Source organism: Dryobates pubescens, chromosome 3 (genome assembly GCF_014839835.1).
Source record: "Dryobates pubescens isolate bDryPub1 chromosome 3, bDryPub1.pri, whole genome shotgun sequence".
In the NCBI taxonomy this organism is placed as follows: Eukaryota; Metazoa; Chordata; class Aves; order Piciformes; family Picidae; genus Dryobates; species Dryobates pubescens.
The window spans coordinates 17,998,499-18,286,856 of record NC_071614.1 but is presented as its reverse complement, the minus strand read 5'-3'; the positions used below and the strand labels follow the sequence as shown (position 1 = coordinate 18,286,856).

General features: G+C 45.7%; 6 protein-coding genes across 10 annotated transcripts; 4 read left to right on the top strand and 2 right to left on the bottom strand.

Annotated features, from left to right (window-relative positions):
* The first annotated feature begins 80,810 nt into the window (after nt 1-80,810).
* Nucleotides 80,811-126,311, top strand: LOC104304481 (serotriflin). The gene is made up of 8 exons (XM_009905224.2): nt 80,811-80,970; nt 84,498-84,559; nt 85,690-85,809; nt 86,273-86,360; nt 91,237-91,382; nt 93,121-93,215; nt 95,286-95,374; nt 126,184-126,311. The coding sequence occupies exons 2-8, from the start codon at nt 84,500-84,502 to the stop codon at nt 126,309-126,311; spliced, it is 726 nt and encodes a 241-aa protein (XP_009903526.2). The 5' UTR covers nt 80,811-80,970; nt 84,498-84,499.
* Nucleotides 126,312-140,345: 14,034 nt separating this feature from the next.
* Nucleotides 140,346-156,387, top strand: RHAG (Rh associated glycoprotein). The gene is made up of 10 exons (XM_054180216.1): nt 140,346-140,533; nt 144,925-145,108; nt 146,129-146,279; nt 147,124-147,271; nt 148,014-148,180; nt 149,161-149,298; nt 150,910-151,031; nt 152,790-152,875; nt 154,105-154,178; nt 156,103-156,387. Exons 1-10 carry the CDS (start codon nt 140,398-140,400, stop codon nt 156,178-156,180), a joined length of 1,284 nt encoding a protein of 427 aa, XP_054036191.1. The 5' UTR covers nt 140,346-140,397; the 3' UTR covers nt 156,181-156,387.
* A 6,864-nt stretch (nt 156,388-163,251) lies between these two features.
* On the top strand, nt 163,252-176,576 carry LOC104304480 (cytochrome P450 2K6). The gene is made up of 10 exons (XM_054179722.1): nt 163,252-163,523; nt 164,694-164,856; nt 168,043-168,048; nt 168,607-168,756; nt 169,734-169,894; nt 171,091-171,264; nt 172,815-172,956; nt 174,308-174,492; nt 175,538-175,679; nt 176,047-176,576. The coding sequence occupies exons 1-10, from the start codon at nt 163,338-163,340 to the stop codon at nt 176,232-176,234; spliced, it is 1,497 nt and encodes a 498-aa protein (XP_054035697.1). The 5' UTR covers nt 163,252-163,337; the 3' UTR covers nt 176,235-176,576.
* Nucleotides 176,577-179,013: 2,437 nt separating this feature from the next.
* NAA20 (N-alpha-acetyltransferase 20, NatB catalytic subunit) lies at nt 179,014-183,711 on the bottom strand. The gene is made up of 6 exons (XM_009905222.2): nt 183,642-183,711; nt 183,473-183,497; nt 183,297-183,387; nt 180,904-181,039; nt 180,239-180,384; nt 179,014-179,305 (listed from the first exon to the last, which is right to left on the bottom strand). Exons 1-6 carry the CDS (start codon nt 183,692-183,694, stop codon nt 179,220-179,222), a joined length of 537 nt encoding a protein of 178 aa, XP_009903524.1. The 5' UTR covers nt 183,695-183,711; the 3' UTR covers nt 179,014-179,219.
* A 2,706-nt stretch (nt 183,712-186,417) lies between these two features.
* Nucleotides 186,418-268,080, bottom strand: RIN2 (Ras and Rab interactor 2). Of its 5 annotated transcripts, none has more exons than XM_054179715.1 (12): nt 267,966-268,080; nt 240,478-240,570; nt 229,472-229,566; nt 220,339-220,531; nt 219,457-219,568; nt 215,998-216,070; nt 215,592-215,683; nt 210,811-211,941; nt 196,756-197,061; nt 194,668-194,799; nt 192,346-192,509; nt 186,418-187,239 (listed from the first exon to the last, which is right to left on the bottom strand). In XM_054179715.1, exons 2-12 carry the CDS (start codon nt 240,532-240,534, stop codon nt 186,922-186,924), a joined length of 2,673 nt encoding a protein of 890 aa, XP_054035690.1. In that variant the 5' UTR covers nt 240,535-240,570; nt 267,966-268,080; the 3' UTR covers nt 186,418-186,921. The 5 variants fall into 5 exon arrangements, with proteins under 5 accessions (XP_054035690.1, XP_054035691.1, XP_054035692.1 ...); XM_054179716.1 differs by lacking the exon at nt 267,966-268,080 and adding an exon at nt 267,704-267,950; XM_054179717.1 differs by lacking the exon at nt 267,966-268,080 and adding an exon at nt 240,319-240,359 and having other exon boundaries at nt 240,478-240,546.
* Nucleotides 267,269-268,490, top strand: LOC128899906 (basic proline-rich protein-like). Its single transcript, XM_054180149.1, has 3 exons — nt 267,269-267,274; nt 267,367-268,350; nt 268,446-268,490. The coding sequence occupies exons 1-3, from the start codon at nt 267,269-267,271 to the stop codon at nt 268,488-268,490; spliced, it is 1,035 nt and encodes a 344-aa protein (XP_054036124.1).
* Nucleotides 268,491-288,358: the final 19,868 nt, after the last annotated feature.

The window sequence follows — 288,358 nt, the reverse complement described above, 5'->3', positions numbered from 1 at the left end:
AGGTAGTTGTGGAGAGCAATAAAGTCTCCTCTGAGCCTCCTCTTCTCCAGGCTAAGCAACCCCAGCTCCCTCAGCCTCTCCTCATAGGGCTGTGCTCCAAACCCCTCCCCAGCTTTGTTGCCCTTCTCTGGACACCTTCCAGCAACTCAACATCTTTCCTAAACTGAGGGTCCCAGAACTGGACACAGGACTCAAGGTGTGGCCTAACCAGTGCTGAGTACAGGGGCGGGATGACCTCCCTGCTCCTGCTGGCCACACTATTCCTGATACAGGCCAGGATGCCATTGACTTTCTTGGCCGCTCATGTTCAGCCTGGAGTTTGCTGTGGGGGATGGTGTCAAAATGTATCACTAATGTGGAGGTGGCTGAAAAAAAGTTTGAGACCAAGGGCTTTTGAGAACAAAAGAAAGGTCTTAGTAATAATAGATTATGTGGAATAGGAAAAAGTGCAGTTGGAAAATAAAAGATGGAGGACTGTGCACTGGAGACTTAATTTTTGGGAAGATCTACAACCTGTGAGATTAGAAGCCAGTGTTTTCCCTCAGGAGATTCCACAATATGTCCTTCAGACAATGTTTAAAGCCAGTACCCTTTGTCCTATACTTTTTGATAAGGAGTCCCTCCCCACCTTCCTTTCAGCCCCCTTTGGGTACTGGAAAGCTCCAAGAAGGCTTCCCTGAATGTTTCTCTTTTCCAGGCTGAACAACCTCAACTCTCTCAGCTTTTTGTCATACAAAAGAGGTTCTGATCCACTGATAATCTTTGTGGACTCACTCTAACAAGGCCAGAGGTCCATGTGCTTCTTATATCAGGGGACACAGATGTGATTTCAGTACTGCTGGTAGGATCTCATGAGAGCAGACTAAAGGGAGAGAATCCCCAGCCTCAGAATACTTATTGAGCTTCTTTTAATGCAGCCCAGGATGCAGGTGAATCTGCTTCATGATGTTGCCAGGCATAGAAGTGAGACTAACTGTCTTGTAGTTCTCCCAGTCTTCCTTTTTTCCCTTTTTTGAAAAACAGGGTTATCTTTCTCCTCTACCAGTCAGTGGGAACTTCACTGGACTCCATGAGCTTCGAATCTGATGGATAGCAGCTTAGGAAATTCACCTGCCAGTTCCCTTGGGACCTCCAGGTGCATCTCATCACATCCAATGGACTTGGACACCTTCAGATTCCTTAGGTGGTCCGGAAATTGGTCTTCTCCTTCTTCATTTCCCTAGTCTCTGCCTTTGCTTTCTGCACCTTGGGTGGTGTGCCAGGAGCACTTACCAGTAAAGACCAAGAACAAAAAAGTCTTTGAGTGCCTCAACCTTCTGCATGTCTCAGGCAACCTTTTTCCTTATCACTGAATTTCAGGGGCTGGAAGGGACCTCAAAAGATCATCCAGTCCAACCCACTCTGCCAGAGCAGGATCACTTACACCAGATTACACAGGAACACATCCAGGCAAGTTTTTAATATCTCCAGAGAGGGAGCCAATATTTTCCTTAGTCTTCTTTTTTATTATGAACATTATCTACAGAAGCTTTCCTTGTGGCCCTTGATGTCCCTGACAAGATTTAACTCTATCAGGGCTTTCATTTTCCTAACATGATCCACAGCAGCTTGAACAATTTCTTTGTGTTCCTTCCAGGCTTGTTGCCCTTGCTTCCATGCTCTGTAGCCTTCTGTTTTGTGTTTGAGCCTGTCCAGGAACTCCTGAACAACAATGAAGTAGTATACAAAAAAACAGACTATGAATTTTGTTTTGGTTTTCATAGAATTGATAACGTTGGAAAAGAACTCAGAGATCATCAAGTCCAGCCTATCACCCAACACCTCATGACTAACTAAACCATGGCTTCAAGTGCCACCTCCAATCCTTTTTTGAACACCTCCAGGGACGGTGACTCCACCACCTCCCTGGGCAGCACATTCCAATGGCCAATTACTCTTTCTGGGAAGAACTTTCTCCTCACCTTGAGCCTCAACTTCTCCTGGTGCTGCTTGAGACTGTGTTCTGGTGCTGGTTGCCTGGGAGAAGAGACCAACCCCCACCTGGCTACAGCCTCCCTTCAGGTAGTTGTAGACAGCAATAAAGTCTCCCCTGAGCCTCCTCTTCTCCAGGCTAAACAACCCCAGCTCCCTCAGCCTCTCCTCATAAGGTTTGTGCTTCAGACCTCTCCCCAGCCTCTCTCCCCTTCTCTGAACACGTTCAACTGTCTCAATGTCCTTCTTAAATTTAGGGGCCCAGAACTGGACACAGTACTTAAGGTGTGACTTAACCAGTGCTGTATTGCAGCAGGAAACTGCAGAAGTAACATTTTCAGTCAAGAATTCTCCCCACACTTTGGATGACTTACATCCACAAAATCACATTCCTTGAAGCATTGGTTTAAAGGAAACTTTGCTGAAACACACCAACCATTCATCAGGAGAAAATTGCCAGCACTAGAAAAACTTGCGGAACCCAAGGAAAGCTGAGGGATTTTTGATGTTGGTGAAGTCCTATTCCTCATCAGATGGCAGCTGCAGCTTTGGAACTGCAATTGCTGCTGTGCTTTGTTAGATTTGGGATTCATAAAACCAACAACAGCAACAACAACAACAAGTAAAGCCACAAACAACACAAAAGTGAAACAAAAGCTCTGCTAATGTTTAAATTTTATAGTGAGATACAGCCACAAGGCACTAGCACAGAACAATTTTTTTCTGATTGGCTACCAGCTGTTGGAGCTGAACAGATGAGCTGGAAAAGCAGCAATTTACAAGCTATTTCATATTTAAAACTGTTAGGTCCTGTGCAAAACAATCTTTGTCTCTCTGGGAAAAACAATAGGGAAGAAAAAACATTTTATATATATAAAATGTTATATATAAATGTTATATAAAATGTATATATATATATATATATATATATAAGGGTCCCCAGAAGAAAGGAAACATCCACTGAGGACAGATTCTCCCAGCACAATGAGAAATTTCAGGTTTCTATTTATTCTTTCAAGTAGTTTCTCCCTTTCCAACCAAATTCTTTCTAAAGGTTTCTCCCTTTCCAACCACATTCATTCAAATAGTTTCTCTCTTTCAGGCACTTGATTTGTTCCAGCCTAATACTTTGCTCTTGCAAATGAATCAGTGGCATTTAATCACCTTAACAATCAAACCTGCTCTTTTGAAACATCAACTGCTAACTGGCTTCACCTCTGCCGTGTGGTGCAGTGTCACTTGCCGCTCACTTTTTAATCATCGCTGTATCCAGAGAGCAGCTTTAATGCAAAGTCTTCCAGGATTTCTGAGTCGGGATTAATTGAGAAAGGTTATTGTGCTTAAAGTAGAATGGAAACAATAAATGTTTATTTCAGGGAAATGTAAAAGATTTGTGCAGATAAAAAAAACCAACCCCCACCACCCAAAAATCAACCCATTGCATTCTATATATAGTCCCTCATTTAACAGCTCCACAAAACCCTGCAAAAAAAGTTGGTTCTTGTTGAAAACTGCCAGGCTACATACATGAAATCTGGAGTAGTATACAGAGAGCTGTCAGTCAGCCATCCATCCATCTAATTGGCTTCTTACCATCTTTCCATCATGTTTTTTTTATAACTGGTCGCCTCTGGCTAAAATGCAAATGACGAGGGAAGAGCCGTCTAGAAAAAGCTGCTGCTTTCTTAATTATCTGTCAGAGTACGGACCAGTGGACCCTGGGCCGTGGAGTGGAGTTATGCTAAGCAGCAAGGCATCACGGGAATTGGAGTGACAGCTCATTTTCCTCCTCTGTTGTGGGGTTTTGTTGGGGTTTTTTTTTTTTCCCCCCCCCCCCCCCCCCCCCCCCCCACTTCCCTCTCTGCCTTCGAATGACAATGCAGAAATACGGGTTTTTCCCACACTTTCTCTGAACACCTGGTCCAATGCTCAGGGGAACACAAAGCCAAAACTGTCACATTTCCAGACATGGTCTTATTGCTGTCACTGTGACAGGATTGTTGACAAATGCCAGCAGTCATCTCAGCATCTTGGGAAATGTCTGCCGTGGTTGTGTCAACAGCCTGACAGAAATTGTTAATGTTTAAACTTCTTCCACTGACAGAATCCTGTCTTGCTGACAGTATTTGTCATATGAAACTCAATCTTTGTCAAACTTGCTTAAAAATTAACACTTTCTCCATTTCTTTTGCAGCTAACTGCCTGCGTGCTGGCTTTTTTTCCCCCCTTTTTTCTTTTCTTCCCCCTTCCCCCCCCCCCCCCCCCTTAAGTAATAAGATTTCAAGAAGGTAATATTCCACAGTCCACAATGAGTCCAAGAGCACAAGCACATTATGAACTTGTGGCCAGCTTGTCCTTTCGACCTCTGCTCCAATGATAATTATGCTTTTATTCCTTGCCCATTTTTTTTGCCTTAGGAATCAAAGTTCTGAATTATTCAAGAGCCATAAAAATCCTATTTCTCAGTGTACAATGTGGAAAATCAATTAAACAGAGTTAGCTTAGCACTTATATAAAAATCAAGTTGCAAGTTTGTAGACATACATTAACCGAATCCTTCTTCAGCTTAGGTTTTGAAGGTCAGCCCAGGTGGCTAGAGAAGCAGGGTCAGTAAGTCTTACCTGGAAATCTTATTCCAGCCCTCGATCTGAGAAGCCCTAGGATGAATATTGGTTTGTGCAAATGAAAAGGCAAGCTACATAATCAGTGCTTCATGTCTCCCAAAATGCATCATTTAAATTCTTTGAGGGAAGAGAGATGCACCCAAGAAGACCGTATCTCACCGTCGGTATCTCATCGGATGCTAAGAACGAAATACTATTGTGGGAAACTTCTCTGCATGTTTTCATCCTTAAGTAGGAAAACTTGAAGGACAAATGTGCAACCAAGGGTGTGGAGACCTTCAGAGCAGTGCAAGACATGATTCTGGAGCCCCATTAGGAAGACTTTTGCCTGTGAATCCCTTCTGATACCAAAGCCATGTCCCCTGATGGTGCTATACAATTGATAGTTAACGACCATGTCTCCAAGTCAGTGGGAAAAAAATCCAATTTTATTCACAGTCACTGGAAATTTGGCAAGAGTGATATCCTGGATCCATGTTAAAGCTAGGGAATTGTAACTTCACCCACTTCTTTACTTCAAAGAAAATATTTAGTGTGCACTTCCCTAATTGAATCCATTCCATCAGAAATTCATGGATAGGCCTGATGTTGCATCCCAAATGTTTCATTTAGATGAAATGTTATTCTTCATTTAACTTCCTTACTTGATTTTTGTGTATTGTTAAGTGTCTGCAAATTTCTGGCAGAGAGTTAAGGCTGCCTTCCTCTTCACTTCAGTACTGCCTGGGTTTCAATGTGAGTTATTTTTCCAGTAGCCTAGGGCAAACTGTTAAAACTTGGGTCCCTAAAATTAGTTATGAAACACCATACATAAGCACTTACTTACATGACCTGTTTCTGGAAGAGAAGACCATGTGGCTCTTCCAATGTAGACAATAATGGCTAAAGGTGTTCAGCATCTCTGTAAAACAGAGCACTAGTTTCTTGACTTGAAGCATTCAGTCTGTAGGTTGAGTTTGAACCTGTCCTGCTGCTGGGTAGCTAGAGTCAGTTTGGTTTCCTATGCAAGGTATGAGAACATACAGGAGCCTGTAGGAGCCAGCAATCTGAGCAAGGGGTTGGCCAAATGTGTGAGAGAGAAGGTAAAAATCTGTTGCGACAGTTCTTAATTATATGAACATTTACATACTTTGTGTCATTCAGACCTATTTCAGCTTCCCAGTGGATTGAGGCTGACTGACAATAGAAGTCAGGGAGGGTATTTGCTGTGAAATGCTGAGATTTTAGGTGCCGAAATGTCTAGCATCGTGATTTTGAGTAAATTATGCTCGCTGAAAGAAAAAGGAGGTGTTTCTGGAGCACAGCAAAAGTGCCAAGGAACAGTGGATTCTTCCTCCATTAGGAAGCAGCTTGAGAAAACATTCTCCATAGGCCATTTATGGACTTAGAAATTCTTACTTAACTTTCAAAAAGTATTTAAGAAGAGGGCCTCATCTTACCTACATCTTCGCTTTCCCACTTTACCAAACTGAGATAGTTGCATTCAGCTACCCTGAAATACCTATGAACTTGAGAACTACAAGATAATAGAATGACTTCATGCTGTTATTTCTTGTTTTGAAGTGATTGTGAATCTTGCCACAAAAACATCCTGTTGATATAGGTTTGTTTGCTTTTACATCCTGGCCAGTGAAATCAGCCTGAATGTCTTTGAAATACTGACATTTGATCCAATTTCAAGCAGAAATTTGAGGTATACTTAATGACAGTCTCCTTCCAAGAATCAAATATAAACACTATTAATTGAGGACATGGAAAATGTTACCAGAGGAATGGGATTTGCATGGAATTTTGCACCATTTAACCTCACAAAGGTTTGCTTATGCTCCTCTCTTTGAAGCTGATTATCAAGCAGAATCAGTTGTCTTTTTTTCCAGCGTACAGGAATGATGTGAGATGAATGCAGCAGATGGCAAAATCTGGTATTGTTGATGTCATCTGTAATTCAAAGAAAGTTTCTTTTCAGAGGCTTAAGAAGTCTTTATGTAACAATGTCACCTCTATTTTACAGGGAAAGTAGCTCAGCAGACCAGCCAAAGCTGCAAAGGGAAGTCCATAGACCATTTGTACCAATGTATAGATGTATTTATGTGGCTTGGTCAGAGGTGAATCAATTGCAGACCCAGCTTCAAAATCTCATGCACCCAGAATCTTACCCTCTGCATGATGGAAACAACCCCATATGTGTCTGTCAAAAAGCATGCTAGAGAGTTTGAAACAAATCCATCCTGCCATTCCCGAGTTAGCTCTGGGGGAAAGTTTTGTGTGCAAAATTCTGTGCACAAAATTTGGTTTGGTTTGGTTTGTGTGTTTTGGTGGTTGTTTTCTTTTAAGTTATCCCTGTCAAAAAGAAAAGTTTGAAGATTTAAACTTGATTCCCAATTATTCACTTATGAAATAGTGAGTTTGCCTGGAATAAGAAAAGGACTTGACTGAAAAAAAAACCAATGTAGGCAGCGTTCAGCTCTTCCATACCAGACATGAGCGATGCAGATGGGGTACTAGGAGATATAAGATGCAAAATTCAGCCCTACAGTGAAAGATTTTGGATCCACACAGGGTTTATCTGGAGGCTGCTTGGAAGCTGGCTGACTGCAAGACAGAGACTGAAAACTTAAAGTAGCTCTTTGTGTAGCCTGCCCAGCCTTGCAGCAAACTGTTCTGCTCTAAACCACGGCACATCCCTGCGCAGCTTCTCCGAGTGATCACCTGCGCTGAAAGGAACTGAAAATCCTTCATTCTCCTTGACAAAACTAAGATGAAGCAAAGAAGAGAACAGAGGCAAAAAGCCTACGAGAGCAGAGCAGAGCATAGACTATGTAGCCTGAGTCCTGGGCTAAATAATTATCTCTGGGTATTGTATTATTTGCATAATTAAAAAGTTTGGCTGAATTTCCGACACGCTGTCTCCTACATCAGGGAGGTGGTGGGGGCGAGTTAATCAGCAGGAGGAAAGTGAAGGTTAATGAATTGTTATTCAGATGGTGCAGGCCCTCTGAGATTAGTGGATAATTGATACCATTTGGGAGCTAAGGCAGTGGAAGACGAGAGAGGAGCTGCTGCAGCAGCTAGGCTGGAAAAGAGCAAGCAAATGATAACTTAGCAATTATCATTTTGATGGGTTTGTTTGTCTTCTTTTTTTTTAGCTTCTTTCTCTGTCTCTCTTTTTTTTCTTGTTTTTTTTTTTTTTCTTTTCTGCTCTCTCATGGGTTGAACACAATAGAGATGGATAGTTAAAAAAAATATAAAATATATTCATTCAAAAACATTAAATATCTGGCAAAGACAATGGCCTTTGAAATCTCATCTGGGAAACTGTTCTAAGGAGAAGAGATAATTTAGTATGAGATGGAAGTGTGGTAGCAAGTTGCAAAGTTCCTCTGACTTCAGCATAGGGTTTTTTTTTCAGCAGGTGAAATTGACCTTTTGTGTAAGTCCAGGGTAAGCCTCGTACCCCATTAGCCCAACTATCACTTATTATTCACACTAAGGGAATATCTAGAGGACATGAATTCAAGCTCCATTGTATTCATCATTGACCATTCATCATATCGCAAGCACTCTACCATTTTAATCAAGAAATTGACATGAGAAGAAATCCACTAGGTGAAGTGTGGTAGCTAAAACCACAGAAGAGGAGTATAAGAAGCTGCATCTCCTGAACTGGGCTATTCTAGATGACAAACTTTAAACCAATTTTCTGAACCACTTGCAGGGATTCATCAAGCTGCCTGCATTTGACATCCTAAAGAAGAACATCTTCCATATGAGGAGAGACTGAGGGAGCTGAGGCTCTTTAGCTTCTAGAATAGAATAGAAAGGAATAGGAATAGGAATGGGAATAGGAATAGGAATAGGAATAGGAATAGGAATAGGAATAGGAATAGGAATAGGAATAGGAATAGGAATAGGAATAGAATTAACCAAGTTGGAAAAGACATTTGAGATCATCAAGTCCAACCTATCATCCAACACCATCTAATCAACTAAACCATGGCACCAAGCACCCCATCCAGTCTTTTCCTAAACACTTCCAGTGATGGTGACTCCACCACCTCCCTGGGCAGCACATTCCAATGGCCAATCTCTCTTTCTGGGAAGAACTTCTTCTTAGCATTTAGCTTAAACCTCCCCTGGCACAGCTTGAGACTGTGTCCTCTTGTTCTGGTGCTGGTTGCCTGGGAGAAGAGACCAACCCCTACCTGGCTACAACCACCCTTCATGTAGTTGTAGACAGCAATAAGGTCTGCCCTGAGCCTCCTTTTCTCCAGGCTAAGCAACCCCAGCTCCCTCAGCTTCTGCTCACAGGGCTGCATATAGGAAAGGCTGCACAAAGCAAGAAAGGGATTAATGGCTTTTGTTTGTGGCCTCATATTTAGATGGACCCTGAGGCTCAAAGGTGAAGATAATATGTTGAGAACAACTTCAAACAAACTTTTCTCTACATCTAAGATGCTTGAAAGGCTGCTGTGATAGCAGTGCATGAGAGCTGTAGATATAACTAGATTAGCTCTCTGACATAGACTCCAAAATGTTTTAGTGTGATGTCCAAGATAATAAGGAAGTTATGCAATGACTTCAACCTATGGGACTAGGCAAAGGATGGACAAAGCTCTTCAGAAACTCTGAGATTTAGGCTGATTTTAGAAAAAGCTATTGTTGATTGATACATTATACTAGCACATTAATAAAGACTGATCTACATATCACCTAAGAGGAAGGAGGGTCCAGTAGAACTACATGTTGCTGGGAAGGAAGTGATCATTTTACATTACAGTATCATAAATTTTAGCCTTCCTAGAAAATCTGAATGGTATGACCAGTGAAAGGTCACTGCACCCTCTGAGCACTTTGGTGTTTTTTCCAGGTTCTGCATCAAACCCCAACAACTTTGGCCCAAATGTATAAGATCAAGATGATATTTCTTTGGACTTTGTTAATCATAGAATGCTTTAGGCTAGAAGAGACCTTTAAAAGTCATCTAGTCCAACCCTCCTGCAGTCAGCAGGGACATCTTCAAGTAGACCAGGTTGCTCAGAACCCTGTCCAACCTGATCTGAAATGTTTCAAGGGACAAGACATCTACCACCATTCTGGGCAACCTGGGACAGTGTTTTACCATCCTCATTGTAAAAAACTTCTTCTTTTTATGCAATCTAAATCTACCCACTTCTAATGTAAAACCATAATCCCTTAATAGGGCTGGAGCACCTTTCCTGTGAGGACAGAGAGAGATGGGGCTGTTCAGTGCGGAGAAGACAATGCTCTGAGGAGACCTTATTGTGTCCTTCCAGTATCTGAAGGGGGCTACAAGAAAGCTGGGGAGGGACTTTTTAGGGTGTCAGTGAGTGATAGGACTAGGGGGAATGGAACAAAAGTAGAAATGGGTAGATTCAGATTGGATGTTAGGAAGAAGTTCTTCATCATAAGGGTGGTGAGGCACTGAAAGAGATTTCCTAGGGAGGTGGTGGAAGCCTCATCCCTGGAGGTTTTTAAGGCCAGGCTGGATGTGGCTCTGGGCAACCTGCTGTAGTGTGAGGTGTCCCTGCCCATGGCCGGGGGGGTTGTAACTAGATGCTTGAGGTCCCTTCCAACCCTAATACTTCTATGATTCTATGATACTTGCATTGGTATCTAGAAGAATTCAGTTTCCCTCTTATGTCCCACTGAACTGATCTTTTCCTTTCTGCTTTGCCTGGCTGCCTTTGAACTCTTCTTTTTTATTATTATTTTTGGTCTTTTTTTTTTTTTTTTCATATTACAAGTTCCTGCACCTCTGAGACCTTAACAACTTCAGGAAAGTTTTATTTATTTATTGAATAAAAAATTCAGTGGGAAGAGAACACACACTCGCCCGTACCTGTGTGCTGGGAAGGGGAGGGGGCGAAGAATCTAGGGCACAGCTTGCCACGGTGTAAAAAAGATGACAGCTGCCCCCCACTGCAAGCGTGGGACTGAGAGAGCGTGGACTGAATGTAAGGAGGATGCCAGTGACTTCAGGGAGAGCTCTTCTACCTGCAGCATCTCCTTGTAGTTAAAATACACAGCGCACTGCTGAAGCTAGCTGCAGAGACAGGCAAGTGTGAAAACGAATTTAAGAGGCGGTTACACAGATTTTGGGTGAAGGTCTGAATAATGAAAATAGCACTGCTAGGGACATATTTTTGGCTGATTCCAGTGCTGAAATACACTGTGATGCTGGCTGATCCCGATTTAATACAATCCTGTAAGCAGGTGTCCTTGATGGTGCTTCAAGACTCCTTGCAAATAAGTCCTTATGTTGCCACATTGTAAAATATGTGGGCAGTATTGTTGGGCACAACTCACAGACAACAAAATAAATGGGGGGAAAAAAACACACACCAAAAACCAACAAAACAACAATAAATCATAGGGAGAAAAAAAAAACACACAAAAAGAAAACCACAACCAAAAAAACAGAGAGAGATGGCATTTTGCATTGGGGAGTGAAGCATATGAAGTAAGCGGGCTATGCTCTAACAAAAAAGCATGGTGGAAAATGAAGCCCTGCAAATGCACCAAGGAGTCTGAAATCAGAGTTAAATTAAAACTTCTCAGATTGAGAAATGGGGTCTAAGTCACCCTGACTGCACCAGTGGTCAGGGTGAAAGCCTGGAGACAGAAAGAGGAGTTGATGAGTCCTTGATATCTCCCTGCAGTCCATCGTATACAGAATATTACTACTTCCCCTCTTGTGTTCCCATTTTTATTTCAATCTTTTGGTGGTGCTGCCTTTAACCCAGGGACTACCTCTCTCCTGCTAGCAATTTTGGATGCAGTTTAATTACATTGAAAAAAAAAAAAGGGATATCAAATCCATCTGCTCAGAAGCTGAAACTGAAAAACATGAATTTAAAGACAAGGAAGCTGTCTGAAAACCAGAGATATTTAAGCACCAATACCAAAAGACTCATAGAGCTGTTGTCACTTCATGTCAGTAAATCCAAAGCAGCTTAAATTTTCTCACCTATGTTTAGCCTTCTAAAACTTGTGTGCTCAGTTGAAGTTAATCATGAATATTTTCTCACCTTTAACAAATTGGGGCAGCTCCTGGGGAGTATTCTACATGAGATATTAGATATTTTTGTACGATGAATAACTCTCTTAAGATGCTTTTTTTTCCCCCATTGACTAAAGAATCTGCCTACATGTTCAGCTAAAAGTTTAGACCTCCAATATTAAGTACTTTGAGTTAAGTAATACCCTATATATCTGATTTTTAGTCAGTTGAGGACATTGTAGATTAATCTTAACCATCTTCAGTAACAAATCCATCATTTTTGTTTCCATTTCTTTATCTCTCTGTCACTGTGTGTGATGGCAAAAGTTTGATTTTGAAAAGAAGCAGAATTTAATGTTGTCCTGAGCCTTGATTTCTCCCAGAAAGAACACATTGAGTTTTGCTGCAGCAGATGCCATCACTGACCATTGAGCTAGAAACTTTCTGCTTTATGGGTCTAGTGTAAAATGTGATCCAATCTGTTTGAACAGTAAAATCCAAGCAGTTGCAAAGCACACTCATCTGTTCTTGGAGTACTAAAATAGAAAGGGGTTTAGCGTCTGGGGAAGCCCAGCTTTCCAGAAGCCACCAGGGATGTCTGTCCTTCTGACTACAGGAGGGTAGATAATCTTATACCATGACAATGTCTTCTGTTCCCATTGGTGGAAAAGCAGGAGTGGAAGAGATGGAATTCTTCACAGACTCTTTTGCCTAGCCCAGTGCTTTACCCCAAAGAATATTTCTTCTGCATCGACAGCTGCACAGTAAAAGCAGCTCCGTCTGTTAAAATATGCAAATGACCAGCACTCATCTTTCCTCCCTCTCCAACTGGGCAGGGAATTCTGAATCTAAATTTATGGTGGAAAAAAAAAACACAAAACACACCAAAACAACACAACCCAGAATCTCAGAGTGAAGTGAATCTCAAACTGAGGGACTGAAGCACATTTGGTTAGATATTGACATCAGCAAAGGGGGAAAAGAAAAGCAAATGGCAAAACAACATGAAGGACTGGTTCTAGTAAAGAAATGGTTCAGTGGACAGGACAGAAGGTTACTGCATTGGGGGAAAATTAACAACTAAATCACCACACTGAGAGATCTTTGAAAGAAAAATTAATTTACAGTTCACAGATTATTAAATACACTGAAAGAGAACAAAAGTAAATTGGAACAAAAGTATATTGGAGCAAAAGTGAATTGGTGAAATGGATTCAACTGAACAAAAAGATTACAGAATCACCAAGGTTGGAAGAGACCTCAAAGATCATCAAGTCCAACCTGTCACCACAGACCTCATGACTAAACCATGGCACCAAGTGCCACGTCCAATCCCCTCTTGAACACCTCCAGGGATGGTGACTCCACCACCTCCCTGGGCAGCCCATTCCAATGGCTAATGACTCTCTCAGTGAAGAACTTTCTCCTCACCTGGAGCCTAAACTTCCCCTGGTGCAGCTTGAGACTGTGTCCTCTAAAATTAAAATTAAATTCACCCTAGAAGATAATAGCTTTTATTTATCAGCTCAAAAAAAGACAACAACATTAACTCCACCTCCCATTTGTTGTCTGTTCATTAATTTTGTCTTTTTTGTCTATTTGATTATGCTTTAGATGATGATTTATGCAAGGTTAGAGTGCCTGGTCATAATTCAAGCCACCTAGCGCTGGCCTATACTTGCAGGCACTAAGGATGGCATCTGACCTCAACATTTAGCCCAAACAAGACACTATTTGAAGCCTTAGCTGTAAATTGGGATCTTTTCTGAAAGAAGTGAAGATTAAAGATCTGTGTTTGGGATAGATCCAGTAGAGGAAAAGGAAAGACCTCTTAAGAAGTCATATCATAGTGTCTGGTCACAAGATCAGAAAGGACTAACTGTGCCTTTAGAGACTGGGATAGCTATGATGCCCACTTCTTATACTGCATTTCTTGGGTTATGAACCCTCTTAATTCCAGGGTCACGTGCTTTCATACATGAAAGGGGGGCCTACAAGAGAGCTGGGGGGGGGGGGCACTTTTTAGGGTATCAGGCAATGATAGGACTAGGGGGAATGGAAAAAACCTGGAAATGGGTAGATTCAGATTGGATGTCAGGAAGAAGTTCTTCCCCCTGAGGGTGGTGAAGCACTGGAATAGTTTGCCCAAGGAGGTGGTAGAAGCCTCATCCCTGGAGGTTTTTAAAACCACGCTGGACATAGCTCTGAGCAACCTGATGTAGTGTGAGGTGTCCCCAACCATGGCAGGGGGTTGCAACTAGATGATCCTTGAGGTCCCTTCCAATCCTAACAATTCATTGATTCTATGACCAGGTCAACACCTCTCTAAATTTAGCAGGTGAACAAAGGAGAAAACTAATAATCAGACTTGAGGTTTATTTGAAGGTTGATATGTGTCTTTTAGGACAAATCCTAAACTTCGTCAAATTACAACTATGGGGAAGGTTTGGTCTCTGTTTATTTCAGATTGCTGGGGGTATTTAGCATTCTAAATTCAGAGTTTTCATTCAAAGAATAATAAATGAAGAAGCTGGAACATGCTATTTACAGATATGACCACTCCATGTACAGTTATATCAGACAAAAAATGAAGTTCATTTTCTCCTTCCTAAACTGCTTCCTAATCCATCCACTAAATGAAATTTGCTCTTGATATCCTCTCAGAACCAGCTTCCCAGAGTCATCTTCCTTCTGCCAGCCCTTTATGCAAAGTGGATCAAGCAAAAAATCCAAGTTGGGTTTCCTGAAAGTCCCTCTTTATTTTCTGCCATTTTCCTTTCCCACTTTCCTCACAATCCCTCTAAAACTTGCTTACAGAAGGATTTTTAGAGGACTTTTATCTTTAGACCCCAGGTGTCAGTAGGTGAAGGGGGAAATGCCTGAAGACTCTTTTTGCATCCATGGAGAAAGAGAATATTTTTTACAGAGATATTTGATTCTTTTCTAAAATAGTTGTGTAAGGCATATATTCCTCCCTGGATATATCAGTTCCTGAGAGTGTTTTGTCTCAGCTCCTTAGATGACTGAACAGAGTCTAGCTGATTCTGGTTGGGGCATTTTCTATCCATGTGTCAGTAGAGTACTGGATCAGAACAGGGGTTGCTAATCCCTATAGTAATTAACAAGCTAATGTTAGTAGCTTGCACTGTAGTGGATTTGTTTAAATGAAAAGGGATGAATATAATCTAACAAAAAGACTATCAAAGTTCTGGGTTTGACATATAGGTCTTTTTTTGCCCCCATTTTTTTTTCCTTTCTCCCCCCCACCTTCCTTCTCTTTCTAATGAATTCCCTTTCAACTTCAATCCAGTCATGAATTATTGGATTTGTGGGCCCGTTTTACAGATGGAACAGCAATGGCACATAATCCATACAGCTGTGCATGCAGTATCTGGCAGAGGCCCAGCTAGTTTTCAACTTGCCAGCAAGCCACATTTTTGGCTAGAAGAACCAAAGTTGTTCCAACTTTATCAGCCCTAATCAAGCCAATACTTCCACATTGCAGAGACTGGTGCCAAAGTCATTAATGTTCATTTCACTTCCTAGCAATGGCTCTGTGATCTAATTTCATTTTCCTTCTAAATTATCATGTTCATGATGCTGATGAAAATAAAAAGCAACAAAAGCCCACAACAAAACTTTGCTGACATATAGTATTTTTCACCAGGGTATCTCAAGGATCTTTGCAAAGGAGGTCAGTATTTTTATGCCCACTAGCACATGGGGGAAGTCATAAAAGTCACACAAAAGTCACAAGCAGGTGAAGTGCTTTTTACTAAGGTTATATTTCTTTCTAAATAATAAAACAAAACAGAACCCAAACAACTGAGAAAACAACAGAATACCAATTTCCCAGACTGCATCTGTGCAAGCAAACAAGTCTATGCTCCAGGGCTTAGACTTGAGATGAATCCCTCAGACTTGCCACAATTTGTTAGCAGATTCCTCAACACAGCCTTGGCTGGTGCCAACTTAGAATAGAATAGAATAGAATAGAATAGAATAGAATAGAATAGAATAGAATAGAATAGAATAGAATAGAATAGAATAGAATTAACCAGGTTGGAAAAGACCTTTGAGATCATCCAGTCCGACCTGTCACCCAACACCATCTAAGCAACTAAATCATGGCACCAAGTGCCTCATGCAGGCTCTTTCTAAACACTTCCAGTGATGGTGACTCCACCACCTCCCTGGGCAGCACATTCCAATGGCCAATCTCTCTTTCTTGTGAAGAACTTCTTCCTTACTTGCAGCCTAAACTTCCCCTGGTGCAGCTTAAGACTGTGTCCTCTTGTTCTGGTGCTGGTTGCCTGGGAGAAGAGACCAACCTTGCTGCAACCTCCCTTTGGGCAGCTGTAGAGAGCAATAAGGTCTCTCCTGAGCCTCCTCTTCTCCACGCTAAGCAACTCCAGCTCCCTCAGCCTCTCCTCACAGGGTTTGTGCTCCAAACACCTTACCAGCTTTGTTGCCCTTCTTTGCTCTCCATAATGCCATCTCCCTCAAGTGAAGGCACCATGGTCCATTCTACTTGTCATTAGAGAGTCATCTCTTATGGTAAATCCATGGAGCTTCCTTAGGAGGATGCCTTGTTTCTCTCCATGATGAATGTAATCTCTTGCTTGTAGTGAAATATGCACTAGAAGTTTACTAGCTCTATAATTGATAAATATGTTTCACTTTGACAAGCTTGGTTCTGTTTGCTGACACTCTGATACCTTTCTTATAACTCCAGATTTTAATCCAGAGTAATGATTTTGAGCATAGGAACACTGAAAGGAGAGAATATAAAATAAACCCATTGTTCCTGTCCAATGTGAAAAACCAAAAGACATCAGATCTCTAAGTGAGATCCCATAAGAATTCTGCTCTCTGTTTTGCTGAGGAAACAAGAAATGTGCATGAATATATCTTTCATGTGGGAGGTAGGCAGCAGGCAGTTTGAGAAATGATGATGGCATACCTGAAGAGAGCTAAATTATCTCCTGGAAAAGTCCTCTCACAAACCATAGGCAAAACCAAAACTAGGTACAAGCAACCTAAACAATACCTCCTGGAATCCATGCTTTTCCCCTCACCTTTCCTAATTCTTGTCTGGAGAGCTGCCAGACAGAAAGGAACCTGGGGATGCTGATTGAAAGCTGGCTGAACGTGAGCCAGCAGTGTGCCTAGGCAGCCAAGAAGGCCAATGGCATCCTGGCCTGTATCAGGAACAGTGTGGCCAAGAGGAGCAGGGAAGTCATTCGGCCCCTGTGCTCAGCACTGATTAGGCCACACCTTGAGTACTGTGTCCAGTTCTGGGCTCCTCAGTTTAAGAAGGACATTGAGACTCTTGAACATGTCCAGAGAAGAGCAACAAAGCTGGGGAGAGGCCTCAAGCAGAGCCCTGTGAGGAGAGGCTGAGGGAGCTGGGGTTGTTTAGCCTGGAGAAGAGGAGGTTTAGGGAGACCTTCTTGCTGTCTACAACTACCTGAAGGGAGGTTGTAGCCAGGTAGAGGTTGGTCTCTTCTCCCAGGCAACCAGCACCAGAACAAGAGGACACAGTCTCAAGCTGTGCCAGGGGAAGTTTAGGCTCAAGGTGAGGAGAAAGTTCTTCACTGAGAGAGTTGTTACACAGTGGAATGTGCTGCCCAGGGAGGTGGTGGAGTCACCATCCCTAGAGGTGTTCAAAAGGGGATTGGATGTGGCACTTGGTGCCATGGTTTAATCATGAGGTCTGTGGTGACAGGTTGGACTTGATGATCTTTGAGGTCTCTTTCAACCTTGGTGATTCTGTGGTTTTAATGATACTGTGCAGAGATTTTATACCTGAAGTTTGCTTTTTTTTCTTCTGTTTTATCTCTTAGCAGAATATTAGAATATGCCAATTTTTTTTTCCAAAAGAAATCTTTCCCTATGTGAGAAAGTATCACTTTCAAGGATTTTTCTATCTCCAGTGCATTCCAAACTGCAAGTTAATTTGCCACTTAAGAATGTGTAAGAAAAAGCCCTGCTTCTGAAATGAAATCTTTCAGGATGATGAAAACAAACAGTAGGTTTGACCTCCTCCAAAACAGTATCTATTTTGTTTGATTTTTGTCTAGTGAAAATGTTTACTAGGCACTCTCTCATCTTGGACCAGAATTGGTGTGAAAATTTAAAATTATCGTGGTTTAGAGGCCCTTGTCTGCCAGTTCTGATTTTGAGTCATTCACCTCTATCTTGCTACCATCAGAGAGAACAGAGAAACCCTATGGAGTCTTAAATGTTTAACAAATTTTACATGGGAATAGAATAGAATAGAATAGAATAGAATAGAATAGAATAGAATAGAATAGAATAGAATAGAATTAATCAGGTTGGAAAAGACCTTTGAGATCATCGAGTCCAACCTATCACCCAACAACATCTAATCAACTAAACCATGGCACCAAGTGCCTCAAGTCTCTTCCTAAACACCTCCAGTGATGGTGACTCCACCACTTCCCTGGGCAGCACATTCCAATGGCCAATCACTCTCTCTATGAAGAACTTCCTCCTAACATCCAGCCTAAACCTACCCTGGTGCAGCTTGGGACTGTGTCCTTTTGTTCTGGTGCTGGCCACTTGGGAGAAGAGACCAACCTTGCTACAACCTCCCTTCAGGTAGTTGTAGACAGCAACAAGGTCTCCTCTGAGTCTCCTCCAGGCTAAGCAACCCCAGCTTCCTTAGCCTCCCCTCACAGGGCTTGTGCTCCAAACCCCTCACCAGTTTTGTTGCCCTTCTCTGGACCCAATTACGCCTGCTGGAGGGAATGGTTCCTGGGTTTCCACAAAGGTGTCACACAACAGAGTGGGGAGAGAGTCCACTTTGAAGTCTTATTCAGGTCATCATCCAAATACACCCAGAATAAGCAAGACAAATAATCCTGAATGTCTTTATCGAGATGCTGGGGTATCTACAAAGACCAACCAACTGTTTTGAATTTCTGCTTCAGTTTTTTATCCTACAGAGATGTGGGATGTAAATCTCATTCTCTACATCTGAAGGATGCCTTTTAGCTTATTCTTCTGTGTCTTGGTTTTGTATATAAAAAGGCCCAAGAAGGTTAATGTCATTCTGGCTTCTATGGAGAACAGTGTGGTCAGCAGGTCTTGGAAAGTGATTGCCCCCTTCTACTTGTCACTGGTGAGGCCACACTTCAAATACTGTGTTCAGTTTTGGACATTGAGGTGCTGGGGCATGTCTAGATAAGAGCAATGAAGTTAGTGAAGGGTTTTGAACACACCTCCTATGAGGAATGCCTGTGGGAACTAGACCTGTTTACTCTGGAGAAGAGGAAGCTTAGAGGAAACCTCATTGCCCTCTGTAACTGGAGGTGTTTAGGAGGCGACTTGATGGGGTGCTTGGTGCCATGTTTTAGTTGATTAGGTGGTGTTGGATAGGTTGATGGGTTGGACGCGATGATCTTGAAGGTCTCTTCCAACCTGGTTAATTCTATTCTATTCTATTCTATTCTATTCCATTCCATTCCATTCCATTCCATTCCATTCCATTCCATTCCATTCCACTCCACTCCACTCCACTCCATTCCATTCCATTCTATTCTATTCTAACTACCTCGAAGGAGATTGGAGTGAGATGGAGGTTGGTCAGTTGACATGAGATATGCTGCCTGTATACAGTACACTGGAAACACTGAACATTGTCTACCATCTAACTTTAACTTTTGGATCTTTAACTTTAAAAGTTAAAGATCCAAATCCAGAAAGAAAGAAAACCTTGACATCACCTTTTTTTACATACACTTCAAAATTTTACCCACTGTCTTCATAATTACAGAAATCAACCAGAAGCACTTTTAGAGACTTGAAAAAATAAAGAAGTTTACTTTACTCCAATAATGAAACATCATTTTTTACTCCTTTTTTTTTTATTAATGAATACTAATTTTTACAAATCAGGCAGGGATTTGTACATTGAATCTTGTGACTCACACTGATTCCTGCTCCTCTCTGTATGTTTTATTTTAGATAGAATCATAGTTGAGGATGCCCCTGCTTAATGCAGGAGGGGGTTGGGCTAGATGGCCTTTGGAGATCCCTTCCAGCTTGGATCATTCTATGACACCCTGATCTTGCTTAAGATATTCTTACTGGTTATATCATAGAATCATAGAATCAATGAGGTTGGAAAAGACCTGAAAGATCATCAAGTCCAACCTGTCACCCAAGACCTCATGACTGCTAAACCACAGCACCAAGATATGAGCAAAGGCTGTGTCTGATGGGGGATCACATCAGTTCCACTTTCAAAATTTTATCAAGGTTCAGATGTTTTTTTAAGAACAACATACACTGTGGGGCTGTTTATCATTGTTTTGTTGTTTAGCCTCAATCCTTTGCCACCAATAGGCCTTTTGTTGTTGACTTCCTTGAGCACAGGATCAACCCCTCGGGCAACAGTCGTAGCTGACGTCCTTTCTGAGGTTAGCCCAAACCTTCCATTTCAATGGCCTATTAACCACTGGAGGAATAAACAAAAAAATGCCAGTCCATCTCACAGTTCAAAGAACTGCTTAAATAAGGGTGATTTTGCAAAATTTCAGTTTTAGCTAAATGCAGCATGAGATTAAGAGAAGGCTTTGTCAGAGCAATTGCTTTGCCGAGGTGCATCATCCGACTGTGACTCTGCGAACTTTGCTGTAGGTTTGCACACTTCGTGGCTTTAAGTATTTCTGAGGTACTGTTGGGTAATAATTAGCAGCCAGAGGCAAAATAATCATTGCTAGGTTCATTTAATGCTAAAGCCAAAAGTAGTGTATTTTTCTGTTGGTTGAAATGCCAGACCTTATCTGCATTATTCTAAGATCAGATGAAGGCGGGGGGGGGAAACCAACAAAGGTGCTTTAGAGCATGGTTCTGAACGAGCCTCCACTGTTTGCAGATACAAAGTTAATCTGAATGTAAGGTGTGCCTTCTAGTGGATAGAGATACACACTTGAAATAAGCAGGGTGAGTGAATATGCCAGCATAACTAATTGATCAGGAAACACTGCTAAATAAATCAGAATTCAAATTAACATCTTGAGTTAATTTGGGTAAATATTAATATTTCAGCTCAATTACATCTGCAGGCATTCTTTGGTGGGAGACGTTGATAGCGTTTCTGGGCGACGTATTTCAATAAGCAAGAAGCAGAGAAGGTGTTTGCATAAGGCCCATCCCGACACCTGAACCACTTGGCTTTGCAAAACTTAACCCCTTCTTCTCTTTTTGCATCTAGACATTCTTAATAAGTTGTCCTTAACTGTTTTATGAACATAATGAACAAAGAATATTAATATAGCATAGCCAGCAGGTTGAGGGAGGTGATTCTCCCCCTCTACTCCGCTCTGGTGAGAGCACTCCTGGAGTACTGTGTCCAGTTATGGAGCCTCTATTACAGGAAGGATCTGGACGAGCTGGAAGGTGTTTGGAGAAGAGAAAGCTCCAAGGAGACCTAATTGTGGACTTCCAGTATTTGAAGGGGGCTGCAAGAAAGCTGGAGAGGGACTTTTGAGGTTGACAGGTAATGATAGGACTAGGGGGAATGGGGAAAAAAACTAGAAATGGGTAGATTCAGATTGGATATTAGGAAGAAGTTCTTCCCCATGAGGGTGGTGAGACACTGGAACAGGTTTCCCAGGGAGGTGGTGGAAGCCTCACCATGGGAGGGTTTTAAGGCCAGGCTGGATAAAGCTCTGAGTAACATGATGTAGTGTGAGGTGTCCCTGCCCATAGCAAGGGGGTTGCAACTGGATGATCCTTGAGGTCCCTTCCAACCTCAACAATTCTATGATTGTATGATTCTAATATGAAGGCAGAAAATCCTGGTGCCTAGCGGATAGGACAAGGGGCCCAGTGGATAGGACCAGGCACAACAGACACAAACTAGACCACAGAAAGTTCCACGTGAATATAAGGAAAAAAAATATTCCCTTGGAGGGTGACAGGCTGTGGAGTCTTTCTCTCTGGAGAGATACCAAACTTATCTGGACACAATCATGTGCAACCTGATCTGGGTGACCTTGCTTTAGCAGGGGAGCTGGGTCCAAGTCCCAACATTCTGTGATTCAGAAATCTCCTCCATGCACATTAGAAAAACTGCACATAAGTGCAAATATTCTTTCCATATGTTTCCAATGATGCATATGATTTATTTTCCTCCCCCTCACAACTCAGGAGCAATTACCATCTACTACTTACCAAGAAAGGTCTCATCTAAGTTATGGTAAATGGACAGTGAGGAATGTCAAAGAGTCAACTTCTGATGCCTCTTGTGAGCACCAGGCAGCCAGTCACTAGTGGTGTCCCCCAGGGAGCAATGTGTTCAATATTGATGATCTGGACGAGGGGATTGAGTCCATCATCAGTAAATTTGCAGATGACACCAAGCTGGGGGCAGGAGTTGATCTGTTAGAGGGTAGAAGGGCTCTGCAGAGGGACCTTGACAGGCTGGATAGATGGGCAGAGTCCAAGAGCATGAGATTGAACACATCCAAGTGCTGGGTTCTACACATTGGCCACAACAAGCCCATGCAGTGCTACAGGCTGGGGTCAGAGTGGCTGCAGAGTGGCCAGGCAGAAAGGGACCTGGGGGTACTGGCCAGCAGTGAGTCCTGTGTCCAGTTCTGGGCCCCTCAGTTTAGGAAAGATGTTGAGTTGCTGGAAGGTGTCCAGAGAAGGGCAAAAGAGCTGGGTAGGGGTTTGGAGCACAGCCCTGTGAGAAGAGGCTGAGGGAGCTGGGGTTGCTTAGCCTGGAGAAGAGGAGGTTCAGAGGAGACCTTATTACTGTCTACAAATACCTGAGGGGAGGTTGTAGCCAGGAGGGGGTTGGTCTCTTCTCCCAGACACCCAGCACCAGAGCAAGAGGAATGTTAGAAATGGCTGAACAGATCAGTTGGGGGGTTGTTCCTATTCTTTTTTTTTTTTTTGGTCTTGAAAAAAGTCCCCAAAGTTGTTCATCTCAGACCTTGTATGCCAAGTTTGAACAAGGAGTGAATTTTTATGGTCAAATTACAAACCCCTGAAAATAGGAATTTATAATGGAAACGCTGAGACAACCGTAACTATGGCATTGCAATTGCATCACTGCAAGCAAATTGGCTTGGGTAATATACCCTTCTGAAATGACTGCAGTTCTAAATGATCCTGCATCTCCATAAATCTAAGCTAACTCAGTAATTCAAAATTACTAAGATTTAAGTTTAGTACCAATAAGCAATAAACGTATGGCTATTGCTATAATAACCGCTGGTCTGTGCTCCTTTATTTCACAGCAGGTGGTCTTTGGGCTGGTTTGCAGCCTGAATGGAAATACTCACAACTAATTCAAAACTAATTCCTCAAGTTGAGTGGAGGCACATTTCCAAACTTTCTCACAGTTCCCTTTCACTTACAAAGAGCTTGGTTGGTTGGTGGTTGGTTTGTGGTTTCCCCCACCCCCACCCCCCTCCCCTCTTTCCCTTTTTCTCTTTAATCAGTGCCTAAGCATATTGTCCCTTTTTACACTGTTTTATACCAATATATTATATGATGACAGCTGACTCACTGTACTTCTGCAAACTGTCAAGGGAAATTCACTGAGGAACACGTAAGTCCCTCTAAACATGCTGTGTCTCTTTACATCATCTTTCTTCCCCCCCACATCCCCTATATACCTAGGATTCCACACTCTAAAATCGCACGCCCGAGTCCCCTGTCAGACTTATCAGCCTTCTGTGGGCATGACGTTAGTGACTGATTCAGACTAGCAGCAAGTGAGAAGAGAATGAGGTTAAGAAAGTCTAATCCCACAATTTACCAGAGCCTGAAATCCCCTTTTCTTTGGACTATGACACAAACAACATTTGACCTGTCATTCATGGAAGGGTGAGACAAGTATCCCTCGTCCATGGACTTGTGGATGAGGAGCCTGGTGGTACTTTGCCTTTGTGTGAAGCAGAATCATAGAATTATAGAATTGTTCAGGTTGGAAGGGACCTCAAGGATCATCCAGTTCCAACACCCCTGCCATGGGCAGGGACACCTCACACTACATCAGGTTACTCAGAAGTTTATCCAGCCTGGCCTTAAAACCCTCCAAGGATGAGGCTTCCACCACCTCCCTGGGAAACCTTTTTCAGTGTCTCAGCACCCTCATGGGGAAGAACTTCTTCCTAACATTCAATCTGAATCTACCCATTTCTATTATTTTTTCCATTCCCCCTAGTCCTACCACTCCCTGACACCCTCAAAGGTCCCTCCTCAGCTTTCTTGTAGGCTTCCTTAAGATACTGAAAGGCCACAATAAGGTCTTCTGAGAGCCTTCTCTTCTCCAGACTAAACAGTCCCAACTCTCTCAGTCTGTCTCATAGGATAGCAGCTCCAGCCCTCTAATCATCCTTGTGGCCCTTCTCTGGACACATTCCAGCACCTCCAGATCCTTCCTGTAATAGAGGCTCCAGAACAGGACGCAGTACTCCAGGTAGAGTCTGACCAGAGCAGAGTAGTGGGGGAGAATCACCTCCCTCGACCTGTTGGCTGTGCTTCTCTTCATGAAGGACTCTGAGTTTGGCATACAGTTGTAAGTTGTGACTTGGAGATGCTTTGTTTCCCATAGATGCTTCTGTCAAAATGTATGTCATTTCCAAACCTGTATTTGCATGCTGTGAGTCATACATACTCTGTTTCTATACATTGCTGGCCCTTCTGCTCTAGGTTGCTGATCTTAACTATATTACACAGTTCTGATTTATAAGGTTCATTCTCCTGTCCTTGCCTTGCAAAGTGGTCTTACAGACACCAGTGTTTCCATCACCTTCTTTCAGAGAGACAATGAGAAGACTATTGATAGTCTTACCCATCCCTTCCCACCTCTCATTCTCTGCAGATCTGTCAGAAGAAAAATGAACAGGGAGTACCTACCTTTTAGGCTGGGTGTTAGGAAGAAGTTCTTCATAGAAAGAGTGATTGGCCATTGGAATGTGCTGCCCAGGGAGGTGGTGGAGTCCCCATCACTGGAGGTGTTTAAGAAGAGCCTGGATGGGGTGCTTGGTGCCATGGTTTAGTTGATTAGATAGTGTTGGATGATAGGTTGGACTCGATGATCTCCAAGGTCTCTTTCAACCTGGTTAATTCTAGTCTAGTTTAGTCTAGCCTAGCCTAGCCTAGTCTAGTCTGTCTTCAGACTGTGTTTTTCTCAACTCCTTACTCTTGCTAGGATCCTGCTTTGGCAGGGAGGTTGGACTTAATGATCTCTGGAGGTCCCTTCCAACCTCTAATGTTCTGTGATTCTGTGAACAAGCTTCTGATAAACCAGCTCAGCTATTTAATGCTTCAAGAGGAGAAATTAAAAACAAAACAAACAAAGAAACAAACAAAAAAAAACCCCAAACAATGTAAATAAGCTCATGCGATAAACCATCTGAATTCAGACAGAATGGTTCCTCTCTGTCTTGAAAGGGGATCCTTAACTAGCTGGAAACCCAAGGTGGAGGTTAATATTTTGTTCAGCAGAGTCAAAAAAACCCCAAACTCTATTTGGTATAAAACAAAGTACTCAGTGTTAATTCTGTACTCAGAAAATGCTCAGTGTTAATTCTGAAGTATTCATTACCTTAAAAAAAAATGAGAAAATTAGACAGGGGCAGGCAGACAAAGGTATGTCAAGTTTATAGAAACATATTAATCCTCATCTGCTTTTGCTGAGATTATGTTTTTAGCAAGTAGCTGATAATGAGAAAACCAACAAGAGGTACATTTGGGGGTTTTGTTCTATAAGAACTTATTAAAAGTCTGCACATTAATACTTTTCAAGCTGCTGTCTACTCATCCTGTGTACCTGTTGTTCTGCATGGTCTGGAGGCAAAGAGCTTTGGTATTTTGACTCCAGTATACAATACACCGTCCTGAGCTACAAACTGCATAGAGATCAGGGAAGCTCATATCCTGGGCTGCATCCCCCTCTACATCCCCCTCTACACCACTCTTGTAAGACCCCACCTGGAGTACTGTGTCCAGTTCTGGAACCCCTATTACAAGAAAGATCTGGACATGCTGGCACATGTCCAGAGAAGGGCCAGGAGTACCTCTGCTGTGGAGACAGGCTGAGAGTGTTGGGATTGTTCAGTTTGGAGAAAATAAGGCTTCGAGGAGCTCTTATTGTGGTCTTCCAGTATCTGAAGGGTGCTACAAGAAAGCTGGTGAGGGACTTCTTAGGATGTCAGGTCTAGGGGGAATGGATCCAACCTAGAGGAGGGGAGATATAGATTAGACATTAGGAAGAAGGTCCTCCCCATGCAGGTGGTGAGACACTGGAACAGGTTGCTCAGGGAAATGGTGGAAGCCTCATCCCTGGATGTTTTTATGGCCAGGCTGGATGTGACTCTGGGCAACCTGATCTAGTGTGAGGTGTTTCTGCCCATAACAGGGGGGACTGGAATTAGAGGATCCGTGGGGGTCCCTTCTATCCTGGCAATTCTGTGATTCTGAGAAAGTGTTGTGGAGACTGTTTTGTAGTTGCGTGTTCATATCTTCTGTCCAAAAATATGTGCTGTCAGCCAGTGCTGGAGTTGATGCTGATGAACTACCCATATCTTCTGTAAGACTCACTCATGCATGCCACAAATGAAACCCCCTATCTTTAGCATTTCACTTCGTTTTCAGCTGGATCGGTTCCTGGTCCAACTCATCGTGTGGCCATACAAGCATCCATGCTGGCATGAGGGAGGGTGTGAGATTAAAGAGCTGGGGGATAGGATGTTCTGGCAACAGTGTTGAGCTGTGTCTACTAAAGCCATCATGGACTTACTCATTTTTCTCAAGTGAGTCTGCCAGAAATAGCTTGCACAAGCTAGACAAGGTCTGTATCTTTGTCAACAAATATTATGGGCCACATACCCTGGGAAAGTAGAAAAGCTGAAGGTCAACACAATTTCCATTTTGCCAACACATGATCAGCAGCAGATGATGAACTAATGTCCCATTACTGGTTCAGTGAATCTAAGGAGATAAAGAAAAAAGTCAAACTGGTCAGTTTAAGCCCTGAATTGCTCTGAGCACTTCTGCAGGTGTTTCATTTGGGAGACCATTCTAGCATGTGTCTCACAGCAGAATTTGAAAGGGAAGAATTGAATTTGTGTTAATCTAATGGAGGTCTGGGAATGCTGCAGGCAGCAATCTTCAGAAAAGAACAATTGGAGTTATAGATCTTGCCTCTTTGTTTATTAAAGAATAAACTGCTGGGTTAATTTCATTTTACAGATCACCATATCAGGCCATTCTCAGGTGCTGGCACTGCTGGCACTGCTGGCACAGACACTTTTCAATGTCTCTGAGGGCTTAATACTTGCACCTTTTATCCAAGGTTTCACGTGAGTAGACCTTCTTAGACCATTGAATTGAAGAGAGAACAGTTGGGCATTAAATGGGCAGCCCTAATTCTCTGCACCTGTACTGCTTTCCCTCATTGCTGGACTGTTTATCCTTCTCTCAATGCCTTTTTTATCCCCAGCAGGATGAAAAATTGGGTGTGGGGAGTTTAAATAAAACCCTACATAATTTAGAAGACCAGTGTAAAAACACAAGTAAGAATCTAAACAGCCAAGGTGAATCGCAAAGAAACCCCTAGGCTGGGACGTGCTCCCATGGATCGTCTTCTCATTCTCAGTAATGAAGACGTTTACAAAGACCAACTGTCAGTGCCTAGCTTGTGAGCAACAGAGCCTGAATTAATCAAATGAAAGACAAACTCTCTACTGATGGAAAACCACAACTCTGTTGACTTCAAGTCAAACCATGCCAGCTTGTGAATTTCTCCCAAACTGCTAGCTCGGTTCTCTGCAGTAGTGACCCTGAATAGACTTAGATTGGTGTGAAATAGATGAGAAGTGGTCTGTAGCCTGTTATCAGCGCATTTCCCTACTCTCCCCCTTTAATCCCCTGAGAGTAGCAGAAGTGAAAAGGTTTCAAACTTCTTATGAAAATATTTTTCCACCATGCCTGTTCCCTAGCCCTGTCTGTTCTCCTTTCTCTCTGCATAAGCAGTTTTAGACTTTATTTAAGTGTCGCATTTCCAAGTGTTCACGACTCTGCACAAAGCTCGTCACACATCACTCATGCCTTATTTCACGGGTTGAGCTGGTAATTAGCATATTTCACAATTAGCCAGTGTATTTGCTTTGCTAATTTCATTCCATGATGAAGGTGCTAACTTGGCGTGAAGCTGTAATGTACTGGTTGATTTATTAAGCTTTCTCTGATGGATGAAAATCACATGCTGCGCCTTTACTGTCGGGGAAAGTTAACAACATCCATTTGTAAGAGATGGTATTTGAAAAGTGGTGTTGGTGTGATTGAATGTGTGAATCTGTAATGAAGCCAAGTCAGATAGCTCCTGCAAGATAAAATAGTATTCCACTTCTGTGGTGGGTCCTTCGTGAAATGAGGCTTTTCTCCCCAGCTTCCTCCCTCGGAGTCTGCAAATACCAACTCCTCGTCAGGTATTTAGCATTCAGGTTTCTGCAGATGGAACACAACAGCTGTACAAGAGTTAAGTGGTTGAACCACTTAAGTGGTGAGTACTGTGAGTCCTGTGTCCAATTCTGGGCCCCTCAGTTTAGGAAAGATGTTGAGTTGCTGGAATCTATCCAGAGAAGGGCAACAAAGCTGGGGAGGGGTTTGGAGCACAGCCCTGTGAGGAGAGGCTGAGGGAGCTGGGGTTGTTTAGCCTGCTGAAGAGGAGACTCAGAGGAGACCTTACTGCTCTCTCCAACTACCTGAAAGGAGGTTGTAGCCAGGTGGGGACTGGTCTGTTCTCCCAGGCAACCAGCATCAGAACAAGAGGACACAGTCTCAAGCTGCAGAGAGGGAGGTTTAGGCTGGATGCTAGGAAGAAATTCTTCATAGAAAGAGTGATTGGCTATTGGAATGTGCTGCCCAGGGAGGTGTGGATTCACCATCACTGTAGGTATTTATGAAGAGACTGGATGAGGCATTTGGTGCCATAGTTTCGTTGATTAGATGGCGTTGGGTGATAAGTTGGGCTCAATGACCTTGAAGGTCTTTTCCAACCTGGTTAATTCTATTCTACTCTATTCTAACCCTCTGAGGATCTCCCTCTTAAGATTTGTGCTGATAGGACAGAGGATTTGCTGTTCTTCTCTACATGAAGCTGCACATGAAATGTTTTGTCAATCAGTCAATTTATTTGTTGGACCACAGACTTTCAAGCAGTCCTCTTGAGGAAGAACTCCCTTGTCCATGACCTCTGGTTGCAAAATCCAACACAGTTGAGCCCAAATATTCTTGATCTTTCCAAACAAAAACTTGACTTTGTTGTTATAACCATATTAAACTATTCAGTGGAGAGGCCACTCGTTGTCCACAGAGCCCATGGATAGTTTGCCATGTCCATGTCTTATTCTCAGATGAAAAAGAGGCTGCATGAAAGCCATTGAACATTCCCTGGGCATTAGTAACCCAGAAGTGCTGGAATGTGTCCAGAGAAAGGTGATGAGGATGATTAGAGGGCTGGAGCTCCTCTCCTATAAAGACAGACTGAGGGAGTTGGGGCTGCTCAGTCTGTAGAAGAAAAGGCTCTGAGGAGACCTAATTGTGGCCTTCTGGTATCTGAAGGGGGCTACAAGAAAGCTGGGGAGGGACTTTTTAGGGTGTCAGGGAGTGATAAGACTAGGGGGAATGGAGCAAAACTAGAAATGGGTAGATTCAGATTGGATGTTAGGAAGAAATTCTTCCCCATGAGGGTGGTGAGAGACTGGAACAGGTTTCCCAGGGAGGTGGTGGAAGCCTCCTCCCTGGAGGTTTTTGCAGCCAGGCTGGATGTGGCTGTGAGCTGTGTGAGGTGTCCCTGCCCATGGTATGGCAGTTGGAACTGGATGATCTGTGAGATCCCTTCCAACCCTAACAATTCTATGATTCTATGATTCTAAGTAGATGAGGCAAATTGATTTGCTGACACAACTGTATTGTCCAGCTCTGTACAATTAGTTATTCTGGATGCCTTTATAGTTGATGGAAAGACATGACCTGTCTGCAGATCTTATCAACATGCCAAAGCATGACCTATGACAACAAGGCTTAGAGGAACATGTGGCTCTGGTTTACAGTTTACAGTTTTTATGTGAAAAGTACCTATGCAGGTTACTCATGGTTCTTCAACAGGACAGGCACAGCTCCAGACAAAATGGGAGAGGTATAGCATAGGGAAGGTTTCTCTGGTTTCAATGACAAGTATGTGACACAACATAGAAACATACATGGTGCTGGGCATTGGTGATGGGAGTAGTTTAAGGCTCTTTTCCTTCTGTTAATTCTGCATTTTATTCTTTTAGGATGCATAGGATCTTTTCAACTCTGACCTGCATGTTTAGCCAGTCTGTATTAAGACTTTTTTTGTCCATAATTTGGATATCCCTGATACTAGTGCATGCCAAACAGGAACTGCACACTCCTGAAGTGATGTTCCATGTGGAAGGATCCCTGCTCCCATCACACTATTCTGTGGCCCATGATTGGGATATTTTACAGTATCACAGTATCACCAAGGTTGGAAGAGACCTCAAAGATCATCGAGTCCAACCATTCTTGTATTTGTTTTTTTACCTTCTAATATGTGTCTTGATTTTACCTTCCTCAAGGGTTATGTATTGTCTGGAGAAATGCTTTTGTGAGAGCACTTTGAACCTTCTGATGTTTGTATGCCCAGGAAGAACAGATGAAGTTCAACCTCTCCCTAAAGCCATCACATTTTTATCTTATAGCTGTAATTTTGTCAGTGCATCAAATACAAACTATTGACAAGTCCACACTAAGGTGTCTTGGCAAGCACAGGTTAGGGTTTCAAAGGCACAAAAACTCAGATTGCTCTGTGTTTCACTGAAACATGAATACATGGAAAAATCAAAGAAAAAAATCATGAAGCAAACATCCCAAGGATACAAAAAAACCCACAAACAAACAAACAAAACCCAACAAAAACCCACCCACCAAACAGGATAAGGATTAATCTCATTTTATTTAGAATAAGGATTAATCTCATTTTGTTTGAGTAGGTAATAAAATTACATTGATTAAGTCAGCGGGAGATGATACTCTTCATATTTTGTTCTGATTTACCTGACTAGGATAAGATGGGATGGGATGGGATGGGATGGGATGGGATGGGATGGGATGGGATGGGATGGGATGGAATAGAATAGAATAGAATAGACCAGGTTGGAAGAGACCTTTGAGATCATCGTGTCCAACCTATCATCCAACACCACCTATTCAATAGAATAGAATAGAATAGAATAGACCAGGTTGGAAGAGACCTTTGAGATCATCGTGTCCAACCTATCATCCAACATCACCTAATCAATAGAATAGAATAGAATGGAGTAGAATAGAATGGAGTAGAATAGAATAGAATAGAATAGAATAGAATAGAATAGAATAGAATAGAATAGAATAGAATAGAATAGAATAGAATAGAGTAGAATAGAATAGAATAGAATAGACCAGGTTGGAAGAGACCTTTGAGACCATCGTGCTGGTACACCTTTGCTTTGTGAAGCTATACACACATGGGATCTTGCAGCAATATTAGTAAAGAAACCAAAGAATTTGGATTCAGGGGGAAAAAATAACAAGCAAATTCTTTAAGCTGTGTATGCTTCTAAGCATGTGTGTACCTTTCCAATTAGTCATGTCTTTAGCTGCCAGCAACTTGAACAGCCGAAAGATAAACACAGATTCAGAACAGGTTTTCCTGCTTAAAGAATTTACATTTTTTTTGGTACCCTATCTTGAATTATATTAGCAGGTTTAGGATCAAGGGCACTGCTTTCCTGCATGGCTGAGCCCAACCAGAACCAATCTTTCCCAGAAGAGAAGCCAGCAAAATATATTGTAGCGAAAACATTACTGACCTTACTGACTTTGGACTGCCTTTCCACTCCTGCCACCAAAATGCTTTCTCATGTCCCTTCCCTTCCTCCTCTATAAGCACCCCACCCTTATGCCTTCAACCTCTTTTTATTCCCTGGCTCAAGCCAATGCTGTAACTCAGCAGAAGGCGGGAGCTGCTGCTTCACACACATTTTGCCTCCGTGTGAGCCCCCAGTTCACACTTCCAGCTGAGCTTGGAGACTATGATCATTAATTATTGTTACTGATGTTGTTGTTTACGCTCCAAGAGCTGCTTTTTCACCCCAGAAGAGCTACAAGAAGCTCAAGAGATGACATTTGGCCAACTTGGTATCATCAAAGGGCAGGCAAAACTCACTGCATTGAAGGACACCTTGCCTGATTTTTTCCCATGACTTTGAAGCCGCTGCACTGATTCAGCAAGCTGAAATATATCTTTAATTACACAGAACTTACCTACCAGACATAGAGTACTACAGAGAAAGAAAGGGAGACTTTCATGCAGATCAGGGCAATGCAACCTTTCAGAATTCTATATCCAGTTGTTTAATTAACCTAATCTGTCAAAACTGTCATGTAAGTGCTGCGCTAATTGGCAGCGACATGGGCAGATTATTAGTAGTTTTGGAAGGTTTCTATTTAGGGCAAGTCTTAATATTTCTTTTGCATTTAGCTGGCAAGTAAGGTCTTTCCCTACACTTTGTACGAGAAGAAGAACTGTTTGCATAGCTAAAATATTTCCTTATCACAACTTCAAATCCCATCTCCATGATGGCACTGACTGCTGAGACAATCAAATGGCATGAGCCAACATTCATGGCTGAGTTAGATTTAAGGGGGCATCAGTATCCTTGTTAATTCCTCTGTGTAAGTCTAAGTGGTGTAGTAGGTTGCTGACCATCTCCTCTTGGATTATGGGGGCTTCGTTCTGCTCCCTATCCCTATCTTCCAGCTCAGAGGGCTGGATATCCAGTGAACAACTGGTCTTACTACTACTGACTGAGGCAAAGAAGGCATTGAGTACCTCATACTTTTCATCATCCTTGACTACTATGTTCTCCCTTGCATCCAATAAAGGACAGAGATTCTCCTAATATTCAAGCTAAACCTCCTCTGGCACAATTTCAAGCCATTTCATCTCATTCTATCCCTTGGTACTGTGGAGAAGAGACCAACCCCCATCTCATTCCAACTGCATTTCAGGTAGTTGTAGAGAGCAATGAGGTGTCCCCTCAGCTTCCTTTTCTCCAGACCCAAATTCCTTCAGCCACTCCTCATAAGACTTTTTCTGTAGACCCTTCAGCTGCTTTGTTGTCCTTCTCTGGACACATTCCAACACTTCAATGTCTTTCTTGTAGTGAGGGGCCCAAAACTGAGCATAGCATTAGAGGTACAGCCTCACCAGTGTCAAATACAGAGACATGATCACTTCCATACTCCTGCTGGCCACACTATTCCTGACACAGTCCAAGATGCTGCTGGCCTTCTTGGCCTCCTGAGCAGACTGCTGGCTCATGTTCAGACAGCTGTCAGCCAGCATCTCCAGGTCCTTTTCTGCCAGTCAACTTTACAGCCACTCCATCCCAAGCCTGTAGCACTGCCTGGGATTTTTGTGACCCAAGTTAAACCTCATCCAATTCACCGTGGCTCATCGATCCAGCCTATCATCTCTTTGCAGAGTCTTCCTAGCCTCAAGCAGATCAATGCTCTCACCCAATTTAGTGTCAGCTGCAAACTTACTGAGGATACACTCAATTCCCTCATCCAGACCATTGATGCAGATGAGGGTCCTTGCATAACAGAAATGTTAATATACATATCTTCAAGCACAATAAGCAGCATGCATAAACTCAGGTGTTTAAGCTCTGAGCTCTAGTTTCTGCCCTTCCTCTCCCTCCCCTTCACCATATGCTCCCAGAGCACTCTGCTCCTCTGCATGACAGTATGATGCTTTTGGAAAGGTTTATTACTGTACCAGTTCCAGTCACTGCCAGTATGGTCTCTTGTCTTTATACACAGCTGGAGTGTCATATTTGAACTTCCTCAGATGTCCTGCAATGCATCATCTATCCTTGGGCAGTCTCTTGTTCAGTCCTTAAATTTTAGGCACACAATTTATTAATTTACTACCCAGCAGTTTAGTTCCAAGGGGCCCTACCCATGAAGGGCAAAGACTTGCACAGGATAGATTTTTGTGTTGATGTGTATGATAAGTCAGGGCTGCACTGGCAGTTTCCACACCCACCTAGTGCTGGGTTGAAGGTTGGACTAGATGATCTTGGAGGTCTCTTCCAACCCAGATAGATTCTGTGCTTCAGTGAGATAATCTCTTAGTGTTTTAGGTCTTTAGGATTGTTTTAGCACCATTGTATCTTAAACACAGGGGACATCATACACAGCAGCTCAGTGGGACCTCCTGGCAGGGGGGACACAGTTCTGGAAAGTGAGTCTCCAGCTGGGAACCCATATGTCTATTGGGGTAGAAGTGAAGGAGTCTGGTCAATCAGGATACCAGCTGAGGGAAAGGTGCAGACCAAAACTGACTGCTATGCCCAGAGATAGGTTTTGCTACCAATGACAACATCTCCTATTCTGAAGTCAAACAGAAATGACTGAAGTCTTGGGTGGGGGTGAAATGGGAATACTTCATTTGGCTTGAAACCCCTGCTGTCAAGCTGGTGAAGAATCTAGAGTACAACTCTTCTGACAAGAGGCTGAGGGAACTGAAACTCTTTATCCCGGAGACAAGGGGCCTCAGGGGTCACCTTCACACTCTCTACAACTACATGAAAGGAGACCATAGTTAGGGGGTGGTTAGTCTCCCAAGGAACAAGCAAGAGAAACAGCCTCAAGTTGTACCAGGGGAAGTTCAATAGGACATTAAGCCAATTTTCTTTACTGAAAGAAGCATTGGAACAGTTTTCTCAGGGAAGTGGTGAAGTCACCATCCCTGGAGGTACTTAAAAGCCGTGTAGATGTGGTGCTTAGTGACATGGTATAATGGTGGACTTTGCAGTGATGGGTCAACAGCTAGACTCAGTGATCTTAAAGGTATTTTCCAACCTAACTGATTCTGTGATTCTCTCCTGTGGAATTCCCTGCAGTATCTGAATTCTACTCTGAAGAATTTGTCAGCAGTTTCTTGGACAACAAAATAAAACTGCCAGAGTCTTGCTTGGGAATGGGCAATAGTTGTGGAGAGGCTGGTGCTGGTCTCTTCTCACAGGTGATTAGTGACAGAACAACAAGGAATGGCCTCAAGCTACAACTGGGTAGGTTTAGACTGGACATTAGGAAGAAGTTTTTCGCAGCAAGAGTGGTTAGGCATTGGAATGTGCTGCCCAGGGATGTGGTTGAGCCACCAACCCTGGATGTGCTTAAAGGTGGTTTGGATGTGGTGCTTGGGGATATGGTTTAGGGGTGAACTTTGCAGAGTAGGGTTATTGGCTAGACTTGGTGATCCTGAGGGTCTTTTCCAGCCTGAATGTTTCTGTGATTCTGAGTGGCATGGGGGACAGTAAGATGCTGAGCCTATGACAAAGCAGGGTTCACTGTGTGCAGCCTGCAGCCTTGTCTGTCATGCAACAAACACCTTTTGGCAAGGCATCATGGAAAGAAACACCAAAGAAAGGCCGAGAGAGCCCTAGCGGCTGCGCCTCTGTTTCTCTACTGCAAACTGGCCAGAATTTCTCGGTTCCCTGTAACCTAGCCCTGGTGCCACTAGATGGTGCTTTTAATCTCTTTTAAAACCTGCACTACTCATAAACTGGCTTGGATTTGGGGTTTTTTTTCATTCCTCTGTAACTCCAGGTTTGGAGAAGAGGAATTTTTTTTTTTGCAGAAGGGAAGCATCCTGCATGAAGGAAGACCACCAGAAACACAAATCTATGTGTAAAAACAACACATTCTACGTTGCCTTATTCTATTTTTTTTCAGCAGTATTGGTACAGTTGTGATCCCAAAGCAAAGTACACTCCCTAGGTAACCTGACAGCTGCTGACAGTAAGGGACAATCTGGTCTGTAACAGCAGTGCCTTTTAACAGTGCCACTGGCCAGGCTCCATCAGGGCTGCACAGGCTGGAAGACTCGCAGCTCCAGATCAGCCCTGGAAAGGCTGCATGTATGCAGATTGCCCTGGAATTGTTAGTCCCTCTGTTTTCAGACTCCCAGACCATCTGGCTCCTGGCTCGGACATGAGCCGGTGGGATGCAGGTGTTTGGGCAGCCTGGTGAGAAAGCTGGCCTGTAAGTCAGGCAGTTCTGGGCATCCAGCACTTCACTAAAGCCACCGAGCCCATGTGTCCTGAGCAACACAGCCACCCCCTCAGCTGCACCTGCATAAAGAAAATACTCTGGTTGCTGTCATTTGGTATGAGGTAAGTGATATGTAAATGGATGGCATTTCTGATCTACTCTCACATTCTCTCTTAGGTTTTCATGGTTTGGATTGGAAGGGACATTACAGGATCACAGGATGTCAGGGGTTGGAAGGGTCCTCCAAAGATCATCGAGCCCAAATCTCCTGCCAGAGCAGGACCATAGAATCTAGCACAGGTCACACAGGAATACATTCAGATGGGCCTTGAAAGCCTCCAGAGAGGGAGACTCCACAACCTCCCTGGGGAGCCTGTTTCAGTGTTCTGTGACCCTCACAGTGAAGAAGTTCCCCCTCAAGTTGAGGTGGAACCTCCTGTGCTGTAATTTATATACCCTTGTCCTATCCCAGGGTGCAACTGAGCAGAGCCTGTCCCCTCCCTCTTGACACCCAGCCCTCAGATATTTATAAACATTTATTAAATACCCTCTCACTCTCCTCCAGACTAAAAATCCCCAGGTCTCTCAGCCTCTCCTCATATGGCAGTGCTCCAGTCCATTCATCATCCTGGTAGCTCTCCGTTGGACTCTCCCGAGTAGATCCCTGTTGAATCCAGGTAAGTTCCCTTAGGTAATAGACATTGATTAATTTAGTTCTTGTCTTTTGAAGATCATTTTCATTTCCAGACTCAGGAGTAAATACTGAAAAAGGTGGTGATGCTCAGAAGGGTACCTCAGTATCTGTTGTATTTCACACAGGAAAACACCTCCTTTTACTGAAGAAGTTTGGTGATGCAGTGATTCTTTGCACTGTAATTCATCTCACCTCTGTCCTTTCACTAAATCTTCCCAGAGAAATTACAAAGAAACCACTGTTTATTAAAGAAGTACAAAATATACTACATCTAAAGGTGTTCTGAGCACAATCCCAACCAATTAGGACTTTTGTTATTAACTCTATAATTTTATATAAAGATTTATGAAGCCAACTGAGCTGTTAAGACTCCTAGCATCTTTTATGCAATACAGCACTAATATCCTGTCTGGCTACAACTGCATGCTACTAAAATTCCCTCCAGCTGCATGAGAATAGATCTTCCATATAGACATCAAGTCTTGAAGGCACCAAGATGAACTTTCAACCTTCTCTGTTACGTACATGTGCAGTGCTCTCCTGGCAACCATTGCTCGCAACCATTACTCACAACCATTACTCATTGTTATTCCTTTCTCAGCTGAAGAGGAAGTAAATATGAAGGACCATGGTGCATTTATTCACTGGAACCAGGTTATAGGCCTCATAACATATTCAAGCCAATTCGTTAGGGCAGCAAATAAAGGAAGCCTTAAAAAGCTACATCTTTTCTTATATTAGACTTTTCCATGCTAAGAAGAAACATTTGCATGGTAAAGACAAAGCCACCATTGTGCATTCCAAATTCAAATAACAGTAATAATATTTTCTGGCTCCAGATTTATGTTTCCATCTGGCTGAAGTGACTTGGCAACCAAAAGCATAAGCTTTGTTTCAATTCCTGGTATCAACAAGTACCCTTAAGGCATATTAGGGAGGTATGACAAAAATCTAGTGGATGCCAAAAGCAGTGAAGCTTAGTTATTGGCTTGCCAGCACAAGAGAAATATAATCTGCATTTTGTAAGTATGAATATAGAACAAGCCCTGGCATCACAAGCTGCTGTCAGTCAGGAGGAACTTCCTACTTCTTTTCAGAATATATTTCATTTTATGCCAATTTATTTTTCCAGTGTGGCTTAGTGAAGGGAGGATTAAGCACAATGGTGTGGCAGAAACCAACATGTGTGTACACTTTGTATATGCATTTTCTTGTTCCACACCGTTGCGCTTAGCCCAGCATTCCTTGACTAACGGATAACTAAGAATGAGTACAACTCAGGACTTTCTTGGACATTAATTATGGTGTCCCCAAGGATGAGCTGTAAAACCTCATGTTTTGTTTTCAAGCTGTCTGTCCAGGATGTCTGTCTATCAGAGATCTGAACCTCTGCCCTTTTTATGAAGACACAAATGAGTCTTCACTGACAACTTTTGGCAGAGTTTGAATCTAAATCTTGTTCAAGTAAGAAAAGAACTAGACAATAATGAATAGGGCATTCTACACTGGATCTTCTGCTTTTGTTTGAGTTTGTTATTTAAGCTGTTAACTTCAATTCTGCTTCCACAACTTCAGTTTCCTATGTCACATAGCTGTGTTCCTGTTTTCAGTGAACAAAGCAGCATGGTCAGACAGGAATGTGGACTGAGGCTCAAAGACGTCATAGATACATAGAATACCAGGTTGGAAGGGACCTCAAGGATTATCTAGTCCAACCTTTCAGGGGAAGAATATAGATTAAATGGCATGGTCCAGCACCCTGCCAAGCTGGGCCTTGAAACTGTCTAATGTAGGGCCAGCTGTTTTGGCCAGCCACAACTTCTAGTTCTGCCTGGTAGTTTGAAGTAGAAGAAAAATCAAATGCTGGAGTTTGAACGGCGGGTTTTACCACAGATCTTTAGTGACCTCTTTTAAAAGAAACCCATCAGCTGTTTGATTTGTCATCCTATGGCTCCTGAGCGATCTGCAGAGTGTCCCTGAGCAGCACTGAATGCTGAAGACATCACATAACCAGCCACGGCTTAGTGCTGACTGAGCAACTGCTGAGTGATGTGGCTTTGTGAAAGCAAATGGGCTAGTGGAAGCTACTGAAGCTACCACTATCAAATTGTCCAGGTGTCTGGTTACACACCCAGATCTTCATGATGTAAAGCTGGGCACATGAATCCTTTGAGATGTGGCTTACTGAAACAAGGAGCCTAAATTCCTCTGTCTAAAAGAATCAGTCATGAAATAATTCCTGTGTTGACTTTTTATTTTTGCTGTTTTTAACTTGGGCTGAGCTACAGGAGTGACCTTCTGGCTTTACTTACCTCCTGTTATTCTGTGTTCTAAGTCTTCTGCATCTCACAATTTGAGGTGCAATGGGAAAAAAATCTAACACAACCATTTTCCCCCTTTGCCCAGATTTTTATTGTTGGTAAGGTTTACCTCAGAGGACAGTTACAGGGCTGAGCTCATCTGTTTCACCAGGTCATACCAGGAGCCTGCAGCAATATTTGCCATCAGTTCCAGGATGTGACCCTGAACACAATGACATTTCACACACATTTTTTTTTCTTATTATGCAATTGATCAAATCCCAGTGAACAACAGCCTAACTGTAGCAGATTTTCAAGTTCATCAGGCCTAAGCAGGATTTCAGCCTCCTGAGCTGTCTTAAGTGTAGAGATTAGGAAGAAAAACATAGGATCTGAAGTCCAAATCAAATGTCTTCTTCCTTTTCTGCTGCATCACAGTAGAGCAAGTGATTTGAGACACATTTCTATGGCTTGTGCCTTAACCTATCAGAATTCTTGAGAAGTGGCTTTTATAGCTGGATTCACATTGGAAAATGGGCTGCTGGAACAAAGAAATGGTTGGGCTACCTTTATTATACTAGGGGCCACAAAGCCTGGTTATTGAGCAAGCTCCCCCATCTGGTCTCTGTCCCCACCCTGCACAGCTCAAAACAAAGATCTTCATCATTTGTGCCACTCATAAGTCGTCTTCTGAGTGGTGGATGGTAATGTAGAAGGGGAAAGAGTCCCTCTCAGCACTGCCATCAACTTTCCTGTGCCACCTTCTGTTCCCAGCCCAGTTTCTCAAGGCTTTTCCAGGCTCTACCTAGAACTCCACTCCAAAATTCCACTGCTCAAAAGCAGGACCAGACAGAGCCCTTCCACTCTTCAGTGGAACAGTGGGAGCCCAAGAGTCCCAGGAATTCCATCATGGCCAATTTTCTCCTGGTCTGCATGTCAAGAAGGGTGCCCAAGATGTTGAGGGAGGTGAGACCAGATACCATGGGACTCTACCTTAGAGTACTGCATCCTAACCTGAGTCCCTAAGTACAGAAAAGACAAGGACATGTTAGAGTGGGTCCAGAGGTCCTTTTGCATGGGACCTTCCATAAGAAAGGTAGAGAGAGAGATTTTTTACCAGGGCCTGTAATGACAGGACAGGGGGCAGTGGTTTTAAACTGAAAGGGAGTGGAATTGGATTAAATATTAAGTAGGTCATTTTTAGAATGAGTATGGCGAGCCCTGGAACAGGTTGCCCTGAGAAGTCCCCATCACTGGAAGCGTTCAGTGTCAGATTGAATGGGGCTTTGGAAACTTCATCTAGTGAAAGGTTCCCTGGCCCATGGCTGGCAAATTGATGTTAGATGGCATTTAAAGGCCCATTCCAGCCAAACCATTCTATGATTCTACAATTCTTTAAGGGAATGTGTGTGATAGAGATGGGTTTTGGGGGAAATGAGACACAGTCTGATCTGCTGCCAAGGGGAGGTTAATGGAAGGTAAGAAAGGGGGGAAAGCAGTTTTCTCCTAGGAATAACTTCCTTAAATGGTTCACTGCTCTTGAAATCTTTGTCAGCCCTTCCTGGTCTCATCCCAAGGCCCCCCTTCCACCTCCTCTGAGCTTCCTGCAAACCCACATCTTCGTTTTCCAGAACCCCACTGATGGTTCTTGTGACTCATATCTATTTCCATAAAAAACCTTCACACTTCTTCTGTCACAGTCACAATATGCAATTTTGCCTAAGACATCTTGAATCAGCTCTGCTACAAGGCACAGGGAAAGATTTAAGATGCCAAACAGCCTTAAAGAACTCACTAACAGTTGCAGGCACACTATCTGTATTGAATAAAAGCGCACATGAACATCTGTATTTGTATGCCTGCGTGCACAGTGGGGTGCATGATATAGCTTGCATGGTAGAGGCTCACACTGATTGAAGACTTTGTCTTTTCTTTCTAATTAGGTATTGAGTGGTAAAAGAATTAACTTACAATGGCTTCTGCAGCTGTTTGACTTTTCTCTCTGTAACAAAACCCAGATCACTGCATGTGGACTTGCATCTTCACTTCACTGAAAAAAACAAAGGGACTGATCTCAGTTTGTGGTTGGTCTCAGGGTATGTATGTCAGTGAAGCTTCTCTTCTGCCTGGTAGGTGTTCAGGAAATCTGAACTCTTCACTTCAGACCTGGGAAAAATCACAGTTTTCTCAGTCTACTTAAGCAAAAACCTTTTGTTTCCACAGAATTGTCAGGGACCCCAAGGGTCATCTAGTTCCCATACAGTTTTCTATCTTCTAGAGGTTTTTCCTACAGCTGGACAGAGGAAGACAGGGAAAAGAATTGTGCTCTAGGGAAATGTTTATTTTGCAGTGGTACTGCAGCCAGGCAGCAGTAGCTCTTTTCTGAACAATGACTGAACTAAAACTGAAAGCCAATTTAAATGGCTGTAAGCAGTAACTACAGTCCATAGTTAGTGACAAGTAGAGGCTATCAGAAATCCTAGCTTCACACCTCTGCTGTGTTTATAATTCTGTCTCATTTTGGTGGAACACTGGAACAGGTTGCCCAGGGAGGTTGGTTGAGGCTCCTTCCCTGGAGATATTCAAGGTAAGACTCGACAAGGCCCTGGGCAGCCTGATCTAGTTGGGGATGTCCCTGTAGACTGTGGGGAGGTCAAACTAGATGACCTTTGGAGGTCCCTTTTGGCCTGGATTGTTCTGTGATTCTGTGATTTTGTTGTTCTGTGATTTTGTGAGTCTGATCCTGTGATTCTGTGAAGAGATTTGATTAAGCATAGGCAAAAACTCCCACACTTACTCAACTTACCATCAAGTCTCAGAATGTTTTGAGTTGGAAAGGACCTTTAAAGGTCATCTAGTCCAACCCCTGTGAAGTGATCAAGGACATCTTTAACTAGATGAGGTTGCTCAGAGCAATTTCTTAGTTCTTGGAATGCTTTTAAGTCCTCAGTGAGACTTTCTTGACCATCCTCTAAAGAAGTTTCTCCTCATGTTCAGGTAGAACTTCCTCTGTTCCTGTGTCTGTTGCCACTTGTCCTATCACAGGGTACCACTGAAAAGAGACTAGCACCATATATAGGTTTCCTTTCCTGGAGACATTCAAAACCTGCCTGGATGCATTCCTGTGTGACCTACCCTAGGTGGTCCTGCTCTGGCAGGGGTTTTGAACTAGATGATCTTTGGAGGCCCTTTACAAACCCTAACATTCTGTGACTGTGATCCTGTGATTCTGTGCCATAGTATAATATGACTATGTGGAGATAAAATGGCATTAAAAAAAGAACACCTTTTCCAGAAAGAAGTTTGTTAAAGATTAACCAAACTTTACAATTAAACGAGAAGCCCTGGTTAATGAACTGTATTTCAGTTTCTTTCCTAACATCCATCACCACTCTGCCAAGCACATTGCTGATATTAATTTATTCATCCTCACTGCACTGTTGAATCCCTTTAACTTCAGTCAGGAACTCAGCAAGGAACAAAGGGACAGGTTCCTAACAGGCCACAGGGATTGAAATGAAACCAGGAGCCAAAACCAGAAAGTTGTTTGTGCTCTGACAGAAACCCAAACATTGGAACTGCCATTTAGGAAGAAAAGCAGCTCAGACCTTTCCTTCTACATATTTTTTAATAGGTATTTTAACCACTGAAGTGTAATAGAGGAAAAGAACACTACCAGCTGCATCCAGGAGCTTCTGTTGCTGATGAGGGCGGTGAGACACTGGCACAGGTTGCCCAGGGAGGTGGTGGAAGCCTCATCCCTGGAGGTTTTTAAGGCCAGGCTGGATGTGGCTGTGAGCAACCTGCTGTAGTGTGAGGTGTCCCTGCCCATGGCAGGGGGGTTGGAACTGGATGATCCTTGAGGTCCTGTCCAACCCTGACAATTGTGTGATTCTATGATTCCAGTTCTCAAATCTTGCCTTCCAGTTTGCTGTGTAAAATATTGACATCCTCAGATGTCAAGATATCATCTAAGTATCAGACATACATTGGTGGCATCTCTGTATAAATAGCAGAAGTGTAATATCATTAGCTTACTAAATAAATTGCTTTTAAAACAGGACGCATTCCTTATGAATAGAATAGAATAGAATAGAATAGAATAGAATAGAATAGAATAGAATAGAATAGAATAGAATAGAATAGACCAGATTGGAAGAGACCTTTGAGATCATTGCATCCAAGCCATCATCCAACAGCATCTAATCAACTAAACCATGGCACCAAGCACCCTGCCTTATAAATCCCTTATTAAAATCAAGAACTCTGAGAGCTGGGTCAGAATCATGTTTCTCATTGAGAAAAAACTCCTGTTCAACTCCACAGTTAACAGAAGGTTGAGCTATATGACTCCAGAATTCTTCCTCTGAGTCAAGGCTTTTGCATTTCATTCATCCAAACAAGAAAGACGTCAGCCAGGACATTTGATGTTCCTTTTCCCCTTCAGTGACTGCACTGCATGATTGAGTCACTGCTCTGTAAGTATTCCCAGGCCACAGGAGCACCATATTATTGAAACTGATGATATCTTCTTTTAAACTTGATTTCCTTGTTTTTCAGAAGCAGTGGCATTGTAAACTACCCACATTGTGATTTTTAAGTTATTTTTACTTCATTGCTAGATATGGGGAATAAAAAAGGCCAAATGAAGATTCTGGATCACGGTGCTTGTTCATATGGAAGTATCCCACATCAGGAAAAAGTTTCTTGACACAGGGGGGGGTGGTGTCTTTTTTTCCTGCACATAATTTTGCAGTGAGCTGTTCCTGTTTGGAAAGGAATTCATTTCCACATTAAGGTAATTAAGGAAGAGAGTCAACCTGAAAGGAAAGAAGGACCTTTTCAATAATGCTCTTGAAAATATGTTTTGGTTTGGTGGTGGTTTGGTTGGTTTTGGTCAACTTTTCTGCAAACTGCATTTGTATAGACTTCAGTAGATATCTATAAATAGGCATATTTGTGAATATAAACAATTTATATTCAGTAAAGTGATGCTCAATGGAATTTAGAATAGAATAGAATAGAATAGAATAGAATAGAATAGAATAGAATAGAATAGAATAGAATAGAATAGAATAGAATAGAATAGAATAAACCAGGTTGGAAGAGACCTTTGAGATCATCAAGTCCAACCTATCATCCAACACCATCTAATCAACTAAACCATGGCACCAAGCACCCCATCCAGTCTCTTCCTCCAGTGATGCTGACTCCACCACCTCCCTGAGCAGCACATTCCAATGGCCAATCTCTCTTTCCATGAATAACTTCTTCCTGACATCCAGCCTAAACTTCCCCTGGTGCAGTTTGAGACTGTGTCCTCTTGTTCTGGTGCTGGTTGCCTGGGAGAAGAGCAACCCCCACCTGGCTACAACCTCCCTTCAGGTAGTTGTAGACAGCAATATGGTCTCCCTTGAGCCTTCTCCTCTTCAGGCCAAGCAACTCCTGCTCCCTCAGCCTCTCCTCACAGGGCTGTGCTCCAAACCCCTCCTCAGCTTTGTTGCCCTTCTCTGGACACCTTCCAGCAACTCAACATCTTTCCTAAACTGAGGGGCCCAGAATTTGACACAGGACTCAAGGTGTGGCTTAACCAGTGCTGAGTACAGGGGTAGAATGACTTCTCTGCTCCTGACTTTGTACACCGAGTTTGACCTTTGTATATTCAATTTCACCCCAAGCACTGAGAGAAGAATCAGAGATGAGAATCCACAGCAGACTAAACACATTGTAATTCTCTTCTCTCCTCTTCTCTCTTCTCTTCTCTTCTCTTCTCTTCTCTTCTCTTCTCTTCTCTTCTCTTCTCTTCTCTTCTCTTCTCTTCTCTTCTCTTCTCTTCTCTTCTCTTCTCTTCTCTTCTCTTCTCTTCTCTTCTCTTCTCTTCTCTTCTCTTCTCTTCTCTTCTCCATCTGTTCATCCACTAGCCAGTTACAACTATTCCTTCTCTGCACATACATTGCCATTTTTAGAAGGAGAGATAATTATCACCTTATCAAAGCACCAGTTTCCCTCTACAAAGTTAATCACAGCTTTTAAAAATTATGGGAAGCCTTTTACAAGTGGATCAGATCACTTGATGGAAATTGTGATTAATTGCTCGGTAATCAAACTCATGGGTTTGGGTTTTTTTGCTTGCATGGAAAATGCCTAGCATCTTACACCCTATCTTCAATATTATTTGCTATAATGGACAGATAATGACTCTAGGGAATGTTGAGAGTAGTGTTGAATTAGAATCTACTAATTCAGGGTGTACTTATATGCTTCACGTTGCTCTAACTATGGTTAAATCCATTTTAAATCATGATCTCATTTTCACTGGCTGAAATTAATTAGAAATTAATTAGTATCATTCTCAAGAAAGGATGATTGCAGCTGATGGGCAGCAGGAGAGGTGTTTAGGAGGACACTTGATAGGGTGCTTGGTTGCCTGGTTTAGTTGATTAGGTGGTGTTGGATGATGGGTTGGGTACCATGATCTCAAAGGTCTCTTCCTACCTGGTCTATTCTATTCTATTCTATTCTATTCTATTCTATTCTATTCTATCCTATCCTATCCTATCCTATCTTATCCTATCCTATCCTATCCTATCCTATCCTATCCTATCCTATCCTATTCTACTCCGTTCCGTTCCATTCCATTCCATTCTATTCTGTTCTATATTGCTGGCTTGGTGCCGAAAATTTTTTATTATGATATTTTTAAAGTCAAAGGAGAAAGAAATTAGAAGGAGAATCTTGCTAGACTTAACATAGTGTCTTAAATATACCAGTAATGAAAGTAGTCTTTCAGGACATCGCTTTAAAGGTATGGACTTTAGTTTAATCACAGAATTGTCAAGGTTGGAAGTGACCTCAAAGATCATCTAGTTTCAACCCCCCTGCCATGGGCAGGGACACAAAATCAGAATCACAGAATTAACCAGGTTGGAAAAGACCTTCAAGATCATCAAGTCCAACCTATCACCCAACACCATCTAATCAACTAAACCATGGCAACAAGTGCCTCATCCAATCTTATTTTAAACTCTCCACTACCTCCCTGGGCAGCCCATTCCAATGGCCAATCTCTCTCTCCATGAAGAATTTCTTCTTAACATCCAGTCTAAACTGCAAAATTGTTTTAGAATCATAGAATTTTTGGGGTTGGAGGGGACCTCAAAAATCATTTAGTTCCACCCCCCTTGCATGGGCAGGGACCCCTCACACTAGATCAGATTGTTCAGAACCCCTCCAGCCTGGCCTTAAAATCCTTCAGGGATGAGGTTTCTACCACCTCCCTGGACATCCTGTCATCATCTTAATGATGATAATCTGTCCACTGTCATCATCTTAATGATGATAATCTGTCAAACAAATCCACAGCCATGAAGAACAATGGAATATTTGCAATGCAGGCAGAACAGTGCTTCTGAACATCACTAAAGACAGGTGGATTAGACTCTTTTTTGTGCCCATTGTGATTCACAACAGGATGTTTTTATAAAGAGGCTTGGTGTCAGTTTTCTCCCAAGACTCAGAAAGTTATCTCAATATGCATGAACAGCCTAAACAGAGTTCTGGGAACAGAAAGCATGAAGACTTCAGAAGAACAATTTATCAGCCCTGTAGTCTGCTCCCATTTATTATTTTACAGCATTTCAGAACTGAGCAAGAAAACATTTAGGGATAGGAATCACTTGTTTAGTGTTCTGCAAGAAGGCAACATGAGAAAGGAACAACAAGCTCTGAAACTCAGAATCAAGTTGTGCTACACAGTAACAAAGTGATAGTATGTGTTCTAAAATGACATGAAAATTACTGATTAGATAGAGAACAATAATGGAAATATTTTCTCCCTAACAAGAGAAAGATGATCATGATGATGATCTTGGAGGTATTCAAACACTGGTTCAGCTGACAGCTGTACATTTCCCTGTATTGGCTGAGCTCTGTTGACTGCAAGGTGATTTGAACACCTACACAAAGTCAATGAAATATAGATGTCTTCATCAGCCAGCTAAATCCTGTCTTCATTAGTTCTACTGCTCATGATTTTTTTGTTTTCTATTGACAGTGCTGCAATACAAAGTTGTCAGCACAGTATCATGCCTCAATTTTCAGAGATATTACAAAGGTGACCAGAAGTGCTTTCAGTTGTCAATAATTATAATGTTTCACTGTCTAACCACACAATCTCCATGGCAAACACAAACTGGAAAAATCCAACTTGTCTATTGCTTCATTGAGTATTAAACTGAGAACTATGTCCAGTTCTGGAGTCCCTATTACAGGAAGGATATGAACGTGCTGGAACGTGTCCAAAGAAGGGCCATAAGGATGATTAGAGGGCTGGAGCTCCTCTCCTATGGAGACAGACTGAGACAGTTGGGATTATTCAATCTGGAGAAGAGAAGGCTCCCAGGAGACCTTATTGTGGCCTTCCAGTATCTGAAGGGGGCTACAAGAAGGCTGGGGAGGGACTTTTGAGGGTGTCAGGTAATGACAGGACTAGGGGGAATGGAGCAAAATTAGAAGTGGGTAGATTCAGATAGGATATATGGAAGGAATTCTTCCCCATGAGGGTGGTGAGAACAGGTTGCCCAGGGAGGTGGTGGAAGCCTCATCCCTAGAGGTTTTTAAGGCCAGGCTGGATGTGGCTCTGAGCAACCTGCTCTAGTTTGAGGTGTCTCTGCACATGGCAGGGGAGGGGGAACTGGATGATCCTTGGAGTCCCTTCCAACCCTGACAGTTCTGTGATTCTCTGGTTCTGTGATTCTGTGAAATCTGCAGTTAAGGAGCCTAATTTTTTTTGGATATGGTATTTTTGCAATACTAATCATAGTAGATGGGGATTATAATTAAGCACTTCCAGTTCTGCAGGATTCAGGAGCTGTTGTTTAATAAGGCTCAATGTGATACTGTCAGTAACAAATCCCATAATTGCTCACAGGAAAAAGGCAATGTCAACAAATGCTCCCTCATACAGGTGGCTGGTAGAAATTACTTGCAGTCAATTATGCCTTCAATTACTTTGGATGAATGAGGCAAGATCCTTCAGCTCATTATAAGCCCAAATCAACAATAAGTAAGTAAATATTTTGACACAGCATTGAAACTAACTTCTGTAAAACCATGTATAATATTTATAAGCATTGAAAGGGTAGCATGTTGTATAATCACCATTCAGTGCATTCAATGCCAGCTAAAGGAAAATCCTGATTTCACCAGCCAGTCAGTGTAACTGGAGTAATATTTGGGAGCAGACAGCGATGTTGTCAGACATGACATGGCTGATAAATCCCTGTGTCTTGTATCACCTCTTAAAAAAAGAGGAAGTTAAGCAACAGAAAAACAGACACCTTGATTATGTATATTAACATATACAATATTGGAAAGCCATATGTCTTGGTTTGAGTTAGCACAGAACCAATCCTCCATTCAGGGACTTCTCAGCTCAGTCTCTTCTAAGCAGCAGCTCTTTGTGAAGTTAACAGCATACTGAGCTTTTCAGATGGTGCCTGACTGCGAGTGCTTCAACTTCTGTCAGCTGGTATTTGCAAAACTACATTAAATATTATTGTGGCCCAGTATGGAACAAATTGCCTGAGATAACACTTGTTGAAACTTACACTCTGGAGCGTGTGAATTCCTCAAAGCCAACTGGGAATGGTCATACCGTGAAGGAGTTCCTTAGATGGTAAGCCGTCAGCACAGCCAAACCCCACCTCTTCCATCATTTACACATAGTATTACAGAGAAGGACATGAAACTTCTGGAGCAGGCCCAGAGAATGGCCATGAAGATGATCAGAAGGCTGAAGCACCACCCCTGTGCGGACAGGCTGCAAGATTTGAGGCTGTTCAGCCTTGAGAAAAGAAGGATTCCAGAGAGACCTTAGAGCAGTCTTCCAGTACCAGAAAGGGGGCATACAAGAAAGGCAGGAAGGGACATTTTGCAAGAGCATGCTGTGATAGGATGAGAGGGAATGGATTGAAGCTTGAGGAGGGCAGATTTAGACTGGATATTATTTACAGTGACAGTGGTGAGACACTGAACAGGTTTCCCAGGGAGGTCATGGATTGGATAGGATAGGATAGGATAGGATAGGATAGGATAGGATAGGATAGGATAGGATAGGATAGGATAGGATAGGATAGACCAGGTTGGAAAAGACCTCAAACATCATCAAGTCCAGCCCATCCTCGGAGGTGTTCAAGGCCAAGTTAGATGAGGCTTTGAGCAATCTGATCTAGAGGGAGGTGTCCCTCGTGAAGGTTAGAACTAGATGATCTTTAAGGTCCCTTCCAACTCAAGCCATTTTATGAATGGTGGATTGCTGCCATGTTTCCCAGCTGGCACAGTGGGTTTACATGCTAAATGCTATGTTCTATACTTCAATGCATAGCAAAGCTCTGCAAATCTGCCATAATCTTGAGTCAATCACTACCAGCATCAAGAACTGGGCTGTTACTGTTTGCTCTGCAGCCCTCATATCAGTACTATATGATGGAATTTGTTTTTCAAGGACAACATAAGACTTCATTCCTTTTTAATCCTAAGAAAAATAAAGGCAAAGCTACTTTGAATCCATTTCTATTTAGCCATAAAAAAATTGACATTAAATACATTAACTATCAGGACTATATAAATATATCAGGGCTATATAAATACAACACTCCCTTGGGAGTTGCTGGGGGTCATTCTGGTTTAAGCCACTGTGTTCTGATTGTGGAATGATTGTTAGAGAGTGTTTGACTTTAAATGACAGATAGAGCCTAAGTAAATGGCAGAATACATATGAGGCTCCACAGACCCTAAAAACTGTGGTACAGTGGCTGCCATAGTAATTTACTGTAATATTAGCAGGTAAATTAATGCAGAGACAACTCCATATTCTCACTGTATTGTTCACATTGCATGCTACTGGTGTCTACAGAAACAGCAAAGTAAAAACCTAAACATTGCTTATTCCTCTGAAAAGCATGCATGACAAAGAAGAGACTGAATGTGATCATATATTGCCTAAGATATAACGTTAAAGCAGGTGAAAATATTACTTCATATCTTGATGCCATTAATTTCTATAGTCTTCCTGGAGGGTCTGAAGATGATTTCTCACTTCTTTCATTAGTAGTCTGTTAATTTAAATATCTAAAATGGCATCACAGTAAAAGGGGGTTTCCCTTGCCAAATTATGCCAAGGTCGAGGGAGGTGATTGTCCCTCTCTACTCCGCTCTGGTAAGCCCACACCTGGAGTACTGTGTCCAGTTCTGGAGCCTCTATTACAGGAAGGATCTGGAGGTGCTGGAACGTGTCCAGAGAAGGGCCACAAGGATGAGCAGAGGGCTGGAACTCCTTTCCTATGGAGACAGACTGAAGGAGTTGGGGTTGTTCAGTCTGGAGAAGGGAAGGCTCCAAGGAGACCTAATTGTGGCCTTCCAGTATCTGAAGGGGCCTACAAGAAAGCAAAACTAGAAATGGGTAGAATACATAGAATACATAGAATACATAGAATAAACCAGGTTGGAAGAGACCTTCAAGATCATCGCGTCCAACCCATCAACCAATCCAACACCACCCAAACAACTAACCCACGACACCAAGCACCCCATCAAGTCTTCTCCTGAAAACCTCCAGTGATGGCGACTCTACCACCTCCCCGGGCAGCCCATTCCATTGGGCAATCACTCTTTCTGTATAGAACTTTTTCCTAACATCCAGCCTGAACCTCCCCTGGTGCAGCCTGAGACTGTGTCCTCTTGTTCTGGTACTGGACACCTGGGAGAAGAGACCAACATCCGTCTGTCTACAACCTCCCTTCAGGTAGTTGTAGAGAGTAACAAGATTCAGCTTGGATGTTAGGAAGAAGTTATTCCCCATGAGGGTGGTGAGACACTTGCACAGGTTTCCCAGGGAGGTGGTAGAAGCCTCCTCCCTGGAGGTTTTTGCAGCCATGCTGGATGTGGCTGTGAGCAACCCGATTCTATGAGTCTTACTTCTTTGCTGGGCTGTAGAGGTGTCTTTGTCATTTTGTTACAAAACAATGAAACAAATAACATTATGTAAGAAAGTCTGTAAAATGCTGGTGAGGGTTGTGAGGGTTGAAATGTATTAACCCCAATCTGTGTCCTTTCAGGTCAGATTCACAGGATGGTGAGAAGAGGATCTTCTCATCAGGGTGCATGCAGATTTTCCATGGGTAGCTGCCAAGAACAGTGTAGCAGCCTAAGGTATCACAACATGTTGTGAATGGTGACTTCCTCTTCTTCTGGAGTTGCAACCTACCTTTAGGCTAGTAAGGAGGGTGAAGTAATCATGGATGCCAAGCTTGGGATTCACAAAAGTCACTTGAACTTTTGTCCTGTGACAGGTCAACTCAACTCACAGGGAACTGTATGCTTGAATTATTTTCCTGGAGCTTATTTGTGTACATATGAAAATTGTGTGGAAAGAATAGAATAGAATAGAATAGAATAGAATAGAATAGAATAGAATAGAATAGAATAGAATAGAATAGAATAGAATAGAATAGAATAGAATAGAATAGAATAACCAGGTTGGAAGAAACCTTTGAAATCATCGAGTCCAACCTAACACCCAACAACATATAATCAACTAAACCATGGCACCAAGCACTCCATCAATCCTCTTCCTAAACACCTCCAGTGATGCTGACTCCACCACCCCCCTGGGCAGCACATTCCAATGGCCAGTCTCTCTTTCTGGGAAGAACTTCTTCCTAACATCCAGCCTAAACCTCCCCTGGTGCGGCTTGAGACTGTGTCCTCTTGTTCTGGTGCTGTCGTGCTTGAAGACATCTTGAGGAACTTGTCCTGGTCTATAGTTGTCTCACAGCTACCAGCAAACCATAATTCCATGCTGAATTTTATGTTCAGCTTTCCACCCCAGTGAATTAAATGCATAGATGTGGCCTTTGAGGGATACTGCAATTATTCAAAACTTTTGATGGTTTGGAGTGGTATTCAACCTGTGACTGAAGGTTTGCAGCAGTAATATTCAACCTGTGGCTTATCAAGCCACCAAAAGCTATTCCCTTATCCCAGAAACTTCTCCTAACCTCCCTCTTACCTCCCTCTCCATTTTGACTCCACCACCTATGTGATACACAGAGCACAGATTTACTACACTGTCCGGTGAGGCAGCTTTGTTTATCCACACTGGCAACAGAGTCTAGAGGTGATGGAGACATTGCCAGGCTTGTCTCCTGACTCTGAGGCCACAGCGTTGGGTCAGCTACTTGCTTCATTCCAAGTAGTATGGCTGGATCCTAAGCTGTTTGGGCTGGTCATTGGTCTGTGGTAACTCCTGAATGTTACCCTGGGAGTGTTGAACATGTGGTCTTCATCCTGAGCTCCAGCTATGGCCCGTGCTAACAGTTTAAACAATAGGCTTTGCTTTGTGTTGTAGCATAGAGGATCACTGCTTGTGTAATGTACTGATATAAATATACAGGCTGACCCATTAGCTGGAGAGCTGTAAACCTTGGAGTGGATGGAAAATGTCATGAAACATCCTGGTGCTGTTAGATTCATGTGCAGATGTGCTGAAAGACTTCCCAAGCAGACCTGTCTGGCCAGTATCCCACAGGTAATTTAACTTTCCTTACAGGTGTGAATTCTGGCAGAATGCAGAGGTCGTCTTCAACTCTGGTAAGTCAGATGATATTTTTGATTGGAACATATCAGAATGAGCATCCACAGTCAACACTTACTGGCAACGTTAAGACCATCCCTTCCTATATTTGCATATGTTTTGCTATTAGCCATTGAATAAAGTCACGAGCTTTGGTGCAATAATTATAAGTTCTTTTGTCAGATGATTTTACAGGAACTCTCCAGGTGATTAAACTTGCAGCACTTCAGGGAATCCAAAAAATGTTCTTCTCCTTTTCAGAGAAGACTCCATAAGGTGTGGCCATCTTGCCAGTTACTGGATCTCATCTACCTCAGACATGAAGGTATGAGCTTGAAATTCGAGGTACCCCCAGAGGGTTGTGGTGTTTTCTTTTGAGAAGATGTCTCCAGACACATTTCTTGCAGCCCTGGAAGGCTTCAAGTATTGCTGGTGAAAACCTGTCCCAGGAAAGATGTTGACTTGCTGGAATGTGTTCAGAGAAGAGCAACATAGCTGGTGAGGGGTCTGGAGCACAGCCCTGTGAGGAGAGGCTGAGGGAGCTGGGGTTGCTTAGCCTGGAGAAGTGTCAGGGGAGACCTTCTTGCTCTCTACAACTACCTGAAGGGAGATTGTAGCCAGGTGGGGGTTGGTCTCTTCTCCCAGGTAAGCAACACCAGAACAAGAGGACACAGTCTCAAGCTGTGCCAGGGGAGGTTTAGGCTGGAGGTTAGGAAGAAGTTCTTCATAGAAAGAGAGATTGGCCATTGGAATGTGCTGCCCAGGGAGGTGGTGGAGTCACCATCACTGGAGGTGTTTAGAAAGAGACTGGATGGGGTGTTTGGTGCCATGGTTTAGTTGATTAGATAGTGTTGGATGATAGCTTGGACTCAATGATCTCAAAGGTCTTTTGCAACCTGCTTAATTCTATTCTATTCTATGATTGGACTCTATTATTTTAGAGGTCTTTTCCAACTTTAATATTCTACAATCTATTCTATCTAGCATTCCTTGCATTTTCAAGACCACTAGTCTTAAAACTGGTTTGGCTTGATTTGTATTGCACACACACACACACACACAAATCAAAGGCTCAGTTTGTTCTTAGGTGCTCATGTAATGAACAAAAGATCTTTGCAAAAAGTAAGACTTGGAAAAATTTGTGCATAAAGAAGAGATTGTAAGGTAAAATGTATTTTATCCTGCTAAATACTGTGTCTCTTCCATGAGTTGCCTTGAAGCATTGTACAAAGGAAATCTAGTTTCATATTCATGACCAGCTTTGAATTGCCTATAGTGAACCTAAAATGTGCCCTGTTCCCAAGAACTATAAACCCTGTATCTGATGTTTCCTATTACCTAACTAAGGGCTAAGGTAAGCACAGCTTCCCTTATACCACATGAAATTCAGCTGTGTCAGTAATTGATCATAAGCTGTTTGCCTTCTTCTGAAATTGTCTGTGTTATGAGTGTCAAAAAGAAAAGGAAGGATTTGCAGGAGCTGCAAGAAGTCAAAACCAGAGACTTGTGGGATTGCAGCAGATCGATTCCTAGTGCTTACAGATTGCGTGCCCAGATAATTTCAAAGCACATGGTATGAAGGGGTCAGATCAGCCTCATGCCAATATTTTTTGCAGCATCAGGCAAGACTATCACTTAAGACCTAGCCAAAAGATTTACAATGTAAATGGTTAGTGCATATGGGCATGAGATTGCCTAAAGTCCCCAGCTGCCAGTGTAGACAAAGCCTTAATTAGCCAATAACGATGGAAATTTGTGCTAGTATGGAAGTTTTCTTTATTCAGTAGCAGCTCCTCGGATAGTACTGAATTGAAATCAGCAACCTGTTTGTCAAGTAACCAAGGAATGCAGCTTTAGCTCAGTATTTATTAACTAAAAATTCAATCAGTTAGTTAAAGGTTAAAGTTTATCACTATATCTCAAGAGACACTTGGTACACTAAGCAAATGAGAACAACTTCCTTTTAAAATATTAACTATCTGTATTTGGGGATCCAATTCCTTCAGGAGGACTGTGATTGCCTGAGCAGTTTTTATAGATTGAGAGAAATAAAGTGTTGGTGAGAGATGTAAGCAATTTGAAGCCCTTGTCCTGGGGATTATTGCACTACCTGTGCACACTGAGCTAAGAAATTCCAAGGAGCATAGGCACACAGTTCTCAGTAACAGGCATTGAAAAGATCAGCTTGGTATACTCAGCTTTAGGTAAAGCCAACAAAGTAGACAAACCCCCTTCAGTAGTTTATTCTTGGCCTTTGAATTAAATGTGTTCCTATCACATCATTTTCGCAGAGTGTGAAAAGATGAAGCTGCAAAGAATGCTAAATTTTAACTTATACTTCTAATTAAGGAAAACTGTGCCAAGTAAATTTGCTTGCTTGCTTGTTTGTTCTCCTAGAATACTCGTTTAGACCAGCTACTCTAAGCTTCTTGCCATTCATTTATATATAGAATAGAATAGAATAGAATAGAATAGAATAGAATAGAATAGAATAGAATAGAATTAACCAGGTTGGAAAAGACCTTTGAGATCATTGAGTCCAACCTGTCACACAACACCATCTAATCAACTAAACCATGGCACCAAGCACCCCATCAAGTCTCTTCCTAAACACCTCCAGTGATGCTGCCTCCACCACCTCCCTGGGCAGCACATTCCAATGGCCAATCTCTCTTTCTATGAAGAACTTCTTCCTAACATCCAGCCTAAACCTACCCTGGTGCATCTTGAGACTGTGTCTTCTTGTTCTGGTGCTGGTTGCCTGGGAAGAGTAAAAGGTGAGTGCCAAGAGGATGGAGTCAGGCTCTGCTCAGTGATGCCCAATGACAGGACAAAGGGCAATGGGTGGAAGTTGATGCATTGGAAGTTCCATGTGAACATGAGGGGAAAAAATAATTCACTGTGAGGTTGATGGAAGAGTAGAACAGGCTGCCTAGGAGGGTTGTGGAGTTTCCTTATATGGAGATATTCAGAACCCTTCTGGATGTGTTCCTGTGTGATCTGCTCTAGGTGATCCTGCTCTGGCAAGGGAGTTGGACTGGATGATCTTCTGAGGTCCCTTCCAAGCCCTGACATGCTGTGATTCTGTGAAAAGAGGAGCAGAGGTATAACACCAATGTTTTCCAAAAGCACCAAGACTTCTGAATGATCTGCTGTATTGGAGCAGAGAATGTAAAAGCAGATGACAGGTGGGGGGTTGGCCTCTTCTCCCAGGCAACCAGCACCAGAACAAGAGGACAGAATTTCAAGCTGCACCAGGGCAGGTTTAGACTGGATGTTAGGAAGAAGTTCTTCATAGAGCAGGTGATTTGCCATTGGAATGGGCTGCCCAGGGAGGTGGTGGAGTCACCATCACTGGAGGTATTTAAGAAGATACTGGATGGGGTGCTTGGTGCCATTGTTTGGTTGATTAGATGGTGTTGGATGATAGGTTGGACTCAATGATCTCAAAGATGTTTTCCAACCTGGTTAATTCTGTATTTTGCTGTGCAGCACTGCTAATAACGGTTGCAATGACAACAACATGTCCTACAACTGTGTCAGACTTTGTGGTAGTTTTAGGGAGGTTTATGTTAGGGGGAATTTCAGCCCACCACAGACTTTCGCCACTTTGAAGCAACTAGGTACTGCTAAACACTGTTTTTAGTACATGTGCTCAGAAGCCACTGAACTATGCTACTGTTAAGCTCTCCCTATAACAGATAAGTTATGGAAATGAATGAGAAGCATTTCTCTGCCAGTCCTAGAGCTTTATGTAAATTGGAACTCACTTGTCTGAAAATTAGATTGACACTAGGTATGAATTTCTCCTTTTGGGTAGCAGCTGCAGCACCGGGGAGCAAGGTTTCTTGACTTCTTTGAAATGACTATGAAGAAAAGATTTTGTTCCGGTCTATGTCACTTCAAAATTTCAGAGGCAACCTAATGAACTCCACTTAACACACCCGTAGGAACTGTCCTCATCTCTGCAGCAACAAACTAAACACTAAGTGAATAGATGACAGTAGCTCTTGTGAGGATTTGATGTGGCTGTGGTAATGTCAAGTTGGCTAATCCATCCCAAGTTCAGTCAAGGAGATTCGACTTGCCTGTATGCTTTAAACAATACCTGCCTGTAACATCCAATGTGTTCACATCCGGTACACAGCCTGCCACGTCCGTTGAGGTGGGATTAACTGTAGTTGCCTTTTCAGAACAAATACAAGTACACCAGTGTGAATATTGTCTCTGCCCTAGTGAGACCACACCTGGAATACTGTATCCTATCTTGGGCTCCCCAGTTCAAGAGAGACAGAGATCAGCTGGAGAGAATACAACAGAAAGCCATGAGGATAGGATAGGATAGGATAGGATAGGATAGGATAGGATAGGATAGGATAGGATAGGATAGGATAGAACAGACCAGGTTGGAAGAGACCTTCAAGATCATTGTGTCCAACCTATCATCCAACACCACCTAATCAACAAAACCATGCAACCAAGCACCCTATCAAGTCTCCTCCTGAACATCTCCAATGATGGTGACTCCACCACCTCCCCAGGCAGCCCATTCCAATGGGCAATCACTCTCTCTGTGTAGAACTTCTTCCTAACCTCCAGCCTGAACCTCCCCTGGTGCAGTTTGAGACTGTGTCCTCTTGTTCTGGTTGCCTGGGAGAAGAGATCAACCTCCTCCTGTCTACAACCTCCCTTAAGGTACTTGTAGAGAGCAATAAGGTCACCCCTGAGCTTCCTCTTCTCCAGGCTAAGCAACTCCCAGCTCCAGGATGATTAGGGGACTTGAGCATCTCCCCTGTGAAGAGAGACTGAGAGCCTCAGGGCTGTTTAGTCTGGAGAAAAGAAGACTAAGAGAGGGTCTGATCAGTGCCTATAAATATCTGAGGGGTGGGTGTCAAGTGGAAGGGGCCAAGGTCTTTTCAGTGGTGCACAGTAATAAGACAAGGACCAAGAGGTACAAGCTTGAATATAGAAGATTTCACCTCAACATGAGAAGAAACTTCTTTACAGTGAGGGTGAGAGAGCACTGGAACAGGCTGCCCAGATAGACTGTGGATTCTCCTTCTCTGGACACATTCAAAACCTGCCTGGATGCATTCCTGTGCACACTACCCTGGATGATCCTGCTTAGGTAGGGGGGTTGTTCTAGATGGTCTCTGGAGGTCCCTCCCCACCTCCAATGTTCTGTGATTCTGTACTATTAACATTGGTTTAGTCTCTTGAATTCAAATGTACTTGTAAGGGTGAGACTGATGTCATCAGCACTGGTCACTGTAGGTTTGAGTGTGCACATCAGAGCAAGATGATCAAGTTACTATTGTTCTCAGTGGAAAAATCAGATGGACTCAAACATACAGCTGGAATGTCATTTTAAACACTCGGAGTTGCCCTGTCTGGTATTCATCTGCTGTTCCAGAAAGATGTGGATCTTCTCTATATCTTCCTTCCCCGTCAGACCCATGCCATGGGTGTCTTGGATGTTCTAAGGAATCTTTAATTGCTCTAGATGTCTGTGCTCAGGCAAGCCCCTATGTCCATAGTGTTGACATCTTCACCTGAGACAGTCTTGACTGTAGCTAAAGCCAATGAAGAAGAATATGGATATCTCACCTACATTATAGCTATACTTTAACTTGACTTCACTCCCTTCAAGCCCCTATTTTTCCCTGTTGTCTGTAAAGGAAGGATGGGACTCACCAGATGATGCGTGGACATGCATATTCTAGCATCTCAATATATATGAATGAGTGATATTTCCCTACTACTAGAAATGGCATCCATGTCCAAGGAGTAACTCCTTCTTCTAACCTCTGTTGATATTATTGTTGCAGGGCAATTCTAACTGGTCTCAAAAAGAAGCTGCATAGGAAGAGTGCAGCCACTGACTCACCCATCCTTGGTCTGTTGGAGTGCTGGGTCAGTGCTTGAGTGGCTCTAAATATGACACAATTTCCATCAAATGATGGGGGAAAGCTTCTTTTTAAAAAGCAGGAATAATGGCTATGCCATTATTTACATGACTTCAAAGAATAAAAATAGTAGGTGATAAATAACATGCCTGGGAATAAAATGACTTCCCAAATGTGATGGCTCCTGAGGGCAAACACCTCTGTTACAACAGCGGTGTCAGATGAGCTGATATTGGTGGAGTGGATGCAGACATCTTAGAATCAAAGAATCACAGAATCAATAAGGTTGGAGAAGACCTCAGAGATCATCTAGCACCCAACACCTCATGACTACTAAACCATGGCTTCAGGTGCCACATCCAATCCCTTTTCGAACACTTCCAGGCACGGTGACTCCACCACCTCCCTGGGAAGCACATTCCGATGGCCAACAACTCTCTCTGTGAAGAACATTCTCCTCACCTCCAGCCTAAACTTCCCCTGGTGCAGCTTGGGACTGTGTCCTTTTGTTCTGGTGCTGGTTACCTGAGAGCTACATAGCTTGGCAGAATGGAATTTTGTAAAATAAGTGAGCAGCTGGCAAAGTGTGAAGGAGAAAGAGATGGAGGCTGCAGTGAGGTGGGAGTCAGTCCCTTCTCCCAAGTAACAAGTGATAGGACAGGAGGAAATGGCCTCAGGTTGTGCCATGGGAAGTTTAGAGAGGCTGAGGGAGCTGGGGTTGTTTAGCCTGGAAAGAGGAGGCTCAGGGGAAACCTTATTGCTTTCTACAACTGCCTGAAGGGAGGTTGTAGCCAGTAGGGGGTTGGTCTCTTCTCCCAGGCAACCAGTGCCAGAACAAGAGGACACAGTCTCAAATTGTGCCAGGGGAAGTTTAGGCTGGAGGTGAGGAGAAAGTTCTTCCCAGAAAGAGTAATTGGCCAGTTCCTGGAGGTGTTCAATAAGGGATTGGACATGATACTTGAAGCCATGGTTTAGTTAGTCATGAGGTGTTGGGTGACAGGTTGGACTTGATGATCCATTAGGTCTTTTCCACCCTTACTGATTCTATGATCAGGAAAAATTTCTTCCTTGAAAAGGTTACCAAGCCCTGAAGAGGCTGTCCAGGCAGTAGTGGAGTCACTGTCTCTTGAGGGATTTGAAAGACACGTAGATGTGGTGCTTAGACCTGCTCTATTGGTAGTCTTGGTTCCACTAGTTTAATGGTTGGGCTTAAAGGTCTTTTCCAATTGCAACTATTCAGTAACTCCATTATGTACTATGTAGGAAGCCTAAACAATCTGCTAGATTAGATCCTCAAGGTAAGCAAATTAAGTTAAGGCCAGATGAAGTCTACCCTCTGTTGAACTCCTTTATATAATTGCCTTTCCAATGGAGTAATTATAAATAAGATGAAAACCAGAAGCAAGGAAGGAGATTCAATTTCTCCAACACTTTAATTTAAATTTAAGAACTGCTTTTTACTTCTGGAAAAGCCAACTAAAGAATATTCTCATACCATACAGACAAATGTTATGCAGGAGCATGCTCCTAGCTTTTGCTCAGGCAGAGATGCAACCATTTGAAATACATTAAAAAAGAAAAAGGAAGCTTGGCATTTGAGCAACCTGACATCTGTTTCATTAACAAACAACCTGGATGACTTGGGTTTGTGTGTCAGGGGTTCTCATTTGTCATAACTCTGCAAACTGAAGGAAGCATTTAATCAGCTTCAGCAGAGCATAATCCCTTAACTTTGATATTTCCACACAACCCCCCCTCACAGCACTTAGCAATGCAAACTATACTCTGAATACCTGGAAGCATCGCAGCAGATTCACAATAGCAACCTGTCATAGTCTGCCCATGTGAAATTGTTTCTGAGACAGAGAAAAATCAAGAAACAGGAAATTAGCAAGAGAAAATGGCTGTCATTTGGAAAATTCACATTAATTGCCTACAGTCATAGTCAATGCCAACTGACTTAGCAAGGAATATTTAACACTGAGGTCTGAGTAGGCCCCAGAAAATCAACCTCTCGATTTTAAATCAGTTGCACACTTTAACAACTGGCAGAATGGGATTCTCAGTAAGTCAGTTGCTTCATTGATCTGGAGATGACAAGATTTAGAGAAAACATTTACATAGAACAGAGGTGGGGACAGCTTGGGAAAGTTAGCAGTGTATGGAAATGTTCAAGAAAGTAAACCTCAGCTTTTCATCATGGACCATCTGTGTGCCACTAATGGGCACCACTAAATATGTTATCCTGTATAACTGAAGCTACCTCAGACTGGCAGCAAGAGAGTCAGAAATATGGAGAGAAGAGAGTATTGGGGAGCAGTTATTCAAGCAGAGATTTGGAATAGTATAGCATAGCATAGCATAGCATAGAATAGAATAGAATTAACCAGGTTGGAAGATCATGAAGTGCAACCTATCATCCAACACCATCTAATCAACTAAACCATGGCATCAAGCACCCCGTCCAGTCTCTTCCTAAACACCTCTAGTGATGGTGACTCCACCACCTCCCTGGGCAGCACATTCCAATGACCAATCTCTCTTTCTATGAAGAACTTCTTCTTAACATCTGATCTAAACCTTCCCTGGTGCAGCTTGAGACTGTGTCCTCTTGTTCTGGTGCTGGTTGCCTGGGAGAAGAGACCAACTCCCACACGTCTACAACCTCCCTTCATGTAGTTGTAGAGAGCAAGAAGGTCTCCCCTGAGCCTCCTCTTCTCCAGGCTAAGCAACCCCAGCTCCTTCAGCCTCTCCTCACAGGGCTGTGCTCCAGACCCCTCCCCAGCTTTGTTGCCCTTCTCTGGACACCTTCCAGCAACTCAACATCTTTCCTAAACTGAGGAGCCCAGAGCTGGACACAGTACTCAAGGTGTGGCCTAAGCAGTGCTGAGTACAGGGGCAAAATGACCTCCCTGCTCCTGCTGGCCACACCATTCCTGATACAGGCCATGATGCCATTGGCTTTCTTGGCCCCCCGGGCACACTGCTGGCTCATGTTTGTGGGGGGTTAAAGGTAAACAAAAAAAGAACAAGGACAATAGTACAAGTGGTAGCTGTCATCCTCCATGAGCATCTTTAGGTTGACAGGGAGCAAGAGAATCCACCCCTCCTCAGGATTATTGAGGCTAAGAAGAGGGGAAGGGAAAAAAAGCATAAAATATCCATATTAATCCCTCATATCTCTCTGATTGTCATGGTGGTCTGGTTTCCATGACCAATGTATTTCTGCATTACTGAACATTTCTCTTTTAATCACTGTGGGAAACTCTCTTCCCCATTGTTAATGCTGATGAAACTCATACTTTACCTCTCCATAACCTTCTCACAATGTAAGAACCATGACATTATTTACATTAAAGGTGGTGAAACACTGGAGCAGGTTACCCAGAGAGGCCATGGATGTCCTTTCCCTAGAGGTGTTCAGGACCAGGCTGGTCTGGTTGCTTAGATTGGAAAGATGGAGTCCAACCATTAACTTAACACTACCAAGTCCACCACTAAAACATGTCACTAGGCACCACATCTATACATCTTATTAATGCTCCAGGGATGGTGACTTCACTGCTTCCCTGGGCAGCCTGTTTCAGGGCTTGCCAACCTCTTCAAGGATGAAATTTTCCTAATGTTCAACCTAAATCTCCCTTGATGCAACCTAAGGACATTTTCACTTGACCTACTTGGGAGAAGAGACTGACCCCCACCTCACTACAACCTATTTTCAGTGAATTAGAGAGAGAGAGAAGGTCCCTCCTGAGCCTTCTGTTCTCTGGACTAAACAAGCCCAGTTGCCTCACCCACTCCTCTCAAGACTTGTTCTCTAGACCCTTCACCAGCTTTGTTGCTTTTCTTTGGCCATTCTCCAGCATCTGAATGTCCTTCTTGGAGTGAGGGGCCCAAATCTGAACCCAGTATTTGAGCTGCAGCCTCACAGATGCTAAGTGCAAGAAAATATGTGAGAGAAAGAGTAATTTAAGAAACTCTGTCTGTCTCAGCAAGTCAACCCAGCCATGAGTTTTCACTCAAGTTGCCTTGAGAGCCCCAAGATGGTATTCAGCTTTTGTGCCCTTGAGCATGTACACAGGTAAATAGGTAAAACTTCAGACCACACAGAGGCAAACCATTAACTGCAGTACTTCTATTTAAAATGTCCTTTTTAGCTCATCTTTCTTGCTAACTGTGTGGCAGCATCATTTATTTGACAGCATTCAGGCCCATGTTTGTTTGTTTCGTGGTTTTATCTGCCTTTCTTCTGGGCTTACTGTGCAAATTTGCATTCTGAATATGACTGATCACTTTGTACATTAAGAAAAATCTATGCTTCTAAACCCAAAATAGCTCTCTGAGAAGAGAACAATACTGAAAAGGGACCTATGTAGCTCACAAATCTACCAGCTATGAATTTGGTGCTTTCTGCAGACTCTTCTTTCCAGGCTGTGTTTGGGATGCCAACAGGATCCTTTATGAGACATCTCTGTACCTGCAAGAATCCCAGGTCCTGTGGGAATCAATAGAGAATACATAGCAATTCCTGATGTTTAGCTCAGTACTTAAGAAACTGCTCCATGTGGAAGAGGTGTGACACCAGATGAGTTCCTCTTTCACATATCAAAGCTCCTGGAGATTTGTTTTACTGAAACAAGAAACTATTCCTGAGCAGGACATTGTTTTCTAGGATTGTTTCCAACAACCTGATCTAGTGTGAGAGGTCCCTGCCCATGGCAGGGGCATTGGAACTAGATGATCCTTCAAGGCCCTTCCAACCCTAACAATTCCATGATTAGAATAAAAATAGAAATAGAAATTAGAATAGAATAGAATAGAAAGAATTGAATTGAATTGAATTGAATTGAATTGAATTGAATTGAATTGAATTGAATTGAATTGAATTGAATTGAATTGAATTGAATTAACCAGGTTGGAAAAGACCTTTGAGATCATCAAGTCCAACCTATCATCCAACACCATCTAATCAAATAAACCATGGCACCAACTAACTCATCCAGCCTCTTCTTAAACACCTCCAGTGATGGTGACTCCACCACCTCACCAAGCAGCACATTCCAGTGGCAAATCTCTCTTTCTGTGAAGAACTTCTTCCTAACATCCAGCCTAAACCTCCCCTGGCACAGCTTGAGACTGTGTCCTCTTGTTCTAGTGCTGGTTGCCTGGGAGAAGAGACCAACCCTCATCTGGCTATAACCTCCCTTTGGGTAGTTGTAGAGAGCAATAAGGTCTCCTCTGAGCCTCCTCTTCTCCAGGCTAAGCAACCCCATCCTTTCCTCACAGGGCTGTGCTCCAAACCCCTCCCCAGATTTGTTGCCCTTCTCTGGACACCTTCCAGCAACTCAACAGCTTTCCTAAAGTGAGGGGCCCAGAACTGGACACAGGACTCAAGGTGTGGCCTAACCAGTGCTGAGTACAGGGCAGAATGACCTCCCTGGTCCTGCTGGCCACACTGTTCCTGATACAGGCCATGATGCCATTGGCTTTCTTGGCCACCTGGGCACACTGCTGGCTCTTGTTCAGCCGACAATTCCCTAAGCCGCTGCTCTGTTGCAGCTGTGGGATAGAAGGATATGCAACCACCAAAGCTCACTAGAAAGATTATTTTAAAGACATGTATGTGGTGGGTTGAAAATTCTGTACTCCCCCTCAACATTAAATTCTGCACTCCCCAACATTAAATTTGCCAGACCAGCTCATTTGGAAGCAAATGAAAGCTGTATTTACAAGCATAACCACAATCTCCAATGAAATGCTATGAGTACATACAAATACACAATATTTGCAATATTTACAGATATTTACAATCCCAGAATTGCAGGAGCTGGAAGGGACCTCAAAAGATCATCCAGTCCAGCCCCACTGCCAGAGCAGGATCACCTATACCAGATCACACAGGAACTCATCCAGGTGGGTTTTGAATATCTCCAGAGATGGAGACTCTACATCCCCCCTGGGCAGCCTGTTCCAGGGCTCTGTCACACTCACGGTGAAAAAAATTTCCCTCATATTTACATGAAACTTCCTATGCCTCAACTTCCACCTTTTCTTCTTGTGCTGTCATTGAGCATCACCTAGCAGACCCTGACTCATATTTATAAACATTGATGAGGTCACCTCTCAGTCTCCTCTAAGCTAAAGTGCTCTCAGCTCTCTCAGTCTCTCCTTGTACAGAAGATGTTCCACTTCCTTCATCATCCTTGTGGCTCTGCACTAGAGTCTTCCAAGCGGCTCACTGTCTTTCTTGAACTGAGGGGCCCAGAACTGGACACAATATTCCAGATGTGGCCTCACCAGTGCAGAGCAGAGGGGGAGGAGAACTCTCTTGATTAGAAGGGTCACACCCCATCTAATCCACCCCAGTATGGCATTGGCTTTCCCGACCACAAGAGCACATTGCTGGCTCATGGTAAGCCTTTCATCCACCAGGACCCCCAGGTCCCTTTCCTCATCACTGCTCTCCAGCAAGTCCATCCCCAGCCTATGCTGGTGCATGCAGTTGTTGTTCCTTCCCAATTAATAAACAGCACAAGAACCCCCCTGGCCAAGGACCAAGGGAAGCTAATAGCTTCTCCTTCTCTGCCTTCCTGTTACCCCCCTGTACAAAAGGGACAAGAGACAGAGGCAGAGAAGTTAATGTTAGTCACAACAGAAGCAGTGCATTCAAGGTCAAGCAGAAGCAAGCAATCCAAAGAAGTGAGAAGAGAGAGAAATTGTTTGCATTTCTAGCTTAAGTCCCTTGTCTTTCCAATGGGTTTGTTAGAATAGAATAGAATAGAATAGACCAGGTTGGAAGAGACCTTCAAGATCAATGTGTCCAACCTATCATCCAACACCACCCAACCAACTAAACCATGCAACCAAGCACCCTATCAAGTCTCCTCCTGATTTTCCTTTTTACACCTAATAGTAATTTATTCACATTTTACCACTTTCTCGTCAAGATGTGTGAAAAATTTTAAAGGCATAGCCTAAAACTACCACACATGTAGCTGTGGTGCTTAGTGGCATGATATAGTGGTGACCTGGCAGTGTTGGATTAGTGGTTGGATTTCATGATCTTTAGGCTCTCTTCTGATCTAGATAATTCCATGATTCTAAGAAAATCAACCATCACTCCTGGCAGTTCATATAAATAGGTGAAAACAGTGGTTAGCAAAATGGAGCAAGTGTGAAATGCCACCTGTAAATAAAGGAATAGGTGGTGTGAATATTTAATGTTAGCTTGAGGAGGATTTTTTAAATTTCTTTTTTTACAGATTCTTGCATAACTTTCTTTAAAATTTTATTTAATTACTCAAGAATATTTTGTTTAAAAAAATACATCTGAGTTTAGCAAAAAAAAGGAAAAGCAAAAGTGGAGAGGAAAGGAAAGGGGGGGAAAGGGAAAAGCAAAGAATGAGAAGAAGAAAAAAGAAAAAGTAAAAATAAAAAGAGAAATAGAAAGGACAGGGAGAAGAAAAAAAGAAAATAAAAAGGACAAGAAAAAAGAGAACAACAAAATGAAAGAGGGAAACAAAAAACTAAGGAAAAAAGTAAAAGAAAAGAGAAAAAGCAAAAATAAAAAGAGAAAAGTAAAAGAAGAAATAAAAAAGGGAAAAGAAGGAGGACAAGGAAAAGAGGACAAGAAAAAGGAAAAGGGAAACAAAAAATAAGGAAAAGATAAAATAAAGAGAAAGTAAAAAGAAAAAGAAAAGGACGAGAAAGAGAACAAGAAAAAGGAAGAAGGGGGAAAGAAAGAAAAAAAAAAGAAAAAAAAAAGATAAAAAGTTAAAAAAAGGAAGGAAGTAAACAGAAAAGAAAGAGGACAAGAAAGAGAGAACAAGAAAAAGGAAGAGGGAAACAAGAAATCTAAGAAAAAAAAAGAGAAAAAAAAGGGAGAGAAAGTAAAATAAAAATAAGGCCAAAATAAAGATAAAAGAAAGAGGGCAAGAAAGAGAAAAGAGAGGACAAGAAAGAGAACAAGATAAAGGAAGAAGGGAAAAACATAAGAAGAAAAAGAAAAAAGTAAACAAAAAAGAGAAAAAGTAAAAAAGACTAAAAGTAAAACAAAAAGAGAGAAAAAAAAAAGAGGACAAGAAAGAGAGAACAAAAAAAGGAAGAGGGAAACAAAAAATCTAAGAAAAAAAAAATTCTTTAAAAGATAGAAAGCAAAAGAAAAATAAAGGAAAAAAAGATAAAAGAAAGAAGACAAGAAGGAGAAAAGAGAGGACAAGAAAGAGAGGACATGAAAAAGGAAGAGGGAAACAAAAAAATAAGAAAAAAAAATAAAAGAAAAAAGAGAAAAAGTAAAAATAAAAAGAGAAAATGTAAAAGAAAAGTAAAAAGAAAAAGAGAAAAGAAAGAGGAGAAGAAAGAGAAAAGAAAGAGGAGAAGAAAGAAAAGAAAGAGAAGAAAGAAAAGAAAGAGGAGAAGAAAGAAAAGAAAGAGGAGAAGAAAGAAAAGAAAGAGGAGAAGAAAGAGAAAAGAAAGAGGAGAAGAAAGAGAAAAGAGGGGACAAGAAAGCGAAAAGGGAGGCCAAGAAAGAGAAAAGACAGGACAGGAAAGAGAGAACAAGAAAAAGGAAGAGGGAAACAAAAAAACTAAGTAGGAAGAGAGAGGGGGGGAAAAAGGCATCTTGTCTTTAGTACTTGAAGTGTGTTAAATCACGCTCCATGATGTCTTTTTCAGTCTAATCACTGCAGGACATTTACATGATTGGTCTAGGCCAGGCATCAGGCTCTAACATATGAAAATTTTGTTGAAAAAAGTGATCTCACCATTCATACCTAAATATGGTTATGTTATTCTCTGATATGCAAAAGAAAAAGACCATCTGTTTTGTATAACTCTGATCAATAATAGGCCCTTGTTCTTTTAGAAACGGAGTGAAAACTAATACGGAGAAGCAGTTGCAGTGCAACTGAACTTAGCTCAAGTAAGGCAGTGCTGGACGTCACGTGCGGATCCAGGGAGCACAAAGAAGCTATTGAGCAGGGAGACAATGGCAACTTCTTGAGATTACAACAAAACAGGGAGAGAGAGAGAGAGAGAAAGCCCACCTTTGTCTGTCATTTAATTCCCAGATGTACTGTCATGAAGCACCATTAGGGCATAATGAATCTGCTCTGTTATTTGCTTCAGCGTGGGCTTGGAGCCAGGGAGTCATTCTGCCCGAGAGACAAAAGAGGCTCTGTCTGTGCAGAGATCCCTGCATCTTCGCGACACGTTTCCTCGTACATTTTGTGAACTGTCTATCCCCTCCCCTCTCCCTCTGTTATGTTAGCTGTGAACTGCAGTGAAAATCTGTCTGTGACAGACACTTGCAGTACTTGGTCAGCTGTCACACAAGCATGAGGTGAAAGACTTCAAATATGGCATTGGGCTTACAGACACTCATGCACGCACACACAGACACACACAGAGGAACAGCCATCACTGGTTACTGCTCAGGTCCGAGCATGAAAGCAGAAACAAATCAAACAGCCAAAAAAAAATATCCCTCCCAAGGAAGAAAGTGCTTTTATGGAAGCCTGAGATCTTGCAAACAAAGAAGGCATTTTTAATGGTTCTGTTAAAATCAAACACATAAGATCGAAGGTCTAACTGCAGGGTTAGTAACACCTTCATTCTACACCCAGAACTCATCTGTGGCTGGTGTGTACCAAAGGAGATCTCTACTTTGAAAGTGATTTCCATTAATGCCAATGGCAAGACAAACACAAGGCAAAAAGACCTGATGAGAACCCTGTGAATGGATGAATGGCTCAGACTGACTCATTGTTCTGATCTGAGCTAGAACAGAACTAATTCTGCTCACTCATTTGACTTTTCAGCTCGGTCTCATCTTTCAGATGCTGTGCAGATATGACAGACACCTTCTGGGAAATCCCTGGAGTTTTGAACCATAGAATTACTTAGGTGGGAAAAGATCATCAAGCCCAACAATTAAGCTAGCACTACTGACTCCACTGCTAAACCATGTCTCTAAGCTACTCAGTTTTTAATTCCCTCCAGGGATTATGATTCAGCCACAGCCCTGGGCAACCTGTTCCAGAGCTTGACAACCCTTTCAGGTAAGAAATTATTCCTGATATTCAATCTGAACCTGATATTCAACCTGGCTTGAGAACATTTCCTCTTGTTGTGTTGCTTGTTACTTGAGAGAAAAGACCTACATCGACCTCACTACAACTTCCTTTCAGGTAGCTGTAGAGTGAGCAGGTCTTCCCTGAGTCTCCAGGATAAACAACCCCACTTCCCTGAGCCTCTCCTCACAGCCTCTAGACCCTTCACCATCTTTGTTGCCCTTCTCTGGACCCACTCCAGCTCCTCAATAGCCTTCTTGCAGTGAGGGACCCAAAACTGAACACCATATTCAAGGTGCAAAGCATATGTGAAGCCAGGCAAGGAAACTCACAATGCCTGAAACAACAGGGATGTGATTCATTTGCCTACATATAGACATTCAGGGCTATTTTAAGTACTGCAGGATGTCCTAACTTATCTCCATCTGATACTCCAGAAGGAAAGTCTCCCATGAGTGCTGTGTAATACCTGCTAGTACCATGCACATGTCTGAAATATGCTACAGCAAAACTGGCAACAGACATCCGTGTTTCGGTGAGAAAATCCTCTCTTGTACGTCTGCACTTCAAATTTCCCTGAGTGCTTAGAGATTCAGCCTTGCAAATTGTCACTCAGAGAGCAGAGAATGTCAAGTATCAGCCAGCCAAGGCACTGAGTGGTATAAGTGCAGTATGGTGTGTAATCCAAGGTAGATAACCCTCACCCTCAGGCAGTGCTCATGGCTCTGTGCAAGGAGACATTTGTTCCTTCTTGCAAACAATCCAAGCTTGTACAGCTTTCTCTACTCTTACTACTAAGGTCATGCCTAAAGATAGAATCATGAAGTGGTTTGTATTGGAAGGGGCCTTAAAGATCATCTAGTTTCAAGCCCCTGCCATGAGTAGGGACAGCTTCAACCAGATCTGGTTGCTCAAAGCCTGTAACATGGCCTTAAACAATGCCAGGGACAGAGCATCTTTCACCTCTCTGGGAAACTCGTGCCAGTGCTTCCTGCATTTGACAAATGTCTCTTTTCCTTTTGTTTCCTCCTAGCACATCCTGCCATTAATATTACTTCTCCTCTTCTGAGATCACTTGGGTGGACACATTCAATGATGCTTATCAAGTATATCAGACATATTTTTGCCACTAACATTTTTAGAATCATCAGATGCTCTTTCCATAGAGATAACAATCCCAGTTACACCTTGACAGTGCTACATTTATTCGCTGCTCTTCCACATTTCTGGTCCTTCTTTTCTCCTTCTTGTTGAGCATCAAAAAGCCTCTCCTAACCTCCAGAAATCTGGCCTCCATCAAATGACAGAGTGCACTTTCTTTTCCAAACTTCAGTGTTTGACACTTGCCCCAACTCTGACTGGATTCCTGATGAAGAACTTCTTCCTAACATCCAATCTGAATCTACCCACTTCTAGTTTTGCTCCATTCCCCCTACTCTTATCACTACCTGTCATCCTAGAAAGTCCCTCCCCAGCTTTCTTGCAGACCCCCTTCAGATACTGGAAGGCCACAATAAGGTCTCCTCGGAGCCTTCTCTTCTCCAGACTGAGCAGCCCCAACTCCCTCAGTCTGTCCTCATAGGAGAGGTGCTCCAGCCTTCTGCTCATCCTTGTGGCCCTTCTCTGGGCACATCCCAGCATGTCAATATCTTTCTTGCAATAGGGGCTCCAGCACTGGATGCAGTACTCTAGGTGGGGGTCTCACCAGAATATATACATAGAATACATAGAATAAACCAGGTTGGAAGAGACCTTCAAGATCATCGCATCCAACCCATCAACCAATCCAACACCGCCCAAGCAACTAACCCACAGCACCAAGCACCCCATCAAGTCTTCTCCTGAAAACCTCCAATGATGGCGACTCCACCACCTCCCCAGGCAGCCCATTCCAATGGGCAATCACTCTCTGTGTATAGAACTTTTTCCTAACATCTAGCCTGAACCTCCCCTGGCACAGCCTGAGACTGTGTCCTCTTGTCCTGGTACTGGCCGCCTGGGAGAAGAGACCAACATCCATCTGGAGGGGTAAGAATCACCTCCCTCGACCTGCTGGCTACACTTCTCTTGATTCAGCCCAGGATACAATTGGCTTTCTGGGCTGCAAATGCACACAGTTACTATGTTAACTGAATCCAAAGGGGATGTATTTAAGCCACTAACACAGGAGGTGACCACAACTATAATGTTGTGGAGACCACAAACACTTCTTAAAGAGAAGCAAAATGCACAATTCAGTAGCATTGCTTGTATTTCTTTCCTGTATTGTAGTCACACTTGACTTCCTTGTGACACCAGAGTTCTTTAGATGTTTAGAGAGATTGGTGAAGTTTATTCTAATGAATATGTCTAGTAACACAGAATACCTGAGAATAAATTACCTTTTATTACCTTTTATATACAAAGGATTTAGTGGTATGATGTAGACTATTACTTCAGATGCCATTTAGAATCACGTCCAGGTACCAGACAGCAGAATATGTTTTCAGCTTGTGGAGAAAACATAAGTTTCACAAGAAATTACTCCCCAAGATTTTGTGGTTTGTTTTTTTTTCAATCAAAGTGGAAATACATCTTTCATAGAAATATTGTTAAGGTCTCTGACTGTGGTATGGTTTTGACTGAATTTCCTGTTCATGCAATGAATTCTGAGGCAGATCAAAACGACTTTTTCCCCCTCTACTCGCCTCTGGTGAGACCCCACCTGGAGTACTGTGTCCAGTTCTGGAGCCCCTGTTAGAGGAAGGATCTGGAGGTACTGGAATGTGTCCAGAGAAGGGCCATGAGGATGATTAGAGGGCTGGAGCTCCTCTCCTGTGAGGACAGACTGAGGGAGTTGGGGATGTTAAAGCTCTGAGGAGACCTAATTGTGGCCTTCTGGTATCTGAAGGGGGCTACAGGAAAGCTGGGGAGGGTCTTGTTAGGGTGTCAGGGAGTGATAGGACTAGGGGGAATGGAACAAAATTGGAAATAGGTAGATTCAGATTGGATGTTAGCAAGAAATTCTTCCCCATGAGGGTGGTGAGAGACTGGAACAGGTTACCCAGGGAGGTGATGGAAGCCTCGTCCCTGGACGTTTTTGCAGCCAGTCTGGATGTGGCTGTGAGCAACCTGCTGTAGTGTGAGGTGTCCCTGGGCATGGCAAGGGGGTTTGAACTAGATGATCCTTGAGGTCCATTCCAACCCTAACAATTCTGTGATTCTATGATTTTGGGCTTTTCCCTTTCTGTGAAAGGACTCAACTTCAAGTAGTCCAGTGCAGCATTCAGTGAAGGGAATTAAATTTTGGACATGCTCATAGACATATTGTTTTCTTAAGTGATCCATGTTCAACAAAGGATAAGGAATATATATCAGACACTTAGAAAACTCCACAAAATTCTTTCCTGTCATCTTTTCCAGGCCCAGAACTGTCATCAGTGATGATCCTTTCCTAACAATTCTCCTTGAATTTTCAAATCAGAATTGATACAAGCAGGTATGCTGGGAATTAAGTCTACCAAAGACCTAAATGAGGCTTTAGAGGAAAGCATGGTATGTTACAAAGATACTGTTATATGCCCTTGGACCCTGCTCAAATAGTGGTAAGAAACTTCTCTCTCTAAACATGGAAACACTTCTTTCAGATAAACTATTGGTGTTGGACTTGATGATCTTCAGAGGTCCCTTCCAACCTCCCCCCCCACCATTCTGTGATTCTGTGACATTCAAATTCATTTTGAGTTGCATTTTCCTGTGTAGCTGCCTAATAGAGTCGATGCTTGAAATACAATCCTGCTAAACAAATGCGCCGTCACTAAACGAATTTGCTATGGCAGAAGTCTGAAGTTACTAAATAAAGGAGTTGTTTATCCCTTTTCCTAAGTCATGCTGTTAGAGTTACTGGGTTTAGTGCTCTGGGAAGGGCTACAGAAGAGCCTGGGGGTTGTGCTTTGTGTGCAGAATCTCAAGCTGCGCCAGGGGAAGTTTAGGCTGGAGGTGAGGAGAAAGTTCTTCACAGAGAGAGTTGTTAGCCATTGGAATGTGCTGCTCTGGGAGGTGGTGGAGTCACTGTCCCTGGAGGTGTTCAAGAGGGGATTGGATGTGGCATTTGAAGCCATGGTTTAGTAGTCATGAGGTGCTGGGTGACAGGTTGGACTTGATCTTTGTGGTCTTTTCCAACCTTATTGATTCTATGATGGAGAAGGAAGGCAGCCATTGACTCTTGAAAGGATCAGCATTGTCCCTGAGTACTGTACCTCTGTGACTGACATTTCCAATAGTCCATTCCTAAAAGGACATGTGAATAGAATACATACATAGAATAAACCAGGTTGGAAGAGACCTTCAAGATCATCGCGTCCAACCCATCAACCAATCCAACACCGCCTAAACAACTAACCCATGGCACCAAAGATACAGAGAGGATCCTTCAGGCTGCTGTTTTCCAAAGGTTCTGCTTAATGGCACAATATTTCATCAGTTTACAGGATCAGAGGATGTTAGGGGTTACATAGAATACATAGAATACATAAAATAAACCAGGTTGGAAGAGACCTTCAAGATCACCGCGTCCAACCCATCAACCAATCCAACACCACCCAAACAACTAACCCACGGCACCAAGCACCCCATCACGTCTCCTCCTAAAAACCTCCAGTGATGGCGACTCCACCACCTCCCCAGGCAGCCCGTTCCAATGGGCAATGGGGTTGGAAGGGACCTCCACAGATCATCGAGTCCAACCACCCTGCCAGAGAAGGAGCACAGAATCTAGCACAGGAATGCATCCAGATGGGTCTTGAAAGTCTTCAGAGAAGGAGACTCCACAACCCCTCTTGGGAGCCTGTTCCAGTGCTCTGTGACCCTCCCAGTTTACTGGTAAAACTGATGCCTTGGGAAACACAAAAGTGAGGTAGAAATAAAAGCTGAGGAATTAAGTTTCTTTCAGAATTATTAATATAGTTTGGAATCTCTATAATGGACTCAAAATATTTTATCAAGCATGTGAGCTGAGGTTACACTGTTCACAGAGGAGTTGCCTCCCTGAGATAAATGCAGATGATACATAGGAAAGAGGAGACTTTTGTCCAGGGTAATAAAAAAAATGATATGCTTGAATAATTGAGAATATTGTCCTCATATGGAGCATGAGAAAATTATGTAGCCAATTATGCCTAAAATACTGGTGGGAAAGCTGCCAGGAGGCCTCTTTAGCCTTTAAGAGCAACACATTTATTGACATCTAACAAGCATGAAACTCCAGATGAGCAATCGGGCTTTTGGTTTGTGGCAGGCAGAAAATGGGACAGCTCCATCAATTCTTAAGGCAAAAGTGATGAACAGAAGTGATTGGATGGTTGGAAAAGGGAAACTTTTCTCTTAAATGTTTTGACATCTCTAATTCAGGTGTCTGCTTTCATCAATAAACAAGGATGTCACCCAAGGTTTGTCTCTAAGTAGGATGAACCAGGAGGTTATCCACCACTTTGAAGATGAGAAATGAATTTTCAGCTTGATAAACTTAGCTGAGGTAATCTGGGTCTATGAGAACAACTTTTTCTCCAGGCAGAAAGGGACCTGGGGGTGCTGGTAAATAGTAGGCTGAACATCAGCCAGCAGTATGCCCAGGTGGACAGGAGAGCCAATGGCATTCTTGCCTGTATCAGGAATAGTGTGGCCAGCAGGACAAGGGAGGTTATTCTTCCCCTGCACTCAGCACTGGTTAGGACACACCTTGAGTACTGTGTCCAGTTCTGGGCCCCTCAGTTCAAGAGAGATGTTGAGGTAATGGAATGTGTCCAGAGAAGTGTGATGAAACTGGTGAGGGGTTTGGAGCACAGCCCTGTGAAGAGAGGCTAAGGGAGCTGGGGTTGTTTAGCCTGGAGAAGAGGAGGCTCAGGGGAGACTTCATTGCTGTCTACAACTACCTGAAGGCAGGTTGTAGCCAGGTGGGGATTGGTCTCTTCTCCCAGGCAACCAGCAACAGCACTAGGGGACAGAGTCTCAAGTTGTTCCAGGGGAGGTTCAGGCTGGATATTAGGAAGGATTTGTTCGCAGAAAGAGAGATTTGCCATTGGAATGTTCTCCCAGGGAGGTGGTGGAGTTGCCATCCCTGGAGATCTTCAAGAAAAGACTGGATGGGGCACTTAGTGCCATGGTCTGGTTGATTGGATAGGTTTGGGTGATAGGTTGGACTGGATGATCTTGGAGGTCTCTTCCAACCTGGCTGACTATATGATTCCATGAAATACACTGAGTCCCCTTAAAGCAACTTCCCATTCAAGAGGAAGTGCCATTTACAAACTGAAGTGAATGATTCAGAACAAAATCCTAGCCCACAGTAACAATCCTGTGACTAGAGATTCTCTCATGACACTTCATAAATTATTCTTATAGTTTGTTATCACACAATCATAGAATAATAAAATCACAAACTCATAGAACAATCCAGGTTGGAAGGGATCTTGAGAGATCATCTGGTCCAATCTTCCACGAGAAGGGAAACCTAGATAAAGATTATCTAGAATCCTGTCTAATCCCATCTTGAAAGCCTCCAGTGATGGGGATTCTACCATGTCACTGGGGAGGTTGTTCTAGTGGATGATTGTTCTTACTGTGAATATTTTCTTACAGAATCATAGAATGGGTTGGATTGGAGGGGACCTCCAAAGGTCATCTAGCCATACCCCCTTGCAGTGAGCAGGGACATCCTCCATTAGATCAGCTTACCCAGAGTAGATGAAATCTCTCCCAGTGCAGCTTGCACCCATTGCCCCTTCTCTTCTCTGAGTGACTTCTTGAGAAGACACAATCTTACTTTGTCACCACTCTTTAAGTCCCTCTTGAACCTTCTCTTTTCCAGAGAGGAACACCCTGGAGGTGTTCAAGAGGAGATTGGATGTGGCACTTGGTGCCATGGTCTAGTCATGAGGTCTGTGGAGACAGGTTGGACTCGATGATCCTCGAGGTCTCTTCCAACCTTAGTTATACTGTGATACTGTGATATTGTGAAAAGACATACCTTCAGTCTTTCCTCACAGGACAGGTTCTCCAGCCTACTGATCATCTTTGTGGTTCTCCTTTGGATCCTCTCCAGTCTGTCTGTGTCTTTCTTGAAACGTAGGTACCAGAACCAGACATCGTTCTCCAGGTGAGGCCTGAAAAGTAGTGACTAGAGTGGAATGATGCAAATGGCCTCAAGTTGTGTCAGGGGATATTTAGCCTGGATAAAAAGAAAAAAATTCTTCTACAAAAGGGTTGTCATACATTGGAACAGGCTGCCCAGGGAAGTGGTGCAGTCACCATCACTGGAGGTGTTTAGGAAGAGACTGGATGGGGTGCTTGGTGCCATGGTTTAGCTGCTTAGATAGTGTTGGATGATAGGTTGGACTCAATCTCAGAGGTCTTTTCCAACCTGGTCTATTCTATTCTATTCTATTCTATTCTATTCTATTCTATTCTATTCTATTCTACTCTATTCTATTCTGTCCCATCACCCAGGTGATTAATGAAGATGTCTGACCCCAGTATGGACCCTTGAGAGGAAACAGCTGCTTTATTGATAAGCTCTCCTCAATCTGCTCTGTTCTATTTTGTTCCCAGAATTCATTGTGCAAAATTGGAATGCGTTGTGAGCTCTAATCAGACAATTCAGTGTTAGTTAAAATAAGTTATAGAAAGGCACATTCTTGATTGTTTACTAAAAGTTGATCTACTAGACTCCTCCAACTCCAAACCCCCTACCCAAAACAATGTTGTCTTTTTATGCCTGGCTGGTCATTTTCATTAAACTCGGGAAATTAACAGTTTCTTTGATGTCATTAAAATTAGTCAGGCACATCTCCCTTGACAGTGCATGGAGAAAAATGGACACTTGCAGGATGTGAATCATTTCATCCTGCATTACTTATCTGAAATAGATTATACCCACAGAAGCCTACAAATGTCTGGTTTACTCTAAATAAAGCCTAGAGCAACTAACTCAGTGGTAGACTTCTATGCTGAAGATGTCTAGAGGTTGATGAAATAAATAACATCCACTGAGGAAGCAAAGTGGTCATGCACATGGAAAATGTGATTATCTAAACCTCACTTCTCTAGTAAATCACATCAAGTCTCAGGCATTCATGCCATGTCTGTATGCCTGTCATTGCTGAAATAAATACCATTTCTTATCTTTCTCATAATGTTTATGCCAGTTCCATCTCATCAGTCATAAGCTACTTATTTCCACTTTTTTTTCCCAGAGATGTGGAGCCCCTCTCTGTATTCTGACATTCATTTTTTTCACTCACTTTTCAGATTTTGACTGTGACTTCCTCAATTCTTGGTGATGACTTTCACCTCTCAGTTGGTAAACTCCCAGCATCTTTGGCTTTGTGATGTTTGGTCAGGAAACATTTGCAGAGCTGTCCCTGACTCTTCTTTGCTGTGATGTGTACAAAATATTTCAGTGCAGTGAATTAGCTCTAGTCTGTGGCTGTTGCCTTATAAATAAGTTGAAGCCATTTTATTTTATCTCCTGTTTATCTATACCCCTCTTTTATCTTGTCTGGTAGATAGCTATACATCCTTTAGGAAAAAAAGCATCCATTTATTCTCATTTGTGCAGCATATTCCCAAAGTGGATTCTTAGCACAGAACAGGGTCCTGGAGGGTATCACAAGTAAGAACAGATAGCACCTAATAAACTATATAAAGAATAGGAGAGGGCTGGAGCACCTCTTCTATGAGGACAGACTGAAGGAGTTGGGGCTGTTCAGTCTGGAGAAGAGAAGGCTCTGAGGTGACCTCATTGTGGCCTTCCAGTATCTGAAGGGGGCCTACAAGAAGGCTGGGGAGGGACTTCTCAGGATCTCAGGTAGTGATAGGACTAGGGGGAATGGAATGAAGCTGGAGGTGGGGAGATTCAGGCTGGAGGTGAGGAGGAAGTTCTTCACCATGAGAGTGGTGGAGCCCTGGAATGGGTTGTCCAGAGAGGTGGTTGGGGCGCCATCCCTGGAGGTGTTTAAGACCAGGCTGGACGAGGCTCTGGCCAGCCTGATCTAGTGTGGGGTTGGCAGGGGGGTTGGAACTAGATGATCCTTGTGGTCCCTTCCAACCCTGACTGATACTATGATACTATACTATGAATTATACTTCAGATTCCTCTCAGCTTCCTCTCAGATTCCATTAGGTAACCAGAGGATGCATACCTGGCACAAAATAGGTGTCTAGAATCTCAAATAGTCAACAGAGACATCTATCTTAGACAGCTGTCTTAAGCAAATTAGCTTCTGAAAGTATTTTTCTATTCTTGATGGTTACAAAGAGAGACTAAACAAGACAAGATGCCACAAAAACCTCCAAACCCCACTCTGCTGAAACATTCCTGTTGGTGGATTCAGTCTCCAACTATCTGGATGTTCCTTGTTTTATTCCACTTCATGATAGTAGAAAGAAGTAGATTAAAATTAGATGTAGAAAAACATTTACTTTTCCAATGGAGAAATAAAATCAGAGAATCAACCAGGTTGGAAGAGACCTCCACTATCATACAATCCAACCTATCACCCAGCCCTATCCAATCAACTAGACCATGGCATTAAGTGTCTCATCCAGTCTTTTCTTGAAGATCTCCAGGGTCAGCAACTCCACCACCACCCTAGGCAGCCCATTCCAATGGCCAATTACTCTCTCTGTGAAGAACTTCTTTCTAACATCCAGCCTGAACCTCCCCTGGCACAGCTTGAGACTGTGTCCTCTTGTTCCCGTGCTGGTTGCCTGGGAGAAGAGACCAACCCCCACCTGGCTACAACTTCCTTTCAGGTAGTTGTAGACAGCAATGAAGTCTCTCCTGAGCCTCCTCTTTTCCAGGCTAAGCAACCCCAGCTCCCTCAGCCTCTCTTCACAGGGCTGTGCTCCAGACCTCTCCCCAGCCTCTTTGCCCTTCTCTGGACATGTTCAAGTGTCTCAATGTCTTTCTTAAACTGAGGAGCCCAGAACTGGACACAGTACTCAAGATGTGGCCTAACCAGTGCTGAGTACATGGGCAGAATAACCTGGACAATAATTTTGGACATAGAGATGAGTCACATAATAGGACACAGTCTTTACTTTAGGATCCATGTCTCACCATTCACCTGAATGTAACCTCTTTCATTAGTAATGGTTATAATGAGTGTGTAGCAACATTTACTTTTTCCTCCACCAGTTAGAGGTTCCCAATGTAATTAATTGAACCGCCATATCTGTTGGCAAGTAATACAAGACAAGTCTCACTTTCTGCCTTTCCAGTGTAAATAGTGCAAAAAATCACACAACCTTAGAACAGCCCTGGTTGTACAGACCCTCTGAAGATTGTCTGGACTAACCTGATGTTCAGTGCATTGCCCAAATGAAAGTTAGATTAGGCTGCCCAGCACCTTGTCCAGTTCTGAATATCTCCAAGTATGCAAAAACTTCCACCTCACTAATCAATCTGCTCTGGTGCTTAACAAGACTGTAAAAGTTCTTTTCCTTTAGATCTAGTCAGGGTTGCAATATGTAGCCCTCTACCTCATGTCTGTGTTGCAAAAGAGTCCAGCTCTGCTTTCGCCTTTCTGACACACAGGCATGTTGCTCATCATACTCGTTTGTTAATGCCTTTCTTGTACTGGAGACTCCAAACTTGGACACAGTAGTCCAGATGCAGTTCTGAAAGTGCTGGAAAAGTGGATGTGCTCTCAGTATTCTCACAACATATAGAATCATAGAGTGATTTGGGTTGGAAAAAAAAACCTAAAGATCATCTAGTCCAAACATACTGCAGTGAGCAGGAACATTGTCAACTAGATCAGGTTGCTCAGAGTCCAATTGAACCTGATGTGCAACGTTTCCAGGGACAGGGCATCTACTAGTTCTCTGGGCAATGTGTTCTAGTACGCCACATCCCTCATTGCAAAAAATTTCTTCTTTGTATGCAGACTAAATCTCAACTCTTTTAGTCTGAAACCATTATCTGCATCTGGGTCAGGGCAATCCCAGGCACCGATATAGGCTGGGCAGTGACTAGCTTGAGAGCAGCCCTGAAGAAAAGGACCTGGGGGTGCTGGTGGATGAGAAGCTCAACATGAGCCACCGGTGTGCACTTGCAGCCCAGAAAGCCAATCACATTCTGGGCTGCATCAAGAGAAGCATAGCCAGCAGGTTGAGGGAGGGGATTCTCCCCTGTCTACTATGCTCCGATGAGACCCCACCTGGAGTACTGCATCCAGTTCTGGAGCCCCTGCTACAGAAAGGATCTGTAGGTGCTGGAATGTGTCCAGAGATGGGCCATGAGGATGATTAGAGGGCTGGAGCACCTCTCCTATGAGGACAGACTGAGGGAGTTGGGGCTATTCAGTGGAGAAGAGAAGGCTCTGAGGAGACCTTCCAGTATCTGAAGGGGGCTACAAGAAAGCTGGGAAGGGACTTCTTAGGTTGTCAGGGAGTGATAGGACTGGGGGAAATGGAAAAAATCTAGGAGCTAAACTAGAAATGGGTAGCTTCAGATTGGATATTAGGAATAAGTTCTTCCCCATGAGGGTGGTGAGACACTGGAACAGGTTGCCCAAGGAGGTGGTAGAAGCTTCATTCCTGGATGTTTTTAAGGCCAGGCTGGATGTGGCTCTGAGCAACCTGCTGTAGTGTGAAGTGTCCCTGCCCATGGCAGGGGGGTTGGAACTAGATGATCCTTGAGATCCCTTCCAACCCTGACTGATTCTGTGATCCCCCTTTTAATTATTATTTTTATTAGTTATAATGATTATTTATTATTATTATTATTTAATTTCAGTTATTCAACTGGGTTTATCTCAACCCACAAGTTTCATTTGATTATTTTCCAGTCAATGGTAGTATTTTCCAGTTCTCCTCCCAATCCCAGCCTGGGGAAGAAGCGAGCGAGTGGCTGTGTGGTGCTTGGATGCCAGCTGGGGTAAAACCAGGACAAACTGGAAATGCAGGAACAAATATATGCTTTAATGATAGTGCACACAGTGATCTTTCAATCTTTATCCAATACTTGCTAAAAAGCATCAACCACAGAAATATTCTTGCCTCCTTCTTTGAGTTTTATATCACATGATTGATGTAAAGAAGCCATAGCCTGACCAGCAACTTGATCCAAGATTTTTATACCCCAAAAGACAAACCAATAGGTAAGATTTCACCTTGGTTACAGCAATATTCATCTGGAGACACCTTAGTAGCCAGCTGAGTTCGTTTGCATTGCTGGAGATTAAGATCAAGTCTTACTACCACTGGATGTGTCAATCATTAGCAGAGAGCCATGTACCTGGCACTCTCCCTAACTGCAAATTTGACATGAAAGGAGCATTTCAGAGTGTTCAATCACTTCCAATGCAAAAAGTAAGAGGAAGCAAAATTGGAGCATAAGCAAACAACCTCCCTCTGGAGGAATGAACGTGACAAACGTGCCATTCTATCTGGTCACCATTGGAATTATACAATACCTGTGACACTGTGTCATCTTGTCCTATCAGGAAACAGAAGGCCTATAAATCACCCTCTGACAAGGAGCTCCAGTCAATTCCACAGCCACCTGAGGAAGGACAGAAGAGACTTCCAATCTTCCTGGAAGCAAAAGGTAGGATTTAGATTGCTATGTTTGTTCCAAGTATTGCACTTTTCTTTGTGTGTTAAAATGCAGCCCGTCATCAGAAGACCTGTTGAACAACTTAGGACAGTCACAGACAGAGGATTTTACTCCATGCAAAAGAAAAACAAGGATAATAGCTCAGTATATCCTACTGCTGTATGTAGCTACCAGCATTTCTCTGCAGAGCTGGGAAATTACCACATTTGTGCAACTCTGCCACTTTTTTTTGCAAGGTGGCTGCTAAGTAGGACTTCGTGCAACGATGCTGTGCAAGTGCAGTGACAGCCTGCACAGCTCCATCTCAAGTCTGGTTTAAGTATGATAAAAAACCATAATGATGGTGTTATTCTGTTGTAAAAGATATTCGATTGTCTGAATTATTTAGGATACACCTTGTCTGGGTTTGGGTGTTGGGGTGGGTTTTTTTTAGGAGGAGGGATGGGAAAAAAACATATTCATGCAAGTTTGCTAAACTCAAAACAAAAAAAGGGGGGGGGGGGGGGGATGTTAAAGCACCATCTTTCAGTGGCAGATCCCTGTACACAGATGGAGTTGAAGGAAAGTCAGTGAGACTTGGCACACATCCTGATTTATGCTTGATGGAGGGGGAGCAGGGGAGGGGGAGAGAGCGACTGATTTTAGGACCAGTGCCTAGAAATTAATGCAGAGCAATTAAATTTACATCTCATAAACTGTAAGCATTTGGTTAAAATCGGTGGGATTGCCAGAAGTATGTTAATACCTTGGAGCAGGAGACCCACTGGGTCTTAAAAAGCATTCCACCAGCATTTTGAAACTTGCACCACGTATTCAATTACCAATTACATTTAATTGTTACTTAATTCATAGAAAATATTACAGTGAATGAATACTTTGCCTATGTCCTCCAGTTAGCTTCCTCAGTTTGATTGGCAAAAGAGAGAGCTTCACAGTCTCCCTGCAGAATTGTTCTGCCTTTGAAAGAGAGAATTTGGGGGCTGTATATTTTAGGTGCAAAAGAGGGTTGTGTTCTATTTGCATATCATCACACTTTACACTCAAGAGCCATATATTTTCTTGCAACTTGGGTGCAGCTAAAAATAATCTCCACCTCTGCTTACTTTCTAGTCAGAAATTAAGTGAAAAGAATAAATTTTCATGTTGTTGGGTGGATAACATTTTCTTGCTAAGTGCCTAGGTCATAGACACTGCAGAGTTTTGTAATGGTTCTGAGAGATGAGTGGTAGAAAAGTTAATGTGGAAGACATTCTGTGATCCTAAAGCACTTAAAGAAGGCATAGGTGATGTCAAAATTAAACATATGTGACATGAGACAATAACAAGAAGGGGTTGACCAGGGAGGTTGTGGATGCCCTCTCCCTGAAGGTGCTGAAGACCAGGTGGGATGAGGCCTTGACACTCAACCTGGTCTAGTGGAAGGTGTCCCTGCCCATGGAAGGGGGGTGGAACTAGATGACCTTTAAGGTCCCTTCCAACCCAAACCTTTCTATGATACCATTCAATCAATGGCTTATGCTTTCAATTAGTGGTATGATTTTCCCCTGGATAAAACAGATCTTTCCTCAGATACAAGTGCTTGGAATAAGCCACACTGTTTCAATGACCACGAGAGTTTAATTTTACAAAGGAGGCCAGTCTGTACAGTTTTTTGGTCTCTGAGCTTCAGCTGCTCATAGTCACAGTCCATTACAACAGGCTTTGCACTTCAGCAGAGCTGAAGCAGCACCCCTGCCTACAGGCTGGGGAGTGTAGACCTCCTTCAGTGCAATGCAAGCAAGCTGGTGAGGAAAATAGACCTTGATGTACCCCTTGGAAAAAGGTAGTTTTACTTACCCATATGTTCTCCACAAGCCAGAGCACCTTGTGTTTTCTATAAACTGGTTGCCTCAAGGTAAAGGAGCTTTGCTGAATATGAAATATCAGCAAACCCTACTGGCATTTCCCTAGGAATAAATTAAAGCTAAAACCAGCAGCCCCTCAAAACCCAAGTAAGAAGTTAAGTTAACAATATATCTCTGTGGTAACATGCCCATAAATTCCCTTGGAGTGGAAGGCTGGGACAAATGCCAAAATAAGTAAATTCCACTCTACTCACCTGCTTGCCTGCCCAAGGTAGATAGGCAGAAACAATCTGAATATAGCTCCTATGCCTGATTGGAATCAGACACTTGAACTTTGAAGTGACCTGCATTACCTTCTGGATCACTGCAGTGGGATGGTGTGGTGCTTTGAGCCTCCTAAGCAAGCAGAGTCTTGGAAGCCAAGGTCTTCTGGTTGCTTCCCTAGTTACAGAAGGCTCTCCCTTCTCATTGAGTAGCATAGAATAGAATTAACCACGGTGGAAAACACCTTCAAGATCATCAAGTCCAACCTATCATCCAACACCATCTAATCAACTAAATCATGGCACCAAGTGCCCCATCCAGTCTCCTCTTAAACATCTCTAGTGATGGTGACTCCGCCACCTCCCTGGGCAGCCCATTCCAATGGCCAATTATTCTTGCTGTGAAGAACTTCTTCCTAACATCCAGCCTGGCATGGCTTGAGACTGTGTCCTCTTGTTCTGGTGCTGGTTGCCTGGGAGAAGAGACCAACCCTCACCTGGCTACAACCTCCCTTCAGGTAGTTGTAGACAGCAATAAGGTCTCCTCTGAGCCTCCTAAGCAAGTAGAGTCTTGGAATCTAATGTCTTCTGGTTGCTTCCCTAGTTACAGAAGGCTCTCCTTTCTCATTGCCTCCTAAGCAAGTAGAGTCTTGGAGTCCAAGGTCTTCTGGTTGCCTCCCTAGTTACAGAAGGCTCTCCTTTCTCATTGCCATTACATTCTATCTGTAATATAAAGAGAGTTGTCTTAAAAGCAAACAAATAAACAACCCAAACAAACAACAAAAACCTTCTGAAAGACTTATTTCCTAGGAAGCCAGTTCTGGTCCGTTTCTGGTTCAGCCAGTTCTGCCCCAGCTCCTGAGCAAGGCTTTGCAGTGCTGATCATTAAGTCAGGGATTTAAATCCTGCCTCAGACATTGAAGTACAGAGGTCTGCACATAGGCTGTGTCGATTCTCCTTTCAGCCAATGGAGTCCAGTCAAAGCAGGCAGTGGGGAGTAGGAGAAGCTTCAGACTAACACAGTCACAGCAATGAGCTAAAAGCAGCATCACACCCCAGCTGTTCCCCAGCGTGGCAATGAGCAGAAGGCTTCCTACAGGAAGGGAATCATGAATGTGCTCATGTACTGTGAATTCAGGTGAAGCCATTCAGCCAGGATTACAGCAGGAAGCATGACACCTACAAAGCAGTTGATTCATAGACATTTCAAAACCCAGGAGGGGAAGGAATTTAAGTTTTTCACTTGTAAATACAGGAAAGGAAGAAAGAAAAAGAGAAAACCAACCAAACCCAAACCCCCCACCAAACATTATTTTGCAACTTGAGAAAAAGATGTAAAAAGCCCAAAAACCAAACACCCTGAGGAGAAAGATGTAAAAAATAAATAACTTCCTCATTCTCCCCTTTCCAGAGATGATTCTGCCCTTGGTGTTCCTGTGTCTCACAGCTGTGCTGCCTCCATCTGCTGGACAGGTAGGATCCACATTTTGTGCTCACAAAATCTGATGTTTAAGAGGAGACTGGATGAGACACTTGGTGCCATGGTTTAGTTGATTAGATGGTGTTGGGTGATAGGTTGGACTCAATGATCTCCAAAGTCTTTTCCAACCTGGTTAATTCTATTCTATTCTATTCAATGTAATACAGCACAGGAGGTTCCACCTCAACATGAGGAGGAACTTCTTCACTGTGAGGGTCACAGAGCACTGAAACAGTCTCCCCAGAGAGGTTGTGGAGTTGTCTTCTCTGGAGACTTTCAAGACCCATCTGGACACATTCCTGTGTAACCTGTGCTAGATTCTATGGTCCTGCTCTGGCAGGGGGGTTAGACTTGATAGAACAGAACAAAACAGGTTGGAAGAGACCTTTAAGATCATCACATCCAACCCATCATCCAACACTTGGTTTGGCTACGCCTTGAGTACTGTGTTCAGTTCTGGGCCCCTCAATTTAAGAAGGACATTGAGACTCTTGAACGTGTCCAGAGAGGGGCAACAAAGCCTGGGAGGGGTTTGGAGCACAAGCCCTATGAGGAGAGGCTAAGGGAGCTGGGCTTGCTTAGCCTGCAGAAGAGGAGGCTCAGGGCAGACCTTATTGCTCTCTACAATTACCTGAAGGGTGGTTGTAGCCAGGAGAGGGTTGGTCTCTTCTCCCAGGCAACCAGCACCAGAACAAGAGGACACAGTCTCAAGCTGTGCCAGGGGAAGGTTAGGCTGGAGGTGAGGAGAAAGTTCTTCACAGAGAGAGTTGTTAGCCAATGGAATGTGCTGCCCAGGGAGGTGGTGGAGTCACCATCCCGGGAGGTGTTCAAGAGGGGATTGGATGTGGCACTTGGTGCCATGGTTTAGTAGTCATGAGGTGTTGGGTGACGGGTTGGACTTGATGATCTTTGAGGTCTCTTCCAACCTTACTGATTCTGTGATTCTATGATCTCTGGAGGCCCCTTCCAACCCCTAACATCCTCTGATCCTGTGTGTGATCCTTGCTTGATATCAGTATTTTGGTATTTTAAACTATTGTTACAGAGGATTCAGGACTTAGTTACAATCAAACAAACAAAAAACCCAACAAATATGTATGTCTAACTTGGTCTTTCAATTTAGGCACCAGAAGATTTTGATGCTCTGTCAACCAGCAGAGCAGATCAGCAAAAGCTGATTGTTGACAAACATAATGAGCTCAGGAGAGAAGTAAGCCCAACTGCCAGCAACATGCTGAAGATGGTAAGTTCCCTGCTGTAGATCTAATTGTTAATGATTAATAGACTTCATTAGAGGTGCAGCACTGTAGGCAATGTCTCATTATTTTATTCAGCCATAAATCCCTCCCCCAGACCTTTCCTAAGGACTGAGAGTGGGCAGCACTAAGGGAAGCATAAAGCTGGGCAGATTGGGGAAAAAAGTCTGGAAAATTTTGTGGGGGTCTGGGGGAGGAAAAAGAAAAGGAAATGGAGGAGCCCTGGCACTGTTCATTTCTTTCTGATTAATTCTTCATTACACTTCACAGTTTCTCTTCCCCTGGGTGCAGAATAACTTTGTTGCTACCCTCCTTATCCCCCAAACAGGGGGGAGAAAGAGATTTTGTCTATGATATTGTTTTAAAGTGTAACTTCCAAATGTTGTTCCTTCATGAGGGGTTATTATTTGGTACAATGCTGAATGACTGATATTTTCTTCTCTCATTAAGGAATGGTCTCCTGCAGCTGCAAACAATGCCCAAAAGTGGGCTGATCGATGTGCTTTAAGACACAGCACTCCTGACATGAGGAGAACCAGTAAGTGAAGTGTGAGTGGTAAATGAATACATAGAATACATAGAATACATAGAATACATAGAATACATAGAATAAACCAGGTTGGAAGAGACCTTCAAGATCATCGCGTCCAACCCATCACCAATCCAACACCGCCCAAGCAACTAACCCACAGCACCAAGCACCCTGTCAAGTCTTCTCCTAAAAACCTCCAGTGATGGCGACTCCACCACCTCCCCAGGCAGCCCATTCCAATGTGCAATCACTCTTTCTGTATAGAACTTTTTTCTAACATCCAGCCTGAACCTCCCCTGGCGCAGCCTGAGACTGTGTCCTCTTGTTCTGGTACTGCTTGCCTGGGAGAAGAGACCAACATCCGTCTGTCTACAACCTCCCTTCAGGTAGTTGTAGAGAGTAATAAGGTCACCCCTGAGTCTCCTCTTCTCCAGGCTAAGCAACCCCAGCTCCCTCAGCCTCTCCTCGTAGGGCTTATGTTCCAAACCCCTCACCAACTTTGTTGCTCTTCTCTGGACTCGTTCCAGCAAGTCAACATCCTTCCTAAACTGAGGGGCCCAGAACTGGACACAGTACTCGAGGTGCGGCCTAACCAGTGCAGTGTACAGGGGCAGAATGACCTCCCTGCTCCTGCTGGCCACACTCTTCCTGATGCAGGCCAGGATGCCATTGGCCCTCTTAGCTGCCTGGGCACACTGCAGGCTCATGTTCAGTCTACCGTCGACCAGCACCCCCAGGTCCCTCTCAGCCTGACTGCTCTCCAGCCACTCTGACCCCAGCCTGTAGCTCTGCATGGGGTTGCTGTGGCCAATGTGCAGAACCCGGCACTTGGATGTGTTAAATCTCATGCCGTTGGACTCTGCCCATCTGCCCAGCCTGTCGAGGTCCCTCTGCAGAGCCTCTCTACCCTCCAGCAGATCAACTCCTGCGCCCAGCTTGGTGTCGTCAGCAAATTTACTGATGATGGACTCGATGCCCTCGTCCAGATCATCAATAAAGATGTTAAAGAGCAAGGGGCCCAGCACTGATCCCTGGGGCACACCACTGGTGACTGGCTGCCAGCTGGATGTGGCACCATTCACTACCACTCTCTGGGCTCGGCCCTCCAGCCAGTTCCTAACCCATCGCAGTGTGCTCCCATCCAAGCCATGGGCTGACAGCTTGGCCAGGAGCTTGCTATGGGGAACGGTGTCAAAGGCCTTGCTGAGGTCCAGGTAGACTACATCCACAGGCCTCCCCACATCCACCAGGCGGGTCACCTGATCATAGAAGGAGATCAGGTTGGTCAGGCAGGACCTGCCCTTCCTAAACCCATGCTGGCTGGGCCTGATCCCTTGGCCATCCTCTAAGTGTTGTGTGATTGCACTCAGGATGACCTGCTCCATAATCTTTCCTGGTACTGAGGTCAGGCTGACAGGCCTGTAATTCCCTGGCTCATCCAACCGGCCCTTCTTGTGGATGGGTACCACGTTGGCCAGCTTCCAGTCAGCTGGGATCTCTCCAGTGAGCCAGGACTGATGAAAAATAATGGAGAGTGGTTTGGCCAGCTCATCTGCCAGCTCTCTCAGCACCCTAGGATGGATCCCATCTGGTCCCATGGACTTGTGGGGGTCCAAGCTGCTGAGGAGAGCTCCTATCACTTGCTCATGGAACAAAGGGAAACCATGCAGCTCCCTGGCTCCCTCTGCCAGTTCTGCAGGCCAGCTGTCTGGTAGACGTTCTTTCCAGGTAGTAAAAACTGAGGTAAAGAAGGTGTTAAGTACCTCTGCCTTTTCCTCATCCTGTGTTACAACATTTCCTTCTATGTCAACCAAGGAGTGGAGGTTGTCCCTGCCCTTCCTCTTGCTATTAATATATTTATAGAAGGACTTTTTGTTGTCCTTCACATCAGAGGCCAGTTTAAGTTCCAAATATGCTTTTGCCTCCCTAATTTTCCTCCTACATGCCCTAGCAACCTCTTTAAACATTCCATGGGTTGCCTCACCTTTCTTCCAAAGATGATACACCCTCTTTTTTTCCCTTAGTTCAATTAAAAGTTCATTACACAGCCAGGCTGGCCGTCTGCCCCGGCGGCTCCTCTTCCGGCACATTGGCACAGCCTGCTCCTGAGCCTTCATCAGCTCTTTCTTGAAGCAGGTCCAGCCCTCCTGGACCCCTTTATTTTTAAGGGCTTTCTCCCAAGGAACCCTCTGAATTGTTTCCTTGAGCAACCTGAAGTCCGCCCTCCGGAAGTCCAGAGTGGAGGTCTTCTTGCTGGCCCTCTTAGCTTGACTGAATACTGAAAATTCTATTATTTCATGGTCACTGGCCCCTAAACAGCCTCCGACCACCACATCACCCACCAGCCCTTCCCTGTTGGTGAAGAGGAGGTCAAGCAAAGCCTTGCCCCTGGTAGGCTCACGCAGCACCTGGGATAAGAAGCTGTCCTCCATGCAGTCTAAGAACCTCCTAGACTGCCTCCTCTCTGCTGTGTTGAGATCCCAGCAGATGTCAGGCAGGTTGAAGTCGCCCATAAGGACAAGGTCAGGAGATCTTGAGACAGCCTTAAGCTGTCTATAGAATGCTTCATCGACATCATCCTCCTGGTTGGGTGGTCTATAACAGACTCCAACCAGGATGTCTGCCCTACCGGTCTTCCCTCTAATTCTTGCCCACAAGCATTCAACCTGATTGTCCCTAATCTCTAGCTCAATGGCATCTAGTGCCTCCCTGATGTACATGGCCACCCCTCCACCCCTTCTTCCTTGTCTATCTCTCCTGAAAAGCCTGTAGCCATCAATTGCAGCACTCCAGTCATGTGAGCTATCCCACCACGTCTCCGTGATGGCAACTACGTCATAACTTTCCTGCTGCAACAAGGCTTCCAGCTCCTCTTGTTTGTTTCCCATGCTTCGTGCATTAGTGTACATGCACCTCAGCTGGGCTGCTGGTTTGGCCTCTGACCCTAGCTTACTGCCCCCAGACTCTTGCCTGAGGGGACTAGTTTCAGCCCCTCCCCCCTTCGAAACTAGTTTAAAGCCCTGTCGATGAGAGCTGCCAGTTCCCTCCCCAGAATCTTTTTACCTTTGGGGGACAGGCCATTCTCATATACTGTGACCTTTCCCCTTCTTTGGGACAGATGTACTCCATCTGTTGCCAGGTGGCCTGGTGCAGTAGAAATTTTACCAAGATCAAAAAACCCAAAATTCTTTTGTCTGCACCAGCCTCTAAGCCACTTGTTGATTATGGCTGCTGTCCTGTTCCTTGTGGTATTCCCTCCTGCAACTAAGGGTCATAAACGTTATTGATGTGGCCAGTTTGGGTTGGGTTTGGTTTGGTTTGGTTTGGTGGCTTCTATTCATTCCCTCTCATCCTATCACTACAAGCCCTTGTAAAAAGTTTCTTCCTACAAGAAAATAGGCTCCTTTCAGGTCCTGGCAAGCCACTATAAGGTCTCTCCAGAGCCTTCTTTACTCCAGGCTAACACCCCCAACTCTCAATTCACAGAATCACAGAATTAACCAGATTGGAAAGGCCCTCTGATATCATCAAGTCCAACCTATTACCAAACACCATCTAATCCACTAAACTGCGGCAGTAATTGCCAGTCTATTTTTTAAACACTTCTAGAGAAGGTGACTACACCACCTCCCCAAGCATCCCATTCCAATGGCAAATCACTCCTCCCATGAAGAAATTTTTTTTTCCCTAACATTCATCTTAAACCTCCCCTGGTGCAGCTTGAGGCTGCGTTCTCTTGTTCTGGTGCTGGTTGCCTGGGAGAACAGACCAACCCCCACCTGGCTACAACCTCCTTTCAGGTAGCTGTGGAGAGCAATAAGGTTTTCCCTGAGCTATGATCTGGGTCATGTCTGGCTTGCTAACTCAAACAGAAAAATTAGTCATAAATCCACAGTGTACATGTGCAGGAGTGTCTCCAGACATACAGAAGTTCTGCCAACAGCTAAACTGCTAGTCAAAGAAGCTGGCCACACTGCTGAGTGCTCAGCTGACAGCTTATTGACAGAGGGTGATGCCACCAAACTGGAAAAAAACCCAACAACCTGCTGTACCATCAGGGATGAGAACTACTATGGAAATCATACCTCCTTTTGCTGTCTTTTTCTCACATCACACAGCATCACACACAGAGGATGGTAGGGCTTGGAAGCGACCTCCGGAGATCATCGAGTCCAACTCCCCTACCAGAGCAGGACCATAGAATCCAGCACAGATTGTAAAGGAATGCATCCAGATGGGTCTTGAAAGTCACCAGAGGAGACTCCATAACCTCCCTGGGAAGCCTGTTCCAGTGCTCTGTGACCCTCACAGTGAAGAAGTTCCTCCTCATGTTGAGGTGGAAGCTCCTGTGCTGTAATTTATATCCATTGCTCCTTGTCCTATCACAGGGTGCAGCTGAGCAGAGCCTGGCCCCTCCCTCCTGACATTCAGCCTTCAGATATTTTTAAACATTGATTAAATCCCCTCTCAGTTTTCTCCAGACTAAACAGCCCCAGGGCTATCAACCTTTCTTCACCAGGCAGTGCTCCAGTCCCTCAGTCATACTAGTAGCCCTTGGTTGGACTCTCACAAGCAGATCCCTGTCCCTCTTGAACTGGGGAGCCCAAAACTGGATGCAATGTTCCAGGTGAGGTCTCACCAGGGCAGAGTAGAGGGGGAGGAGAACCTCCTTCAATCTGCTGCACACACTCCTCTCAATGCACCCCAGGATCCCTTTAGCCTTCTTGGCCACTAGGGCACATTGGTGATAACTTGCTATCCACCAGCACTCCCAGGTCCTTCTCCACAGGGCCGCTCTCCAGCAGATCACCTCCTAACCTGTCCTGTTTGTTATTCCACATGAGTGTGTTCTGTGCATTCCTCAGTACCTTTCTCCTTTCAGCTGTAGGATGTGGTGAAAACCTCTTCATGTCAAGTGCCCCATTTCCATGGTCAGATGCTATACAGTCCTGGTACGACGAGGTGAATGTTTTTGAATATGGAGTTGGAGAAAAAACACCAGGTGCTGTGTTTGGCCATTACACTCAGGTACATGCAATTCTTTTTCCTATTTCAGGATTAATAAATACATGTGTTAACAAAGCCACTTTACCCTCTAGTTATCTTTAAAGGGAATAAGTACAATGGAGTTATTCTGACAAGGCAAGACGAACACTTGCGAAGTAACAGAATTAAAGCGACAACAGCAGGTTAAATATCTTCATGGACTAAAGAGGCTGGGATTTCAAAGCTTCAGGAAGAAACAAAGGGAAGAAACTTAGTTGTTTAACACCTAAAATATGCTTGGATGATGAAGATCTGAAAATTGTTCAGCCACTGGAAGAATAGAAAGGAAATCTGAGTAGGTTTGATACAGCCTAGGTTTTGGAGACTAAAGGAGATGAAATGGAGTGGAGTGGAGTGGAGTGGAGTGGAGTGGAGTGGAGTAGAGTAGAGTAGAGTAGAGTAGAGTAGAATTGAATTGAATTGACCAGGTTGGAAAAGACCTTTGAGATCATCAAGTCCAACCTATCAAAATTAACCACTTTTGAGCCTGAAACACAGCTTATAACAACCTATTCTGTACACCCGTACAAGACACAGCACAGAAAATTTTACATCATGCTTCCATCTTCCTCCTTAGTTTTAACTGAATGAAAGCACATACAACTGAGACAGTTTAATTCAAAAGTTATGTATATATGTGTGATAAATTATTGCCATAGTTATTTCCCTCCACTCTGCCTTGGTGAGACCACCTGGAATACCATACCCAGTTTTGGGCTCCCCAGTTCAAGAGAGACAGGGATCTTACTGCAGAGAGTCCAACAGGGAGATGCAAGGATGCAGAAGGGACTTGAATATCTCTCCTGTGAAGAAGGACTGAGAGATCTGGGGTTCTTTAGTGCTGAGAAGAGAAGGTTAAGAGGGAATCTTATTAATGCCTGTAAATATCTGAGAGGTGTGTGTCAAGAAGAAAATGTCTGTCTCATTTTGGTGGTAATAAGACAAGGAACAATTCGTGTAAGCTGGAACATAGGTGGTTCCACCTCAGCATGAAGAGAAACTTCTTTACTGTGAGGGTGATGGAGCATTGGGACAGGCCACTTGGAAAAGTTATGGAGTCTCTTTCTTTGGGGACTTTCAAGGCCTGTCTGGACGCATTCCTATGTGACCTGCCCTAGGTGATGCTCCTCTGGCAGGGGGTTTGAACTAAATGATCTCTGGAGGTCCTTTCCAGCCCATAACATTCCATGACTCTGTGTTTCTATATCCTTCATGCTCTTTGGTTCTGAGGTGACACCGGGGTGGGGGAAACTTGTTCCTGAAAGGTGAGACTTCCATGTTACTCTGAAAGGTGAATAGGATAGGATAGGATAGGATAGGATAGGATAGGATAGGATAGACCAGACCAGGTTGGAAGAGACCTTCAAGATCATTGCATCCAACCTATCAACCAATCCAACCCACCTAATCAACTAAACCATGGCACCAAGCACCCCATCAAGTCTCCAGAGTGACTTAACCTTGGTTGCCAATGCTTGTGTGATGCATATTGTACTTATATAATTTTAAAATGTGTATGGTGGTGGAAGCCTCATCCCTGGAGGATTTTAAGGCCATGCTGGATGCGGCTCTGGGCAACCTGATCTAGTGTGAGGTGTCTCTGCCCATGGCAGGTGGGTTGGAACTAGATGATCCTTGAGGTCCCATCCAATCCTAACAGTTCTATGATTCCATGATTATTATTTTTTTTTCACTCTCATTATTTTTATTATGCCTACAGGTGGTCTGGCACAGTTCTTATCTTTTGGGATGTGGTGTTGCTTTCTGTCCCAATGAAAAATACAGATACTTTTATGTCTGCCACTACTGCCCTGCGTACGTATTGATCGCAGTCTTCTTATTACATTCTCAAAATCACTTGGGAGATGGTGAAATTTGTAATAGGGCACATCCAACATCCTGGGCCCCTCAGTTTAGGAAAGATGATGAATTGCTGGAAGGTGTCCAGAGAAGGGCAACAAAGCTGGGGAGGGGTTTGGAGCACAGCCCTGTGAGGAGAGGCTGAGGGAGCTGGGGTTGCTTAGCCTGGAGAAGAGGAGGCTCAGGGGAGACCTTATTGCTGTCTACAACTCCCTGAAGGGAGGTTGGAGCCAGGTGGGGGTTGGTCTCTTCTCCCAGGCAGGCAACCAGCACCAGAACAAGAGTACACAGTCTCAAGCTGCACCAGGGGAGGTTTAGGCTGGAGTTTAGGAAGAAGTTCTTCACAGAAAGAGAGATTTGCCATTGGAATGTGCTGCCCGGGGAGGTGGTGGAGTCACCATCACTGGAGGTATTTATGAAGAGACTGGATGGGGTGCTTGGTGCCATGGTTTAGTTGATTAGATGGTGTTGGGTGATAGGTTGGACTCAATTATATTTAAGGTCTTTTCTAACCTGGTCTATTCTATTCTATTCTATTCTATTCTATTCTATTCTATTCTATTCTATTCTATTCTATTCTATTCTATTCTATTCTATTCTATTCTATTCTATTCTATTCTATCACCCAGAGCTGAGGAACAGGCCTGAAGAGTTTATTAGAATGGGACCTGGGGGTACTAGTTGACAGCTGGCTGAACAAGAGCCAGAAGTGTTCCCAGGTGACCAAGAAGGCCAATGGCATCCTGGACTGCATCAGAAATAGTGTGGCCAGCAAGACCAGGGCCATCATTCTGCCCCTGTACTCACTGTCTGTGAAGGTGTTCAAGAAAGGATAGGATATGGCACTTAGTGCCATGGTTTAGAAGTCATGAAGTCTTGGGTGACAGGTTGGACTTGATGATCTTTGAGGTCTTTTCCAACCTTATTGATTCTATGGGACAAGGACAGGGAGATCTCTTACCAGTTACTGTCATGGGCAAAATTTCTTGGGGAAATTAATTTTATACCAAGCAAACAGAGAAGGATAATGAGAAATAAAACCAGATCTGAAATCAGCTTCTCCTTTCTTCCCAAGCTCAACTTCATTCCTGGTTTCTCTATCTCCTCCCCCATTGAGCAGTGCAGAGGAACAAGGAAGGGGTGTCGCAGGCTGTTCATCACATGTTGTTTCTGTTGCTTCTTCCTCTTCCTCTCCAGCATGGAGTCCTATCCCATGGGAGACAGTCCTTAACAAACTGTGATGCGAGTCCTTCATACAGGCTGCAGTTCTTCATGAACTGCTTCAGAATGGGTCCTTTCTAAAGGGTGCAGTCCTTCAGGAATAGACCACACCAGTGCTGGTCCCCCCCACAAGGTCTCAGATCCATTCACTCCAACACAGTGGGGTCCCAGTGTGCTTTGGGCACATTCACCTTTTCTGACATGGGCTCCTCCATGGCTTGAAGGGTGGATATCTGGTCAGCCATGGACCACCATGGGCTGCAAAGGGACACCCGGATTCAGCATGGACATTACCTTGGATTGTGGATGAATCTCTGCTCCAGCACCTGAAGCACTTCCTTCTCCTTTTTCATTCCTCTTTGTGCCTGCAGAGCTGTTTCTCCCACATATTCTCTCTCCTCTCTTCTGTTTGCTCTTGCACAGCTGTTTTTACCTTTTTTTTTAGCTGTATTATCACAGAGGCTCTACCACTGTCACTGATCTATCACAGAGGCTCTGCCACTGTCACTGACTTCCTCAGCTTTGGTCACCAACAGGTCTGACCTGAAGTTGGCTGGAACTGGCTCTGTCTCTAACAGGCAGCTGCTGGTCTCTTGGCATAGAAAGGATTCTTGCAAATCCCACCCTTCATCCCACTACTAAAACTCTTCCAGATAAACCCCACACACACAAAAATTATTCAGCTTCTAACCCAGACTGAGTGCAAATTAATATACACTTATGTAAGCATCCCTATCAATAAGTTATCTTTTCAGCAATGTTATGGTGACTTTATGACTTATGTTGGTAATGTTGATGTTTCAGGGGGAATCTGCTAAGCTCAATTGAGAAACCCTACAAAGCAGGAAACCCCTGTGCTGACTGCCCTGATGCTTGTGAGAGAGGATTATGCAGTAAGTTTTAAGCATTATCATTGTGACCGGTAAAGTGGATGCTTTAAGAAACAAAACAAAACAAAACCAACACAAACAAACAAACAAGAACCACAAAACCAAAACAAACAAACAAAAAAAGAGTTAATTTATACAAATGTTTGTTCAAACAGAGGGCCAAAAATACTACTGCAGAACCAGACTTCACCTTCACCCAGCTGGAACAACTTGTGGAGAGAAACTAAAGGAATCTATGAGAGAGTTTACATCTGAGAGAGTTGGGGTTATTCAGTCTGGAGAAGAGAAGGCTCCCAGGAGACCTTATTGTGGCCTTCCAGTATCTGAAGGGGGCTACAAGAAAGCTGGGGAGGGACTTTTTAGGATGTCAGGTATTGATAGGACTAGGGGAAATGGAGCAAAACTAGAAATGGGTAGATTCAGATTGGATGTTAGGAAGAAGTTCTTCCCCATGAGGGTGGTGAGAGACTGGAACAGGTTACCCAGGGAGATGGTGGAAGCCCCATCCCTGGTTTTTGCAGCCAGGCTGGATGTGGCTCTGAGCCACCTGAAACAGTGTGAGGTGTCCCTGCCCATGGCAGGGGGGGTGGAACTGGATGATCTTTGAGGTCCCTCCCAACCCTGACAGTTCTGTGATTCTGTGATAAGGGTGGGCAAATGTTGGAGAGTGGTTGGTGCACACTAGGACACAGACACATCCACTTCATGGATCAAGACATCATGTGGCCTAGATACCTTCATCACAGATTAAAATCTCCAGATTGGAGGTTTCCATATGGAAATTTCACCAATACTCCTAGTGAGAGAAGATAGATTGAATTCAAGTGAGGTCAGATATGTATATATGTATATATTATATGTATTTATACAGAGAGAGTTGTTAGCCATTGGAATGTGCTGCCCAGGGAGGTGGTGGAGTCACCATCCCCGGAGGTGTTCAAGAGGGGATTGGATGTGGCACTTGGTGCCATGGTTTAGTAGTCATGAGGTCTTGGGTGACAGGTTGGATTTGATGATCTTTGAGGCCTTTTCCATCCTCATTGATTCTACAATTCTATAGAGTAAGTTGGAGGAAACAAAGAGGGGGGAAAAAACTACAGAGAAAAGAAACATTGATGCTGTGCATTTCCTACTTATGGTTATTTTTGTGTTTCATTTTCAGTCAAGACTTGAAAGTCTGAAGAGATTTATTCTGACTGTATTGGCAAAGTCTCCTTGATGCTTTGTCAAGTTCACTATCCTGATTCCTGCCAATGCAAAACTGAAATACAATAGTTTCCTTCTTGGACTTCCATTTCCTTAGTGACTTCTCCCACAGCTGCATAAGGAGCAACTGCATTTCCTTGACTCAAACATGAAAAAGCTGTAGGAGGATGAACATACTCTATTTATATAATGGTCTAGAAAATAGTGGAGCTCTTAAGTGAAATTTAGCATTTGGGTACCAGTTATATTTAATGATTAGCTTCTCATGTCTCTCCTTTCCCAAAATGTTGTCTAAGAAGCACTGTTCAAATGCCTGTGACTCCACATGTTTCAGGTAACCAAACCTGCCTTACAATGACAAGGAACTGTTTGAGAAAAGGCTTTAATCCCCAATAATGGACAGTTCAGGGGGAAGGTCCCTGCACTTGGAAACTTTGCTTTTAATAACAAGCAGAGGTGTCTTCCCAAGCTAATTTTTTTAAGATCTGCTTTTGCTGTATCAATTATTAAATTACTTACTCTTCACTGACCATTTCATTGTAACTGTCTTTCTTATTGGCATGAAGAACAGTTCTCTAAATTCCATTCAACTTTGTGACTTTAAGCCTTAGGTCTTCAAGGAAACTTGATCCTGGGTAAAGAGATTGAGTCCATCATCAGTAAATTTGCAGATGACAGCAAGCTGTGTGCAGGAGTTGATCTATTAGAGGGTAGGAGAGCTCTGCAGAGGGACCTTGTCAGACTGGACAGATGAGCAGAGTCCAGTGGCATGAGATTGAACACATCTGAGTGCTGGGTTCTACACATTGGCCACAACAACCCCAGGCAGTGCTACAGGCTGGGGTCAGAGTGGCTGCAGAGCGGCCAGGCAGAAAGGGACCTGGGGGGACTGGTTGATAGTAGACTGAACATGAGCCAGCAGTGTGCCCAGGTGGCCCAGAAGGCCAATGGCAACATGGCATGGATCAGGAATAGTGTGGCCAGCAGGAGCAGGGAGGTCATTCCCCTGTACTCAGCACTGGTTAGGCCACACCTTGAGTCCTGTGTCCAGTTCTGGGGCTCTCCGTTTAGGAAAGATGTTGAGATGCTGGAAGGTGTCCAGAGAAGGGCAACAAAGCTGGGGAGGGGTTTGAAGCACAGCCCTGTGAGGAGAGGCTGAGGGAGCTGGGGTTGCTTAGCCTGGAGGAGGCTCAGAGGAGACCTTATTGCTCTCTACAAATTCCTGAAGACAGTTGTAGCCAGGTAGAGTTGGTCTCTTCTCCCAGGCAGGCAAGCAGCACCAGAACAAGAGGACACAGTCTCAAGCTGTGCCAGAGGAGGTTTAGGCTGGATGTTAGGAAGAAGTTCTTCACAGAGAGGGTGATTGCCCATTGGAATATGCTGCCCAGGGAGGTGGTAGAGTCACCATCACTGGAGGTGCTTAAGAAGAGACTGGATGGGGTGCTTGGTGCCATGGTTTAGTTGATTAGATGGTGTTGGATGATAGGTTGGACTTGATGATCTCGAAGGTCTTTTCTAACCTGGTTAATTCTATTCTGTTCTGTTCTGTTCTGTTCTATTCTATTCTATTCTATTCTATTCTATTCTTTAACATCATAAGCAGCAAAAGTGCATGTGAGAAACTGATTTCCTAGGCAAAACCAGAAGCCAGGCAAACAACTTTTCATCAGCCTTTCCTCTCAGACAGAAATGGCTCTTCGCATATATAAGATGCAACATCCATTTCTGTGATCTCTGGGAAGCAGCCATTCTTCTGTGCAGTCAACAGTAGCATGAAATATTATTTTAGTCTCACCTTACAATAGTTTCACATGCCAGACCTCTTTTATTAAGGAAGCTGCTGTCATAATTAAGATTTCAAGTCCCAAAGTCTTTGGCACAGAATAATTTCATCACACATTTCTGACTCATTCATTTCAGTGACAATTTCAACACACATTTCTGGGTCATTCATTTTGGCAGCATGAAAGATGAGCATTGTTAAAAGCCTGGGTTCACAGTTCTCAGTGCTTATTGTTTGAGCTGTTGTTTGGTTCTTGTTGGGGTTTTTTCCTCATTCAACTCCATTAATTTTCCCTGAGTACCTCTCTGCTAGTAAATTAAGCAATGCCAGGACACAGGTGTGAGTGGTGAAGCATGACTTGCTGCCCTCTTAAATGTGTGTAAGAATAACAATAATTCAACAGCTAGTCCAGTGTTATTATCATTAAGGAAATGAGTAAAGTCATTACCCCTACTCCTACAAACAACCTATTTAATATGAATAATAGACCTAGAAATCTATTCCCCTCCATCATAACCCATACAGATTCACAGATTGCATTGGGTTGGAAGGGAGCCTCAAAGCCCATCTTGTCCAACCCCCCTGCACTCAGCAGGGGCCCCTCCAACTTTTGGTCAGAATACCCAGGGACACATCAAGTCTGATGTTGAATGCCTCCAGGGTGATACCCCAAGAACTAATTTCTCAGTCACTTGCAAGAGGGAAGAAAGAGTGCAATGAGGTGGAAATCAGTCGTCATACATCTCACCCGTGAGGACTCAGGGTACTAAAGACCCATAAGCCTAATTTAGATATCCAGGAAGATAACAGAGTAGCCAGTAGCCAGTAGAGCATAAAATTCAAGCATGGATTCATCATGAGCTGATCTTGCCAAATCAAACTTTCTTCTGTGAGTAACTCAGATGTGTGGGTGCTGTTTTGGCTTTGGCAGTGTGTTTGACTAAACCACAACAGATATTTGCAAACCAGGGAGATGTAATTCCAAAGAAGGTAAGAAGCTATGACACACACACCCAGCTGAGCATAAACCTGCAGTGCTCCTGCACAGGGGCAGAGATAGAGGTCTCTGGCAATGTGATCAAGTGTCTGCACAGATGGACTGTACCCAGAGAATACAGAATAGAATACAGAATTAACCAGGTTGGAAAAGACCTTTGAGATCATCAAGTCCAACTTATCACCCAACACCATCTAATCAATGGAACCGTGGCACTAAGTGCCCCATCCAGGCTCTTCCTAAACACCTCCAGTGATGGTGACTCCACCACCTCCCTGGGCAGCACATTCCAATGGCCAATTACTCTTTCTAGGAAGAATTTCTTCCTAACATCCAGCCTAAACCTCCCCTGGCACAGCTTGAGACTGTGTCCTCTTGTTCTGGTGCTGGTTACCTGGGAGAAGAGACCAACCTCTACCTGGCTGCAATCTCCCTTCAGGTAGTTGTAGAGAGCAATAAGGTCTCCCTTGAGTCTCTTCTTCTCCAGTCTAAGCAGCCCCAGCTCCCTCAGCCTCTCCTCACAGGGCTGTGCTCCAAACCCCTCCCCGGCTTTGTTGCCCTTCTCTGGACACCTTCCAGCATCTCAACATTTTTCCTCAACTGAGGGGTCCAGAACAGGATGGGAGAGAGGGGAGAGGAGAGAGGCAACATCCTGTTTCTCTCCATTACAAAACCCAATGTCCTTTAATAGGAGGTAGAAAAACTATGTGGCAGAAAAACTAAATTTGCTCTTTGCCCAGATTTTCAATTCAATAGTGATGGTACTCCTTTAGTGATGAGCCAGAACCTTCAGTGTCATTTTTAAAACGTAGCATCATTGCATGGGATGGCATTTAACAAGTCCAAGTGCCGGGTGCTGCACTTTGGCCACAACAACCCCATGCAGAGCTACAGGCTGGGGTTGGAGTGGCTGGAGAGCTCCCAAACAGAGAGGGACCTAGGGGTGCTGATTGACAGCCACCTAAACATGAGCCAGCAGTGTGCCCAGGTGGCCAAGAGGGCCAATGGCATCCTGGCCTGCATTAGGAATAGTGTGGCCAGCAGGAGCAGGGAGGTCATTGTGCCCCTGTACTCTGCATTGGTTAGGCCACACCTTGAGTCCTGTGTCCAGTTCTGGGCCCCTCAGTTTAAGAAGGACATTGAGACACTTGAACGTGTCCAGAGAAGGGCAACAAGGCTGGGGAAAGGCCTTGAGCACAACCCCTATGAGGAGAGGCTGAGGGAGCTGGGGTTATTTAGCCTGGAGGAGGCTCAGGGGTGACCTCATTGCCCTCTACAACTACCTGAAAGGTGGTTGTAGCCAGGAAGGGGTTGGTCTCTTCTCCCAGGCAACCAGCACCAGAACAAGAGGACACAGCCTCAAGCTGTGCCAGGGGAGGTTTAGATCAGATGTTAAGAAGAAGTTGTTCATAGAAAGAGAGATCGGCCATTGGAATGTGCTGCCCAGGGAGGTGGTGGAGTCACCATCCCTGGATGTGTTCAAGAGGGGGTTGGACATGGCACTTGGTGCCAAGGTCTAGTCATGAGGTCTGTGGAGACAGGTTGGACTCGATGATCCTCGAGGTCTCTTCCAACCTTAGTGATACTGGGATCCTGTGATACTGTGATTACTTATGAAGCTCATGGATATTCCTAGGACGTATGCAGCCTCCTGGAAGCTGTAAGAGAGATGCATTTTGCACCTCTCTCATCCTGTAAGCTTTCAGAATCTGAAGATATATTCTTGAAACCTGCAAAGCAAAACCATGCAGTGCACTTCCAAATGTGTGCCTAGAGCCTTGACTGATTTGACACTTTAAAGTGCTACAACATTTCAATGGTGAGGATGGGAAGAAGTGTTTTACTGTGTGGTGCGTTTGAAACATCCCTCCTGAACCTGTGGATTGCCTCTCACTCAGCTTCTCTCCTGGCTGCACAACACAGCTCTCCCAAAATTCAAGAAAAAAGCACTGTGCATACTTCAATGTCTGTTCTCTGTGAAAGGGGGGGTGGGGGGGTGTGAAAGAAACAAATGGTGTGCCCATCTGAACAAAAGAGCTGCAAGAAGGATCTCCAATTTTCAAGCAACATCCTCACCACAGAGCTAATTTTCATTAAAACAGTTAATATTTTGTACTTGTTCACAGAATCACAGAATCACAGAATCAACCAGGTTGGAAAAGACCTCAGAGATCATCAAGTCCAACCTGTTACCCAATACCTAATACCTCCTGACAACTAGACCATGGCTCTAAGTCCCACATCCAATCCTTTTTTGACCACCACCAGGGACAGGGACTCCACCACCTCCCTGGGCAGCACATTCCAATGGCCTCACCTCTTTTAGTTTAAAACTATTGCCCCTTCTCCTGTCATAACAGGCCCTGCCACAAAGATTGTCCCTTTATTTCTTATAGGCCCCCTTTAAGTTCTAGAAGGCTGCAATAAGATGCTGAGATAAATTAGCATGTTAACCCAGCAAGGAACTATTTCTCTGGTTAGCTTTCTCTTAGGAGCAATCACTCCTCTCCTCCACTCCATCAAAGCTACAAAACAGGACCTTAAGCCATCAGATGTGTTTGACTTGCCTGTATCCTGTACCTGTCCCACCTGTCCCTGGTGCTAGCATTAGCCACCCACATTCACATAAAGAAAGAAACCTTCCTGAGGCATGAGGAATGGCTTAACAAGAATTTGTTTCTAGTTTAAATATGCCTTAAGATCTTGTGGTGGGTTGAAAATTCCCCACTCCTCCAACATTGTATTTGCCAGACCAGCTCAGATGGAAGCAAATGAAAGCTGTATTTACAAGCAAAACTACAATCTACAATGGAATGCAATGAATAGGTACAAAATATACAATATTTATAGATATTCATAACTAATAAACAGCACAAGAAGCTCCCTGGCCAAAAACCAGGTGAAGCCAATAGCTTTGCCCTCCCTGCCTCCCCCTTACCTCCCTGTAAAAAAGGGACAAGAGAAAGGAGCAGAGTGATGCTAGACAAAGCCAAAACAATGCAGCCAAGGTCAAGCAGAAGCAAGTTAGTATTTCTCCCACAGCAAAGAAGAGAGAGAAGATTGGTTTAGAACAGAATAAACCAGGTTGCAAAAGACCTTTGAGATCTTCAAGTCCAACCTATCATCCAACACCATCTAATCAACTAAACCATGGCACCAAGCACCCCATAAAGTCCCTTCCTAAACACCTCCAGTGATGGTGACTCCACCACCTCCCTGGGCAGCACATTCCAATGGCCAATCTCTCTTGCTGTGAAGAACTCCTTCCTAACATCCAGTCTAAACCTCCCCTGGTGCAGCTTGAGACTGTGTCCTCTTGTTCTGGTGCTGCTTGCCTGGGAGAAGAGACCAACCCCCACCTGGCTACAACTGTCTTCAGGTAGTTGTAGAGAGCAAGAAGGTCTGCCCTGAGCCTCCTCTTCTCCAGGCTAAGCAAGCCCAGCTTCCTCAGCCTCTCCCCATAAGGCTTGTGCTCCAAACCCCTCCCCAGCTTTGTTGTCCTTCTCTGGACACATTCAAGCATACCAACATCTTTCCTAAACTGAGGGGCCCAGAACTGGACACAGGACTCAAGGTGTGGCTAATTAAAGTCTTTTATCTCTTCCAATGGGATTGGTTAGAACTATCATCATTTTCCTTTTTTTACACCCAATTGTGATTTATTTACATTTTACTCCTTTCTGTTCAAGATCTGTGAAAAAAAATGTTAAAGGCACAGCCTAAAACTACCACAGATCTGCAGCTGCAAGACTCTTAACAAAACAGGTCTAAAAGGAGCCCTCGTTAGATGAAACCTCTCTATAGTGTAACCACTAAGACTTGAGCGCTGGGGGAATACCTTGCAGTCTGTCAGGGATGTATCTCTTATCTTATCAGAGGATTGTGTCAAAGAAAATGCTAAGCAAAAGATAAGTTAGCTTGAGAGTGACAAGACCATGTTGTCTAGGTTGCTTGAACAGCAACACAGCACTGCCTTAACCAGCATCGTTAGCAAGCTTATGAGTAGCAACTGCATGCCTGATGGCACTTGTGAGGAGCAGCCACTAATGAGTACCACAGGTCTTTGGTTAGTGCAGTGTACTGCCAGCTACATCTGTGCAAGAAGGTGGAGATAAAAGATAAGGAACAATAAAGTAGGATGTCATTAATCAGCTCCTACCAAAGGAGCGTATCAGGAGATAGCATTTAATAACACATCGCCCCAAGCAGCTCAGCCTCTGAGCCTGATCTCATCTTCTGCACAGTGCTTCTCCCTCCAGCTCAAGCTGTCTTTGGGCACTTTATGAGCTGCAGCAACGGACCTGCCTTGGAATTAGTGGGTGGCAGGAGGATTCTCATCCTGCACAATACACAGGTTACCGTTTTTGCTGCATTTAAGAATCACAGAAACATTCAGGTTGGTAAAGACCCTCAGGATCACCAGATCCAACCGAGAGCCCTGCCCTGCAAGGTTTACCCCCTAAACCACATCCCCAAGCACCACGTCCAAATGGCTTTTAAACACATCCAGGGTTGGTGACTCAACCACCTCCCTGGCCAGTCTATTCCAATGCCTGGCCACTCTTTCTGTGAAACACTTCTCCCTAATGTCCAGTGTAAACCTACCCAGTTACAGCTTGAGGCCAATCCCTCTTGTTCACAGAATCACAGAATCAACCAGGTTGGAAAAGACCTCAGAGATCATCAAGTCCAACCTGTTACCCAATACTTAATACCTCCTGACAACTAGACCATGGCTCTAAGTCCCACATCTAAGCCTTTTTTGAACACCTCCAGTGATGGTGACTCCACCACCTCCCTGGGCGGCACATTCCAATGGCCAATCACTCTTTCTGTGAAGAACTTTCTCCTCACCTCCAGCCTAAACTTCCCCTGGTGCAACTTGAGACTGTGTCCTCTTGTGCTGGTGCTGATTGCCTGGGAGAAGAGACCAACCCCCATCTGGATACAACCTCCTTTCAGGTAGTCATAGAGAGCAATGAGGTCTCCCCTGAGCCTCCTCTATTCCACACAAACAGTATAGAACTATTAGTTCTATCACTAATTACCTGTGAGACCAGTACCAGACTCTCTACAATATCCTTTCAGGTACTTGTGGAGAGCAATGAGGTCTCTCCTCTTTTCTGAACTAAAGAGTCCCAGCTCCTTCCCTCGCTCATCATAAGATTTATTCTCCAGGAATTAACAAGGAATAACAAGGCCATAAGTGTTAACCTATAACCTAATGAGCCATAACTGCCAGTTAGTCAACACATCACCACTTAATAAGAAACAAGACTGAACAGGTTAAGTGCAGAAGACACCCATTAGCCAAGAGGTACCACACAGGTTTTTAAGGCCAGGCTGGATGTGGCTCTGAGCAACCTGATGTAGTATGAGGTGTCCCTGCCCATGGTAGAGAGGTTGGAACTGGATAATCATTGAGGTCCCTTCCAACCCTAACAATTCTATGTATGGAGTGCTGGCATCCTCACGAGCAGGTGTGTGACTGTGTCAAAATGCTGCACTGCACCCAAAAAATAACCCTCAGCTCTAGGGCAGGAATGGGTGGGTTGTAAATACACCCCTATGAAGGGTTTTGAGGTTAGCTAAAGAGCTGAAGGAGAGGTGCAATTTTGTGTTGCTTCTCCCAGGGAAAATACATCACATTTTAGTCATTCCCACAGACCATATAGAGACACCATCAAGCAAGCTCAAAGAAGTCAAAGAAGTCATTTAAATTAGCTGCTCATCCATTCATCTCAGACATCTGATGTAAGAAGAGGAGATGAAATGTGGAACTGAATTAGCTCCTTAGGATAGAATAGAATAGAATAGAATAGAATAGAATAGAATAGAATAGAATAGAATAGAATAGAATAGAATAGACCAGGTTGGAAAAGATCTTTGAGGTCATCAAGTCGAACCTATCATCCAACACCATCTCATCAACTAAACCATGGCACCAAGCACCCCATCCAGGCTCTTCCTAAGCACCTCCAGTGATGGCAACTCCACCACCTCCCTGGGCAGCACATTCCAATGGCCAATCTCTCTTTCTATGAAGAACTTCTTCCTAACATCCAGCCTAAACCTTCTCTGGCACAGCTTGAGACTGTGTCCTCTTGTTCTGGTGCTGCTTGCCTGGGAGAAGAGACCAACCCCCACCTGGCTACAACCTCCCTTCAGGTAGTTGTAGACAGTAATAAGGTCTCCCTGAGCTTCCTCTTCTCCAGGCTAAGCAACCCCAGCTCCCTCAGCCTCTCCTCACAGGGCTGTGCTCCAAACCCCTCCTCAGCTTTGTTGCCCTTCTCTGGACACGTTCCAGCAACTCAACATCTTTCTTAAACTGAGGGGCCCAGAACTGGACACAGGACTCAAGGTATGGCCTAACCAGTGCTGAGTACAGGGGTAGAATGACCTCCCTGCTCCTGCTGGCCACACTATTCTAAACTTACTCCAGCAGCCTAGATGATTCCCTTTCAGAGACAGATCTTCACTGTCATCTGCAAATTCAAGAGCCTTGCATGGAGGGTATAGTGGGGGAAGCAAGGACAGCAAGCCTGGCTGGGGTGGGGCTGGGAAGTGAGAAATTTATTGAACATGAGCTTTCTGGCTGAAAAGCAAGAGACACAATAGTGTAAATATTGGCAGGCAGGTAAACACTGAGAGGTTTTCTGCAGTGGGTGAAAGAAAGAAGTTTAAGAAGCACATTAATGTAAGCAGTCCCAAAACACCCCAGAAAAGTGCAGTGACTGCTCCCATTAGATGAACTAGCCTGGACATTCCCAGTATTGAAATCCTGAAAACATGGAAGTCACTCTCTCTCCTCCTAAACTGCAACATCACAGGTTCATAGGGGACTCCATGTTCTTGATTTCCCTTTGATTACATTGTGGATGATGAGTTTGGCCCAGAACAGATTGTGGCTGATGCAATAGTTGAAGCACAGGAGGTAAGAACTGGAGAACTCTCATCAGATCAAAATACACAGTGAAGGAAATCATCTTATCACAAAGCACATTTGCAACTAATAGCTGCCCAGCTCTTCTACATCATTTTCTTTGCTTCTTATTAGATCAGCAGGCCAAAGCCACCTAGGTCCTGGTGGTTTTTTTACAAGCACCTTTTGCAGAGCTGTAACCATCTGAGAAAAAAAAAAGAACTGTGACAGAAGAAAGGTGGAAAAGGTGCCCAGAGGAAAAACACAGCTGAGAGGAAAGAATTGAAACAAAAAGTGCATGCTTATGCCTCTGTTAGTTCAGTCTGGCTCTCCCTAGTTTTCTCAGCTGGATTCAGGTCATTAAAGTTGCTTCTTCCTTGGTGTAGAGCTGAGTGTGACAGTCTGATTTATGGCTGTTCCTTCTCACCAGCCTAAGAAGTAAGAGAAAAGCATTTACCAGCTAAGTTTAAGAACTGCTGTGAGAATCTGTCACTTCTGACGTGGTGCCAGAAGATGTAAACCATTTGGTGTGCATTTTTGTCAAATTACCAAAAGAGTTCATTTCCTCCTAAAGCTGCCTTTGCCAACTATTTCAGTAACTAAATAATGAGACTAAATTGAATAAATCCTCCAGAGGTATTTCAGCCTTCACAGAGCCTGTTAAGAAATGTGTTTGAGCCTTGCATGCCTAGGTAAAACAAAGACTTCTCATTTTTTTCCTAAGATTTGTCTCCAAAAAGCTTTCTTTTTCTCATGTGGATACCCCAAAAACTATGCTTTCTCTTTTGTCATCAAAGAACAAACTACCTAGGCTTTCTTCAGACAAGTTTATTACCTTAACTACCATAATATCATCCTTAAAAAAAGTTAAAAAGCTTTTAAAAAGGCTCTGAAAGCCCTCTAGTATGACTCCTGGTTAGGGACAGCATCCACCTAAGCCAGCAGGTTCTTCAGCCTCTATGAATTAGACTGCAGGTTTATTCTATACTGATACCAACTCACAGGCACCAAAGCTACCACATCAACCCAAACTGCACCAGCTCTCAAAGAGTTCCACAATTTATACCAATGTGCACTTACATGAACAAAGATAAAAGATCAGTGGACAGCACAGGGGGGTTGAAAATTGCAGAGAAAATCATAGAATTGTTAGGGTTGGAAGGGACCTCAAGGATCATCTAGTTCCCTGCCATGGGCAGGGACCCCTCACACTACATCAGGTTGCTCAGAGCCACATAGAATCAATGAGTTTGGAAAAGACCTCAAAGATCATCAAGTCCAACCTGTCACCCAGCACCTCATGACTACTAAACCCTGGCTTCAAGTGCCACATCTAATCCCCTCTTCAACACCTCCAGGGATGGGGACTCCACCACCTCCCTGGGCAGCACATTGCAATGGCCAACAACTCTTTCTGTGAAGAACTTTCTCCTCACCTCCAGCCTAAACTTCCCCTGGTGTAGTTTGAGACTGCGTCCTCTTGTTCTGGTGCTGGTTGCCTGGGAGAAGAGACCAACCCCCACATCCTGACCTTAAAACCCTCCAAGGATGGGGCTTCTACCACCTCCCTGGGCAACCTGCTCAATGCTGAAATCTGGGGACGCGTGAAGCGATTATTTGTTTTACACGCACAAGCCTGACACATCTGGCATCCCGAAGCCTTGCTGCGCAAGATCAGCTGGCAGCGGAGGATGCAAGACGATGCAGAGTGCTGACAGATCTGCAACGAGGTGGATCTGATCCTGCTTTTTATTTTTTTTTCCCCCTCTTCTTACCGTGTCGCTCCTAGAATTGTACGGTGCAAACCAAGCGCTGCAGAGCTGCCGGTCCTGTTCATTAAAAATAGAGGAGTGCCCTCTGCTGGAATCCTCAACACATGCAGCCGAACTTTCACTACAAATTGCTTTTTTTTTTTCCCCTCAAATGGATGAGAAAATCCAGTAGGGAAAAAAAAAATCATTACTTAACAAAATCACCTTTTTCCTCAGCTGGAGCATCTCTTATACAAGGCAGCCCAGAGAGGTTGTGGAGTCTCCTCCTCTGGAGACGTTCAAAACCCACCTGGATGCATTCCTGTGCAAACTACCCTAAGTGATCCTGCTTTGACAGAGGGGTTGCACTCGATGATCTCTTAAGGTCCCTTCCAACCTCCAGTGTGCTGTGATACTGTGAAAGGCTGAGAGAACTGAAGCTGTTTAGCCTGGAGAAGAGGCGACTGAGAAGAGATCTTACCTATGGCAATAGAGTTCTAAAGGGCATGTGTCAAGAGGAAGGGGACAGACTCTTTTCAGTGGTGCCCAGCAACAGAACAAGAAGTTTAAGTAACAAACTGGAGCACAGGAGGTTCCACTTGACCATGAGGAAAAGCTTCTTCGCTTTGAAGGTGACAGAGCAATGAAACAGGCTGCCCAGAGAAGCTGTGGTGTCTCTTTCTCTGGAGAGCTTCCAAATCTGCCTGGACAATGTGACCCTGCACACCCTGTTCTGGGTGAAACTGAGGGAGGGAGGCTGAAGGACCTGGGGCTTTCTAGTCTGAAGAGGAGAAGACTGAGAGGGGATTTAATCAATGTTTATAAATAGCTGAGGGCTGGGGGTCAGCAGGGAGGGGACAGGCTCTGCTCACTTGCTCCCTGTGATGGGACAAGGAGCAATGGGTGTAAGCTGCAGCACAGGAGGTTCCACCTCAACACAAAAGGGAACTTCTTTACTGTAAGGGTCACAGAGCACTGGAACAGGCTGCCCAGAGAGGTTGTGGAGGGTCCTTCTCTGGTGACTTTCAAGGCCTGTATGTGTTCCTCTGTGACCTGACCTTGTATGGTCCTGGTCTGGCAAAGCGGTTTAGATTTGAATTTTACACTAGGAGTGAGGATAGCAATCCTGTCACCCTACAGTTCCAGCTGTGAGCTCCCTCCAGACGCTGTAGTTCAGCTGCCAGTTTCTAGATATCCATGAGCCAAGTGTGCACCCTTCAGTCCCACTGCTGGAAGGAGCAGAGGGAAAGTTTGTAGAAATACAGCAAAGTAAAAAGAGACAGAGAGGAAGTACTGCTGAGATAGGGTTGTTAGTAGCACAATGGTTCAGAAGTACTGCTGAGATAGGGTTCTTAGTAGCACAATGGTTCAGACTGGAAAACATTGACAACAAAATGTATACAGTCCTGAAGCATAAACAGAAGTAAAAAGCCAGAGAGGCAGGTCAAGATCTGGTTGAGACTCATCAGGCTTTTGGGTGAGTCATCAGAGACATCAGTGTCTATGGAACTTGTGAAAAATGATAACTCAGCACCGCTGGGGATGCAATCCAAGGAGCTGGGAGTGAATCCAGCCCCTTTGGTGCCTGCCCCGTCAGCAAAGATTCTGCCTGCTTGTGAGCTTCTTAGCCTCAAAGCTTGACAGTCTCAAAGCTGTAGCCACCTTTGCATCAAAAACAAAACCAAAAAATCTTATAAAGCACTAAATAATTGCTTTGTATATTGTATCTTTTGCTTGAACAGTTTGTGCCTGACTAAAGCTGTCAGAGCAAACGGACCCAAGAGAGATGTCGTAACACGAGGAGGTCACCAAACAAAGAACTGGAAAGCTGGAGGGATCCATTGAACCTTGCCTCAAACTACCTGACTCTCACCAATTTGACCTGTTTTGTTTTCAGTATGCATGTTTTCCCTTCTATGTGCTCATGCCTTTCACACAGCAGTAAGGGGCAAAGAAAGATTTAGGGAGGAAACCCAAGGCAAGGAGTCGTGATTTGCTCTTACATTCAGGCTTTCAGGTGTATTTACCCATTTAGGGTAAATACACATTAGCTGAACAGAGCTTGTGATTTGTTGCTTGGCATTAAAAGTATTCTTAGAGTGGATGAGAAAAAAATGTTCTGATTATACAACATGGGATATTAAAGAAAAATTACTTGGGCAAACAGAAAGTTTCCTGGTAAACTCTCTCCGGCTCTGTGGGAGTGGTGCTTCCCTGACCCTGTGTTTGCTTTCCATACAGCAAAGGGCAAGCAAGACAAAAGTCTGTGAGCCTCTAACCTTCAGATCTGTCATATGAGAATGTCACAATGTAAAACCTTTCTTCTGTTTCCCTCCTAAAGCTACACAGATACAGGGATGAGCCAGGTATTGAAATTTAAACACCCAGTCATACCCAGGGCAAAGGCAAGAAATCTCCATGTAAGTTGTCTTCACTACAGTAAAAGAGAGGACAAATCTGTTTGCTAGACTAAAGTCAGCAGTGAGATGGCAGAGGCGTTTGATGAAATTAACCAGATAGGAACTAACTGGACTCCTCTGAGCCTCCTCTTCTCCAGGCTAAGCAACCCCAGTTCCCCCAGCCTCTCCTCACAGGGCTTGTGCTCCAAACCCCTCACCAGCTTTGTTGCCCTTCTCTGGAAGGGCAACAGGTTGCACAAGTTACATCTCAGCTGTCAGTGCAAGCTTGCAACCCAGAAGGCCAATCACATCCTGGGCTGCATCAAAAGATGCATTGCCAGCAGATCCAGAAAGGTGATTCTGCCACTTTACTCTGCTCTGGTGAGATCTCACATGGAGTACTGTGCGCAGGTCTGGAGCCCTCAATACAGGAAGGACATGAACCTGATGGAGAGGGTCCAGAGGAGGGTCATGAAAATGATCAGGGGATTGGAGCACCTCTGCTGTGAGGACAGGCCAGGGGAGCTGGGGGTGTTCAGCCTGGAGAAGAGGAGGTTTCAGCGAGACCTGATTGCAGCCTTCCAGTACCTGAAGGGGGCTACAGGAAGGCTGGAGGGAGACTGTTTACAAGAGCCTGCAGTGACAGGACGAGGGGCAATGGCTTCAAACTAGAGAAGGGCAGATTTAGATTGGATATCAGGAAGAAGCTCTTCACTGTGAGGGTGGTGGAACACTGGAACATGTGGCCCAGGGAGGTGGTTGAGGCTCCTTCCCTGGAGATATTCAAGGTGAGGTGCAACAAGGCCCTGGGCAACCTGATCTAGTTGGGGATGTCCCTGCTGAGTGCAGGGAGGTCAGACTGGATGACCTTTGAAGGTATCTTCTGGCCTGGTCCATTCTATGATTCTATGATCCAGTGGGGCAGTATCAACCCTCAACTGCAAAACTAGTAAACTGAAAGCAAAGACAAGACATACTTTGATTCTGAGGAGACTTTTGATATTGAACCCTGTGCCATTACATAGAAAGGAAGAAAAAGTGATTTCTTCCATAAAGGAAACAAACACCTGGTTGAAACTCAGAAAAGTTTCAATTCACATCTCCCTTTGCCATGAAGAATTGATACCAGGTAAGGGCCCTGAGGGTTCCCTTCATGCTGTGTGAGCCAACCACTGGTTTCATTGTTTACTTGTGCAGTTGAGCAGGGAGTTCAATTGAAAAAGACATCTTCTATAACTGAACCTGGTTGAGGTTCCACCTCATGTAGGAGATGGGAAGAATAAATTGGCAATGTTATCCAGGCTAAACAAAGATGAGACAAGAGTAAATAAAGTGTGTGAGGGCAAATTGGAGGATAGGAAGCTATAAAATACAGGAGACATCAAAAAGAAATAAAGAAGGCAGGTTTTGTTCTGCAATGTATTAACCACCTGCTTGTTAGTAACACCTGTAAGTAAATGAATTCACTTTGCTCTCCATCAGTAAGTCGTAAATTCATCTACTAATACGTCAAATAAATTTATAATGTATCAATATGCAAATATTAGTACAGAGATGACTCAGTATATGACAAGTACAATGCACTTACTGGAAATTCCTAGCACAGTTTCCTAGAACAGGGATGTGTGAGTTACACCTTGAGTCCTGTGTCCAGTTCTGGGCCCCTCAGTTTAGGAAAGATGTTGAGTTGCTGGAAGGTGTCCAGAGAAGGGCAACAAAGCTGGTGGGGGGTTTGGAACACAAGCCCTATGAAGAGAGACTGAGGGAGCTGAGGTTGCTTAGCCTGGAGAAGAGGAGGTTCAGGGGACACCTTCTTGCTGTCTGCAACTACCTGAAGGGAGGTCGTAGCCAGGTGGGGGTTGGTCTCTTCTCCCAGGCACCCAGCACCAGAACAAGAGGACACAGCCTCAAGCGGCACCAGGAGAACTTTAGGCTGGAGGTGAGGAGAAAGTTATTCCCAGAGGGAGTTGTTAGCCATTGGAATGAGCTGCCCAGGGAAGTGGTGGAGTCACCATCCCTGGATGTGTTCAAGGGGGGATTGGATGTGGCACTTGGTGCCATGTTCTAGTAGTCATGAGGCGTTGGGTGACAGGTTAGACTTGATGATCTTTGAGGTCTTTTCCAACCCTGTTGATTCTATGATTCTGTGATTCTATGGTGACTCCACCACCTCCCTGGGCAGCACATTCCAATGGCCAATCACTGTTCCTATGAAGAACTTCTTCCTAACATCCAGCCTAAATTTCCCCTGGCGCAGCTTGAGACTGTGTCCTCTTGTTCTGGTGCTGGTTGCCTGGGAGAAGTGCCCAACAATACAAGGGAAGTGAATCCTGCTTCAAATCTGGCAGTCAAAATCAGCAAATCACCACTTTATCAGTAGGAATATCCTAGCGTGGGGTCTATGAAAAGCGAAAGATTAGCCAAACAAGATTAGTCAGGTAAAACAAACATCAATCAAATGCTCATTTGTATTTTATCACAAATATTTGCTTTCAAGTAGCAGTACTCTCAGGTTATTATAAGCTTCTGAATTCAGTGGGGGAGCCAACATGCTTTTTGAAAGAGTATTTCTAAGAATCAGACAAGGAGTTGGTAACAGATATTTGTGTCAAACAAGCCAAAACTGTGTGAGAGAGAAATGAAAGGATTTAACTTGGCTAGTCACTGCAGGGAGTGGGAGTGACTAACATGATTGTGCTGACAATTTAATCTCTTGTTTTATTAATTGCAAAGATGATTTCTAGTCCTGAAATAAAACGGGGTGGGGGAACAAAACCACAACACACTACTCTTGCTATTTTCCTCTCCTGTGCTCTGTTTCTAAGGCTCTGATTTCTCTAAGGAAGAATGTGAGAGTAATGGACTCTTGTTTACAGAAAAAGTTGAAAATTTCCCTTTTCACTTCAAAGTAAGAGATCAGAAAATTCAGAAACACTTCCTTCCCACTTTGTGGGCTGCACAGAAATGGCTCTAACTATTAAATCTGTTTAGGAGACGATTTGTCTCTGTCAGAAGTGAGTAGCTATTGAAATAACACTTCCCCAGGTAACCACAGTCACACACAGTTGTGTGTGCTTAGTCTACAGCCTCACTTCTTGAGAATCTCCTCGTTAGTACTAGCCAGAGAGCAAATGACTTCCACAAGCTTTATGCACGGTAGTTTTAATCACAAGTCAGTCATGTTATATCATGTGTAAAAGCACACAAACCTGAGCAGCAGCCATTGTAAGGACAAGAACAGAGCAATAGAATATAGAATAGAGAATATTCTGCAAATTTACTGATGATGGACTCAATGCCCTCATCCTGATCATCAATAAAGGTGTTAAAGAGCATGGGGGCCAGCACTGATCCCTGGGGCACACCACTAGTGCCTGGCTGCCAGCTGGATGTGGCACCATTCACCACCACTCTCCGGGCTCGGCCCTCCAGCCAGTTCCTAACCCAATGCAGTGTGCTCCCATCCAAGCCATGGGCTGACAGCTTGGCCAGGAGTTTGCTGTGGGGGACAGTGTCAAAGGCCTTGCTGAGATCCAGGTAGACTACATCCACAGCCTGCCCCACATCCACCAGGCGGGTCACCTGATCATAGAAGGAGATCAGTTTGGTAAGGCAGGACCTGCCCTTCCTAAATCCATGCTGTCTGGGCTTGAAGGACATTGAGACACTTGAACATGTCCAGAGAAGGGCAAGGAGGCTGGGGAGAGGTCTGGAGCACAAGCCCTGTGAGGAGAGGCTAAGGGAGCTGGTGTTGCTTAGCCTGGAGAAAAGGAGGCTCAGGGGACACCTCATTGCTCTCTACAACTACCTGAAGGGAGATTGTAGCCAGGTGGGGGTTGGTCTCTTCTCCCAGGCAACCAGCACCAGAACAAGAGGACACAGTCTCAAGCTGCACCAGGGGAGATTTAGGCTCAAGGTGAGGAGAAAGTTCTTCCCAGAAAGTGTAATTGGCTATTGGAATGTGCTGCCCAGGGAGGTGGTGGAGTCACCATCCCTGGAGGTGTTCAAGAAGGGATTGGATGTGGCACTTGGTGCCATGGTTTAGTAGTCATGAGGTGTTGGGTGACAGGTTGGACTTGATGATCTTTGAGGTCTTTTCCAACCTTATTTATTCTATGATTCTATGACCATTACATATTCATGAAAATTACTCTTCACAGGGAACTACCTCCCAAAATACCAAGTACCTGGAGGTGTCAGACTACCTCCCTCTCACAATCAATAAAGATGCAATCTTAATCTCTATGGTAGGCAGTTTATTAGGCTTCCTGATGCTGATAAGCCTGGTCTCATCAAAGTTGTCACAAGCACTTCAGATAAAAAAAGCACTCTTGCCCTTATCTCAGCACATGGAAGGAGATGGAAGACCTTATCACAAGCGATTTCCCGTAGTGCTGCCCGCTATACAAATGAAGAACAAAAGTAGCTGTGTTAGAAAGGAAATCTAGTCTGATATTAAAATGCTGGCAACAGCATACAGCTGCAGAAACACTGCAGAGAACAGCAAACAATGAAACAACACCGAGTTGTGCTATGGACAGCAACATCGATATAACATAACAAAAATGGTGCTTGGTGTGCAAGGCACCACGGCAGAGGCAGAAGGGAACTGCAAGTGAAAGATGAGGAGATGTGCAGAGGCTTTATGCCTTCTGCAAGCCAGCAGAGAGCATAGAAGGAAGCAAGACAGGTTGTATTTAAATAAAGCAGAGAGGATATTGAGGACATGTCAAAGGTGACTTTGTGATATTGGGCTATAAACAAGTGGAAGCAAAGATCACAGAATCACAGAATCACCAAGGCTGGAAGAGACCTCAAAGATCATCAAGTCCAACCTGTCACCACAGACCTCATGACTAAACCATGGCACCAAGTGCCACATCCAATCCCCTCTGGAACACCTCCAGGGGAGGTTAGGAGGAAGTTTTATACAGAGAGAGTGATTGCCCATTGGAATGGGCTGCCCGAGGAGGTGGTGGGGTCGCTGTTGCTGGGGGTGTTCAGGGTGAGGCTTGACAGAATGCTTGGTTCCATGGTTTAGTTGATTAGGTGGTGTTGGATGATAGGTTGGACACAATGATCTTGAAGGTCTCTTCCAAGCTGGTTTATTCTATTCTATTCTATTCTATTCTATTCTATTCTATTCTATTCTAACCTCCCTGGGCAGCCCATTCCAATGTCTAACAACTCTCTCAGTGAAGAACTTTCTCCTCACCTCGAGGCTAAACTTCCCCTGGAAGTTTCTGTACAAGATTCTGCAAAATGGGAAGGTGAGCTGAGTGTTGTTGCACTGGAAGGAAAAAAAAGTAAACACACAACTCTTCAGACGAAAGGAGGGAGATGCACAGAGAAGTCTTCTCTGCAGACTTTCAAGACCCACCTGGATGTGTTCCTGTGCTAGATTCTATGGTCCTGCTCTGGAAGGGGGGTTACACTCAATGATCTTTGAAGGTCTCTTCCAACCCCTAACATCCTCTGATCCTATAATCCTATGATCTGTAGCCATTCTGCAAGTGGGTTACTCCTGAACAGCATATAAGGTGAATTGCCTGTAGAGTAATGCCCAGTGCCACAGCCTTCTGGCCTCAGTCAGCTAATGCAATACACATTTTGTGTTGCCCAGTATGAAGGTTATTCTGTGCATGGCTATAAAGTAACTAACTGACTTATGTCTCTGCCTCAAAATATTTATTCCACTCATAGGGCAGAGTCAGAAAAGACCAGTTCAAAGCAACCACCCCTCAGCTGGAGCTTTAACTGTGTGAACACACCATCAGCACTCCAGCCTGCTGAGAGCACTACAAGTGTTTTGGCAAAGTCAAAGTCCTAGTGCTGCAAAAGGACAGGGCTTTTATCTTCTCTCTTTCCTTGCCCTGGAGATAAGGAAAAAACCCAAGCCAGAACAACACAGTTGGGTTGGTTCTTTTTCAGTCACCTGTTCTCCAAAACAAGGACTTCTCAAACGTGCAGCCCCAAAGCTGAGGTCATTTATCAACAATAAATATTGACAGGGGAACATGTACATATATACAGCCCCAGAGAGAGGAGAGCATCTGACTCCTGCCACTCTCCCTAAGACCCAGAAGGAAGCAAGCTGGACAAAGGTAATGTATGCAGAATTTAATTCCAGTATTATAGATCTCACCCAGAGAGTCACTTGATCATTATTGGTTCGGCAAAGTGGTACAAGTGCTAGCAAAGTTAATATCCCAGCTGTGTCAAATGGGATAAGGGCAAGAAAACGTCTGTTTATAAGAATCCCAGAGGAAGAGTTTAGTGATAAATTATATCTTCTGCTTAGAAAGCACATCTTCCACCTACCTGGGTGAGAAATGGCTTCAGGGAAGTCTAAATCTCACCTCTCTTTAGATCAAATGTAACACTATGACTCATTTGCTTCATTCATGGTTGGACTTGCTGATCTCAAAGATCTTTTCCAACCTGGTTAATTCTGGGGCCCTCAATTTAGGAAAGATGTTGAGCTGCTGGAAGGTGTCCAGAGAAGGGCAACAAAGCTGGGGAGGGGTCTGGAGCACAGCCCTGTGAGGAGAGGCTGAGGGAACTGGGGTTTCTTCACCTGGAGAGGAGGAGGCTCAGGGGACACCTTATTGCTGTCTACAACTACCTGAAGGGACATTGTAGCCAGGTGGGGGTTGGTCTCTTCTCCCAGACAGGCAACCAGCACCAGAATAAGAGGACACAGTCTCAAGCTGCACCAGGGGAGGTTTAGGCTGGATGTTAGGAAGAAATTCTGCATAGAAAGAGTGACTGGCCATTGGAATGGACTGCCCAGGGAGGTGGTGGAGTCATCACCACTCGAGGTGTTTAGGAGGAGACTTGGTGCCATGATTTAGTTGATTAGATGGTGTTGGATGATAGGTTGGACTCAATGATCTCAAAGGTCTTTTCCAACATGGTTAATTCTATCCTATCCTATCCTATCCTATCCTATCCTATCCTATCCTATCCTATCCTATCCTATCCCATTCCATTCCATTCTATTCTATTCTACTCTAACTGAAGCAATCTTCTGTGTTGCAGGTTTGGGCTTGCAGTATTTTTTTACCTTGCTCACCTACCATATTACACCACAAGCTTTTTGCACCAGAGGTTGTTAAATCTGGGAGTTTATGTCTTGTTTTTTCCTTTGCAGAAATGGGTCTGCTAACTACAATCATTTTCCTGGCTGCTTTGCTACACCAATCGAATGGACAGGTAGGAACATTCATCTAAGCAAAAGATGGGCACATTGTATAGATATCTGACATGGCATAGTCTGGCCAAGAACCTGTGCCTAGATAAGGGACCACCAGCAATGGCAGAACTCCTCTCAATGACTTAGTTGTCCAGATCTCTGTCATGCTCCCTCTACAAAGAGAAGAGAAAGCTACTTGTAGAGAATGGATCTTCCAGTCCTAAAAAGGAGCTCAGATTTTGTGGGATGAGTTTCCTCTGCCCTTTCCAGTAATGACAAAGAGCACAAAGATGTCTACCTTAGAATTAGATGTCTCATTTTTGGATATTAAGTGGGAAGAATAATTTTTGGAAGGATGTTTTAGTCTGGAAACTCCAGTGCAAACATTCCAACCCTTATATCTGTAAGGATTCATGTCCTGACATCACTACATAAGAGACATTCATTGCTTTCTTGACCTTAGGTGCTTCAGAAGATGATCTGCCAACAGTCCTAAGTTCTGGCCCAGCTTCACACACTTCCAAAGCTAACAACTGAACAGAGATGGTGATCTTTTTAGTTTACACAAGAGGTCAAAGCCAGTCCTGAGGTTTGGTTCAAGAGCTAAGTTCTCTCCATGTTTGATGTGGAGACACCTGAAGCTAGAATTCCTACCTACACATTTCATTCAGGGTCATATCTCCTTATGAGAAGTGCAGTTCAGATCAAGTAAGGAAACAGAAACCCCCAGTAATTAACCTGTGAATAGGAGAACTAATAAAGGAAAGTTGCGAGTTTCCAAGGAGCTCTATCATGACGAGAAGCACATCATTTATCTTGCTTATTAAACTGCTGATAACTGAAACCTTCATTGCTGCTGTTTCCCTGCCTTTACAGCATAAAGTAATGGCCATTTCTTCCTTTCCTCTTTTCAAGTTTCAAAACCAAAAACAGATTCTTGAGGAGCACAATGAAATACGGAGATCTGTAATTCCCACGGCCAGGAACATGCTGAAGATGGTAAGCTCTACCTTGCAACTAGCCCGATTTCCACAGTGAACAGAGAGAGCAGGAAAGGTGCTCTGGGATTGAGAAGAAGGAATCAGAATTTGATCCCTTTCTTTCTGCAGGCTTCATGCCCAGTTTTTGCACACCTCCACCTTAATGCTGCAAGAACTTGCATAATGCAAAGGCCCCAAGATGGGCCACAGGTGCTAGTCAAAACCTCTCTCCTAACCAACATGTCTTAATTTCTCCACTTGGAAAAACTCAGTTAAGCAACACAAGAAACTCTTTCATGTCTAGGTTATTAACCACTAGGTTTCATGGTTATTAACCACACACCTCATTATTGCTGTCAACCCTGCATTAAGACAGCCTGCACAGTGAATGACCACCTATTAGGATCATGGAATTGTCAGGGTTGGAAGGGACCTCAAGGATCAGCTAGTTCCAACCCCCATGCCCCCGCCACCATGGGCAGGGACACCTCACACTACAGCAGGTTGCTCACAGCCACATACCGCCTGGCCTTAAAATCTCCAGGGATGAGGCTTCCACCAGCTCCCTGGGCAACCTGTTCCAGTGCCTCACAACCCTCTTGGGGAAGAACTTCTTCCTAACATCCAATCTGAATCTACCCATTTCTACTTTTTTCTATTCCCCCTATTGCCTTATGTTTGGTCATTGCAATAGAAAGCAAACCTGAGAGGTACAACATGCAGGGATGGCTCTCAGATTGTAGATTCATAGAGTCATAGGATGCCTTGGCTTGGAAAGGACCTTTAAAGGTCATGTAGTCCAACCAAGTTATGGATAACATTATTGAGTCTATGGAATAATCAGCTCCTTTAGAAGGGAAGCACATGTGATGGTGAAGGAAAGAATATGGCAAGCAAAGTGGAGCAGGAGCATGAGCAGCAGCATGCTTCCGAATCAGACACTGTCAGGGGGACAAAAGAGACCTAGATCTGTGTAGCAATCAGTCCTTAGCTGAGCTTGCTTTACCCATCGCTGCTCCCACCCCTGTCACTTCCATGAGCAGGCAAGCTGGCTGGTGCTTTATGGTTACATCTGCATGGTGAGGCTTGCAAACATTCCTCAAGTTCAAAGTCCAGCACTGGTTAGGCCATACCTTGAGTATTGTGTCCAGTTCTGGGCTCCTCAATTTAAGAAGGACATTGAGATACTTGAACTTGTCCAGAGAAGACCAATGAGGCTCTTGAGAGGTCTGCAGCACAGCCCTATGAGGAGAGGCTGAGAGAGCTGGGGTTGCCTAGCTTGGAGAAGAGGAGGCTCAGGGGAGACCTTCCTGCTGTCTACAGCTACCTGAAGGGAGGTTGTAGCCAGGTGGGGGTTGGTCTCTTCTCTCAGGCAATCAGCACCAGAACAAGAGGACACAGTCTCAAGCTGTGCCAGGGCAGGTTTTAGCTTGAGGTGAGGTGAAAGTTCTTCCCAGAAGAAGTAATTGGCCATTGGAATGTGCTGCCCAGGGAGTTGGTGGAGTCCCCATCCCTGGAGGGGTGCAAGAAAGGATTGGATGTGGCACTTGAAACCATGGTTTAGTTGTCCTGAGGTGTTAGGTATTAGGTAATAGGTTGGACTTGATGATCTCTGAGCTCTTTTCCAACCTGGCTGATTCTATGATTCTATCACTTATACCTCAACTGCACCTGAGCTAAAAATCACTTTTGTACCATGTAGTGCACTGCACCCAACAAAGTTAGCTCAGACACAAAGCCAAAATAAAGCAACAGCATCTTACAAAATTCTTATTAAACAGGAGCATCTGCAAACCAGGCTTGTGGGGTATTTTGCTGAATAACTTGCTCTTAAACCTTGAAGAGATGAAGAGATGTGGTGCCCATGCCCCAGCAGTGTGAACTGGCACAGCTCCTCTCCATTCTGTTGAGAACCATGGGAGCATTCAGCACACAATCTCTTTACTTCTCATGGACTGCACTAAAGTATCTGCAACCTGAAGCTTTCTCCCTTTGTGTCTTTCAGGTGTGGAGTGAGAAAGCTGCCAAAAATGCTCTGAAATGGGCAAGAAGATGTGAGATGAGAATCAGTCCAAAAGAGATGAGGATCGTTAATGGTATGTGACAAATATGGAACCTAAGCTGATGGGTTAATGACAATTTATAGATAACCCCTGTGCATGTGAACTAAAAATAAGAACTTTTAACCTATAGTAGGATATCATTGTAGGACTATTAACCACAAACCTATCTTCTTTATCAGATAACTACCCTTCAAGACAAAGACTTGAATCTTGTGGGAGAGAGATGCTATGTACTTGTCCTATGTTGGTACATTTCCTGATGTGTTCACTTCTAGCTTCTGCTGGAGACAAGAGAGTGCAGTAGAGAATAGAACAGAACAGAACAGAACAGAACAGAATAGAATAGAATAGAATAGAATAGAATAGAATAGAATAGAATAGAATAGAATAGAATAGAATAGAATAGAATAGAATAGAATTAGCCAGGTTGGAAAAGACCTTTGAGATCATCAGGTCCAACCTATCACCCAACACCATCTCATCAATGAAACCATGGCACCAAGTGCCTCATCCAGTCTCTTCCTAAATACCTCCAGTGATGGTGACTCCACCACCTCCCTGGGCAGCACATTCCAATAGCCAATTACACTTTCTGGGAAGAACTTTCTCCTCACCTTGAGCCTAAACCTCCCCTTGCACAGCTTGAGACTGAGTCTTCTTGTTCTGGTGCTGGTTGCCAGGGAGAAGAGACCAACCCCCTCCTGACTACAATCTCCCTTCAGGTAGTTGTAGAGAGCAATAAGGTTTCCCCTGAGCCTCCTCTTCTCCAGGCTAAGCAACCCCAGCTCCCTCAGCCTCTCCTCCTCTCCTCCCCAACTTTGTTGATCTTCTCTGGACAGAGAATTTTTGGTATCACTAAGTAGAGGAATCTCTCTGTAACACTTTGTAGTCACAAAAGTATGTGTGACTGAAAGCTCACCAAAATCAGAGTAACATTTCCTGGAGCCTTCCCAGAATTAGGTGTACTGTTCTCTTCTTAAAACCACAGGGCAAATAGGTTGGCATCATTGAGATATTTATGATTTTTTTTTTTTTAGGATGTAGCTATAACCTCTCTGTCCTCCCTCCCACTCTACAGCTTCCTTCTCTCCAAAGTAATAAAACAGACCTTCTTCTACTTCAGGTGTCACATGTGGTGAGAATGTGTTGCTGTCATCTAACCCTAAAACGTGGACTGAAGCAATTCAAGTTTGGTACAGTCAGTCCTCCAATTTCAAGTATGGATATGGAGCAACTGCCAAAAATGCCAATATTGAGAACTATACTCAGGTATGGAGAACTGAAACAAACTGCAATGATACATAAGAATTACAGGAATACCCTTAAGGGAGCTGGGAGATGATTATCATCAGAGAAGAATATTTATCCCTGTCCTCCAATCATTATCTAGCATTCATGCTCTGATCCAAAAATGAATGATGGATTCATATCCTTTCTTATCTAATTCACACAAACACTGAATGGTAAGGGTTGAGTGGGACCTCTGAACATCATCAAGTCCAACCCTCCCTGCCAGAGCAGGATAATAATGAGGAAAGAGAACCAGTATTTTGGAAGAGCTGGCCCAGAGGTATTGAATTATTTATTTCCCTACAAAATAATATTTCCCTCTGATTCTATGATTCAAAGAGAAATATTATTTTGGTTAAGAAAATAAATAAATCATAGAAGCACAGAATCAACAAGGTTGGAAAAGACCTCAAAGATCATCCAGTCCAACCTGTAACCCAAGACCTCATGATTACTAAACCATGGCACCAAGTGCCATGTCCAATCCCCTCTTCAACACCTCCAGGGACGGTGACTCCACCACCTCCCTTCAGCAGTTTAGGAACAAATATTTTCTATATAGGCATATAAATATCTGATTGAAAGGTATCAAAACATCTATGGTGAAAATATTTGAATTTAAATTGGAGTGTCCTATCAGAAACTCCATTTAAGAACATTTGGAAACTGGAGGACATGGTTAACTCATTGTTATAGTTAGCCTTTCTGACAGCTAAACTGTAAAATAAAAGCTGAATAGACAAAACTAAACAAAAAAAAATCTTCTGATTTTGTTATTTTGGTAGTTCTTAAATAAGAATTCAAGAAAACACAGGATCATAGAATTGTGTTGGCTGGAAGAGACATTCAACATTGTGGAAGCACCTTTCCTATGAAGACAGACTGAAAGAGTTGGGGTTGTTCAGTCTGGAGAAGAGAAGGCTCTGAGGAGGCCTTATTGTGGCCTTTCAGTGTCTTAAGGAGACTACAAGAAAGCTGGGGAGGGACTTTTGAGGGTGTCAGGGAGTGATAGGACTAGGGGGGGATGGAGCAAAACTAGAAGTGGGTAGATTCAGATTGGATGTTAGGAAGAAGTTCTTCCCCATGAGGGTGGTAAGGCACTGGCACAGGTTGCCCAGGGAGGTGGTGGAAGCCTCATGCCTGGAGGGTTTTAAGGCCAGGCTGGATGTGGCTGTGAGCAACCTGGTGTAGTGTGAGGTGTCCCTGCCCATGGCAGGGGGAGTGGAACTGGATGATCTTTGAGGCCCCTTCCAACCCTGACAATGCTAGGATTCTATGATTATCAAGTTCAACCATTAACCCAACACTGCCAGGTCACAGCTAAACCATGTCCCTCAGTGCGACAGCTGTCCCTCAGCACCACATCTAGATGAGCTTTGGAGGTTCCTTCCGACCCAGACCATTCTCTGCTTCTACCTACAAGACTCTGAACTAATGTGTGGGTTTTTTATTCCACAGCTCATCTGGTACAACAGCTATCAGATAGGATGTGCCATTGCCTACTGCCCTATGAACCGGTTCAACTACTTTTACGTTTGCCAATACTGTCCTTCGTACGTACTGCCCTTTTTTAACTCATTCAATATATGATAATTATGGATCTGCCATCACAAACTCCTGTAGTCCATTGACCACATGCAGGATAAAATGATCCAAGTGGAAATGGATATTAATGACATTGCAGCATATGAACAAAGAAAACTCTATCTCTCTCAGAATTAGACATCCCTGTAGCTTTGACCACAAACAAGAAACTCACATGCAAAGCAGAAGCCAACAGCAAATAACTATTCACAGAGGATAGGATAGAGTAGAGTAGAGTAGAGTGGAGTAGAGTAGACTAGACTAGACTAGACTAGACTAGAATAGACCAAGTTGGAAAAGACCTTCGAGATCATTGAGTCCAACACCATCTAATCAACTAAACCATGGCACCAAGATCCCCATCCAGTCTCCTCCTAAACACCTCCAGTGATGGTGACTCCACCACCTCCCTGGGCAGCACATTCCAATGGCCAATCTCTCTTTCTGGGAAGAATTTCTTCCTAACATCCAGCCTAAACCTCCCCTGGTGTAGCTTGAGACTGTGTCCTCTTGTGCTGGATGCCTGGGAGAAGAGACCAACCTCTACCTGACTACAACCTCCCTTCAGGGAGTTGTAGAGAGCAATAAGGTCTCTGCTGAGCCTCCTCTTCTCCAGGTTAGGGAACCGCAGCTCTCTCAGCCTCTCCTCACAGGGCTTGTGCTCCAAACCCCTCCCCAGCTTTGTTGCCCTTCAGCTGCATGTCAGGAAGCATTTGCTGAGGTTATTTCCTTATAGGACACAAACACTTGAAAGCCATTAGAAAGCTATTAGAAAGCACATTAATTATTATTGTTATTATTATTTGCAACTAATATTATTATACAAATGCAAACAAGTGATTGATTTTCATTCTCTAAGCCCTTATGCTCCCTATCATTTAAAATTGAAGTTCCAGTATTCCATTAATATCTCTGTATTCTATTAATCTCTGAAACCAAACCAGGGCTTTCCAGGAAAATAATTTTATTCAAAACCTCCTGGTTGACTATTACTGGGATCAGTAACACAAACTCCTGTTAAATGCTTTGAGCTGCATGTTGCCCTTTGAGGAGAGGCTGAGGGAGCTGGGGTTGTTTAGCCTGGAGAAGAGGAGGCTCAGGGGAGACCTTATTTCTGTTTACAACTACCTGAAGGGAGGTTGTAGCCAGGTGGGGGTTGGTCTCTTCTCCCAGGCAGGCAACCAGCACCAGAAAAAGAGGACACAGTCTCAAACTGCACCAGGGGAAGTTTAGGCTGGAGGTGAGGAGAAAGTTCTTCCCAGAAAGAGTGATTGGCCATTGAAATGTGCTGCCCAGGAGGAGGGGGCGGGTGGATTTCACCATCCCTGGAGGTGTTCAAAAGGGGCTAGGATGTGGCACTTGGTGCCATGGTTTAGTAGTCATGAGGCATTGGGTGACAGGTTGGACTTGATGATGTCTGAGGTCTTTTCCAACCTTATTGATTCTATGATTCTATGATCTTGTTCTGTGTTATCTTTCTTTCCCATTACAGAGGAAATAATGCAATGCAAATAGCTACACCCTACAGAAGTGGACCAAAATGTGCAGACTGTCCTGGTCACTGTGACAGAGGGCTGTGTAGTAAGTGATTGTATTCTTCTACTTGCAACAAATACTGCAATACCTCAGATCATAATGTTGAGCCTTTGCAGTATTTTATTCTTCCACTGTTACTTCTTGCTAATCTGAACAAATGATCCTAGACCTGGCACCGTTTGGGTTCAATAGCCCAACAGAACAGGCACAAACTTGAGCAGGGGCTTGAAGCAGACGATCTCCAGAGGTCTCTTCCAACCTCAAGCATCCTACTACAGCAGGTGAATTGTGCTGCTGCTGTTGAGCAAGAAGTGCATTTATCACACTGTCAATCTTCTGCTGCCCTCTCCTGGAACCACCAATATAAACTTGTCTTTACATCTATATAGACTTATAGGAAGTTTGGGATTGGAAGGGACTTTAAAAGGTCATCTAGCCCAACTCCCCTGCAGTGAGCAGGGCATCTTTAACTAGATCAAATTGCTTACAACCCTGTTCAGCCTGACCTGGAATGTTTCCTGGAAGGAGGCATCTACTACCTCTCTGCTTATCTTGTGCCAGTGCCTCAGCAACCTCACTGTGAAACATTTCTTCCTTATTTCAAGGCTAAATCTCCCTTCTCTTCGTAGAAAACCATCACCCCTTGCCTTGTCACAAAAAGCCCTGCTAAAAAGATTGTTCCAATCCTTCTTATAGCTCCCCCTTTACATACTGAAAGAGGGCAATAAGGTCTTCCCAGAGCCTTCTCTTCTCCAGGGCAACCCCAGGTCTCTCAGCAAATATCTAAGGACGCAAATAGATTGCCAGCTTTCACACCTCCATGTTGACATGGAGATCTGCACAGGCCCCTTGGCTTCTGCAGACTGCCATGTGGAATAAATCAAAGCCCACAAATAGAGGGGAGCTGTAAAATACCACCTTGCCTCCTGCATTCCCTTTTCTCCAACATTCAAGTAACTTTAACAGCAGAGCAGAAGTACAAAGGCTATACAGACAGGAAGATGTGAAATGCTTTGGAAATGCAGAATTATCAGAGCAAGACTTGGTTTTCAATTACTGTTTCTATGTATTTATTTATCTCTCTCTCTCTCCCTCTTGTATTTTAGCCAATCCTTGCAAGTACCAAGACCACTATGCAAACTGCAATAATCTGAAAGAATTGTTTGGCTGTAACTACCCGGTGGTGAAAGAGAACTGTCCTGCTACTTGTAGATGCACTACCCAAATCATATAAAGTCCTGGGAGATGTTATTATAGCAGATGTTATTAGTAGATATTCTTATAGCTGCTGTGAGACTTGCTTACCAGGGATGAGTAGAAGTGTATTGGCTCTCAGTACAACAGCTCAGGTTCACCCATAGGTAACATTTGTTTGTGAAATCTCACCACTGCTTCAGTCCTAAAGAAGCCTGGGAGCTCAAAATCACCTCTGATGTTATTTTAGGCTTTGTAGAAATCATGCTTAATCTACTAATCTGACTTTGTGGGTTGGTTTCTTTTTTTCCTTGCAGTGGATTTTCCACTGATTCCTTTCTTTTTTTCCAGGGGAAACACAGCTGAAACAAAATATGTTAAATGCCACTTAACTTCCTCCTGCTTCTTTTCCTTTGATTATCCATGCAGTGTATTCCTGATAAATAAATACATGATTTACTACTGGTTCCCAAACAGATCTCTTCACTGAAGTTATTGATAGTTCCAGCATTTCTTTCTTTCATTTGGAAAATTCCTTAGGGGTATTTCAAGGCTCTTTCATACTTTGTGTGGGTGAGGATGAAACAGCAAAAGAAAGACAAGGCAAAAAGTGATACATTTCTTTTGGGGGGGGGGGGGGGAGGAGATGTACACGACAGCCAAAATAAAAGGCACAGACTGGATCTGCCAACTGTTATCTGTGCCCTAGATGCAAAGCTTCTGATAGATCTGTGTGTGCAGGGGATAAATGATTGAATTTTCTTATTTTTCTTTTCCTAAAGAATCAACAGTGGAGAAAGCTGAAGCTTTGTAAAGGCATTTATACAAAGAAAGAGTTCACATATACATGTAATAGAATCGTAGAATTGAAATCGGTTGAAAGGGACCTTAGAGGTCATCTGCTCCAACCTCTGCACCATGGGCAGGGATGCCTCTGCACTAGAGTTGGCTGCTCAAGGCCTCATCCAACCTGTCCTTGAATGCCCCCAGGGAGGAGGCATCCACAGCCTCCCCTGGATGACCTGTTCCAGAATCTCACCACCCTCATACTGAAGAACTTCTTCCTAAGATCCAGTCTGAACCTACTCTCGCTCAGCTTCACATCATTCCCTCTTGTCCTGTTGCTAAACACCCTTAAGAAAAGTCCCTCTCCAGCCTTCCTGTAGGATCCTGGATGGATTAGGTACTGGAAGACAGATATAAGGTCCCCTCAGAGTCTTTTCCTCTCCAGGCTGAACAAACCCAGCTCCATCAGGCTATCCTCACAGCAGAGGTGCTCTAGCCCTATCATCTTTGTGGCCCTCCTCTGGGCTTGTTGCAACAGCTCTGTGTCCTTATGCTGGGGACACCAGAACTAGCTTCAGTATTTGAGGTGGGGATCTCATAAGAACAGAGTAAAGGGGCAAAATCACTTCTCTTGACCTGCTGTATCTTGATAGATACAGCTATAGGTACCAATATATAGATATAGATGAGAGAGAGAGATTAGAGAGAGAGTGTGTGATATAAAGATTACAGCTAGAGCTAGAGCTAGAAATAGAGGTAGAGGTAGAGATAGAGATAGAGCTGAGATATAGAGATAGTGATAGTGATAGTGATAGTGATAGAGATAGAGATAGTGATAGAGACAGAGAGAGAGAGAGAAAGAGAGAGATGATAGAGGTAGAGGTAGAGGTAGAGGTAGAGGTAGGGGTGAGATACAGAGATAGAGATGGAGAGAGAGAGAGAGAGAGAGAGAGAGAGTGGTCCCTTCCTATCCTCTCTGGATATTCCTCACTTGAAATCCATATTTCAGTACATAGAAAAAAAAATACTGCTACAGAAAAAAAACAAACCAACAAACAAACAAGCAAACAAAGCCCCCCCAGCCCAACAACAACAACAAAAACCCCACCACCAAAAAACCCAAACAGCAAATCCCCATGCAGATCATCAGCTTTTCTCCAGAATTTCCCAGGAACCCTCTTGGTGCCAATTCCCAGCATTGCACCTCTCTACATTGCCTCTAAGAATGTGAAGCTCAGCTGGAGGCCTTAGATGTGCTTCAGACACCTCTGTGTGCAGGCAGGCCACCAGCTCCTGCCTCCAGGGAAGTTTGGCTGGAGCTGCTGCATACAGTTTGTGTATTGCTTCTAAGGAGACATTTCCTGGAGTGAAGTTTTTCATTTCATATCTTTCCAGGCCCTTTACAATGCAGGCATGGCTTCAAAGGGCTGCATATCTATGTTGACCCAAATCTGAGGATTGAGTTTGTTACCTGTCAGTGGTTACTTGGAGAAACTTCCTGACCTATTTAGTGAGAGACATTATCATCATCATGCCTTTCAAGATTCTAGCAGTATTAATACCTTGACAAAACAGTATTTCAGACTCATTTTACTGCTTTTTACTTTCACATGTCACAGCTTTTAACTGACCATTACATTGCAAACTTTAATTTATATTTACAAAACAAAGGTAGCTACAGAGGAAATAGAAACTCTTTGCTTCCAGTTTATAAACCCAGACTAGATGTTTAAAAGTGAGCAAACATCTGGAGCAGCTTTTTCTCAACAAGCAGAGAAGCTCCTTCCCTCCTAACACTTGTACTGTGTCCAGTCCTGGGCTCCTCAATTTAAGAAGGACACTGAGATACTTGAACGTGTCCAGAGAAGGGCAACAAGGCTGGGGAGAGGTCTGGAGCACAGCTCTATGAGGAGAGGCTGAGGGAGCTGGAGGTATATAGCCTGGAGAAGAAGAGGCTCAGGGCAGATCTTATTGCTCTCTACAAGTACCTGAAAGGAGGCTGTAGCCAGGTAGGGGTTGGTCTCTTCTCCCAGGCAACCAGCACCAGAACAAGAGGACACAGTCTCAAGCTGTGCCAGGGGAAGTTTAGGCTTGAGGTGAGGAGAAAGTTCCTCACAGAAAGAGAGATTGGCCATTGGAATGTGCTGCCCAGGGAGGTGGTGGAGTCACCATCCCTGGAGGTGTTCAAAAAAGGATTGGATGTGGCACTGAAGCCATGGTTTAGTTGTCCTGAGGTGTTAGGTATTAGGTAATAGGTTGGATTTGATGATCTCTGAGGTCTTTTCCAACCTGGTTGATTCTATGATTCTCCCAAGTGATACACCCTGGTGCCATGCAGCATGCCCTAGGGTCTCCTACCAGACCTCCAGGGTAAGTGTTGTTCTTCTACAGGTTTGTGAACCAAATATATCAGCCCTGAGCAGGACTGATCCCATTTCCCACCTACCCCATCCTTTTCTCCCTTGGCTGCAGTTCTGGTTAGAAACACAAGAGGGTGAACCATACCTGGACTTTCAGCTGCATCAGTTTTCGGTTGTGCTGTCTGTATACAGGGCTCCCTCCTCCACTAGAAATTAAAGTTCTTGCCCTACCCTGACCTGACTTTAACACTTGCTTGCACAGAAATGTTTGGCTAATATTGGATGAATAAATCATCACTACACATGGAAGCAGCGTGGTAGCAGTTTCTTCCTTTCCATTGTTTCACCTTCTCTCAGTTGCCCAAATTGCTATCATGTGAGAGAAATTTAAGCCATCGAATTCAGGCAGTTTATGGCTTCCAGGTTATCAATGACTATTACTGCTAGCCTTGATTTTACAACTGCCTCAAGCTCAGCTTCAATATCCTAAATCTGTGCCACTATTCAAGGTGTCTGCAACCACAGCGGTGTCTGCAACCACATCAGTGTCTGTAGGAAGTCTCTTTTTCCAAGACAAAAGGAGGTGAAAATTTTACTGGGAAACCTAAGTTTTGCTCCCAAACTACTATCCTATGAAACCCCAGCTCTCTCATGGGAGCATACATGATTTTGGCAAAATATTCATGTGTTTTCTGGCATATTTTCGAGGCAATCCCAGGCACAAATCCAGGCAGGGGAGGGACTGGCTGGAAAGCAGCCCTGAGGAGAGAGACTTGGGGGTGCTGGTGGAGGAGAAGCTCAACAGGAGCTCTCAGTGTGCGCTTGCAGCCCAGAAAGCCAATCAGATCCTGGGCTGCATCAAGAGAAGTGTGGCCAGCAGGGCAAGGGAGGTGATTCTCCCCTTCTACTCAGCTCTGGTGAGACCCCACCTGGAGTACTGCCTCCAGTTCTGGAGCCCCTATTACAAGAGGGATCTGGAGGTGCTGGAAGGTGTCCAGAGAAGGGCCACAAGGATGATCAGAGGGCTGGAGCACCTCTCCTATGAGGACAGACTGAAGGAGTTGGGGCTGTTCAGTCTGGAGAAGAGAAGGCTCCAAGGTGACCTAATTGTGGCCTTCCAGTATCTGAAGGGGGCCTACAAGAATGCTGGGGAGGGACTTCTCAGGATCTCAGGTAGTGCTAGGACTAGGGGGAATGGAATGAAGCTGGAGGTGGGGAGATTCAGGCTGGCTATGAGGAGGAAGATCTTCCCCATGAGAGTGGTGAAGCCCTGGAATGGGTTGTCCAGGGAGGTGGTTGGGGCGCCGTCCCTGGAGGTGTTTAAGCCCAGGCTGGATGAGGCTCTGGGCAGCCTGATCTAGTGTGGGGTGTCCCTGCCCATGGCAGGGGGGTTGGAACTAGATGATCCTTGTGGTCCCTTCCAACCCTGACTGATACTATGATAGTATGATATTTTCCAAGCTTTCATTCTGCTTACAACCAAGGAGCTGGATGCACACATTTTCACTTTCCTCGCTCTCTCTCTCTCCTTGAACCAATGGATATTAAAATATTAATAACTCAATAATCAGAGATTTCTGAGGGCCCTCTCCCTGATGAGATAACTTTTGTGCTCTGAATACCCAGCTACTCTGTTTGAATATGGCAACAGTAGGAGCTGGAAGAGAGGTTCAGCATCATGAAGTGCCATCTTGGAGTGTGCTGCATCCTGCTGAGCTACTGCAGGGCACCCAGGCATTAAATTTCTTACTCTCATAGGGGATTTCTAAAGATTCTGCATCCCTGTTTGTGGGAAACAGAAGAAATAGCACCTGAGATGCAATGGCACCAGGATGATGCTTTCTCTTAATGCAGACTTCAAGGAGAGCTTGAGTCACTCCTCTTAGCTCTTCATGTCCCTGGAAAGAGTGAAATGCGACTGAATATGAGTTTCCCTTATACAGATGAAGTACAGGCAATGTGGCATTCACTGATATCCAGTATTTCAAACAATGTTTTTCTTCATTCCCTGGCTGGATAGAATCAGAAATTATTTTGGATTGGAAGGGAGTCACAGAACCACAGAATCACAGAAACATTCCGGTTGGAAAAGACCCTCAGGATCACCAAGTCCAACTGAGAACCCTTTTCTACAAGAGTCACCCCTAAACCATATCCTCGAGCACTCCATCCAAACCACCTTTAAACACAGAAATATCACCCTCTTGTTCTGGTGCTGGTTGCCTGGGGGTTGGTCTCTTCTCTCAGGCAGGCAACCAGCACCAGAACAAGAGGACACAGTCTCAAGCTGTGCCAGGGGAGGTTTAGGCTGGATGTTAGGAAGATATTCTTCCCAGAAAGAGAGATTGGCCATTGGAATGTGCTGCCCAGGGAGGTGGTGGGGTCAACATTACTGCAGGTGTTTAGGAAGAGACTGGATGGGGCACTTCATGCCATGGTTTAGTTGATAAGATGGTGTTGGGTGATAGATTGGACTCAATGATCTCGAAGGTCTTTTCCAACTTGGTTAATTCTATTCTATTCTATTCTATCTAGTTCCAAGTCCCCTACCATGGACAGGGACATACAAACATCTTTGTTTACACTGACTCCCTAAGCTTTGTTTCCTTTGTGGTATTAGCATATACCTCTTCGTATGTACTGTGTCCAGTTCTGGGCCCCTCCATTTAAGAAGGACATTGTCCAGAGAAGGGCAACGAGGCTGGTGAGGGGCCTTGAGCACAAGCCCTATGAAGAGAGGCTGAGGGAGCTGGGATTGTTTAGCCTGGAGAAGAGGAGGCTCAGGGGAGTCCTTCTTGCTCTCTACAACTACCTGAAGGGAGATTGTAGCCAGGTGGGTGTTAGTCTCTTCTCCCAGGCAATCAACACCAGAACAAGAGGACACAGTCTCAAGCTGTGCAAGGGGAAATTTAGGCTGGAGGTGAGGAGAAAGTTCTTCACAGAGAGAGTTGTTAGCCATTGGAATGTGCTGCTCAGGGAGGTGATGGAGTCACCATCCCTGGAAGTGTTCAAGAGGGGATTGGACATGGCACTTGGTGCCATGGTTTAGTAGTCATGAGGCATTGGGTGACAGGTTGGACTTGATCTTTGAGGTCTTTCTAACCTTATTGATTCTATGATTCTGTGAAGTTACACATAGAGAATTGTGCTAATGTTCAGGTGTAGTCCTGGCAATAAAGTAGTAACAGCAAGTCTCTCTCACAATTTCTGTTCTGGTTGCAGATATACTCACAAGAGCACATATGCTGTGAGATGATAACAGCAACTATGGCACAAGTCTAAGACTTATCTATGGGGAATGATGCAAGAGCTCTTCAGCAGTTAACTTGCATGACAAACATTAAACACAAACCTTTGAACAAATGTTATGAAGTAATTCTAACAGCTTTAACTTACATGACAAAGGCTTTAAACAAGAAAAAAAAATGAACAAATGTTAGGAAGTAACTTTAACAATCTTATAGCTTGTGAAGAAAGACTGCTTTTGACATTTAAAATGCACTAACTGCAAGAGTCATATTACCTGACTTGACTTTCTGAGAATCAGCCTCTGAGCTGAGGAAAATGAAAGATAGAATAGAATAGAATAGAACAGACCAGGTTGGAAGAGACCTTCAAGATCATCACATCCAACCCATCATCCAACACCATCTAATCAACTAAACCATGGCACCAAGCACGCTATCAAGTCTCCTCCTAAACACCTCCAGTGATGGTGACTCCACCACCTCCCTGGGCAGCACATTCCAATGGCCAATCTCTCTCTCTGGGAAGAATTTCTTCCTAACATCCAGCCTAAACCTCCCCTGGCACAGCTTGAGACTGTGTCCTCTTGTTCTGGTGCTGGTTGCCTGGGAGAAGAGACCAACCCCCACCTGGCTACAACCTCCCTTCAGGGAGTTGTAGAGAGCAAGAAGGTCTCCCCTGAGCCTCCTCTTCTCCAGGCTAAGCAATCACAGCTCCCTCAGCCTCTCTTCATAGGGCTTGTGTTCCAAAACCCTCCCCTACTTTCTTGCCCTTCCCTGGACATATTCAAGCAAGTCAACATCTTTCCTAAACTGAGAGGCCCAGAACTGGACACAGGACTCTTTCACTTTCAGTATCATGAAGTATTACTGAGCATTATGGGCCTAAATCTGCCCTGTTTTTATCCATCTTTCAGTATGTTGGAAAGAAGTACTCTGCCATAAATCTTTTCTCACTCATGTCCTTTACACAGAATCCCAGAATGTTAGGGACAGGAAGGGACTTCAACAGCCTACAGTTCCCTGAAGGGAAGTTGTAGCCAGCAGGGGGTTGGTTTATTCTCCCAGGCAGCCAGCACCAGAACAAGAGGACACAGTCTCAAGCTGCATCAGGGGAAGTTTAGGATGGATGTTAGGAAGAAGTTCATCATAGAAAGAGTGATTGGCCATTGGAATGGGCTGCCCAGGGAGGTGGTGGAGTCACCATCACTGGAGGTGTTCAGGAAGAGACTTGATGGGGTGCTTGGTGCCATGGTTTAGTTGATTAGGTGGTGCTGGGTGATAGGTTGGACTTGACAATCTCGAAGGTCTCTTTCAACCTGGTCTATTCTATTCTATTCTATTCTATTCTATTCTATTCTATTCTATTCTATTCTATCATCTAGTCCAACCCCCCCTGCCAAAGCAGGATCACCAGGCCACACAGGAACTCATCCTGGCAGATTTTGAGTATCTTCAGAGAGAGAGACTCCACAACCTGCCCTGGGCAGCCTGTTCCAGTGCTCTGTCACCCTCACCATATCACACCTGCAATAACAACAGGTTAGACAGATAAAGCTAAGACTTAATACAAAATGGAAAGCAAGAGTTGAAGACTTTGACATGCCATTATAAATTTGGGTGATCAGAATACCCAATTTATTCCCAAGAAACAAGACTGTAGCAAGATGCTTGGGTAAGACCAAGCAGCAAAGAGTCATCAGAGCACAGAGAGGACAAGGACATTCCCCATCCTTTGAGCTGCTTCCAGTTTTTGGCTGCCAAAACCTGAACTCCTCTAAGGATAAGGGCCACAGAGAAACTGTGGAAAACAGGAGACAGACTTTCTAATTAAGAAGCTGCTGGACAGCTACTATCTCTGCTCCAGGCTGCAAGCAGACATTTAACCTCTGTGCTTCAGTCTCATCAACTGCAAGACAGAGATAAACTGACACAGTCAGGGCAAGGAGGATTGATTAGTGTCTGCTGAGAAAAAGCCTGTGGAGGACTGAGGCCTGGTAATTATAATATCACATTTGGTAGCCACACCTCCAGTATATTTATATCTCAGTTTCACCACGAGTCAAGGGGACATAGGGCACCAGGAGATACAAGTGAGGAAATGACACTCCCTCCTGTGCTGACCCATGTCTGAAGGTTCATAGGCTGCTCGCTGGGCTCAGTTATGGTCTGGTCCTAGGTCTGTGCAGTGCAGCCATGGGGCTGTTCCCTAGGACTAACAAGGATATTGTGGCATCCTGGCTTGTATCAGAAATGCTGTGTCCAGCAGAAGCAGGGAGGTGATTGTCCCCTTGTACTCAGCTCTAGTGAGGCAAAACTTCGAGTATTGGGTCCAGTTTTGGGCACCTCAATACAAGAGAGATGTGGAGGTTCTGGAGTGAGTGCAGAGGAGGGCAACAAAGCTGGGGAAGGGCCTGGAGAATAAATGTGATGGAGAGCGGCTGCAGGAGCTGGGGATGGTTAGTTTGGAAATGATGAGGGGAGACCTCACTGCTCTCTACAACTACCTGAAAGGACATTGTGGAGAGGCTGGTGCTGGTCTCTTCTCACAGGTGAATAGAGTAGAGTAGAGTAGAGTAGAGTAGAGTAGAGTAGAGTAGAGTAGAATAGAATAGAATAGAATAGAATAGAATAGAATAGAATAGAATAGAATAGAATAGAATAGAATAGAATAGAATAGACCAGGTTGGAAGAGACCTTTGAGATCGAGTCCAACCTATCACCCAACACCATCTAATCAACTAAACCATGCCACCAAGCACCCCATCAAGTATCTTCCTAAACACTTCCAAGAGGGAACATCCTCAAGCTGTGACTGGGTAGGACTGGACATTAGGAAACATTTTTTCCCAGCAAGAGTGGTCAGGCATTGGAATGTGCTGCCCAGGGAAGTGGTGGAGTCACCAATCCTGGATGTGTTTAAAGGTCTTTTGCATGTGGTGCTTGGGGATATGGTTTAGGGCTGAACCTTGTAGAGCAGGGTAGATTGAGAGTGGATGTTAGGAAGAAGTTCTTCCCCATGAGGGTGGTGAGACCCTGGAACAGGTTGCCCAGGGAGGTGGTGGAAGCCTCATGCCTGGAGGTTTTTAAGGCCAGGCTGGATGTGGCTGTGAGCAACCTGCTGTAATGTGAGGTGTCCTTGCCCATGTCAGGGGGGTTGGAACTGGATGATCTTTCTGGTCCTTTCCAACCCTGACAATTCTGTGATTCTTTCTGCAGGCAGCTATGATAAATCAAGTTTCCCACAGAGTGATCCCTGAAGGGTCAAAAGCTGTTTATTTTGGCAATCACTGAAACTGAGCTGTGTGATTTTTGCACAGAGTTGGAGCAGTGAGGAGTGGGCAGAGCTTCTAAGCACTACTGCTTCTGAAGAACAGAAAAACAAAACCAAAACAGCAACCATCCAACAAACAAACCCCAGTCATTTCAAAACAAGAATGGATTCACTTCTTGTGCAGATGTGCCAGTGCAATTCTGGCCATACTATGGAGGAGGTTTCCTCCATCATCCAAGCAACGACTCAAAAAGCATGGGAAAATCTGGAGATGTTAATTGCAGCATCACCATAACTGTCACCTTAGGATGTAGAAAAGAGAATAGCTAATCACAAGATCACAGGATGGCAGGGGTTGGAAAGGACCCAAAGAGATCATCGAGTCCAACCCCCCCCTGCCAGAGCAGGACCGTACAATCTAGCTCAAGTCACAGAGGAATGCATCCTTGAAAGTCTCCAGAGAAGGAGACTCCACAACTTTTCTGGGGAGCCTGTTCCAGTGCCTGTTACAGTAAAGAAGTTCCCTCTTGTGTGGAGGTGGAACCTCCTGTGCTGCAGCTTACATCCACTGAGCTTTGTTTTGTCACAGGGAGCAAGTGAGCAGAGCCTGTCCCCTCCCTCCTGACCCCCAGCCCTCAGATACTTTGATTAAATCCCCTCTCAGTCTTCTCTTTTCCAGGTTCCCAGGTCCCTCAGCCCCAGGTCCCTCAGCCTCTCCTCATAGGGCAGTGCTCCAGTCGCCTAATCATCCTCATAGCCCTCCACTGGACCCTCTCCAACAGATCCCTGTCCCTCTTGAACAGGGAGCCCAAAACTGAACACAGTACTCAAGATGAGGTCTCATCAGGGGAGAGTATATGAGGAGGAGAACCTTGCACAATTTGTTGGACACACTCTTCTTAATACACCCCAGCATCCCATAATGCTATCTAACATGATATTGGTGAGAATTTATTTGAAATTCTGGATGCATCCCTAGCTATTTGTCATTAAATGAGATGCAATTAAGCCCCAAAAGAAGAGATATTAACACATTCAGGAAAATAGACATTCTGGAACATCAAAGAAGACCAAAGAATCCACTTGATTAGCAAAACTAAAAGCTGAAAGAGAATTTGCTCTCTGCAAACAGCAGAAGGGTTAAGAAAAAAGTGAGAGCTGCTGAAGCTACAGGCATTTTTTATCACAGGAACAAGGTATAGACATTGCTTGAATAAGTTTAGTGTGGAAATTAATTGCTAAGCATTAAAACTGGAAAGGTCAGCCCCATCCTTCCAAGTGAATGCAAGACACAGATACTCCACAAACAAACAGCCAAACATTAATGGAAGGGATTATGTGATAGCTACCTACAATTCCAGGAAAATACCTCAGTGACCTTACACTTCCCTGTGTTCCTAAAGAGACAAATGCTGAGTGAGTGAAGAGGCTAAAAATGTCAGTCCCAATAAATAATGTCTTGGAAGGAGCCATCGTGCTTCTTCCACATGTTGTAGCAGCTGAATCATAGAATCATAGAATCACAGAATCAACAAGGCTGGAAAAGACCTCAAAGATCATCAATTCCAACCTGTCACCCAAGGCCTCATGACTACTAGACCATGGCACCAAGTGCCATTTCCAATCCCCTCTTGAACAGCTCCAGGGATGGTGACTCCACCACCTCCCTGGGCAGCACATTCCAATGGCTATAAACTCTCTCTGTGAAGAACTTTCTCCTCACCTGGAGTCTATACTTCCCTTGGTGCAGCTTGAGACTGTGTCCTCTTGTTCTGGTGCTGGTTGCCTGGGAGAAGAGACCAATACCCACCTGGCTACAATCACCCTTCAGACAGCTGCTTAATTCTGTATTCTGTATCTGATGAGCTATGACATAGGAAATTTCCTCTTTCACATGCTGGTATGAGCACTTGGAAGACTGAACTTTTCCACTGAAATTATTTTGCCTTATATGCCCATATTTATTTGCTCTCACTGCATTGTAGCAGAGTGGAATTAACCAGGTTGGAAAAGACCTCTGAGATCATCAAGTCCAACCTATCACCCAACACCATCTAATCAACTAAACCATGGCACCAAGCACCCCATGCAGTCTCCTCCTAAACACCTCCAGGGATGGTGACTCCACCAGGGCAGCACATTCCAATGGCCAGTCTCTCTTTCTATGAAGAACTTCTTCCTAACCTCCAGCCTAAACCTCCCCTGGCACAGCTTGAGACTGTGTCCTCTTGTTCTGGTGCTGGTTGCCTGGGAGAAGAGACCAACCCTCGCCTGGCTATAATCTCCTTTCAGGTAGTTGTAGACAGCAATAAGGTCTCCCTTGAGCCTCCTTTTCTCCAGGCTAAGCAAGCCCAGCTGCCTCAGTCTCTTCTCACAGGGCTTGTGCTCCAACCCCCTCACCAGCTTTGTTGCCCTTGAGTACCTCCAGTGCTGGCTTGTCCCGGAAGGCTGTTGTGTTCAGATAGCACGTTGGGTTGCAGTCATTCATTGAATTCATGCTTGAGCCATTGCAAGGAAATAATAAATTCATCTTGTCAGTACAATAGCATTGGACTACTTCTGGGTATTCAGTGATTTAGTACCTGCTTCCTGCTAGCTGAAAAACACTCATGTAAATTAATTATGGAGGTCACAAATCATGTCTTCCATTTGGTCAGCATTCAAGCTCCATGTAAGGAAGTCCCTGCTTGCCTGATATTCAGACAGCTGAAAGAGATGAGAGCTGTACATAGGAAAAACAAAACTTAGGAGAGTTTCTTGTAGGGGTGCTTCATGTATTGATTGTTCTGCCTACGCTTGTGCCTTGTGGCAAGGTAGTATCAATGATAACTTTTGGGTGCTGGGCCATCTCATTTCAGCCCTGCTGTTACCTAGAAAGGTTGGAGCAGAAGATATTTGGGGTCCCTTCCAACCTTGTCTCTGTGATCAGTGATAACCACACATGTACAAAACATGCAGTTTATGCTGGGATGTAACTTGTGGTGTGGCTTAGAGTTTACAGCACTCCATGAGTCATCAAAAGCCGACATTCACCATCTTTCTGTCCTAATGAATCCTTGAGTAGGTCAGGCCAATTATTTTATGCACGGCACTAAATGGCACATTGCTGCTGTGCCACTAAGAACATTACAGCTCAGGCTTTGAGAAGCTGATGCTTGTATAAATGATGACAATGCCACACACAGCAGGAGGTGGTCTGGAATCAGCTCCCTGGAGCCTGCTTCCTACAGTTCCAGTCTACAGACACCCCCTCTGACCTGGCTGCTATGGATGGATTGCTGTACAAAAGTAACACTGGGAGCCATAGTAGCTAGGGAAATTGAATCTAACACGCCTTTCTACTGAGGAATATTCCCTAACCACCCTCTTTGACTCTTCATGCATGCATTGCAATTATCATGGCAAACTTAGCATTATGTAGCTCAGACTTCTGTACCATTAGTGCACTCTGCAAGATTTAGTGGAGAGAGAAGTACTTAACCTCCTCAACAGGAGGGCACAATGAAGTGGGAGAGATGGGAACAGGCCCTCTTGTTGGAAGAAAAAACATGCCAGTTTTCCTGTAGACAACAGTCTGGTGATGTGAGTTTTCCTTACAGCAAACACAGCACACAGGACCACAGGACTTTTCAGGAACAGCACAGTATTGTACTGAGGAAACCTGCAACTCGGGATCACAGGGCTGGAGCACCTCTCCTATGGAGACAAACTGAAAGAGCTGGGGTTATTCAGTCTGGAGAAGAGAAGGCTCTGAGGAGCTGGGGAGGGACTTTTTAGGGTGTCAGGGAGTGCTGGAACTAAGAGGAATGGGAAAAAACCCTAGAAATTTGCTAGATTCAGATTGGGTGTTAGGAAGAAGTTCTTCCCCATGAGGGTGGTAAGACACTGGCACAGGTTGCCCAGGGAGGTGGTGGAAGCCTTATGCCTGGAGGGATTTAAGGCCAGGCTGGATGTGGCTGTGAGCAACCTGTTGTAGTTTGAGGTGTCCCTGCCCATGGCAGTGGGGTTGAAACTAGATGATCCTTAGGGTCCCTTCCAATCCTAACAATTCTATGATTCATCTTTGAAAACCAAAGCTGCAACTTGAAGAAATTATTGGCTCCAAGGAACACAACTGAGTGTTGCTGTGTTCCTTACTGCATGCAGCAAGCCAGGCTCTGTGAGAGTTTCTTTTAGGCTGTTGCCTTTTCAAATTCCACTGAGACACTGCGAGTCTGGGTCAAAAATGAGTTACTTTGCATCACCAATTGAAAGAATATGCAAACCAGCACAGAAATAGCCTGGGAAACACAAATTGCTGTACTGACCCATACTATTTCCCTCCCATGGTGGGTGTGTTTGCCTGTCTTGCTGTTTCTTGTTTTTTTTCCTTTGCTATATCACCCAGAGCCACTGAACTAGGCAGCTCCTCTGAAGGCAAGCACCCTTTATCAGACTCTCACAGCCTCCTGCTCTCCTGCAATGCCTTCAGCCACCAACACCAACATGAGGTTCAAGTTCTCGATCCTGGCCCTTCTTCTGGAGGTGATCCTCATTGTTTTGTTTGGGATATTTGTGGAATGCGACCACAGTGGCGACTATCAAGAGTTATACCCGCGTAAGTCTACCTTTACATTTACAGGAGTTAGAATCTCTTTAACCCTAAGAGAGATTTGTGACTAGTTGATGAGACCCTACTAACGCAGCTAGGAAACAAACAGATGCTTTGGGGCCAAAAAAACCTTTTTCTCTGAGGTGTGAAAGCAGCAGGCTTCAGAGACAAATTCAAGTAAAGTAGCTATAAAATTCCCAAAGTAGCTAAATTCTGAGAAGTTAGCTGTCCTGGGAGAGGACAGCCCTGAAAATAGTTCTAGTGTTGGCCTAAGCAGGTTAAAACTTGGAGGAATACCTGAAGGGAGGCTGTAGCCATGAGGGGGGTTGGTCTCTTTTCCCAGGCAACCAGCACCAGAACAAGAGGACACAGTCTCAAGCTGTGCCAGGGGAAGTTTAGGCTTGAGGTGAGGAGAAAGTTCTTCATAGAGAGTTGTTAGTCATTGGAATGTGCTGCCCATGGAGGTGGTGGAGCCACCATCCCTGGAGGTGTTCAAGAGGGGATTGGATGTGGCACTTGGTGCCATGGTTTAGCATTATAAGGTCTTGGGTGCCAGGTTGGACTCCTTGAGGTCTTTTCCAACCTTACTGATTCTATGATTCTATGAATATGAGCTGCTTTGAACAATTCTAATGCTTTCCAGAGAGGGAGGGTAGTGTTCTTTGCCATAGCTTCTACCCTGATTCCTGCAGCAAATAATGAAAGCAACAGAACAGAACATTTCGCTACCCTCACCCAGCTTTCAAAATGTTGTCTTGGGAAGCTTTTTCATCACTGTCATAAAACATGTGTGCAGGGGCTGGATCCCATAAAGGGCAAGAGTTGTTATCACAAGGTGGATAACCCCCTCCTCTCTTTCCAAGCAAAGGCTCAGCTGTAGGCAGTAATGGTTCAGCCTGCAGAGGTTTCTGTTGGTTTGTTGTTCTGCAAATACTTGGTGAAGTTCAGGCATTGGCTTGAGAAGGAGTTGGTGACTTTTCCTGCCCTCCTCCTCCCCACACAAAGATCAGATTGCTGTTAAAAATAAACAAACTTGGAAAATAAGTCTGTGGTTGAGCAGTCTGCCTCTTGCTGGCAGTGCTGAAGGTTTGTTGTTCATTTTCTTGGCTCTGATATTTTAACAACTTGTAGTCCTGATTGCAGTCCTCTTAATGGTGGTCAGAACGATGCAGAACTCCTTGCCTGTATGTTGTACCCCTGCAGTTCTGAATGCATCCCTCTTTTTGTCTCAGTCCAACTGGCCTTTCAGTGACCATTAAGGGGAATGTGATCTCAGGGCCACTTTGCTCCCTGGTAGTCTCGTGGTTTGTATTTTCACACAGAGCACTGTTCAGTTGAGAGAACAGTGAATACATGGCATTATTCTGCTCCAGATACAAGTCAGATGATAAAAAATCAGGGGCAAATTACTCACATTTGGGTGAACTCCTCTGAGATGCAGTGGTACCCTCAAGAGACAGGAATTTAGGCTGTGCCAGAGCCTGTTCTCATTCTGAGACGCAGCTTGGTCATGTTAATGTTATTGAGATACCTCAATGCCTTAATCAGGTGGCTTTATCTAGGCAGTATATTGTGAATGACTCCTGGTCCACTGTCACCCAGGGAGATGACTAATCACAGAATCATAGAATGGTTTAGGCTGGAAGGGACCTTAAAGATGATCTAGTTCCAACTCCCCTTTCCTCTAAACCAGGTTGCTCAAGGCCTCATCCAACCTGGCCTTAAACATCTTGAGGTGCATAGTATAGATAAGGGACTATTCTCAGTAAGTAGTACAGATGGAAACAGTACAGATGGGAACAGTGTTTTGGGAGAGAAGAGCATGTAGCTGCACAGCTGTGAGTCAAACTGTGGCATTTGGTTTTGGCCACTCTGTTCAGTTTACCACTAAAGATATAAACTAAGCAAACTCGGCAGACGCTGACCTAAGGATCAGAGAATTGTTAGGGTTGGAAGGGACTTCAAGGATCATCTAGCTCCAATCCCTCTGCCATAGGCAGGTGTGTGATGTATCTACCACACAATGAAGAAGTGGAATAAAACTAGTACTTAAAGGTGTCTTACAGGAAAGATGGGAAGGGACCAAGGATGCACCTTCCCTGAAAGTGTTCAAAGTCAGTGAGCAACCTGATCTTGTGAAAGGTTACCCTGGTGAGACCTCATCTTGAGTACTGTGTTCAATTTTGGGCTCCCCAGTTCAAGAGGGACAAGGATCTGCTGGAGAAGATCCAGCAGAGGGCTATGAGGTTGATTAGGGGACTGGAGCACAGACCTTTGAAGAGAGGCTGAGGGATCTGGGGCATTTTAGTCTGGAAAAGAGAAGACTTAGAGGAGATTTAATCAAAGTTTATAAATATCTGAGGGCTGGGGATCAGCAGAGAGGGGACAGGTTCTGCTCATTTGCTCCCTGTGATAGGACAAGGAGCAATGGATGGAAACTGCCGCACAGGAGGTTCCACCTCAACACAAGAGGGAACTTCTTTACTGTAACAGGCACTGGAACAGGCTCCCCAGAAAAGTTGTGGAGTCTCCTTCTCTGGAGACTTTCAAGGATGCATTCCTCTGTGACCTGAGCTAGGTCCTGCTCTGGCAGGGGGGTTGGACTCGATGATCTCTTTGGGTCCCTTCCAACCCCTGACATCCTGTGATCCTGCAATAGGTGGCAGGGGATGGTGAGGTTGAAACTAGATGCTCTTGAAGGTCACTTCCTGCTCAAAGCATTCCATGACTCTCGACAGCGACAGTGTACAAGTTTATCGTGGATCTCCAGTAATTTATGGTACTTCTGGGCCCTCTTCTGGCTAAACACGACAATGCAGAGAGCAAAACCAGGAACGCTTCAAGTGTGTAACTTCAAGCCAACTATTACACTAACCAGGTCAATGTGTCCAAATTTTCCTGTATATTTGTATGCAAGAGGCACCAAAACAGACATTAAAATAGCTTCTCTGTACTGAGGTCCCTACTAACAATAACATCCAAGAAAAAAATGGGATTTACAGGACTCAAACCTGTTTGGCGTAGAGCCCATGAAACAAAATGCTTGAGAATGACACAATATTTGAAGATATAAAATACCCAGGTTGCTGTAATAAACCCAGTTTGTATTAAAAAACAACAACAGCAGCAGCAACAACAACAAAAACCACTTAAAAAAATGGAGATTAAAAGAAAAACCTCCAAAAAACTACTCCTATTTTAACTACATTCATATTTGGAAGGGGAAGGGGGAAAAAAGTATCTTTGAAGGAGGCCTAAGTATATGCTGATTACTGATATTTAATTTACTAGATTAGATATTAGCTTCAATTCCTTTTTCTTTCAGCCAGGTGAAAAAGGAAAGCAACAATCTCCTGAGCAGTAATGTTAGAGAGGTACAGCTTTGCACTGGGGCAAAGCAGCCTTCTACCAAACAAATCCCATCTACAGTGTTGGATGTAGCCAGAACACACTGAAGGTTTCATAGAGTCATAGAAGGGTTTGGGTTGGAAGGGACCTTAAAGATCATCTAGTTTCAACCCCCCCTGCCTATGAGCAGGGACAGCTTCTACTAGCCCAGGTTGCTCAAGGCCTCATCCAGCCTGGCCCTGAACACCTCCAGGGAGGGGACATCCATGACCTCCCTGGGAAACATCTGTCAGTGTCTCATCAACCTCACTGGAAAGAATTTCTTCCTAATCTCCAGTCTAAATCTGCCCTCCTGAAGCTTCAATCCATTCCTTCTCATCCTGTCACTACAAGCCCTTGTAAAAGTCCTTTCCCAGCTTTCCTGTAGCCCCCTTCAGGTACTGGAAGGCTGCTATAAGGTCTCCCCAGAGCCTTCTCTACTCCAGGCTGAACAGCCACAACTCTCTTGTCCTGTCCCCATCGGGGAGGTGCTCCAGCCCTCTGATATTTTTTTTCTTTTGAGGGGAAAGACAACTTTTCTAGAAGGACATGAAGCTGTGGTGTTCCAGGTGGCTTCACACAAAGTTTCAGAGACATTAAACTTGCTAGTATACCAATGTAGTGTTCTTGCCATGATGCTATAGCAAGGAATATCAATAACTGGGTCTTGAATTTTACAGACACTCAATCATCAATTAATAGACTGATAATCACAGAATCTCAGAATCACCAAGGTTGGAAGAGACCTCAAAGATCACCAAGTCCAATCTGTCACCACAGACCTGATGACTAAACCATGGCACCAAGTGCCACGTCCAATCCCCTCTTGAACACCTCCAGGGATGGTGACTCTACCACCTCCCTGGGCAGCACATTCCAATGGCCAATTGCTTGTTCTGGGAACAACTTTCTCCTCACCTCCAGCCTAAACCCTCATTTGTCCCTAGTTTTCCTCCCCTCCTCCCCTAGTCATTCTTCAGAGCCAATACACAAATCTGCTTTCCTTTCAGTTTTTCAGGATGTCCATGTCATGATATTTGTTGGATTTGGCTTCCTGATGACCTTTCTGAAGAAATATGGATTCAGTAGTGTTGGTATCAACATGCTCATTGCTGCCTTTGGTCTCCAGTGGGGAACCCTGATGCAAGGATTTTGGCTCATGAAAGGAGAGAAAATTCGTGTTAGTATCAACAGGTACATGTGAACTTAACAAACTTGCTATTTCTATGCCTTAAGACATCAGCAGAAGCCACTTGTGGAATAAGTCCTGTAAGTTTACTGAAATCTGACTGAGCCTTGCCATCCACCTTTCCATGCTCGTGAGGCCTCCCCTTTTAAAGGGCAAATACTTGCTTCACCATGCCAAGGGAACCCAATAGTGAGGTGAAATCTGAGATGCTGCATTACTTGTAGGGCATAGGTCATATAGGGAGACTGCTTTGAGTCTCTAGAGCCGAGGAAACTGGAATGGAATGGAATGGAATGGAATGGAATGGAATGGAATGGAATGGAATGGAATGGAATGGAATGGAATGGAATGGAATGGAGTAGAATTAATCAGGTTAGAAAAGACCTTCAAGATCATCAAGTCCAACCTATCATCAAACATCATCTAATCATCTAAACCATGGCACCAAGCACCCTATCAACTCTCCTCCTAAACACTTCCAGTAATGGTGACCCCTGCTCCCAATTTGTTGTCATCTGCAGTTTGTGTTTGCCATTCCCCATAACCCATTCACACTGATCCTCCCTGAGAGCTTCACAACACACAGTGACAGAAAGGCATGCAAAGCTTTTGAAATTACCATCTGACCAAAGCTAAAAGGTCCCTGCCAACTTTGGACTTCAGGTGACAGCCAGAGCTGGAAACATCCCTTCACATCCACACCATACATCTGAATTTTGACTATAATCTTTCACTAAGCAAGTGTATAGCACAAGCAAGAGGTAACCTTCCCACTCATTTTCCTCAGTAGCTGGTAAGATCCCTACAAAGCCCACCTGGGCATGCTTGATTTACTTTTCCCCCACAAAGGTGATCTTTCTACTCTTACAGCTGAAAAGTTAAAGCTCTCCTCTTTTAATGTAACAAATTTGCTATCACAGCCTTACTTCAGGTTTCCTTCATCTAATTATGTTTTTCTTGTCTTGTTTTTTTGTTTGGGTTTTGTTTGATTTGTTTTGTTTCATTACTTCTTCTCTTAACTTCAGCATGATAAATGCAGACTTCAGCACAGCAACTGCTTTGATTTCATTTGGAGCAGTCCTGGGCAAAACAAGTCCTGTTCAGATGATGATCCTGACAATTCTGGAGATCACAATCTTTGCATGCAACGAACATCTGGTTGCAGAAATATTTGAGGTACAGCTGGGTAGCAGTACTTTGGGGGTTTTGGTTTTCATTTTCCTTTTTCCAACAGACTCACAAAATTATCAGGGTTGGAAGGGACCTCAAGGATCATTCAGTTCCAATCCCGCTGCTATGGGCAGGGACACCTCACACTACATCAGGTTGCTCACAGCCACATCCAGCCTGGCCTTAAAACCCTCCAGGGGTGAGGCTTCCACCACCTCCCTGGGCAACCTGTGCCAGTGTCTCACCACCCTCATGGGGAAGAACTTTTTCCTAATGTCCAATATGAATCTACCCATTTCCAGTTTTGCTACACTGCCCCTAGTCCTATCACTACCTCACTCCCTAAAAAGTCCCTCCCCAGCTTTCTTGTAGACCCCCTTCAGAGTTTGGAAGGCCTCCTTGGAGCCTTCTCTTCTCCAGACTAAACAGCCCCAACTCAGTCTGTCTCCACAGCAGAGGAGCTCCAGCCCTCTGATCATCCTCATGACCCTTCTCTGGACACATTCCAGCATGTCCATATACTTCCTGTATTAGAGGCTCCAGAACTGGATGCAGTACTCCAGGTGGGGTCTCACCAGAGTAGAGGGAGAGAATTACCTCCCTCCGCCTGCTGGCTCTGCTTCACTTGATACAGCCCAGGATGTGATTGCCTTTCTGGGCTGCAAGTACACACTGACAGCTCATGTTGAGCTGCTTGTCCACCTTTCACTCCTTAATGCTTCCAGTTTCTATGCTCTAGATTGCGGTTCCTACTACAGAAAACAAACCATGTAACTCCCACAGCCTTCATCAAATTCTCATCTTTCTGCTGTATAAACTCAGTGGCATTGCTTTGGGTTCATTATTGCAGGCCACAGACGTTGGAGCCTCAATGACTATCCATGCTTTCGGAGCTTATTTTGGTTTGGCTGTAACCTTGGTCCTGTATCGTCCTGGCTTGAAAAACAAACATGAAAATGAAGAATCTACCTATCACTCAGACATATTTGCCATGATTGGTAAGTGAAAGAATAGTTGTGCATCCCTCTCTCCTCCCTGTGCTCTAATGATTGCTTATTACTACACTGCACCCAGTTTCTTCAGTGCATTCCTAGGGGCACATTATTCTCTGTCTGGTGCATGCAGAGTTTTCAGTGGCATGTTTTACAGTTTCTCCATGGTTAAACAAAAGAGGAAAGAATAATTTAAAGGTCCCTTTTTTTTCCACTGTACATTAGTGGTGACTCCCTTTTCATTAAGTCTTCTCTTGCAAGCAGCAGTTCCACAGAAATTGGCCAGACGTAAAAATATTGAGCCTTGCCTGTTCCACTAATGGATATTTGAAACCATGCATTTACCTGCCTATCAGCTCTATTCATAGATCAATTTGCCTCCTGAAACTGTCACTTGTATCAACAGATGAGAGAGGATTTGTTTGTGAACTTTCTTGCTACTGCATCCTACTCCAGTAAGGCTTTCAGAGGGGTGATATGCTCTGGCAGCATGTGAGGCTTGCCAAGGGGTCACAGGGTGTTAAGGTCCTCCAGTAAGCTTTGGCAAAGGCCATGTGTCAGAACCCCAGCTACCAGTGTCAAAAAGCTTCTGCATAATCTATCCTTTCCTTCAACATTTTGGCTGTTTCATGGTTTTACTGCTCCTGTTCCTCATTTTATTGTAGCTAATTCTGCTGGGTTGGATCTTTCACATTGAAAACCCTTTGCAACTGAACAGTCTCCTTTGTTTTGGTCTATATTCATCCAGGTACTCTCTTCCTTTGGCTTTTTTGGCCCAGTTTTAACTCTGCCATTGCACATGATCCCATTCAGCAGAGTAAAGCAATGGTCAACACTTACTACTCCTTGGCTGCGTGTGCTGTTGTAACGTTTGCCCTCTCCAGCCTGGTGGATCAAAGAGGCAAATTCAACATGGTAAGAATCACACTGCAACCTTTGTTAAATTGTGTCACTTCTCTATATTAAGAATGATTAGGCAGATCTCCAATGTCCATGAGCTATCTAGAGCCTTTGCTCATACTCTGTGCAACATCAGAGCTATTACACTTCCAAAAGGTCTCAGCCCTGAGGCAATCCACCCTGCTTTAGGTATGTGTCGATCAGTGCATCTGCAGAGCAAAAAGCTCTTGCACATGACAACGAAGGTCCTGCTCCCTTCTTCATATCCACAGAACCTGATGGCCCATAGAGATTAGTCCAACATTCAGGTGGACTTTTGGGTATCATTCCAAACTAGATCCTGTTCCAGGTACCATGCTGCAATAACCAAAACAAGTGTCTCAAGGTAGCAGCAATCTCATAGAGTGCAGCTGCACAACTGACAAAGCCAGACTAGAGTAGGGTTGCCAAGCAGCCAACCTTTCATCTTCTTATCCTAAAATCCATCCCTATCTTTTCACCCACTTCTTCCCAGCAGTTACAGTGTGTATCAAGCCCCAGCATGAGCAGGCACAGTTCAGTGAGCACACAGAGTTTGCTGCAGTTGTACAAAGCAGTTCTCACCAGCTCAGCCTGGCTTCTCCAGAGGTCAGATCAGTTTTAATGACTTTGCAACAGCTGGACTTAATCATTAAACTGGACTCAGTTAAATTGGATCAGAGTAGCTTTGAACAATACCCTGAATACAGAGTGAATGAATCAATCAATCACAGAATCAATCAGGTTGGAAAAGACCTTTAAGCTCACCAAGTCCAACCATAACCCAACTACCATGACCACTAAACTATAGACTAAAGCAATTAGGGAGTCTTGTTTCAAGCTTCTGCTCATTCTTCATTGGAAGACATCCCACCTGAGGGAAAATTTCTGTATGTAAAATGCCTTCTAAGAAACTCAGCCCTAAACCAAGCCTCTGTTCTATGCATATTATCTCCACCCCTTCCTACTCCTTGCAGGTTCTCATTCAAAATGCCACCCTGGCAGGAGGGGTAGCAGTGGGTACCTGTGCTGACCTTTCAATCAGGCCTTTTGGTGCCATGTGTATTGGGGGCATCGCTGGAATCATCTCTGTCCTTGGCTTCCACTTTCTGTCTGTAAGTATTGAGGACCCAGTTCTGCTCTTACTGACTTATTGCTTAACTTGCTTTACTGGAGCTCCCTTAGGCTACAAGAAATGGAGTTTAGAAAGTGACTGAAACACTATAGAGAGCATGTTATTTATAACAGTTAAATCTTAAATCAGTGTGAATTAAAAATGTGCTTATCAGTTCACTTCATGAGTACCAAACATTGAAGTTCATGAAAGTTGGGATTTTGGTTCAAGGAGCTGCCAGAATTTTGCTCCAAACCCATGCTTCAGTAAAACAGGAGACCTTCATTTCAGTCCTTTACAATTTCTAAACAGATCTGGACTCCAGCTGCACAGATTGCATCTGGTTGCATCTGTGACCGTCAAAGGTCATCTCGCCCAACCTCCCTGCAGTCAGTAGAGAGACCACCAACTAGATCAGGCTGCCCAAGCACACATCCTGAAATACTTTAAGTGTAACATGGAATTGTTTCATATGTAAAATGGGGGGGGGGGGGGGAGGGGAATTATATTCTGAATGAAACTGTTTGGCATTTTCTGATGGAGAAGCACTCTGAAAGAGAATGCCTTACTAGTAGGCTCAGACCAGGCATGTCTTAGCCACCTCTTTCAACTTTGCTGCAGCGGATGGAAAGATTACAAATACCGGTGGACTGTCACGTGTTTTGTACCATTGTATTTATGGTGCTGGCTTGGTCATTTGCACCAGTATCCATACACCCCCAGTTTTCACAGATTTATGGAATGGTTTGGGTTGGAAGGGATCTTAAAGATCTCCTAGTTCCAACCCCCCTGCCATGGGCAGGGACACCTTCCACCAACCTAGCCTTGAACATCTCCAGAGAGGGGCAATCCATGATGTCCCTGGGCAACCTGTTCCAGTGTTTCACCACCCTCACTGGAAAGAATTTCTACTCTCCGGTCTAAATCTGCCCTCCTCAAGCCTCAATCCATTCCCTCTCATCCTACCACTACAAGCCCTTATAAAAAGTCCCTTCCCAGTTTTCTTGTAGGACCTTTTCAGGTACTCCATACAAACAATTTCAGGGTGAAGGGAAACTTTGCCTACACTGTTACTTTCATAGACTTGTCAGGGTTGGAAGGAACCTCAGGTTCCAACCCTCCTGACATGGGCAGGGACACCTCACACTAGATCAGCTCTGTGATGGATCTCCCACACAATGAAGAACTCAGGTTGCTCACAGCCGCATCCAACCTGGTATTAAAAACCTTGAGGGATGAGGCTTTCACCACCTCCCTGGGCAACCTGTGCCAGTGTCTCACCACCCTCATGGGAAACAACTTCTTCCTAACATCCAATCTGAATCTACCCATTTCTAGTTTGGTCCATTCCCCCCAGTCCTGTCACTCCCTGACATCCTAAAATATCCCTCCCCAGCTTTCTTGTAGCCCCCTTCAGATACTGGAAGGCCACAATAAGGTCTCCTCAGAGCCTTCTCTTCTCCAGACTGAACAAACCCAACTCTCTCAGTCAGTCTCCACAGGAGAGGTGCTCCAGCCCTTTGCTTCTGCACTACTTTCTTTTCCACGTCATTCTAGAGATAATGGAAGACCATAAACTCTGTACAAACTTCATTATTTCCCCTCATTTCAGCCTTTGTTGGAATCCAAGCTGCACATTCAAGACACCTGTGGAGTCCATAACTTACATGGTTTACCTGGAATCCTGGGAGGTATTGCTGGCATCATAGTAACTGCAGTGAATGAGGAAACTAGGTGAGTTTCAGGGAGAAGAGAGAAAGGAATTCATGAATTTGTGACATTCAGTCCTAATCTCCCACCTTCCCTGGATCTACTTGTGATTCCTTATCACAAAATAGGGTGGGGTTTTTATATGGCAGATGTTTTGTTCTGTTTTAAACAGGCATCTTCTTGACAACCTGCCTTTTCTACTGATTACACGCCAAGATTGGTCCCAGTGTAAAACTGCAGTGAAAATACATTTGCAACATAGAATCACACAATAGTCCAGGCCAGAAGAGACCTCCAAAGGTCATCTAGTCCAACCTCCCCATAGTCAGCACAAACATCTCCAACTAGTTCATAAAACCCAGCATAAAGAATCATAGAATCTAGCAGGTTGGAAAAGACCTCAGAAATCATCAAGTCCAACCTATTACCTAATCACACACACAGCATCACACAGTATCACCAAGGTTGGAAGAGACCTCAAAGATCATCAAGTCCAACATGTCACCACAGACCTCATGACTAAACCATGGCACCAAGTGCCATGTCCAGTCCCCTCTTGAACACCTCCAGGGACGGTGACTCCACCACCTCCCTGGGCAGCACATTCCAATGGCCAATTACTCTCTCTGGGAAGAACTTTCTCCTCACGTCCAGTCTGAACCTCCCCTGGCACAGCTTGAGACTGTGCCCTCTTGTTCTAGTGCTGGTTGCTGGGGAGAAGAGACCAATCCCCCCTCTTCAGGTAGTTGTAGACAGCAATAAGTTGCTTCCCTGAGCCTCCTCTTCTCCAGGCTAAACAACCCCAGCTCGCTCAGCCTCTCCTCACAGGGCTGTGCTCCAGACCTCTCCCCAGCCTCGTTGCCCTTCTCTGGACACATTCAAGTGTCTCAATGTCCTTCTTAAATTGAGGGGTCCAGAACTGGACACAGGACTCAGGATGTGGCCTAACCAGTGCTGAGCACAGGGCACAATGACCTGATGCAGGCCAGGATGCCATTGGCCTTCTTGGCCACCTTGGCACACCATGCAAACACGGGGGGAATCTTTATAATGATTCTACAATTCTACAGTTGCACTGCTGCTAACAGCAATAATTTATATAGAGAGAGATAAAATAAATGTATAAATACATAAATATAAAAATCTCTATAAATATAAATGTCTACATAAACCTATTTAAAAATTGGTAAATTGAACTCTTTCCACTAATCCTAAAAGACTCCAAGAAGATGAAATATTGGGGGGGGGGGGTTTGGTTTGGTTTGGCTTTGGGTTGGGTTTTTGGTCTGGTTGGTTGTTGGAGGTTGTTTGGGGGGGGGTTTGGGGGGGTTGTGGGGGGGAGGGTTTGGTGGGGTTTTTGTTGTTGTTTTATATTCTCTAAAGGCTTACAAACTCCTAACAACTTTCTAAACTTTGTTTTCACCTGTAGAATCATAGAATTTTGGGGGTTGGAAGGGAGACCTCAAGGATCATCCAGTTCCAAGCCCCCATGCCATGGGCAGGGACGCCTCACACTAGATCAGGTTGCCCAGAGCCACATCCAGCCTGGCATTAAAAACCTTCAGGGATGGGACTTCCACCCTCCCTCCAGGGATGGGGCTTCTATCTGTAGCCTAAACCAAAACCAAAGTCAACAACGTGATTTCTGTCTTGTACATAGCAATAGCAGCTTTTCCTATGAGTCTTCTCCCCCAGCAGACAGCAAGCACATCATTGTAAGACCAAGTATCAGTCTGACAGTGCAACTGGTTTTTGATGGTTTGGTTTTTCTGCCCCTTCCAGGCATGGCATCCCCCTTACTCCTGGCATGCAGGCTGCTGCCCTGGGCAGTACAATTGGAATTGCACTGGCTGGTGGAGCATTGACAGGTCAGTATGATGCATGTAGCAAGTGAAATATGTGGCCATAGTATCATAGTATCAGTCAGGGTTGGAAAGATCAGAAGGATCATCTAGTTCCACCCCCCCTGCCATGGGCAGGGACACCCCACACTACATCAGGCTGGCCAGAGCCTCATCCAGCCTGGGCTTAAACACCTCCAGGGACGGCGCCCCAACCACCTCCCTGGACAACACATTCCAGGGCTTCACCACTCTCATGGGGAAGAACTTCCTCCTCATAGCCAGCCTGAATCTCCCCACCTCCAGCTTCATTCCATTCCCCCTAGTCCTATCAAAAAGTTTCCCCATGGCTAACTTCAATGTGGGACCAATTTCATTTAAAGAATATGAAGCAGGAAAAAAAAAAATAGAAAGAATAGAATAGAATAGAACAGAACAGAACAAAACAGAACAAAACAAACCAGGTTGGAAGAGACCTTCAAGATCATCGCATCCAACCCATCATCCAACACTATCTAATCAACTAACCCATGGCACAAAGCACCCCATCAAGTCTCCTCCTAAACACCTCCAGTGATGGTGACACCACCACCTCCCCAGGCAGCCCATTCCAATGGGCAATCACTCTCTCTGTGTAGAATTTCTTCCTAACATCCAGTCTGAATCTCCCCTGGCACAGCTTGAGACTGTGTCCTCTTCTTCTGGTGCTGGTTGCCAGGGAGAAGAGACCAACCCCCACCTGTCTACAACCTCCCTTCAGGTAGTTGTAGAGAGCAAGAAGTTCTCCCCTGAGCCTCCTCTGATGGCACACTGGCAGAAACTGAAGGAAAAGCAATTGCCCAATAATTTTGTCTGCAGCTGAAGCCTAGATCTCTAACTCGGCATGTGCTTCCAAGATACTGGTTTGTACATACAGAAGCAGCAAGATGTTGCTCTGGATGGAATGCTCTAGATTCAGACACTTAGAATTCTGAACAGAAACTACTTTGAGATTAAGGCATTCAGGTCAGGGTCACATTTCCATGTGATTGTGTCTACTTTCCAAACAAAAATTCAGGCTGAAACAGAAAATTCCAGCCAGTGTCTTGGTGAGCTTCACTGAGAGGTGGAACACTTCAATGAGTGACCTGATGCCCCAAGATGGTTGGGCATTTCTCTAGGCTAGGAAACAAGTCAGCAAACTTAGCTGACACCTGAATGCACAACTGAGGAACATTTGGCTGTTTTGATAACCTCTGTTGCTGTTTCTTCTGCAGGTGGCATTCTGAAACTGCCCTTCTTAGGACAAGCATCTGACCAGAACTGCTTTGACGACTCTGTGTATTGGGAGGTAAGATACAACCTCTGTTTTCATTATGTTGAAAGATGCACAACACATTACAGTCCTGCTTTCCTGGGGTTTGTGGTCTGCACTCAGGAGTCAGATTTCCAAACAGTTGTTCTGCCTCAGGCTGTGAATTTATCACAGCCACCTTCAGGATCTCTTTTGGACTCGCTAGCTAGTCGTGTCATTTACACTGGACTAACCTTGAGCAGGAAGCAGAAATAGAACCAAGAAACTGAAACCTCAGTGGAGCTCTTCCTCTCTCTTTTAAGTGCACATCTCCTCTTCCTTCTTATAATTTAAACATCTGATGTTTGCATGTTTGGCTAAGTGGTGCTGCTCTTCTCGTGTCAACTGGAATTTCATACTGAATGGAATTTAGAACACTTCTTCAGTACTTGTAGGGCAAGTCTTCCTTGGGCTGAGCAGCTGCTCCTCTGCTTCCTGATTGAATGGTCTGAGCACTGGGGTTATCAGACTATGACAAGCCCCCTGTCACTATTCTTTTATTTATGAAGACACAAACAATGGGGCTGAGGAACAAGCACACCTGACACAGCCCTGCTAGGCTCCCTTTACCCTCAATGAAGAGATGGCTCTAGGTAACAGATTTTTTCAGTCCTTCCAGATCTGTTAGGTTACATGAAATAAAACCTTGAAAGGCTCTATATTATCATAGACTTGTCAGGGTTGGAAGGAACCTCAAGAATCATCCAGTTCCAACCCCCACCCCCCTGCCATGGGCAGGGACACCTCACACTAGATCAGGTGTGTGATGGATCCCCCACACCATGAAGAAGTCAGGTTGCTCACAGCCACATCCAACCTGGCATTAAAAACCTCCAGGGATGAGGCTTCCACCACCTCCCTGGGCAACCTGTGCCAGTGTCTTACCACCCTCATGGGGAACAACTTCTTCCTAATACCCAATCTGAATCTACTCTGGGCAGACTGCCCAGAGACTGTGGTGTCTCTTTCTCTGGAGACTTTCCAAGCCAACCTGGACATGTCCCTTTGTGGCCTGCCCTAGGTGATTCTGCTCTGGCAGGGAGGTTGGACTGGATGATCTTTCAAGGATGATCTTCCAGCCCCTAACATTCTGTGGGTCTGTGACCTCTGGAGATCCCTTCCAACCCCTAACATTCTGTGCTACAAGCCTTCTGAACTGAAGGTCCTGTAGTGCCAGCAGAACTGCTCAGACATACTGTATTCTACATGAGCTTTGGGAAGGGATGTTGATATTTAGCATACAACACTCTTTACATTTCATTAGAGATGGTCACCTTGTTTCTTTAGAACTCCTTGAAATCCTCAGATATTAATTTTGCACCATGTGCTCAAGAAATTCTTCTGAGGGAGCTGGGATTGTTTAGCCTGGAGAAGAGGAGGCTCAGGGGAGACCTTATTGCTCTCTACAACTACCTGAAAGGAGGTTGTAGCCAGGAGGTGGTTGGTCTCTTCTCCCAGGCAACCAGCACCAGAACAAGAGGACACATTCTCAAGCTGCACCAGGGGAAGTTTAGGCTCGAGGTGAGGAAAAGTTCTTTACAGAGGGAGTTGTTCGCCATTGGAATGTGCTGCCCAGGGAGGTGGTGGAGTCACTATCCCTGGAGGTGTTCAAGAGGGGATTGGACGTGACACTTGGTGCCATGGTTTAGTAGTCATGAGGTGTTGGGTGACAGATTGGACTTGATGATCTTTGAAGTCTTTTCCAACCTTAGTGATTCTATTCTCTTATATTCTGTGAGTCTATGAATTTATCTCTCAGAATTCAGAACTGCTGTTTTCTGTCAGGCTGGGTCAAGGGTAATAAATACATGCATAATATATGCAAACAGAATGACAGTTTCAGTGCATTCATAGCCCCCTTTTTATGTCCAAGAGAAGTCTCTGTCTCATCAACTGATCTATTCTCTCTTTTTCATGGCAGGTTCCAGAAGATGAGAAGGCACATGGAAGTCATTCCAACAACTATGATGAGCACAGCAGATTTGAAGCTGCCATGTGAAAAAAAAAAATATTCACCTGTAATACTTATCTTAATGACGCCCTTTTTAGTTTCTAATGCTAAAAACCCAACATCTGAGTGCCCTAAACACATTTAGGATTTCAACAAGGGGCTGCAGATATAGCTATATGTTTGTGATATAAAACAAGCTTGATTTTAGAATGTGGTCTTTATGCCAAGCTCAGGTGAAGCAGTTAGGTCCTTCCAAGGTATTTGTTCTTCAGAAAAAAAAAAAACAAACACCACAAACTGCTCTACAAAGTTATCATATTTTACCCTTTGTCAGTATAGTCATTGAATCAGCCCTTGTGTTTCAAGCTTATTCCAGGATACTACAATCAACAGCATGATTTTTCAAGTTGCAGCCACATCCTTCAGCTGTACAATCGAGAAGAAACAGTCTGATGGCGTATTTGGATTCCAGCAAGCTTTTCACCAGAGCATCCCAGATGAGTTTTAAGCATGTGGCCCTATGTTGGGATGGAGGAGAAAAGGTGCTGTGCTTAGAGGATTGGTTTATGACAGGCAAAAGAATCATGGAATCAATAAGGTTGGAAAAGACCTCAAAGATCATCAAGTCCAACCTGGCACCCAGCACCTTGTGACTACTAAACCTTGGCTTCAAGTGCCACATCCAGTCCCCTCTTGAACACCTCCAGGGATGGTGACTCCAGCCCACCCTGGGCAGCACATTCCAATGGCCAATTAGTCTTTCTGGGAAGAACTTTTCCTCACCTCAAGATTAAACTTCCCCTGGTGCAGTTTGAGACTGTGTCCTCTTGTTCTGGTGCTGGTTGCCTGGGAGAAGAGACTAACCCCCTCCTGGCTACAACCTCCCTTCAGGTAGTTGTAGAGAGCAATAAGGTCTCCCCTGAGCCTCCTCTTCAGGCTAAGCAACTCCAGCTCCCTCAGCCTCTCCTCGTAGGAGCTTTCTCCACCTGAGAAATTATATCAACAGGTGCTTAACTGAGACAAAAATTGAAGTAGCTGAAAGGACTCTGACATGAGAGCTGTGTGGGAACAGTCACACATCTGTCCCAACCTACATGGTGTAATCCACTGAGAGGCAATGGATGGGAGATGAAGATCTAACAGAAGGATCACAATGCCTGTAAGCATAGTTCTGACAGATAAAGCTACCACTGGTGTCTCAGAAGGACAGTAGATGAACTTTGAAGGCTTTATATCAGCACCTTGAAGTGTTCTCTGATTTAAGGGGAAAACTCCTCTAATATAAAATAGCACAGATAGTTGATTCTGCTGAAGTTTGGGGGGTTTTCCTTCAGAAAGTTTAGAAAGACACGAGGCAGGGCTGTCCCACACCTTACACCAACTGTATACTGCTCCATATGTCAGATTTCTATGTATGAATGACAATACATTTGCTGTAACACTAGTTCAGCTCTGCCGATGAGTAATGACTGCTTCTTTTCTACCTTGCTGTCTAGGAGTCCTCTTTCATCCTTTCAAAGCTTTCTCAATTGCTTTTGTACAAACTGAGAAGGGATTTAATAGTGTAAATATTGCATCTGCAAAGATTTTAGAAGCATTTTGTGCCTAATTTACAAACAAATTATGGAAGTACTTGAAAGAGTCCATATATATCCAAGTTGCAAAGATCTTATCCTCAGTGCATGAAGACTGAAGGCTGACCTCATTCACGTTGATAAAGATGTGCAGGGTGAGTGCCAAAAGGATGGAGCCAGGCTCTGCCCAGTCATGCCCACAACAGGACAAGGGGCAATGGGTGAAAGTTGAGGCATAGGAAGGTCCATGCAAACAGGAGGGAAATATTTGCACTGTAAGGGTGACAGAACACTGAAACAGGCTGCCATGGAGGGGTTGTGGAGTCTTCCTCTCTGGAAATGTTCAAAACCTGCTTGGATGAGTTCCTGTGTGATCTGCTCTAGCTGATCCTGCTCTGGCAGTGGGGTTGGACTGGAGAGGATCTTTTGAGGTCCCTTCCAGCCCCTGATATTCTGTGATTCTGTGACATTCACCCCTCGATATCCTACTTGGAGATCAGGAGGGTCTTCCATTCACCTTCAGCTGTGAAGTAATTTCCCTGAAACTGAGTGTTGACCCAAGTGAGAAAATACTACTCAATGCAAGTAGACCTTTCAGAACAATGCCCTCAGTAGTTATCTTTACAGAATACAGCATTAACCAGGTTGGAAAAGACCTTCAGGATCATCAAGCCCAACCTATCACCCAGCACCGTCTAAGCAACTAAACCATGGCATCGAGTGCCTCATCCAGTCTCTTTTTAAACACCTCCAGGGATGGTGACTCCACCACCTCCCTGGGCAGCACATTCCAATGGCCAGTCTCTCTTTCTGGGAAGAATTTCTTCCTAACACCCAGCTTAAACCTCCCCTGGCACAGCTTGAGACTGTGTCCTCTTGTTCTGTCACAGGTTGCCTTTAATTCTTTTGAGCATAAAGACGGGAAAACAAACCATGAAGTTTTGCCCAGTTCTCCTTGTAGTCTTTGGATAGGGCCCAGAGAAGGGCCACAGTGCTTATCAACGGGCTGGGAAGCTGCCATATGAGGAAAGGCTGAGGGAACTATGATATGTTCAGCCTGGAGAAGAGAAGGCTTAGGGGAGACTTTATGAAGAGGATGCTTACTCCCTTTTTACAAGGGGTTACCTGGAAAAGATGAGAGGTAATTGGTAGAAGTTACTCACAGGGACATGCCAAGTGGACACAAGGCAAAATTTTCACAGTGAAAACAATTAGCCACTGGAATAATCTCCCCAGGGATACGGTGGATTCCTCAACATTGGACACTCCAAACTCAGCTGGGCAGGGTGCTAGGCCCTCTTATGCTTTAGCCAAGAGCTTTAAACATCACATTCTTTTCAATGTATTTGTGTCCTTCATGTATCTGATTTGTCTCTCCAGTGGTTCTTTACCCTAATCACTCACCCCCATACCTCAGGTGGCATTTGGGTCTCTCTTAAGGTATTTTCTCTGGTTAGTTATTTACAAGTTAATCAAAGCTTTGACTACCCTGAGTCTTCCCCATGTTGAAAATGTTCCTTGGGGACATAGTTTCTCTCTCACTGGGATCAAGCTGTTGAAGTATGCATGATGAGCTTCTTGCCAGAAGAGAGCTCTTCCTCTTCTTTATAAACCTCCTGCAGAAGTTCACTTTTCACCTTCCCCTGGAGATTTCTATCTCAGACCTGGACCTCTTCCCCTTCACTGGGTGTTCCATCTACCCAAAGCCTTATAAAGTCTCCAGTATAGCACCTTCCTAGAGCTTCTCTCAGATGTATTTCTGACTCAGAAACAAACAAAAACATCAGAAACAGTCCACTGTCACCTGTGTTCCTACAACTAGGCATCTTCTCATCAAACAAAGAGGCTAAGGATTGGTCTCTGGTAATGCACAGGTCACCAGGTGGGGGCTGGTCTCTTCTCCCAGGCAACCACCGACAGAACAAGAGGACACAGTCTCAAGGGGTGGTTTAGGCTGGATGTTAGGAAGAAGTTCTTCACAGAAAGAGTGATTGGTCATTGGAATGTGCTGCCCAGGGTGGGGGTGGAATCACCATCACTGAAAGTGTTTAAGAGGAGACTGGATGGGGAGCTTGGTGCCATGGTTTAGTTGATTAGATGGTGTTGGGTGATAGGTTGGACTAGGTGATCTCAGAGGTCTTTTCCAACCTGGTTAATTCTATTCTAGTCTAGTCTAGTCTAGTCTATATTCTATTCAGTTCCATATTCCATTCTATATTCTATTCTATTCTATATTCTATTCTATTCTAACACATCCAGAGGGGTCTTGAAAGTCTCCAGAAACAGAGGCTCCACAACCTCTCTGGTCCACAGTGAATTGGAAACCTCTGCCTGCTTTGGTGTCTGTCTTTTTCAAATGGACAGTGAACCCAGATCCTGTCCTGAAGAGGGGAAAAGACATTTCTGCATTATGTCTAACAAGTTGATCTTCCACACAAATATTACTACACTGCTACCCCTGCTGTGCTCCTGGAGCATTGTGCAGCCTTTTTCTCTGGCCATGAATAAATGCATTTGAAGAGTTCTTACAATTACTTCTTTCAGGCATTTTTGGTCAAGAAAACCCTGTGCAGGAACTTAAATCCATTTTAATAGTCTCTGTTCTATTCTAGTCTACCCACACAATGACACTTTGTCTTCCAACAGAGACCATATCCCTCCAAATGCAGACACATATACAGATGCACACGAAACTTACTGCAAGAAAAGAATAGATGCTGTCCCAGCTCAGAACTCCTGTGCAAACATGTTGAGTATTGAGTTTCACTGGTACTAAGAACCAATTTACCTCAGAGTGGTGTGCATATTCATGAGATCCAGTGAACCCTTAAGAAGCAATATAACTGTCTCTAGCATTGTCTTTGAAGATTCCTTTTTTATCATGGATGACTGAACCAATGCAAGCAGATCCCCAAATCTTCCAGCAAGTTTGGTCAATGACCACTATGTCTTTGGCTAATTCTTTTCAATTCAGATCATGTCAGGTGAAGACAATCAGGTGAGTAAAAAGAATGACTCTTGTTCCACTGAGTCCTACTCTAAGTACCACAAGAATTTTGTTCTGTTCCTAAAGCATCCTGGCTAAGTTTCCCCCATGCATCAAGTGAAGCACCATAAAGCAGCAAAGTATTTGAGCATCATAAACATAACACTTTAGAGACAACTTACCTGGTTGAAGATTTCTCTACAGGCTTTGCCTGTCAGACTGTGGAGGAGTTGCAAAAATTGGCCCCAAGGAAGATCTTGAACTTCTACTTCAAAATAATGCCAAAGGGCAAATGGGACAAAACACTCACATCCTGTCACTCATGTCTGGGACAATCTTGCCCTGTTCAGCTCACTCACTACCTGCCTGCACTATAGGGTGCTGCCCTGCTGGAGGAAATCAGCAGGCAAGGTCAACAGGGTGAAAGGAGTTGCCACCTACTCCCATTGCATGTCAAGAGATGCTCCCAGTCCCCACAGTGTCCTTCCAATACCCCAGACAGTCTTATACAGGCAGTAAATGCTGTGCTTGTTCTGAAACAGCACAGACCTAACCCTGAGCCCATCTCTTGGCAAACAATGTGGAATTGCTTCCTTTCATATCTCAGTCCGTACCTGGCTCTTTGTTTGTTAATTGTTAAATCTCAGACACACATAAAAAGAATTCTCAGTGCCCTTTTACCTCCTTTGGGAAGGTGGAGAAGAAATCAGTCAGCTGGCACACAGCTGGACATCGACCTTTGGCTTTTTTCGGGATACCTTCCAAGTAGAGGAGATGACTTGGTCTTTTCTTCAGGGTCTGCAGCAGTCTCAGGGTAAGCTGGTAGAAGAGCAGGCTCTGGCTCCTCTTCCAGTCTCCCAGACAAGTGTCTGTGCTTTATTCCCTTAGGTCTCCACACCCCGCTCCCTGGGAGGCTGATGCCTCTCTTATGCCTTTCTCCAGGATCCCTGCAGAGACATGTCTCCCTGAGAGGCAAGTACAAGGGGCTCAGCCTGGGCATCTCACCTCACACAGCCTTCACATTCTCGCCTCAAGGTCATGTACAATTTCATTTTCTACACTTCTACTGGAAAGCTCTTCCAAACACAGTTCTGAAGGCTGCAGCTCGTCTTCTCTAGTTATTCTCAGAGAGGGACCTGAGTAGATTCTTCTCCATGGCTGCTTCTAACACCTCCTTCTCTGCTGCTCACTCTTTGACTCCAAAACACACTAGTCAGAACACACCTCAGTCCTCTTTCCTCAACCATCAGAGGCCACCTTTTCTCAATTTTCTTCCCCCTCTGCTTTGGTTCCCCAGTCAGAGATGATGAGCTCTTCTCTCCACCTCTCCTCCTGAGATGATTACAGCTGGATGTCAAAAGCAACTGCCACAGCTGAAGATTCAGGCCCTACTGCACAGCTGCCTCTGGGTTCCCTGCTTTAGGTGTGTTGGACCAGATGACCTCAGGTGTTCCCTTCTGGTCTCAACCATCATGTGAAAAGTCAGGAAGATGTAAGGCATGGATTATCTGACCAGTTTCAGCTTCTGGGTTTGGAAGAGAAGGTCCCACTTGTCCTTCTGTGCTGGAATGTGTCCAGAGAATGGCCACAAGGATGATCAGAGGGATGGAGATCCTCTGCTATGGAGACAGACTGAGACAGTTGGGGTGGTTCAGTCTGGAGAGGAGAAAGCTCCAAGGAGACCTAATTGTGGCCTTCCAGTATCTGAAGGAGGCTACAAGAAAGCTGGGGAGGGACTTTTGAGGGCGTCAGGGAATGATGGGACTGGGGGGAATGGAGCAAAACTAGAAATGGGTAGATTCAGATTGGATGTTAGGAAAAAGTTCTTCCCCATGAGGGTGGTGAGACACTGGAATAGGGAGGTGGTGGAAGCCTCATCCCTGGAGGTTTTTAATACCAGGCTGGCTGTGGCTCTGAGCAACCTGACCTAATGTGGGGTGTTCCTGCCCATGGCAGGGGGTTAGAACTAAATGATCCTTGAGGTCCCTTCCAACCCTGACAATTCTATAATTCAATGATTCTGTTCACTTTAACTATCAGATCAATGTAGACCTTACCATTTGGCCCTACATTTCCCTCTGCTTGCACTCCTGTTAGAACAAATATGCATCACCACAAATGATTCAGCCAGCTCCCCAAGCTCTGCTTCTGAAATACTTCTGACCAATACAGCTTTCCACAGCACATGAAGGCCATCAATCCACATTCAGGTTATCCAAGAGGAATCTTCACAACTCTCTCAGAGTCCTAGTCCCATGGGCTGCTGCTCTTGTCAAGACCTGGCATCCCCAGTATCTTCCATAGAGAATGGAAAGCCTGAACAATCAGTGGAAACTCTCCTCTAAATCTCAAAGTTCAAGGTAGTGACAGGTTTGCTGTTTGTCAGTTAGCCTTATGCCTACAGATTTGCCAACACACTGGACCAGTTTAGACATCACTCATTAAAGAGTAACCAGCACAGCTTAAATTGAGCACACACAGTGGGTACCACCCCAGAGAGGCATTTCTGCTGTTTCTTAGGACATGAAGGTCATGCTTGTGTATGTGTAGAATTGCCTTTAAGGCTTGAAACTCTTAGCTTCTGACAGGAGATCCCCCTCTTTGCCTGAATTTTCATCTCTGCAGCTAAGCCTTGCTGAAAGCCAATGGATTGGGTAAATCTTGTTCCTGTAGGGTTATTGCTCATTCTCATTTTCCTGCTGATTCTGAAAGGTCAACATGTCTGGAAGAGCCACACAAGAGAAAACCTTCCCCCAGGACCCAGGCCTTTGCCCATCCTTGGAAATCTGCACATCATGAATCTGGAGAGACCTCACCTGACAATGCTAGAGGTAACTTCTGTTCTTCCCTTTGCTAGAGCTCTTGAAGACAGTCACTGACCACCCCCCCCCCTCCCAACCCCCCAGGGGGAGTCCAATTTTTTATCTGGACAGGTGGATGTAGATTAATTAATTAATGATCTATTAATTTTCCTATCACATGATCTTGTGCCAGTGCAGGGGAACTGACTTCCAGTAACATCAGCTGACCTGTTTCTGTGGGACACAGGAAATTCTGGGGCTCTCCAGACAAGGGTAACTGGAAGAGAGAGGCCTGACAATTTCCATAGGAACTCCCACTAGAGGCTGCTGAAATGTTTAGGGAGCAGACAGAAATGTTTGGAGGCTGGTTTGGTGGACTCAGCCATCAGGGAAGTGGCAAAACACTGTATCACTCCCCTCCATTCATCCTCACCATAAAGGAAGGAGTTTTCCTAGTTTGCCAAAGAAAAGTAGGAGACAAAAACCACTTAGTCCTTCATATCTGCTGGCAGTAAACTCCAGGACTTCACAGCAGAGGGTGTGTGATAGTCACATAGGGTATGATTTTTGGGGTCCTCACTGCCCTAACTCCTCAAATCCATGAACAGCAAGAGTTTCAGACACTGTGTGTGTCCTGGTGTACTACCACCTTGAGAAACAGTCTCCTTCTGGGTTGGGGAACATTTCCAACGTATTCCTTAAGTTCTTAGCTTCTCAGTTAAAAGTCATGTACAAAGTCCATGCAGTGGGCACAGTTACATCATCACTCAAGCCATTCTTGGCCTTCTTTCCTGGATTTCATTCCCATGTTATCCACACAGTCCATTCCTATCTGGTTGTGTCCTTGCCTCCTGTCACTGAAGAGAGTAACTCCAGACTGTTTAAGAGCTATTACTTCTGATTCCAGCTAAACCTCCCCAGATTTGTATACCAGGAACTGAACAATTACTGAGAGGTTCACTTTCCATTGTAAAGACCAAGTTTATTTTCTCTTCAGCCTTTCCTTTAGCATCTCTAGAAGCCTGTTACTCAAATGCCTACAGAGGAATACAGATCTCATTCTCCACATTTTGGGCAGCGAATGAACAGCCAACCCTATGCAGGAAATAGAACAATCAAACTGCTGAACACCAAGGATTTGGAGCTAGCTAAAAACATCTGATAACCATCCTTCTATATTGTCCCCTTTCATCCCACCAGCTAGCCAAAACATATGGCCCAGTCTTCAGCATTCAGATGGGAAGGTGGAAAATGGTGGTGCTATCAGGGTATGACACGGTGAAGGAAGCTCTGGTGAACCAGGCAGATGCATTTGCAGGGAGGCCTAAAACACCAATTATTAAAGAAACAGGAAAAGGAAATGGTGAGTTTGTTGTTCTGTCCCCTACACACCTGCTTGCTTGCACACAAGGAGTCTTTCTCCATGGAGAAGAGAGATGCAGAACATCTCTTTATTTTGCTGAGCATGTGAGGCAATGAAAATGGGGGGGGGGGGGGGGGGGGGGGGCAGGGGGAAATTGAACAATGGGTAGTGACATTCATCAGGAATAAAGAGAGGTGATAAATATGCAATTTAGACATCTGAATCTGTCCCTTTAGAGGTGAAATGTGGAGGAGCTGATATGGGGGCACTTCTTCACAGAATCACAGAATCAATAAGGTTGGAAAAGACCTCAGAGATCATCAAGTCCAGCCTGTCACCCAGCGCCTCATGAACCATGGCTCCAAGTGCCACATCCAATCTTTTTTTGAGCACCTCCAGGGATGGAGACTCCACCACCTCCCTGGGCAGCACATTCCAATAGCCAATTACTTTTTCTGTGAAAAACTTTCTCCTCACCTCGAGCCTAAACTTCCCCTGGCACAGCTTGAGACTGACAGAATCACAGAATCAGTAAGGTTGGAAAAGACCTCAGAGATCATCAAGTCCAATCTATCACCTTCTCATAAAAGCCACTCTTGCAGACACCCAGCTACACAAACTCAAACCATTTCAGGAGTTATATTTTCTGATGGAGAGAACTGGAAGGTGATGAGAAGGTTTTGCCACATAAACCAAATAAAAGCTGGCAGAGAAGTGTCCACTACATCAGCAGCATCCTGATGTAGTAGAAATACAGCTGATGGTGCTGATATCATTTAGGATAGGATAGGATAGGATAGGATAGGATAGGATAGGATAGGATAGGATAGGATAGGATAGGATAGGATAGGATAACCAGGTTGGAAAAAAGCTTTGAGATCATCGAGTCCAACCTATCATCCAGCACCACCTAATCAACTAAACCATGGCACCAAGCACTGCATCCAGTCTCTTCCTAATCACCTCCAGTGATGCTGGCTCCACCACCTCCCTGGGCAGCACATTCCAATGGGCAATCACTCTCTCTGTGTAGAATTTCTTCCTAACATCCAGCCTAAACCTCCCCTGGTGCAGCTTGAGACTGTGTCCTCTTGTTCTGGTGCTGGTTCATTGCTCTCTACAACTACCTGAAGGGAAGTTGAAGCCAGGTGGGGGTTGGTCTCTTCTCCCAGGCAACCAGCACCAGAACAAGAAGACCCAGTCTCAAGCTGTGCCAGGAGAGGTTTAGACTCGAGGTGAGGAGAAAGTTCTCCACCGAGCAAGTCGTTCTTCTTTGGGATGTGCTGTCCAGGGAGGTGGTGGAGTCACCATTCCTGGAGGTGTTCAAGAGGGGATTGGACGTGGCACTCGGTGCCATGGTTTAGTCATGAGGTCTGTGAAGACAGGTTGGACTTGATGATCCTCGAGGTCTCTTCCAACCTTAGTGATACTGTGATACTGGTTGCCTGGGAGAAGAGACCAGCCCCCACCTGGCTACAACCTCCCTTGAGGTAGTTGTAGACAGCAAGAAGGTCTCCCCTGAGCTTCCTCTTCTCCAGGCTAAGCAACCCCAGTTCCCTCAGCCTCTCCTCACAGGGCTGTGCTCCAAACCCCTCCCCAGCTTTGTTGCCCTTCTCTGGACACATTCCAGCAACTCAACATCTTTCCTAAACTGAGGAGCCCAGAACTGGACACAGGACTCAAGGTGTGGCCTAACCAGTGCTGACTTAATGCTTATTTTCTGTTTGACAGTTGAATTTACATTTGAGAACAGTAACACAAGCCTTTGTTGTTCTTCACCAGAGGGAGCTCCCTCTCAGTCTTGAGTTCTTCTGGTGCAAATCTCAGCCTCCATAGGTGTTAGACCCCGAACCTGATCTCTCAGTTAGATAGCACACATGGAAGCAGGGACATGGCAGGGGACTGTCATTTTTCAACAGGAAAGCAAGAGTGAGCACACTCATAACTTGTGACCAGCTCTGAGTAATCAATGTCTTGTTAGATGTCAGAGCGTGATGGATGCAAGGAGAATAAAGTTCAGCCCCACCTTGGCTGAACATTCTCTGCAGATACCATCAAGAATTCTGTGCAGCTTTTCTGTGTTGGGGGGGTGGGATTACCTGCATCAAGGAGGGAGATTTCCCAAACAGCTGATCAGATTTCAGACTTCATTCACTCTCTGAAGCCCACACAAGAACATAAGCACTCTTTGAGCGAGGATGCATCTCATCTAAGGGAAGCATCCAGTGAGCACTCCTAATTCCAGATGATGTCTGGAATGGCCAAAAATCCTACTCAGTGTTCTAAACAAAGCCAGAACTAAAGGACCTGTGTCTCAAGACACAGACATCTCATGAACTCAAAATGGTGGCTACCTCCCTGTGGTGTGTTGAAATTCCCCCCACCCCCCCAGCCCCCCCCCCAAAAAAAACCATCTACTTTGCCAGACCAGCTCAGCTGGAAGCAAATGGAAGCTGTATTTACAAGCAGAACTACAATCCACAATGAAATGCAAGGAATATACACAAAATATACAGGAGTTACCATATTTACAGGTATATTTACAATTAATAAACAGCACAAGAACCCCCCCTGGTCTTTGACCAGGGGAAGTTACTAGCTTCTCCCTGTCTGACCCCCCCTTACTGCCCTGTACAAAAGGGAGCAGGACAGAAGCAGAGAAGTTGATACCAAAACAATGCAGCTAAGGTCAAGCAGAAGCAAGATAATAGCTCTCCAGGGAAGAGATCTCCAACCTAAAGCTCCCCTGGCACAATTTCTTCTCATCCTATTGCTTGTTCCTTGGAAGAAGAGACCAACCCTCAACTCACTGCAACCTCCTCCATCCAGACTATTCCCTCCACACACAGATGACTTCTGTGATCATTTCAAACTCTGCCTTTGTCCTGTGGAAGCATCTCAAATGTAGAATTAATTTCAATTGGTGTCATCTCCCCTTTGCACAGTTTCTGGTCATTTTGAGCCACTCCATTCTGGGAAGCAGTTGAAAAGCACAAGACCTACGAGGAGAGGCTGAGGGAGCTGGGGTTGCTTAGCCTGGAGAAGAGGAGGCTCAGGGGAGACCTCATTGCTCTCCACAACTACCCGAAGGGAGGTTGTAGCCAGGAGGGCATTGGTCTCTTCTCCCAGGCAACCAGCACCAGAACAAGAGGACACAGTCTCAAGCTGCACCGGGGGAAGTTTAAGCTCGAGGTGAGGAGAAAGTTCTTCACTGAGAGAGTTGTTAGCCATTGGAATGTGCTGCCCAGGGAGGTGGTGGAGTCACCATCCCTGGAGGTGCTCAAGAGGGGATAGGACATGACACTTGGCACCATGGTTTAGTAGTCATGAGGTCTTGGGTGACAGGTTGGACTTGATTATCCTTGAGGTCTCTTCCAACCTTATTGATTTATGATTCTATGATTCTAAGAAGCAAGTAAAGAAGAGAAATTGTTTTGTTGCAACCAATCTCCAATGGGATTGCTTAGAATTATCTCTATTTTCCTTTTCACACCCAATAGTGATTTATTTACATTTTACCACTTTTCTGCTCAAGACCTGTGAGAAATTTTAAAGGCATAGCCTGAAACTACCACAGCCTAAAACTACCACACTCCCTCAGAGTTTTCTTGCAACCTATTTTTCTTCTCATTTCATTCTACGTAGGGACAAAACATGTCATGAAAGCATGACATTGTTTCCTGCCAGCAATGATCTTCACCAGGATTCAGGGTGAGAATTCCATTTTTCTGCTTTCATTTCCCATTCCAGGAATTATCTTTTCTGATGGAGAAAACTGGAAGGTGATGAGAAGGTTTACTCTCACAACCTTACGGGACTTTGGCATGGGCAAGAAGGCCATAGAAGATTGCATCGTGCAAGAGTACGAACACCTGGGAGACATCATCGAGGCACAGAAAGGTAGGGGGAATCTTACCATCAGAACAGCACAAGCCCTATGAGGAGAGGCTGAGGGAGCTGGGGTTGCTTAGCCTGGAGAAGAGGCGGCTCAGGGGAGACCTTATTGCTCTCTACAACTCCCTGAAAGGAGGTTGTAGCCAGGTGGAGCTTGGTCTCTACTCCCAGGCAACCAGCACCAGAACAAGAGGACACAGTATCAAACTGTGTACCAGGGGAGGTTTAGGCTGGATGTTAGGAAGAAATTCTTCCCAGAAAGAGAGATTGGCCATGGGAATATGCTACCCAGGGAGGTGGTAGAGTCACCATCCCTGGAAGTGTTTAAGAGAAGACTGAATGAGGCACTTAGTGCCATGGTTTAGTTGATTAGATGGTGTTAGGTGATAGGTTGGATTTGATGATCATGAAGTTCTTTTCCAACCTGGTTAATTCTATTCTATTCTACTCTATTCTAGTCTAGTCTAGTCCATTCCATTCCATTCCATTCCATTCCATTCCATTCCATTCCATTCCATTCCATTCCTCAAGCCTCCTCCAAAAATACCAAGGGTCAAAGGAAGGCACATTCCAATGGCCAATCTCTCTTTCTGGGAAGAATTTCTTCCTAACATCCAGCCTAAAATTCCCCTGGCACAGCTTGAGACTGTGTCCTCTTGTTCTGGTGCTGGTTGCCTGGGAGAAGAGACCAACCCCCACCTGGCTACAACCTCCCTTCAGGTAGTTGTAGACAGCAGGAAGGTCTCCCCTGAGCCTCCTCTTCTCCAGGCTAAGCAACCTCTGCTCCCTCAGCCTCCCCTCATAGGGCCTGAAAGTGGTTGAAATGCTCTTAGGCACATGAGAACCTTGAATCAAGAGAATCTTTCGCCCTGCCAGCTCTGTGCCTATCCTGACACACAACTTCACTGAGCCTCTGCATGCTGCTTTAATTAATTAGAATCACTTACTGACCTTGTTGTTTGCATCACCTCTTCCCATGCTAGGGAAGCCCCTCGACATGACTCTGATGATGAATGGCGCTACTGCTAATGTCATTGTATCCATACTGCTTGGGAAGAGATTTGACTATGAAGACCCCACCTTCAAAAGGCTCCTGGCATTGGTGAACCAAAACATCAGGATTTTTGGAAGCCCATCAATTTTGGTAATTCAGACTGTTTGAGTGTGGCTCCTCAAAGCAAGAGTGTACAGTGGTGTACAGAGCTGCACCTCTGCAGTGCTGAGCATTGCAACACGTTTATCTGTACATGGGATCAGAGAACGGGTTGGGTTGGAAGGGATTTAAACATCATCCAGTTCCACCTTCCACTAGCCCAGGTTGCTCAAGGCCTCATCCAGCCTGGCCTTGAACACCCCCAGGGAGGAGGCAGCCACAACCTCCCTGGGCAACTTGTTCCAGTGTCTCACCACCCTCACTGTAAAGAATTTCTTCCCAATCTCCAGTCTAAACCTGCCCTCTTCCAGCTCAAAACCATGACAAATGCAATCTGAAAGGGCAGGAAGTAGACCTCTGCTGCTATTTATGGCTTTCTCTTTCTTCCCAGCATAGCCTGAGAAATTACACCTTGCTCCTTCCATGAAGAATTGAACAGTATGTGATATGATACCATGACCATGTCCCTTAGCAATAGAAGTTGGTCATTATCCCACATCTTCCATTACAAACAACATCAAAATCAGTGTAGGAAGGCTGGTAGCTGACTTGTAAACTTTGGACTCCCAGTGTGGAGAGGGAGGGCTGGATTCCAGAGGAGAGGGAGAGGAGAGAAGAGAGGGAGAGAGAAGAGGGAGAGGGGAGGGGAGGAGAAGGAGAGGAGAAGGAGAGGAGAAGGTGAGGGGAGGGGAGGGAAAAGGAGAAGAAGAAGGAGAAGGAGAAGGAGAAGGAGAAGGAGAAGGAGAAGGAGAAGGAGAAGGAGAAGGAGAAGGAGAAGGAGAAGGAGAAGGAGAAGGAGAAGGAGAAGGAGAAGGAGAAGGAGAAGGAGAAGGAGAAGGAGAAGGAGAAGGAGAAGGAGAAGGAGAAGGAGAAGGAGAAGGAGAAGGAGAAGGAGAAGGAGAAGGAGAAGGAGAAGGAGAAGAAGGAAGGAAATTGTGCCAAGGACAAAAGGACAAACATGGGACTTCTAGGCCATCATCAATTGCTGTGATTAATACTCAGCCTAAGAAGGAGTTACTTGTTACCACCTTACACAGTTGGTCAGGGCAAGAGAAGGACAGAGGCCCATGCTGAGTATAATGCTGCACACCATTTTCTGGAAGAGCATTTCTTAATCTCCTCTGTTGAACTGTGCTACATCTGCTTAGTAACTGCTTTTTCTTCCTCACTACCCCCACACCTTGCAGGTATACAACATGTTTCCATTCCTTGGATTCCTCCTGAAGAACTACAAAACTTTTCTTCAGAATATGAAAGAAATGAATGCTTTTATCAAGGCAACTTTCATAGAACACCTCAAAACCCTGGACAGAAACGACCAGAGGAGCTTCATTGACACTTTCCTTGTGAGACAGCAGGAGGTAACTGAATCCTAGCAGCTCCTTCCAATCTCCTCACTTTCCTTTCAAGGCTTAGCAGATTACAAAAAGTGTTCTTCAGCAGAGATGTGGAAAAGGCCAACTGAAAACTGTGGTGTGGTCAGGATAGAAGTGTGGGCAACTATTTCAGTTAGGAGGCAAACTGATGACAGAGAAGCATCTTTGATGTGCCCCCAGTCATTTATCAGGAAAACACAAAACACTGTTTCAGCAAGCAGAGCCTGAGAAGCTGCCTTTACCTGTAGTTTAACATCCCTCTCTGTACCCCAGCATTTCTGGTGCTTTCTTTAAAGTCACATCTCCCTTCACAGAGACTTACCCAAGCAAAGCTCTAGGCCCAGCACATTTTGGGCTATACCTCTCAGTTTCAGTTGCCAGATCACACCAAATTCCCTTTACCTGCTTCAACAAAACAGTAGTTTTACAGTTAAAATCATAGAATCAATAAGGTTAGGAAAGACCTCAAAGATCATCAAGTCCAACCTATCACCCAGCACCTCATGACTAACTAAACCATGGCTCCAAGTGCCACATCCAATCCCTTCTTGAACACCTCCAGGGATGGTGACTCCACCCCGCCCTGGGCAGCACATTCCAATGGCCAATTACTCTTTCTGGGAAGAACTTTTCCTCACCTTGAGACTAAACTTCTCCTGGTGCAGTTTGAGACTGTGTCCTCTTGTTCTGGTGATGGTTGCCTGGGAGAAGAGACCAACCCCCCACCTGGCTATAACCTCCCTTCAGGTAGTTGTAGACAGCAAGAAGGTCTCCCCTGAGCCTCCTCTTCTCCAGGCTAAGCAACCCCAGCTCCCTCAGCCTCTCCTCACAGGGCTGTGCTCCAGACCTCTCCCCAGCCTCATTGTCCTTCTCTGGATGCGGTCAAGTGTCTAATGTCCTTCTTAAACTGGGGGGCCCAGAACTGGACACAGTTCTTGTAGAAATGTGTCAACACCCAGCCCTCACTTCCCTCATGAAGCTTCAGCCCAAGTCTGCTATAGCAAACCCATGGGTTGGGGCTGCTGGGTTACAAGGAACCATGAACCACCCTTCCAGGCTCTCTTTTGATGCTAGTGGCAGGTAAAGACAATATCACCAAGGGCTAATTCCCCAGCACTTATTGAATTCAGGTCAAAACCAAGCTCTAAGAGTACATTCATTCTTCCCAACAAATCTCATCCTGCAAGATGCTCTGCTCCAGGACCCCATGGGCAGAAAAACTCTGTGTCAAGTGGGTGAATCATACAGGTGGCCCCAAGTCACTGCTTGCTCTTTTGTAAAACATTCTTCTAGTCCCTGACATTATTCAAGCTGAGGGCCCTTGTTGACTTGACTTCTGGTGAGCAGCACAGGCAGTCCAAACACTCAAGGCTCAGCTTAGAACAGGTTTCTCAAGGTATTCCCTCAAAATCTTCTCATTTTACACTTAACTCCTCCCTGAGGGCTATACACTACAGTTTTTTCCCCTGTTCCTCAATGAAAAGGTTATTCCTTGAGAGTTTAATCAGCTTTTTATTATCATTTCACACCTCCAGGAGAATGGAAAAGCCAATGGATATTTCCACAATGAAAACTTAATTGAGGTGGTGAGAAATCTGTTTGCAGCTGGCATGGAGACCACCTCCACCACTTTGCGCTGGGGCCTGCTGCTCATGGCGAAATACCCTGAAATTCAGAGTAAGTGGAAACTTGGCAGCCAGCAGCTTCCTTCTCCACAAGTCACCTCAAATGTCACTTCACACTGAGCAGGGCTGAATAAGAAGTGAATTCCCCACATCCCCTTACTTCTAGCCGAAGACAGATATCATAGTATCAGTCAGGGTTGGAAGGGACCACAAGGATCATCTAGTTCCAACCCCCCTGCCATGGGCAGGGACACCCCACACTAGATCAGGCTGGCCAGAGCCTCATCCAGCCTGGTCTTAAACACCTCCAGGGATGGGGCCTCAGTCACCTCCCTGGACAACCCATTCCAGGGCTTCACCACTCTCATGGTGAAGAACTTCCTCCTCACGTCCAGCCTGAATCTCCCCACCAAGCCACAAGTCCTATGAGGAGAGGTTGAGGGAGCTGGGGTTGCTTAGCCTGGAGAAGAGGAGGCTCAGGGGAGACCTTGTTGCTCTCTACAACTACCTGAAGGTAGGTTGTAGACAGGTGGGGGTTGGTCTCTTCTGCCAGGCAACCAGCACCAGAACAAGAGGACACAGTCTCAAGCTGTGCCAGGGGAGGTTTAGGCTGGATGTTAGGGAGAAATTCTTCATAGAAAGAGTTATTTGCCATAGGAATAGGCTGCCTAGGAAGGTGGTGGAGTCACCATCACACTGGAGGTGTTTAGGAGAAGGCTGGATGGGCTGCTTGGTGCCATGGTTTTGTTGATTAGATGGTGTTGGGTGATAGGTTGGACTTGATGATCTTGAAGGTCTTTTCCAACCTGGTCTGGTCTGGTCTGGTCTATTCTATTCTATTCTATTCTATTCTATCCCATCCCATCCCATCCCATCCCATCCCATCCCATCCCATCCCATCCCATCCCATCCCATTCCAATTGTTTCTATGATTCTGTGATGAAGGGAGTGGAACATCTTCCTCATGAGGAGAGACTGAGGGAGCTGAGGGCTCTTTAGCTTAGAGAAGAGGAGACTGAGAGGTGACCTCATCAATGTTTATTAATATGTAAAGGGTGAGTGCCAAAAGGACGGAGCCAGGCTCTGCTGAGTGATGCCCAATGCCAGCACAAGGGGCAATGGTGGAAACTGAGGGATAGGAAGTTTCATGTAAATACGAGGAGAAATTTTTTCACTGTGGGGGTGACAGAGCACTGGAACAGGCTGCCCAGGGAGGTTGTGGAGCCTCCCTTTCTGGATATACTCAAAACTAATCTGAATGAGTTCCTGTGTGATCTGGTGTAGGTGATCTTGCTCTAGCTGGGCGGGGGTGGACTGGATGATCTTTTGAGGTCCCTTCCAGCCCCTGAAATTCTGTGACATCCTAGTGATCTATGTATGTGTGATCTCTATTCCTTTCACAGAAAAAGTCCAAGCAGAGATAGAGGAAGTGATAGGGTCAAAACCCCCCCGGATTGAGCACCGCACCCAAATGCCCTTCACGGACGCTGTCATCCATGAAGTTCAAAGATTTGCTAACATCCTGCCACTGAATTTGCCTCATGAGACCACTGCAGATGTGACCCTCAAAGGCTATTTCATTCCCAAGGTGAGACAACTCCCACACTACTTTCCTTCCCCTGTCCCTGGTGTAACACATTTCCCTTTGAAGTCCTGCCTGTGTCAGAGATTCATAGATTAATGTTCTTCATAGAGATTGGCCATTGGAAGGTGCTGCCCAGGGAGGTGGTGGAGTCACCATCACTGGAGGTGTTTAGGAGGAGATTGGATGGGGTGCTTGGTGAAAGAATAGAAATAGAAATATAGAAATAGAAATATAGAAATAGGATAGGATAGAATAGTGCCAAGGTTTAGTTGATTAGATGGTGTTGGATGATAGGTTGGACTCGATGATCTCTAAGGTCTCTTCCAACCTGGTTAATTCTATTCTATTCTATTCTAGTACCAGGTTGGAAGGGACCTCAAGGATCATCTAGGTCCAGCCTTTCAGGGTAAGAATATAGCTTGCTTTTTCACAAGGGCAATCAGCCACTGGAATAACTTCCCCAGGGAAGCGGTGGAGTTCCCAGCATTGGGCACTTAAAAGATTCAGCTGGATGGGATGCTGGACCACTGTGAACCATTACAACCACCTTGCCTAGACCAGGCTGGACTAAAGGATTCCTTCCAGGCTGATGTTCTGTGACTGCATGATTTTTTTTGTGGTCAGTGCAAACTATTAGGGCATGTTGGGTTATAACCACAAGGTGCAGAGCTAAGATCAAAACTACTGCAGCTGGAGAGATTCCCATCAGGCACAGTACCATACACTGTGATCCCTGCCTTGGTGCCTTGTTTTCCAACCTGCTGCACCCCAGATGTTAGATTTGGATGTTCTCAGAATCCACAGCCAAAAAACCTACCTCCAATATTGCCAGCCTTAATTTAGCACATTTTTAATGCTTCCTGGCATCTTACTGTTTCTTTTCAAGGCTGTTAAAATCAGATCTCTTGGGCCAAACTTATACAGGGAACTTGCTCACACCGGAGTTCTCACAGCTGCTTTGGCAGGAGCTCCTCTATTAATGTGAATGTTTTGAGCTCACTCTGTTGGTGACAGCAACAGGATCCTCATGCTCTATTTTGGCTTGCAGGGTACCTATGTTGTCCCCTTACTGGCTTCTGTCCTGCGAGATGAATCCCAGTGGGAGAAACCAGACAGCTTTTACCCTCAGCACTTCCTTGACTCTAAAGGGAAGTTTGTAAAGAAAGAAGCATTCATGCCTTTTTCAGCAGGTATCTTGCATTTTGTTTTCAAGGCTTTGAGGGGAACTGAACATCTAAGATTCATTTCCCATTGGAGCTGGCCTCTTAGATTATTCCCAGAGATCAGACCTCCCCTCTCCTCCTCTCCTCTCCTTCCTCTCCTCTCCTCTCCTCTCCTCTCCTCTCCTCTCCTCTCCTCTCCTCTCCTCTCCTCTCCTCTCCTCTCCTCTTCTCTCCTCTCTTCTCTCCTCTCCTCTCCTCTCCTCTTCTCTCCTCTCCTCTCCTTTCTCCTCTCCTCTCCCCTCCTCTCCTCCTTCTCTTCCATTCCCCTCCCCTCCCCATCTCCATCAAGCAGCTCTCAATGACTTCCTTATAGCTGTTCTGCATTTTGTTCCAGGGCGAAGGATCTGTGCTGGAGAGACTCTTGCCAAAATGGAGCTCTTCCTCTTCTTCACCAGGCTCATGCAGAAATTCACCTTCCACCCTCCCCCTGGAGTTTCCCCCTCAGACGTGGATCTCTCCCCCTCCATTGGGATCACTGTCTCCCCACTGACTGGGGCAGTCTGTGCAGTTCCACGCTCTTAGGGCTTTTATCTACCATCTCCTTTTCCTGAAACACCCAGATGAAATGTCAGTGTCTCTAGTTCCATGTGGGAAGTTTGGTACTTGTGAATCAAGGAGGGCGATTTTAAGCCAAGCACAGTTTGGCTCATAGCTGGAGATGTCTCTCCCATGATTGCAGCAGCTGGCAGTCACCTTAATGACTTCCAGATGCTCCTTGGAAGGGTAGGTGATGGTCACTGTGAAGATGACTCCAGTGAACCAGAGAGCAAAGTCCATTTCATTCTGTCCTCCCTTACACCTCTGCATGTTCCCCTCCATGAAAGAGACTGAAAGCAGCCTCTGAGGCAGACCAGATAAGATTCTGCACTGATCTACACACACACTGAAATCCAAGGTGCTCACCTTCCACACTTCCAGCACAGCTGCATCCATACTGCCTGGTGAAAATGCTGCACTCTTCATCCTGCACCAGTTCCCTGCACACACACACAAACACCTGCACAGCAACAGAACCGCACAGCTCAGCCAGAGGGAAGGAAACATGCAGTGCCCACCTGATGTGGAACTGCAGAGCAGTTGCATAGAGGGCTCTCAGGTTGTGACATGTATGCTGTAAGGAAGCTCAAATTAATTGGTTTACTGCAGAATAATGTACATATTCACAATAAAAACAGGGAAGAATAAAATCACTCTCCATCTCAAAGCAAACTGTGGTCAGTGTTGTTGTATCCAAAGCTGGACGGGTTTCCTTTTGCTCCTGAAGTGGTTTCTGGGGATGCACATTGGCCTGAAACAAACCACCAGAGCTGTGCTCCCAGTGGGAACTGGACACAGCAGATGATCTATGGCACCTCTTAGGCCTCTCCAACTTCTGTCCCATGCTGAAGCTTTTTAGTCACAAGAACAAATCTTAGAATCATCATAGAATCAAAAAAGGTTGGTAAAGACCTCAGAGATCACCAAATCAAACCTGTCACCCAACACCTCATGATGAACTAAACCATGGCTTCAAGTGCCACGTCCAATCCCCTCTTGAGCCAAACACATGCATGCATTTAGACATAGGAAAAGAAAGAAAACCTCTCCAGGTGGCTTTGTTATCATAGCTGTGAAGAACCAGGGAAGGCCCTTTTTACAGCTACTGTGTAATTTATTCAGAGCTAGGATCTGACATTTCAAGTGTTGTTATGGATTCCCACCACCCATCTTCAAAACAAGAGCTGCCTCAGGGTTTTTGTTTCTCCCAACTCTTGGGGAAGCAGCTCTCATTGACCTTGTTCTCATCTTGGCCATTTTTCAGCTTGTTCCAGGGCGGAGGATCTGTGCCGGTGAGACTCTTGCCAAAATGCAGCTCTTCCTCTTTACCAGTCTCCTGAAGAGGTTCACCCTTCACCCCCCCCCGCCCTGGAGTTTCCATCTCAGACCTGGACCTCAGCCCTGCTGTTTCCTTTAGCATCATCCCCAAGCCCTATACAATGTGTGCTGTAAAGTGTTTCCAGAGCTTGGATCTGCATCTGTTTTTAAATCATTTCAATCACCTTCTCACAACAGCTGCCTCCTGAATTCTTCGGCCAAAATAATTCACCACATTGTCTCAGTAAAGCTTTCCAGTACTTCCAACCAAAAACTGGACCTTGGTAAATAAAACATCGTGGCAAAATAGCTGGGGCTTTTGCAATGAACTTTCTGAGCTGCTCTTAAACATTGCATAAACAGTTTCTGCCAATTCCAGCTGGCACCACCCGGCAACAGTAAAACTGGGGATGTGGCCAAGCCTGGTGGTCCCCACTAGCATCCACCTGGTTGGCCTCTGGATCGTGGAGGTCTCTTCCAGCAGAAACAATTCTATGCATCTTACTCACGAAGCCGCACGTCCTGGTTTTACCCCGCTGCCGCGCCTCTCACTCCCAGACCGGCGCCTACCCCGCCACCCCTCCCGCTCCGCTCCTCTGCCCGGGGCGCCGCTCCCGTCCGCGCCGCCCCCCCCGCCAGGCTCCGCCGCTCAGCACAGGCGCAGCTGCTCCGGCTCCCACCGCCCGCCCGCCCGCCTATGGCAGCGGCGCAGCGCCGCCTAGCGGCAGCGCCGCCATCCCACACAACGCTCCCCGCAAACCAATGGTACAGGTTGCAAAGGAGCTCTGAAGATCAAGGAGTCAACACCCCCTGCCAAAGCAGGTCACACGGTCCCGGGCGGCCAGCGCCAGAACAAGAGGACACAGTCTCAAGCTGCACCAGGGGAGGTTTAGGCTGGAGGTTAGGAAGAAGGTCTTCATACAATGAGTGATTGGCCCTCGGAATGGGCTGCCCAGGGAGGTGGTGGAGTCACCATCACTGGAGGTGTTTAGGAAGAGACTGGATGGGGAGCTTGGTGCCATGGTTTAGTTGATTAGATGGTGTTGGGTGACAGGTTGGACTTGATGATCTCAAAGGTCTTTTCCAACATGGTTAATTCTATTCTATTCTAACACATCCAGAGGGGTCTTGAAAGTCTCCAGAAACAGAGACTCCACAACCTCTCTGGTCCACAGAGGATTGGAAACCCCTGCCTGCTTTGGTGTCTGTCTTTTTCAAATGGACAGTGAACCCAGATCCTGTCCTGAAGAGGGGAAAGACATTTCTGCATTATGTCTAACAAGTTGATCTTCCACACAAATACTACTACACTGCTTCCCCTGCTGTGCTCCTGGAGCATTCTGCAGCCTTTTTCTCTGGCCATGAATAAATGCATTTGAAGAGTTCTCAGAATTACTTACTTCAGGTATTATTGGTTTGAAATCAAATCAAGAAAACACTGTGCAGGAAGTTAATTCCATTTTAATAGTCTCTGAATTCCCAACATTTAAAAAGTAAGTGCAGCAGTAGGCAGCTGTTACCAAGAGAAGCAGCTTTTGGGGTTTTCATGAGGGAAAACACAGAGCCTAAGATTTCTCATCTGTAAATTCTTGAGGCCTGGGAGGAGAAGGAACCTGAAACTCTAATCTTTGTCTGAGAAATCACAGCTTACAGTCACTCAATGTCTTCTGGTCTCACAGGATGAGGCAGAGGTATAATTGATTTCTTCTCTGTATCTCTGGAAAGAGCTTTTCTCATATCTGTAGCAAAAGAAAATAAAAGCTATTACAACAAGCCAGTCATTGCAAAAAGCCATGTCAAGTGAATTCTGTTACAATAAGATCATTTTTAATCAAGAAGATTTCCTAGAACCACAGAATGAAAAGGACCCATAAGGATCACTGAGTCCAACTCCCTGCTTCTCACAGGGCTACCTAAAACTACACCCTGCAACTAAAAGCAGATGATAGGTATGGTGCTGTGACCACTTCCCTAGGGAGCTTGTTTCAGTGACTGACTCCCCTCTCAATGAAGAACCATTGCCTAGTGTCCAGTCTGAGCTTCCTCTGGTGCAGCTTTATTCCATTTGTGTCCCATTGCTGGTCTCCAGGGAGAGCAGGTAAGCACTTCCCCCTTTGCTGCCTGTCTTGAGGAAGCTGTTGAGGTCTCCCCTCAGCCTATTCTTCCCCAGGGTCAAACCAAACAACCTCAGCAGCTCCTCTTGCCCTCAAGACCTTTCACCACTTTGGTTGCCCTCCTCTGGATGCATTCTAACAGTTTGATGTCCTTATTGTTGTTTAGTAGCAACTTTATCAGTTGGAATATAACACTGCATGAAACTCATGGAAGGGAAATGTCAGGCTGAATGGACAAAGGTGTACAAAAAAGATCCCATTCTTCAACAACTATCTGAGCTTGTTTCATAGAAAAACAAGACAAAACCAAACCACCACATGAACAAGCCCAGGAACCCTCAACATGAGAATGTTTAAGGGAGGTGAGACACTGGATCAGGTTGCCCAGGGAGGTCATGGAGGAGTTCGAGACCAGGCTGGACAACACCTTGAGCACTCTGATCCAGTGGAAGGTGTCCCTGCCACTGCTGAGTGGTTTGAACTAAATGATCTTCAAGGTCCCTTCCAAACAAAACCATTCCATAGATCTATGAAAGCTGAGGCAGAACAGCCACTTACCATAAGCATCTTCATCTGGCTCTCCGTTGCTAGCAGAGTAGTACTCCAGCACCGTCCGGTACACGCTGTAGCCCAGCTGCTTGTACATATTCACTGCAACCTGATTTGATACTCTCACAAAGAGATCGACAAAAAATCCACCCTTTCTTTGAAAACAAGAAGTTAAAAAGGAAAAAAACAATAACACAGTAAGGAACAGTAGATCCATGCACTTCAAAATAATAACCCCTAACTTGTAAGCAGGCCTAGAGCAGGTCTGATGAGCAGCACGCTCAGCGAGCGTTGCTCACACTGCACTAAGAGATGCTCTCCTTCACCAGGGGCCAAATCCTGCACAGGCACAATGTTCATTTTATTTTTCATGGAATTACAGAGTGTTAGGGGTTGGAAAGAACCTCTACAGATCAGCCCAGTCCAACTCTCCTGCCAAAGCAGGATCACCTAGGGCAGGCCACACAGGAACACATCCAGACCGGTCTTGAAAGTCTCCAGAGAAGGAGACTCCACAACCTCTCTGGGCAGCCTGCCCTGTTCCTGTGTGACGTGTCCTAGGTGATCCTGCTTTGGCAGGGGGTTAGACTCGATGATCTCCAGAGGTCCCACACCACCTCTACTATTCTATGGTTACTTTCAAAGATCACTGTGAAGATAAGCATGGTACTCACTTCTCTGAAATTTCCTCCAGCAGTTCCATCAGTTTAGCAGCCAACCCCAGGCGCCGGAATTCGGGTGCAACAGAGAGGGCAGTGACATGTCCGTGCCACTCTTCCCTAGCCACTGAGCCTTCTGCTTTACCCATGACTGTGAACACACAGAGCATCAGCACAGGAGCACCTCTGGAATAATGCATCACACACAGCCCTACCTCTTCGAAGAGGAGCCAAGCAGTGTTATGCACAAGCATCACAACGGCTGTGGCAAAAACTCAACCAGGGATGCCTATGCTACCACTCTGTGCTCCAGCAGCCACTACAGATGGCATTTTGCTCAGGCATTACAAGAGTCTCTTGACTAATAGGAAGAAAAGCCAAAAAAAACCTTTGCAAATTCACCTCTTTGGGGCATTAAGTTCCAAATGTAAATTTTAAGCAACTGATGGGACTTTTTAACTGAGCAGAGTTCAGCATCTGACTGAAATCATGAAGGAAGAGAGGAGCTAAGCCCAAAACCAACTCAGCTTCCTAACGGTCATGAAGATAGGGCTGGGCTCTTTTCAGTAGTGCCCAGTAACAGAACAACAGACAGTGTGCACAAAGTACAGCACAGGTTTCAGCTGAACTTGGTGATGGAGCACTGGAACAGGCTGCCCAGAGAGGCTGTAGAGCCTCCATCTCTGGAAGACTTTCAAGACCCGTCTGGATGCCTTTCTGTGCCCTAGGTGATGCTCCTTGGGCAGGGCAGTTGGACTGGATGACCTCCAGAGGACCCTTCCAACCCCTAATGTTCTGGGATTCTATAATTTTGGTGCCTCAGGGGCAATAAGAGCTTGGGAAGCTTTGCCAAGCTGGCAATAAAAAGCTAAGGCCCTGCAAACATGATACATTTAAGAGGAAACACTTTACAGAGGAGGATGTTGTTTTCAGAGACTTCTTTGTAGTTTCTCTCCAGAGCTGAAGCAGTGTTAATTCACTAATGAATATTCACAGTTCTACACAGAGCTCCATTTATAAACATCACAGTCACTGCTAATAAGCAACTGATGTGGTAAGGATGGAAAAACCTCCTGTCCAACAAATGTCTTAAGCTTTACTGTATTTGAAGTTGTATATCCCTGGTCCCTGCAAAACCCCTTATTCTGGCCCCCACCTCCAAAAAACAGGGGAAAAATTGGAAGGAGTAAACAAACCAACATCCCACAGCAGATGAGCAAGGGGCATCCAGAGACTCAGAGCTTTCCCTCAACTAGACAATGTGGAACACAAGCCCAGCATCGTTAGTTACTGATGTGTATAGGACCACAGCTGAGTTCAGGCTACAGAAATGCCTGTGGGCAGACACTGACCTGTGCATCACCTGGGTGAACACTACCACAGCCCAGAGTCCTTGCCAAGTTAGTAACATCAGACCAAGGCAGAATCACGGAATCAGCCAAGTTGGAAGAGACCTCCAAGATCATCAAGCCCAACCAATCATCCAACCCTAACTAATCAACTAGACCATAGCACTAAGTGCCTCATCCAGGCTTTTCTTAAACACCTCCAGGGATGTCGACCCCACCACAGGTTCACAGAGCTGTCAGGGGTTGGAAGGGACCCAAAGAGATCATCAAGTCCAACTCCCCTGCCAGAGCAGGACCATACAATCTAGCTCAGGTCACACAGGAATGCATCCTTGAAAGTCTCCAGAGAAGGAGATTCCACAACCTCTCTGGGCAGCCTGTTCCAGTGCTCTGTGACCCTCACAGGAAAGAAGTTCCCCCTTGTGTTGAGGTGGAACCTCCTGTGCTGCAGCTTACATCCACTGATCCTTGTCCTATCCCAGGGAGCAAGTGAGCAGAGCCTGTCCCCTCCCTGCTGACCCCCCGCCGTCAGATATTTACAAACATTGATTAAATCTCCTCTAAATCTTCTCTTTTCCAGACTAAAAAGCCCCAGGTCCCTCAGCCTCTCCTCACCAGGCAGGTCACAGAGGAATACATCCAGATGGGCCTTGAAAGTCTCCAGAGAAGAAGACTCCATCTCCCTGGGCAGCCCATTGCAAGGGTCTCTCTTTCTGTGAAGAACTTCTTTCTAAGATCAAGCTTAGACTTTCCTCTGCACAGCTTGAGACTGTGTCCTCTTGTTGTATTGCTGGTTGCCTGGGAGAACAGACCAACCCCCAGCTGGCTGCAACCTCCCTCCAGGTAGTCGTAGACTGCAATAAGGTCTCACCTATTGCTGTGAGTCCTACCTAATCCCCTGAGGCACTTACGACACGGAAGATGCTAGGGCAAGGCTCCTCTCCCCTGTCAGGCATTTGGCAGACGAGAAAAGCAAGAAAAACTCCTGTATTATACCGCCCCAGACAAAGAAGGCAGCGAGGCGGCCAGACGGCAGAGCCGGCGCCGCTCCACACTCACTGTAACCCATCAGCTCCCCGCCGGGCGCCTCGGCGACCACGAAATACTCGGGCCAGTGGGCCAGGTACTGCAGGTAGAAGGGGATCCCATACTGGGGCGCTCGGTTAAGGAGCAAGCCGCTGCCGCCGCCCGCACCAGGCCCCGCACTCCTCCCCGGCGGCCGGCACAAAGGATACGGTCTCCGTCAGCGGGTCCAGGTTGCTGTACGGGGAGAACAAGGCTCACCACGGGCCCCGGCCTGCAGAGGGGCCGGCCCGGGCTCCCCCGGGGAAGAGGGAGCCCCACGGGCCTGGAGTGGCGGAGGGGAGAGGAAGGGGGGAGGACGGGGAGACAGCCACCGCTTACATGTTGTTGAAACGGAAGAGATCGTCGCAGGTGAAGGCGCGCAGCGTCGTCATGATGCCGCCGCCGCCGCTCCTGCTGCCGCTCCGGAAGCGCTCCGCAGCCCCGGAACCGCTGCTGCCGAGGCCGAGCCCCTTCCGCCGCTGCCGCCGAGGCCGAGCCCCTTCCGCCGCGCAGGGGAGGCAATGCGCTTCCTGGCCCTGCTGCCGTCGAGGCCGTGCCTCTTCCGCCGCGCAGGGGAGGCAATGCGCTTCCTGGCCCTGCTGCCGCTGGTGCTGCTGCCGTCGAGGCCGTGCCCCTTCCGCCGCGCAGGGGAGGCAGTACGCTTCCTGGCCCTGCTGCTGCTGGCGCTGCTGCCGTCGAGGCCGTGCCCTTTTCGCCGCTCAGGGCCTGCAGGACACACCCCGGGCTCGCCGCCCGCGGAGCGGCTGCCGTCCGCATAGGCAGCGGAGGGGCTGCGGGCGACAGGAAGGCTGAGTCCGTCTGCGGCGGGCTGCGGTGCCGAGGGGCGCTCGGAGCCTGGCTGCGGGGAGCTTGTGCAGCGCGCAGGGGCAGCCCGGCGGAGAGCGAGCCCCGGCCGCGCACACACGCAGCCCCCGTGAGCCGATCGGAGTGCTCTTGGGCTGTACCTTCCCGTCTGAAAGGGGCGGCCTCACGAAAGCTTTCTGACAACCAGTATTTATACGAAATGCAGCTTTCGCTCTGCTTTACCAGCTTGATTTGGCTCACTGTTCTTCACTGGTGCGTGGGTGCTTGTATCTCTGCACCCATCGCCAGAGCAAGGAGAGCAAGCAGCACAGGAACGTTTAAAAGCTTTAACTTCACATCTCATCCCCTAATATATTGCTTACTTTCTCGGACGCCTGTTTTCTTACTAAGGTGCAGGGATTTGTAACCTCCAGCTTTGTTCACTTTAGCCTTTCCAGTTACTTCTCCATTTCAAAAAGAGCCCCACCTCCACTACAAGCTTTTTTCCTTGCTTTTCAGTATCTGTTGAACACCAAACACATCACACAAAGTTATTTTTACAAGTCCAAATTGCTTCTCAAGCTTTTGCCTCATCTGTTTCCTGGCATTATGAAAAGTGAGAAGTGTTTTGTAGAGCACAGTTCTAAGGTTCTAAAGAAACAATTGCTCAGGAAGAGCCAGGGGAATCATCTGGAATGGGGCTGGGTGTGCGTTTCCCTTCTTACACTCTTTTGCTTGCTTTCGTTTTCACAAGTGAGATTCTGAGTTCCTTAGGAGTTTGCCTCTCTGCTGCCATCATGAAAATGTGAGTTTTCTTCAGCACTGGATCTTAGTCTTCACCAGAAATACTCCAGCAGCTTGCCTGCTGCTTCTGCTGCCTGTTAGGCCAAGCACACTCAATAAGACAATAATGTTACTGCATCCTTTCTTTTGCAAGTAAAGGGGGCTGAACAGCATGAAAAGCAGCAGAGTCTACTGATACACAAAACACCCAAGTGTGAACCATTTCTTAAATAATTAAAACCAAAACATCCCCCCCCAAAAAAAACCCACCCACCCAAACTACACCAACAAACCAAAAAACCCCCCAACCTACACCCCAAGAACCACAGCACACAAGATCCCAAGATATAATTCAGTATTACAATGTATTATTATATGCAAAACTCACCATTTACAAAAGGAAGTACAAAGATGTGCCAGGGGTTTCAGATACATGGCAAACTGACAAAACCACTACAGATCTCTCTCTCTCTCTCTCTCTAAGGTACAATACACCACGACATTTTTTTGTAATCATCTGCTTTATGTTACACTGCTCACACCAGACCTGGGGAGAACCCCATGTCCCTCTGAAAAAGAGTAGCCCTAGCTGACTTCAGTAGGGTTCAGAGTGTCACCCACAGCATCAGTGATCTTGGACAAACCTACAGAACACCCACATTTAATAACCATTTTATCTATGCACACATAGGAATGACTTTCACATCTCACCTACTAACTTAGGACCACAAAGTTCTACAACACAGCCTTCAGTCCAGGACACACTTTGATGCTGGTGACACACTACACAAAATAGTTAGTGTTCTCCTTCACCTCACTGATCTATTTAATCCTCTGCTAACACAAATAGTGTCTGGGATAGGTGCTGTCAAACCCCTCTGCCAATCTATGTCGCTGCTCATGTAAAAGTTCCTTACCAACCTCCTTTGCTTATGATCTGCAAGGAGCCTGAACCAGCAGACTAGCACTTTTGAATCCTGAAATTAGGTTCTCTACATTCATTCTCTGTCCCTTCTCCACATCCTTTTCTTTCAATTTGCTCTTCCCACCCCCGTAGTTCTGTCTTAAAACAATGCCTAGGAATAGTAATCCAGCTAACAGTACATCAAGCTCAGAGAAAGGCACTCGAATTGCCAGTGCCCCAGTTACAGTCTTCATAACAGAGAACAAGCTCTCCTAAGAACTTCCCTGGAACAGGAAAAGAGAAACCACAAAGGCTTTCCTTTTTAATGCAATACTCTAAAACCAGCAAGAGATTTATTCTTGTATATTAAATGTTAAAAAAAACAAAAACAAAACAAAAAAAATCACATGCATAATTATAGAACATTTTATAGTTAAAAAAATATTTCAAGAGGGGGGAGAAAAAAAAACCCAACAACAACAACCCAACCCTGACAGTTTACCTGCAACTGCTATAAAATTTCTATTTTATATATAATATATATATATATATAAAAAAAAAAGGCAATTTTCTGTAATTTCAAAACAGAACAAAACAAAACAAATCAAAATTAAGAGAGGAGAGGATGCAATCATCCAGTAATTAAGAGTTAAACTGATGCCCTGCATCGGACAAGTCTTGTCGAAGTCGAGCTGGTGAAGCTGAGCTCATACCAGCCAGCTGTGCTGTGATGCTCATCTAGCATCCACAGATGACATTTGGCTAAACAAAAAAAAAGGATGAGTGTAAGAAAATAGATACTTTTTTTTCTCCTTTTTTTTTTTTGCATGCTACAGCAAAAAAAAAGAGAAATCAACCTGCAGAGGGCCACGGGATAAAATGTGACTTCAAAAGAGTCTGTGGCACAAGAAATTCAGCTTCGTGGGCTGCTGACTCAAGAGACGCTGGTGGGACGTAACTGGCCACGGGAATGGTTTGCAAGCGATGCTACAAGTGTCTGTGGGTGTGTGTGTGTGTTTTATTAGGCATTTATGGTTTAAGGCCTGGTCTAGCTCCTCAGGGAGGCAGCCAGCAAGGATCTCCTCCACAGATACCAAGGAACAGTAATGAAGTGCCAAGCTGCTGGGTTTAAGGAGCTGAGTCCTCGTTGTTTTGGAAGATGGCACCGTAGGAGTCGCTGTTAACGCGCTTGTAGACGAAGTGAAAGACCTGGGGCTGTGGGCGGCTGTGCAGCTCTGCCTTGATTTTCTGAGGGTAGGTGTCCTCTGTCAGTTGCTGCCAGGTGTCATCAACAAAAAGAAACAGGCTGTACTCTTCTGGATTGTCCACTTTAAACTTCTCAGCACAAAGCTGGCATACATCTTCGGTAGTGATGTACGGTCTTACTAGTAAGGTCTTTCCTGTACATCCACTGTTAAACTCCTGGAATGCAACACGAAGGTAGTTCTGTAGGACGAGAAAACAGACATCAGAAGCTCAAGAACCCCACAAAACTCCTCCTCTGAGAACTGAAGAGTCAGCAACAAACATCAGGCCTCTCCATGTTCTAGTTGTGAAACACACACCAGTGATTCCTGTACATTATGGCCACCTCATGAATTGTCCTAGTGGTGGTAAAACTGTTCCAAGCCCATGGTGGGCATAAGTCTACTCTGCCCTGGTGAGACCTCATCTTGAGTACTGTGTTCAATTTTGGGCTCCCCAGTTCGAGGGACAGGGATCTGCTGGAGAGGGTCCAGCAGAGGGCTACAAGGATGATTAGGGGACTGGAGCACTGCCTGGTGAGGAGAGGCTGAGGGACCTGGGGCTTTTTAGTCTGGAAAAGAGAAGATTTAGAGGAGATGTAATCAATGTTTATAAATATCTGAGTGCTGCGAGTCAGGAGGGAGGGGACAGGCTCTGCTCACTTGCTCCCTGGGATAGGACAAGGAGCAATGGATGTAAGTTGCAGCACAGGAGGCTCCACCTCAACACAAGGCAGAACTTCTTTCCTGTGAGGGTCACAGAGCCCTGGAACAGGCTCCCCAGAGAGGTTGTGGATTCTCCTTCTCTGGAGACTTTCAAGGCCTGTCTGGATGTGTTGCTCTGTGACCTGAGCTAGATTGTATGGTCCTGCTCTGGCAGAGGGGTTGAACTCGATGATCTCTTTGGGTTCCTTCTAACCCCTGACATCCTGTGATAACAAAAATTCATAAGCCAACATGCTCCTTTCTTTAGCTTACATTCTAACCCTGCAATTAAAAGCAAATAGATGCAGCCTGAAAGCCACATGGAAACTGGCAGTGGCTTTTAACAGGGCTTGATGTTTGGCCTTACTAGGAAAGAAAAGGTTGCAAAGCAAAATAAACACCTACAGCAGCACACCCTGGAGATGCTGTTGCCTTTGCTGGGTCAATACTGTGGAACAGAAGCTTCACACAGTGCGTTAGCCAGAAGGAAAAGAAAGACTTTGAAAAAGCCTCTGCCAGCAGCATGCAAGGGTGTTGCTCACAAGCTGCTGCATGCTAAACTGTTTGCACTTGTACACTGTGGTATGCAGACAGTAATCCATCCTCATGTAGGGCACTTTCATCATGTAACTGGTGGCAATTTGGTGTCTGAGCCTGTTGCAACCAAGCTTCACATGACAGCGTTTTTAATTAAGGTTTAGAGGCATGCAGACAGAAAAATTACCCTCCAAAACTGGAGTCAATCCCTGAGATTTTTGAGGCAAAACTGGAACCTATTTTCTCTGATGAAACTGATGGATGCCTGCAGCTCTGCTGAGATGGACCAGTTTTATATATGCCCTACAAGGAAATTCAGCTCTGCCTTTCAGAAAGCATTTAAGAAGTGAAATAAAAAGGAACAACTGGAGGAGGGGAAAAGAATGTAAATTCAAAATCAGCCAACCAAACCAAAAAACAACCCAGAAAAACTTGGACACATGAACAAAGCAGCCTGCTGCCATGTGCTTTAAAAAAACCCAACTAATTAACTGTGATTAAAGACTAAAAACCAGGAAAATTAAAGGGGGAAATGACACTGAGAATGAGCTGTCTGTTGACTAAGCCTGTACCTATGTTTGTATGCTGAATAAATGACATGCTAAATCACAACGGTAAAAAGTGACACTTCATAAAGGCAAGCTGTTAAAAGATAAGACTGAGAAGAATTTTCACATGATGGATGTCCCGCTCTTGTCTTTATTGAAGTATTTTTGATAGCTTCCAGGCCAAAACCCTGAAGCTTTGCAACAGCATTTGAACCATTGGGACTGAATCTGATTGATCACAGAATTGTTCAGGGTTGGAAGGGACCTCAAGGATCATCTAATTCCAACCCCCCCCTGCCATGGGCAGGGACACTTTCTACTAGATCAGGTTGCCCAGAGCCACATCCAGCCTGGCTTTACAAACATCCAGGGATGAGGATTCCACCACTTCCCTGGGCAACCTGCTCCAGTGTCTCACCGACCTCATGGGGAAGAACTTCTTCCTAATGTCTAATCTATATCTCCCCTTTTCTAGCTTGGATCCATTCCCTTAGTCCTATCACCACCCAACACCCTAAAAAGTCCCTCACCAGGTTTCTTGTAGCCCCCTTCAGATACTGGAAGGCCACAATAAGGTCTCCTCAGAGCTTTCTCCTCTCCAGACTGAACAGCCCCAACTCCCTCAGTCTGTCTTCAGAAGAGAGGAGCTCCAGCCCTCTGTTCATCATCGTGGCCCTTCCCTGGACACATTCCAGCATGACCATATCTTTCTTGTAATAGGGCTTCCAGAACTGGACACAGTACTAATTAGAACTAATCCTTTTAATTTTACATAGTATGGAGAAATTATATGTTTCTTAAAAAATCAACCCAAGGTAAGGCGAAACAAATTTCCAGTGTGGTTAACACACAGATTCACAGATTGCATTAGGCTGCAAGGGACCCTCAAAGGTCATTTTGTCCAACCCCCCTGCAATCAGCAGGGACCCTCCAACTACCCAGGGCCAGATCAAATCTGACCTTGAATGTCTCCTGGCACAGAGGGCCTGTCTGTAAGTGCCTGGCCTTTTAGGTGGAAAGGATTGCTTTAAGGAGAGGCTGAAGTTTGTGCAAATGCCTGTAACTCATACACTAAGTATCAAAATTATTTATGCAGTTATACTTAATCATCATCAAAGTAAGGTATTTTTTGCTTCTCTATCCTTTTGAGAGAGGGAGGATGAAGGCACTCCAGGGCCCAAAGAAGGAAGGGTGCAGCATGCAGTGACCGTATCCTGGTTCAGCGTGAGAAAGAGGACTGGAGCTGAAGTTGTGTTGCATGTGGGTCATAGGAAAGGTGCTTCCTTTCAGATTGCAGGATGGGGAGAAAGAAGATGAAAAACTGCCAATCTGTGCAGGCAGGAAATGCTTGGATTTGTGCCAAGCATAGCCCAGAAGTAGTGTGACCTTACTGATTCAAGGCTGTCTTTTAAGAGACAACAGAAGGAGCCCATCGGACATACTCAGTGCCAGCTCTCCCCTCATCCCCTACATCTTCCTGCACCCAGCAGGGCATCCAGCTGCACAGTTGCCTTGGCTGAAGTTCTTTGCTGAAGAGGAGAAGGTAAAATGAGGTGAAAGATCCTGCTGAAAATCTTCTGTCATTTAGTCAGCCAGCAGAAATACATAGTGATGAATCCTCCTATGAAAACCCTACTGTTTTGCTAGACAGAACTAAGACTCAAGCTAATTGAATCTGACACCTAAGTACAGGAATGCAGAATAGGAAATGGATCTCATGAAGATGGACCTAGCTTTGTGCTCTGTCCATAGTTTGGAGTTTCTCTTAAACAGTTCTCTTCTTCCCAAAAGAGGCAAGTTGTGGAAGACTTCTTTTCCCAGCTCCTTCCTGTTCTGCTCTATAGTTGTTTGCATGGACACTGATAAAGCAGTAGGAGCCTCAACTGAAAGATTTCACTCTCTCTTGATGACTCTACCCCTTTCTGAAGCTTTTAACTACATCATATGTAACTGATGATGGTCATTAGCCTGCCAGCTTGTGCTGTGGGATGAACTGCAAACAACTGAACACAACAGAGTAAATTCTTTCTTCTCAATTCCAACATCTTCCTTGCTTCAGTCCACAAAAGGATGCTCTGAACAGACATTCAACAGCATACTATAGAAAAGACATGCAGGCTTGGATTTAAAAGGTGAAGTAATCTTGAGTGGTTTGTTAGTCTTCAGTTGAAGTTACTGCCCTGCTCTAAAAGAGCAGTGAGGAATTGAGGGGAGAGAAAAAAAAACACAAACAAGCATCAAGACATCCACAGCACAGAACTCTACCCCTTCCTTAAACTTCAAAACTGCAACAAACTCTTCTCCCACCTCTCCTCTCTATGCCTGATGTATGCCACCATTAGCTACTGGGGAATTGCACTGCTTTAGACCACTGGAAACCTGCATTTGTTCTTTGGAAGAGGAAAGCTCACAGAGAAGCTGAATCTAAGACATGATTCAGTTTCTCTTTGCTCTAATACAACGGCATGAGGTTGAACACATCTAAGTGCCAGGTTCTACACATTAGTCACAACAACTCCATGCAGTGCTACAGACTGGGGTCAGAGTGGCTGGAGAGCAGCCAGACAGAGAGGGACCTGGGGGTACTGGTTGATAGAAGACTGAATATGAGCCAGCAGTGTGCCCAGGTGGCCAAGAAGGCCAAGGGCATCTTGGACTGGATCAGGAACAGTGTGGCCAGCAGGAGCAGGGAAGTCATTCTGCCCTGTACTCAGCACTGGTTAGGCCACACCCTGAGTCCTGTGTCCAGTTCTGGGATCCTCAGTTTAGGAAAGATGTTGAGTTGCTGGAAGGTGTCCAGAGAAGGGCAAGAAAACTGGTGAGGGGTTCAGAGCACAAGAGGCTGAGGGAGCTGGGGTTGCTTAGCCTGGAGAAGAGGAGGCTCAGGGGAGACCTTCTTGCTGTCTACAACTCCCTGAAGGGAGGTTTTAGCCAGGTGGGGGTTGGTCTCTTCTCCCAGACAACCACCAACAGAACAAGAGGACACAGTCTCAAGCTGTGCCAGGGGAGGTTTAGGCTGGCTGTTAGGAAGAAGTTTTTCACAGAAAGAGAGATTGGCCATTGGAATGTGCTGCCCAGGGAGGTGGTGGAGTCACCATCACTGGAGGTGTTTAAAAAGAGACTGGATGAGGCACTTGGTACCATGGTTTAGTTGATGAGATGGGGTTGGGTGATAGCTTGGACTGGATGATCTCGATGGTCTTTTCCAACCTGGTTAATTCCAATTCTAACTCTGTCTGACATAAATAGAAGTGAGAATGCAAGAGCTCCATTACTTAGTGTTTTCTTTGCACCATCATAACACCACCCTATTGTAGAGTACAAAGGTCTCAAAACCAAGGCAGATTTGCCAGCCATACTGTCAGTACTGCTTCACTCCACTTACCTTGTGGCCTTAAGAGAATCATTACAAATCAGACCTCTCAAATGGAGAGTTCCAACAAAACAAAATCCCACAAACCCCCTAAAGCATGTGCTGGTTTGGTGGAAATTTTTTTGTCTTCATCCCTCAGCTCTACCTGAAAATCATCAACTGAAGGTATTGTCCTGTTAGTTGTTCTCCTCTTGTGCCACTGCCGGAGCGTGTCTCTGGTTTCTGAGCTCAGGAGCCGAGCAGCTTGCTCCTCCTGGAAGTTCTTGATCAGTGAAAGTGCTCCGTAAGCGCTCGTCAAGTAGTAGCCTCCTGTGGGGGACAGCAAGGGAAGAACTTCTCAGAGTGGTCACAGACACCAGGCTAGGTGCAGCTGGTCACAGTCAGAAGTACAAACACAATTATTTTGGTTTTTTTTTTCATCTGCCTACACAGACATATACATGAGAGTCTGGGGCTGGCTGCCTGGGAGAAGAGACCAACCCCCACCTGGCTACAACCTCCCATCAGGGAGTTGTAGACATCAAGAAGGTCTCCCCTGAGCCTCCTCTTCTCCAGGCCAAGCAACCGCAGCTCCCTCAGCCTCTCCTCACAGGGCTGTGCTCCAAACCCCTCCCCAGCTTTGCTGCCCTTCTCTGGACACCTTCCAGCACCTCAACATCCTTCCTAACCTGAGGGGCCCAGAATTGGACACAGGACTCAAGGTGTGGCCTAACCAGTGCTGAGTACAGGGCAGAATGACCTCCCTGCTCCTGCTGGCCACACTATTCCTGATGCAAGCCAGGATACCTGGAGAAGAGGAGGCTCAGGGGAGACCTGATTGCTGTCTACAACTACCTGAAGGGTAGCCAGGTTGTAGCCAGGTGGGGGTTGATCTCTTCTACCAGGCACCCAGCACCAGAACAGGACACAGTCTCAAGCTGTGCCAGGGGAGGTTTAGGCTGGATATTAGGAAGAAGTTCTTCACAGAAAGAGAGATTGGCCATTGGAATGTGCTGCCCAGGGAGGTGGTGGAGTCACCATCACTGGAGGTGTTTAGGAAGAGACTGGATGGGGCTCTTGGTGCCATGGTTTAGTTGATTAGATGGTGTTGGGTGATAGGTTGAACTCAATGATCTCAAAGGTCTTTTCCAACCTGGTTAATTCTATCTTATTCTCACACACTGCTTGTAGGTCACTGCCCTTCTTGGCCAATGGCATCCATTGGCCTTTCATGTGAACTACACATCCCTAAAGCACCAAACAGTTGTTTCTACTCAGTATATCTCAGCTGGTGCCAAGGACAGGGTCAGACAATGAATGGACCTCTTTTGCTGCATTCAAAACAAGATGACATAATAGCCCAGCAAAATATTTCTGCCTTTCAAGCATGATAATGATCTCCAGCTTCATACCTCAAGTGTTTTCCATGTTAAGATTCCTGAAAAATGCACTAGAGGATGCTCTGTACCCAAAGCAGGAAGCAGACTAGTGCCAAACTGGAAGAATGCAGGCAGGGCTCTCTCATGCATACCAGCATGTAAGAGGATACAGGAGTTTCTATGTGCTAAGAGATAGCAGGTATGGGAAACAAACTCACAGCTGAGCTTGGTCACAAGAACTCTTACACTTCCTCATGAACTGGGAGATTCTGGGGCTTGCAGAATACCTTTGTTGAAAACATCACCATGAATACAGAGAAGAGGGAGGTTTTCTTGCCTCTAGTGGGCTTCAAATGTCATTCAAGAGTGCTTCAGGAAACATACTCTTAGGGCTCATAAAAATACTATGTAAGAAGCAAGCATGAAGAAGTGAAGATGATTAAGTGGGGCAATATTCTCTAAAGCACCTCCCCTCAGAAGGGCAGAGAATTTCCCCAAGAGGCTTTTACAAAACATCTAACCCAAGTCTCAGTATACATAGACTCATAGAATGGTGTGGGTTGGAAGGCACCTTAAAAGATCATCTAGTTCCAAGCACCCCACCATGGACAGGGACACTTTCCACTAGCCCAGGTTGCTCAAGGCATCATCCATCCTGCCCTTGAACACCTCCAGGGAGGGAGCATCTACAATCTCCCTGGGCAACCTGTTCCAGTGCCTCACCACCCTCACTGTAATTATGTGTCTCACAATTTAACTAAATCCTATGGCTCTATAAACACTGTCAAGATATTTTCAGGCACAGCAGGATAACCACATTTGGTACTTGCACAGTGCATGTTTGCCTGACACCCTCCCCTTCTTTGCTGAAAACAACATATGGCCTCCTAAGGTAGTACAAACCATCAGACTCCCAGCTCACTCAGACCTGTACTCTGCAAGCTAACCAGCTTTCTCTTGCTTTAAGGTGGAAATAATCATGGGATTCTCTTGTTACATGACTGACATTGCTGACTTTGGGACTCCCCTTGAAAGGACTCAACTGTTATGAGGAAGAATCCCCCCTCCCCATGCCCTTCACTCAGTTCTAACAAAAATGAACAGATTACCTTCTCCGTGCAGCAGAGATGGATCCAGCAGTTCCATCATGTATTCAATCTCAGTATCCAGCTCCAGCATGTCACACTGGGCTAGTACATATGTCAACACAGGCAAGAAGTCATCAGCTCCATACAGCCTCCCTGGGTTGAAGGAAACACAAGACAGTGACAGACAAACCACACCCTTTTACCAGTTCCAGGGTTTGAAAGGCAAAGATTATCCTGGTGAGTGAAGGCAGCAGAATATGTTTGTATTACTCTAGAGCTTCCTGATACCAGTGGACAGCAGAGAGAGCATCACATGACACTCATGGAACAGGAGACCAAGACCAGCTTCATCCTGTACACTTAGCAAGACAAATCTGATGATGCACACCCTGAGGCATGCAAGGGACTTTAAGGACTGGGTTCACCTTGGCATCAGCTCAGCTGGTGAATTCACAAAAGGCTGCCACACCAGTGTGGCCTGACCTCCACCTGCACTTTACCACTGGCTAAGAGATGATGAATAAAGAGAATGCTTATTCATGTGGGGACAACAGCCACTTTCTAGAAGGATCCAGCCACAAATAGCAGTTTCTGAGTCTGAATCACAGCAGAGAAGGCTGAACATAAAAGCCTATTAGATTTGACATGGAGACTCAGCTCATTTTATTCATTATCATTGTTGTTGCTGTTGTTGTTGTTGTTATTATTATATTTTCTAAACAGTTTACATGCAATGTGGCCATACATCTCGGGCTGGCCAAGCTGTGTTCATTACAGAAGTGTGATGCTGACTTAAGCCCACCAAGAGCAGGAGCTAACTTAAGCTTGTTCAAACTCCAGATGACTGAAGGGCTGATATCTGAAGTGACACCAGCTAAAACATAACCCCCAGGTACCACACTATTCTCTGGCTGAAAGTACGTGAGACATCAGATGCTCAAACAACTGCTTGCTCAATGCCATGGTTTATAAACTTCACCTGACAAAACAAGGTAATCCAAGGAGCCACATCTTAGCCCAAGACCTTTAGGGTAATAATTAACTGGAAGCAGCCCCTTGGTATTTTTCTTCTGCATGTTGGAAATACCTTATTCAATGTGGTAACACAGCACGGGGAAAGCAGTGGACAGCACTTCAGGCCACATTCTCATTGCCACTTTAAAATGCAGATTTTGCACAGAAATGAGCAGCTGGGCAGGAGCCTGGACCTAAATTTACAAGAAGTGTCTATGGTCTTTAAGAATCACAAACTTTCACCACTCATCATCTCAAATCTCCAAAGAAAGCAGGCATCTTGATCAGCACCAGACCCAGCTAAATATTCAGTGCTCACTTAGAAAACTGTCAGCCAGGTGCTTACAGGGAAAAATAAAACCAACCAATAACCAAGTCTCCCACTGGCACCAGGGTTGGTTCACCTTAGCTGGTGATCTACCAGAGTGGTGTATGATAAGGCACCACAGTTGCACTTGTGAATTCATGTCACCCAGCAAAGCCCTTTTAATGGTGCCACTGACTACTCAGCAGGTCTGAACCTGTCTGTAATTCCATTTTGTTACCTAGGTTTCAAGGTCATGTTTAGATGTTACTTCTGTTTCAAAAACACAGAAGAAAAGTGTCCAAAGTGACCAGAAATACTGGATCAGAGGCTGCTTTCCTCCACCCATTAACACAGAGCACTCATAGCTGTCATACTGCACATGCAGCTGAATTAGTCCAGCTAAGTACAGGGTGTTACCCTCTATTAGCATTTCCAGAAATGCACTCATTCAGAATTAGTGTCCAATTCAAGGCTCACAGGACATCCTTTCTGACAGCCAGCTTCTAAAGGCTACAGAATTAAGCAAAGCTGCTTTGGTTTTGTTGTTTGGTTGGTTTTTTCAGGCTGCTTCACAGCTCTGCTTCACACTGATTTTGTAAGATGTGCTGCCAGGTGCATCACAGCTATCAGGAAAGAAACAAAGAGGAATAATCCTTCTCAAAAGGGCAAAGACATGCTACAAGTGCTCCAGGAGAAGGAGAGAGACCTGCAGAATCAAGTGGTCTGATTTCCTCCCCCACAAGACAACCTGAACCTGAAGTGAATTTGAACCATGAGTAGCACCATACCTGAGTTATTCTCCATGACAGTGTAAATCAGTTTGCAAACTCTCAGTAGCAGCATGACTTTCTTTTCAGGTGAATACATTTTCTGCATGGTCATGAACTTGACTTTAATCTTTTCAACGTCCACAAAGTCTGGTGTTGGAACAAACACTCCCAGTTCCTGAGGATTCCTCTGCCTCACCAACTGCAGATTTTCCTTCAGCTGTTTCCAAGAACCATCTGCAGTGTGAAACTCTTTCAACATTGCTTCAATGTGGCCCTTCAATGGCTTCAAAATGCACTTATGCATGGCCTTCTCCAGGACAACATCTGTAACAAGAAAACAGAAGTCCAGCTGACTTCCTTCTTTAGAGTAGAGCCAGTATTAATATAACCATTCCCAAAAGAGACTCTAGGGCAGAACCGACTTGCTAAGCCTTATTTATGATACAAGCTGAGTTTCCAGATGTTTGTTAGCAAGAAAACAAAAGGCAGAGCAGAATTGGTATTTCATTTTCATTTATGCCAATGTGTTAAATGTAAAAACCAAAACAAACACAAAGAGTACTGGATGTCAAAAGAGAGAAAGGAGAGAGAGAAAGATAGAAAGGAGAGAGAGAGAGAGAAAGATAGAAAGGAGAGAGAGAGAGAGAAAGATAGAAAGGAGAGAGAGAGAAAGATAGAAAGGAGAGAGAGAGAAAGATAGAAAGGAGAGAGAGAGAAAGATAGAAAGGAGAGAGAGAGAGGGAAAGATAGAAAGGAGAGAGAGAAAGAAAGGAAGAAAGGAAGAAAGGAAGGAAGAAAGAAAGAAAGAAAGAAAGAAAGAAAGAAAGAAAGAAAGAAAGAAAGAAAGAAAGAAAGAAAGAAAGAAAGAAAGAAAGAGAGAAAAAGAGAAAGAGAGAAAGAGAGAAAGAGAGAAAGAGAGAAAGAGAGAAAGAGAGAAAGAGAGAAAGAGAGAAAGAGAGAAAGAGAGAAAGAGAGAAAGAGAGAAAGAGAGAAAGAGAGAAAGAGAGAAAGAGAGAAAGAAAGAAAGAAAGAAAGAAAGAAAGAAAGAAAGAAAGAAAGGAGGGAAAAGGAAAAGAAAGAATGGAAAAAAGAAGGGAAAAAGAAAAGGAAAAGGAAAAGGATGAAAAAGAAAGGAAAAAGAACAAAAGAAAGGAAAAAGGACACAAGAGAGGAAAAAGGACAAAAAAAAAGGAAAAAGGACAAAAGAACTGAAAAAGGACAAAAGAACTGAAAAAGGACAAAAGAAAGGAAAAAGGACAAAAGAAAGGAAAGAAGAAAGGAAAAAGGGAAAAAAGAAAGGAAAAGGGGAAAAGGGAAAAAAGAAAGGAAAAAGAAAAAAGGAAAGGAAAAAGGAAAAAAAGGAAAGGAAAAAGAAAGGAGAGAAAAAAAAAAGAAAGAAAAAGGGAAAAAGGAAGGAAAGGAAAAAGGGGGAAAAGGATGGAAGGGGGAAAAGGGGAAAAAGGAAGGAAAGGGGGGAAAAAAAGGCAAAACCCCCAAATCAACCACGACACAAACGAAACTGTGACTCCAGTTAACTTTTTCCTTTTCTTGTCTATAAGTCTCCAAGTTTTATTTTACTGTGAGCTTCGACTTGAACTCTCAAGTTAAAGCATAACAGTCAAAACCATATTTTTGTCTGCTTTGGCATGAGAGCCCAGCCTCTCTGCATAGTTTCCACCAGGAATTACAACTCAAACAAGTTTCCATAAAACTTGGCTCAGCTTTGTCAAGATCTTTATGAAGTCGGACAGATTATGGGCTTTAAACTAGAAATGAAAACCAAGCTGTGTTTGTCAGGCTTCAGATTTCCTCATGCAAGCTTACAGACAGCTTTGTCATCAACTTTGAAGCCCTTGCTTTGCCAGCAGCATGCTCATGGCACAGTCACCACTGACTTTGGGGCTTTTTTCTTCTTCTTCTACTCAAGGTTTTCTTAAACAGTCATTCTTCAAAGTATGGACCACACCAACAGAGAAAGCTCTTTGCTAAACCTTTTCCCTGCAAACCTTTACTTTATAAGCCAATTTCCTCTCCCCCTCGGTGTCTCTATGCCAACACAGCTTTACTTTAATAATTAGCTTACAAAAATTATGTGTACCACAGTGAACTCAGCACAAGCACAGAAGAAACTGGAGACCCTTCAGCCTGGTCACTGCACAAACACCCTGACAGTGGGGCAGGACCAGAGCCTCCAGCAGGCAGAGGTATTGGGAGCACACAAAAGAGGGACAAAGAACAGGATGAGGAGAAAATGTGTCACTGCTGGATCACACAAGCTGGCAGTGGACATTCCTGCTACTAGTGATGATTCAGTTTCAGTAGACTCATGCCCTTTCCAGGTTCTTTGCCTGTTCTTAGGTGTTTTTCTTAAACCACAGCTGCTTTCCTTGCCCTCCTGTTAAATTACAGACTGTTTCTAAGTCTTGGGATTTACACAGACAGCCACACACTCACCACTCCCAGCAGGCATTACTAACTCTTCTCTTGCTTTATTCTTTTGTTTGTCTCATCCCTGTCTTCATTTTCTCCTTTGGGACTTCACACCTCTCCCATAAAAAGGCATGCCCTTCACATGCTCCTCCTCCATAGCATTTATTCTGTGTGTGTCTGGCATGGCAATTCCCAAATAACCAATTCTTGGGGAGCTCCCATCTCCCCCATCCCAGTTCTGCTGGGGGTTCTGTAACTCCTCTTGCTATTTTCCCCTCCTGGGACTTGAACATCTCTCCTATGAAGGCAGACTAAGAGACTTGGGGCTGTTTAGTCTGGAGAAGAGAAGGCTGACAGGGGATCTTATTCATGTCTATAAACATCTGAGGGGTGGGTGTCAGGATGAAGATGCCAGTCTGGCTTTGCTGGTGCCCAGTGATAGTACAAGGAACAACAGGTACAAGCTGGAATCAGGAGGTTCTGCCTCAATATGAGGAGAAACTTCTTTACTGTAAAAGAGATGGAGCCCTGGAGCAGGCTGCCCAGGGAGGTTGTGGAGTCTCCTTCTCTGGAGACTTTCAAATCCTGCTTGGATGTGTTCCTGTGTGACCTGCCCCTGAAGAAAAGGACTTGGGGGTGCTGGTGGATGAGAAGCTCAACAGGAGCCAGCAGTGTGCACTTGGAGCCCAGGAAGCCAATCACATCCTGGGCTGCATCAAGAGAAGCACAGCCAGCAAGTCAAAGGAGGTGATTCTCCCCCTCTACTCTGTTCTGGTGAGACCCCACCTGGAGTACTGTGTCCAGTTCTGGAGCCTCTATTACAGGAAGGATCTGGAGGTGCTGGAACATGTCCAGAGAAGGACCATGATGATGATCAGAGGGCTGGAGCTGCTCTCCTATGAGGACAGACTGAGGGACTTGGGGTTGTTCAGTCTGGAGAAGAGAAGGCTCCCAGGAGACCTCGTTGTAGCCTTCCAGTATCTGAAGGGGGCCTACAAGAAAGCTGGGGAGGGACTTTTTAGGATGTCAGGTATTGATAGGACTTGGGGGAATGGAGCAAAACTAGAAGTGGGTAGATTCAGATTGGATATTAGGAGGAAGTTCTTCCCCATGAGGGTAGTGAGACACTGGAACAGGTTCCCAGGGAAGTGGTGGAAGCCTCATCCCAGGAGCTTTTTAAGGCCAGGCTGGATGTGGCTGTGAGCAAACTGATGTAGTGTGAGGTGTCCCTACCAATGGCAGCGGGGCTGGAACTGGATGGTCCTTGAGGTCCTTTCCAACCCTAATAATGTTAGGATTCTAGGATGCTGCTTTGGCAGAAGGGTTGGAATTGATCACTGGAGGTCCCTTCCACCCTCTAACATTCTGTGATGCAGGTGGTAAAAATGTGTCTGCTTCATTCCCAGGTGTTTTAAAGGCATCTGAGCTCTCTCACAATGGAGATTCTGAGGCATAACCAGTCTGGTGTCTGTTTTTGATGGCCTTTCACACAATGTGAAGGGTGGATCCCACTGGATCAGAGCCACCAGTTATACATAGCAGGTGGCAACCTTTTGGATGACTTACCTATTATACTTGGTAAAGCCACTCAATCACCACTGACAGCACTCCCAAAGCCAGTCAGGGAAGCAGCTCTTCTGTACAGTGACAAGAAACTGCCTTCCCTGCCATCAAAGCCATCCTCAGGGCTCATGGGGCAGAAATCTTTTGCCATTTGCCATTTAGAATAGAATTAACCAGGTTGGAAAAGACCTTTGAGATCATTGAGTCCAACCTATCACCCAACACCATCTAAGCAACTAAACCATGGCACCAAGTGCCTCAGCCAGTCTCAAACACCTCCAGGTTTAGGCTGGATGTTAGGAAGGAGTTCTGCACAGAAAGAGAGATTTGCCATTGGAATGGGCTGCCCAGGGAGGTGGAGGAGTCACCATCACTGGAGATCACAGAATCACAGAATCACCAAGGTTGGAAGAGACCTCAAAGATCATCAAGTCCAACCTGTCACCACAGACCCCATGACTAAACCACGGCACCAAGTGCCACGTCCAATCCCCTCTTGAACACCTCCAGGGATGGGGACTCCACCACCTCCCTGGGCAGCACACTCCAATGGCTAACAGCTCTCTCAGTGAAGAACTTTCTCCTCACCTCGAGCTTAAACTTCCCCTGGCACAGCTTGAGACTGTGTCCTCTTGTTCTGGTGCTGGTTGCCTGGGAGAAGAGACCAACCCCCACCTGGCTACAACCTCCCTTCAGGGAGTTGTAGACAGCAGGAAGGTCTCCCCTGAGCCTCCTCTTCTCCAGGCTAAGCAACCCCAGCTCCCTCAGCCTCTCCTCACAGGGCTGTGCTCCAAACCCCTCCCCAGCTCTGTTGCCCTTCTCTGGACACATTCCATCAACTCAACATCTTTCACAAATCTCAACCATGTTGGCTAACCAAATTTCTGGAGGGTACATCTAGTTCCTTACTATCTTCACAGGTGATGAATTTTTTTATCATTTTTAACAATTCAACTATTTATTTACACTGCCTGTTCAGTATTTTTAAACAGCAAAAACTCCAGCTGCTTTGCCTGTAAGTGGAACACCTCTGAAGTTTGCATTCCAACCACCTGGTCTTGTGCTTTAAGTCCAAATTAAAGCAGTTGTTGCTGCCAGACTTAATACATGAAGCAAGAGAACTCTATCCCCATAAATCTTTTGCTTCCACTGCAAGTTCTGCACATGAATGGTTAATGACTGCTATGCTTCATCTCAGTAAAGTGTGGTCACCATCATATTTGGGTACAAGATGCTCAATAAACTGTAAAGAAGTCAGCACAGATCCTCAGAGCTTGGTCTGACCATGAGGGAGCTCTCAGCCTGGGGTAGGAGACTGGAGAAGTCAGTACACTTCTATGGCTGATCCTCTGTGGGCACCAGGCTGGAGCTGCTTCACCTGTGCCTGCAGTATAAGTATGGAGAGAACTGCAGAAGCAGTCCCTCCCCAGAGGCTATACAAACTGGATGCTGCTGGGAGGAAAAAAATCCTTCCCAGAGTCCAAATCCTTGGTTGGAGCCAAGCTCATTATCTACAGGTGAGAAGTGGAAGCCTCAAGTCTTCTGCCCTCAACCATTACTGAGTTAGTGCCAGTGCCACAGCTTCCCACACAGGCACCTTTCCTAGCTGCAGGTCATCAGGGTTCCAAAAGCAGTGCCTGGAAATTGCTTTGGAATTTATTCAGTCACTCTCCAGAATTTCTCCAGGAACTTAAATCTATTTGAACCAGAGGAAGACAGCAGCTAACCCTCATGCCTGTGCTCAAAGCTGTGGTCCAAGTACTTATTGCTGGAGGCTATTCCTAATGGTGTCTGTGCTGTTAATGTCCTCAGGTCAATAAACAGGACAGACTATTTCATCAAGCATCCTTCAGTGCTGACCAGTGATGATATTACAGCTACTAGGAGCCAAAGGAAACCACAGAATCACAGAATGGAAGGGGTTGGAAGGGTGCCCTGAAGATCAAGTCCAATCCCCCTGCAGAGCAGGATCACCTAAAGCAGATCACACAGGAACACATCCAGGTGGGCCTTGAAAGTCTCCAGAGATGGAGACTCCACCACCTCTCTGGGCAGCCTGTTCCAGTGCTCTGCCATCCCCAAACTAAAGAAGGTCCTTCTCATGTTTAGATGGGACTTCTATGTTCAAGTTTATAACCATTGCTTCTTGTCCTGTCACTGGGCACCACTGAGAAGAGTCTGGCCCCATCTTCCTGACACCCACTCCTTAGATATTTGTAAGCAACCCCCCCAGACAGCCTCCTCTTCTCCAAGCTAAAGAGATCCAGGCCTCTCAGCCTGTCCTCATGTTAGAGATGTTCCAGTCCCTTACATAAAGGCCATATAGCTGTGATTCCAAAGAGATCCTAACTGCCTCTGCTTGGTAAGGGCAGACAGAGAGAAACTGTCATTCCAGTGCAGCATATTTGGGCAGAACTAGCCAGCAAATGAGGAAGTGACCAACATATGACAGTGTGTCTGAGCTTTGTTGTTGCTGATTAAAAACAAACAAAGACCCACAGAAACAGAACCCACACAACAACAACAGTAAAAAACCCCAGACCCCAAACCAACCCCAAACAGACAACCTTTTCATCTCCCTTATAACATGCCTTGACACAGACATAAGAAGCAGGGAGTTCTGCTCTCAAATGCAAAAGTGACAAATTTAAGCAAGCCAGAAGGCCAACAACATAGCAAGAATGATAAGGACTGGGCTTTAATGTCCTATAATAGCACTCATATATACTAATTAATATAAACCCCATATAATTATCAATTATTAAAGCCTGAAAGGACAGTGGTGCTTGTGATGTGGGTCTCAGACCAATATTCAGTGTCATAAGACACCTCATAAGAGTGTTTGGCATCAGATCATTCAACTGTTTGCCCTCTCTTCTGAACTACTGTACTGGCCCCTTTCAGAGAAAGGTGTTTCAGGGTATAAGCCCACAAAATAATTCCCAGTCAGCAGCAGCCTTTGCTGTTTCACTTCTAATGGCCACCAAAAGGCACAGGAGGCTCTCCCAGGCAATTAGCAAGTTGTGAGTCACAGAATTATAGCATCACAGAAGGGCTTAGGCTGGAAGGGACCTTAGAGATCATCTACTCCAACCTCCCTGCCATGGGCAGGGACACCTCTCAGCTAGATGTGGTTCCTCAAGGTCTCATCCCACCCGGCCCTCAGTACCCCCAGGGAGAAGGTAACCACAGTTTCCCTGAGCAGCCTATCCAGAATCTTACCACTTCTTCCTAAGATCATGTCCAAACCTGCTCTCCCTCAATTTAAAGCCATTCCCCTTTGGCCCACTGCCAGACACCCTTATGAAAAGACCCTCTCCAGCCTTCTTGTAGGATCCCTTCAGGTACTGGCAGCTATAGGTTCCCCTGGAGTCTTCTCCAGGCTGAACAACCCCCAGCTCCCTCAGCCTATCCTCAGAGCAGAGGTGCTCCAGCACTTGCATGATCTTTGTGTCCCACCTCTGCACTCACTCCAACAACTCTGTGTCCTTCTTATGCTGGGGACACCAGAACTGGATGCAGTATTTGAGGTGGGGGTCTCACAACAGCAGAGTGAAGGGGAACTGAGGACTGATTTTTCCATTAAGATTCTGTATGTTCCTCAGACCCAAAACTGGCAAGGAAAAATTCCTGTTTATTTCTGCATATGCAAAATGTTTTTCAATACCCTCCCAGGGTGCTTAATCCTGCAAACCCAAACCTAACACTCACCAGATTCTTGTTTTTTGACACCGAGCAGCACTTGAGCTGAGCTCCATCTCGTGTTCCTGAACTGATACCTATAATTAGCCTCTACCCTCAAAATGGGAACTGGAAATGCTTTGATAAATGAATTGGAAAGGCCAGCCAGCTAGTTTCGTTGTGACTTGTGGAAACACATCTGCATCCTGTGCTGACAAGCTGTTTTGTTTTGCTGCAAACCACACAAGTCTGCATCTCCAGAAGACAACACATTACTCACTGCCAGTGTCCTCATGCAGCCTTTTTGCAAGCCTGGCTGCCTGAAGCTGCAGGCACGCTCACCTTCTCCAGGCTGAGAGCGCAGCTTTGCCAACTGTTGTTATTCCCACTGAGACTATCCAGAAAATTCCAGGCCCTGGATTCACACACAAGCCTTGTTTATCATCTATGATGGCCAAGTTGTTCCTCAGTAAAAGAAGGGCTCAGTAAGAGACTGAGGAAGCCTGGAGAAGAGGAGGCTCAGGGGAGACCTTATTGCTCTCTACAACTACCTAAAGGGAGGTTGTAGCCAGGTGGGGGTTGGTCTCTTCTCCCAGGCAACTAGCACTAGAACAAGAGGACACAGTCTCAAGCTGCACCAGGGGAGGTTTAGGCTCAAGGTGAGGAGAAAGTTCTTCACAGAGAGAGTTGTTAGTCATTGGAATGTGCTGCCCAGGGAGGTGGTGGAGTCTTCGTCCCTGGAGGTGTTCAAAAAGGGATTGGCCATGGCACTTGGTGCCATGGTTTAGTAGTCATGAGGTGTTGGGTGACGGGTTGGACTTGATGATCTCTGAGGTCTTTTCCAACCTTACTGATTCTATGATAACCATCACAGAAAGGCAAGGCCCTGCTCAAGAAACATTGCCTGGGAGGCTGAAAGTGGAAAGTGGCTTTGGAACACCACAGAAGGAACGTGCAGGACACTTGAGCACGCTGCATTTGCTCTTGGATTTTCCTAATATCTTGCATGATGACATACTGGCATGACCGACACACATCTATTTTAAGACAGCTCATGTCAGGATAGCCAAGTGTCCAGTTCCTGGTGGAATTCTACAGTGACACATGCCTAGTCCATGGTGCAGACAATGGCATCTCCTCCAAAGGAGTAAGACTTGAAAATAAGACCTCGCACAAGCCACACAACCTACACAACCCTTAAAACAGAGGTAGGACTGAGGTGGGTGATGTGTAGGCAGTGGTGGCAGAAGTTGAGCAACTATAGAAGAAAAGTCTGTAGGGTAAACCTCTCCTCATTTTACCTACATAAAGGACACCAATGAATGTGCAATGTTTGTCTTGCTTCAATCAGCTGTGGTTTAATTAAAACTCATACTATGGCTGAGTGCTAAACATGTGTTCTCTTAAAGAACAAAGAATAAAGCAGCAGGGGAGAAATTACAAAGTAAATCAAAGGGATGGTCTGGAAAAGGAGAACCCAATCTTCTGCCTCTGCTCAGTGCTTTTACCACTGCTTCTTCTTTGCCTCTATCCCTCTACTCCCATAGTGAGAAGAGGAGCACTGGGGGCACTTGAAGCCATGGTTTAGTTAGTCATGAGGTGCTGGGTGATAGGTTGGACCTGATGATCTCTGAGGTCTTTTCCAACCTTATTGATTCTATGATTCTATGAAACACTGGTTGGTTTCAACTCAACATGAAAAGATACAAAGATGAACAAAAGGGTGGAGGGACAAGACACCAAGGCAAATGCATAAGCACCTAAAAAGTAACATAGTGCTAAAACCCTGCCAACATGATTTTTTAAAGACTAATTGGACCAGTGAAGTAGAGGGGAGCAGGTTGTAGATACAGAGAGCAGAGCAGGCTGCATCTTTTTACACAGCAGGCTTCACCTTTTAAAGACCCCCAACCCTATTCCATGAAACCCTCCTGTAAGCAAACAAGGGAAGAATTGTCCTGCTGGAATTACCATAAGGTGGGTGCATGAACAGGTGCATAAAACACTGCACTGAGGCCCTGACTCAGATTCATAGAATGGGTTGGGTTGGAAAGGACCTTAAAGATCATTCAGTTCCAACCCCACTGCCATGGGCAGAGACACTTTCCACTAGCCCAGCTTGCTCAAGGCCTCATCCAGCCTGGCTTTGAACACCTCCAGGGAGGGGACATCCATGACTTCCTTAGGCAACCTGTTCCAGTGTCTCACCACCCTCACTGTAAAGAATTTCTTTCTAATATCCAGTCCAAATCTCTCCTCCTGAAGCTTCAATCCATTCTCTCTCATCCTATTGCAATAAGCCCTTGTAAAAAGTCCCTTCCCTGCTTTCTTTTAGGCTCCCTTCAGGTGCTAGAAGGATACTATAAGGTTTCTCCAGAGCCTACTCTCTCCAGACTGAGCAGACCAAACTCTCTTGGCTTGTCCCCATAGGGGAGGTCCTCCAGCCCTCTGATCATCTTCATGCCTTCCTCTGGACCTGCTCCAGCAGTTCCATGGCCCTCTTATGCTGTGGGCACCAGAACTGGATGCAGTACTGCAGATGGGACCTCACCAGGCAGAGGGGCAGAATCTGAAGCGACAGGCAGTATTATTTAAGCACCTTCCCACACAATCAGTTAATACCTTACTGACAACATTCATATCAGCCATTTCTTGGGCTGGGCCCAGATTTAGGCATTGAGACTGAGGTTGTTCAGATGTAAGATCCTGCCTGCTGAGCAGCTGGCAAAGTTATGACAGTCAACTTGACTTCTTTCTGTTCACAGCCAGGAAGCAAAGAAACACAAACAAAACCTCTCAAATATTTACTATCCAAGCAGCTGTGGGCTATCAGGGTCTCTTCTGACCAGTCCAGATACACACAGAATCATAGAATCAGTCAGGGTTGGAAGGGACCACAAGGATCATCCAGTTCCAACCCCCCTGCCATGGGCAGGGACACCCCACACTAGAGCAGGCTGGCCAGAGCCTCTTCCAGCCTGGGCTTAAACACCTCCAGGGATGGGGCCTCAACCACCTTTCTGGACAACCCATTCCAGGGCTTCACCACTCTCACGGTGAAGAACTTCCTCCTCACATCCAGTCTGAATCTCCCCACCTCCAGCTTCATTCCATTCCCCCTAGTCCTATCACTACCTGAGATCCTGAGAAGTCCCTCCCCAGCCTTCTTGAAGGCCCCCTTCAGATACTGGAAGGCCACAATGAGGTCACCTCGGAGCCTCCTCTTCTCTAGACTGAACAGCCCCAACTCTTTCAGTCTGTCCTCATAGGAGAGGTGCTCCAGCCCTCTGAATACATCCACTCTGTGAATACATATTCAGGTGTGGATGACATTTTTAAAAATCCTTTGTATTTATCCTTAAACAGTAAAAAGCCACAAGCTTCTTGACTTTATCCCAATCCTGTTGTGTCAGGAAGGGTTAACAGCCTACAGTGCTAAGATTAGGAGGCGCCTGTCAGAAATAATTAGAAACCCTGATGCACATTCTCCCTATGATTTGGCCCAAGATAAATAATTTGATAGGCTCCCTGTCTGGGAAACTTAAAAAGATCTCCACAGAAGTCTCATGCTGGGAAGTCTGAGATACAGTTCTGCAAGAAAAGCTTCATGACCACAGATTCACAAGTCGCATTGGGTTGGAAGGGACCCTCAAAGGTCACCTTGTCCAAACCTCCTGCAGGCAGGAGGGACACCTCCAACTACATCAGGCTGCCTAGGGACACATAAACTCTGATCTTAAATATCTCCAGGGACAGGGCCTCAACCACATCCCTGGGCAACCTGTTCCAGTATTTTGCCACTCTCATTGTAAAGAACTTCCTCCTGATGTCCATCCTAAATCTCCCCTCCTCCAGTTTCAAAGCACTGCCCCTCCTCCTATCACTTCAAGCCCTTCTAAACAGTCCTTCCCCAGCTTTCCTGTAGATCCCCTTCAGATATTGAAATGTAGTGATAAAATATCCTCAGAGCCTTCTCTACTCCAGACTGAACAGCCCCGATTCTTTCAGTCTGTCTTTGTAGGAGAGGTGCCCCAGCCCTCTGATCATCTTTGTGGCCCTCCTCTGGACCTGCTCCAACAGGTCTATGTCTCTCTTGTGTTGCAAGACCAGTAGCTGGACACAGCACTCCAAGTGAGATTACACAGATGTGGGAGAAGGTGCCAAACACCAACCACTTGACTAAGCCTGAGTGGGTGGGTGCTGCTCCAGCATGCATGGAAATTCAGGAGACAACAGCAGGATAAGGTGAACTCTGACTGCCCTGGAGGAGGCACCCAGCTCTGCTGGGTGGAGAAGGAGGTGAGGACTGGTTCCAACTCCTCTCCACAGAGGCCAGACCAGGGAGCTAAGAGGCACAAACATTTTCTGCGGCAGTCTCCCTCCTTGTCCCACCAGCAGCAAGGCCCAAGCTGGAACATGAAGCTGCTACTACGTGTGTGCCTGGCAACTCTTCCTGCAGGTCCCTGGCTGCTGCAGCCCACTCTAACACGGTGGCCACCAGGCCTGAGCAGAGCCCTAGAGCTCAGATTCCTCCTTGCCACCTGGGAGGGTACACAAGAAACAGAAAGGAGGAGGAGTTTCCCCAGCAGCACGCATCCAGCCCTAGGCTGACACACGGAGAAGAAAAACCTGCACCATGAAAGTGTGAACTGACAAGGGAGGATAAAAGACTACCCAAAGTTAAAATCCAGGCTGAAATAGTCAAGGAAAACTGCAGAAAACAGGGAGTGCTGCATCATAAAAAGTTCTCTATACGGATGACTAAATCTTGGTGTTACATAGTTATCTGTTTAGCTCAGCAACATCTGATGCTCCTGATCCACTGTGGTTGTTTGCAGGCTCCAGCCATAGGCAGCAGATGATTCAAAAGCAAGTTCTTCCTTTGTTTAAACTATCCAGCTTTCTAAATTAATTACCTTTAATCACACGATCAAAGCCAGACTTTCTGTCGCTGAAGGAAACCAATCGAGTTTGGTTCTTACACTTCATAGCTTCAGCTACTCCAAACTACTGGAACACTTAAAAGCAGACAGCATTTTCCCAGTCTTTAGAGACCCAGGGTCTGATTGAACCACACCCTTAGAACGAAAAGCTCAAGTCAAACCATGCCCTCACAACCCTACAAGCAAACTAGGTCTGTGTTTTCCTCAACTATCCAGTACTCTGCAGAAACCCTGGCAGTAATGTGCTTGCACCACTGCTCCATTTTTAGTTTCCATGTAACACCCACATAATATTCTTTATTCATCTAGTGAGAAGATTGTATGTCTTTGAAAGAGGCTTGATTACCAAGAGACTCTTCATGGCCTTGTATTTGCTTTAGCAGTGCTGGCTGCTTTTGCTTGACTTTGTGGAAATGAAGTTGAGGTTAAGTGCAAATACTTCCTCTCGGTCAAGAGCAGACAAAGAAGTCAACATCAAATCACCCACTACTTCCAGAGGAGGAACTTTCTGCCAATTCTGCACCAGGCCAACTGTTGGGACATTGGAGGCCAGGAGAAAAACAAGCAAATTGGAACTGAAGTGAGCTCACAAGGAAAGTATTCTGCCCCGAGGGATGTTTACCTCCTAAATGTGGCTTATAGTCTCTTCTACAAATACTGCTCAGACTCTGGCAAGATAGAGGGGCAGTGAGGTTTTTATGCAGCAACAATGATTTCACTTTTGTGGACACACAAGTCTCTCTCTGTGTTGTTAAAACATGTATTCAAACATACAGCTCATCTGCAACCACTTAGAAACATGTACATGCAACAGAGAGGTACCGAAAACCCGAGGCCAGCAGCCCCTTCTCTCTCTTGCACATGTTTGTGTCTTTGATTTTTAAAACTCTTAGACAGCTTTTTATTTAGCTTCAAGTGCAGGGACACTGCAGCTTGGCTAGGAGTGACTATTTGGAAGAATGAGATTTATTTCAGAAGGCAAGCTGCTATGAAAGGTCTCTCTGCTCCTAAATGTCACTGTTTTCAAATGAATTTTCGCTTTGCAGTCCACATGGTTAGAACTGGCACAGTTTTAGTCCATACATCAAGAACTGTTCCAGTGTAATTCAGGGAAGAATCATGTATGCAAGCAAATAAAGGATTGTGTATTGTTAATAGTACAACAGCTTAAAAAAACCCCAAAACAGTAATAATCATAGGTTAAAAGCCCATATTGAAGCTATTTTAAGGATGGATTTCTACAAACAATTTTGCAGCCCAGTTACTCTGAGTTGCTAGGGTGACTGGAGGCAGGGAGGGGGAGTGGGGTTGCTTTGTTTTAAGACTCAAATGCTCAGTGGCTTGAACTCTGCTAGCAAAGTCAACTCCACCTTTCCAAACCAGCCCAAGGACTATCACTATAAACACAGATGACACGTTTTCCCCTTCCCCCAAAACACAGGAGAGTGTTTCTTACCTATCTGGTCCTCGGGGATCAGGGATTCGATTGGGGGATCAAGTTCGGAGCTTTGGGACAAATAGTTCTTGACTTGAGTCATGAACTGCCGAATGGTTTGCAGCATATCAGTGCTTGAAACATGGCACTCCTTGTTTTCCTGCAGAAAACTGACATAGTCCTGCACCAGGCACCCAAAGTAAGTGCGTTTGTCCCGGGACATCTCTGCAATTTTCTTTATCATCCTCTTTTCGGGGGTCATGAAGGAACTGAAAACTCCGCTCACTTTCCGCAGCTGAGATTTCACAATCTTGGGGAGAACAAACGAACTGTTTCTTTTCTTCTTGGACTTCAAAGGGGGTGCCATGCTCTCTTGGTCACTTTCCCCCTCAAAATCCTCCAGGCTGCTGTTAGTGTCCCCCTCATAGCCGAAGAGCGGCATGCTCCGATCGAAGTCTAGGGAGTCGGAGGAGGAGGTGGAAATGCTCATGTCGCTCAGTCTCTGCCTGCCTCCATTCCACGCTATGTGTGACTCAGAGCTCGTGGCTGCCGCCTTTTTGGCAGCTGCCGGAGCTGGCTCGGGCAGGGTTTCACCTGGAACGCCGGCGGCTTCGGGCGCAGGTACGGAGCCGCAGCCAGGTCGAGTTCCTGCTGTGGTCTTGGAGCTACCTTCCACCTCTGAGGAAAGCGCCTGCTTCTTCAGGCGGGGAGGAGGGATAGGGGTTGGTTTACTCTGCAGCAAATCCGAGCCTCTCTCTTTCTTATGGTTGACTGTTTCTGGCATGCTCGCCTGCTTTATAGTCCTGGAAAGCTGTGGACTCGTGAGGATGCTATTAATAGAAGGAGGTGGTGGCCGGGGCGGGGGGGAGCGAGGCCTTGCTGTGCCATTCACGTCTGGAGTTCTCGGGCTCTGCCTTTTCAGACTTCCACCGAGGTCCTGGCTGTGTACTTTTAAGAAGAGAGGATTAATGAAACACAGTGCTCCGTTGGTCTGGCTGCACTCCAGCTCCGAGGGCGTTCTGGTTCGTATAGAATGCACTCCATTTATAAGGCAGAGATGACGGGAGGCTTTGCAAGCACTGTCCAAAGGCACAGGCCTTTGAGGCGGTGAAAGGTCTGGGGGGTTGCTGTTAGCTGAGGAGCTCCAGAAGTCTGGAAAAAGAAAAATCATCATTGCATTAACATAAGAATGCAAAACAGCAAGCAGAGGGCTTTCAGAATGTTCAGCAGAACTTCACTGCTTTCAAGTATTAAGAAATTTAAACAAGCTTTTATTAATTCAGAGCGGGGGAGGGAGGGAGGCAGGGGGGAAACAACACAAAACAACAACATTCTGAGGGAATCTCTTTAAACACCACCAGACATAGCTGCATGCTGCACTCTTGGGACTGCTGTTACTCATTTATAAATACCATGACCTATGTGTAGCTTCCAATCAGCCCACTGAGCTAAGCTTAAAAATAAACTGAGAGTCAAAAATGAAGACCAAGACAGTAATTCTTACCAACTTGAGACCAAAATGAACAGACTCCTTACAAGCATCTCTAACTCATGAGAAATAAGCCTAGATTCTCAGCTTGTATCAATGAGACCACTCCATTAAAGACAACAATTAGGCTGATGTCCACCAGCTGATGGCCACTTAAGGCAATTCAAGGAAGTTTTTGGTCTGGTTTCTTTTGATAGCGAACAAATGCAACTACACATGAAGAGCCAGCCCCTATTTTGCTGTGCTGGGTGCACTCACAACCTTGAAGTATGCAGCCCTGCCTCTGCAGTGGTGACAGAGTTTTGCCTGAGGTTCTAGACACTCAGCAGCATGTAAAGAGACCAAACGTGAAGTCCCACACCAGCAGTGTGGAAAACCTGTGATAAACCAGCAAGTTTCAGCTGCAGCCTCCGCACCTGTCCCAGCAAAGTGCCAGCATGCTTGTGAAACTGAGTTGATGATAGAGCCCATTAGCTCCTGAAAATATGAAGGCTGAAACAAGACAAGGCCTTGAGGACAGCAAACAGACTGAAATAAGGGAGCAATACCAGAGGAGGGATAAAATTTGCCAGTCTTGACATGGGCCCTTTTCCTGTAGTGTCAAGAAGCCTCATGCGGGCTGTTGAGCAATGACACCTGAATGCTAAACAATCCACAACAGGGTCCATGCCCAACAGCTGTGTCTTGTCCACAAGACAGACAACAGGAAATGGCCCATGGTGATAGGCCACTGTCACAGAACACATGTAGGCACAGACATATTTCTCTACATAGTCACATAATGCTGCTGGGTTTTTTCCAGCTCCATCACCGCACATCCTTGCCTGAGGATCCCTCAGCAGACTGACCAGTGTGCCTGGCACATGAGTTAGTGCAACGATGCGTGATGTAAGCACTGCTTCAGGTCAAACACAAGAGAGACAGAGAGGAAATCTCATGTTTAGCATGCCAAACTTTACAGGTTGGCAGCAGCCTTGAAACTCTCACAAGCAGTTCTTCCTGCTGTGCTTTACAAGGCTATATGCTACTGACCTGCTTGTGAAGGTCTCTCTCTGAGTCTACATCATAACAGTTCTGACAGGAGCTACAACCCTCCATGTTGAGGCATGGAACAGGCTGCCCAGACAGGTTGTGAAGGCTTCTCTGGAGACATTCAAACCCCACCTGGTTGCATTCCTGTGTGACCTACTGTAGGTGATCCTGCTCTGGCAGCGGGGTTGGACTAAATGATCTTTTGAGGTCCCTTTCAACTCCTAACGTTCTGTGATTCTGTGCTTTGTGCCTGTGTTGCTTAAGGAAAGCTCACACTTAACAGAAAGGGCCCTTGGGAGTTTTTAGACATCTCTTGGTCCAAAGCATTGAGGGACTGACTTCCTGGTGTACTCTCTTGCATGTGGACACCTAGAACTCCACCTGAATCTCAACTTTGTTGTTTGGTTTTTGCCCACAGAGGCTGTGATCTCAATCTGGTGTGCAGTAGATAACTGTCCACAAATACACCACCACACAGACACTCATGCATCAGCCTCCTCAGCTTTCAAATGTATTAAAGAAACAATACACAACACAGAGAGAGACTGTTCTGTTCAAGATTAAGACCAACGCTGCAGCAGGTAGGCCATGGTGCTCTCAGGAAGTGAGGACACTGTGGTTAGTTTGAAGGGCTCACTCAACACCACCGTTATCGTCTCCTATGGAGAAACTCACCCAATGTTACTTTAAGGCTTCCAGGTGTCACTGGGAGACTGTCTTCACTACACTGTATCCCAGTCAGACCTCTTTTTCCTCCTGTCCAAATATTCACCTAATCAACAGTTCCAGGTTTCCCATGAAAATCCATGCTTTCACCTGATTACCTAAACTTGCAGATAAACAGTGCACAAGTCATTGGTCTTCTCTTTAAAACCAAGCCCTTAACTGCATTGGTACTGCAGCAAAACAAAATGCAAAGCAGTGCAATGCTTCCCTGTGGATGGATTTGCTGCAAAGTCCCATCAACAAGTTCTAGAGAGCCTCATGCTAACACTCTGATTGAGTGAGGATCTGTTTCTAAATTCAAGATGATTCAAAAATCTGCTGGGACAAAGACTGCTGACAGTCAACCCTCCCTTCCTGCAGAAGAAAATGAGGCCATTCAGCACTTTGCAGGAGTTGCTCAACAATTCATCTGGGTGGAACCCACGGTTCAAATCTCACCAGGCTTTGCATCTCTTGCAAGCTCTGGATAGATTTTGAAACAAGCCTGTGTTTGGTTGCAGCAGTCAAGGCTATGAGGATGATGAGGGGACTGGAGCACTGCCTGGTGAGGAGAGGCTGAGGGACCTGGGGCTTTTTAGTCTGGAAAAGAGACAACTGAGAGGGGATTTACTAAATGTTTATCAATATCTGAGGGCTGGGGGTCAGGAGGGAGGGGACAGGCTCTGCTCACTTCCTCCCTGTGATAGGACAAGGATCAATGGATGTAAGCTGCAGCACAGGAGGTTCCACCTCAACACAAGGGGGAACTTCTTTCCTGTGAGGGTCACAGAGCACTGGAACAGGCTGCCCAGAGAGGTTGTGGAATGTCCTTCTCTGGAGACTTTCAAAGACCTGTCTGGATGCATTCCTGTGTGACCTGAGCTAGATTGTATGGTCCTGCTCTGGCAGGGGGGTTGGACTCGATGATCTCTTTGGGTCCCTTCCAACCCCTGACATCCTGTGAGCCTGTGAACTGAGACAAGCAGGTCCTTGCATTTTCTTTTGTTATTTGCAATTTTCACCAAAGCAGTGCACATGGATGTGTTCTGCAGACTATGGACACGCTCCTCCTTTTATTGGCATGCTCCAGCAGCCAGCCACTGATCTCAAAAATCACCATTCTAAGACCACATGCCAATCTGAGCAGAAGTTTTAATACTGAACCTCGGTTTGTACACTTTCCTGGCAGCTCCAGCAAATTCTCAAGCTACTGCCTGCTACAGGAGCCCACAGACAAGAGTAGCCTTTGGAGAAGCAGCTACATCAAATCTCTGTCTGAGGATTTTAAGACTTGCTTTGCCCAAAGACTGCTCAGAGGGGAGAGAAGGGAAGGAGGGACAGATGAAAGGAAGGAAACAGCACTAACAAAACTATCAACAGAAGGCATGAAGGAAGGAAGAGCATGAAAGTTACTATTTCTAAGTACAAAATTTGACCTTCTCAAAAGGAGAAGCTGCTTTTCTAAATGACATCTGGATCCTCACTGACCAGTATGAACTGCCAACTAATACAGACCATTTCTTCAAGCTTACAGCAATGCAACAGGAAATAACATCTATTACAGAGAACAACTTACTCAGTCCAAGCTGAGCAATCTCTTCAAGTTCAGCTTCTGACTTTGCTGCAGCAATAGCACGAGGCAACTTGAGGGTGAATGGAAGGACATCCCTGGTTTTGAAGAGAATAAACAATTGTGGGTTTCACAACATCCAGAGTTGTAAAAGCTTTTTTTCTTTTTTCAATGCCAGCAGTGCTTTATCTCTGATTCTTATTTTCTTCTTGAGCTGAAGCAGATAGCTTGAGTCTCAAACAGAGCACACAGTGAAAACACTACCAGGCCCAGGGCTCCTTTAGCCTGGAAAATGGTGTGAAATGCAAATGACAGTCAGGTTCCCAGGACTCCCTTTAGACTTATTTCCACATGGCAATCCAGACTCAGGACAGTCTAGCAAATGCAACTCAGAAGATGAACACCATCTTACCTGCTAATACAGTAGAAAGCAATGAGCCTGAATAAATCAGCAAAACTTATTCCAGAGCCCTCCAAGGAAAATGCTGTGAAGAAAGTTACAAGAGAGAAACATCACGTATCTACCCATATTTTTTTAGAGAAGCTTAGAGACAGAGAATCATGGAATGGTCTGGGTTAGAAGGGATCTCCAAAGGGCATCTAGTCCAACCCCCTCTGCAGTCAGCAGGGGCATCCTGAACTAGATCAAGCTGCCCAGAGCCCTGTTGAGCCTCACCTTGAATATCTCCAGTGATGGGGCCACAACCCCCTCCCTGGGCAACCTGTTCCAGTGTTCCACTCCCCTCATAGTAAAGAACTTGTTCCTAACATCCAGTCTAAATTTGTTCTTCTCTAGATTGAAGCCACTGTCCCTTGTCCTGTCACTGCAGACTTTGATAAACAGTCTCTCCCCATCGTTCTTGTAGGCCCCCTTCAGGTACTGGAAAGTCATTATTAGGTCTCCCCAGAGCCTTCTCTTCTCCAGGCTGAACAGCTTCCTTCCCAGCACCCTGCAGGTGCTGGAAGGCTGCTATAATGCCACCCTGGAGCCTTATCTTCTCCAGGCTGAACAGCCCTAACTCTCTCAACCTGTCTATATAGGGGAGGTTCTCCAGCCCACTGATCATCTTCATGGCCTTCCTCTTGACCTGCTCCAACAGTTCCATGTCCTTCTTATGCTGGGAGCACCATAACTGGGGGTAGCCATCTCCCTGTGGCAAACCTCACCCAATGACTACAAAGATCAAGCAGAAGCAGCTCCTAAAGAGAAAGGATCTAGATCTTTCACCTCTGGACATGTCTAAGACTAGAACAGAAAGAAGAGCACTGAAATATAACAGCAATGTCAGACTGGTTCCTGAAGGACATGGACACCAGTCTTTTGACAGCCTTGGATAAATTCTAGAAAGAGGTGAATGTGGAGTCTGTGAGTGCCATCACTGAGCTGGAAAAGCTAGATGACAGAGGGTGAATCTCCTGCTGGTGTGGTGTGCACACTCCCTGCGTGCAGAGGAATGCTTTTGAAATTCCCAGCTCCCCAAAGGGGAGTACTTCCACTGCTGTAGATGCTTCAAACATTTGGACTGAAACAAGGCAGACCTCTGGGCTTGGTGAGGAAAGCCAAAAACCAGACAGCAGCTTTGGATCCCCTCACAGCAATGCTTCTCAGTGAGTAACAAATGTGTAGCTTTGTCAGCATCCAGGCTCTATGGGCAGGTCCCCCACACCAACGTTCCAGTGCTACTAACTATAAAGTCTGCATGTGAACCAGAGGAAAACTTCAGTGATGTACTTTTGTCCAATCTTTACACTGAAGGGCAGGCCAGCCTGGCTCAGCAAAGGGTGTTTTCTTTAAAGAGAGACACCAACAACACAGACTGGAAGCATGCAGGTGACCTAGGGACAAGCTGAGAGGAACATTCAGATCCCTGGACTCAATTGAAACCTCAGCTATGACTGCTGAGTAAAAACATCAGCAGATACTTCCCCCTTGTGGTAAAATTCTATTCATGAAAGCCATTGTATTAATATTTGATTTTCTAGAGGGCAGACAAAGCATTCATTCATTTGTATAACAAGCTTACAACCACAGCATTAGATCAACCAGCACTGATACCTTCCTCTTCTCTTCATCATGCCTTGTTCGTAACCAGAACCAAAACCAGACACACAGAATTAACTTTTTTTGTTGCTAGGGGCAAGGAAGGGAGAAATAAAAAGGAACAAACTCCACTAAAATTATCTCCTTACTAGCAAAAACAGAAGTCAACTACAGACCCTCTGCTTCAGGGAAGTTTAATTGAAATTACTGCTGATTTTCTCTGGTTTAATTTAATCTACTTGCAGTATCTGCACCACAAACACTCACCAGCTGCAGCTTCCTCCTTTCATTCCTATGTCTCAAGCATATCTTGAAGAGAGGAGGGCAGCATAGTTTGGAAACTGACTGGAACTCTTAACATTTGCTCATTTGTGTTAGAAAGTAGGGAACAAATGTAATTGGTATGAAACATAAAGAAAAATCATTAGTCTCACGTCAGAAACTGTTCCAAGGACTTAAAAGCCACCCAGTAATTACATTTTAAAAAATTCATCAAACACACACATCACAGCCCAAGTTGTAGACAGAGAAAGACACTGAGTTCTGGTGAGACCTCACCTAGAGTGCTGTGCTCAGCTATGGGACACCCAACAGAAGAGAGACATAGACCTGCTGGAGTGGGTCCAGAGCAGGCAACAAAAATGATCACAGAGCTGAGGCACCTCTCCTATGAAGACAGGCTGAAAGAATTGGGGCTGCTCAGCCTGGAGAAGAGAAGGCTCCAGGCAGACCTGATAGCTGCATTTCAATGTCTGAAGGGGACCTACACAGGAAGGCTGGGAAAGGACTGATTAGAAGGGCTTGGAGCAATAGGGTGAGGGGCAATGGTTTTAAACTGGAGCAGGGGAGATTCAGGTTGGACATCAGGAGGAAGTTCTTCACAGTGAGAGTGGTGAAATACTGGAACAGGCTACCCAGGATGTGGTTGAAGCTCTGTTCCTGGAGATATTCAAGACCAGACTTGATGTGTCCCTGGGCAGCCTGATGTAGTTGGAGGTGTCCCTGCTGACTGCAGGAGGCAGTTGGACAAGATGACCTTTGAGGGTCCCTTCCAACCTGATGCAATCTGAGAATCTGTGAGTCTCATGACAGAGCTGCATCCAAGAACAGTCCCCTAGTACAAGGAAGTGCAAGGAGGCATCACTGACAGCAGAGAGGACCAGAGCCTGCATTTCTACAGGAGAGGATAACTACCCATAATAATGAATGAATCCCAGATTCAGCAAGGCTCATGAAAGAAGCATTCCAGTTGTGCCCAGCACAGACTTAGGCATTTCTGTATCTCCCTTCTCCAGGATACAGAAGGAGAAGAGGAGGCTCAGGGGAGACCATATTGCTCTCTACAACTACCTGAAAGGAGGCTGTAGACAGGTGGGGGTTGGTCTCTTCTCCTGGGCAACCAGAACAAGAGGACACAGTCTCAAGCTGTGCCAGGGGAAGTTTAGGCTCAAGGTGAGTAGAAAGTTCTTCACAGAAAGAGTAACTGGCCATTGGAATGTTCTGCCCAGGAAGGTGGTGGTGGACTCACCATCCCTGGAGGTGCTCAAAAAAGGATTGGATGTGGCATTTGAAGCCATGATTTAGTTCTCATGAGGTGTTAGGTATTAGGTAATAGGTTGGACTTGATGATCTCTGAGGTCTTTTCCAACCTGGTTGATTCTATGATACTCCTGAGCCACTCACAGAGCCCTCCTCAGAGAGCACTCTGGGCAGTCTGTGACACTATTTACATGACTTGAGATACCTTCTGCTATGGGTTTCACCAATGCACAGAGCTCCTGGCTCACACAGGGTGACAAACAGCTGCTAAAGGTGTAAGTCACAACTTACTGTATGTGCTTTCTTTTATTGCAAATTCTTTTAGGCAGGGCCCACAGTCACTGGGGAGACGCAGGGAGATGACTTTCTTCTGCAGCCTTGCAGATTTCCTAACCAGAAATATCTGTTGTGGAGAAGGCAAAAGGATGTGGGTTTAGCTTCATCACAGGTGCCTTAACAGACATTATAGACAAATGGAACCAGAACAGCTTAATGATTTCTGAGCTGTGCAGAACTTCTCAGCATTTTGTTTGCTTGTTATTGTTCAGGTCCAACAGCTTGGAGGAAAATGGCAGCAGGACCTTTAGAAGAAGTGTCTCACCCTTGTGTAACGCAGACACATGACACCAAGCCATTATGCCTTTAACTCTCCAGTTTAACACACAGCAAAACTCAAGCCTTGAGTCAAGCTGCAAAATGTGGAAGAGTCTGATGGTGGAATGGCTCCTGTGCAGCACTAGAAACATGCCATATGGCTCATCCAAGCAGACAGGGCCTGGTTTCCATCACAGCAACTTCAGTGCAAGCACCAGAGAAGGATAAACCACTGACAGTTCCCATTTTTCTATTGCTTTCTTGTTATGGGGGAAGATACATCTGTCACAAACAACTCTGGATAGCAAGGCTCAGCTGTAGAGCTGCAACTGCAGCATTCTCCACTCCAGAGGACCCCAAACTGGACCCACAGTGTAAGAGCCCAGGTCACTCTCCAACGGGTCCAGCTGCCAAGCACTCAGAAAGCCTTCATCTTAGATCATCCAAGGCAGAAAAGCAATGAGATTGGGATGTTAGTTGGGTTTGTGTTTTCTTGGGGTTTTGTTGTTGTGGGTTTGTTTGGGTTTTGGTGTGGTTTTTTACCACTTGCAGCAGACAAACTGAAATGTAGGTTCTTACCCCAGGAGGCTGGGCCTGCAGAATTTCCATGGCTTCAGCATCATTCAGACCAAGCTGTAGCCACACAGGGTGAGTATGGAGGAGCTTGTCCAGTATGCTTAGCTTGTTGGATAGGCTGTCATATCCAGAGTCCCGGGGGCAGCTCTTGACATCATTTTTCTCAGGAGAGACATTTTCCATGTCCTTTACTAGACTGTGAAAATTAAATGTAAAGAAAATAAATAAATAAACCCCCAAAACCAGACATGCTAAACTCTTACAAACAATCACTCAGCTTAGCAAATGGTTGTCACAAAGCTAATGGCATCCTAGAGTGGTGTTTCTCCTACTGAGAATTCATGTAATTAGTATACACAAATATTCTCTTATACACAAGATTTCTTTCTTTCATTTATCCTGAGCTTGGTCTCTTCTCTGAGTTGGTCTCTTCTCCCAGGCAACCAGCACCAGAATAAGAGGACACAGTCTCAAGCTGCACCAGGGAAAGTTTAGGCTCGAGGTGAGGAGAAAGTTCTTCACAGAGGGAGTCGTTAGCCATTGGAATGTGCTGCCCAGGGAGGTGGTGGAGTCATCATCCCTGGAGGTGTTCAAGAGGAGATTGGACGTGGCACTTGGTGCCATGGTCTAGTAGTCATGAGGTGTAGGGGGACAGGTTGGACTTGATGATCTTTTCCAACCTTGTTGATTCTATGATTCTATGAGTTTAATGTGTAGCTTTTAACCCATGGCATCTGTTAGCTTGAAATTCAGCAGTCACTTCAGCCACAGGTGTGCATGCATACGTGATCAACTGACAACTCTTTCCTTCGTTCTATTCACAGCTGGCTAAGCTTCTCTTCAAAGCTACTTGTGCAGTTCAGATAGTTTTAGTCCCAGGTAGACTGCAAAACTGTAACCCAGAAAAATCTTCCCCTGCCCTGCCTGCGAGAAAAAAAAATAATCATAGTATCATAGTATCAGTCAGGGTTGGAAGGGACCACAAGGATCATCTAGTTCCAACCCCCCTGCCATGGGCAGGGACACCCCACACTAGATCAGGCTGCCCAGAGCCTCATCCAGCCTGGCCTTAAACACCTCCAGGGATGGGGCCTCAACCAGCTCCCTGGACAACCCATTCCAGGGCTTCACCACTCTCATGGTGAAGAACTTCCTCCTCACCTCCAGCCTGAATCTCCCCACCTCCAGCTTCATTCCATTCCCCCTAGTCCTATCACTACCTGACATCCTGAGAAGTCCCTCCCCAGCCTTCTTGTAGGCCCCCTTCAGATACTGGAAGGCCACAATTAGGTCACCTCGGAGCCTTCTCTTCTCCAGACTGAACAGCCCCAACCCCTTTCAGTCTGTCCTCATAGAAGAGGTGCTCCAGCCCTCTGATCATCCTTGTGGCCCTTCTCTGGACATGTTCCAGCACATCCATATCCCTCTTGTAATAGTGGCTCCAGAACTGGATGCAGTACTCCAGGTGGGGTCTCACCAGACCTGATTAGAGGGGGAGAATCCCCTCCCTTGCCCTGCTGGCCACACTTCTCTTGCTGCAGCCCAGGATCTGATTGGCTTTCCGGGCTGCAATCTGTTCAGCACTCTGCCAGTGGAGCAACTCACTGCCTGTTGGTAATCACTGCACCAAACACAAGCCCTTCCTCTGTTTACTTCTAGGGATTATTTTCACAACAGAAATTTACAAACTGGCACCACTTCATCTTATTGCCAGACCATTCTCTCTGCTGCACCAGCTCTGCCATCTGCATATCCAGCTAGCAAGTGGTTGGAGAGCTCAGATGGGGGAAAAAGGAAGAGGAAGGAAGGCAGGAAAGAAAAAAAGGAAAGGAAGGCAGAAAAGAAAAAGGAAAGGAAGGCAGAAAAGAAAAAGGAAAGGAAGGCAGAAAAGGAAAAAGGAAAGGAAGGCAGAAAAGGAAAAAGGAAAGGAAGGCAGAAAAGGAAAAAGGAAAGGAAGGCAGAAAAGGAAAAAGGAAAGGAAGGCAGAAAAGGAAAAAGGAAAGGAGGGCAGAAAAGGAAAAAGGAAAGGAGGGCAGAAAAGGAAAAAGGAAAGGAAGGCAGAAAAGGAAAAAGGAAAGGAAGGCAGAAAAGGAAAAGGAAAGGAAGGCAGAAAAGGAAAAAGGAAAGGAGGGCAGAAAAGGAAAAAGGAAAGGAGGGCAGAAAAGGGAAAAAATGGAAAGAAAGCAAAAAAAAAAAGGCTACTTGTTATGCATAAAAAATGCAAATAAAACTCCAAATAAATGGAATACTTTGAGAATTCCTTCTGTTATGCAAAGCTTCCTATGACACAGGACACCCAGCACAACTGCATGTGTTGCTGGTTCAGATCCCTCATTTTTGAGCTAAAAGTACACCCTGTGATCCTTTGAGCCAGCCTTAGGAATCACTACAGAACAGTTACTCTGGGAAATAGCTTCTTGATGACGGCATTCAAGTATAGATCAAAACACCCTGCAAGCTCAAGATCTGACTCCTCGAGATACCAGACACAGAGACTGCTTTCTCCCTACAACTTCTTTTTTATGGCAGAAAAGTTCCTGAGCAGCAGAGGGCAACGCTGCTGCATTTCCCCACTGCAAGCTGTGTCGCAGCCCTTCTGAACTTGGTGATGTGGACAGGTAATAATCATCACTAACAGCATTTACCACCTCCAGTATGCCAGCTACTCTACCCAGAACAAGTGGGCAGAGACTTTACAAGCACAGGGACATCGAATACTTTAAACCAAACAGAAACCTGATCCCCAACCTCAGAACAAAACCCTCCAACCAAACAGTAAAAAACCTCAAGCAACAAAACTGCTTTTTCACTATCTTTGGTCAGCACTTTGCAGCACCTCTGTACAGGGCTAGAAAGAAAAGTAAATGAGGCAGAGAACTTCCACTGCATGAGCTGGTAAGAACAGGCACATCTCATTACCTGGATCCCCTATCACTACCAGATCACCTGTGTGTCTCTCTCTTTCTTTTTGTCCCATAATAAATAAGCAAACAGAAAGAGGACACCTTTAGCTTCACAAGGTGGAGATGATTCTATGATCTTCCCTCCCCAGATGTCAGAAGCTGATAGTGTGCTGGAGAGGTGGGCTGAAGCCAACCTCATGAGGTTCAACAAGACCAAATGCAAGGTCCTGCATCTGGGTCAGGGCAATCCCAGGCACCAATATAGGCTGGGCAGCAACTGGCTTGAGAGCAGCCCTGAAGAAAAGGATTTGGGCCACCAGTGTGCACTTGAAGCCTAGAAAGGCAATCACATGCTGGACTACATCAAGAGAAGCATGGCCAGCAGATCAAGGGAGGTGATTCTCCCCCTCTACTCTGCTCTGGTGAGACCCCACCTGGAGTACTGTGTCCAGTTCTGGAACCTCTATTACAGGAAGGATCTGGAAGTGCTGAAATGTGTCCAGAGAAGGACCATGATGATTCAAGGGCTGGAGCTTCACTCCTAGGAGTTGGGGTTGTTCAGTCTGGAGAAGAGAAGGCTCTGAGAAGACCTTATTGTGGGCTTCCAGTATCTTAAGGGAGCCTACAAGAAAGCTGGGGAGGGACATTTTAGGGTGTCAGGGAGTGATAGGACTAGGGGGAATGGAATAAAACTAGAAATGGGTAGACTCAGAGTGGATTTTAGGAAGAACTTCTTCCCCATCAGGGTGGTCAGACACTGGCACAGGTTGCCCAGGAAGGTGGCGGAAGCCTCATCCCTGGAGCTTTTTAAGGCCAGGCTGGATGTGGCTCTGAGCAACCTGATCTCTCTCAGCCTCTCCTCATAGGACACATTCTCCAGTCCCTTCATCATCCCCATAGCCTTCCATTGGACTCTCTCAAGTAGATCCCTGGATCACATTAAGGTCAAAACACAAATCAACCTGCATGGATGATCTGCTTTAATGCAGGGGTAGTACACTGGTTCCTCTCCAGGGGCAAGAGAGTTTCAATGTAACTCACAACAGATTAAAAGTCAAGACATGATTCATGCAAGTTTCCTTAGGTTTAAGAAAAGCCATAAATGTGTGGGAAGTAAACAGAGGTAACTGCCAAGCTAAACAGTGCTGTGCTGCATCCTGATTAGACAACTCACAGTAAAGGCACAAGGAGCAGGTTGAAGCCTGTAACCAGGATGATCCTCCCAACATACACCTCAGTCCTGTACCTATGAAGCAAAAGCTCCTGCTCTCCCACTTGCTAAAGTACCTTAGCTTTGGTCTCCTAAATCCTACCTACACTTCAACCTTGCAAAACCCTAAACTTCTGATGTTTCTCTTACTGTGAGACTTGGGACAACAAGCCAATCTACTCTCTGAAACTACAACCAACCTCCCCAGCCTCCTGCATGGGCAAACCCTGGCCTGAGGAATGGACTTTTCTCTGTTTGGGATTATGGACACAGTGAAGGTGCACATTTGGTCAGGATTTGCTGTGTTGAATTAAACTGAGTTGCCTGCTCTAGGATTTGCACACACATGCATACCCTGCTCTGTAGAAGAGCTTACCCACCCTTCTGAGAAGGCTGCTTATCAGTGCAAGTGAAAGAGCATCCCTGGGTTTAGCCTACCATGCCAGGTGCACCTGCCAGGGACCAGCCCAAATCTGATAATATAATGAAGATAAAGACTCTAAACTGCACTTGCATGTGTCTACATTTCCACACTCCCATTTTTTACCTGGATGGCCTCTGGTTTTAGGGTTCTTGCACACCAAAAGGTCTGCTGTTTGCCCATAGCAGTAGGATGCTCAGCATCTCCCCAGCAATGCAACTTTACAAGCCTTGATCTCAACACTTTGCCACAGTGCAAAGGTTTGCCTACCTGTCAACAATAAGAAGCAATTCACCATGCAAGACTCAGAAGACTACTCCACTTCATAACTGGCATGGAAAAAATGTAGGAAACGCAGGCAGCAGAACTGTCCAGTGCCAAACCTGAGGAAGGCAGCAAAGTCCTGCCCTTGTTTCTGTCACAGTAACAGAGCATCAGGAAGGGAATAAGCTGCCACCACCAGCAAAACATCCCTGAATCACTTCACAGACATCAAATGCTGCAGGAAGTCGGGGGCTTTACAGCCTTCCCTGCAGAGGGACAGCAGCAAGCTTCTTCCCTTCACAGACAACTGACACGCAGGGGAGCCAGGGCCCTCAAGGGAGACTAAATGCCTCCTGAGAGATTATCTGGATGCCACCAGCTACACCACATGTGCTCCTCCATCCTACATGGGCCTGGGCTGCCACTGCACGCAGAAGCTCTCCAGTTACTCTTTCAAAGGTCACCAGTACAGCACAGGTCACAAATTTACCCCATTTATATCCTTTTCCAACAACTCTCATCTGCATTACTGAGACATGTGTTTGCACTGTGGAATACTGAAACAGATGGTGTGAGCATCCCACTTAGCTTGGGTCTTGCATTCTTACAAGCTGAAGCTGTAGGCTCAGTTACTTGCATCATTCTCACTATTACTTGGCCACACACGTAAAAAGGGAAGTCAAGTGGGGAAGGGAGGCAGGGTGTGTGAGTACAAATCTGAAAGTCACCACACAACCACAAAAAGAGAACACCACCACAAAACCAAACCCAAGCAAAACCAAACCACCAAGCCCCCCACACCACAGCACTGAAGCTGCAGACACATGGTTTCACATACTTATTGTTCTGAGCATTGCAACTCAAAATTCAAAAGCTCTTGCAACTACTGCCTTCCTAAAACTCTTCTATGGGATGTGGATATGTGCTAAGGTGAAAAAATGAGCAAGGAAAATGCACATTTAGGCTGGATCTTAGGAAGAAGTTCTTCAGTATGAGGGTGGTGAGACTCTGGAATAGGTTATCCAGGGAGGCAGTGGATGCCTTCTCCCTGGGGCTGTTCAAAGCCAGGTTGGATGACACTTTGAGCAGCTGAGTCTAGATAAAAGGCATCACTGCCCATGACAAGGAAGTTGAAGTAGATGATCTTTAAGGTCCCTTCCAACCTAAGCCACTGGAACAGGTTGCCCAGGGATGTGGTTGAGGTCCCAGCCCTGGAGATATTCAAGGTGAGGCTTGACAGGGCTCGGAGCAACCTGAAGTGGTGGAGGATGTCCCTGCTAACTGCAGGGGGGGGTTAGACTAGATGACCTCTGGAGATCCCTTCCAACCCAAACCATCCTATGATTCTACAGTAAAGCAAACATATCAGTGCACATCTGATTAGATAATTTATATCAACTTTGATGTAACTTCTTCCTTACATAAAAGCACACAGCTCAGAATGATGCAGTCATACAAAAATGGACCTTACTTATTCAGAGATGGGTTTGGGTTGGAAGGAACCTTCAAGATCATCTAGTTCCAACACCCTTGACTTTGTCAGGGACACCTTCCACTGGACCAGGCTGCTCAAGGCCTCAGATTTCATGTTTTACATTTAGCACCTGAAAAGCCTCAAGGCTTAATAAATTCAGTTTTATTAAACACAAGGGTAAAAAAAAATACAATCCCCTGGGTTGGTGAAATGAGGAGATTTGAAATGAGGAGATTTGACTGTTTCCAGCTAAATGTCACCACTCAGAACTGGCAAATCTTAGTCTTTCATGCATGTGATGTATTCAAAGATACAAGAAACCTTTTCTTAATTGAAAATTAGCTAATGATCATTGAATTTAATTAGCTGAGTCCACTGAAATGGAGAAAGTATCCTTTCTGCCTCTGCAAAAGAAATGAGTTTCCAAAAGCTTTCAAACTTGAACAATGGGCAACCAGGGTCACAGCCAAGGACTTTAATTAGTTCAGTTGTCTTATGTTCTTTAGCACTTGGGCAACAAAGGTGCTGTTCCATGTTTTAGTTCAATAAATGCATGTTGCAGTAAGTTTTAGCACATTTCAGAAGTATTCACAGAAAGAAGCAAAGAAATGCTAAAAACATGGATGTAATTCTAAATAACAAACCACTACCCACTTCATTAACTCACTGCCTTGAAGAACAAAACCCACCACTGCTCCAGAGCTGGCCCAGACTGTGCAGGAAGGTAAAGCATGGCCAGCAGGTCTAGGGAGGTTCTTCTCCCCCTCTGCTCTGCCTTAGTGAGACCACACCTGGAATGCTGTGTCCAGTTTTGGGCTCCCCAGTTCAAGGGAGACAGGGACCTGCAGGATAGAGTCCAGCGGAGAGCCATGAGGATCGCAGGGGACTTAAGCATCTCCCCTATGAAGAGAGATTGAGAGCCCTGGGGCTGTTCAGTCTTGAGAAGAGAACACTGAGAGGGGATCTCATCAATGTCTATAAATATCTGAGGGGTGGGTGTCAAGTGGAGGGGGCCAAGCTGTTTTCAGTGGTGCACAGTAATAAGCCAAGGAACAACGGATGCAAACTTGAACACAGAAGGTTCCACCTCAACATGAGGAGAAACTTCTTTACTGTAAGGGTGACAGAGCACTGGAACAGGCTGCCCAGGGAGGTTGTGGAGTCTCCTTCTCTGGAGACCTTCAAAACACCTGTATGCATTCCTGTGCAGACTGCCCTGGGTGATCCTGCTTTGGCAGGGGGGTTGGATTCGATGACTTCTGGAGGTCCCTTCCAACCTCTAACATTCTAGGATCCTATTGAAAAGAGAATGCCTGTATCAGCTGCTTTCCTCTTGCAACAAAGATTTCAACATTAAGCTCACACAAAGATTAGAATATTGAATATCCTCCAGCTACCTGCTGAACAGCCATTACTAAACAAGCACAACAGCTACAGCAAAGGCAAAATGCTGAGGTCCCGCTGTGCCCACTTAAAGGTAGGTGGTGAACACTAACAAATCTCCCCAGTCCACAGCTACCTGGCATGATCTATTTTAAACAGACAGAATTTTTATCAGCACTGGAACATGCATCTTAAAACATTTTAAGGCTAAGGACAGGAACAAGCTGCCCAGGGGGGTGGTGGAGTCTCTCTCTCTGGAGATATTCAAAAGCCACCTGGATGCATTCCTGGGTGATCTGCTCTAGGTGATCCTGCTCTGGCAAGGGGTTGGACTGGATGATAGAACAGAACAGACAGAACAGACCAGACCAGACCATACCAGACCAGAATAGAATAGAATAGACCAGACCAGGTTGGAAGAGACCTTCAAGATCATCATGTCCAACCCATCAACCAATCCAACCCACCTAAACAACTAACCCATGGCACCAAGCACCCCATCAAGTCTCCTCCTGAACACCTCCAGTGATGGTGACTCCACCACCTCCCTGGGCAGCCCATTCCAATGGGCAATCACTCTCTCTGTATAGAACTTCTTCCTCACATCCAGCCTAAACCTCCCGTGGTGCAGCCTGAGACTGTGTCCTCTGGTTCTGGTACTGGCTGCCTGGGAGAAGAGACCAACCTCTGCCTGTCTACAACCTCCCTTCAGGTAGTTGTAGAGAGTAATAAGGTCACCCCTGAGTCTCCTCCTCTTCTCCAGGCTAAGCAACCCCAGCTCCCTCAGCCTCTCCTCATAGGGCTTGTGTTCCAAACCCCTCAGCAACTTTGTTGCCCTTCTCTGGACTCCTTCCAGCAAGTCAACATCCTTCCTAAACTGAGGGGCCCAGAACTGGACACAGTACTTTCAAGGTCCCTTCCAGCCCCTCACATTCTGTGATTCTGTGCTATGCTCCCATTTATTTCATTTATATTCTTTTAATGTGTGAAATCCTTGCCCATAATGGAACTTAAACACATAACCCACTTAACCATCAGCTCATAACAGTCAACATTTGGCTTCCTAAGCTGAGAATACCAAAAAACCATGCCATTGTACGATGGATCTCCACAGAGCCACTTGGAGCAGTGAACATTTCCAGTCTATACAGCGTGAAAGCAAAGCTCTCTGCCATAGACAGCTGGAAACACATTAGCAGCTTCCTGCTTCAGACATTCATCAGTATCCAAGGCTTGTGCCGAGGAAGCAGAAGTGGAGTTTAGAAAATAGTAAGGCAAATCCACAGAACCATTTAAATCTCTGGGTGCTCCTCCAGCACAAAGGCAAATTCCTGGAACCAAAAGCAAGATTAATCTACACAAATCTACGCTGCTGAGCTGAAAAGCGCTAAGGCAGAAGCCGCCCGGGAGAGCGCGGCGAAAACATTCCTGGCCCGTCACACCTCGGAGGAGCTACGAAACAAACAAACAGTTTTAATCACCTTGGCAAATGGGCAGCTTCATCTTCCACTGTGAGATCTGTCTGTACCATCTCCTGTTTCAGTTCTCCGATTTCTGAGGCAATTGTGTCAATGAGCTAGAAAGGGACAAAAATAGGATGACGTCAAGCGAGTGGAAGAGGCGTGGAGAGCGGCAGCCTGGGCAAGTTTAGTCACCAGAGATTACAAACTCCCTTCTTTCTTTTTTTTTTTTAATTGAATCCTATTTGGACTTCCCCCTTGCAAAGGAAAAAGTTAAGGGTTGGGGCCACTTCTGATCATTGTTGGAGAAAGAGTGATTCCTCTTTTGTGCCAATACAAAACCTTCCAGGCTGGCCTAGCTGGCTTTATTTAAACCTATTAAATCTGCGGCCTCAATCTACAGAGCAGCTTAAAAGAATTCAGAGATTTGCTTTTCTGCAGCATTTATTCTCTCAAATAATAATAACAACAACAAAAAATAAACCCCAACACTATACTTACTACACTATACTCCATCTGAAATAGTCATTTCAGAAGAGACATTGTGCCAGCATTATGATATTGTGGAGGAAAAGTAACAAAGCAAGGAGGAAATGGGTGGCTGCTTTTCACACGAGGTCTTGGACTGCACTTGAGCAATTCTTCAATTAAAAGAGAAATGCTTTGTGACACCTCAGGTCAGGTGGAACACAATCATCACTTTGGACTTGGGGGCACAAACTGAGCTTAGATGTGGGGAGAGATTAGCACTGGAGCTGAATCCTGAGAAACACAGCATTTGCTAGCCAGATGTCTGGGAAACATCTTATTGAGCAGAAAGTTTGCAAGGCTTGTTGTCTTGAACATTCTTTGCAGCAACTGCATCAAGTTTGCTTGACACACCACCATAAGAGCATAAAAACCCTGGCAGTGTTCCCTTGCTGTGGTGAAACCCAATGCAGTGATGCCATCTCCTGTGCCCCCACCCCTACATCTCAGAGCAAACAAAACAAAACCCCAGGCAGATGAAATCAAAAGAGCTTTCTAGTCCAAGTCAGAACAGTCTTCAGAGCTGCCACAAGACTGCCCTGAGTCCCATTACTGTTAGGAAGCTCAGCATAGCTGCATCTTAAGGAATTGCAGGCAACATTTTCCTATACTGTTTGGTTGGCAGTTTTTCTCTAGCTCAGAAATCCACCCCCTGCTTTGCTATGCAGCATGATACTGATCAATTCAAGAGAACTTTCATTCTCCACTTACAATAGGCCAGCTCCAGTGAGTACACCTTATGTGAGAATTAATCCCTCCATCCTCCATCCATACCACATGGCTTTTTTCTGTCAAGGACAGAGCTCCCAGCCATGCTGTACCACTGGCATTACAGCCTACAAAGATCTTCCACCTGCTGACTCTCAAACACCCCCATGAGTCACTGCAGTGAGATGTGAGCAATGCCTTCCTGACCATGAGAAAGAGCAGCAGGAGGAACTCACACCATCCCAGCTGAGCAGCCTCACATCTCACAGCAGCACTCTGCACCCCCACGAAGCAGCACCTCCAAAACACAGCCACCAAGCACCCTGCTAGGCACAGGTAAATTCCTCCTTCCTTTTGCATAGGGGATGAATCCAGCCCCCAAGTGAAAAATACAGGTGGCAGTGCAGTTGGATGAATCTGGCTGGAAAGCTATTGCATCATCATGCATGTCTGTGAGTGAGTGCTGTATCGCCTCGGAGGGAAGCTTCGACCTGGGTGCAGTACCAGGTTCCACCAATACATGGCTAATTGTACCTTGCAGATAGATCACACTGGGTGGTTCTTCCTACTCTTTTAAAGCCTCAATCACCATCACCCATAATAAATTTATTCTTGTAAACTTCTGACATGATACAGCTGCAATTCTCACTGACCTGATGGCGCAGAAGTTTCGTGCTGTGCTGTGCTGGCCCCCAACAGGGCAGTTCCTCTCCTTCCCTAGGGCTGCCTTGGCTGTTTATCTAGCTGCTTCAGCTTGCTAGAAGGTTAGAAGACTTCTTGATTTTGTATTTTGCTTCATTTTCTGCTCTCTTAATCACCTGAACCTAATCTCTGAGGGGGTCACACAAGCTCCAGAGCAGACACCAGAACACAGAGGAGAGTACCAGGTTGGGAGTACATCTGCCCTTTTCATACTAGCTCCCATCTGCCCCAAGGTGAAATCACACCCTCTTGCCTGGCCACCTCAGCAAATGGCCCAGGGTTTGGGGCTGTTTGTGCTGACCTGGAAATAGAGAACATATGCCTTGGTTTAGGCACCCCAAAATAGCCAATAACTGGGTTCGCAGATTCATGGAATGGTTTGAGTTGGACGGGACCTTGAAGCTCATCTAGTGCCAACACCACTGCCACCATGGGCAGAGAGACTTTCCACTAGACCAAGCTGCTCAAGCCCTAATGCAACCTGGCCTTGAACACCTCCAGGGAGGGAGCATCCATGATCATCCTGGGCAACCTCTTCCAGTGTCTCACCTCCCTCACTGGAAAGAATTTCTTTCTAATATCCAGCCTGGATCAAGCCTCCTCCAGCTTCAATCCATTCCCTCCCATCCTCTCACTACAAGCCCTTTAGGAACACAATTCTCTTTTGTTGATGGTTTGCTTTGCTTTGTTGTTGTTTTGTTGTAATTGTTTGTGGATTTTGGCTTTGTTGCTTTTGTTGTTGTATTTTTATTTTGTTTTGTTTCCTCTTTTAACAACCTGCTAATACCTTCTACAAATGGCAACTAATTTTCCTTACATTCTTTTTCATACTAAAAAAAAAAAACCCAGAAAATAACCCAAAACCTATTCTTCTCCTGACTTAAGAGTAATTAAAAGGCTTGGGGAGTTGCATCATTTGTGTATTCTCCTAATTACCTGACACACCCCCTTGTGACAGCACCTGACAAACCATTTTCTGTTAAGTACCATAAGGTGCACTCATGATTTCATGACATCCTTTCTGCAGTCCTCAGGATCAATGCAACTTGTGCTCATTACACAGCCTAAGCAAAATGCTTGCCTGATTAGCATTATGTCAGATGAGATGGTAATGATATGTTTCTACAAAATGCAGGAAGGATCCTGGGCATGTGCTATTATTAGATCCACCCCTGAAAAAACAAGCAGCAGCAGAAGGCTGTCACCTTCTCAGCGGAAGGGCTCAGACTATCTGAGTTCTTCAGACAGATTTCTCTCCCTGCAAAGAGTGGGATTCCTGTTTTGCTGGGGAAAATGGGAAAACTCACTCCTTGGTTTCAAGTCTGTTGAAACCAAGAGCTTAAAGGGCAGTTGCCACAGGAAAATACAACTGAAGTGGATGGATGCATTTGTCAGAGGGCCCTGGTAAATATAAACCAGAGACAGAGTCATAGAATTGTTTGGGTTGGAAAAGGCCTCCAAGATCATCAAGTCCAAACATTGACCTAACACCACCGTGGCCATTAAACCCTGTCCCCAAGTGCCATGGCCACATGTTTCTTGAATACCTCCAGGGATGGGGATTCCACCACCTCCTTGGGCAGTCTGTTCCAATGCCTGACCACTCTTGCAGCAAAGAAACTTTTCATAATCTCCAAACTAACCCTCCCTTGGCACAATTTCAGGCCATCTCCTTTCATCCTACCACCCAATACTAGAGAGAAGAGCTAAACCCTCACCTCACCAGAAACTTGTTTGAAGGAGTTGCCCTGTGAGCCTGAACACTTACAAAATTATTTGAAGAAATCTGTCACAGACTATTTAGGACTATTAGATATTATATTAGATATATAGATATTATTATTACACATTGGCCACAACAACCCCATGCAGTGCTGCAGGCTGGGGTCAGAGTGGCTGGAGAGAGGCCAGGCAGAAAGGGACCTGGAGGTACTGGTTGATAGTAAGCTGATCATGAGCCAGCAGTGTGGACAAGGAAGCCAAGGGCATCCTGGACTGGATCAGAAACATTGTGGCCAGCAGGAGCAGGGAAGTCATTCTGCCCTGTACTCAGCACTGGTTAGGCCACACCTTGAGTCCTGTGTCCAGTTTGGGGTTCCTCAGTTTAGGAAAGATGTTGAGTTGATGGAAGGTGTCCAGAGAAGGGCAAGAAAACTGGGGAGGGGTCTGGAGCACAGCCCTCTGAGGAGAGGCTGAGGGAGCTGGGGGTGTTTAGCCTGGAGAGAAGGAGGCTCAGGGGAGACCTTCTTGCTCTCTGCAACTCCCTGAAGGGAGGTTGTAGCCAGGTGGGGGTTGGTCTCTTCTCCCAGGCAACCAGCACCAGAACAAGAGGACACAGTCTCAAGCTGCGCCATGGGAGGTTTAGACTGGATGTTAGGAAGAAGTTCTTCATAGAAAGAGAGATTGGCCATTGGAATGTGCTGCTCAGGGAGGTGGTGGAGTCACCATCACTGGAGGTATTTAGGAGGAGACTGGATGGGGAGCTTGGTGTCATGGTTTAGCTGATTAGATGGTGTTGGGTGATAGGTTGGACTCGATGATCTCGAAGGTCTCTTCCAACCTGGTTAATTCTATTCTTTCTATTCTATATTAGATACTATAAAGACACATAGATATTATATTAGGTATTATATAGATACATAGATATTTTATTAGATATTCTATGGATATAATGTTAGATAATATATATAGAGATGTTATATTAGATATTATATAGATATACAGCTATTATCCTGCTATGCTACATGGAAAGTTTACATGGAAAGAAATGCATCTGAAAGTAGGACATGTCAGGAGAATTATCTAACATTAAAAATAAAATCAAAATTAAAAGGAGACCTTATCTAACATGATAAATAGCCTTTTTTTGTGTCTCATGTTTTTCCTTTGGAGTTTATTTCTGATCAAGCATCATTCTCCAAATTAAAAAGAACCTACAATGCAACCACTGTAAACCCAAACAATCACTGTGACTCAGGCAGCATGAATTCACAGAGCAGCCCAGCACAGTATTCCCTAACCAAACCTATCCTAAACATTAGATTGCCACAAATATCCATGCACTAACTGTTTGCATTCCTAAAATCCATGAGTGAAATAAGCAAATGCAAACATCTCCAGCCACAATGCTTCCTTTCATATCGTAACACGCTACGCTTACTGCCCACTGATCCTTCACTCAACAAGGCTGAGCTCAGCTTTGAGGAGCTGGCAGGGCTGATAATATCATTCATAGAATGGTTTGGGCTGGAAAGCATCTCCAGAGGTCATCTAATCCAACCCCTCTGCAGTCAGCAGGGACATCCTCCACTAGAATAGAATAGAATTAACCAGGTTGGAAAAGACCTTTGAGCTCATCGGGGCCAACCTATCATCCAACACCATCTAAGCAACTAAACCAAGGCACCAAGCACCCTATCCAGACTCTTCCTAAACACCTCCAGGGATGGTGACTCCACCACTTCCCTGGGCAGCACATTCCAATGGCCAATCTCTCTTTCTGGGAAGAATTTCTTCCTAACATCCAGCCTAAAGCTCCCCTGGTGCAGCTTGAGACTGTGTCCTCTTGTTCTGTTGGTGGTTGCCTGGGAGAAGAGACCAACCCCCACCTGGCTACAACCTCCCTTCAGGTAGTTTTAAAGAGCAATAAGGTCTCCCCTGAGCTTCCTCTTCTCCAGGCTAAGCAACCCCAGCTTCCTCAGCCTCTCCTCAGAGGGCTGTGCTCCAAACCCCTCCCCACCTTTGCTGCCCTTCTCTGGATACCTTCCAGCAACTCAACATCTTTCCTAAACTGAGGGGCTCAGAACTGGACACAGGACTCAAGGTGTGGCCTAACCAGTACTGAGCACAGGGCAGAATGACTTCCCTGCTCCTGCTGGCCACACTGTTCCTGATGCAGGCCAGGATGCCACTAGAATTCTTGTCCACCTGGGCACACTGCTGGCTCATGTTCAGCCTACTGTCAACCAGCACCCCCAGATCCCTCTCTGCCTGGATCAGGTTGCTCAGAGCCTTGTCAAGCCTCTCCTTGAATATCTCCACAGATGTGGTCACAAGCACCTCCCTTGGCAACCTGTTCAAGTGTTTCACCACCTTCATGGTAATGAACTTGTTTACTATTCAATCTAAATCTAATCTTCTCTATTTTCAAACCATTGCTCCTCATCCTGTTACTCCAGGCTTTTGCAAACAGTCCCTCTCCTGCCTTCTTGTAGGCCCCCATCAGCTACTGAAAGGCTGCTATTAAGTCTCCCCAGAGCCTTCTCTCCTCCAGGCTGAACAACCCCAGCTTCATACATGCATACCACAAACACGACTCAGGTGAGCTCCCCAGTGCTCTCTCACCAGAGCACATATGTTCCATTTTTGGTTTACAGCTTTCAGGATGTCATGCAAACAGCAAAAATCAGAGCAGTCATGTTCCCTGGAAGCAACATGCTCCCAAGGAGCTACAGTCACCTTTCTGAAGCTGCTCTGCCTACACACATCACTGCTGTCCATCAGGGAAAGCACAGAGAATCATGGAATGGCAGGGGTTGGAGAGGACCTCTGGAGATCATCCAGTCCAACAACACCCTTGCCAAAGATCACCTAGGGCAGGTCACACAGGACTACATCCAGGTGGGTTCTGAAAGTCTCTAGAGAGGGAGACTCCACAGCCTTTCTGGGAAGCCTTGTTCCAGGGCTCCATGGCCCTCCCTGTCAAGAGGTTTATCCTCATGTTGAGGTAGAACTTGCTGTGTTCTAGGTTGTACACATGGTTCCTTGTCCTATCTCTGGGCAGCACCAAAAAGAGCCTGGCCCCTTCATCTTGACACCCACCCCTCAGATATTTACAGACATTAATAAGATCCCCTCTCAGCCTTCTCCTCTCAACACTAAAGAGCCTCAGGTCTCTCAGTCTTTCTTCATAGGAGAGATGTTCAAGTCCCTTCATCACCCTCATAGCTCTCTGTTGGTCTCTCTCCAGTAGATCCCTGTCTCTTGAACTGGGGAGCCCAAAACTGGGTACAGTATTCCAGGGCTTGGTAGAGGAGGATGATAGCATGCCCAGGGTGAGACACAGATCAGTGCCTCTCTCAACAGCGCAGCATAACTACAGGTCTTACTCCTCATTCTACTCATGAATCATCTCCTAGTCCCAAGGAGAAAACAGATGGTTTTGACCTAATATCTTTTTCAGGACATTTTTGGGGGGAAAACTTCAAAATCATAAAACTAAACCCCATCACTCATACCTCACTGCAGGGCAACTCAGCTCCTGGGCTTTTTGTGTGGAAATGGAACTAAGCTTGCACAAAGAGTTCAAGCAAAAATGTCATCTTTCAGAGAGTGCACTGAAAGAGTCAACCACTGCAGGATGTTTCCAAGCCCTGAGATTTACAACATCCAAAGAGGAAAAGGTAAGATCCATGCTTCTCATCTGACATGGGAACACAGGCTAAAGACAGCAAGGATCAGTATCAGCCCGGACAAATGTGTCACAGCACTTACAACCCCCCTCTCCTTCCTGCCAGCATCTCATTTTTCATTCTTTCTGGAGGCTTGCATCCTCTTTGGCATCACATCTTTTCCTTCCTGTTTTGATAAGCAGAGCGTAGCAACCCTCAAAGAGAAGCCTGTGTGACGCGGCGGCAGAGGGCCAGCGATGAGCCAAACTGGGAATGCTATTTCTGAACTTCTCCAAGTGTCTGAACACAACCAAATATTTTTATACATGGCTACAATTCCTGGTTATCTTGCACAGTGAGCTATGAATGCTGAAGAGCACTAATATTAGGCAGTGCCCTACTCATCAGTAAGCCCCAAAGCTTTACCTGAGGTTTGATTTCGGGGATGGAGAAGCTTTAGTGGTGTAAAACACTGATGCCAGCTCAATTGGGATTGGAATGCTTTTCTAAGGAGGAGGATGGATCAGTAACAAGGATGTTTATCAGAGACACATTCAGTTCCTTGCATTACCACAGATTCCTTCTGTAACCTCTGGCAAACTATTCAGACCCAGAACTACCAAGCTCAACTCCATCTTTGATTCATTTTTACTACTTGCTGGCTTGGTGCCTTCATCAATGTTGAGGTATAAAGACTTTAGCCTATAAAACTACAGGCTTTTGCCTTTTAGAAATTGGAGACAAAACTGTTCTTTCTGGTGACACCAAGCTGGGGGCAGGAGTTGATCTGTTAGAGGGTAGGAGAGCTCTGCAGAGGGACCTTGACAGGCTGGACAGATGGGCAGTGCCCAAAGGCATGAGATTGAACACATCTCAAGTGCCGTATTCTGCACATTGGCCACAACAACCCCATGCAGTGCTACAGGCTGGGGTCAGAGTGGCTGGAGAGCAGCCAGACAGAAAGGGTCCTGGGGGTACTGCTTGAGGGCAGTTGAACATGAGCCAGCAGTGTGCCCAGGTGGCCAAGGAGGCATCCTGGCATGTATCAGGAATAGTGTGGCCAGCAGGAGCAGGGGTCACCATCACTGGGTGTTCAGGAGGAGACTTGACAGGATGCTTGGTGCCATGGTTTAGTTGATTAGGTGGTGTTGGATGATAGGTTGGACATGACGATCTTGAAGGTCTCTTCCAACCTGCTTTGTTCTGTTCTATTCTATTTACAGTCAAAAGGATGAACATGAAAAAAAAACAAAACTAAGAGATGGTTAGAAGCTACAGCAATGAGATCTTCCTAAGAACCAGAAAGAAAAGCAAAGTTGGAATTTCCCACTGGTATTTGTCAATGACTTTTCTCATAAATGCTGCTCTTCATGAGGATTTAAGTGCCTTGAGAAACTGCATTGTCAGCATGCTGAAGGTTTCTTGAGCAACCTTAAAGTAACCAGCACAACATCAGGACCATATTGCAGCAATACACTGCACAATTCTGTGAGAGCATTCTGAAGCACAGGTCAGCATGGGTAGAAAGGTTGTATTTTAATTACGAGGTTTGCTAAACAGAGAAAGACAAAGCAAACTAAAATAACCAACTGAAAACAAGGCTAACTGCACCTGGGCTTGGGCAATCCCAAACACAAATAGGGGCTGGGTGAGGAGTGGCTTGAGAGCAGTCTGGAAGGGAAGGACTTGAGGGTGTCAGATGATGAAAAACTAAAGAGGCAAGAATGGTTGCTGGCAGCCCAAAAGGCAGCTGTGAGTTGGGCTGCATCAAAAGCAGCAGGGGGTTCTGCTCCTCTGCTCTCGTGAGGCCCTACCCACACTACTGTATCCAGTTGTGGTGTCCCCAGCATAAGAAGGATGTGGAACTACTGAAGCAGGTCCAGAGGAGGGCCGTGAAGATGATCAGAGGGCTGGAGAACTTCTTGTGTGGGGACAGGCTGCCAGAGTTGGGGCTGTTCTGCTGGAAGAAGAGAAGGCTGCAGGGAGGCCTCAGAGCAGCCTTCCAGTACCTGAAGGGGGCTACAAGGAAGCTGGGAAGGGACTTTTTACAAGGGCTTGTAGCAATAGGATGAGGGGGAATGAATTGAAGCTTGAGGAGGGGAGATTTAGAATGGAATAGAATGAGGCACCAAGTGCCTCATCCAAGCTCTTCTTGAACACTTCCAGTGATGATGACTCCACCACCTCCCTGGGCAGCACATTCCAATGGCCAGTTACTCTGGATGGGGAGCTTGGTGCCATGGCTTAGTTGATTAGATGGTGTTGGGTGATAGGTTGGACTCAATGATCTCAAAGGTCTTTTCCAACCTGGTTAATTCTATTCCATTCCATTCTATTCCATTCCATTCTATTCTTCTTACAATCCCACTAACCTCATGATCCAAGCTCTGGCCCAAAACATATTTTCCACTGGAATACACTCTATTAGATGAGCTGTAAGCCACAGGACATCTCAAAAGAGCCCCCAAAACAGAGAAACACTAAATGGAATTATTTCTGTCTTCTTTCTCTAAGCACATCCATGCCAGAGCACAACTACCAGCTATTAGTGCCTGTATCAACCAGGAAGCTGGACAGAGGATCTTAAGAGAAGAACAAGAGGGACAGGGGTCTCCTGGGGAGGGTCCAGCAGAGGGCTACCAGGATGATAGGGGACTGGAGCACTGCCTGGTGAGGAGAAGCTGAGGGACCTGGGGCTTTTAAGTCTGGAAAAGAGAAGACTGAGAGGGGATTTAATAATGTTTTAAAATATCTGAAGGCTGGGGGTCAGCAGGGAGGGGACAGGCTCTGCTCACTTGCTCCCTGGGATAGGACAAGGAGCAATGGATGTAAGCTGCAGCACAGGAGGTTCCACCTCAACACAAGGGGGAACTTCTTTCCTGTGAGGGTCACAGAGCACTGGAACAGGCTGCCCAGAGAGGCTGTGGAGTCTCCTTCTCTGGAGACTTTCAAGGCCCCTCTGGATGCATTCCTGTGTGACCTGAGCTAGATTGCATGGTCCTGCTCTGGCAGGGGGGTTGGACTTGATGATCTCTTTGGGTCCCTTCCAACCCCTGACATGCTTTGATCCTGTGAAACCTCAGTGTCCTTTAAAAGTATTGAAGCTAAGAGATCTGCCTTGCTGGATTTTGCAGAATATGGCAGCGAGCTCCTGCACTGGCTTCTTGTTGATTTCAAGCTTAGGCTTTAAAAACAACAACAACAGCAACCAAACAAAAAGTGCAAACAAGGCAAAACCACCAGTACACAAACCAGCCTGGAAAAGAGAGTGCACAAAGCTGGTGCACTTTTGGAGTGTTCAGATTGCACACAAACAAGGAACTTCTCTTAAAGCAGGCAAGGAACTGAAAACAATTTCCAAAGCAATAATAGAACTCATAAAGCCATACTGCAACTTGCAGCCACACAAATCCAGTTTATGAAAGCTCTGATAATTTCATGCCTGATGTTTATTTTATCAGCACTAGCAGCCAAAATAAAAAGCAAGCCACAGGCTGTTTTACACCAAGTGTTCTATTCAGTGGACAGGAAAAGACATACCCAAGGAATAGGCTGAGTAGTAGTCTAACCAGAAATACCACCTGTGAAAAAAGGAGATGCTCAGTAAAGTGCAGAAGTCTGTCAGACTGGACAGCACATCCTGCAGCACCCATGCCACATAAAATCACGTGCTTTAGGTTCTGAAAATAGCTCCCTTACCTTGAAGAAGCTTCCCCTTTTGTCCAGACAACGGGCTTGCATTGTCAAAGATGACATCTTCCCCAGGAAGACTCCACTGTATGCCTTGAACTCCTAAAAGCAGAGACATTTTTTAGTAGTTAGTCCAGTCTGTAGGAAATTCCTCTCTAAGCCACAGAAACAGTCACAACAAGCCTTCTGCCAAAAACATCCCTTTCCATCAACAACGTGGTGCCATTTATTTCCTACCAGAGTCCTTACAGATCCCTTTAGTCTATCATTTTTCCATGAACTGCTTTGAAATGGCAGCACTGCTCAGAGTTCCATGTTTCTCCCTTCTCTTCACAGCTGATCCTGTAGCTGTGAGTAGATTTTAATGTGCTCATTAAAAAAAGAATGCTACAACATAATGATTGCTTTGTTTGTTTGCTTGACCTCAGCCCCAAATTCAAATAGACCAAAATGTTTCATGTTGCTACTCTCAAACATCACAGTATTAATGGGGCTGAGCAGGACATGAATCAAAAATCACCCAGAAGGGAGAAAACACATTACCATGAATGTAAAACACACCATGACCCCAAGGGCCCCCAGAACAAACAAACCAACCAACCCTAAACACCATCCCCCCCCAAAAACAAAATCCTGCTTGCAGGTCCTAAAATGCAATTGTGTCTTCTGAGAGTCATAGAATTGTTCCAGTTGGAAAAGACCTCTAAGATCATCAAGACCAGTCATTGACCTAGCAATACCATGGCCATTAACCCATGTCCCAAAGCGCCATGGCCACACGGTTCTGGACCACCTGCAGGGATGATGACTCCACCACCTCCCTGGGCAGCCTGTTCCAATGCCTGACCACTCTTTTCCACAAAGAATTTTTTCCTAATCTCCAACCTAAACCTCCCCTGGCACAATTTCAGGCCATTTCCTCTCATCCTATCACCTGATACTACAGAGAAGAGACCAACCCCCACCTCACTCCAACCTCCTTTCCATGAGCAATGAAGTCTCCCCACAGCCTCCTCTTCTCCAGACTAAACAATCCCAGTTCCCTCAGCTGTTCCTCATGAGACTTGCTCTCTAGACCCTTCACCAGCCTTGTTCCCCTTTCCTGGGCACACTCCAGCATCCCAATGTCCTTCTTGTAGTGAGGGGCCCAAAACTGAATTCAAGGTGAAGGCTTACCAGTACTGAGTATAGGGGCACAATCACTTCCCTAGAGGCCAGGATGCTGCTGGCCTTCATGGGCACTTGAGCACACTGCTAGAACCTGAAGATGAAGTTGGGAAGCAGCAGCAGCATTACTCTACTGTCAGGGAAACTGAATGAAGAGCTTAACAGTCAAAAGAATACACCAACACATAACTAGAACACAAACATAATGAGAAAGACCATGGGAGTGTTCTGCTTCTGATCAGCAGAGTTCCTCTGAAGTCACAACTGATTCACACCAGTTAGCTGTGACAAACTTCTGAGCTGAACAGAAGCCAAGTTTCATGGCTAAAAAGTTCTTCTAAGGTTTTCAAGAATGAGTTTTTAATTGCACTTTGACAGCCAGACTCTTCTCCTGACTCCCACCACCACCAACCACTGAGAAGGTGGTTGTAGTTGTGGTGGATGTTTCGGTTCCCTAAATGGCAAGTGCTGCTGGTGCAAAACATCACAACCTAAGCTAGAGGCCCAGCTTTTGATCTGATCTACACAGAAACTAAAACACCCTTGGCACACTAGAAATTAAAATATACATGGCAAGGAGCAGCAAGGAGAAACAAATTCAGTGGCCTGGCTGCAGATGGAGCTTGAACAAAACAAAGCAGCTAGGACAGAGAATGCCCATGGTTAAAAAAACCTCCCCATTTGACACATACACACACCACCCAACACAGGCTTCTGCTTCCCTCTGCTGCCTCATGAGATGGCATGGACAAGGAAAAGTGGGGCCAAGGAGGAGCTTAGAAGAAAAAAGGGGTTAAAAGAAAAGCCTTGGCAAGCTGGAAAAGCCTGGGAAGTACTGGAAAAGGGCAAGAGGTAGAAGCAGGAGAAGATAAACATTTTTCTCTTGGTTTTAACACGTGGCAGGAAGCTTTAAATTGTTCGCTCTGCTTTCAGAGGTCACACCACAAGAGCCCTAGAAAAGGTTACATTTTTCCACATAGATTCTGGTTAAGAAGTAGCCATGCCAGGAAGCTCAGGAACCAGCCTGTTTTCCAGGCAGAGTCTACAGACTTTAAAGGTTAAAAGAAATATCCTCAATTCAGCACTCTTGTGAAAGCCAAACACAGGAGGGTGACCAAAAGAAGACCAAACAAAAAGACAACAACAACAACAAAAGTGCTGGGGGAGGGCAATAAGAAAAAAATACCTAATCAAACTTTCTTTTAAATGAATATATTTGAATGGATTCCAGAGGAGGCTGGGATAGATTCCAGGAGACTCTGGAACAGGTTGCCCAGAACAGCTGTGGATGCCTCCTCCTTGGAGCTGTTCAAGGCCAGGTCAGATGAGACCTTGGGCAACCAAGTCTAGCTGAGAGGTGTCCCTACCCTTGGCAGCAGGGTTAGAATCATAGAATTGTCAGGGTTGGAAGGGACCTCAAGGATCATCCACTTCCAACCCTCCTGACATGGGCAGGGACACCTCACACTAGATCAGGTTGCTCACAGCCACATCCAGCCTGGCCTTAAAAACTTCCAGGGATGAGGCTTCTGCCACCTCCCTGGGTGACCTGTTCCAGTGGCTCACCACCCTCATGGTAAAGAACCCATTTGGGATTCTCTTTCACCAGTACAGAAGGCTTGTTTGATTCAGTTTCCCATGTGTGTAAAAGACATTCCTCCCCAGAAGGACCATGCCTGAATATCTGCAGACAAACATCCAGAATCCAGAAAGATACTGAAATATATTGAAACATTTGCCATGAATGCTCTGTGTCTGGGCCAGGAACTCTTTGCATCTTATCAACAAAGAAGTTGCACAACCACATCTTTCTGAGAAAAGGTGGAGAAGGCAGGGCTACACAGTGTGTGTATCTTCACTAATGTTAGGAAAAACACTGAGGAAACACAAAACATTCTTACTGCCTGTAAGCATGCCTAAGAAGGAGGGGGGATCAAGATCAAGGACTGTCTAAGAGTAAGAAGACAACCACCAGAAACTCTTTGCCCCATGGCCTCCAAGAGTCCTGAAGGATAACCCTTAAGTTACCTCTAAGATCCCTTCCAACCTGAGCCATTCTGTGATGCAGTATTACCCTCTGTATGACAATGACTCTGAGCCCCAGATGAGTTCAAGTCCTTCCCTTTGCATTGGAGAAAGGCAACAAAGAACAGTCATGTTCTGCACATACCAGAGATGAGCATTTTCTCCTTCCTCTGTGTTTTAAGGACCGAGGCAGGGAGTCTAGAAGGATTTGCTTAAACATTGCCTGGGTGACTGCTCAGAAACTCATCTGAAAATGTCATCAAGCTGCAGGAGCCAACTCACTGTATAATTCATGTGACCTTTTGTCCAGCCATCTGGAAGGCAGCCCCTTCTGTGTTTAAGTGGTCAGTGCTCTACCTACTTAGCAGTCTCCACAGCTCTCAAAAGGGCAGCAGGTGCTAGACCACTGCCTCCTGTTGCGGTGGTGGCTCCCTTCCAGCAGCACCGATCTCCCCTGCGAGCATCACTCTCTTCCCACAGCTCTCTCAAGCCAGGACAAAGCTGGCGTGTGTGTGAAGGAGAGGACAAGGGCAGGACAAAGGAATGACTGGTGTGCTTAGCAAGCTTCCCTGGAATACCGTGCTGCTCCGTGGATGCTGCCCCCAGGCAAGCTGTGTGTTTCCCAAGAGCTGGTGCTTTCCATCTTTCTTCCATTCCCTTCTCCTCCTGCTTTTCATTTAGGTCGGAATGCCAGAGCACCGCTCGGGCGCCTGGATGTAACCAAGACTTCCGGGTGCTTGTCAAAACAGCTCCTGCTTTCCTCCCTCTCCTCCAATTTGATTTGATATTTCATAAGTTCTTAACTGTAGGAGTGCCAGGCACCACCTTCCTGGACTCCTAGGGATCCTTCCCTTTAATCCTCTCATTCCAACCTCACTTTTACAAGGCAAAGATCAGACAGTCTGCATTCCTACCCTGAGCTGGAAAGCAAAGGCCACAGTGATCTGAGGAAAGTAAAAGGTTCCTGCCCACAGTCCTTCTTGCCTTACCTCTGGCTCAGTTTCACAGAATCACAGAATCACCAAGGTTGGAAGAGACCTCAAAGATCATCGAGTCCAACCTGTCACCACAGACCTCATGACTAGACCATGGCACCAAGTGCCACGTTCAATCCCCTCTTGAACACCTCCAGTTTCCTAAGGAATTGAGGCTATGCAGCTGCACCAACCTCATTTCTTAGTTCCTAATTATGATTTTTGATCTCTTAGAATCATAGAATTGTTAGGGTTGGAAGGGGTCTCAAGGATCATCTAATTCCAAACCCTGCCCTGCCATGGGCAGGGACACCTCACACTAGATCAGGTTGCTGAGAGCCACATCCAGCCTGGCCTCTCTTGCCCAATCCCACAAGATTTGACTGAGGAAAAGAGCTTACAAAGGCCAACCAAAAGGGCAGAGGGAAGAGACACCTTAAATGCTGTCACTGAAGAGAGAGATCTGCAGCCTTCCTGTTGCTGACCAACCAACAGAATTGGCAGAACTCACTATTTAGTATTTTAAGCCTAAATTATCCCACTGAAGGAACTGGCTGTCCCCTTTCACTCTCAATCTGTAAAGGCCATGAAGCCACTGAGCAGAGAGACTCACAAAAACTACTCTAGACAAACAAAAAGGGGGTTACCATTCTGCAGCCATGGAAGAATGGAATAAAACAGCAGTCTAGACTTTAAATACAAACTAGCACAAGTTAGCTGATATCAGAAGACTGATGCTGATTGACACCTGCCAATGTAGTCCTCAGGCCATCCACTCTGCCAGTAGGAGAGATAAAATACAGTATTATAATCCCTTCTGTCTTATAACAGAAATTCACAGATTCATGGAATGGTTTGGGTTGGAAGGGAAAGTCTCTTAAAGATCATCTAGTTCCAACCCCACTGCCATGGGCAGGGACACCTCCCACCAGCCCAGGTTGCTCAAGGGCTCATCCAACCTGGCCTTGAACACCTCCATGGAGGAGGTATCCATGACCTCCTTGGGCAACCTGTTCCAGTGTCTCAGCACCCTCACTGGAAAGAATTTATTTCAAATCTCCAGTCTAAACCTGACCTCCTCAGGTTTCAATCCATTTCCCCTCATCCTCTCACTATAAGCCCTTGTCAGAAGTCCCTTCTCAGCTTCCTTGTAGCCCCCTTCAGGTACTGGAAGACTGCTCTAAGGTCTCCCTGCAGCCTTCTCTTCTTCCAGCAGAAAAGCCCCAACACTCTCAGCATGTCCCCATAGGGGAGGCTCTCCAGCCCTCTGATCATCTTCATGGCCTTCTCTGGACCTGCTCCAGCAGCTTCATGTCCTTCTGGGGGCACCAGAACTGGATACAGTACTGCAGGTGGAGCCTCACGAGAGCAGAGGAGCAGAATCCCCTCTCTTACCCTGCCAGTCATACTTCTTTTGATGCAGCCCAGGACACAGTTGCCTTCTGCACTGCAGGTGACCAGTGGTGGCTCATGTTTTGAGTTTTTCATCAACTGACACCCCAAGTCCTTCTCCTTGAGACTGCTCTCCTCACCCAGCCTATATTTGTGCTTGGGATTGCCCCAACACAGGCACTGGACTTTGCACTTGGCTTTGTTGAACTTCATGAGGTTGGTGTGGACTCACCTCTCAAGGCTGCCCAAGTGCCTCTGGATGGGTCCCTTCCCTCCAGCAACCTGACCACACAGGTTGATGTCCCCTGCAAACTACCCAAGGGTGCCTCAATCCCACTCTCAGTATCACTGAAAAAGATGTCAAACAGCACTGGTCCCAGTATTAATCCGTGAGGGACACCACTTAGAATCACAGAATCAATAAGGTTGGAAAAGACCTCAAAGATCATCAAGTCTAACCTGTCACCCAACACCTCATGCCTACTAGACCATGGCACCAAGTGCCACATCCAATCCCCTCTTAAACACTTCCAGGGATGGTGACTCCACCACCTCCCTGGGCAGCACATTCCAATGCCTAACAGCTCTCTCTGTGAAGAACTTTCTCCTCACCTCGAGCCTAAACTTGTCACTGGTCACCATTTGGACATTGAGATGTTGATCCCAACTCTGCCAGGCAACCATCCAGCCAATTCCTCATCCAGCAAGTGGTCACCCCTCAAGTCCACATGCATGGAAGGTAGGCAGAGTCTATTAAGTATGTACTTGAAAACCCAGGGTGACCCTAGCATTGTATTACCACCAAGTTACAATAGTTACCAATATATAGTCTCAACAACAAAACCCCCCCGCAATTAATTCAGTGAAGCCATTTTCTGGCAGATTAAACTGGAGACCAGAAACAAGGACTGTATTAAAACCTGTGGAAAAAACCCCCAACAACCTACTTCTAAAATGCATTCCTCCACTTGAGAATGCACTAAGAGACACAGACCTTCAGATTTGCAGCAAACTGAAGCATCCTCATGCATTCCATTTTCCTGCTCTCTTAGCATACTTGCACAACACCCCCCCACACACACCCCCCAGAGTGTTCAACTCTAGCCTACAAAGCTTTGGTTTGTCTTAATTACTCCGACCTCCTTATCCAATTCTTGGCAAAATTCAACTTTTCCTTTTGAAAGTATTTCCTCTGAGAAGTTAACTGAAAGCCTGCTTCCAGGGACACAGATACAACTGTGCACAGTATCACTTTGAAAGAAAGAAGCAAAAGAAAAAAAAAACAACCCCACCACTCTATCAAATAAGAGCCTCAGTCTGAAAACTTTCCTCAGTGCCAGGATCTTGCAGACCTCTCAACTCAAATGTCGCCTTGTGTTAGCACAGCTGTATCCACAAGCAACAAAAAAAAGCGAGGGGCTTATGCAAAAAGGATTCTAATTTCCATCATTCCTCTGGCTGCAGAAAGGGTTTACAGTCTTTTTTCCTTTTCTTTTTTTTTTTTTTTTTTTTGCCCCCCCCTTCAAATAATGCAAGGGCACAGAAAACAGAATTAAGCAGGTTGGAAAAGACCTTTGAGATCATCGAGTCCAACCTATCACCCAACACCGTCTAAGCAACTAAACCATGGCACCAAGTGCCTCATCCAGGCTCTTTGTAAACACTTCCAGGGATGGTGCCTCCACCAGCTCCCCAAGCAGCACATTCCAATGGACAATCTCTCTTTCTGGGAAGAATTTCTTCCTCACATCCAGCCTGGCACAGCTTGAGACTGTGTCCTCTTGTTCTGGTGCTGCTTGCCTGCCTGGGAGAAGAGACCAATCCTCACCTGACTACAACCTCCCTTCAGGGAGTTGGAGAGAGCCAGAAGGTCTCCCCTGAGCCTCCTCTTCTCCAGGCTACACAACCCCAGCTCCCTCAGCCTCTCCTCACAGGGCTGTGCTCCAAACCCCTCCCCAGCTTTGTTGCCCTTCTCTGGACACCTTCCCGCAGCTCAACATCTTATCTAAACTGAGGGGCCCAAAACTGGACACAGGACTCAAGGTGTGGCCTAACCTGTGCTGAGTACAGGGGCACAACGACTTCCCTGCTCCTGCTGGCCACAGAATTCCTGTTGCAGGTCAGGATGCCATTGGCCTTCTTGGCCACCTGGGCACACTGCTGGCTCATGTCCAGCCTACCATCGACCAGTACCCCCAGGTCCCTTTCTGCCTGGCTGCTCTCCAACCACTCTGACCCCAGCCTGTAGCACTGTCCTTCTCTGGACACATTGAACACGAATCAAGTACACAGCCAAAATGCCAGGTTACTCTTCACAGTGTCACATTTCTGTATTCTGTGATCTCATGTAGAGCATCTGAAAAAGCTTGGAAATAGCAAACACTGCCTGAGCTACCAACCTCCTTTTTCTTCAAGCACTATTTTCATTCTTATCTGTGCTTCAGGGTCCAGAGGAGAGCCACCAAGGAGATCAGAGGGCTAGAGCACCTCTCCTGTGAAGACAGGCTGAAAGAATTGGGGCTGTTCAGTCTGGAGAAGAGAAGGTACCAGGGAGACCTTATAACTACATTTCAATATCTAAAGGGGACCTACAGGAAGGCTGGGAGAGGACTGCTTGGAGTGATAGGACAAGGGGCAATGGTTTGAAAGTGGAGCAGGGGAGATTGTAACCAGGTGGGGGTTGGTCTCTTCTCCCAGGCAAGCAGCACCAGAACAAGAGGACACAGCCTCAAGCTGTGCCAGGGGAGGTTTAGGCTGGATGTTAGGGAGAAGTTCTTCATAGAAAGAGTGATTGGCCATTGGAATGTGCTGCCCAGGGAGATGGTGGAGTCACCATCACTGGAAGTGTTTAGGAAGAGACTGGATGGGGCACTCGGTGCCATAGTTTAGCTGATTAGATGGTGTTGGGTGAATGTTTGGACTCAATGATCTCTGAGGTCTTTTCCAACCTGGTTAATTCTATTCTATTCTATTGGCTTTTGGATTTCAGACAGTGCAAGACAGCAATATCTACTTAGTCACACACTGTGGTTTTTGCAATGAGAGTGGTGAAATACTGGAACAGGTTGCCCAGGGATGTGGTTGAGGCCCTGTTCCTGGAGACCTTCAGGGGCTGTAAACCAGTCCATGCATCAGGCTTGGTATATTTATCTGAAGTGGGAACATCACAGCCAAACTTACACATAGTTCTTTCTCCCTCTAGTTTCAGCTAGTCATCACTCCTGCCTAAACCAACCTTTTGCCTGCAGGCTTATTTTTAACCCTGGGTTCCAGATCCTACTCACTGGCAGCCTTTTAGGAGACTAAAGGATAAAGAGGTATTACTTTGAACTTGTCACAGCATGACACTCTCAGGAGAGGTTTTACATCCCATTAGATTTGGGGTTGTTCTGCTGCCTCACAGCTGTCTGCCCACTTCTTCTATCTATTGCTGAAGCTGTAAACACAGAAATAAAAGCATTTGAAAATCCCATCTGAGAAGTGCACAAGAGCTGGCCTGCCTGGGCTCCACTGACACAAACAGACATGGTATCACTCTTTCCAACAGGAGCCTACAGTGAGGCAACTGCTGAATGCCTCAGAAAACCCAGTCCTTAAGTTTTGCTGAAGGTGGCAAGCTACCAAGAGAACTATCTTTGCTGTTAGGGCTGTCTCTCTGCATGCCTTCCAGTTTCTCCTTCTTCTTCTCTTCCACTAAACAACCTTTTCCTGCTTGCTCCCATGGCATACTTTCCACATTACTGAAAAGGAATAAATCCCCAAGTCATTTCCTTTGGCACAGCATTTCATATTGAAGGATACAACCACATCTCTTATAGGAGAATGATTGTACTTGATATGTTCATGTCTTCTTTTGCCTTTAGACATGTCAGAGAAATACATTTGGAAAACTGGCCTTCATTTGCATAACCTTTCAGGAGGTTCAAATCTTCTCAAATTCCCTGGCCTACTATCACACAAAACTAGAACTTCACAGATTGCATTGGTTTGGAAAGGGTCCTCAAAGGTCATCTTGTCCAAAGCCCTTGAAGGCAGTAGGAACACCTCCAACTACATCAGGCTGCCCAGGGACACATCAAGTCTGATCTTAAATATCTCCAGGGACAGGGCCTCAACCACATCTCTGGGCAACCTCTTCCAGTATTTCACCACTCTCATGGTAAAGAACTTCTTGATATCCAACCTAAATCTCCCCTGCTCCACTTTCAAACCATTGACTCTTGTCCTATCACTTCAAGCCCTTGTTAACAGTCCTTCCCCAGCCTTGACAGGGTGCTTGGTTGCATGGTTTAGTTGATTAGGTGGTGTTGGATGATAGGTTGGACATGATGATCTTGAAGGTCTCTTCCAACCTGGTTTATTCTATTCCTGCTTAGAAGGGCTAGGAGTGATAGGACAAGGGGCAATGGTTTGAAAGTGGAGCAGGGGCAATTGTAACCAGGTGAGGATTGATCTCCTCCCCCAGACAACCAGCACCAGAACAAGAGGGCACAGTCTCAAGCTGCACCAGGGGAGGTTTAGGCTGGATGTTAGGAAGAAGTTCTTCACAGAAAGAGTGATTGGCCATTGGAATGTGCTGCCCAGGGAGGTGGTGGAGTCACCATCACTGGAGGTGTTTAAGAAGAGACTGGATGAGGCACTTGGTGCCATGGTTTAGTTGCTTAGATGGTGTTGTGTGATAGGTTGGACTCGATGACCTCGAAGGTCTATTCCAACCTAAGTAAGTGAATATTGATGGCACAGCCACCACCTGGCTCTGACAGCAAAGGGAAAGGCTTAAAGCATCTCCCAGGCTGTCTTCATACAGACAATCACAGAATGGTAGGAGGTGGAATGGACCTCCAAAGATCATTAAGTCCAACCCTCTTGCCAAAGATCACCCAGGGCAGGTCACACAGGAATGCATCCAGATGGGTTTTGAAAGTCTCCAGAGAAGGAGACTTTAAACCTCTCAGGGCAGCTTGCTCCAGGGCCCTGTCACCCTCACAGTAAGGAAGTTTCTCCTCATGTTGAGGCAGAACTTCCTGTGTTCCAGCTCATACCCATTGTTCCTTGTTCTATCACTGGGCACCACTCAAAAGAGCCTGGCCCCTTCATCTTGACACCCACCCCTCAGACATTTATGGACAGTGATATGATCCCCTCTCAGCTTTCTCTTCTCAAGACCAAACAGCCCCATGTCTCTCAGTCTTTCTTCACAGGAGTGGTGCTCAAGTCCCTTCACCATCCTCATAACTCTCTGTTGTTTTCTCTTCCCAGCATATCCCTGTCTCTCTTGAATTGGAGGAGCCACAAACTGGACACAGTATCCCAGGACAAGGACAAATAAAGGACAGACAAGGACAAATGAAGGTCCTCCCTCTCCCTAGATTTCAGGAGAAGCAGTTTTTCCCTTCTCTGTTCAACCTATTTTTGATCTCCCAGCACTCATAGAGGGAATATCATCCTCACCAAACATTTCTTCTTCAGCAGCATCAGTCACATCAAGACCCCTTTGATGACTGCTAAAGGTTTCTACTTCTTCACTGAATATGTGAGTTCATAGAAACCACTAGCAGGGGAACTCCTGCAGAAGGAAGTGTGGGTGTTTAATTCTCCACTATTGGTTTGCTTGTGTAAACAGTTTGTTTTCTCTCCCCTCTCTCCTGGGTCCAAGTGTTTCAAAATAAGCATTTCAGAAGACAATCAGCCTCATTAAGTTGAAATGGTGAAACTAGGCCAAAGTATTGACAACAGCAGACCATTCTGAAGCAAAACATGGCTTCACATGTTTATTTTAACAGGGTGATATTATTTGCATAGGTCAGATAGATTGTTAGTGTCACTTTTTTCCCCTCCTCTGTCTGATCTGAATCAAACATGGTCATATCCAGGAAGTGAGGCAGCAGACAGATGACAAAGTATTTTCCATGTTTAATTCTTGCTGACACCCTGGTACCAGAAGATTCCCATGACTGTCAGCAGCAAACCCTGGCAATCACTGTGTGTATGGTGGTGAATGGTGCCACATCCAGATGGCAGCCAGTCACTAGTGGTGTCCCCCAGAGATCAGTGCTGGGCCCAATCCTATTCAATATCTTTATTGATGATCTGGATGTGGGGATTGAGTCCACCGCTAGTAAGTTTGCAGCTGACACCAAGTTGGGGGCAGGTGTTGATCTCTTAGAGGGTAGGAGAGCTCTCCAGAGGGACCTTAACAGGCTGGACAGATGAGTGGAGTGCAACAGGATGTCATTTAACAAGTCCAAGTGCTGGGTGCTGCACTTTGGTCACAACAACCCCATGCAGTGCTACAGGCTGGGGTCAGAGGGGCTGGAGAGCAGCCAGGCAGAGAGGGACCTGGGGGTACTGGTTGACAGCCAGCTGAACATGAGCCAGTAGTGTGCCCAGGTGGACAAGAAGGTCAGTGGCATCCTGGCCTGTATCAGGAATAGTGTGGCCAGCAGGAAAGTCATTGTGTCCCTGTACTCTGCACTGGGCAGGACACATCTTGAGTCCTGTGTCCAGTTCAGGGTTCCTCAGTTTATGAAAGATGTTGAGCTGCTGGAAGGTGTCCAGAGAAGGGCAACAAAGCTGGGGAGGGGTCTGGAGCACAGCCCTGTGAGGAGAGGCTGAGGGAACTGGGGTTGCTTAGCCTGGGGAAGAGGAGGAGACTCAGGGAAGACTTCATTGCTGTCTACAATTCCCTGAAGGGAGGTTGTAGCCAGGTGGGGGTTGGTCTCTTCTCCCAGGCACCCAGCACCAGAACAAGAGGACACAGTCTCAAGCTGTGCCAGGGGAAGTTTAAGCTCGAGGTGAGGAGAAAGTTCTTCCCAGAAAGAGGAATTGGCCATTGGAATGTGCTGCCCAGGGAGGTGGTGGATTCCCCATCCCTGGAGGTGTTCAAAAAGGCTTGGATGTGGCACTTGAAGCCATGGTTTAGTCGGCCTGAGGTGTTAGGTAAGAGGTTGGACTCAATGATCTGAAGGTCTTTTCCAACCTTATTGATTCTCTGATTCTATGGACTGGGGTACAGGTTTGCTTGGTCCTTTTACAAACAAAGAACTGTTTCACAGCTAACAAATTCCATTGTTCTCTTTCTGCAGACAATAGAGAAAGCTGCCAATGGGTGAAAATTGGCCTTGTGGTTACATACCACAGTTTCTGCTTCTTCATTTCATGCCAGTTATTTCTGTACAGCTTCTTTGGATAAATTCAGTAACATGAAAAAAACCCCAACCAAACAAAACAACCAAACTTCAAAATCTATCAACCACTGCCAAAACCAACAGGTCCATTTCTTTGTACTCTTCTGCACCTCAGCTACGATGCATCCCCTGCACAAACACACACACAGCAGTCTCTGGGGAGTTACAAGTCTCTTGAGTAACTTGACCTTCTGCGATTGACCTAGGGGAACTCCATCCACCCCTAAACCTCATCACTTCTTTTCTGTTCTGCTTTCCTTCTAACAGCATAGCACCAAAAGACAAATCAAGGAGAAAAGAAACATTTTGCTTTCACAGTTTGTAGACCACCACCTGACATGAGCAGGGCCACTATCCTGTGTCTCCTCCTACTTGCAAAGTCCTATCCCAACAGTTACTGGAGAAGCTGAACGTGAACAATGCCCAGCAAGGAGCTGGTATCAGCTGTCTCCTAAAGACACAAATCAAGCATACTCCATTATTTCCCTCAAGGCCTGCACACAGGACAACTGGAGCTGCCCAGAGAATGGAATAGAATTAACCAGGTTGGAAAAGACCTTCGAGATCATCGAGTCCAACCTATCATCCAACACCACCTAATCAACTAAACCATGGCACCAAGTGCCTCATCCAGGCTCTTCCTAAACACTCCAGTGATGGTGACTCCAGCACCTCCCTGGGCAGCACATTCCAGTGGCCAATCTCTCTTTCTGGGAAGAACTTCTTCCTAACCTCCAGCCTAAACCTCCCCTGGCACAGCTTGAGACTGTGTCCTCGTGTTCTGGTGCTGCTTGCCTGGGAGAAGAGACCAACCCCCACCTGGCTACAACCTTCCTTCAGGGAGTTGTAGAGAGCAAGAAGGTCTCCCCTGAGCTTCCTCTTCTCTAGGCTAAGCAACCCCAGTTCCCTCAGCCTCTCCTCACAGGGCTGTGCTCCAGACCCCTCCCCAGCTTTGTTGCCCTTCTCTGGACACCTTCCAGCAACTCAACATCTTTCCTAAACCTCAGTGAGGCTAACAACCCTCACTCTCCAAGAAATTAGGTGGCATTTGATGCTGAGCAACCCTGGACAACAATGAAATCATGGACCTACACTGACTGCTAGTCCACTATTCCCATCTCCTCCTTTGTAGCAGTCCCCTGGGCTGGCAATCAGCTGGCTTTCCTAATGCCACTACAAGGTTACAGCAGGAGCAAAGCTCTTTCACTTGCCCTTGTGGTCCAAAACGTAACAGAAGCAGCTGCTGTCAGCTGCTAGGCTCTTAGTTGGAAGGGCTAGAACCAATTTTTTTCCCCCTTCAGCTTTATTCTGCAGAATGTAACTGCAAGAGTCCCTCTTGTTCTTGGAATCTATTGTTTGGCAATGCATAGCTATAAGAGATTCAAATTGTAACCAAGCTGTGTAAACATCTAAATCACATTTCACTCTGAAACGATGTTTCTCCTTCATCACTTCATCCATCCTGCCAGTGACACATCTGTCTAAGCTTTCTACCATTGCTTCTTTCTACAGCACCAGGTCCTCCATGCCACCAACACTGCAGAATTCAGCAGCAGCAGCTACTTGTTTGAAGCCTGCCCTTTCACTGAACTTCTGACACCTTCTGCTTTTTACTCTCTTGACCAGAGTTGCATTCCAAGCCCATAAGCACCTTCAAACAGTTGTCATGCTTCTTAGCAGCTTGCCCCCCCCCTCAAAAAAAATATCACTCCCTGAAGTCCTCAAATGCATATCTGGGTCAGGGCAATCCTGACTGAGGGAGTTGGGGCTGTTCAGTCTGGAGAAGAGAAGGCTCCCTGGAGACCTAATTGTGGCCTTCCAGTATCTGAAGGGGGCTCCAAGAAAGCTGGGGAGGGACTTTTGAGGATGTCAGGGAGTGTCCTTCTCTGGACACCTTCCAGCAACTCAACCTCCTTCCTAAACCGAGGAGCCCTGAACTGGACACAGGACTCAAGGTGTGGCCTAACCAGTGCTGAGTACAGGGCAGAATAACTTCCCTGTTCCTGCTGGCCACATTATTCCTGATACAGGCCAGGATGCCATTGGCCTTCCTGGCCACCTGCACACACTGCTGGCTCATGTTCAGCTGCTGTCAACCAGCACCCCCAGGTCCCTCTCTGCCTGGCTGCTCTCCAGCCACTCTGACCCCAGCCTGTAGCACTGCATGGGGTTGTTGTGACCAAAGTGCAGCACCCAGCACCTGGACTTGTTAAATGACATCCTGTTGCACTCCACCCATCTGTCCAGCCTGCTAAGGTCCCTCTGCAGAGCTCTCCTACCCTCTGACAGATCAACTCCTGCCCCCAGCATGCTGTCATCTGCAAATTTACTGATGATGGACTCAATCCCTTTATCCAGATCATCAATAAAGATATGGAACAGGACAGGGCCCAGCACTGATCTCTGGGGGACACCACTAGTGACTGGCTGCCAGCTAGCTGTGGCACCATTCACCACCACTCTCTGGACTCAGTCCTACTAAATGAAATGGTTCTCAAGACTAGTTTATGGCATGGCAAATAGAAGTCTAGCAGTAGTAAAGATGCCCTGTATGCCTGCCAAGAGGGTGTGCTCATGCTAATATATTATTTTCAGCAGGGAATATGACATGCAAGACAGAGCTAGGACACTTCTCTGAGCTTCAGAGCTGCTGTTACTCATATGGGAGACACACTCTGAGTGATAGCTAACATATGCCCTGTCATTCATGAAATGATGTTCTTCATATAGACAGCAAAATTAATCTGCACTCTAACAATTCAAGTATTTATCTTGGCAGAGCATAACTCCCAGGGGAAAGGGGTGGGGGGGTGGGGGGGTGGGGGGGGTGGTAAGGCAATGAAGTTAAATATGTTGAGGGACAAGCTGCAAAACAAACACCAGGAATATCTCTTTGGGGCATTGCTGCCAAAAGGGATGAGCTGTGGATTTATCAGGGCAAGGAGCAGCAATTGAAGAATTTTTTTTATGGAATGACAAAATAGAGGTTTGGAATAAACCAAACACAAGCTAGCTGCTCACTGGATGGTGAAGCTTTATTTTCCTCTCTGACCCAAAGAATGTGTCAAAAATCCCCAAGTAATGCAGTTTGCAAAGTATAAAGGTCCCTACAAGGGGCCTACAAGAAGGCTGGGAAAGGACTTTTGACAAGGGCTGGTAGTGATAGGATGAGAGGGAATGGATTGAAGCTTGAGGAAGGCAGATTTAGACTGGAGATTAGGAAGAAATTCTTCCCAGTGAGGGTGGTGAGACACTGGAACAGGTTGCTCAGGGAGGCTGTGGATGCCTCCTCCTTAGAGGAGTTTAAGGCCAGGCTGGATGAGTCCTTGAGTAACCTGGGCTGGTGGAAGGTGTCCCTGCCCATGGCAGTGGGGTTGGAACTGGATGATCTTTCAGGTCTCTTCCAACCCAAACCATTCTATGATTATATAAAATGAAGACAAGTTAGAACTGGGGCTGAGTAGTTCCCCACAAGTTGGTAAGACTCAAACATTCCTGCTGTGCAATTAACTTTGGTTCATTGGTTTCACTGTGCTAAAGTTCCTGGATTCCACCCCACTTGAAAGCCTGTTTCCCACATGGCAAAGCAAGCAGGGTTGGAACCTTTCTGGGACACAGGAGAGGGGCAAGTAAAGTCTTGACCCACATTTGTAATTCACTTAACCACTTTTACAACTCTGATACATTTAACTACTGGAAAAGGTTACTCAAGGCTCAGAGATAATTTTCTAACATGTCAATTATGTAAAAGCAGTTTGGAGAGACTTCAGCAGCAGCTCCCAGGTCTAACACACATTCAGAGAAATGCTGCAGGGCATGAGTTTTAAAGCAGCTACTATTCACAGAGTCATAGAATTGTTAGGGTTGGAAGGGACCTCAAGGATCAGCCAGTTCCAGCCCCGCTGCCATGGCCAGGGACACTTTCTACTAGATCATGTTACCCAGAGCCACATCCAGCCTGGCCTTAAAAACCTCCAGGCATGAGGTTTCCACCACCTCCCTGGGCAACCTGTGCCAGTGTCTCACCACCCTCATGGGGAAGAACTTCTTCCTAATATCCAATCTGAATCTACCCATTCCTAGTTTTGCTCCATTCCCCCCAGTCCTATCACTCCCTGACACCCTCAAAAGTCCCTCCTCAGCTTTCTTGGAGCTCCCTTCAGATACTGGAAGGCCACAATTAGGTCTCCTGGGAGCCTTCTCTTCTCCAGACTGAACAGCCCCAACTCCCTCAGTCTGTCCTCATAGGAGAAGAGATCCAGCCCTCTGCTCATCCTCATGGCCCTTCTCTGGACACAGTCCAGCACCTCCAGATCCTTCCTGTAATAGACGCTCCAGAACTGGACACAGTACTCCAGGTGTGGACCCACCAGAGCAGAGTAGAGGGGGGAGAATCACCTCCCCTGACCTGCTGGCTATGCAACAGAAGGGCAACAAAGCTGGGGAGGGGTTTGGAGCACAGCCCTGTGAGGAGAGGCTGAGGGAGCTGGGGTTGCTTCGCCTGGGGAAGAGGAGGCTCAGGGGAGACCTTCTTGCTCTCTACACCTCCCTGAAGGGAGGTTGTAGCCAGGTGGGGGTTGGTCTCTTCTCCCAGGCAACCAGCACCAGAACAAGAGGACACAGTCTCAAGGTGTGGCAGGGAAGGTTTAGGCTGGAGATTAGGAAGAAATTCTTCCCAGAAAGAGAGATTGGCCATTGGAATGCGCTGCCCAGGGAGGTGGTGGAGTCACCATCACTGGAGGTGTTTAAGAAGAAACTGGATGGGTTGGTTGGTGCCATGGTTTAGTTGATTTGATGGTGTTGAGTGATAGTTGGACTCGATGATCCCTGAAGTCTTTTCCAACCTGGTTAATTCGTTTCTAAAGGCACAGCTAAGGGTTGGGGGGACTGCAGAGTGCTCTACAAAAGGGGTGTCAGAGGCTGTTGGGTGGCCTGCTCCACTTGCCTGATGCCCTGCTGGGGATGGCCAGGGGCCATCCCCAGCTATGATTTTTCAATTTGTATTAACTACTGTGATGAAATGACTGGGGGCTTTTCAATCCCCAGCTGCAGCTAAAATAGCTTATTACACCAATTTCCCGAGTAGCAGCATCTTATAGTTGCCAATAAGAAATGTCAGGATCAGCAAGTTATGGATCACAAAGCTTGCCAAGGCCCCAGCTGGCCAAAGCACGCATGTTTATTTTTGTGAAGGTTATGGTTTTGTTTTGTGGTCATGTAAGGAGAAGGAGCGGGGGAAGGAAGAGAAAAAAAAATTCGTTTTCAAATGTGAACTGCTTTGAAAAAGTGATGAGCAGTTTCTCACACATGTAGATCCAAAACTGGCAGCAGATACAGCCAGACCTCAGTTCAGCCCTTATTTAATCCCCATGGTAAAGTTATCACAAAGCTCACTTGCAACCAGCATGAGGCTTCAGTCAAAGGCAGGACCTTGCTGCATTGGTATCAGGAACAGTATGGCCAGCAGGAGCAGGGAGGTCATTCTGCCCCTGTACTCAGCACTGGTTAGGCCACACCTTGAGTCCTGTGTCCAGTTCTGGGCCCCTCAGTTTAGGAAAGATGTTGAGCTGCTGAAAGGTGTCCAGAGAAGGGCAACAAAGCTGGAGAGGGGTTTGGAGCACAGCCCTGTGAGGAGAGGCTGAGGGAGCTGGGGTTGCTTAGCCTGGAGAAGAGGAGGAGACTCAGGGAAGACTTTCTTGCTCTCTACAGCTCCCTGAAGGGAGGTTGTAGCCAGGTGGGGGTTGGTCTCTTCTCCCAGGCAAGCAGCACCAGAACAAGAGGACACAGTCTCAAGCTGCGCCAGGGGATGTTTAGATTGGCTGTTAGGAAGAAGTTTTTCATAGAAAGAGAGATTGGCCATTGGAATGTGCTGCCCAGGGAGGTGGTGGAGTCACCATCATTGGACGTGTTTAGGAAGAGACTTGATGGGGCACTTGGTGCCATGGTTTACTTGATTGGATGGTGTTGGGTGATAGGTTGGAGTCAATGATCTTGAAGGTCTTTTCCAACCTGGTTAATTCTATTATATTTTATTCTCAAATGCCTTTAAATACATATTTTGCCGTATCATCCATTAGGAGAAGCTATCAAGGCAAAGGATTAAGTGGAAGAGCAGGCTGCAGACCCACAGGCAGCTTCAGAAAGGGACTGTCAGCCTATGGAACACTCATCACACATGTCAGGAAAACCAGAAGAAAGGCTACAGGTTACTGTAATGCTGCAAGTATGCTACAATTAGTCTGGGTCACAATGCCCCTGAGCTCAGTACAGGAATGCATGGATTGGTATTCAACAAATAAAGAGACATCATTTTGGGTGGGAAAAAAAGGCAAACCACTCAATTTTTTCTTTTCCTTTGCTTTGAGGAGGCTCAGGGGAGACCTTATTGCTCTCTACCTGAAAGGAGGTTGCAGCCAGGTGGGGGTTGGTCTCTTCTCCCAGGCAACAAGCAACAGAACAAGAGGATACAGCTTCAAGCTGTGCCAGGGGAAGTTTAAGCTGGAGGTAAGGAAAAAGTTTTCACAGAAAGAGTAATTGGCCATTGGAATGTGCTGCCCGGGGAGGTGGTGGAGTCACTGTCCCTGGAGTTGTTCAAAAAAGGACTGGATGTGGCACTTGGTGCCATGGTTTAGTTGTCTTGAGGTGTTAGGTATTAGGTAATAGGTTGGACTTGATGATCTCTGAGGTCTTTTCCAACCTGGTTGATTCTGTGTTTTGAGCACTGTGTTTAGCCCTGGCCATTTGGCCAAATGACATTCATATTCTGGAGCTGGTGGAGCAAGAGTAGCTTATTTGTTATGGAAAGCCCCTCAAAATAAAGCTGTTCTGCCTCTAGGCCTGTGTACATGAGACTGGGGGAGAGGATTTCTAGCATCCCTCACCAGAGTCAATTTGTGGTGCCCTAGCAGTTGTACTAGAGCAGCAGTTAGTTAGCAGCTAAAGATTTGTCCCCTTAGTGTTAAATACCATACAAAATGACTCAGTGCTTCCAGACTGTTCAGAACTCAGGAACACAACACATACTTCTGTGCAAAGCAGGGCTTCTGTTCCTCACAGACAAGTCAAAGGTAAAACATCTCCCAGTAGCTTCCATTTACAAACCCACCTTGCAAACCCTGGTCCAAGATGAGGAAGAAAAAAATGTATTTCCTTTGCCTCCTACTCCCCTCAACATGTTACACACCATCTTGGCAGACCAGAAGCCTCCATGATGCAGCATAATTAGCAGTCTTTTATCATACATGATAATTCCATATCACAAAACACTGGTGCACTCCTGACAGAGGACTCCAAATAACTTCCTTTTCATATGTCTTCCACAGATTATTTTATCATAGAATCAATAAGGTTGGAAAAGACCTCAAAGATCATGAAGTCCAACCTGTCACCCAACACCTCATGACTACTAAACCATGGCACCAAGTGCCACATTCAATCCCCTCTTGAACACCTCCAGGGACAGTGACTCCACCACCTCCCTGGGCAGCACTTTCCAGTGGCAAACAACTCTCTCTGTGAAGAACTTTCTCCTCACCTCAAGCCTAAATTTCCTCTGGCACAGCTTGAGACTGTGTCCTCTTGTTCTGGTGTTGGTTGCCTGGGAGAAGAGACCAACCCCCACCTGGCTACAACCTCCTTTCAGGTAGTTGTAGAGAGCAATAAGGTCTCTCCTGAGCCTCCTCTTCTCCAGACTAAACAATCCCAGCTCCCTCAGCCTCTCCTCACAGGGCTTGTGCTACTTTCACTATGCCATGGTCAGATCTTCACACTGATGGTAGAATCCCTACCAGCTTCAAAGAGCACTGCCTCCTCCTCACCAGGGTAATTAATCCTCAGCAATTTCCAAATGAGTGAGAGAATGTGGCTGCAGCTCCACATTTTTTCTTTCCTCTGTGTGTAATTTGCCTGTGCTGATCTCAAGGCAGGAGACCAAAACCTTTTCCAAGCACTGCAGCAGGCAGATGATCATTTTCAAGTAACTGCAAACTAACCTAAGCTGAACAGCAGACCCCAGTACTCCCCCCAACTTCTCCTAAGCACACAACAAACTGATAGACTCTTTCAGCTTCCTGACCAGCAATGTGAGAGAATTTCCTTAGAGAGCACATTTCAAACTTTCTGCAATGGAGGGTGGGGGGAACCACAAAAGTGGACAGAAATACAGCTTTGGCCATCCTGAAAAATCTTCTGTTTCATTTACAAAGAGTTAAGCATGGGGTTTAACATGCATAAGCCCATAAAAAACTACAAAAGGCAACAAAAAGGTACAAGAAGAAAACCCAAGCTCTTGGGCCTGATACAGCATCCACAACAAACAGCCTAAAACCAGGAGCAACTGCCTTGAAGCATGAAACTTGTTGTCTAGAGAGAACTAGGTCCACCTTCCTTCACCTGAAGAATGGTCCTCACAAACAGTGGATTCACAGAATCCTAGAATCGCTTTGGTTGGGAGAGACCTCTAAGATCATCTAAGTGCTGGGTTCTACACATTAGTCACAACAACCCCATGCAGTGCTACAGGCTGGGGTCAGAGTGGCTGGAGTGCAGCCAGGCAGAGGGACCTGGGGGTACTGGTTGATAGTAGGCTGAACATGAGCCAGTAGTGTGCCCAGGTGGCCAAGAAGGCCAATGGCATCCTGGCCTGTATCAGGAATAGTGTGGCCAGCAGGAGCAGGGAAGTTATTCTGCCCCTGTGCTCAGCACTGGTTAGGCCACACCTTGAGTCCTGTGTCCAGTTCTGGGCTCCTCAGTTTAGGAAAGATGTTGAGTTGCTGGAAGGTGTCCAGAGAATGGCAACAAAGCTGGGGAGGGGTTTGGAGCACAGCCCTGTGAGGAGAGGCTGAGGGAGCTGGGGTTGCTTAGCCTGGTAAAGAGGAGGCTTACGAGAGACCTTCTTGCTGTCTACAACTACCTGAAGGGAGGTTGTAGCCAGGTGGGGGACGGTCTCCTCTCCCAGGCAACCAGCACCAGAACAAGAGGACACAGTCTCAAGCTGTGCCAGGGGAGGTTTAGACTGGATGTTAGGAAGGAGTTCTTCATAGAAAGCGTGATTGGCCATTGGAATGTGCTGCCCAGGGAGGTGGTGGAGTCACCATCACTGGAGGTGTTTAGGAAGAGACTGGATGGGGCACTTGGTGCCATGGTTTAGTTGCTTAGATGGTGTTGGGTGATAGGTTGGACTTGATCTCAAAGGTCTCTTCCAACCTGGTTAATTCTATTCTATCATCAAGTCCAACCATGATCTAACTTCAACGAGTCTAGTGCTAAACTATGTCTCTCAGCACCACATCTCTGCTTCTTTTAAGCACCTCCAGGGATCGGCATTCAACCACCTTCCCCTGGGCAGCCTGTGCCAGTGTTTGAGAACCCTTCTTCTAACATCCAACCTAGATAGTCTCCAAGCATTAGAGATCCTGGGAACTCTATGCTATGTTATTCTGGGGTTTGCTTTGCCTGAAATTTTTAGGCAGCAACACTTGGCTGAGCAAAGGCAGCTTGCTAACACTGCACCACCTGCTTGCAGAGCAGCCCCTGGATGAGGAAAGGACTTGTGCTTCCACACTACATGAACCTGTCTCTGTTGTGCCAACCACAGCATCAGCTGGGTTCTCAATGCCACGGGCTGAGACCCACTGGGATTCCTTGTAGGCCCTTCACCACCTTTAATTTGTGTGGCAATGTGGAACAAGAAGGCAGAGGATAGGTTTTATGTGTTTGCCTTGGTCTGTCTACAAGAGGCTCTCTAAGCCAAAGCAAAAGAGCCTGGGTTATAGAATGTCTCCCCTGCCAGGTAAGTGCCACACAGGGCCCAGACAAAAGCAGGATCAGACCACCTAAGCACTTGACTCTAGAGCCAAGAATGCAAAGCAGCAGCTGCGGCCCTTCCACAAACAAATTGTGTTGCAGCTCACAGCAGCCGAGAGACAAACAAAATTCCATGTCCCTGACAGACCTTTCCCCTACTCTGGCTCAAACAGCAAGCACTCAAACTCCTGAACAAGCATGGCAGGCTGAACCAGTGGGCCTTAGGATTGGGTAACTGCAGGCAGTTGATTAAACTAATGGCCATAAGCAGCCCTACTCTGGGTGATAAGGACCATGAACACTAAGTGAACATGACATCCTTTCCAGAGCTCAGTACTGTGCTCCATAAGAAGATATGGGATAACTGCAGTGCATTAAGTGTCTTGCTGTAGAATTTTATGTGTCAGGGATAATTTATTGTCAGTTCTAAACTAAGACATCTATTGGCAATTTGAGCCTCATAGCCACCCAAGTCATAGAATCATAGAATGCTCTGGGTTGGAAGGGACCTCCAAAGGTCATCCCCCCCCAGTCCAACCCCCTCTGCAGTCAGCAGGGGCGTCTTCAACTAGATCAGGTTGCCCAGAGCCCTGTCAAACCTCACTTTGAATGTCTCCAGGAATGGGGCCCCAACCACCTCCCTGGGCAACCTATTCCAGTGTTCCACTCCCCTCATGGTAAAGAGCTTGTTCCTAACATCCAATCTAGATCTACTCTTCTCTAGTTTGAAGCCATTGCTCCTCAGCCTATCACTACAGGCCTCTCTAAACAGTCTCTCTTCATCTTTCTTATAGGCCCCTACTTCTTGTAGGTCCTACTACATCACCTCTGTGTTTTGTTGCACAAGGACTCAATGTTTACAAGGGCCTGCAGTGACAGGACAAGGGGCAATGCCTTCAGATCAGAGAAAGGCAGACCTAGATTGGGTATCAGGAAGAAGTTCTTCACTATGAGGGTGGTGAAACACTGGAACAGGTTGCCCAGGGAGGTGGTTGAGGCTCCTTCCCTGGAGATAATCAAGGTGAAGCTCGACAAGGCCCTGGGCAACCTGATCTAGTTGGGGATGTTCATGCTGACTGTGGGGAGGTTGAACTGGATGACCTTTGGAGGTCCCTTCTGGCCTGGACCATGCTATGATTCTATGATAATGTAACACAGGGTGCCAAACATTTAGTCCACTCTCCTGTTGCAGAGGACAACTCAGTGAGAAATGATGTGAACAAAACAAACTGGCAATACTTGCTTCTGCTTAGCATTGTCCCCAAGTAACAATTAAGCAAGGAACCTGAGAGCCTTTTTTTATTCTTTTTGAGACACATCTTGATAAACCTCCAATTACAGATTAGAGATATGTAAGCCTCTTACTTTCAAGATCTGTATGGTATGCAGAGTATTTAGAGCCACAGGCAAGTCCTGCACAGCCATGGAGCCTGCACTACCCGTGACCACAGAACCAACTTTCTGTATGTTGCTCCACACTGTGCTTGGAGCTGCTGTGTCTGGAAGGCAAGACCATGATTCTGCTGTGGAGCTCCTTTCAGCTCTTGATCCAGAGCCCCTTAGTGATCCCGCAGGGCTAACAAGCTGTGACTCCAGTTTGGTTCTGTGTGTTAAGAAAAGAACTGAGGCTGTACCCACTCCATACAGCACTCTATCAATTCCCTGCTGCTGACAGGAGATTAATTACATGACTTACCACTATGATGCAACAGCTGCATTATCCTAGCAGATAACAGAAGCTCTTTAACTGCTACATTGACAGCACTGTTCTGCCTTTGTTGTGGGGTTTTTTTCAAAGCAGCAGCTCCCTTGTGAATAATTCAATCACTATACCAGTCATTCAGTGCCTCAGTAACTACTGTGTTTGATCTGACTTTAGAAACCAACCAAAAATGCCACTGATCCTCATGTAAGAGCTACTTGTCTTCTATATTAGCCATTCTTGAGAGCAACAAGAGACAACTTTCCTGGTCCTGTTAGCAACACACCAAAACCCTCACACAGCTGCTCCCACACTAGATGCTTCAGCAAAGGAGACCAGGGCGGGTTTAGGTTTGATCTTAGAAAGAAGTTCTTCACAGAAAGAGAGATTGTCCATTGGAATGGGCTGCTCAGGGAGGTGGTGGAGTCAGCATCCCTGGAGGTGTTTAAGACCGCATGAGGCACTAGGGCCATGGTCTAGTTAGGGCTGGGTGATCAGTTGGACTTGATGATCTTGGAGGTCTCTTCCAACCTGGTTGATTCTTTATTCTGTGATGGCCACACCTCTGAGAGGGGCCTCACAGCTGGACAAAGAGACACCCAGTTGGCTGGGAGTGCAACAGGGCCATAGAGAAATCCACCAAAGCCTGCCACAAGAGCCCTCAACACATCTTGCCCAGCGTGCCAGCAGCACAGGCTGCCAGCAGAGCTCTGGCCTGCACAGCTTCATGCCACTCACATGGCATAGCCCTGATGCAAGAGAATCTGCACTTCTGAGAGAAAAACAAACAGTGAACAGCAGAGATTAAGCACTCCTGGGCTTGCACCTTGCTGAGCACAGGAATGTCTCAAGCCACCAGAAGTTTTTCAAAAGCAACCTTGAAACCCTGAAGTTTAACAGCATCAGTTTCTCAGCACAGGCTAATATTTATGCTAGCTTGTCTTTTTAAAGCCTTAGCCAGAGAGGAAACCTACATTACAGCTACTGCGCAACTGAGTCCTGACACACTGACCTACCAGGGATCCCTTAACCTGGATGCTGATTTCCCACAGTACTATCTGATACCAGACCTGGCAGGAAACTGAAACAAACAAAACCCCAAACATTTATGAGTTTACCAAACATAAACAGTCTCCAACTTAACAGAAATCCCTTGAAGGAAAACAAAGTCAGGCTCAAAACCTATTTGGTGAGTGGACTCCTAGCAACATAAAAGAATCTTGTCCCATACAGCTGTTCCATCATAATTTTCACAACTGTCCATAATGCTGATATTCTTGGTAATTATTACTTGATGGTTTTAATTAACACAAAGAATGAGGCAGTGGACTGAATACAAATCCTCACAACAAATACAAAATACAAATGCATCCCAGGATTACAGACAGGGAAACACAGGAGACTGTTCTTCAGAACCAAAGCACAATTCCCTTGCCAAGCTGCAGGATTAGCAGACGACTCTACTTGCCACAGTCTCCCTGATCATCTAAAACTCAGTGAAGAACCAACCTGAGAAATGGCAAGAGCTTGGTTGCACAGCTATGCTGGCATATTTCCACAGAACTGCAGGATGCCAGCTTGGAAAGGACCTCAAGCATCATCTGCTCCAACCTTTCTAGGTGATAGTGTAGTTGAAATGAGCTGGCCCAGCACCCTGTCAAGCTGGGTCTTAAACTGTCCAGTGTAGGGGAATTCACTACTTTTCTTGGGAGATGATTCCGACGTCTGACTGTTCTTACGTGAAACATTTTCCTCTTGAGTCCAATGGGAATCTCCCCAGGGGTAACTTGTACCCATTAGAGGCTCCATCCCCTTTATGTACTGGTCCGTGGTAAGAAGGTCTCCCCTAAACCTTCTCCAGGCTGAACAAGCCCAGTGAACAATTAAACACAGAATTACGCAGAGTGTGCACAGAGATACAGCTGAATTGAAGACAGAGTTGCTACAGAGTGGCAGAGTCCACAGCTTTGAGTTCCGGTCCTAAGCACAGCCTCAGCAGCCTTGTAGCCTACACCTGGGCAACTGCACTTCTGCACGTACAATGAACTCCAGGCTGATAAGAACCTCAGCTGCCTCCCAGCAGCTCCTGCAAGCACTGATCTGTTCATCCCCTGTGGCTTTTCCCCCCACAGAAATACCAGGCAGAAAACCACAGAATCATTTTGGTTGGAAAAGACCTTTGAGATCACCAAGCCCAATCATGATCTAATTCCACCAAGTCTGGTGTTTTTGTTCAATCCTCATCAACACAGCTCTGCTGGCAAAAGCACCTAAAGATGTTCCTTACTTAAAAGGGTTTAAGAGCTGCACTTTAGGAAATAAGCAAATAAAACACACGAGAGGTGTGCAGCTTGGAAGGAGGAGAAACCAAAAGCAGCAAGCTAACAGAGGAAAGTACACTTCCTGCACTTCACCTATGAAGCCGGACCTGTGCGATTGAAAGTAACCGCAGCATTCATAAGGAAACATTTAAGAAGAGGAACCGGCAAGACATACATTGTATCCCCGTCACTTGGAGCCCAGGAACTCCTATTGCAGCCGGAGAAGCGATGGGGGTGCCGGGGCTGAGAGCGCTGCCTCCAGCCTGGCTCGAGGGCTGTTTACAGCGTGCGCGGCTGCGATGCTCCCAGGCCCCGCTCCGGCTTAGCACCGCACCGCAAACGCGCACCAAGCTTCCCCCCCCGGAGCCCCTGGGACCCGGCTGCACGGAAGGGAAGCACAGCAGCAGGGAAGATGGCTTAACGACAGCCGGGCAGCTGTGTCCCCAACCAGGCCAGACGGAGCCCCGGCCCCGCGGCCAGGAGCCGAGCCGCGGAGCTGCAGCCCTGGGTGCGCTGCCCTGCAGCACGTCCCCCGGGCACTGTCGCGGGGAGACGGGCCCGAGCCGGCCTTCCCTTGGCCGCGGCCACTGCTGGAGGAGGAGGCGGCAGCCCGGCTGGGGAATGGGGGAGGAAGAGAGTACGGGCTGCAGCCCGGCTCCTCACCTGCGTCCCGGCGGGGCGGAGGGCGACGGCTCCCAGCAGCGCGCAGCGCCGGGGGACCAGCACGGACCGGCAGGGCAGCGGCCCCGGCCTGCTCCGCGGCCCTGGCTCCCCGCGGTCCGCCGGCTCCCGCCGCGATTTTCGGGGAGCCGGTTTCGAACGGCCGCCTAAGCCCCGTTCCCGCGGGCTCCCCCAGCCCGGGGCCGGCCTACCCGCGCCGGGATTCCCGCAGCCGCCCGACCGCCGCGCTTCCCCCGCCCCTTACCTCACTCCGCCGGCCAACAACGGGCAGCGCCGCCGGGAGCCGCCCCCGGCCAGCGGGGCCTGGCCGAGCCCAGGCTCGGGGCGGGAGCGTGGTTTGCACCCTCCACGCCGCTCAGCTCGGGCCGCCCCTCCCTTCACCCCGGAGCAGGCTCCCCCCTGGGCCAGACGCCTGCGCCATGCGCCCGCCCCCCGCGCCCGGCCCTCCTCAGTGCCGCTCCGCACCGCATCGCCAGGCTGCTGACACGATCCTCACCCGGAGCGGCCCGGCCGTCGCCGGGCAGCGGGGAGCTTCCCGAGACACCCGAGGGCGGAGAACCCGGGGTGGGCACGACCGAGCCTCAGCCGCTCCTGTGACCGACCACCGTTCCCGTCCCGCACCGCCGGCGGTGTGCGGAGACCGCGGCAGCGCCTGGCCGAGCCATGCCCCTTTACCTTCAGGGAGCAGGGGGATTTCTTCTCATACTGCTTTCTGTTTTGCCAGCTGTTGGGGCTCGTCCGATGTACTCTTCTCCCTGACTTCCGCTAGCACAATGAAGCAAATAAATCGCAGCATCAATGGTGTTAGGATGCGACCGCTCCATGGCTCATTCCAGGGTCCAACCACTCGGTTTCACAAGTTTGATTTATTTCAGCGCAAGTTATTTCAGTAACAAAACAATGACAAGAGGATTTTTCCTTCCAGCCTGGCAGCTGCTTTCTCCATAGAGTAGCCATGAAAAATGATTGCAACCACACTAAGGGCAGCAGCTGGCATTGTCAACTGTGATTAGGAGCATGTTCAAAGATACACAGCACTGGAAAAGCCTACTCAAAGCGGGGGCGGGGGGGTAGAGCAATTCCAAAAGAGGCCTCGACCACAAGCCCTACGAGGAGAGGCTGAGGGAGCTGGGGTTGCTTAGCCTGGAGAAGAGGAAGCTCAGGGGAGACCTGAGCCTGAAAAGAGGTTGTAGTCAGGTGGGGGTTGGTCTCTTCTCCCAGGCAACCAGCACCAGAACAAGAGGACACAGTCTCAAGCTGCACCAGAGGAAGTTTAGGCTGGAGAGGAGGAGAAAGTTCTTCACTGAGAGAGTCGTTAGCCAGTGGAATGTGCTGCCCAGGGAGGTGGTGGAGTCACCATCTCTGGAGGTGTTCAAGAGGGAATTGGACATGGCACTTGGTGCCATGGTTTAGTCATGAGGTCTGTGGTGACAGGTTGGACTTTATGATCTTTGAGGTCTCTTCCAACTTTGGGGATTCTGTGATTAAAATGAAAGGCATATGCCTACCTAGCATTGAGAAAGCAGATCAAAGCAATGCTGTCTTACAAGAGGGTGACATTTACATTATCCTATGGTCTTTGTGAAAGTGGCCATTGATCTTCAGGCACAAGAGTCCTGGTTGGCTCATGGATGCTTAATGCATCTGAGCAGCTTCTATTGCTGCAGCTTTCATGTAATCCGTAGCTGTCTTCTCCTGACAGAGAGGTGTGAAACTTTTCTGGCGTGAGCTGGAGGCAGCTGAAGTAATCCTGCTTGCCAGCTGTGAAAGCAGTGGTGAGTTTTGCAAGCTGTCTCCAAGGCCACTGAAACCTTTCTGCACCACCTGCCATGCATACCACACAACTTTGGCCATCATAAAGCATTTATCACAGGGGATACTGCCATTGAGTTTTCAGTCCTGCTGCCTCTGGAAGCTGGCGGAGTTTATTTAGGCAGCCTAGCAGATGGTACTGAAATCCAGTTCAGCAGTTCCTGGCTTGGGATAGCTGTCAGAGCCTCTGGCTACCCTTACAGAGAGCAGGGAGACATCACCACCCCACAGAGAATTAGGGAGTGGTTCAGTGAAGTGCCTGCCAGGCGCTGAGGAAAACAAGAGGCAGTAAATGAGAGGCAGGTTAGGACACAGCCCTGCCAAACTGGAGCAGAACTAAGCTCTAAGGAGTGTAGAAAATTTACTGGAAAAGACTTTGCCACATCCAGCCCTTCAAGTACCTGAGGCACCAGGTAAAGTTCCATTGCTTGTGCTTCTTATTTTGTCTTGAGAACCTTCCCTCAATCCAGCTATGAGCAGGGGCTTGGCCTGACTTTTCCTTTCTACACATACTTGCAAGCCTGCAGAAAAGCAGATGCGTTTTTTCCAAGCCCTAAATTTAGGGCTATGTTTCTTATCATACAGGTGTGGTGTGGAGACCAGTGTCTGGGCAGAAGGCTTTAAGCAGCACTAGGATGCCTTGAAGGGCTCAAATAGTCCAGACAAGAAATGGCACTGTATTATATACCCCAGTGAGGTGAGAGAGGCTTTCCCATGTGATTTGGTTTTGACTGGGCCTGGGAAGTATGTATTTTAGCTCTAAAAATGTCCTATGTCCATCACAAGAGGAAAAGAGTGGTGCTGGGGTCTGCAGTGCCTTCAGTAGAACCTGAGGGGATAGGAAGCAGACGTGCTTATCTGTTGTCACACCCTGGCAGGTGCAGCAAGGAGCAGGAACTATTAATTCCTTCAGCTAATTTCTCTCGTGGGAAGCAACATTCCTATGTCAGCATTCCCCTTCCACTGCCTCCTGTCCTAGAATCCTGCCACTTCACTGTGAACTCTGCAGGAAGGAGAAGAGAAATGGCAGGTAAGTCACTGGGATCCATCTCCCGCACGCTGAACATGCTGCTGCTGCAGCACAAGGAGGTCTGTGCAGTCTCCTAGCACTCCAGGGCCTGGCCATGTTCACTGTTGAGTACAGAGTGATCTTTTCTCACCTTAAAACACGGTGTGTTTCAGTTCATGGGAGGTGACAGTGATCACTTCAGTACATCTTACCCCTTGGCACCATTGTGCACATTACATTTTGGGGTGCAAGTCAGCTTCCTTGTTCTGATGTGCAAAACAGCACCGGTGCCAAGCTGAGCTTTATAACCAAGGAGGAACAAAATCAGAATCAAACTGCAAGAAGGAGGCACAGCAAAAAACTGCTTCAGAGCAAAACAGACCTAGCTGTTTTGTTTAGCTTTCCTAATGACTTTTTCATACAGGGAGCAGAGGGGAAATACAGACTCACACATGTGGAAAAGAAAGGGGAAAAAACCAACTGACAAACCAGTAAGTAAGCCAACTAGTTGGCTAGCTTTCTGCAAGGCTACCAAGTTGTTCTGGGCTCAGACACAACTTGCCACCTACAGTTAGGCAGAACACTGGAACAGGTTGCCCAGGGATGTGGTTGAGGGCCTGTCCCTAGGGACCTTCAAGATCAGACTTGATGTGGTCCTAGGTGGCCTGATGTAGTTGAAGTTGTCCCTGCTGACTGCAGGGGTGTTGGACAAAATGACCTTTGTGAATCTCTCCTTGTTCCACTTCTTCATTTTCTTGATGGTATTCCCTCTTCATCAAAATTGCAGTGCCACAGAGAGTACTTCCCACTTCAGGATTCACTAGTGCCAAGGTAGACAGCTATCCTGACACTGGAAGCCATATATACACCCCAGAACTTCATACACTCAAAAGCACAAGAGAGGCACCATCAACCTCAAAAGCCTCAGTGGAAGGAAAGTGCCGAGAGAAGGCCCAGGCAGCTGGGAGCTCTGGCTCCCCAGGGCTGTGAGACACAGCTGGTACAGATGTGCAGCTGGATCTGAGGCCAGGACCACCTCTGCCCACAAAAATCCTGCCCACCTCTGGAGATCCCCCAGAAGTCCTTCCAACACAACCTTGCTGCTGCTGTTCAGGCTGGTTGACTGGCTGGCTGTGAGCATTGCTTGCTCTACTGCCAGCCCATGCCTGCCTGGTACATGTGACAGAGCCATTCTTGCCTCCTCTTCCCCTGAAAGCAATAGTTTCCCCTTTGAGAGCAGCCTCCTGGCCATGTTACACTGTTCAGCATGCATAAAATGAACACCTGATGTCACTGTAGGTGAGGATGTTCCCTACATCTGGCTGGGACAGCAATCCTGGTCCTTTCAAGTAGCCTGGGGAGAGCAATCCTGCTAAGATGAGAATAAAACAGAGATGAGTACTTAATATTTCACAACACTCACAGAGTGGCTTTACCAAGAAGTGTCTGTTCCTAAACCAACAGACTATGGGCACCTTCTTTGCAGAATGAACTCTTTCCTCCAAGTGCAGGAGCCATTCCTGGTGCTCAGAGCCAACTTAGGATTCTCTAAAGCTTAGTTAACTCAGAATTACTTTAGTCTGGAGAAGAGGAAGCTGAGGAGAGACTTTATTGCTCTCTGCAGCTACCTGAAAGGAGGCTGGAGGGAGGTGGGGGTTGGTCTCTTCTGTCTAGCACCAGGTGATAGAATGAGAGGAAGTGGCCTAGAATTATGCCAGGAGAGGTTTAGATTAGATACTAGGAAAAGTTTCTTTACTGAAAAGATGGTCAAGCATTGGAAGAGGCTGCCCAGGGAGACAGAGGAGTCACCATCACTGGAGGTGTTCAAGAAGTGTGTGGACCTGGCACTTCAGGATGTGGTTTAATGGCCATGGTGGAAGAAATTCTACACAGAGAGAGTGATTGCCCATTGGAACAGGCTGCCTGGGGAAGTGGTGGAGTCACCATCATTGGAGGTGTTTAGGAGAAGACTTGATAGGGTGCTTGGTTGCATGGTTTAGTTTATTAGGTGGTGTTGGATGATAGGTTGGACACGATGATCTCAAAGGTCTCTTCCAAGCTGGTTTATTCTAGTCTATTCTGTTAGGTCAGCAGTTGGTCTCAATGAACTTTCCCAGCCAAAACTCTGAGCAGCCTGATCTTTTCCCCCACTGCCACTCCCCTTCATCTTCCCAAAGCAGCTCCTACTCCCTCTACACCATCTACCATCCTCCCTAAACAGCTCCTGCTCTACCACCACCATTTTTGCACCCATCCCCATTCAGGTTGGACTTGATGATCTTTGAGGTCTCTTCCAGCCTTGGTGATTCTGTGATCCCAGAGCCTGGGGCAAGACCCTCAACCAGCCAAGACACCACACAGAGGAGTTCAGTCCCAGTAAGGAAGCCCAGCCAGTGCCCGTGGATGATATTGGAGAAGACACAAATGCTCTTCCTACCTAACCGGGGGGCCACCAGGCCCCCCGGCCTTTGTTGTCACCACCACCATCACCCAGTGTGCACCATGGGCACTCACCAGTGAGGAGAGGAGGATCCTCAGCCCAGATGGGCTCAGCTTGGGGCTGCTGCCCTTCCTTAGGGGGATTAAATAGGGGATTGGGTGGGGAGGGCCAAGTGGCCACACCTGGGGTGGGAGGAGACTCCAACAGAGCCCAGGTGCTCTGGGATTTGAGGGGAAAATGGGGTGGGTAGGGTTGGAAAAGAGGCAGGTATGGTGGGAAAGGGGAGGTGGTAGTGAAAGGAGGGGATTTTAAAATAACTTTATTTTCCATAAATCTTCCATAATGCACAACTGCAGTTCATGGCTTGCTTTGCCTCCGTGCAAAAAGGGCAAACCCATCAATACTTCATAAAAATAAAGCACAATGGTGGCTATCACAATGAAACCTTTCCATAAGTATCATTTTGCTTGGCAGGAAACCCTGTGCTTTTCAGATCCAAATAACAAACTTTAACACCACCAGCACCAAAAAAACCAAAAATTCTCCAGGAGGGAATTTTCTCCCTGAATGCCAGCAGAAAACACCAGGATGACTGAGGGGCTGGAGCATGTGCCCTGTGAGGAGAGGCTGAGAGCCCTGGGGCTTTTTAGTCTGGAGAAGACTGAGAGGACATTTAATAAATGTTCATCAATATCTGAGAGCTGGGGGTCATGAGGGGACAGACTCTGCTCAGTTGCACCCTGTGACAGGACAGGGGGTAATGGGTATAAACTACAGCACAGGAGGTTCCACCTCAACATGAGGAGGAACTTCTTCACTGTGAGGCTCACAGAGCACTGGAACAGGCTACCCAGGCAGGCTGTGGAGTCTCCTTCTCTGGTGACTTTCAAGACCCATCTGGATGTGCTCCTGTGCAACCTGTGCTGGATTCTATGGTCCTGCTCTGGCAAGGGGGGCTTGGACTCAAAGATCTCCAGAGGTCCCTTCCAATCCCTGACATCCTGTGATCCTATGAAAACAATTCTATGATCATTCATTTGCTGGGGCCTGAAACTGGTGAGACAAGATGCTGACATCCTGCAAGGTGAAAGTGGTCAAGTCCAGCACTGTCTGAGTGGTCACACAGACAGAGGCATTTGAATGGAGCAGGCAAAGGGATGTGATTAATCCCCAAGGGTGAGTTTGCAGGAGACTGAACTGTGAACCCTTTGACTTCCGGCTGATGGTTGCCTCTTGTCATTTCCATGAGCACAGGCACCAACACCAGACAAAGAAATAGCTTCAAAACTGGGACTTGTATTTTACTCATCACTTCTCCCTTCAATAGCAGTTCAGCAGCACTTTGCTTCACATCCTAATTACCAGATTCTGATCAAAGTAATTCTGGCATAAAAACTTGCCCTGGCACCCAGGTGAGCCTGGCATTTTCACCCATGTTCCATTTCTACCAGCTTGCTCACAGTGAAAAGCTCAACAATCCTATTGGAGACTGTTTCTTGAGAGAGATGATGTCCTGTGGGCTAACCTTAACCTGCTTTTCAAGAGAAATCAGTTTCCTTCCCAGCCCTGCCTGCATGATTCTGAACAAGCATCTCTCTTTTTTTTCCTTCTGGCCCTCCCATTAACTGTAGGGTATTTATTAAAGTATACAGCACTCTGGTGTTTATTGAACTAAAGACTATACAAGGATAAACAGGATAAAAATCAGGCTGGACAAATGTTATGAAGAAGCTCCAGGTGACTTCAAACGTGTCCAGAGAATGGCAACAAAGCTGGGGAGGAGTTTGGAACACAAGCCCTGTGAGGAGAAGCTGAGGGAGCTGGGGTTACTTAGCCTGGAGAAGAGGAGGCTCAGAGGAGACCTTGCTGCTCTCTGCAACTACCTGAAGGGAGGTTGTAGCCAGGTGGGGGTTGGCCTCTTCTCCCAGGCAACCAGCACCAGAACAAGAGGACACAGTCTCAAGCTGTGCCAGGGGAGGTTTAGGCTGGATGTTAGGAAGAAGTTCTTCCCAGAAAGAGAGATTTGCCATTGGAATGTGCTGCTCAGGGAGGTGGTGGAGTCACCATCACTGGAAGTGTTTAGGAAGAGACTGGATGCGGCACTTGGTGCCATGGTTTAGTTGATGAGATGGTGTTGGGTGATAGGCTGGACTCAATGATCTCAAAGGTCTTTTGCAACCTGGTTAATTCTGTGTTCTGACTTCTGCTTCTTCACAAGTGAAGATGTGTCTTCTATTTTCATACTTATTGCAGAGCCACTCCTTCTGCTTCTTTTGGTGATTTCCCCCCTGCCCCCTCTTTGTTCATAGTATCATAGTATCAGTCAGGGTTCAAAGGGACCACAAGGATCATCTAGTTCCAACCCCCCTGCCACGGGCAGGGACACCCCACACTAGATCAGGCTGGCCAGAGCCTCATCCAGCCTGGTCTTAAACACTTCCAGGGATGGCGCCCCAACCACCTTGTTAATGTTGATAGCAAAGGACTGGAATCAAGTTGGTTATGATTTGTTAGTCACTACATCCATGGGAAGAAATTACTCTTTTGTTGTTTCACAGTGCTGTGCTTTTAAGTTCAACTCTCAGCCTCATCCCACGAAGGAAGAGCTAGCCAACAGCTTTTCAACACTTCCCCACGTGGAGATGGATTTCCATTGTGAGGCTCTGATGAGATATCTGACAACAACTCATGTTCATTTGCCTTCCTGAAAGCCAGGAAATGAATGAGTATAGATGCTGCAGAACTGCACTGCCAGCTCAGTACCACTTAATTTTTACCTTCCCTCTCTTTAATTTGAAGGACTTTTTGAAAACAGCATTCAAATGGAATGTCTATCTGTACAGTGATGCAGGAGCACTCTGACATTCCAGCTGTCCAAGCATGTGTGAACCATCACCCCAAGTTGCTCAAAAAGTCTCTGCACAGAGTGCAGGCTGAGGCTAGCCTCAGGAATCTAAGTGCATCCTGCCCTCTCTGACTGCCACGTAGTGAAGATGTGAGGGCCAGGGCATCTGACCCCTAACGCCTCACCAGCAGCCTCATTAGATCAGGGAGCAAGAAGGGAAGGAGCAGTAACAACCCTCCAGCTGCCAATGAAAGCTCATTCCAGCTGCCTCTGTGCCAGAAGCCATTGATTTCTCTACAGCCTGAGCCAAAGGTACATGAGAGTAGTGATGAGCTCCCAGGCCCGGGAGACAATGACTGCCAGACACTAGCTGTGAGTAATCCTCAAGGACTTGGGAAGAGTAAGAGCTATATTCTGATCCCACCACTGGGAGGGGAGGAGAGAAGGGGTGGTAGTAGCTGTATTTGGGTAATTGTTTCCTCACTCCACCTGAATTCTGAATTGCTGCTGCCGTCTCAAACCCACAACTTGAAGCACAGCAGCTTCAGTTGAGTCAGGTCTGGGCACCAGTTTCCAAGCAGAACCAGCAGCTCCTGATTAACCTCTGCCTTTGTTATGGTGGTTGTGGTACTAGCAAATGAGAACATGCTCTCATCACCTCCCCAAACCCACAGGCTGTCATTTCCAGTCCTTCTCCCACAACTGTCTTAATGTGCAGGCCAGTAATGATTGTGAGTCATCCTTTCATCTTTACAAGACTACTGAAAAATCAAACAGAAAGGAGAAAAAGGCAGTGTCTGTAGCCTGCCTTGAGACTGGTTGCTAAATAAAGTCAACTGTGCTTCAAATCTCCAGTTACAGTAAGTGACATGCACCATGCCAAGCTGTGGGAGAACTGTGATCAACTATTTGTCCCTTCAAAGTGGGATTTTAACAGCACACTCTTTAACTGACAGCCAGCTGAACATGAGCCAGCAGTGTGCCCAGGTGGCCAAGAAGGCCAATGGCATCCTGGCCTGCATCAGGAATACTGTGGCCATCAGGAGCAGGGAAGTCATTATGCCCCTGTACTCAGCACTGGCTAGGACACACCTGGACTACTGTGGCCAGTTCTGGGACACTCAATTTAAGAAGGACATTGAGACACTTGTACATGTCCAGAGAAGGGCAACAAGGCTGGGGAGAGGCCTTGAGCACAGCCCTACGAGGAGAGGCTGAGGGAGCTGGGGTTGCTTAGCCTGGAGAAGAGGAGGCTCAGGGGAGACCTTATTGCTGTCTACAACTCCCTGAAGGGAGGTTGTAGCCAGGTGGGGGTTGGTCTCTTCTCCCAGGCACCCAGCACCAGAACAAGAGGACACAACTCCCCCTGGCACAGCTTGAGACTTTATCCTCTTGTTCTGGTGCTGCTTGCCTGGGAGAAGAGACCAACCCCCACCTGGCTACAACCTCCCTTCAGGGAGCTGTAGACAGCATGTAGAGAGAATACACTGCAGGACTGGAAGCTGATATTGAAAAGGAGCAAATCCCAACCAGCCTACTGATCAACTAGTTGTTAATACTCAATCCAGCAAGCTGTGTCACTAAGCTTGGACAGAATTCCAGCTGGTGTTTGTTGAGGCTGTATGCCCTAGATGGCATTGCTCTGCAACGTTAGACACTTCACTTCCAACACCCAAGCTCTCATTGCAGTCAGCACAAAAGAATTTCAGGCAGGACAAGTGTTGATTTAAGTCACACACACACAAAGAAAATGGCAGAGTCCTCTCTCTTTTTTTTTTAATGCTACTTGTTTGAGACATTTCCTCTGCAGCTGATACATTAATTATGCTCTTCCCTCCTCCCCCTCCCCCTTTTGTTTTTTCTTACTTTAAGAAACAAGTATTCTTTAAAGGCTCACTTGTAAAAATCTTGTGTGAGCACTTGCAGTAAGCACAGAGTAAGCAACTGCTCTGGTCTGAAGTGGTTTCATTGCACCTGCTCTCATCCAGGCTCTGGTATTTCATTGTTTATTCTGTGCTACTCTTCTGCAGTGATTTGCTTGGCACTGTGAAGAAGGCTCACAGAGTGTGGTTTGTTCCCCACAGTCAGAAGCTGAAGCTGAGCCTCCTTCTCCCTGAACACTAGCTGCTGCCCACTTGGAGCAGCTGGAGGGGAAGTGGGCAGATGCTCTGTTACACTGTGAGGGCGGCTCACCATTGCAGCAGGGAGGAAAGACACACACAAAGTAACACAACTGCACTTTAGCCTCAGCCTTCCTGGGCTGCAGAACCCCATCACTGCACTTAAGGGGTGGCTCTGTCCACAGCTCCTCACAACTGAATGGGCACTGTGCTTCCCTTGGGATGTGAGCTGTGGTGGTGGCACCTCCTGCTCTGCCAGCAAATGCTCCTTCTGTTGCCTCTAACCTGGGAGGCTGCAGCAGCAAGGAGGCTAAGCACCAGTTTCGGTGGAGGCTGGTCTTCAAGCTCTCTCATGGACTAGATCAACAGAAAGGAAGACAAGTGTTTGAATTCCTCAGGCATGAGATGAAAAGTCCTGGTTCCTCAGGTACTGTGGGTCCACAGTGGTGATGTGGGCAGCAGACTGTGGCAGCAGGAACAGGCAGGCTGAGGGAACTTGCTGTACTGTCAGATTTCACTTGGTTTTGAGAAGGACATTTTGGAAGGAAAAATAATCTGACCCCACCTGGAGTACTGTGTTCAGTTCTGGAGCCCCTGTTACAGGAAGGATCTGGACGTGCTAGAACATGTCCAGAGAGGGGCCTCGAGGATGAGCAGAGGGCTGGAGATCCTCTCCTAGGAGGACAGACTGAGGGAGCTGGGGCTGTTCAGTCTGGAGAAGAGAAGGCTCCAAGGAGACCTAATTGTGGCCTTCCAGTATCTGAAGGGGTCCTACAAGAAAGCTGGGGAGGGACTTTTTAGGGTGTCAGGGAGTGACAGGACTGGGGGGAATAGAAAAAACCCTAGAAATGGGTAGATGCAGATTGGATGTTAGGAAGACGTTCTTCCCCACAAGGGTGATGAGACACTGTGTTGTAGTTTGAGCTGGGTGCCCCCCTGGTGCATTCACTTCCTGTGTCCAGAAGTCCAGCCCAGAGGGATGGACACAGGAAATTGTGTATTTCCTACCATAATTCTTTGCACCACTATAAGATCCAGTGCGGGGTCTGGCACTCTCTCTTTCCTTCCCTCTCCGAGACTTGGTAACTGGGGGAGAGATCTCCCGGCCATGGGCCTGATTAGGCCCAAGGCCACAGGGGGATGGGCAGTCTCAGGCCTGGCCAGCTGAGACTAGCCCAGCAGAGGGAGGGGGAAGAAGGAGCCCTGGGGGTTTTGCATGCACCCTCAGGTGGGGATGGGATCTTTCTTTGTCACTGCGCTTTGGGTTTTCTGTAACATTCACTGCTTTCTATTTAAACTTTCATCACCTTTGCAATCCGTTTGCCTGAGTCGTTATTTCTGCCTGTGGTGGGGAGGGGATCTGCCCCCAACCCATTACATTTTTTGGCGCCCAACGTGGGGCCAACTGCAGCTCGGATTGCAAAAGATGGAGAGTTTAAATTTAGTTCTGGGCGTCGGTTTGGGTTTGGAAAGTTGGGGCTCAGGTTTTGTTGCCGGGGCGACTGTGTGAACTCCTGTGGGCTGCAGAAGGATAGCTGGTGCGTAGCTGATGGCATGGAAGTCCCTCCTGTTGTTTGGGAACAGCGAGGGGTGGTTCTTTCTGTGACTTTCTGCCCAGGGTAGCTTAAGAATGCTCGAGTAGCCTAAGAAGGCGAGACCTGCCTTCTCCTCCTTCTCTGCGGAGTGGCGGGGAGCGGAGGAGGGGCAGCGGCAAGCAGAGTGTGGTCGGCCCGCGGCCGCTGCGGGGAGCGGACACCCGCGGCGAGCGGGCAAGCGACTGCTGGAGGTGACTCGGACTCTGCATCGCGGCGACAGAGACGGCGGGGGCCGGGCCGCGTTCAAGCGGCGGCGGCGGCACCGCCCGAGCCGGGCTGCGTTCAGGCGGCGGCGGCAGCTGTAAATCTTTCCCTGGTGTTTTCGGACGTGTTCCGAAAATGGCGCCGAGCACCTGGCTCTGCCTCCCTGCTTCTTCAGCGGGCTGTGGCGCAGCTCCTCCCTCTTCCGGGGGTGGAGGTTGTGCAGCCGGATGCTGTCCTGCCTCGGTACGCGAGCGCCCAGCCGGGGGGTGCGGAGTGCCTCTGACATGCATCCGTGTAGCTTTGGTCCGCGTGAAAGCGGTTGGCTGCGGCACCCTGGATGGATTGAAAAAGGCAGTCGTGGAGCCGGATTGTTCCGACTGGCCTGCCCCAGGGGTGGAGAATTTGCCGCTGAATAGGAGAGTAAAGGCTTGGCTGAGAAGTTGTGAGGTATTTCCAGGTGACCAGGATGTCCCAAGGAGTCCACAAGGAATTCACGCTGCAGGAGAAGGACTGCGTCGCTGGGAGGTTCCATCACATGAGGAGAATAACTGGAATGGACTGATGCTTGAGCCTGAAGGAGAGACTGTTTGAGTGGACGCCCAGATGAAGATATGGACTCTGCCGGACATGTCATCAGAAGTTTTCTGATCTGATGATGTGTTTAGGTGCAGAGATTATGGTATGAAATACAGGGGTGGCATGTTGTAGTTTGAGCTGGGTGCCCCCCTGGTGCATTCACTTCCTGTGTCCAGAAGTCCAGCCCAGAGGGATGGACACAGGAAATTGTGTATTTCCTACCATAATTCTTTGCACCACTATAAGATCCAGTGCGGGGTCTGGCACTCTCTCTTTCCTTCCCTCTCCGAGACTTGGTAACTGGGGGAGAGATCTCCCGGCCATGGGCCTGATTAGGCCCAAGGCCACAGGGGGATGGGCAGTCTCAGGCCTGGCCAGCTGAGACTAGCCCAGCAGAGGGAGGGGGAAGAAGGAGCCCTGGGGGTTTTGCATGCACCCTCAGGTGGGGATGGGATCTTTCTTTGTCACTGCGCTTTGGGTTTTCTGTAACATTCACTGCTTTCTATTTAAACTTTCATCACCTTTGCAATCCGTTTGCCTGAGTCGTTATTTCTGCCTGTGGTGGGGAGGGGATCTGCCCCCAACCCATTACACACTGGAACAGGTTGCCCAGGGAGGTGGTGGAAGCTTTATCCCTGGAGGTTTTTGCAGCCAGGCTGGATGTGGTTGTGAGCAACCTGCTGTAGTGTGAGGTGACCCTGCCCATGGCTTGGAACTGGATGATCCTTGAGGTCCCTTCCAACCCTAATAATTCTATGATTGAATATAAGTTAAGGTATGTATGGCGGATGTCCATAGAGTAGAGCTTGTCTGGTGGTATAAAGGGAATGAAAAGATCAGCCACAAAACCTTCAGCTCTAGGTTTGGTTGGTCGATTTCGCTTTGGGTTGGTTGGTTTGCTTGGTTTTTCATTGTTGGTTTGTTTGGGTTTTCGTTGTTGGTTTGTTTGGGTTTGGTTGTTGGTTTGTTTGGGTTTTCGTTGTTGGTTTGTTTAGGTTTTCGTTGTTGGTTTTCTTTTTGCCCTGGAGATTTTTCTTTTATTTTGTTTTTTTTTTGTTTGTTTTGTTTGTTTGTTTGTTTTTTAGAAGAAGCTATTCCAAATGTTTAAAAGAAAAAGGAAAATAAGACATTTACCTCTGCACCAGAGACATTAATTAATCCGTCCTCTTGCAAACATGACTTTGTGATGACTGAAGGAGACTTCAGAAGTCATTCTGCTGAGGGCATGAGCAGATGCAGTTTTGTTCAAGCAGAAAAGGATGTAATGGATGAGGCTCTGGCCAGCCTGATCTAGTGTGGGATGTCCCTGCCCATGGCAGGGGGGGTGGAACTAGATGATCCTTGTGGTCCCTTCCAACCTGACTGATACTATGATACTATGATAATAAACAGGTCCAAATCACTTGGGGAGACTGCAACCTGCAACTCATAGAGAGAAGATCTCTCATCTCTGGAAGCTGTATTTCAAGTGTAAAACAAGCTAGAAGTGACCTGCCCAGGGAAAACAAATAGGATTTGTGCCCTAGTTTAGCATCTGTATGATGGATGAGGGTGGCCAGGTGGAGGAGGAGGGTTCATTTTCACCACTTTCTACTTCTATGATGTTTTGGGGTTTTTTTTGTTCCGCACTAAGAATTCACACCTTTGCTTAGGCAGGGTTTGGGGGTGGCTGAAGCTGCAAAGACAACACAGCAGCAGCTTCTACAAAAGCAAAAGTGAGTATGAAACATACACTCTTCAACAACGTCTGCAGCAAAAGCAGTGCTGTCTTGCCTTTGCACTCTGACTTTCCTAACTTTAATGAGCACAGCAGAGCAGAGCAGAGCAGAGCAGAGCAGAGCAGAATAGAATAGAATAGAATAGAATAGAATAGAATAGAATAAACCAGGTTGGAAAAGAACTTTGAGATCATCGAGTCCAACCTATCATCCAACACCGTCTAATCAACTAAACCATGGCACCAAGTGCCTCATCCAGTCTCCTCTTAAACACCTCCAGGGATGGCGACTCCTCCACCTCCCTGGGCAGCACATTCCAATGGCCAATCTCTCTTTCTGTGAAAAACTTCTTCCTAACATCCAGCCTAAACCTCCCCTGGCACAGCTTGAGACTGTGTCCTCTTGTTCTGGTGCTGATTGCCTGGGAGAAGAGACCAACCCCCACCTGGCTACAACCTCCCTTCAGGGAGTTGTAGAGATCAATAAGGTCTCCTCTGAGCCTCCTCTTCTCCAGGCTAAGCAACCTCAGCTCCTTCAGCCTCTCCTCATAGGACTTCTATGTCTAGAAATGCAACAACTTCCCCCCCCAACCCTCCCAACCTCTAAAAACCAAATTCTAACTTTACAGGCTGTAAGTGAGACAAAAAATGTTTGTCAAGTGAAGTAATCACATAGATGAAGCCAAAAAGATGCAGATTTGGCATATCACTTTGGCAGGGGGTAGGGAGTGAGAGCATCTTCAGAGTCCAACACAGCCAAGTGGAACAGCTCCAAACCGTGACGTGAAGCAAGATTGTCTTTGAACCACAAACCTAATCACGGGGAAGTCTCTACAGAGAGGCAGCATCCGTGTGGATTCCAACATACCTTCTGGGCTGCCAGCACACAGAGCTGGAAAGCAAACAATCAAACCAGTGGAAAATATTTTTAGGACAACTGCTGGGCTGGCAGCGATGAAAGACATTTTCTGCATGAAGATCAAAGGCTGCACCTCCTCTCTGCACTCTCAGACAGAGACACGGGACCAGCGTGTGTGCCTCTGCTGCACTGCATGACGCCTTGGCACCTGGAAATAGCTGCAGAGGTGTCAAGAAATTAACTTCTTCTGCCTGAGAAGCACCACTGCTTCTTGTGGACGTGGTGTGCACTTGAGAAGAGAGGTATGACTTTGGCTGCTGCTGTTACAAAGACAAACAAAGCTCTTTCAGGTGAAGCTGCCACTCCCAATTACTTTTCATTCAGGGATCTCAAGCCCTTCTTTCAGTGAAAGTATAATGGGAAGGGAGGCCAGCTGAAGTGTCCCAAATGTCTCATGCAATGAAGAAGCAGCAAGGAGAGTCCAGTCATCAAGGCAGGCTCAGATTTGATAAGGGAACTGCGGTCTCCACTCAGCACAAGTGTTTCACTGCCTTCAAACAAGCCCTTTCCACAGGCTTTCTGCACTGGAAACTGCTTGCATCAAAACCCTTACAACTGCACCTCCTCCTCACTATTATTCCAAGCATTACTGAAAATACTGCTCCAGGAGTAACTTCAAAGGGAGGGCTGGCTCTCACAACCGTGGCGGTCAGTGGCTGAGCAGTCCCAGGCACAGAGTCCTTCCAGCTGGGAGAGTGACATTCGACTCCCCCACGATGCTGTGTCAGGAAGGGGATGACCAACCAGCACAGTGATTTCAGATCTGGGTTGTTGTAACTGAGCAGATTTTCACTCATTATATAAAAAGGAAATAAAATTCCCTCACTGCTTGTTTCTGTATGGAGTCCACCACCTAGAGGTCACATGAGCCAGCTGACTCCTCCATGACCTACTGTGGTGCACACATCTTTAGAGAGTAAATGAACATCAAGTGATGAAGGAAAGACAAAGTATAAAACCTCTCTTTTCATCCTCCTTCCCTCCCTAATTCCATGCCCAGCTCAAATGAGTGGCACAAAGCATTCTCAGAGTTATCACAGAAACATTCAGGTTGGAAAAGACCCTCAGGATCACCAAGTCCAACCCAGAACCTTACTCTACAAAGTCCACCCCAAAACAGAATACAGAATTCAGAATTAACCAGGTTGGAAAAGATCATCCAGTCCAACCTATCACATAAAACCATCTAATCAACTAAACCATGGCACTAATTGCCTTATCCAGTCTCTTTATGAACACCTCCAGTGATGGGGACTCCACCACCTCCCTGGGCAGCACATTCCAATGGCCAATCTCTCTGTCTGTGAAGAATTTCTTCCTAACATCCAGCCAAGAGCATACCCCCACAGAATCACAGAAACATTCAGGTTGGAAAAGGCCCTCAGGGTCCCCAAGTCCAACCAATAACCTTACTGTGCCAAGTTCACCCCTAACCCATGTCCCCAGCAGAATCACAGAAACACTCAGGTTGGAAGAGACCCTCAGGAGGTCGGAAAAGTCCCTGGGGTGTGGAAATGAGTAAATCACTGGGATGGTGACCCACAGAGGTGCTCTCCTCCTCTGCCCAAGCACACCCTGAAGTGTTCAGTTAGTACAAAGAGAGGATATTTTTATCACAGAAACACTCAGGTTGGAAGAGACCCTCAGGAGGCCAGAAAAGACCTTGGGGTGTGGAAATGAGTAAATCACTGGGATGGTGACCCACAGGAGCGCTCTCCTCCTCTGCCCAAGCACACCCTGAAGTGTTCAGTTAGTACAAAGAGAGGATATTTTTATTGATAAACATTATATTGTCTTAAGTGTAGATGTCTGACACATTATTAAATCAAATGACAAACCATTTAAAGTCATTCATTCTAATAAAGCTTTTTGTTGTTTTCCTTCTTCCTTTTTTTTTTTTGTTTTGGATAATTCCATAGACAATAGTGCTGTGATTTTGTTTCTTCCTAGTTATAACACACTAAAAAACACAGGTAATACAAGTTTCTAATTTAATAGGTTACCAGCAAACAGAGAGGGGAAAAAAATAAAGGGGGGAACCCAAAAAAGGAAGGAAAGCAAAAATTTTGCATGCTTTCATTTCTGTTAAACTTTTGCAACTTACACAGGCAAGTGGAACAGCTATGCAATAGAAGGTTACCCTACAACAAGTTGTAAAACAAACAGAGACAAAGGACTGACCTCATAATACTTGTACAAGTAGGACAAAACCCCCCTCGGAACTCACTTCAAAATGTTTTGTCTGTGGCTCCACCACGTCAACACTTCAAAGCTGACTCTGGTCACAAGCTATCTTGAGTGGGATTGGATTGTTCTGGTCCACCACTGAGTCTTCAGGCTGTAAGTGGACATACATTACACAGTGCACTTGCACTCAGTTCCACCTACAGTTGTTTGGATTGGGGGTTTTGTTTTTTGTTTCCCTTATGGCTAGAAGCATCACAGGGTCATCCCACTCAGTGAAAAGGAACCCAGACAGTGGTGTTTGATCCCAAATCAAACAAAAAGAAAACAGTGCTCCCCTCAGTCACTTTTATTGCTGTGCTTCCTGCAGCTTTGGTGCTGTGGCTGTGCCACGAAGGAGAGAACTCAGCACTCCCATAACTCAAACGAATCCATATGGTTTCATCACGCTGGTTTGGAACAAGCCATAGCAGGGATTGCATTCAGCAGCCTAAAACTTGAGTAATGACACAACACAAAGTGTTCTAGAATACCTCCATGAAATTACCAGATCTTGGCACTAGCCAACTGCTGGGCCAGGAGATGATTTAAACACCACCACCCCACCCCCAGCCCCAGCAGCAGGCACTGAGGAGCTGATTAGGTCAGGGATGGCACCCTGACAATAGGACAGTTTGAGCTTGGCTCTGAAGAAGGCTGAAAGGGGCTGAAAGTGGCCCAGTGTGCAAAAAACCCACCTGTCCTCACTCCAGCAGAGCTGCTCTCTTGTAGGTCCATACCTGCAAACTCACCTCAGCAGCAGGGGCACCAGCAGGGAAAGCCCTTGCAAAAAAGAGAAGGAAAAGAAAGTTTCTGCAGGGTGCCTGCACCCACCAGCACCCACTGCTCTCCAGGGGTGAGCAGGGCCCCAGTGCTGCTGAGAACTCGGCCATGGTTTTTAGTGCCTAGATGGGAGTTATCCAAGGTGTTGAGCTAATGCAAGCCTGCTCCAAAACGATGCTAGATGAGGCAGGGAAAGAGGAGGGAGGTGCAGGTGAGGGGCTCCTGAAATGACTGCATATACATCACCTGTGAGGATCAAGAGGTCTGTCGGCTCACCTTTTTGTTCTGGTGAAATCCTGATCTACCAGTGTGCAAATTTCCATTGCCATGCTGCTGCTGGGATCACAGACAGAAGTGAGCTGCACCCTGCAGGGCTGCTCACCGTGCACCCACGTCTGTGACCAGGTGGACCACGGACTGTCAGAGCTTCAGACCACTCCTGGCCGAAGCTCTGACAGGTGCACTAGCAGCAGGAAGACCTGAACCATTTCAGATTGCACAGGACTTCAAGAGACAGCAAAAAAACCCAACCCACCCCAAGCCCAAATCCCCCAAACCCAAACAAACCTCTCCCTAAATCCAACTCAGTGCATTCTGTGATTCTGTGTGCAGAGACACGGATGGGTGGCAGCGGTAGGGGTAGCAGGAGATCTTTCTTCTGGGTTTCAAATGAAGCTTTTGATCTTCTGGGGATGGGAAGCAAATCCAGCAGCTGGGAGGAATGTGGTGTGCATTTCGTGTGGGGATGTTTTAGAAACTTAGTTACATCATCACCAATTCTGTTTACATTTCCCTGGGAGCCTGAGATGACTTGTTAACATAAAGACTCCAACAAAAGCAAAGTGAAACTTCAGGGACTTCATTGTGCATTAGACATCACAGCTCCAGCTGCCAACAGCACTCTAACAAGCTGCTTTTCAAGCAGGAGCAAGGCCCAGGACCTTGCCTTGGAGTAAAGATTTGCAACCAGAATATCAGGAGATGGCAAAAAACAAAGGCATCCCTCCAGCAGAGCCTCTCTTCCCTGGGACAAATCACCCAGCAAGGAAAACAAAGTACAGCACTGCCTCTCTCCTCCCAGTATGGTTGAAGATATTTCCTGGGGTCAGAGATATTCAACCTGATACTTGATCTTGTACATGCTTTGACAGAATTAAACTCATTCATTCCTTCAAGACTTGCCAGCTCACCTAGGCAGCATTTAATAAAGTGGAGAGGATTCAGGTGAGAGAAACTTTAAAGGCTGTGCTTTGGAACCACAGGATCTGGCAGAGACTACCACCTGTAGTAATATGGTGGCACATCAGACCCCTGATCATCTGAAGCTAGGGTTACAAGGGAACTCTGGCAGCTCTAAGAAGCATCAAACAGCTCTAAGCCTTGTTTTGCTGCTGCTTATTTACTCATCCCCTACAAGCTTCCAAGAAAACACTGAGCAGTGAATCCCAACTCATGGACAACAAGATCAGAGGAGGAGGAAGTTAGTTTAAACTCAGTGAGACCACCAAAGTGTGATGCACATTTTGCTTCATTCTGTTGTGCATGGGACAGAAAGAAGCAACTCTTCCACAGCTCTCTTTTCCCACGGCACAGCCCTTACTCACTGCACACGTCCTCCCCAGCTTCACTACTCTGCTGCAGCTGGTGCTCCAGGGAGGACTCTCTTACACTGAGCAAAGCAGCAGATCCAGACCTGACTCAGAGCACATGAATCCCAAAAATGCATCCTTACCTTTCCCACTCTAACAGCCATCACAGGGCTAAAAGGGGTCCTCACTGGCAAGAAGGAATCAATAGAATAGAATTAACCAGGTTGGAAAAGACCTTCGAGATCATTGAGTCCAACCTATCATCCAACACCAACTAAACCATGGCACCAAGTGCCTCATCCAGGCTCTTCTTAAACACCTCCAGTGATGGGGACTCCACCACCTCCCTGGGCAGCACATTCCAATGACCAATCACTCTTTCTATGAGCTTCTTCCTAACATCCAGCCTAAACCTCCCCTGGCACAGCTTGAGACTGTGTCCTCTTGTTCTGGTGCTGGCTGCCTGGGAGAAGAGACCAACCCCCACCTGGCTACAACCTCCCTTCAGGGAGTTGCAGATGGCAGTAAGGTCTCCCCTGAGCCTCCTCTTCTCCAGGCTAAGCAACCCCAGCTCCCTCAGCCTCTTCTCACAGGGCTATGCTCCAAGCCCCTCCCCAGCTTTGTTGCCCTTCTCTGGACACATTCCAGCAACTCAACATCTTTCCTAAACTGAGGGGCCCAGAACTGGACACAGGACTCAAGGTGTGGCCTAACCAGTGCTGAGTACAGGACAGAATGACCTCCCTGCTCCTGCTGGCCACACTGTTCCTGATATAGACCTGGATGCCATTGGCCTTCTTGGCCA

Coding starts and splice junctions, on each gene's coding strand:
- LOC104304481 (XM_009905224.2), top strand. CDS start 84,500: ATGATTCTGCCCTTGGTGTTCCTGTGTCTCACAGCTGTGCTGCCTCCA. Junction 84,560..85,689: donor TGCCTCCATCTGCTGGACAG/GTAGGATCCACA, acceptor CTTTCAATTTAG/GCACCAGAAGATTTTGATGC. Junction 95,375..126,183: donor TTGTGAGAGAGGATTATGCA/GTAAGTTTTAAG, acceptor CTTGTATTTTAG/CCAATCCTTGCAAGTACCAA.
- RHAG (XM_054180216.1), top strand. CDS start 140,398: ATGCCTTCAGCCACCAACACCAACATGAGGTTCAAGTTCTCGATCCTG. Junction 147,272..148,013: donor AGACATATTTGCCATGATTG/GTAAGTGAAAGA, acceptor ATATTCATCCAG/GTACTCTCTTCCTTTGGCTT. Junction 151,032..152,789: donor GCAGTGAATGAGGAAACTAG/GTGAGTTTCAGG, acceptor TGCCCCTTCCAG/GCATGGCATCCCCCTTACTC.
- LOC104304480 (XM_054179722.1), top strand. CDS start 163,338: ATGGATTGGGTAAATCTTGTTCCTGTAGGGTTATTGCTCATTCTCATT. Junction 168,757..169,733: donor CATCATCGAGGCACAGAAAG/GTAGGGGGAATC, acceptor TTCCCATGCTAG/GGAAGCCCCTCGACATGACT. Junction 169,895..171,090: donor TTGGAAGCCCATCAATTTTG/GTAATTCAGACT, acceptor CACACCTTGCAG/GTATACAACATGTTTCCATT.
- NAA20 (XM_009905222.2), bottom strand. CDS start 183,694: ATGACGACGCTGCGCGCCTTCACCTGCGACGATCTCTTCCGTTTCAAC. Junction 183,498..183,641: donor CTCTTCCGTTTCAACAACAT/GTAAGCGGTGGC, acceptor CTCCCCGTACAG/CAACCTGGACCCGCTGACGG. Junction 180,385..180,903: donor CTGGAGGAAATTTCAGAGAA/GTGAGTACCATG, acceptor TTGTTTTCAAAG/AAAGGGTGGATTTTTTGTCG.
- RIN2 (XM_054179715.1), bottom strand. CDS start 240,534: ATGTCATCTTTGACAATGCAAGCCCGTTGTCTGGACAAAAGGGGAAGC. Junction 219,569..220,338: donor TGCAGGCCCAGCCTCCTGGG/GTAAGAACCTAC, acceptor TCTCCACAACAG/ATATTTCTGGTTAGGAAATC. Junction 192,510..194,667: donor ATCTCTGCTGCACGGAGAAG/GTAATCTGTTCA, acceptor TGTCCCCCACAG/GAGGCTACTACTTGACGAGC.
- LOC128899906 (XM_054180149.1), top strand. Junction 268,351..268,445: donor CCCGTCCCGCACCGCCGGCG/GTGTGCGGAGAC, acceptor CTGTTTTGCCAG/CTGTTGGGGCTCGTCCGATG.